The sequence below is a fragment of the Copadichromis virginalis genome, linkage group LG7, assembly GCF_057382275.1.
Source record: "Copadichromis virginalis isolate Kocher_CV1m ecotype Utaka linkage group LG7, C_Virginalis_male_GT1.1, whole genome shotgun sequence".
NCBI classification, from domain to species: Eukaryota; Metazoa; Chordata; class Actinopteri; order Cichliformes; family Cichlidae; genus Copadichromis; species Copadichromis virginalis.
In genome coordinates this window covers 45,284,674-45,560,590 of record NC_140624.1, presented here as the reverse complement: position 1 = coordinate 45,560,590, position 275,917 = coordinate 45,284,674, and the positions used below count along the sequence as shown (strand labels likewise).

General features: G+C 40.2%; 17 protein-coding genes across 27 annotated transcripts; 7 read left to right on the top strand and 10 right to left on the bottom strand.

The window, feature by feature from the left end:
• Positions 1–8,801: 8,801 nt before the first annotated feature.
• LOC146705849 (protein FAM222A-like) lies at positions 8,802–32,108 on the top strand. 2 transcript variants are annotated; one of them, XM_085463703.1, is made up of 3 exons: positions 8,802–9,101; positions 19,301–19,466; positions 29,514–32,108. In XM_085463703.1, the coding sequence occupies exons 2-3, from the start codon at positions 19,337–19,339 to the stop codon at positions 30,908–30,910; spliced, it is 1,527 nt and encodes a 508-aa protein (XP_085319829.1). In that variant the 5' UTR covers positions 8,802–9,101; positions 19,301–19,336; the 3' UTR covers positions 30,911–32,108. The 2 variants fall into 2 exon arrangements, with proteins under 2 accessions (XP_085319829.1, XP_085319828.1); XM_085463702.1 differs by having other exon boundaries at positions 19,298–19,466.
• Positions 32,109–34,049: 1,941 nt separating this feature from the next.
• Positions 34,050–37,557, bottom strand: LOC146705848 (glycolipid transfer protein-like). The gene is made up of 5 exons (XM_085463701.1): positions 37,311–37,557; positions 36,808–36,866; positions 36,573–36,706; positions 36,328–36,478; positions 34,050–34,463 (listed from the first exon to the last, which is right to left on the bottom strand). The coding sequence occupies exons 1-5, from the start codon at positions 37,411–37,413 to the stop codon at positions 34,281–34,283; spliced, it is 630 nt and encodes a 209-aa protein (XP_085319827.1). The 5' UTR covers positions 37,414–37,557; the 3' UTR covers positions 34,050–34,280.
• Positions 37,558–38,192: 635 nt separating this feature from the next.
• On the bottom strand, positions 38,193–56,086 carry git2b (G protein-coupled receptor kinase interacting ArfGAP 2b). 3 transcript variants are annotated; one of them, XM_085463697.1, is made up of 20 exons: positions 55,848–56,086; positions 55,117–55,250; positions 54,835–54,947; positions 53,537–53,642; positions 51,933–52,019; positions 51,709–51,839; positions 49,321–49,415; positions 48,848–48,893; positions 48,583–48,634; positions 48,395–48,467; positions 48,189–48,286; positions 47,975–48,086; positions 47,374–47,525; positions 47,116–47,268; positions 44,761–44,970; positions 44,501–44,590; positions 43,836–43,918; positions 42,299–42,454; positions 40,821–40,884; positions 38,193–40,303 (listed from the first exon to the last, which is right to left on the bottom strand). In XM_085463697.1, exons 1-20 carry the CDS (start codon positions 55,897–55,899, stop codon positions 40,094–40,096), a joined length of 2,217 nt encoding a protein of 738 aa, XP_085319823.1. In that variant the 5' UTR covers positions 55,900–56,086; the 3' UTR covers positions 38,193–40,093. The 3 variants fall into 3 exon arrangements, with proteins under 3 accessions (XP_085319823.1, XP_085319824.1, XP_085319826.1); XM_085463698.1 differs by having other exon boundaries at positions 42,299–42,451; XM_085463700.1 differs by lacking the exon at positions 44,501–44,590.
• A 4,271-nt stretch (positions 56,087–60,357) lies between these two features.
• On the top strand, positions 60,358–74,760 carry sgsm1b (small G protein signaling modulator 1b). Of its 2 annotated transcripts, XM_085463696.1 has the most exons (25): positions 60,358–60,511; positions 60,611–60,654; positions 62,923–62,998; positions 63,732–63,894; positions 64,056–64,208; positions 64,532–64,599; positions 64,684–64,826; positions 64,921–65,052; positions 65,237–65,361; positions 65,453–65,520; positions 66,926–67,089; positions 67,197–67,326; positions 67,802–67,928; positions 68,011–68,075; positions 68,196–68,341; positions 68,471–68,599; positions 68,688–68,861; positions 68,992–69,060; positions 70,085–71,308; positions 71,402–71,526; positions 71,622–71,704; positions 71,813–71,922; positions 72,966–73,062; positions 73,160–73,327; positions 73,592–74,760. In XM_085463696.1, the coding sequence occupies exons 1-25, from the start codon at positions 60,505–60,507 to the stop codon at positions 73,678–73,680; spliced, it is 3,879 nt and encodes a 1,292-aa protein (XP_085319822.1). In that variant the 5' UTR covers positions 60,358–60,504; the 3' UTR covers positions 73,681–74,760. The 2 variants fall into 2 exon arrangements, with proteins under 2 accessions (XP_085319822.1, XP_085319821.1); XM_085463695.1 differs by lacking the exon at positions 60,358–60,511 and having other exon boundaries at positions 60,592–60,654.
• Positions 74,761–83,775: 9,015 nt separating this feature from the next.
• On the bottom strand, positions 83,776–90,563 carry srsf9 (serine and arginine rich splicing factor 9). 5 transcript variants are annotated; one of them, XM_085463693.1, is made up of 7 exons: positions 90,442–90,563; positions 89,655–89,949; positions 87,750–87,827; positions 86,260–86,436; positions 85,914–86,083; positions 84,779–84,951; positions 83,776–84,690 (listed from the first exon to the last, which is right to left on the bottom strand). In XM_085463693.1, exons 4-7 carry the CDS (start codon positions 86,415–86,417, stop codon positions 84,466–84,468), a joined length of 726 nt encoding a protein of 241 aa, XP_085319819.1. In that variant the 5' UTR covers positions 86,418–86,436; positions 87,750–87,827; positions 89,655–89,949; positions 90,442–90,563; the 3' UTR covers positions 83,776–84,465. The 5 variants fall into 5 exon arrangements, with proteins under 5 accessions (XP_085319819.1, XP_085319817.1, XP_085319818.1 ...); XM_085463691.1 differs by lacking the exon at positions 87,750–87,827 and having other exon boundaries at positions 86,260–86,462; XM_085463692.1 differs by lacking the exon at positions 87,750–87,827 and having other exon boundaries at positions 86,260–86,439.
• Positions 90,564–91,604: 1,041 nt separating this feature from the next.
• prodha (proline dehydrogenase (oxidase) 1a) lies at positions 91,605–102,816 on the top strand. Its single transcript, XM_085463688.1, has 14 exons — positions 91,605–92,026; positions 92,256–92,464; positions 94,123–94,157; positions 95,980–96,129; positions 96,285–96,349; positions 96,690–96,806; positions 96,924–97,003; positions 97,140–97,221; positions 98,355–98,447; positions 98,563–98,709; positions 99,747–99,922; positions 100,008–100,106; positions 100,381–100,469; positions 101,993–102,816. Exons 1-14 carry the CDS (start codon positions 91,676–91,678, stop codon positions 102,181–102,183), a joined length of 1,884 nt encoding a protein of 627 aa, XP_085319814.1. The 5' UTR covers positions 91,605–91,675; the 3' UTR covers positions 102,184–102,816.
• Positions 102,817–105,919: 3,103 nt separating this feature from the next.
• gal3st1b (galactose-3-O-sulfotransferase 1b) lies at positions 105,920–108,288 on the top strand. The gene is made up of 3 exons (XM_085463683.1): positions 105,920–105,978; positions 106,761–106,902; positions 106,998–108,288. Exons 1-3 carry the CDS (start codon positions 105,963–105,965, stop codon positions 108,133–108,135), a joined length of 1,296 nt encoding a protein of 431 aa, XP_085319809.1. The 5' UTR covers positions 105,920–105,962; the 3' UTR covers positions 108,136–108,288.
• A 2,342-nt stretch (positions 108,289–110,630) lies between these two features.
• Positions 110,631–111,344, bottom strand: uqcr10 (ubiquinol-cytochrome c reductase, complex III subunit X). Its single transcript, XM_085463687.1, has 2 exons — positions 111,160–111,344; positions 110,631–110,973 (listed from the first exon to the last, which is right to left on the bottom strand). Exons 1-2 carry the CDS (start codon positions 111,298–111,300, stop codon positions 110,926–110,928), a joined length of 189 nt encoding a protein of 62 aa, XP_085319813.1. The 5' UTR covers positions 111,301–111,344; the 3' UTR covers positions 110,631–110,925.
• Positions 111,345–111,367: 23 nt separating this feature from the next.
• Positions 111,368–116,412, top strand: zmat5 (zinc finger, matrin-type 5). Its single transcript, XM_085463686.1, has 6 exons — positions 111,368–111,474; positions 112,469–112,639; positions 112,769–112,831; positions 113,380–113,460; positions 115,210–115,318; positions 115,424–116,412. Exons 2-6 carry the CDS (start codon positions 112,513–112,515, stop codon positions 115,569–115,571), a joined length of 528 nt encoding a protein of 175 aa, XP_085319812.1. The 5' UTR covers positions 111,368–111,474; positions 112,469–112,512; the 3' UTR covers positions 115,572–116,412.
• A 1,682-nt stretch (positions 116,413–118,094) lies between these two features.
• Positions 118,095–146,425, bottom strand: cabp7b (calcium binding protein 7b). 2 transcript variants are annotated; one of them, XM_085463685.1, is made up of 6 exons: positions 146,044–146,425; positions 145,412–145,522; positions 123,075–123,218; positions 122,876–122,988; positions 122,432–122,579; positions 118,095–122,335 (listed from the first exon to the last, which is right to left on the bottom strand). In XM_085463685.1, exons 2-6 carry the CDS (start codon positions 145,518–145,520, stop codon positions 122,208–122,210), a joined length of 642 nt encoding a protein of 213 aa, XP_085319811.1. In that variant the 5' UTR covers positions 145,521–145,522; positions 146,044–146,425; the 3' UTR covers positions 118,095–122,207. The 2 variants fall into 2 exon arrangements, with proteins under 2 accessions (XP_085319811.1, XP_085319810.1); XM_085463684.1 differs by lacking the exon at positions 146,044–146,425 and having other exon boundaries at positions 145,412–145,883.
• An 18,929-nt stretch (positions 146,426–165,354) lies between these two features.
• LOC146705839 (uncharacterized) lies at positions 165,355–180,027 on the top strand. Its single transcript, XM_085463682.1, has 2 exons — positions 165,355–165,948; positions 178,046–180,027. The coding sequence occupies exon 2, from the start codon at positions 178,338–178,340 to the stop codon at positions 179,898–179,900; it is 1,563 nt and encodes a 520-aa protein (XP_085319808.1). The 5' UTR covers positions 165,355–165,948; positions 178,046–178,337; the 3' UTR covers positions 179,901–180,027.
• Positions 180,028–220,227: 40,200 nt separating this feature from the next.
• tescb (tescalcin b) lies at positions 220,228–225,169 on the top strand. The gene is made up of 8 exons (XM_085463680.1): positions 220,228–220,500; positions 221,136–221,205; positions 221,331–221,411; positions 221,572–221,711; positions 221,805–221,866; positions 222,122–222,229; positions 222,306–222,353; positions 224,618–225,169. Exons 1-8 carry the CDS (start codon positions 220,437–220,439, stop codon positions 224,693–224,695), a joined length of 651 nt encoding a protein of 216 aa, XP_085319806.1. The 5' UTR covers positions 220,228–220,436; the 3' UTR covers positions 224,696–225,169.
• Positions 225,170–227,264: 2,095 nt separating this feature from the next.
• On the bottom strand, positions 227,265–228,707 carry m17 (IL-6 subfamily cytokine M17). Its single transcript, XM_085465222.1, has 3 exons — positions 228,606–228,707; positions 228,101–228,249; positions 227,265–227,987 (listed from the first exon to the last, which is right to left on the bottom strand). Exons 1-3 carry the CDS (start codon positions 228,658–228,660, stop codon positions 227,526–227,528), a joined length of 666 nt encoding a protein of 221 aa, XP_085321348.1. The 5' UTR covers positions 228,661–228,707; the 3' UTR covers positions 227,265–227,525.
• Positions 228,708–230,790: 2,083 nt separating this feature from the next.
• taok3b (TAO kinase 3b) lies at positions 230,791–240,062 on the bottom strand. The gene is made up of 8 exons (XM_085463678.1): positions 239,250–240,062; positions 238,424–238,660; positions 238,151–238,279; positions 237,837–238,040; positions 236,401–236,640; positions 235,683–235,895; positions 235,380–235,562; positions 230,791–233,243 (listed from the first exon to the last, which is right to left on the bottom strand). Exons 2-8 carry the CDS (start codon positions 238,607–238,609, stop codon positions 233,082–233,084), a joined length of 1,317 nt encoding a protein of 438 aa, XP_085319804.1. The 5' UTR covers positions 238,610–238,660; positions 239,250–240,062; the 3' UTR covers positions 230,791–233,081.
• Positions 240,063–242,269: 2,207 nt separating this feature from the next.
• LOC146705835 (heat shock protein beta-1-like) lies at positions 242,270–245,795 on the bottom strand. The gene is made up of 3 exons (XM_085463679.1): positions 244,895–245,795; positions 244,735–244,798; positions 242,270–243,489 (listed from the first exon to the last, which is right to left on the bottom strand). The coding sequence occupies exons 1-3, from the start codon at positions 245,277–245,279 to the stop codon at positions 243,309–243,311; spliced, it is 630 nt and encodes a 209-aa protein (XP_085319805.1). The 5' UTR covers positions 245,280–245,795; the 3' UTR covers positions 242,270–243,308.
• Positions 245,796–248,372: 2,577 nt separating this feature from the next.
• On the bottom strand, positions 248,373–259,427 carry LOC146705834 (sushi domain-containing protein 2-like). Of its 2 annotated transcripts, XM_085463674.1 has the most exons (16): positions 258,713–259,426; positions 258,197–258,395; positions 257,885–258,036; positions 257,617–257,784; positions 257,352–257,526; positions 256,762–256,963; positions 255,732–255,817; positions 254,133–254,401; positions 253,918–254,052; positions 253,653–253,808; positions 252,579–252,827; positions 251,417–251,600; positions 250,963–251,057; positions 250,702–250,881; positions 249,001–249,097; positions 248,373–248,861 (listed from the first exon to the last, which is right to left on the bottom strand). In XM_085463674.1, the coding sequence occupies exons 1-16, from the start codon at positions 258,774–258,776 to the stop codon at positions 248,825–248,827; spliced, it is 2,448 nt and encodes an 815-aa protein (XP_085319800.1). In that variant the 5' UTR covers positions 258,777–259,426; the 3' UTR covers positions 248,373–248,824. The 2 variants fall into 2 exon arrangements, with proteins under 2 accessions (XP_085319800.1, XP_085319801.1); XM_085463675.1 differs by lacking the exons at positions 248,373–248,861; positions 249,001–249,097; positions 250,702–250,881 and having other exon boundaries at positions 250,974–251,057; positions 251,421–251,600; positions 258,713–259,427.
• Positions 259,428–261,064: 1,637 nt separating this feature from the next.
• Positions 261,065–275,288, bottom strand: myo1hb (myosin IHb). Its single transcript, XM_085463673.1, has 32 exons — positions 275,232–275,288; positions 271,329–271,490; positions 270,829–270,944; positions 269,487–269,685; positions 269,306–269,386; positions 268,970–269,149; positions 268,761–268,859; positions 268,567–268,680; positions 268,378–268,449; positions 268,174–268,293; positions 267,828–267,895; positions 267,636–267,741; positions 267,450–267,530; positions 267,283–267,374; positions 267,091–267,185; positions 266,854–266,900; positions 266,589–266,669; positions 266,395–266,500; positions 266,163–266,280; positions 265,932–266,045; positions 265,757–265,833; positions 265,607–265,675; positions 265,404–265,488; positions 265,120–265,282; positions 264,954–265,037; positions 264,289–264,382; positions 264,003–264,058; positions 263,759–263,894; positions 263,587–263,657; positions 262,142–262,239; positions 261,920–262,019; positions 261,065–261,844 (listed from the first exon to the last, which is right to left on the bottom strand). The coding sequence occupies exons 1-32, from the start codon at positions 275,286–275,288 to the stop codon at positions 261,818–261,820; spliced, it is 3,168 nt and encodes a 1,055-aa protein (XP_085319799.1). The 3' UTR covers positions 261,065–261,817.
• Positions 275,289–275,917: the final 629 nt, after the last annotated feature.

The window sequence follows — 275,917 nt, the reverse complement described above, 5'->3', positions numbered from 1 at the left end:
ATTAGTTCATTTGCCTCTGCCTGCCAGGCACAGATGGAGCTCTTTATTACTGTCACTGCCAGGCTCATTCTGCTATGATGATGAGTGTCTTAAGAGGAAGAGCTTGACATCCTAAAATGACACGATGACATGGCCAAAACAGAATCGGTTCAACAAACTAACCAAAAGCAGTTCTATTTTAGCCAGTTCATCATGGAGCAAGCCTACCATATTATAGTCTCATCCCTATGAGATCACAGTGTAAAGATAAAATCTAACCACCTATAAGGTTTCACTTTAGTCTTTCTGTTTATTCTTCAATAAGGCCTTTTTGTTTGGGGTGTGCTTGCAGTTTCATGCCTTTAATAATTGTATGTCTGTTTATTTAATCAGGTAAAAATCTCACCCAGACTGAAACGCTTTATTTAAAGTGAGAAGGCAGCAGAGATTTTAATAAATATAACTAAATAAACAAATACAACTGGCACACATGACAGCTTTATTTGTTAATTTTATAAGAAAGTGAACAAAACAACAAAAGCATACATTATAACATAACTGTTTTCCTCCTTTAAAACAGGCATAAACTCCCTCAGACAAACCACTTCTCCTTCCATAGAAAAAGGGGCAACATATTTAAAAACTTATTTTTCCTTATTCTGATTCTGTGGTATATAAAAAACAACCAATGGGAAAGTATGTGGACATAGAGGGATGAGTGTACAGAGAACAGTGATGTACATGATTGATGCTATCCAGCCTCTTTAGTTTAGATGCTGTGATTTCAGCAGATGTCTGTATGGTTACAAACATTAGAATACTGTACATAGATACATATTTGTATATTTGTGTCCCAAGTAGTTCTTAACATCATCATTATCTTGGCGCCAACACATAAAAATACAACATCAGTATACAATCCTTTATGGGGTTAATGTCACACTTCCCTATTGCCTATACAGAAACCAGTCAATTTCATTGGTCAGACTGGGTGATCTGGATTAAATCAAAAGAAAAGAAATCATTCTAACTACAATGACAGTGATAATTTTAGCAGTAAATAGAAAAGGATAAATGAAGGTAGAACAAAACAAAACAAAATTTCCATCAGGAACAATTAGGTTTTTTTTTTAAAGATATTAAAGGGGAGTCTGTGTAATTAAATTCATATTAATTCATCTTTAGTCCTGACATGAGTCATTATTCAGTGAAACGGTTCATAATGCATCCAGTCTTGGGATAACTCAAGAATATTCTGGTAAGATAGATTTAAGTGATCATCCACAATATTAATAATGTGCAGATCTCTTCTGTATCTTGACTCTGACCAGTTTGGGCATTGACACAGGATCTCTGTGGGTGTCTTTCACCAGGGGCTAATTTTACCAAAATAGACTTTGACTATGGTGCAAATAAACCAAAATAGTCATGTGTCTAAATTAATCCATTGCGCTGACTTTCTCGAGCAAGACTGGTACACTGTTTTTGTTGCACAGACTTACTTCAGAGAAGAAATCTAGCAGCTAACCACTCAGCTATGTTTACTGCGGCAGGAAATGTTTGTCTTTTGGAAGAATTCAACAGTTTAAAGGTCCTTTTAGATGCTGCCTTATTTCCCAGCAGGTCACCCCCGCGGATGGATCCACGTATTTGATTTGACACCGGTTTTAACCCTCCCATTTATCTGTGTTCGGGACTGGCACAAGGAGTCCACCAGCTTGTAACCCCCTCCTGGATGAATTCAGCAGTAGACAGTAGTAAACAAAGAGTGTAACCATGAAAAGGATAAGAACAAGTAATGACAGCAACAGTAAACAGTGCAGGAAACTTCCTGTTACATAAAATCTCAGCGCAGTGCAAACCTGTAGCAAAGCTTTGATGCTGTGGTTTGCTAATGGAGGTGGGCAGACTACTTCTGTCATTTACTTAGTGAGCTTAAGGATAGCTTTAGTGGGCAAACAACAACACCTGACAATAAAATGTACTTTTCAAAACTGCTGTACTTTTTCACTGAGTTACCACTGTCTCTGAAACATCTTTCTCTTCTTGCTCTTGCCGGGAGTCACATATTTTGACTCTCGTTTTCTGCTTTTAGGTTTTAGAGTCACATCAGACATCGGTCTTAGGCTTGAGTTAGGTAAGGGTTGGGAAGGGTGTGTGGGGGTGGTGGGGTGGTGGGGTGGGGGTTCTACCCCTCTCACTAGCTTAGGTCCTTCTCATGAATACTTGATTGAGTTGGGATCTGTTGGAGTTTGGCAGCTGGATAAATTCTTTGAGCCATTAGTAAACGTTTCGTGGTGCTCTATCTTACTGGTGGAGGCCATATGGAGATGTGCTTTGCCTCCAACAATGTTTAGTAGAGTGTTTTTTAAATCTGTCAAAGGCTCTTATAAAGTAGGCAAATATACACTATATCCAGACTGCTAGATTATAGAAAATAAGATAAGATAAGATAACCTTTATTAGTCCCACACATGGGAAATTTGTTTTGTCACAGCAGGAAGTGGACAGTGCAAAAGTTATGACGCAAAAATTAGAATACAATAAGAATAAATACAGTACACAAATGGTTCATGAATAGAGTAATGTACATCTACTCTATACTTATGCTCTCTTAAGAAAGCACGCTGGTGGTGGATAATGGGTTAGGATTTCTGGATGATCCTTTTGCAAGCAGTTAAGGGGCCAACTTCAGGATCAGGATCCCATGTTTAGCTACAGAGGAACATCGTTTGCGTCTTTAGCACGAACTAAAAGTGGATTTTCAATTTAGCGGCCTGTGATTAACTAGAAAACTATTTCCCATCTATAAATTCACTGCTCAAAACAGGGACATCAGTTGGCATGGTAACCTCATTTCCCATCTGCAGGCCTCATTCATACTGAAAAATGACACTCCGGCAGCTCTCAAGAAACAATTCAATATTCCTGCCGTAACAGCAGGTCAGAGTATGTCTTCTCTAAATCTTGGTCATGGTGTATATCTTTCTTAGGAAATAACAAATGGCATGTTTAGAAAGGCTTTAATTTGCAGTGAATATGATTTCAATTGATTGATTAGTGTATACAGTGCTGAGTGCAGGAGTGTGTTAAGTATTGACAAATTTATATCTAGAATGGTCTTTGGCATCTTATTCGACTTCTGGAAATGAAAACACTGAAAACTCTGTGTTGGATCATGGCAGACTTTGACATATTGGGTAAAATACTTGCAGAAAGTCAGTTCCTTAAAGCTTGCTGGAAACGCATACAAGGAAATTGGGTAGCCTTTATTAACGTTAGATCTCATTTTCAGATAAATGGATGTGTAAATATAACAAGCTGTGGTTTTACTGGAGCTTAAGATCAGGACTATTTCTTGGCCAGTTGCAGTGACTTTCTGTAGTCTTTAGAGGCCATTAGAAGTTACTGGCAGCAATCAAAGACATTCGGAAACTGTTGACTCATATAGGATGGGGTGTCATATATTATAAATGTTGTTAATACAAACAAATGTATAAAGAAACCGTTTTAAATAGCTCTGTATAGCATTATTATCTCTTTGACTTTCAGTTTCAGTCTACTGACCTTGAAGAAGAGATCAGAGGTCAAATGTGACAGGATTTGGTGGTGGTAATAATATAAAAGTATGACTGTACCCAACAGCCACTTAGTTAATATATTGTATGTTCACACTACAGTTACAACAAGTTACAAAACAACAATGTCTCTAAATAGTTGCTAAAGTTTTCCTCAAGTAGTCTTCAAAATCGTTCCTGGGCTTGTATACATGAAAGTGTAATGCTTGTCATGGTGACAAGCAGTGGCACGCTTCTGCAGTGGTTAGCATTGATGACTCACAAAAAGAAGGTCCTCGATTTGAATCCACCAACTTGCTTGGCATCTCTGTGAAATCTGGATGTTCTCGGGTTGGTTATTCTAAATTGGCCACAGGTGTAAGTGCTCTGTTATCCATGCAATATACTGGTGAACTGTACAAGATGCAATCCCGGGACAACTAGGATAGGCTCCAGCACCCTCCATGACCCCATATTTGATAAGCAAATAAGAAAATGAATGGAAAAGAAAAGAATTTGAAATGTTCGTGACATTGTAGATTCATATTGCCAGCTTGTGCACAAAGATTAGAGTGTGTTCTTGTAGGCATTACTGACTCCGATCAAAATGCATCTGTTTAAAAGAGGCAAGCCTTTCAAGCCTCTTAATATAACGTACTGCACGAATACAACAGATGGAGAAGATAGAACTTTACTCTCAGTAGATGTAGAAAAGGATACTGTAGATAGCCCTGCTTGATGCTCTGAATAACAATGTTATTTCAGCATTTAATATTAGTAGCTTAGTAGCTTTGCCACCCTTATTGTTTAAACTAACCACAGAACCCATTGTTATGTTGCTGTGGCACACAAGAATATTTCTGGTACACACACGAATATCTTTGCTGTTAAGACTGGTCAGATGCACACATTGCATAGCTCCATTTGAAGATGCTGTTCGAGGTATTCTTGATGTATAATTACAACTTCCAGATTATTTTCATTTTTCTAAATTTTCTTTCATTTTGTTAAACAAATAAAAGGGGCAGCTCCGTTGCTTACGTTTCCATATTTAAACATATTTACCTGTTTAGCATTTGTAAAATTATTGAAAAAAGTTATGATCCTACCTTTGAGCTTATAAATTAGAAGAAAGATTAATAGTACCTGAAATTAATACCCCTCCAAAATTGTTGTACCTGGTCCAAATCTTTGCTCTTGCCATTTTCCTCCTTTACTACATTTTTGGCATTTGTGTGACAATTTTATTGTGAAATGATAGATGAAACAGGCTACAACTAACATTGCTATACCTGGCAAATTACATTGTTTTTCAGTGGTACTATTGGGCTGCACAGCTGCAGACTATAATGTATTACTTCTCCCTAAAGCCAACCCAGCATGGGTCGACACTGAATCATCTTAACTTATTCCTGAACTAAGACTAAGACACATGTACTCTGCAAATATTAAAAAGCTGAGAGAGGAAACACCTGATCCATTAGATATTGATACTATTATAATCTGGTGTACCATTTCTTCAGTTTCTGGTTATAGCCTAGCATGGGATAATAATGACTTTAAACCTGGAAAAATGGACGAAGGCATCTACCTGTAGCCCACCAACAGATGGTATGTTTCAAAATGATAACTTAATCATCACCTAGATTACTGCTTGCGACAGGCACCACTTGTGGGGGCTCTGAGCCCTTGCAGGTGGGATGCAGACAATGAGGTGAAAAACATGACGTGAAGTAAACCAACAATTGCCTTTACTGACAGCTCCATCCATCCATCTATCCAGCCAACCAAAATTGTAAACGTAGAAAAGTACAAAAAGCAGAATTCCAGAATGAGGAGATTGACACATGAAAAACAACTGAGAGGATTCATTAGCAGGATCTAACAAAGGAAAAGGGAAGGAGAGGACTGTAGATACACAAAGGACTAATTTAAAGCATGACCAAAACATTAACACTTAAGACATGAAAGCTAGAAAGTTAAGATCACAGGAATGCTCATTGCATTGCTTCTTGTTCTTTGCTAGCTTCAACAAAAATATTGTAGTTTTGGAACAACTTTAAATATCCTCTGAAGTATACATGTAATGTGACAAGATAATGACTTTAATGTGCACAATTTTTGTTTAACTTTATTCTTTTTTTTCTTGTGTGGGTGTGCTAGTTTAGTCTTTAATTCAGTGTTACTTGCTATAACCCCAAATCAAACAACAATCTCTTTATACTCTGGTGAACAGCAGAAAAAAAACAATTTGATTTTTAATGCATTATGGCACCAATTCAAAGCAACAGGGGTCTTAAGGTGATTTATATTACAAGCAAAAGACCTTTCAGTATTAGAGAGATGACCCCCAACAATTAGACAACCTTATTTGAGCAAGCTCCAGGTAACACTGGGAAAGAATTCCCTTTAACAGAAGAGAACATAAAGAGACAAGGACAAAGCACAGACTATGGAAGAAAGAGGAACATTTTTAATGACATGCAGATGTGGTCTATAATTCACAGGAGAAGAGGTACTCGTTGCATCATGGGGGGTAGCCAAGCCTATAACTGTTTCTTTAAAATGCCTTGTTCACTCATCAGAGACACTTACGGTGAAACACTCCTGACATTTTCCTCGCCACATTACAAAAAAGACGTGGTAATAAAAACATTTAAAATCCCTCCTTCCTGTATGTTGCAGTGAGCAGTGAAAAAGTGACACTGAGCCATGATGTGCAATTCCAAGGCCCTGGAAGTGAGACAGCTAAATAATATTAAACTCCTACTTTAATCCCTTACACATGTACATTTCCTACTATGTTATATCACTGTAAAAGGCTTATATTGTTTGACACAATCTCTAGATACTTCAAACAAGCACACTTGCATAGACACATAAAAATGCACAGGTACATTTACCTCCCCTCTATAATGCAATCACCTCATGCAGTCATGTCATTAGACTTACAGCATGTTCATTGTGGCAGCCACTGGGCACTATGATTAGATTTAGGCTGGGTGAGTAGTCAAGCATTGATTGTCATTTCTATCTGAATATGTCATATACCTCATGTCCTTAAGGGTAACAAGACACAAGGCTATTATACTGATAAATGCTCTAATTTTAAATGTGTACCTCAGGGAGCAAAATGTATAACATAAAGCAGAAACACAGTCTGGCACACACTGTTATTCCACTTCCTACAACATCTATATTTGCATTTCAAGATCTAGATTAACTGGTTTCAAATAAACTTACAGTTCTGCTGGTGTTGAATTACTGCAATAACGATGGCTCCATTCAGCGCAGTAAACTGTGTTAATCCCAGCTTTTTAAATGTAGCTATTGGCAGCATTTTAGGAGAAGAATGCACCACTCAAGTGCTACCTTTCAACGTTTCCGATCCAGCAGTCATAGCGAACTAAAATCTTCTTACACTGACAAATACAACTGGTATTAAAAAAAACAAAAACAAAACAAAAAGTAAATTCCTCCTCACTAACAGTTAAAAAAATATGAGCCATCAGTCCAGACAGTCCCAGTGAAAATGCAAAATAACTCAGCTGTGAGAGTCCAGACGCTTTTCTGTCCAAGCTCCTGAGACAACTCAGCTGTAGTTGTCTCAACCTTTGTTGTAGTAGTAGTAGCAATAGTAGTAAAATTAGTTTGCTAATGCTTCAGGTACATTAATCTGATTATTTGCATTGGAAATGTATTCCTGTGCATTTTAAATTCGCCTTCTTTGATGTGTTGTAGATTGTCATGAGCTTATGTTGAAAACAGGCTTTTATCTCTGAACTGATGAGTCCTGACTTTTTTAAAGGTTACAGTTTGTGATATTCTCCCATATTTTACAGTGTATCTGTTGTCTCTCAGTCATTACCTGACAGTGTTAAGTAAAGGGTATTTTCTGTTTACCTTAAAGTTACCGAACAGTTTCAGATGTATAAAAGATGCATTCAAATGCATTCATTAGAAAATCCCCTACACCATAAAGTAGTTTCGTCTTATTCAAATAGCCTACAATAGCTTTACAAACTAACAACAATAATGACAGCACAATGACTTTGTAATAATAAGCTCATTATACACTCACAGATACATTACAGTTGTCTTCATGTTACTTTAGCAAGGCTGAATGTGTTCTGGGTTTGTGATAGTCTAGCTGAAGAAAATAGTGTGTGTGTGTGTGTGTGTGTGTGTGTGTGTGTGTGTGTGTGTGTGTGTGTGTGTGTGTGTGTGTGTGTGTGTGTGTGAGAGAGAGAGAGAGAGAGAGAGAGACACGGAGAGAGAATGTGAGATGCTGTATTTGCTCCAGTACAACATGTTGGTAAGTACAAAATAGTGCCTACCATAGGGTTGTTTCACCTGTGACTTTTAAATGATGCCCAGATGATACCAAGGAGCATAAAGTGTGTCAGGAAAGTATCCCCCACACTATTACACCACCAACAGCAGCTTGAACTATTAATTCAAAGCAGGATGGATTCATGCTTTCATGTTGTCCACGTCAAATTCTGCCCCTTCCATCTAAATGTTACGGCAGAAATTGAGACCATGCAACATTTTACCGGTCTTCTACTGACAGGAGTGGCACCCCGTGTGGTCTTCTCCTTCAAGGTTTGATGCATTGTGATTTCAGCGCTGGTCTTTTGCATATGCCGTGGTTGTAACAAGTGGATGTTTGAGTTATTATTGCCTTCCTACCAGCTTGAATCAGTCTTTTCTTTGACTTGTAATGTCAAAAGGCATTTTCATCCAGAGAACTGCCACATAGGACTACCACAGGATAGTTTCTCTTTTTCAGACTATTCTCTGTAAACCCTAGTGATAGCTGCAGGTTGTTAGTTTCTAAACCACCACCATATAGATGACCCGTGAATAACAATCTAGGTGTATAATATATAGCTTTTGGACAGAGGACACCTACTTGCAGTTCTCCTCCTGAACACCTAATCTAATAAAGGGTTGATTAAGCACTGCTAACTGGATAAGCTGCAGAAAAAACCCGTCTGGAATCCTGGTGTGTAGCTCTCTTGATCGATCAGATGTGCTTGTGTAAAGACCGAAAACTTACATTTGTTCTGGGCCAACACACGGGACGCTCTTCCCCTTTAAATCTTTCCGCTAAACGGGAACGTGCTTCCTTTGACTGGTTTGGGATCGCGACAGCGGCCGCCCTCTCTCGCGCACGATTGGCCGAGCCGTGGGAATATTCAAATGAAGCTTTGATTGATTGGCCCGGAGCCGGTTTCAACAGTGCAGAGGACTCATTTTCATTCCGACATCACTCTCCGTGGTTCACACGGCTCGGTTAGGCTTGCTGACATGATACGCAAGCGATGGCAAGGAAAACCTAATCGGTGAAATTATCTCCCACACCAGCGGCGAATATGTCGAGGAAGTGCAGTTAACGGAGCCAGCTTTATCAATGGATATTCCTCCCGGGGTTTCAGGCGCTCATCGCGAATTCTGTGGCGAGATTGCTTTTGCAGAGGAAATACGCCTTCCGAGCAGGAGAACAACCAATCAGCCGTGGCGAACCAAAGATAAACAAGCCTTATGATAAGACAAAACTCTGTAAGACATCGATCACGTTTCCCCTTTTTCCTCTATAATAATGTTTCATCTCCTCTGTGGGGACTCCTGTGAAATGTTTGTTTTTTAGTTTTTTTCAGTAATTTAGTTTGCCATGCATTTGTGCCAGTCAGACTGCCTCTACTCTAATTATGTCTGTGTGTGTGTGTGTGTGTGTGTGTGTGTGTGTGTGTGTGTGTGTGTGTGTGTAGTATTTAACAATAACGGAGTGAGAAAGGAAATAAGGTTCGTACGGGCGCTTCAGCGTGTAATGCCAGCATTGATTTTAGGTTGACAGCGCTGAATTGGTGAAAGATGCCCAGTGCCAGTGCGCACTAATAGGATAGGAGCGTCTCGCCCTTACTGTATATCATTATAGCTGTGTATCATATCTATTGGCCAGTGTGCATTCATCAGAGCGGAGGTCGCTCATTTGTTTTCGTCTTAAACAATAATATATAGTATTTACTAGCTCCAACATGTATTTAACGAGTAATTGTAGAAAATATAGGAGGCACGTGATTTTTATTTTATTTCAAGACACAAAACATTTTTAAATTTTTAGTCTTTTTTTCCTATAGAGGCGTTATGGTGTAAGTAAATATCAGTCGGCACATCCATGAATGGGATGAAGGCTTTGAAAGGCGCTTTATATGTCAGCATCTCAGTGGATATGGGAAGTGCTTTGAAGTATATTATCGGTCATTCATGGCTGCCTCAGAAGGTTTCCATTTCTATTGTCTAGAAGCCGGAGGTGGGATCATCGCACCTCACTGCACCGGTGGCAGCCGAGGTTGAAGGTTAGCCGCAGCGGAGTTCCTAAAGATTATTGGCCAGGTGTGAAATTCTACCCTGCATGCTTTTCCTGCTTGGGCCAGATCCTTTATTACCCAGAGAGATGGGATGTCACAGCTTAGCACCAGAGGCAGAGAAGAAAAGCCAGCAATTTGGTGTTTTATTATCATCTTCTTTTTCTTCTGGCTGTTTCCAGAGCAAAAGAGAAATATATGCCAACTCCCCTGGGTTTAGTTTAATAGGCTTTTCTGGGTCGTTTTTCTTCCTTATGGCTTTCCTATAAACATATTTAAATTATGACTTTCTGGCCTTTGATTTATTATAATGTCAGAGTGTATTGAAAATATTGCCGCCTGCTCATTTCCATCGCTTTTCTTTTCTCTCTGAAAGCTTCAGTTTGAAAATCTTACTTTCAGCTAACTAGCTGTAATTACGTGTTCACATGGTGTTTGCGTGTTTGAAGTATGTGTTGACCGAGTCCGAACTTGCTCGAGAGGCTTTTAATTTGCATTGTATCAGGAGCAGTCAGTGTGCAGGTAACCCCCATGGGGGTTTCCCTCTGATCTCACATCTCACACCCCAGCAGTAATTCCAGCTCTGTGAGGGAAAAGGGATTTGTCATTTGGCTGCCTGCTTCCCTTTGCTTTCTCAGGAGCGAAGCTGAGCTCTGATTTATTGTGAAATTTCCTCAGGCTGGCTCAATCTCCAGGCCTACCGAATTACTGAATGGAAGGAGCTGCTCGCTAGGAGAATGACCTTTTCTTGAAAGATTATTACTCAGGCAAGTGCAAGGACTAATTAAGGTCATGTCCTTTTTTTCTGCTATGTCATCCATTGACTGACTTTTCAGGGTACAGCGAATTTTCTGTGGTGTATCAGTCCATGGATGTGGAATGATAACATGAAGCAGATGACTTGGAAAATATATGGATGGGTGACAAACAAAACCTGATCCCTTCTCCTCTACAGTAAAGGGATCCAGTGGCCCCGTTGTGATGTGGATGGGATTTTTGTCCTCTTCTTTGTGTTTCCAGTAAAAAGTAGCCACACCCTACAATGCCCTGTCTTTATTGTCTTTTCTACTCAAAATAAGCCCATGCTTTACAAATTGAACACTGTGTTGTATCCAGTAAGACTTAAAGTAATGGCTGGGGTGATAAACGCATAAGAAAAGTGCTTACTGAAGCCATAAATGAAGTGAAAATTGGGGCGATTTTTTTGTAGGCTGCGCATTAATTGCTGTCTACTATCAGAAGAGTCGCCCCCTGCTGGTTAGTAGAAGGAGTTCAGATTTAACCAATTTCCAGACTGGCTTCTGATCCAGAAACTATTTTACAGCCTTACCAGTCGCCTGACTTCAAAGCACTGAAATACCTGTGGGACGTTATGGACTGTAAGTACTTTGCACAACCATCAGACTTGGAAGAATAGCAAGAATCAATGCCAAAGTGCACCGAGGCTGTTTGGTGGCACATGCTGGTCCGGCACTTTACTCGGTGCTATTTCATTTTTTTTTCATTTGGTTTGTCATCTGTCTTCTGTGCACTCAACTTGTCCATTTCACTGGGATAATGTCAGTGGTTTTGTTGCTTAGCAATTTCTCCTGTGCACCCTTTGTAATCAGCTCTTTATCTGCTAGGAGATGTCAGGTGTAATTATGAGCAGCCTGTCATCTTTTGAAATTTGTCTAATTGGTCTTTTAATTCTAACAGGATGAAGGCTTAGTGAGACGTGGGCTGTGGGTTGAAGGTTAAGGACTGGGCCTCCTGAGGTTAGGGAGGAGGGAACCAGCCCTCCTAAGGTTGTTATTGTTTTGTCTACATACTGCTACTTGGTAATTATTTTTGATTAATGTAAAGCCAAATTTGAACTGATGCGTCATCATTTAGTCTGAAAAGAAAGGCTAAAGAAAGGCGGTGAGATGATGTCTTTATAAGCTGAACCAAAGATCAAAGACTCTTTTCTCATAGAGCATTTTAATGTTTCTGTGATGCATGGCAGAAAGCTTCTCATTAGGTTCATCTCCCGCATAAGAACCATACAGGCAGCATTTTCTCCACAGTTTTTAATGAGTTGTTTGTTTGCCCCGAAATTTTAATGGCTTGAAGGAATCAGTGACCCTTTACAATTTAGCAGTAAACTAAGAAGCCAGGAGACAGGACTTGGGAGAAGGTTGTTTGTCTAACATAAACTCATTTTTATCTTTTTTGTCATGGAATTGGAAGACTAAAAACAATCCTGCCTGTCCATGGTTTGGCAAACAGATGTCATGTTAAAATAATAGTCTTCATCTACTGACAAAAGAGTTTATCTCTCCACAAAACCTACAGCTCACTCTCATTCACGATCTGTTATCTTTGAAGTCAGGGTTTTCTAAAGGCCAGGCTGTATACCCATAGCTCTTTGACAGTGTGTCTCAAGTGTGCATACTGGGATAAAGATAAGATAAAGCTCTGTTTAGCCTCTAATGCTGCTTTGGCATTGGCCAGTCTTTACCCAGTGTGCAGTGTGTTTCTTTTACCTTGGCACTGTGTGCACATAGACCATTTTGGGTCAGCCCAAGGCTTCCTGCTCAAAAAAAAAGGCTGTTTAAAAAGGTTTAGATTCGTGGCTGAATTTGTGCTTCACATCTTTATGTATAAAATGTCAGAATTACTGTTTTCCAAATAGTTAATTTAGTATTTAGACTTCTTTTTTTTCTTTTTACCTTTTTTCCCTAATACTAGCATTTCATGCTTGCACAAATGAAAGCTGAGCATAAAAGCAAAATTCTACATGTGTATAGGTTGTGTCGTGTAGATTAAATACAGACAGAAATGACCTATATTAACAGAAAAGTAAATGATTAATTGTTTGAGAAAAATGGTGACCCTCACAGATCGTCTGTTTCTATATCAAAGTCCTTCAAGAACCTCGAGCCTACCGTGGACTAGGTCTGGTCATTTGTTGACCAGCAGTTTCACTGGTCCCAGGACATAAATACAAACTACACATAAAAATCACCCAGTGAAATCTGAAAAACAAAGCTTGAAAAGTTTGATTGCTTTTCCCTGAAATGTAGTTTTAAAAAGTTGAATTAACTGTTTGTTTTTTTTACCCTGTAAATTATACTTCTACCACCATCTTTGCTGTTGCAGAACTCTTCCATAGATTTCAATTCAGGATTCTGCAATTTGGCCGTGGGCCAGTGTTAGCTATTTAATATTAGCTTGTCAATCTATTGGTATTGTCATGCCTGTTATATAAAATATTTTAAAAGTAAAGAAGAGACATATCAGTATTTGGTATCTATCTTAAAAATCTTGTATCAGTCAGACACATCTCTGGAAGTTAGAAATGTCAACTTGTGCTCAAAAAATGTTGTCGCTATTAGATAAAGGGAGGGTTAAAATTTGGTCATTTGAATTGTATGATTGTGGGATTTGCAAAAAAAAAAGTCTGTGTTTAGAAGGAAAAAGTGATTTACATAAGAAAGTAGAGGGCACACAGCAACCTCCAGGACTGGAAAAATAACTGCAGATACGTGAATGGGTAAAGGCTGTAAACATCTTTATAGCTCACATTTTAATATTAATCATATTTTCCCAGTGACTTATTGACCTGGCTAATAATGCTGCATAAGTTACATCCAACCGAATGCTCATCTGCCGCAATATTATACATGATAAATTGCATAAAGTTTGTGCTTGCATAAATAAGTTGTAGGAAATGCCTTCTTACACTGTTGTAAAGCCTTTTACAGGAACTAATCTTGGTGCTAATGAGGCTCATTGTTATCAGCCGCAGGCCCAAAGTGTTCTTGCTACTAAAGCAGAGTGACTTCGGGTTGTTTGGCTATCCCGCGCATGAACCTTTGTTTCCTTTCTCCTTTATTTATTTATTTTTTGCTTTCTCTACACTAAATGTGAAAAGAGAAGTATGGCTCTCTTTTGTATGCTATTCTGATACCAATTATGTAAACTATTATAGAATTTAACCAGGCCAGCTCTTATCGGTTAATCCAGAAGTAATAGATTCTATTAAAAATGTATGAAGGGATTGGGGACGGATGATCTGTGTGTGTGTGTGTGTGTGTGTGTGTGTGTGCGCGTGTGTGTGCGTGTGTGTGCGTGTGTGTGTGTGTGTGTGTGTGCGTGTGTGCGTGAATTCAGCAGCTGCAGCAACACTGCTGTCTAATTCTGTCTCTATGTGAGGTTTGTCTGGTCTCCATTACTTAGACAGGTTCCTGCAGTGCCTCTGAAAGCCATACATAATATACAATTAATTATACAATAAGTGGATTGTTATTCATGGACCTTGTCATTTTTATTCAAAGTGAGACACTGCTTTTTCTCTTTTGTAATAACTAATTGCTCTTTGTTAGTCATTTATTGATTCTCATTTAACCTTCTTTTCTGGGTTTTTGTTCTCTCTCTTTGCCTTTTGCTTGCCTGCAGTTTCTGAGTAGAAGGAAAGGTATTAGCATAGCACCCGTGCTAATCCACTGGCATAGTGAAAAGGGTGCTCGTCTTTTTCATTATCATCTAATTATTTACAGAAGATCCTGAGAACTGCTAACGGTAGCTGAGATGGTTCGGTTAGGGAGGTGTGAGTGTAAATGTGGCAGCGTGAGTGTGTGCGTGGAGCCAGCGTGCATGGTGTATTTGTGCATTTGACATTAGTTGAGAAGGAGGCTCTTTGTGCAATTTGCCTCTATCTCAGCTCTGACCCTTAATGCTGTGCAAAGTCATAAAAGACTCCAGAAGGTCAGGCAGATGCTCTTGTCTGAGCCTGTGTATAATTTAGGGCTTTTTCCTCCGTTGATGGATGTTCTTGTGCAGCTGCTTTATACATCCAAACAGGTAAAGCAAGAACACAAGCCTTTTTATGTGTTTTATAATGCAGTAGCATTGTCTAGGTTATCATGCATACGAAACCTTATTATCTCAGGGAATGAATTTATAATCGGTGAATTGTCAGGATATAAATGGTGCTGCTTTGGTGTAGTCATCTCAAGAATAACAAGATGCCTGAATAATTCAGTTTGAATCATCTGCAAACTGTCTGTTAAATTAAACAACCATACTGAAGTTCACCTCACCTCATCATCTCCCAAAATGCCTTGTGCTGACAGACGTCACATTATAATATGAAGCATTTTACAGTATGACAGGGACAAAGGGGAAAGGCTTGAAAAACGACTTTGTCCGCCAACATATCCTTATCAGAGCACCATGGGGGACAATTAGATGGGCTGCAAAAACAAGGCCTTTATCTCCCTGTCAGGTCCTCAGTGGGCCACACGACATTGCTTATCACTTGCATGGATGTCGCCTGAGAGTCAGAAGACCTAAACGCTCGAGTAGCTTATATCTGAATGCATAAATACTGTAGATTATGGAGCAGACAGTCGCACATATTGCTTAATTCACACCTCATTTCTTTATATTTTTCTAGGAAAATGGGAAATACGTGCAGGAAAAAACAGCTTAAAAGTCAATATAATAGTATGTATGTAATAGTACGACCTCCTTTATTCTTCACACAGCCTGAACTCTCTTAGGCAAGCTTTCTTGTCATTTCTTTGAGGAATAGTTCTCCAGGCTTCTTGAAGCACATTCATATCTCTTGTTGGCTGTTGGCTGCCTTTTGTTGCGTTCAGTGTAAAGATGATTTCACACTGCTTTTTTCTATGCAGTGGCAGTGTTTGAGATCATTGTCATTGCTTAAAAATGAAGCTGCTGCCAATCAGATGCTTTCTAAATGGTACTGCATGTTGGAATTATATTTGAAAGTAATTTTCTTTGTTCATAATTCCATCAGTTTTGACACGAGCTCTGGCCGTGAGTGGCTGAATTGCAGCCTGAACCATGATAGAGCCTCCACCTTGTTTTGCAGAGGGCTGTAGATTTCTTCTGGCATCCCCAGTGTCAGTTTGAACTAAAAATTAAAAATTTGGACAGATCAGTCTATAAGATCTGATGTCACTGATTTTCACTCCACGTTTTGTGTAATTTGGCATACTTCAGCTGTTTCTCCCTGTTTCCCTTTAAGAATGGCTTCTTGACAGCCATCCTTCCACTGAGAACGTTTCTGATGAGGCTTTGGTGAACAGTAGCTGGATCAACTGTCGGGTCAGATGTATCTCTCAGGTCCTGTGTCAGGTCTTTGCAGGATCTTTTACCTATTTCTTAATGACTTTCAGATGCTGTTCATCTGCTGTAGATATGCAAAAATACTATTTATTTTATGTGTTATCATTTTTGTAGATTCAACTAACAGGCTGCTAATAAGAAAGCACCTAACAAAAGAGTTTAAAATTGGTTCTTTGCTAAGTTGCCTGTGAAGTGTAAAAACAACACTGGTTCATCCTTTGAGTTAAGTGCCTTTTTTTGTGCTCGAATAATTCAAAGGTCATTCTGAAGTGGCTTAATGAACAAGAAAGCAATGTTACTCTGCAGATGGTCAGAAGCAAAGACTAAAAAGCAGACAGTGTCCAAAGAACAAGTCCTAAAGACTTCTTAAATAAAAAATACCAGACTCGCTCATTGGAAGCAAAATACAAAGGAAGGATATATCATAAGAAAGTGCAAAGCATAAAAAAGATTCATCGAGCAAAACTGTGTCTGTATAAAAAGGATGAAATTGCTTGAGGGCTTGAGATAATATCATGCATTCTGACATTACTTTCATTTCTCTTCTATTTCGTGGATAATCAGACTATTTTTAAGATTTAAGTTTGTGCTCTCAGTGACTTTTTTTGTCAAGTCCTTGCTGCCCTCTCTTTGAAATATAGCGCCCTGCTTGATGCATTTTCTTCCAGCTGCAAATTATGGGAGTAATGGAAGGTATTCCAAATTCATGTCTCATTTTCTGCTTGTGAAGGGATTTCTCCAGACGTGCATTTTCTCTCTTGTGTTCCTTCTGCCTTTTCAGTATTTCCCTCTTGACAAATGTGTAGTAATGGAGGGGTTGTTGTGAAATTGCTATTATTTTCAAAATGGAATCCAGGCATACCGAGGCTTTTAGCTCTTCAGATGTGTGTGTTCAGATGAGGCAGGTTGCGCTGAGCAGTTTGAAGTGATCTTGTCACCGAGGGACAGATGTTGGGTGGAGGAAGGGAGTGGGGGAATCTTTTTTTCTTTTTGGCACCTGAGTAACACAAGATCCACTCCGTCTTCTTCCTTTTGAGGCGAAGGTAATCATGTTTCTGCAGCCCATTGCTGAACATGCTGTTATGTGGTTGACTTGCTTTAGCTGCCCTCCAGACCCTGAGGCAGAAATCAAAACAAAAATCCAGAAGAACCTTAAAAGTAAAAAAAAAAAAGGGCAATCTGAAAGCTACATGCTGCAGGCTCGTAAGTAGCCATTTTGGGGACTACTGCACATCTAAGAAAAATACAGTGTTTCAATTTGTAATCACCAGATTGATTAACTAGTATACCAATAGTTCTGCGGCATTTTGAACTGACAGCAGTTGTCTGTCTTCGAGATGGGCTACCTGATACAAATACAGCACGATAGCCTGAGGTTTCTTTTTTCTTAGTTTTGCAACGCTGGCATTCAGAGTTGCTGACTCTTTCAGATAATCAAACAGAATGTCAAATGCGATTATCGCTGAAATATTTCCTCAAAGCGCAGCTCGCTCTTTTTAGAGTGATTGCTTCAATCAGCACAGCTGTGGCTGTGGCTTTGGCGAGTCTTGTTCAGACACAGGCTCTCATTTCCTCTGACAGTACTTAACACTGCAAACCTATTTTAGGGAGCGAGCTGCTTTTGGCTTTTTCTGCTGATCAATACGGTCATAAATTTATAGAACAAGAAACCAAGGTCTCAGAGCCGGTTAGAAATCGAAACACGCGGCCCGAGGCTACAGGAGGGGTTGTAAATGATCTGTGATCACAACAGGCAGAAAGCAAGGTTGATAACGGGAAGGAGCCATCATAACAACTAAGCAGAGGAAGGAGATGGAGTCATCATTAAATTATATTACTTTCTTAAATTTACAGTCTCTGCATTTCATCGAGGGGCAGCTGAATTTTAATATGGTAAAAGGATCTGAGTGGTTGCAGAAATTTAGATCTGCGCTTTACAAAGAACACGCCTATTGGATTTTAATGTCCACGAGGAAGCTTTGCAGTTTGCTTCCATCAGCAGTGCCTGATGCTTTTAATTTGAAGTTAAAAAAATCACTGTGGATAATCGAAGGAATAATTAGCCCATCTATTTGATAGATGGGATGCCACAAAACTACACACAACTGTTCATCTTCCCTAGAGAAGGAAACCCAGTGATTACATTTAGCTCCGCAGGCACAAATAAGGCAGCCACCTGCTTTAAAAAATACATATATCTATTTTGAAGATTAGCTTGAATTTTGGAACAGATAGCTGTTGGTGGTCAGAGGCTAAATCTTTATGTTGAGCAGGTGTGATTTTTCAGTAACTACGGATATTTCTCAACATCTTCTGGGTGAATGTGATTTTAACCCTCTAGAGCAGTGGTTCTCAAACTTTTTCTGGTATGCCTTGCTTCAGATGTTGAAAAAAAGGGTCACATGCCGCACTTTTTATCAATCAGCAAAGAATCCAAGTAGAATTTTAGTTAAATAAAGATGTTTTGTTATTTGTCTTTACAATTTACCCCTGGACTTCAAGGCTCTGGCAGCAGTGGCTCTGTGCTCCACAGTTTGAGAACCAGTGCTCTAAAGCAGGGACGTCAAACTTATTTTACATCGCGGGCCACATAGAGCTACTTTGATCTTCTGTTGGCCCGACCGGTGAAACTCCCTCGTCTGTCGGTGTACAGAAATGTAACTAGACATTTAATCCCTGAGATATTTTAATATAAGAAAAATTAGTGCAATTTCAACAGCGCGTGTCAGTTCTTCTGCATGCTGGTGGAGTAAATGAAAGATATCTGTCAGCACAACTCTTTAGTCTTAAATTGTATGTAATAAATGTGTAAAATTACAGAAATCTAATACTTATGAATGACCATTGGGAAGGTTTGTATTAGTAGGAAAAGCTGTAAAACTTATGAAAATATAGTTAAAAGTTAAAAATTGATGCCACCCTTCACATTTTCCAGAGTCATCCAATTGGCTGATTCAGTCTCCTGTAAAGTCTAAAGGGACTGTGAAGTTAACAGTGGTTATTCAAAGAAATATTGATGGTAGATGGTTATTTTAATGACATTCCTTCTGATCTTGACTGTACTTTGATGCCTTAATTAGCAGATGTTAGTATACCTGCTAAACATCCCCACATTAACATTTTCATTGTGGACAGAGGCGAGTTAGCGTTTAGTTAACTGTACAGTCTCTAAAACTTACTGATATGTCTGTGTGGTTTTGTCTATCAGGTGTTAAGTGTTAACCAAAGTGTAAAATCATGTGATTTCTTTTTGTTGTTGTCTTGTTCTAGCAGGTTTACCCAGGCTGTGCGCAGCCCTAGTGAACTATCATGCTGGCCTGTATCCAGAGACGGCAAAACTTCTCGTCGCAGCATTTGGCCTGCACACCCAAAAGCCTCGATGTTCCGCCGCCGCCATTGCTGCTGCCGGTACCACCGCTGCAGTCATGCACCCACAAAGGTGAGTCCTATCGAACACATTTAAGACATTTTGTCATAAAGTATCTGTTTTTCACGACACACTGGGAGTAAAAAAAAAAAAAAAAAAGTCACGTTCTACTTGACCTTGTTGGCTCAAAGTGCTCGTAAAGATCACACGTGGTTGTTTTCAGCAGCGCTCGCTGAGATTCCAGGTACTGTGGAGCATTTTGAATTAAAGTAATGGGCTACTTGATGATAATGTCTGCTAATTGTAAAAGCTTGTAATCAGCGTGCTCATGCAGTGCAAATGCATGCAGGTCAGAGTGGACAAAGTGAAATTACAGAGTGACTCAAATCGCCCATACAGGGTTACTAATGATGCTCACACTGTGCAGAAGGTGCTTCGTGTGTGGGTGTTGTTTGACCTTCATTTTGAATGATTGCACGGCATGTGCTGTAAGGTTGAGTGTTGAATCTATGGGAGTGGAATTTATGATTAGATTTCTTTCAATTAACTGATTAAATGAGATGATTATTATTTTCTTTATGTAGTTTACTCTGCTTTCATGCTCTTTGTGTAGTTGTCCAACTCGCTTCCACTGGTTCATCCTACCTGCAAAGCCTACTTCTGCTCTGTTGTCTGTTTCTCATCACCCGCCCACTTTCTTAGATACACCTGTTCAACTGCAAATATCAAATCAGGTAATCGCATCGCAGCAACGTGGTCAAGATGACCTGCTGAAGTTCAAACCGAGCATCAGAATAGGTAGAAAGGTGATTTAAGTGACTTTTAATATATAGTTGTTGGTCTGATGTATTTCAGAAACTGCTGATCTGCTGGGATTTTCCCACACAGCCATCTCTGGGGTTTACAGAGGATGGTCCAGAAGAGGAAATTAAATGGTGTGCTGCAGTTTTCTGGGTGAAAATATATTTTGTTGATCTTAGAGGTTAGAAGAGAACAGCCAGGCTGCTTCGAGCTGACAGGAGGGTAACCATAAATAAAATAGCCAAGGTTTACAGAAGAGCATCTCTGAATGCACAACACATGAAAGTTTGAAGCAGATGGGCTACAGCAGCTAAACACCACTTCATGCACTTCTGTTGATTAAAAACAGGAAATTGAGGCTACAGAAACTGCACTGGTCTGATGAGTCTTGATTTTGCTGTGACATTCAGGTGGTAAGGTCAGAGTCTAATGTAAATAACATGAAAGGATGGATGGCTTGTATCAGTGGTTCGGGCTGCTGGTGGTGCTGTAATGTTGTAGGCGGTAATTTCTTGGCACACTGATTGGAGTGAAGTTGCCCCCCCTCCCTGTTTGACACCACTTTTGTTTGATTTAAGGTGGGGGGGGGGGGACTTCACTCTGATTACCAACTGAGCATTGTTTAAGCATCACACCGTAGCTGAATATCGTTGCTGACCGTCAAACCCTTTATAACACAGTTTGCCCATTTTCTGATGGTTGCTTCCAGCAGGATAACCCATCAAATCATCTCAGACTGGTTTCTTGAACTGACACTAAGCTGACAGTCCTCAAATGGTCTCCGCAGTCACCAGATCCGAATCCAGTAGAGCACATTTGCATGTGGCTGAATGGGAGATTTGCGCCATGGACGTGCAGCCAGACACTTCTGCAGAAACTGTGTGATGCTGTCATGTCAATATGGACCAAAATCTCTGGGAATGTTTCCAGCACCTTCTTAAACCCATGCCTTGAAGAGTTAAGGCATTTCTGGGTCCAACACAGTACTAGCAAGTGTACCTAATTAAATGGCCAGTGAGTGTTTCCCAGTTGTTTCTTAGCTTATCTGACTGGTTATGTTCCCGGTTTTCTTTGTTTGCATGATCTTGTGCACTCTCGTGCGTCTCGTTCTCATTTATTTCTGATAATTAGATTTCCTCAGGTTGACCTTCTATAGAGTCATGCTGTGAGTCTAATGAGGTCACCAAACTCCAGGCAGTTAAAAGTACCATAAAAAGTGAAACGAGACTAACAGCATGGGGGGGGCGGCATGTCAATTAAGTGCATTGTATACAGTTACAATACAAGCTCCAATCAGCCAAAATAAGTGAAATCTGTGGTGTCGCAGACTGCGCAGTTAATTATTATGTCTTCCTTATTTACTTGTAGCCAAGCAGTGTGTATCCAACCATATTCAAATTTGAAATGCTAAAAATTCATTCCCTCTTAAGCTCCATCTACTCATCCCTCATTTCCCCAGGTGAAATACCCCTTTGTCTTTTCTGTTATTAAATATTAATTGGGAATCAGTGGAGCGCTTGTCTGCTAAATGTTGGAACAGAAGGGCCTGGTTTGCCTCAGGCAGAAACAGGGATGCATTTTCTCATCCTGTTTACCTGCAGGGCCTCCACCCACCCCCCTCCACCCCCCTTCAGTTTTATGCACTGCACTGTGCGTGGTGCAGCACCCTCCAGCTGTAGCCTGACATTTCAAGCGCAGCCACAGGGAATAAACTACTGATGGGAGCTCAGTCTGTGTGGTCTGGGCTTCTTCCTTAAATGAGTCGTTGGATCAAGTTAAAAGGGGGCAGTATTAAGCCACTGCTGTGCTTTTGAAAGCCATTTTCATTTTTAGCCATCGATAAATGGAAGGTGCGGGGCCATTAGAGCTCCCGGCCACGCAAACCAACGCGAAAGATTTCTGAGAAACGACTGTTAGGAATTATGTGATGAGAGTAATTGAGAGCTGTGATGTTCGCTGTTATCTCAGCTTGAAAGCCGGGGCTGGAAATGCTTTTTTTCCCACGCTGCCGGCCTGCACTCGGCCCGCCTTTGAGAGGGGGAAACTTTGCCCAAGCAGCATAGAAACAAATGAGGAATGACACTGGTGCAAGGAAGTATTTGGCCAGAGCCTCCTCGAGCACACATAACCAAGTGTTAAACCCTGAGGTTACTCTGTTCTGTGAGTACCTAGCCTTCATCCAGGGAGCACTGACGTGGAAAGAGCGAGGCTCGTGAAAATGAGGCGAATGAGTGTCTGAGTGTTTTTATTTTTGTGTTTACCAAAGAAGCCTGTGAATAGAGAGGTTAGTGTGAGTGAGATTTAAGAGCATACGGTGTCAGCGTTTTCCTGTGCCTCGCTGCGATGTGAAGCGCAGAGAATTAGCACTCAAATCTGAAGCTCTGTTGGGCATGGCGAGTGGCTTTAAACACTACAATAAAAGCTTTAGCCGCTACCGCTGTGAAGAAGAAGAAGCAAATCACAGGCAGCGTTTTCTCTTTCGCCATTGCAGTTGGAGTTAAAACGTCTCTGCACTGTTGTTAGTTTTTGAGACAGTGAATCAACTCTAACTACAGTAGAGGTGAGCCAGCTTTGAGTCCCCAAAGATTATCTGTAGGGAAAATGAATGGGATGTCTTTTCTTGAACTGGGGGCACCTGAAATAACTCTGCCGGTGACTTTAGAACAACTTTAAAACTTTATTGTGAATCTTTTTAATGCCCTCTTTATTAATCATTCCAACTTTAAACTGAGTTCAGTCAGTGTGTGTAAAGCTGAGCCGTTATGAATTTCCTTATGTATGCTTTGATTATTCACAGTTTCAAAAAATAAAGTACACATAATCACTATGAACCTAAAGCTAAGACTTCAGGCTGCTCTAAATGCTTAATTTCAAATGTTTTTTTTTTCTATTCTTGTGTTGACTTGATGTCGACTCTGTACATATGTCTTTATATGCTCATCTCAAGCACAGCAAGAGCCTGAGATTGAAAAGTATAGGGTTCTATTTGCAAAAGCCAATAAGTAGGAAATGGGCTTTTAGAGAGGGGATCCTTAAAGAGATACAGTAGTGTGCAAAAGTCTTTAGCCTGTGAAGGTTCTCAGTCATCCAGGTCATCGTAGTCAATGGAGCTTGCAAAGAAAAGCGTCTGGACTTCTTTAAGTTACTTGAAGACGTTTCACCGCTCATCCGAGAAGCTTCTTCAGTTCTAAGGTCAAATGGTGGAAAGTCCCAGATATAAACCTAGTGGGAGTATCCCCCCACAGAGGGACAAAAGGACCTCCTGAGGATCCTCTAATCCTCTAAATGAGAATCAGCTAAAAGTCTTTAGCCGATTCTCATTTCTTTATATTTTCCTGAAGTGGCGTTCAGCAATAGTTCTCCAGGCTTTCTGAAGGTCTTTTAAAATTTTTACTTTAGACATTGGCTGCTTTCTCAGTTGTTTTGAGTCCAGTATTTGTATCTGATCATTTTCAGTTTTTATATGCTGTTAAGCCACTTAACAGTTACCTATGAATCATTTAAGCATAAAAAGGAGCCTAAATCAAAGGAAAAACCAGTGTTGCATGTACAAAAAACCCCCAGCTAGGCAAAGAACCAGTTTTAAATTGTATCTTAAGGCACTTTGCTACTAAAAGCATGTCAGGATAGGGGGAAAAAAGCAGTGTAGGATCATCTTGACAGAGAACAGAACAAAAGGAAACTAACATCCAAAGATAAGCTTTGATTGTCCTTCAACTGAGCCCGGAGAACTATTCCCGAAGACGGCTTAAAGAAATGACAAGAAAGCCGAATAAGAGAGTTCAGGCTGTGCCGAAGAATAAAGGTGGTCATTCCGAGTATTACTGACCGTCAAGCATGTTTGAATGTATTTCAATAAACTGTTGCACTTATTTCACATTTCCCTTGAAAAATTACACTTTTATGAAATATAAAGACATGAGGGATGAATCACGACTTCTGTACAGTACTATATTGCTGATATTATTACTGCTTATACACAGAAGATGAATGGAGCTACAAGACAAATGAGTTTTCTTGAACTTTGAATCACGCAGCTACTCTGAGTCACAATAAAAGCATGGCGTAAGTCTGCTTTATAATAAAATTGGAAGCTGGGAATTAACTGAAATAATCAATCACACCAGGATATAATTGGGTTCTAATCATGTAAATAATGTAAAATAAAATACCAAAAAGATAAATAAAAGCCATAAAGTTATCTTCCGTTTGCTCTAACAGGCAGATAGTCGATTGCAGAGGCTCGTCTTAAACAGATGAATGAAGGCAGGAGCAATTAATTACATGGTTCTAATGACTGGACTTACTGGGCCAAGTGAGTGCACGGAGGAGGTTGTCATGGTAACAGAGGGATGGCTTTTAAAAGCGTTCTTGAATTTCTGAGCTTCGTCCCTAGTTATTAAGGTATTTTAAATATCAGGATTATTGGTGTGGTAAACAAGTATTTATGCCTGCTGAGAAGCGCTGTTCTGTAATTAACTGCCAGTTCTCAGTGCCATGTTCCTGCTGAGGATTTGACACTCGTAAACATGTTATCACACAAAAGTGTTCAAGATAAGTCTTTAGCCTAACATCAAAGGCCTGTGGGGGGTTTTTTGTTTAGTTTTTTTGGTCTGGCAGTTCTGCCAACATGTATGGATAATAACAATGAAATGGAATTTTTTTATTTATTTTAGTTTTATCTCATTTGGGAATCGTATCTAGCAACCATTCTAATTGTTTCCTTATGTTCTCCCTCTGGGCATGAAATGGTTGGAAGCCGTGGTTTTGGAAACTCAATGAGCCTGTCCAACTCCTGTTTCAGCCCTGCCTCTGGGGCTTGTTTTGCCCATAAATTAGTGATTAACTCAAAGTGCTCCAAAACAATGAGGTCCCTGCTCTAATCTGGGGGAAATGGCTTCAAGTGTGACCACGGGAAAAAGATTAGCCCGTTTTAAAGTGGCAGAAAGCGTCGAGTGGGATTGCGTGTGGGTGGAAAAAGGTTATGAAAGACCCATACGTATGTATACATGGACATAACACTGTATGATTAAAAATGGTTTATCCCTCCAGATTATTTTTATGCTAATATTAATGAAATCTCTGTCCTGAAGCTACACACACACACACACACACACCCGCACAATCAGGCGTAGTGGTGATTGAGCGTTTATGATTGCCCCTCACCCTGAGCTCTTTCTTTCCAAGCATGTCCCCTGCGTGGAAGCAGGAAATCAAGATTAGTTGTTTCCTGTGAAAGTGTGCCAGTTTCAGTGGGTGCCATAACAGCACCCATTGAAACTGGCGTGTTAAATGTGCCGAACCCCTTTCAAAAGAAAAGAAAACGCCAAATCCCGACCGGAGGAGCCACTAAATGTATCATCATGGTTTTTAGCAGCACCGCACATCACAGTCCAGCGTGCCTCACATAAACAAGCTCGATTCAATCAGTCCCGTCTAAAAAGCAAGCGGTGGAAATGCTAAAAGGTCAAAGCTTGTTTAAGCACTGCGTGATGGCTTTGGTCAAGACTGCTTGCAGAAAAGTGGCTGATGGTATTTTCTGAGCTGCTTCTACTTCTGCTGCTGCTCGCTGTCAGGGCTGAGGAGAGAAACAGCGTGCTGTCTGCAGGTTCAGGGTGATTAAGTGCTTAAGGTCAGACTGCTAATTATCTCTCTGCCATGTCTTACCTCACAGCACATAGCTGCCATTTCCTTGTTGTCATGCGAACAGCCTCGTATTTGTTTTCACCTCTTCACTTCTGTCTTTATTTTATACCACTGTGCCTTTTCACAGTAAAGCAATGTACACTTTGGAGAAAAAAGGTAAAAAGATGGTTTTAAAAATCTGGTTTCAAATTAAATAGACAAGCGATCCCCCCCCCCCCCCGGCCTCATTTTGAATCCTCTTTTGCTCATAATCCTTCACAGCTGAGCAGTGGTTGTCACCCTCACTGAGCGCCCACTTCAAGGGAAAACTGTTTTCTTCTCAGATGCTTCTGCTTCATATCCTTTTCAGTGCTATCTGATCTCTTCCTATCTTAAAAGCCTTGTGACCTATGAGATTGACGTCTTGAGAAATTAACCCCACCCCTCCGCACTGGATCCACTCAAATAAGCTGTGAACGACAATGTACGCTTTACTTTCAAGCTGTTTATCGACATGATCTGGACTCATGGCATTATCTGTTGGAGTTTTAGAGCGTTAGACGCCCTTTAACCTGTGAAAAGTGCATGTAGCTGTCCACTGAACTCACAGCAAGAGAGCGGTCATTATGTGTGTCACTCTCACTTAATCCAAGCTGAGAATTTCCAGTACTGAGCCTGTCTGAAGGAGACTGTCCCCTGCTGTGTGCTAAATGTGATAAAGGGCAGTGGCACACAGTGTACCGACTTGACCCTAGCGACACTCAGAGTTCATGCGGGAAAATGGCTCCAGTCTTCCTACAGTACACGCCTGTATAATATTGCTTATAGCGTAAAAACTGACAATGAATGTGCTAAAAATATAAGCCTGCATTAATACAAACTTACTGTAAGATCAGCGTGCATGATCCCATAATTGCAGCAGGGAAAGATTAGAGTAGATGAACTCATTGTTGGGTTAAAAGTGTGCAGCAGTTTTATCTCGCGCATTCTTATCTGCAGAATGAAAATAATGAGGTTTTCCTGCCTCGTATGCTCATGTGCTGCAGTTGAAATGCTCTGAATACAATCCCTGTGGCTTAACACTGGATGCAAATGAATCGGAATTAAAAGCTGGCTTCGTTTTTATTGTATTTTATTTACTTTTTGTTTGCTTGTTTTCAAACTAAAGGAGGAAAGGAGCACGTACTGCGAGGTACACAGTCTGCTTTGCCTTGTAACTTTTCACAGTAAAGTTCAAACCTAATCTCGGAGTGTGCAAATGACCTTTTCCTATCTGCGGATCGCAGTGGAGGCAGCGCTTTCTGCAGGCCGACGGTTTTCACTCTAATAATATGCATATGTTGAGTATTTGGATAAGGTGGCAGCCGGCACAGTAGGCTATTGTCTAATTGGCAACTGGAGAGAAAACGTCAGCTTTCACACTGCAACTGATGAACTGCACTTTTTAATTTGGTTGGGGTGTGCTCGCAGGAAAGCTTATGTGTTTTGCGAGGAAAGAGTTACTGCGTTACTTTCATTACAGCTAACACACGCTTTGGGGGAAGCCAACCCGCGTGGCGCTCACTTCACTGCCATCAAACGCTGCCGACTGGAGGTAAAGCCTTCAAGATTGAAACAAGTACCTGTGGTTGCAATTTCGAGCAAATGTAATGCCGCTCATGCTGTTTTTGATCACACTTGTAACTTCACATTATCCAGCGGTTGGGGGGTTTTTTGTTTCGTTTTTTGAAGTCTAAACTGATCCTTTTTTATGCCTGTGTCACACAGTAGTGGTCCTCAGATGATAAATATGTGAATGCAGAGTGCCTATTTGCAAATGAGGCTTTCCATAGTGGCAACATTAAGGCAGCCGCAGTGGGAAGTGCAGCTGTGTTGTGTCTCCATAGCTCTGACAGGGCTGTAATCTCTGGACTAACAATATCAGACACCCCGTGAAGACGTGTTAGCATTCAGAGTGTTTGAAGTGTTTGTGGAACAGCAAGCCAATCACAGCATGCTGGGGCTTAGCACTGACATTTTACTCAACCAGAAACGGCTAAAATGTCTGTCTTTGATTTGTTTTGCTAAATCATCCATCTTTGCTTAACTGAGCGCCGTTATCAAAGGCGGGGAACAAAAAAAAGAGGGGGGGGGGGGGGGATTTTTGTGCTGTGGTGATGCAAGCGGTTATTACGCTTTTAAATGTGTCATCGCATCTAATCATCTAAAGCTCCTTTCAGGTGGACGTGATCCTCTTCTTCTTATGCTTTGTAGTCATGAATATTTATCTTATTTTTTTTATACATTTGCCAGAAATTGTTATTGCAGCTGCTTTTTCCTCGATCCCCCCCCCCCCCGGTGGGTAGTATTATGGGAAACCAGAGAAGAGATAGCTCCCATCTTGATGTTGTATACAATACAAACACCTCTCCAACATCCCAGCTGTCATTGTTTTCTATAGCAGCGCTGCACCGCGATACATAATAAGCAGTGTTTTTGCTTTTGTTTTATTTCTCCCCAGAATTCATTCATGCTCCTGGCACTGTGGTGCCTGCTCCTTCTGCTCCGCTGGGAGATTGTTGGATGGATTGAACACTCCACCTTGCCTCTTTCCTCCATTTTAAACACCCAATTTATTTCTTTCATGAGATGGATCTGTAGATTGACTCATTTTCACAGTCGGGAGGCTCACTGTAGGCCTGAAATGAAATGAACTCCCAAATCAATTTCAAATGGGAACGACGAGCGAGCGCTCCCCTGCATAGCTGGAATTGGATTTGTTATTGAAAATGAAATGAAGTGTTTTGTTTTTTTGGGTTTTTTTTGTTGAGGGTTTTTTTCGGGGGCTTTTTCCCTTTTCACTCTTTATTGCAGATTACAGCTTTGTTCTTTTGCCTGCTGTGATTTCCTCCGACTTACGCTGCGATCTGGGTTAATTTCAGCAGCTTTTCTTTTTATGTCAGAAATTCCATAAAAGTGTCACTCCGAAAGGTGGTGGTAATTTCTACACGGTGATTTATTGTTTTTAAATGGGGTGCCTTTTCCCCACCTTAGTCACTAGGAGTTAAGCAGCCATGAAATTGCCTGAATAATAGTGCTTAAATCCAATCTTAGTTTGTCCCGTCTGCTTTCTCGCACACAATTCAATCATCTGTGCCCTCGACGATTTTTTTCTTTGTCCATCTGCGTCAAGTTTTCCTTCACAGTTTAGGCTGCAGGCTTTTGCATAGATTAGGTCCAAGTTTACGAAGGCATAAAGTGGAACGGCATTGCACAGGCAGGACGTGGTGATACTTGAGTAATTATGTTGGCAAATTGCTTAGGTACTCCTTATTAGATGAGGCTTCTGCTTCTGCTAAGGTGTGCTCCAATAACCAAGATTCCTTTTGATCACATTTTTAAAAAGCAAAAATTAAAAAAAGGTATGCTTATTTGTCAGAGTTTCCTGTATCAGGATCATCCTGCATTTAGTGCTAGCTGCTGTTTTTATAGATTTTGTACTACTTTGAAATTAGACCCTTTGCTTTTTCCTGTTTCTTCTTTTCCCAGAATGAACTAATTGTGAGTTGAACTGAGCCTAAGTTTAAAAAAAATCCTGGAGGTGTGTAATAAAACCGGTTTGAGATTTTAAGAGGGAAAAAGAAGAAAAAAGAAAGACACAAGGGGCTCATTTTCTGAGCTAATCACCGTTTCTGTCTTCTGCTTTCTTCTCAGGGGAGCCGTCCTCCATGATTTCTCGGTACCCCTCTCCTGCAGAGTTGGATGCTTTTGCGCAGAAAACTGCCAACAGCCCACTGTCCATCAAAATCTTCCCGTCGGATGTGCGGGTGCCGCAACACAAACAGCTCAGCAAAACAGTAAACGGCTTGGACACCACTGGTCAACGCTACAGCCCCTATTCGCATCCGTACTCGGGAGGCTACCAAGGCTTGTTGGCCATTGTCAAAGCCTCTGTGGTGGTCAAAGGTGTGGTGAAAACCTCAGAGGGCAGAAGGACTAAACATGTAAACAGCCAGGCTTCTGTGGCACCATATAATAATCCTTTGAATAATGTCTACACCGTCAGAAACGGGCATAAAGCCTATCGCGTAAACTCATGCAAGCCGCCCGATGCACCGATCGAGACACTTTGTTCTAGCGTTGGAATAGCCTCTGGAGATCAGAGCCTGCCCCCCCAGTCTGAGCTGGCAGAGGTTCAAAGCTTGATGAGGCAGATGAGCAGAGTTCCTCACAGCCAGGCGCCGCAGCTGGGGGGAGAGGCCCGAGCCAGCCCCTCGCTGCAGGCCGTGGCTGCGGTGGCGCATTCAGACTCAGACTTTGTCCTGGGAGTGCCTCCCCAGAGCAGTCTGGCTTTCGCGGGAGCGGTGCTACCGACACAGAGCGCAGACAGAGCCAAAGCTGGATACTTGGACAAAGGAGACTACACTGTGTGGCAGCACAAAGCTCAAATGCAACAGCAGCAGCCCTATCAGCAGGGAGCAGTGAGGATGTACGGTGTGAGTAGCAGTGCTCAGGGCCACAGAGCAGCAGAAGCTGGGGTTGGCCTTTCTCCTGAAACTTGCCTCCCTTTGGCCCGCTCCTCACAGCTGCCGTATAGGCCGCATCCTGGCAGAGTGGGCGTCGGGCAGGAGCGAGTCAGCGCCAGCGTACAGGGGGAGGTGTCTGTCGGACAGTACTTCGCTCCTCTGTGGGACAGCGTCATGGCTACCCCTAACAGTGACTGTTATCCCTATCAGGTGCTGACAACGGGTACATGTGCAGCCAGGCCTAGAGATGTGGGTCTCTCCCATCCCCATCCCCATCTTCACAACCACCACAACCCACAACATCACCAGGCACAGCTTCACCCTCCTCTTCCTCTTCCCCCTCCCCCTCCTCATACCCAGGCCTACAGCACAGACCAAAACCTCTGTTGTGGGCTGTCTAGTTCTAGCCTGTGCCACGCTGCAGTGCTTAGCAGCAGCCTGCAGTCTCTGGAGTGCCTCATCAGTGAGATCCACCCTCCCTGCATCAAAGAGCGCATGCTGGGCCGTGGGTACGAAGCCATGGGGATGCCTCCGCTCATGGAGCACCAACAGCAAGCCCACATCCAGCTCCCCGTCTACAGATAAGACGGCAGGACAGGGAAGCGACACATCTTTTATAGACCGCAGAGGTGTCTGTGAGCGAGAGACATGCCTTTTTGTTTGTGCATGTACTTTATTTGTAGAAGGCTTTGTCTCACAAGCCTGGAAAAGAAAAAAGGGTAAAATGATAATCATGACTTTAAAATACAGGTTTATTCTATGGACTTTCCACGTTGTATTTTTATATCTTTAAATGGCCATTGGACATGATTACTGTCGTTCACGTGATGCCGAGCACTTATTTGCATTTTTACATCACAAAATCATCGGTAACCTTCTGAAAACTTTTACTTGAATCCGGTTAATGATCTCTGGTAAGCCTTTTTGTGAATATACTGTATTTGTTTTATGGGGTTTTTTCTTATTAGTTATTTGAGAGCAAGAATTCTCCTCAAAAATCACTTTTAACCAATCTTCTTGGTTGTCTGTTGATTTCTTGTGGATTTGTGTTTTGGTTTCCTTCTCCTGGCTTTCCTTTATCGGACATACGCACTGCCCCAGCTTTCTCAGTACGATGCAACTCTCCTAGATGCTGCATGGGGAAATACTTTCACCATTCAAATGTGAATATATATACACATCTAACCAACATACTTTTTTGTTACAGTCACAGAGAAACTTGTGTAATTTAAACACCTATACTGATTTAACCTAGTCACGCTCAGCTCGGCTTTTAAGGACTGTTGCATGTCCAAATCAACACTGTGGCATTCAGGCCAAGCAAGATATGCCCTTGGTTGTATTTTTTTAAACTGTTTTTGAATTTCAGAAGCTTGTGTGAACATTTTTCCTTGAATGACATAAAGTCCCGACACTGTTCTCACGACGCCGTGTGTATAACGGAAGTGCTACGTAGAAGAGCAGGCCGCCTGAATCATTTACAGTGTCTTCTTTGTAGGGCTATATTATCTGCGATGGTTTGAGATGTGTGACTGAGTAGTTCTTTGTGTGTCTGCACTGGTTCTGTAATCCAATTTATTTATGTCCCCACCCCCCTCTCCCTTGATTTATATGGCAAACTGTCTCTCTTATAAAGTGCAATTATTATATATGAATATGTGAGCGCTCTCCATGAATTATGTTGATGAAATAACTACATTTTGCAATGTACGACCCTAATCCCTCACCCTTTTTTGCTTCTTCTTAATAAGGATTGTCAAGTAAATTAAATTTTCTAAACCCAGCGAGTACTGTCTTATTACCTATTAATAGCCATTATCTGGCAAACTTGCAGTCTTTATTATATTCACGAATGATAAAGCAGTTGTAGGAAGACAAGATTTTTTTTCTGGCTTTATTGCAAAGGGATTTAAAGCTTAAGCACAAGGCGAGTCGCTCTCTTCTTATTTTATTTTATTTTTTTTTTACCTCGTTCCATTAGGATCCATCTTTTCACCCAAAGATTTCAGTTTTATTATATGATGTAAGTCAATCCTTAGCTGGAAAAGATTGGACTGGCTCCTTCATAAATGATGCAAGCCGAAAGCGCTAATTTTGTTATCACTGAATGATGTTAGTCCAGATGGATGGCTCATGCTTGAGGCAGAAGCCAATGAATACTTCAAAATACGTAAGTGAAAATGTGCAGGCCTGTTCCTGCAGATATTACATTTTGATATGAAAAATACATGCTTCCTTGAAGACATATTCACGTGAATATTGTTGTTCACATTATTGAGAAATAGGCTGGCCGTTCCCCCAGCTATTGGATTGCTAATGTCCGATGATGTGCCTGCCTGCGCTCCTTATTTTGGTTCATTTGTCCTCCTAAATTGGACGCTTCTAGCTGCGATCCAGACACGAAATGCACAGCCACTTTAAGCAGGCCATTATAAAACAAATAACCTAGATGGTGTGAATAATGACATTAGGCGCCCTGTTAGGAATAAAACTGCAGTATTCAAATGATGACCTCATTGCGCATAACAAATATGTCAGCGGTAAAAGGTCAGTGGCTTTGTCATTGAATCGCTGTCATAAATTATTTCCGGTCTTTAGTCTGTTGTGTCCTGTCTTTACTTGGAGCTTTTCCATCCTATCAGGCAGTGCTGCTGATAAACCGACAGGATTACAGACGTGCTTCTCTCGCTCGGAGACGATTAACTCAGGCTGGGCTCCTCTGGGAGAGGAACCAGAGCCACTCTGGCCTCTGGGAAACACTTCAGATAAGTTAGACTAAGGAGAGGAAGAGGATGGTTGATTTGGAGGATTAGGATGCACGAGGAAGTGAATCCTCTCTGATTTACTTCTGTATAAAAATAAATAAATAAATAAACTGACTAAAAGTCAACTTTAAAGCCACTAAGAGCTCTTTCACAAAGCCGTTTTCCCAAACTACGGCTTTATTTATTACATGCAGCATTTAACCATTTTTTAATCAGTTTTGCTTGCTGTAGTTGTACACAGCCACGCTCAAGAAGGAGATGGGGGAAAGCAAGCAGATATCGCCACCTAGTGTAAGATTCTTGAACTGAATTTAATTTTGAGTCAGTTTTAAGAAATATGATCACAGATGATTCTTCTAAAACAAACACCATATAAAGTATTCAGTTAGAAAACACATCTCTGATGAATAAATGAGTCAACACATGAACATGACTTGGCTGTATGACATAATGAAAAACAGCTTCAGACAAAAAAAAAAAAAAAGTTTTAAAGCAGTTGACACGTAATTAGAACTACAGGTTCACACAACAGGTAACACAACAATGCAAACAAAGCTTACACATGTCACACCCTACTGCTGAACAATAACAGCACAAACTCCAAGCCCTTAGAGGGATTTAAAAAGAAAAAAAAAATATTCTACTAGCTTTTCTTTACAGTTGAACTTATAGATGAGAATATATATATTTAATATTCTATTATATTTAATATTTTCAAAACATTCGTTCAGTGACACCAAGGCACTCTGAAATCCCTAAATTTAAAAACCTAATAATATGGGATGGTAAAACATAATTTCCCAGGCTCATGGATGGAGGTGGAGAACATTTGAATGTAAGACATGGACGGGAACTAAAGTTAAAGGTGAAGAAGTCTGTTAAAGGAGTAACCCACCCAAAAATTAAAATAAAAAGCTGCAGTAGTAAGTTGAAATAAAATAACAACAACAAACAAAAAAAAGACTTTAAACTGCATTTTATTAAGGCATCATCTTGAGAGCAAATTCACAGTGCTAGTAATGATTACTGCATCATCAAAGTAATAAATACCACCCAAGAAGGGACACACAAAAAAAAACAAAAAAAAAAACAAAAAAAACCCAGTCCTAATAAAAACAACTGGACGTCTGCAAAACCTGAGAGTGATGCAGGATACTCCTGCGCGTCCGGTCCAGCCATGTGCCGGGACATCAAACGGTGTAGTCCAGCTCGGCATTTAGATTTGTGTACATCTCGTAGATGGCATCTATAGTGGCTGTGTAATTAACCAGGAACTGACGCATGTTTGCCAGACAGTCCTCCTCTTTCACTTCCTCTCCTTTCGACAGAGCCTTCAGAAAGTTTGATCTGTAGGGAGCTGCAAGTAACGCAGCCTATGAAACAAAAACGAAAAAAGATGGAGAAGCTGGTTTTACTGAAAGGTTAAATGGATTTTAATGAAAACTATGAAGATGGGTGTATGTATGCAACATTATATAGCATGTAATGAAAGTGCTTTGCTGTGGATTGTCTTTTGATGTAATCTATTAACCCAGGACCAAAAGCCTTATCAGCTCAGGAGACAATATTGATAAGATTATGTTGGCACAAATGCCATTATTGAGCCTGCTTATGAGTCTCATTGTTTATCCTTTATTGATCCCTAATCAATTTTCTGTGTAGAAGAATAGACCCATGCACCCATTTTATCTGAATCTCCACACAATGTCAGAACAGCATGGAGGGGGGGGGGCTGCAAGTAAGGTGACCACAGTGTAACAACAACTTGTGGGGCAAAGAGTGTTTGTGTGGGACACATTACACACATTTTGACATTGCCAAACTAAATAAACACTCAAAGGTTTGTAGGTTACGGGTTTGGCAACAGCTGTATTTTATTTGAATGCCACTTTCTTAACTACCTTGCAAAGTACATGCAATAAAAAGCCAAAGGAGGTTAGAGGAAGTGGAAAGTTGATCTAATATTTGTATACTTCTGTGTTCCCTGTACTTCTACTGTATCACCTATACCAGGGGTGTCAAACATAAGGCATGGAGGTCAGAAATTACCTAAAGTTGTTTTTTTTGTTTTTTTAAATTGCAGTGCAAAGTCCAATTCACCACCTGTCAGTGCTTTTTTTAAAATTATGCATTTATTTCTTTCAGTGTACGCCCCAAAAGCTTTGCAGACGGATTTTTCAATTCTTTATCATTTAAAAAACTGAGGCATTTTGTTAAAACATACGTACGATCCCACCCAGTTTAGAGACCGCTTGTGAACAAGGGCACATTGGACGGCTTTGGAAATGTAAATGAGGGCGTGGATTTTAAACTTTAACTCAGTTTGACAGATTTTCCTAATGATAAAGACCTCTACCATGGCCATTCATGTTATGCAAAAGTAATTAAGTAATAGATACAATGAAATGACAGAAGGTTACACTATCTACTATGGAAATGTATGATTTTACTGTGGGTCTACAATAAAAACAAAACAAGGTAATTTTCTGTCGATTCTCAGGTTTATAATTACAGAGCAGTCTGGGCAATGAGCTAACTGAACTTTTTCTGTAATTCTACACATTTATTTATTAAAATTTGAGCCCAGGGTGTCATGCTGACAGACATCTGTCATGTACTACAGCAGCAATTCTCCATCACGTAGAAAAATTGAGACTTCCTATTGAAATTGTTCTTCTTTTCCCTCATATCAAAACATCTCATGGATTAAGCATGTAAATCACAAAGGGCTGTATGTGGCCCACAATGTAGACTGAATTTGACATCCCTTCTTATACCAATAAGTTAAAAATGTTACATGAGACTTCAGCCATATTCTCATAGTTGCTAACATCCTCTGTTAGACGTAGTTTCCCCAACTGCATTTCCTTTTTTTTGTGGTAGGTTCCATCACCTCCACAGCTTAACTGCAATTTTTCCCTCTTGATGCTGGCGACAAGATTTGGGACACTTGCAAAATGTGGGACTACAACATAGGGATGGGCTCAAGAGACAAAAATGCTGTGCAGCCTCATAAGGTGAGGCACCTAAGGTTACAACGCTTCAAAGTGAAACGCAGTTGTAATGAATCTGAAAGCATTTTTATGCAGTGTAGAGAAAAACACGCCAGCATGAGGCGATTGCAGTGGACTGCACAATCTGAAACCAGTTCTCGATTCTTATCAGTCTGGGTGCGGTTGGGGTGGTCTGTGTTGTGTCACAACAAGAAACAATGAATTTCTTCCACATGTTACTCACATTAAAAATCTTTTGAACAATCCAGCCGTGGTATCGCTTCAGTGCCTGCTCATAGGCTTTTGTGATATTAACCCGAATGAGGTTGGGGTTGTTCTCATCTCTGTCCCCGTCTGCCAAACTCTGGAGCAGAATCTGGATGAAACGGAGACCCCTGCAGGAGAAACGGAGTACATAAAGGCTTTCATTTCACTAGACGAAAGTTGAACAGACAGTATGACACAACTTTGAGTTCAGGAGGTCCTTACCTCTTCAGCCACATCAGAGCTAACGTTGCTCCAATTTTAGGCCACTCTGCTCCATGAGCCTCTCGCTCTGCCACCACAATGTCCTCCAGGGTGGTGTACTTTGCGGGATTAGTGACATATACCGCTCTAATTTTCTGAAAATGCACATTTGAGTTCAGTTTGCATGTCGGAGCTGAACCTCTCTAATTTAAATCGCTTACAGCAACACAAATAGATATGCCCGCCTGCATCTTACCGTTATATTGCCGTTAATGTCTGATTTGATGATTGAAAACACTTTTGATCCTAAGCAGTCTGGAAAAGAAACGAGACATTTGAGAGCAGGGCCAATAAAATATGAATGAGTTGACATGTCCCCGGCTCAGAGGAGGGGATGAATGCCAATCAGCTGTTTACAAAGAGAGAGCTAAAAAAAAAAAAATGCCGTGAATGCACAGTTTCAGTTAAGTCACAATGAGGGCAATGTGTGCTCTGTTCACAGAGTCAACAAAGAGTTTCTCTATAGGCCAAACGGCCGCAGCTGGTTGACATGGTCCCCGTGACCCGACACCTCAATTTCTGAAGTGAAATAACCACGTCCCGACGTGAAAACCAAGCTCAGGTGGTCAGACGACGTAAAATTAAAAAAAAAAAAAAAAAAATTCAGCCAAGTACGAAGGCTGACACCGTAGCGACGCGAGGGAACTCGCAAAGTCACCTTACGTGTTTTTGTATGACTTCAGATGGAGTTGCACTCACCAAAAAACGCAGGGATATGAGAGACGGTGTCCAGGAATGTCTTCGTGTCGATCGCCTTGTCAGGGGGCAGTTCACAGAACTGATTTTCCATTAAAAGCGACATGATCCTTCCTTATGAGCTTGGCGAGCTTGGAGAAGAGCAACGGCAGCGAGCAGCTCTCGGCTGAGAAAAACCCGGAACTATGTTCTTATGATGGGTGGGGAAGCGCAACCGGCCACTTTCGCTCTTCACCAACAGGTGGGAAATAATTCACGAGCCTGGTGAAAACACGCGGTATGTCCACAACACACACACACAAATAAGACGAGGAGAAAAGATGAGGTATGAATGACTTTATTATACCTAAGGCAGGGATTGATTTGAACCACAGATAGGGCAGGCTCCAAGTTACAGGGAGTTAAATGACGGTTTTGACTCCAGGGTGGAAGTAACTGAATACGTGCATTATAACATTATAAAGTCAGTAGTTTATGTGCTTTTAAAAAAATGGCAGTCTAAAAAGTATTTATATGCTACTTAAATTGCTTTGCGTTACATTTTGTTCACAGAGGTACTATGGCTGGTTTTTAGGAGATGAATGGCAGTGGTATTTATTTTCTAAGACAGCCTTCGTAGGTTTGCTGTAACCACCTTTACATAATGCTCTACTACCAGACCAGGTAAGATCAGACCATGCTATTCAGTAAAACCTAGCCTTCCTTTAAGACAAAGGTGTAAAACATAGGGTACAGAGGCCAGACCAGCCCACCAAAGGGTCCAATTGAGTCCAGGAAGGCAAAAAAATTTAAACTTTTAACAGTATTTTTTATACGTTTTAAAGCTTTATTTCTAACACTGATATCATTCGTGGCCTGCCAAGCTACACTAAGTAATACGAAAACTTTTTAAATATTTAGTATCCCATTAAATAACAGTTTAATGGAATAACATTCCCCACTTTTACAGTCCTTACTAAAACTGGCACATTTTCTGGAAATGAGTCTGGATAATGAGCCGTCAGTGCTTCTTTAATTATGCATTTATTTCTTAAAGTGTAAGACCAGAGAACAGTTTTGCTGATGGGTTTCAGTTCTTTATAATGTAGAAAAACGGACACGTACTGTTAAAACAAAAAAAACAAAACAAAAAACCAGTATGCAGACTTAGACAAATAGTTTAATATTCTGTCAAAAACACACCTAAGAAGACTTAAGCAACTAACCAGAAGTGAACAGTATACTCATGTGCACTGAAGACGTTTTAAGGATACTTCTAAATGTCTTTTTAATCCTCACCCAGCCACCTAAGAAAGCAGTTTTAGATAGAAATGAACGTGCATGTTCATACTGCTGTGGTTACAGTTAAACAGGCGCTTTAGATTTTCTTTAACGCATTCTAACAGGTAGTCCTCTTTAAGGAAATTGAGCAGTGATAAATTAATCTGCTTTTTTCTTTATCTAGCACCAATTACATTACACTTTAAATTGCACAGTAAGGACCCTGCAATAAGAGCACAACCCTGCCGTCCACTTGTCGTGCAGCGTATTCCAGTTTTCCTTCCACCCCTGGTTCAAACACATCTGGCTCACAGTGAGTGTCACATTAGACCCGTGTTCTACAACAACTATTCTAGAACTGAGGGTACAATTACATTATCATTGGCTCTAAGCCGTAGGCGGTACATACTCGACCACATGAAGCGTCTAAAATACTGGAGTTAAAACACCACACTAAAATAAACAGACCACACGTTTCCTATAACTAACTGCCGGCTGAGACGTCCCAGACCTCAGAACAAAAACGTTAGCCTGCGCCGAGCATCGTGTTAAACCAAAGCTTATGAAAATAAACATTGATATTTTCTTAGAGGTATGACATACAGTTTATAAATAGAATAGCATTTGGATTATTCTGATAAAGAATTACATGGATACATACATCTCACATATTTGCATAACGCTAGTAAAATTGATTCAAAATGGATTTCACACAGGCCACTGAGGCCAACGCTCACACACGCACACACACGCTCACACACACGCTCACTCACACACACACACCATCTTAAGTATGGCTGTAACATTATAACTCAAAAAAGAAAAAGAAAAAACCCCAAAAAACTATTGATACTTTACTTATAAACATTGTTTCAACCCGCAGATGGACTGAAACTGCTGGAGTTGCTGGATGGGCTGAAAGTCTGGACACTCACACGGTGCTCGATACACTGAAGCTGCTTTTATAATCACAGTTGGCTTACTGAACAAACAATTGAACTTTAAGCAAGCAACACCACAATGATTCAAGAACAATGAACACTGTAACTGCCTCTTAAAGAAAAACAAACATTGTGATTGGAGTAGCTCATCTGTTCTGATCATTGCTGCTAGGTAAGACATGATCATCTATGAGTACCAGAAAGCGGACCTCAGTGAGCACAGCTAATGACTGATGGTGTCCTCTAGAAGGAAACGGATAATGCAAAACTGTTTGTTGTAATTGCTTTTATATACACAGGCAACACTGCACTTCTGGAAACTGAATAGATTCAATCTGTGAGGTAAAGAACAAGTATTTCCCCCCCCCCCCTGTATATATACACACTTTTTATTACCATGGTATAAAAACAAAATAAATAAAGCTTTTGATTGAGCTATGATTTTGCATGTTATATTTTTTTCTCCACCTCTAGGAATGTACACAAAAGCTTACACTGATTAATATGGGGGGGGAAGGGAAACCATTGATTAACATCATTTATATGCTGTATGTTTGGCGCATTGGGAGTGTCTTTGGAGTTTAATTAGTTGTTGTTTTCTTTGGTTGTCACAGTAACAAGTTGTTTGGCAGCTTTGGCTATGTCATAGGCGCACTGAATGACCTGCTGAGTGACCAGCTGGATGTCTGACGGGCTGAGGTTGTGTTCTGCAGCCTTCTGGCACTCTCTGTGGAGCCGGCTAGCGCTTGAAGTCAGCAGACACAGAGACCCTCGCACTGTCTCTGAGGACGGCCTCTGAAGGGAGGAGGGAAGGAGATTTGATAAGGCGAGGACATGAAAGCGTTCGTAATCACTTTATGTGCTAGGCAGGCACTGGATTTCTATGAGACTACAACAAGGTAAATATTGAGATGGTAAAACAAGATCCAATACAAGCTATGTAACAAGCAGGTGCCACCTATCTGGACAAATAATTTTAAGCTGCTTTCACACATCCAGCCAAGCTATGAGAACAAAATGTCAGATCTGGTTCGATCAGACATTAAGCACTCTTTACTCTGTTGGGTCTCTATTACAAAGTCCGTCTGATGTGAGAATATAGCGAGTTTCACTCAAGCAACACCCTCAAAGAGTATTTGGCTTAATAAAGATTATATCCTGTTGCGTGCTACGTTTGATAAAGTGCCGCTTCTGACAATGTCCCAACCTTATTCTCCTGACATTTTCAGGAGTTCATGTGTGGAAACAACTGCCTTCAGCTGTTGTCAGACAAAGCAAATTGTTCCATTGGACACTGAGCTGCTCATCTTACCTTGGGAAACAGGGCAGCCATCTCTGTCACAGCCATGCAGATTTTTTCAGAGCAAGGCAGAAAGCTGCAGTAGGAGGAGACAAGAAGGATGAATGGGTGAAATTTTTTTCCACAAACCTTTCTCAAAACGATCAAAAAGAGCAACGGGGTGTAATAGTGTTTGGCTATTTAGGATTTCATTCAACTGTTTTCAAAGTTGTACAGTAAATAAATAAAGAATAAGCGATCATTTAAAAACAATACTTGGCACCTTTCTGTTCTATGAAAGCAGTGAATGGCATTTCTGGGCAGGGCCACACCACGAAGGACATTTATTTAACACTATTTTAAAATCTGCTGCCTTGATGAGCAGCACGTCTTAAAAATGTGAACAGACCGAAACAGTCGATGTATGTAATTTATCTTTTAAAGCCATTTGAATGAAACGCATTTTTCAATAATCGAATCAAATTTTTTTATGTCACTCAAATGTGTACACACATATACAGTCTGATTGTTGTGCACCCACATGACTAACGTAGGCAGTGCTAACATGCTAGCACCAGCAGCCTGTCCTTGTTTGTTTACACACTGCTTCAGTTGAGAGGTTGTATGCCAGTTTAGTCGAGCAGAATCGTGCTGGTTCACACGGCTGTTGTGCGTTATACTTTCCACCGTTCTTATTTACAACTTCCCATCCCAGAGAGACAATGGCTCTAGTTCATTAATAAAATATGAACTATTATTTTAGTACCAGCTAGTGTTTCTAGAAGCGACACGGAAGTTCAGCAGCATTTAACCATGTAGCTGCTCATATCCCTGGAGCTAGATGGGAAACATTGTTAATCTCAAGATATTTACACAAAAGAAAAAGGGGGACAATGTAAGCAATAACCTACAAAAAGGAAAACGGGTAGCAGTGTGGAACAGTTTAAAAAAAAAAAAAAAAAAAAAAACTACAGTAAAAATAATAAAGAAATTATTAATAAACAAGTAACTACTGTGGACTTGGCAAACCACAGGGGAAAATAAGATCATGTGCTGTTTGTTTCCTGTTAGGTGCATTGACAGACCTAAGACCCACACTCCTTAGACTCACACAGAGGGATCCTAAACAGGGCTGGAAATCAGAGTGCTGCTTGGTTATCACCAATATGTGAGTAACTGTATTCACTCTGCAACTCAGGTGAAAATAAGGAGACTTTTAGTTCCTTAGGATGCAAGCTGGCATCATCCAGGCCAAGGCCCTATACACAACTTTTAAAAAAACCACTGACCTAAAAGCACCTGGGCAAAGTCAGCTCTTAAACATATCAGGCAGAATGACAGAAATACAAGCACGGAATCTGAGCCAGACGGTGGAAAAACTGAGGTTCACAGTGCATCGGGTGAAAAGATTTTATTTTGAATAGCTAGAAATTTCAGATGTTTTTGAAATATAACTTGGCTCATTTTGTATAAATATCACATTACATGTTATTCATATAACTGCTCAATACCTTTCATGTTTGGTCTCCTGGGCAGCTCTCAGAAGCTCCTGGATGTTCTTAGTGATCTGCTCCGTCTTACAGATGACGTCCTCTGTGCAAGGCAGGGTGGCATCCTCCTCGCCCTCCTCCTGCTGGTGGGCTGCTTCAGAGGCAGCAAGAGGGCTGCTACAAATAAAAACAGAGAACTGACAACTGATCTTCTTACAAGAGTGTTACTTAAAGAACCCACCAAACAATGAATTATACAACAAAGGTGGATCTTTTGAAGAGGATAATGAAATCAAGATGAAAACAAAAAGTATCACACAGAGAGTTGACCTCAAAAGTACCTGTTGGGTGGAGTTTGGATAAAAGAAAAACTCTACTTTGAAAGAAACAGCTTTTTACAGAAACTGGTTGACTTCAGGCTAAAGTCAGGGTCAGGCTTCTAAAAGCTAAAGGACGATAAATTACAGAGGACAATATTCTAAATAACTGATCTGTAGTGAAGCCAGTAGGTGGGTGCAGTGTTTCCCGACAGACTTCGCTTGAACGGTGAAGCTTTTGACTGGTACTACACATCCTGCAATTTAATGCCATTTTTTCATAATTGGTGGGAATAATGCAGTGGCTTTATTAGTGGAAAATCCCCTTGCTCTTATTTTGAAAGTTCAGTTGCTCCTAATCTCCCATTTTCCATTGGGCAGGCTGACCGGGTCGCTGTTGTGGCGGTCCTCAGCTGCCTCTCAAGAGACTAGAACATTTCTTAACAAGTAGTATACCCTTACTTAATTAGATTCACTCCTATTTTTTCTTTAAAATAAGGTTAATCTTATCTAAATTCATAAATGTTAGAATTTGGTTTATATGTCAAAATATTTTTGGGAACTGTATATTATTTCATTGAACCGTGCAGGCAGGCTGAATGGCTCAAAGCTGTTTTTTTTCCTAAACACCTGTCAAAACTAATCCACATCTGGCTTCCCGTTCTCCATTCCTGTGACCTTTAACTTTGTAAGCTTTGGCTCCATCAATACTGTTGCTGCACGCAATGTTGACGGTGAACAGATCAAAACACTGACAGAATCCAGGGATGGCAGGCTTTTGAGTGTCCTTGCAAAGAAAGGTGGCTATATTGGTCGCTGATTTGTTTTGGTTTTGTTTTTGAATGTCAGAAATGTATATTTGTGAATGTGGAGATGTTATATTGGTTTCACTGGTAAAAATAAATAATTGAAATGGGTATATATTTGTTTTTTGTTAAGTTGCCTAATAATTATGCACAGTAATAGTCACCTGCACACACAGATATCCCCCTAAAATAGCTAAAACTAAAAACAAACTAAAAACTACTTCCAAAAACATTTAGCTTTGATATTAATGAGTTTTTTGGGTTCATTGAGAACATGGTTGTTGTTCAATAATAAAATTAGTCCTCAAAAATACAACTTGCCTAATAATTCTGCACTCCCTGTATTTGTGATCAAAGTGGCCTTCATTTTAAACCTATACAGAGAAAATGGTGTTTTAGTCTTTAAAATCAACAGTTAACAGAAGAAGATCTTACCCACTCTCCTCCATTTCAGAGTGATTGGGTGTAGTGTCATAGTCATTCTCCAGCACTGTACTCTGTCCTTCCAGACTACAGCCCTGTAGGAATGTCAGAGGACAACAGTCAATCAAACACAGTATATACTGTATGTGATTAGTTAGATAAGTTATCACAGCAGCAAATGTGGCCGCACAGAAATTAGAAACATGCAATTCTAAAATCAAACCTGTGATCTCATTATTATTAAGACATCTCACTGTGAAGAGAAAAAAAGGCAGAAACGATACAATCAGTTCATGTGGCGGAGCACAGCTGCACTGCCCAGGATGCGATTAGTAGACGCGAAGATGTCAACTGTCCTCTGTTTTATCAGAAAGTTATCCCTAAAAAGCACAATGTGGTGATCCGTTATACATCTTTCACATATACTGGATTCAGCTGTCGGATTATTCAAGCAGCCATCTCTGATGCAACATGTCAGCACTTTTGACAATGAGAAGCTGGGGTGCTCAGAAACTGAACTGTAGCAGAGGCACTGCAGTGCATGCATGCAGGCAGGAGATGCTGAGAAAAGGCAGTTTATAGACACAGGTCAGGAGAGAAGACTGTGGGGTCAAAGAGGACAGTTTTCACCGTCCCCTGGGGCTGCCTCTGAGCCGCGGGAATTTTCAGTACTTAACCCTTCGAGATCTCTCATCCCACGACCAGGAGAGGGAAGAGGGGAAGGTAGGAAGGGAGGAAGCAGCCGTCCCCAAAGGACCCCTACCAATCTAGAAAGGGGTCAAACCAAGTTGAGCATACTCTATTGAGATGCAATGAATGAATGAATGAATGAATGAATGAATGAATGAATATAAAAAAAAACAACAACACCAGCCCCAAGCCAGGCATCACCACTTTGGTAAATTAAGAATGAAAACAGTGGTACTCCTGTGCTTACATTGGTAGGGAAGGGTTGTAAAATGACTCCATCGTCATGCCGAGCTGTGTCAACTCGGTGGGGGTACTGCCTTGGAGTAGAGCCCGTCTCATACATGGACCTGGCGCGGCCTCCGCGAGGTTGCTGTCGACCAAAGAGGCCCTGGGGTTGTTGCTGTCCGCTGGGGGTTTGCCATCGCAGTGTTGTGTTTTCAGTCTGCAGGGAATTCAGCTGTAGAGAACAAAAACATCTTTCAATTTGACTCTTAACTGTGAGCTGATCTCCACACAAAAGCCGGGCGCGGCACCAATAATAGAGTAGATTACAGCTAGGCCTCCAGGTGGGAAGCTATTCGGATAAGGTTCAACTTATCTTCATCTCTGTTTTGTTCTTGTTTCTGCTCAAGGTCCTTCAAACAAAAGGCTTGCTTCCTTGACAAATGAAATGCTGACAATGTTGAAAAAACAAACAAACAAGAAAAAAAAAACAAAAAAACACCACAGATCTTGAAGTGCAACACCCCCTGATAAAGTGCCACAGAGGGGGTTGCCCTTATTTACACAAACAGTGCTTACACTCTGAAAAAAACAACAGCTTCAAGAAACAAAAAGTAGGTATTACTATGCAAAAGTAAGCACATCAAGTCAATATTTAAAACTATGAGACATACCCAAGGTAAAGTTGAGAGGCATCAATAAAATAAACCTGGGATTCTGATGAAGCACAAGGGGTACAGACCGCACAAAAACTGGGTTGTCTACAATTTTGTCCTTTGCTTTAGTTTATGTTTCTGAGTGCAACAATGACTGATGTAACATATAACACAAATTACATTAGAAAATGCAGTTATAGAGAAACAGTTTTTCCCTATTATCATCAGTATTGTAAGAACTTGAATGTATATATTTTCTCTAACAACAACAACAACAACAAAAAAAAAAAAAGCCTTTGTTGACTGATTTTGTTGCACTTCAGTCTCTACATCCACAGGCTTTTTGTTCGGCTCTGCTACTTTTCTACCAGAGAGAAGGGAAGGGAATAGTAAACACGATTATTTCCCAAAAGCACGTAGAACTGTAAAAATGTGCATGTTTGAATACCACCGGGGAAAAGAGGGACTTTCAAAATACCAAGATATGAGGAAGTGAGTGATGTGGCATGCCTGAAATAAATAGTATAAATTAGACAGTTGTGGGTTGTGGGTCTACAAGTCAGGAACCTAACTTGCTGACATTTGTGTAATGGAAAAAGCTAACTCCAGTTATTTTTCTGCATTTAGGTGGTTCCTAAATAATCATTGCAGATTTATGCTATGGAGCAAAATGTCCTCTGTGGGTTGCCTTTTAAGATCTGACATAGGATTTGAGTTTACATCACAAACATCTATAACATAAAATACTGCTTTGCAATTTGAAATCTGCTATCCTTGTCACAGGAATCTTAATGCATCCAGACACATTGTAGCCATTTTCTCTGTTCACAAAAAAACAACAGCATGACTTCCTTAAATGATTTTCAGTTACATCTAACTGCTTATTAACACAAAATATCTAATCAGCCAGCCTAACAGGAAGTCAACATTAACTCAAAGAACCACTTATTATAACCAGCGTGTGCAGAAGAAGAACAACAGGTGGAATCTTGAAGCAGATGGGCTACAGCAGCAGAAGACCACACCATACATAACTCCTGTGAGCTTAGAGCAGGTAACTTGCACAGGCTCACCTAAACTGGACAAGAGAAAATTGACCTGTGATGAGTCTCAATTTCTGCTGTGACATTTGGATGATAGGGTCAGAATTTGGTATGAACGATTCGAAGAACAACTGTTCAGGCAGGTGGTGGTGGTGAAATGTTGTGGGAGCTATTTTCTCTGCACACTTCGGACCCTTTAGTACCAAATGACCATCATTTAAACACCATAGCTACCTGAGTATCGTTGTTAACCATGTCCATGACTTTATGACCACGGTGTACCCATGTTCTGATGGCTGCTATGATAACATGCCAAGTCACAAAGCTCAAATTTACAAAATTTACAGTTACCTCAGTCTTGAAGACAAAATAAAAAACAAAACAAAAAAACCCAGCATTTCTTTTGTTTTTCATTTTGAATAATGTATGATTCTATCTATACATACACACACACACAAACCATTTAAGACTGTGTAGAGTTAAGAAAGCATTTTAGGGTAAAGACAGTGATACATCTCATCTATAAACCCTGAGTTGGGTTATACTAACATTACATGTTAAACACAATTTCAGGATGTTATGTTTAAATAGCAACATTATTATGCAATTTATAACCAGAACAAGAAACACCAGAGACAATGTGATACATAAAGTGACCTCGACTTTTGCGTCTTAACTAACCTTGCTCTGCATCAAACGTAGCTCTTCACTAAGGTGACAGTTGACTTTCAGAAGCTGTTGTATTTTGGCTTCTGATGCAGTGAGGGCACTCTTCACCTCCATAAATTCTTGCACTGTGATTGGTCCATCAGACAGATCAGAAGACTCTGAGCTCTGCAGTGAAACATGCATACGGACATAAGATGGGATTCATTTGATCTGTATTACAAGTAAAGCCTACAGTAAGCAATGGAATAACAGGCTTCAAGAGACATTAACCTTGGTCCTTCCATCATTGCAGCTGTCTCCACATGTTGCCTCTTGGACCGGATCTTCATCTGATGCCACACTGTCGTAATCTGGCTGGTCATTATCTTGGCCCTCACTGTTGTGGTGACCGTCTATTCCCTGAAGGATCAGCTCCACATTATCTGAAAGCAGAGCCAAAGATCAAAGGACTAGGGATCAAACAGCAGTGCTGGCTACGGGCAGCTGTTTCAATCCCTTTTTATTGATTGAATCCAACACCCAGCATTCTTTATAGTGACCTCCTACAATTTTTCTTGGTTTTCTGTGAGTTGCAGCATGCAGGACATGATTAAGCCCCTTTTCACACATGGTTGAAACTTTAATTGTTGCCTGTGTACCGTAGCGTTGTCTATATTTCGCTCCACATTGAACTACAAAGAAAACACTTTCTGCATCTTATTATAGGCCAACAAATTTAGGTTCCCCCCCCCCACTGCTTGCGGTTTTTGAAAATGTTCTTCTGTTCATATGCTAAGCAGGACATTTACAAACTTAATATAGCCCAAAAAACAAAAGCAGATTAGCAGGGGAATTTAACATGTGCTACAAGTGGAAAATAATCATGTCCTACCTTTGGGACTTTCACAGGAATTACCCCACTGCCGTCGCTTAGCATCTGTTAGAATATCGATGACCAGTGTGGCAAATTCGTGAGCACTAAACCTTGCCAATTTCTGACGACCCTGAGAAAGCAAATAGATTAAAACCAAACCAATTACCAAATCTACTAGTCGCACACAAAGAAGTGAAGTTATAACATGAGGACATAAGGTGACAGCACTTGCCTGGTTTCTGGTAGATGAGTACTCAGGATTGACAGGCAGAAAAGGCACAACTGTGGTGTCTGTTACCAGCGTGCTGTGGTTCTGAGTGGCCAGCCACACTGAAAAAAGCAGGACGCACATAATGTTTAAATAAAATGTAAAAGAGGTTTATAGACGGTGTGATTTTTAAAAAATTATTTTTTTTAAAACAGTTCTTGTAATTCAACCTGCATCCGTTTCTCTTCTGTCGACTTCATCATAAACATCCATGGCCAGCTCTTCAAACTGATGGTTGCTTAGCTACGGCAAAGTAAGCAGAATTAGCACTTCTGTTTCCTAAAGAATAAACAGCAGATGAAGAAGAGGCTACACTGTAAATGTCACGGGAAACAAATCCCATGTAAAAACGTCTTACCGACTGCAGCTTCTTCTTTGCAGCTTTTGCAAACTCTGACAAATCCAGGCTGCTTTAAATGGAGAAATTAACAAAGTTTATTTATCCTGCAGGAAACGGCTCCACACTCACAAGAACAGTGGCTCGTGGCAAAAATGAGAAACTTACTTATTTCTTATCCATCCAATGCAGCACAAGAAAATAAGATGGTTAACGTATATCAACGGAAACTCACATTAACTCATTACCAGATCAAGTTTTTCAAATTAAAAGCTTTAACATTTACCTGTCTGCCATCTGAGGAATGATGAAGTGTTGCCCATTTCTGTGATCTGTAGCACAACAATGAAGAGATAACGTTTCAAATATTTTCACAATCAAAAGTTCTTGGGGTTTTTTTGGCAGGGACTGACCCACTAGTGTGGTGAGGATAGCACAAAGTTGGAAGTGGTGATTTATAAAGTTGGTGATATGTATGTAATCTGTTTTATTTTTTAAATCATATATGATTTAATCTTATTGTCATTTGTTTTATCTTTCCAATTTTGTATCGAGTACTTAAATATTAAGTACTGTGTTTGCACAAAATATTTTAAATATAGGACTCCAGAAAACACTTTTTTTTCAGTTATTTTTTAACAGTTTGTGTTGTTGAACTCATTTTTTTGCATAAAAATGATTGAAAGCCATTTTAAAGCTATTGAATACATTCCTCTAATGCAAAGCTGCAGCTGTGGTTGACTGATTTACTGCATTTACCTGGTCTTCGTCCACAAAGGTAAAATGTTAGCCGGTCAGTGAGTTCATACTGGATCTCCACTAGTCTCTCTGCCAGCTCCTGATGCCCAGCTTGTCTGCAGAGGTACGGAACAAAAAGGTCAAGTTTCAGAAATATGCTAAAGAACTACAGCTAAAAATATCTCAGGTACCTTACAATGCCTTACAATGTCAGCATCATATTTTAAATAATGTACTCCCATACTATTCCACTATTTGGAGTGATTTTCAAAATAATTTTGTTTCACAACAAAAAAATATTTATTACAGCACTACAACATTCAATTTGATGAAAACCATCACAAATAACAGGTTCTGCTTGTTGGTTTCTGCAGGCTGTGGGGACGGGTTCAGTAAAAGCTCAATAAGGAGCGTTACCTTAAACTGAGTGAGTTACCAGAGTAACAGACTCTCTGAAAGTAACTTGCTCATTGGCAGGCTTTCCTCAACAAACTGAGATTTTCTGTGACTTTTCACCTCCCACGCTTGAACCAGCAGTCAGACACACTATTTAATTTCCTCATTCATACAGACAATATCAAACCACACAGCAGAGCACATTAAGTCTTATCATCTCATCTATGCGTTATCTTGTCTTCTTACACTATGTAAACGTAACTGTTATGCTAATCAGTCATCAGTGTAATAGTAGAGTCATTGATAAATCTCCTTCAACTAAAACCTGTAAGCTCTTTGACAGCCATCAGATTGTCTGCCAGTTAGTCTGCACTGAACTATTAAGGCAGTGTTACTGTAGTAATCATTGATCAGGGAATAACAACAACATGTTGTAATCTGTTAAACTAATGTAAAAATGCCTCACACCACACTATTATGTTGGAGTTAGTGTGAGTATTTCTGAGTGAAGATGAGTCTTAAAAAGTGAGATTTTCTCAATATGTGCTGACTGCATTCCATTTTAATGCACCCTGACACTTTTAATCTTGCTGAGGACCATTTGTAAATAGAAGTCTAAAACCTTCCAGTATCTTTTGCACTGCAAATGACTAAAGTCCCCTTTAAGTCCCAACTTAAATGACCCTGTCTTTTATGGAAGCCTCTTTCTGCCACTTTTTTTTTTGCCGTCTGAAAGTCAAAATTACAGGTTATTATTTGATAGCTTCAAGTTAATAAATAATAATAAATTTTATTTTTTATTCCTATTTATTCTATTTATCCCCTTTGTTTGTATGTATGTATGTATGTATGTATGTATGTATGTATGTATATATATATATATATATATATATATATATATATATAACAATTCTGTAACTGTAACTTCGGTCGTTGCTGTGCTTTTTTTGGAAATCGAATTTCCCAGAGGAACCCACCCGAGGGATTAATAAAGTTCTATCTTATCTTATCTCTTAAATCCTAAATATTTTTTTCCCCAGTGGTGGAAACAAGCTTCCATAGTCTTATCTGTTGTCTTCGCTTTCAGTTTACACATCAATAATTATATTTAAAAATCAAATGTAGATTTTGGTTAGATTCCAGTTTGATCTGGCTGAGGAAATGATAACAGAGTGGATGAGACTGAAGACAAATATCAAGGTCCACACGGACAAGTTTTGTTTTTTTTTACTTGAGCTCAATTGAAACTTACTATAAACTAACCAAGCTGAGTCATCAGCTCCCTGCACAACTGAATTCCTCCTTTCTCTTCTGCCTTGCTCGTTTCATTGAATTAGTCAAACTCGGACATAAAGCCACTTTTTGTCTAGCATTGTAAAAGGCATGTTAAATATTTTAGCCAGTTCAGCGGGTGACAATATTTCCCCCTCCCCTCCATTTCCAGCTTAGCTGTTTTTGTCCTTTTCTGCTGTGTATTGCTGGCTACTTCCTGTCACTTGCTGTTTTTAGTATCCGGCTAACATTTCCACAAGATACAACATGTAAAGCAAGAGCACAGCTATTTTTTTTTTTCCTGTGTATTTTTACATCTGCATCTTGTGCATCATTTCCTGTATCACAGCCACTAATGAGCTGGACTGCATCTCTTAAGGTGATGCTTGCAGCTGCACTACCATTGCACATAGGAATTCCAACTTTACAGCGTCAAATACTGTTTCGCAGCTTGCTGCGTTTTCTATACAAGACATATGCCTGAAGTCATTTTCCCAACATACAGAAAATGAACAAGGCTCCTGAATTCGCTTGACTACAACATATGATCCACTTAAATGCGTGAAAGCAGAATGCCACTTAAAAGTGAAACTTCTAAATTTATCTTGTGGTATTAACATCATCAAGTGTCAATATAACATTTCGACTGCTCTCACCTAAAAAAAACAAACAAAACAAAACCCCAAACCTTTTATCAGAACATTTGAAGGTGTTAAAATAAAAATACAGGCTATACATTACCTTGCATAATCAATGGGGGTCTTCCCACTCGAGTCCAGCGCTCCAGGATCAGCTCCATAAACTGCCAATAGCTCCGCTTGTAATATTTGACCTGCTTTTGCTGCTATGTGTAGTGGGGTGTTTCCCTTCTCCTAAAATTTGAAGGGGAAAAAAAACAGTGGTTAATCATTAGTATTATCACGCCCACTTCCAAATCAACTTTCTGCTTATTCCCCCAAACTTACTGGATGAAAGAAGTTAGCCTGAGCTCCTAAAGATAAGAGTCTAAGGCAGGTCTCCAGGTTCCCAGTACGGACACTGGAATGAAGTTGCTGAAAGACATTTAACAAGAACCTTGTTTAAAATCCGTTACAGCTGATTATGAAGACACTGTGTCGGCTTTAGGCCTTCTTATAACTTTGGTGACAGGTTATTTCTTTTTAATGCAGTACTCTGTTGAGATATACATATACACATAACGACCAGCCGCATTGCCATACAAGGTGCCTCCACGACAGCACAACAGTCCCTGCACACTATAAAAAATTTCAGGAACAGCCCAAGGACAGCAGCAACCCAAGACATTTAACGAACGCCATTCTACAAAGAAAGTTCAACACAGCCAGACTTTTTTTGGCTGAGCGTCTGAAAAACCATTCAAACCCCAGTTGAAGATAACGGCTATCACAGTGGTGGTTACCAGCTTCCTCTTTTAAGCAGAGTGTCTGCTTCAGGTTCTGTTCACGGTCACATAAAAAGTGGCTTTTAAAGGTCATATAAAAAGGGTAATTAAAAGTCTATAAAGGACATAAAAACTGCAAAAGTAAAATGCAACACTATTGCAAATTAATGCAGGAAAAAAAGTATTAATCTAGCAATTTAGTACAGAGTGATAATATAAACATTTTAATTCAATTTAATGTTTTGTTTTTTTATTGCCGAGTACGCTCTGTGCTTTAATCTGGATACATTTTAACAAGAAATCTTACCATCCCACAGCCTAGTAAAGGCGACATGGACAAGTGAAATTTATTTTATCAACTGAACAGGTGTTCTTGGTGTGTGTTCTGTGTTCTAGTTGCTGAATTCCCGCAGATTACAATCAAGTAGAACAACATTAAAACATTTTCTGCATCAACAAATCAATACATGCACATTCCCAGGACAATGTGACGCACAGTCAGAGTTAGCACTTCATTCAGTAAGTTATGGCTTAACAAGCTGCACATATAAAAAGTATGCCACCAGCACAGAATCTACATAAGACTTAAAACATACTGTAAATAAAAGAATCACTGAAAATGTGGCACTTTCAGATGATTTTAAATTAAGACTCAGAACATACCTTGTTCCCGACCAGGTTAGGTGTTCAGCATAAGTTACCATGGTTAATAATCCAGGTAAAAAACATGGACACAGAAAACTCTGATTTTAATCACATAGTCCCCTAAGCCATTAATGTTGCTTTATAGTCCACTCATTTGCCTTCTGCCTGCCATTCCCCAGAACCTAATCCAATCAATCATCCACAGGATGCACTAGAATAGGTTTGACCTACACAGACCCCACCCGACAATCCCTCACAATCCACAGGAGGACAACTTCCTCCACAGGATACCCCCATGTCCATGCCCTGTTTGGTGACATTGGGGAGGGGCTACGTAATATTAGTAGCCCAGGTTAAGTTTGAGGAAACTCATCACTGGATTTTGCAGGAACTGGTCAGATATCAACATTAAAATCAAACACTTGCTGTATTACAATAAAGTCTCAAAGATCCTCTTTTTTTTGAACGTCTAATAGTGTTACAAGAGGAACGTTTAAATGAAACAACAGAGTAAATTGTCACCTTGCTGAGGTCTTTTGCAGTCACACTGTCATCCTCCCGACAAGGCATCCGATGTACATACGCCAGCATCTGATATTTTGCCTTGATGAACTCTGTCTTATTAGGACTGGAAACAACAATAGACTCTCACAATCTCAAAATGTGGACATTAATTACAAGTTTTCAAGTGAGCACATCACTGTTTATCTTTGTTTATGATTAAGACAAACACTGACGAGAAGCGAACACTTAAACTGGACATTAAACAATGGACTGCAGATTTGTATGTGCAGCATTACATTAATGGCAGAGAAACGTATCGGTCATGTAAACCACCATACCGCCACAACGCTAGATTCGTCTGGCTTTCACGTAAGCCAAGAATCTTAGGGGTGCAATTTAGGTCACATCCAAACTCTGTCGTTGCTCGTTTTAATACAAAATATTTACGCAAATAGAAAAGAATAGTTATAGTAAAAATACCCTAAATTTATTAATCCCAAAAACAACGTCCAGCAATCAGAATAAATCCATATGGTGTGAATGAAGTTGAACAGAATTTAAAGCAGTTGAATTGTCTGTAATTAACCACTAAGCAGCATTGGTCCCAGCAGAATTCCCCCACAGTTCCAGTGGTTTTAAAACACCTGGAACTAAACATTTCAAACTACACCTTAAGGAACTAAATTTAGCCTGTTTCCAGTTTAAACTGCTGAGCACCCAAGATCCTTAAAATGTTTCTCGGGGAAAGTGCTTGTGGTGGAAACCTTATAAGATAGCGTCCATCTCAGAAATTGCATTTGGGAAGAAGTTATGAAAGTGCTTGCTCCAAGTGTGCGGGTCAGACACAACACTGCTGTGATTACATGTGGCTGACTGTTTATCTTTACTCCCCAAGCTACACAGCAGACTGACATGGTGTTTATAACAGGCTTTAGTACATCAAATCTCTTTGCTTCGCAGATTTTGTTTTTGTTGTACTATGACTTCTAAAGGATGGGAAAAACTCCTCACAAAAAGCATTACCTTTAAAGGAGGTACTCTTCTAAAATTCAGTTTCTTGCATGATCATGTAGCTGATCAGCTAGACCGCACTGCAGATATATTTATTTTCAAACGTGCTTGTCAGCTGATCAAGCAAGTTCTCCAAGTAAGTTAAGACTGACTATCTGTGAGTGACGTTCATGGTAGAGCGGGCTGATTAGGCATGTTTACTGACCTTAGCAAAGAAAATCAATTTTGTCAATACAATTTAATATCAAAGTGCAATCAAGTGTACCAAAAACCAGCAATGACATATTTTTAAAAATAAAACTTACTGCACTCTGTCCTGTGGGTTGGCTTTGCGTTTCCCACTCACTGAAGAGGAAGGATCCAGAAGACTGTGCTCCCATATGGAATTAGCTCCATTGCCATACAGTGTTTGAACCATCTGAAACAAGAAAGCACATTAACATTTTTAGAACAGGCAGAAAATACTTTGGGGATTCCTAGTCATACATGGTCCTCTTATATATTTACATATTGCATTATGGAGAACAGACTGTACTCATTTGCATCTTTGCGTTTGATTTATGGAGATCGTGTCCCCGCTTCCCCACCTGCAGCTGTGAGTGTGGCCACGGAGAATGAGTCAGATGTCGGACTTGAGAGCTGTGTCTCCCAAGACCTCGATGGATGCTGCAGCACTCATCGCAGATCAGCACACCCCTGTTAACAGAGGCCCAGCGAGGTTCTACGATACAGATACAGTGCTTTTTATCCCATGAGTCTAATATTTGATGAACAACGTAACAGACAGCCTTAACCCAGAGCAGTAACTCCCTCTAACCAGACGAAGATATTCGCTGACTTGCAGTAAGACATGACTGCTTTAGGTAAGGTGTATCCCACCCTCAAATCTTTGACATAATCAAGAAACGTTTTCACAAGCATTAACACCCACTGTGCGGCATTACTGATTATCAGCAAGTTAGCGCTGTCTTCTGAGCAGTCTTATTTAAGAAATTAAATAATACTGCTTTTAACGCACCACTAACCTTACTGTAACCCGACAACCAATACAGTCAAGCAACTAGTTCAGAATAAGACAGGTTAATGTGATTACACAGGCACGCCTTCAAAAAAAGGGGGAAAAAAGAGGAAGAAAAAAAACACCTAACGTTTCCACAAGAAAAAATACAACCGCTACAATTAGTAATTCAGCTAATTGCTAATTGTTAGTACAGTCGCAGTAACTAGCCAAGCTAACAAGACGCTCCGATAACTTATAGTGGGGGCTAGCTGGTTAGCTGGATAGCTAACGTTACAGCTAGCTTGTCTGGCATCGTACCCGGAGCACTGCAATCAGCGCAGACCTCTCTGCTTCGCACTCGCTTTGACATCCCTTAGACGAAATCCTTCGAGTCCAGGAGAAACAAATATCTGGAAGTTACGTTGCAACACAGCTACACAGAGATATGACAGGATAGTTCGCCCGGCTGATTGTATTTTACACTTTTAGCGACTGTAGCCGTCAGCCCTCCCCTCCTGCTGTTGAACAAAGCCGTGACCCATTCCAACACTCACACAGCCTCCTCCGCGCCTCATAGGCTGCTTCCTTCCTTGTTTCCTTCAGTGGCTTCTAAAGGCCCTACAGAGTGCAGAAAGCACCACCATCAGGAGACTAACGCGATAAAGGAAAATTGTCACACTGGACACAATAAAAGCCACCCTGGCCTGCCACTGAAATTAACAAAAGTGGAAATTCACTGTTCGGTATGAATAAAATAAATACAATGTACAGTGCAGATTTGTTTAATTGATTAATTGTATTTATTTATTTACTTGCATTCTTGTCACGTATACATCTTTCAGATCATCAAGACACAAAATCCACTTTTGGTGGTGGTGGTTTTATTTAAGAGGAAAAAAATATCCAAATATAGGTGGACTTTTTTCTTCTTCTTTTTTTTTAAAGAAACCAATCAGGCACCCAGGTCTGATTACTGCCAGACCTGCTGAATCAAGAACTCAATTAATTAGAAACTGTCTGGCAAAGTAGGCTAAAAGATCTCAAAAGTAACAAATTGAGATGCTTTGGCATAACACCAAACAGGCCATTTATCCTAGAAAAATCTTCAGTGTGGCTCCATTAAAGCAATTCTGCAAAGAAGAGTGAGACACAATTCCTCCTCAGTGATGTGAAAGTCTAATTACCTTTGCACATGTTTGACTGCTAGTTATTAGGTTTGGTGGCAACTGCTTTTACACATAGGGTCGGGTTGTTTTGAAAACCCTTTTCCCTTAATAAATGAAATAAGCATTTGAAAATTGGATTTTATACTGTATTTATTGAGAGAACTTTATGTCACTTTTAATTGTTTGTTTACTTCTGGCATCTCCTTTTAGATTAAACTTTTTTTTTACTCCAGTACATAGATCTGGCACCCTCAAAGCCACTACATTTTGCATATCATCAAAAAAGATTATAGAATAAAATGCATTCATTCTCTAAAACTTCAAACTAAAACATCTGTTGCAGAGGATTACATTAGAGCACAGTAAACAGAAGAGAAATGGCTTTCCTCTGCTCAGAGCCCACAGCCCACTTTATTTCAAATAGCCACAATAGGCACATCTCAACATCATTTTGAGGAAGTATAGGGCTTGGTTGAATGCTAAAGAAATCACTATTGAGAGTTCTTCACCTCTTCACCTCACTGTGCAATACCGTTTGTGCAATACTTTTGTTAATAGTCAATGGTACAATAGACCTCAATACTTGAAATGTGCAATTCACTTGTATTTTTATTTTATTCCTATTTATTCTATTTATCCCCTTCGTATATTTTATTTATATATGTCTCTGTATTTATATATGTGTGTGTGTGTGTGTATATATATATATAATATTCTGTAACTGTAACTTCTGTCGGTGCTGTGCTTTTGGAAACCGAATTTCCCAGAGGAACCCACCCGAGGGATTAACAAAGTTTTATCTTATCTTATCTCTTATCTTATCTTCTTCAACCTGACACAAGGAATGGACATCAGACCAGCTAGAATCTGTGCTTTGTCCTGATGAGTCCAAATGTGACATTGTATGTATACTGTGCTGTTCTGTTCTTGTGCTGCCTAAGATGTTTCCAAATCAGAAGCAGTACATGGCTGCTTGGTTTGTGGTTTTTTTTGTTGTTTTTTTTGCCTGTCCCATTTGGTTCTTTAGCCGTCAGAATTGCGCACAATGTGCTTTGAAGTAGCAGCCAAGAAAGGTGTAATTTACGATCTACGAACAGTGAACACCCGTGTGCACACCTGTGTGGATCAGCGCACTTGTATTCAAATGGTTTCCCCATGTAATGGTCTGCAAGAGGATGTAGAGAGCCATAGCCCTGTCCCCCAGGGCATGAAGCAGGCATGGAGGAGATCCAGGCCCCAGACATCCAGAGGCTCCAGAGTGCGAGAGCCCAAGGAGGACCACCGGAGGGGCATCCGTGCCACCCTCATGGGAAGGGCTGAGGATCCCCAGACGAGGGGTCACCCAGTAGCCACCGAGCAGAAGCTAGAGGGGGCTGCACCGGCGTGCCCGCCGGCTCTGCCGGCAGCCAGCTGTGCCAGAGTGAGCCGAGCCGCAGGCCCAGAGGCCGGAGGCCCAAGGGCCCCCCGCACCCCGGAAGAGGCCTGACCGAGCAACAGGCACCAGGCCCCGCCAATTAGCCACCGGGAGTGAGCTGGTACATACCTGAGTGCCCAGCCCCGGACACCAAGAACCACCAATGCACCGACCCCTGAGGGCATCAGTCACCGGCAGGGAGTGTGGTGAGGGGAGATAGGCCTCCACACTTTGGAGGGCCTGGGAGTTCCCAGAGAGGTGGAGTCTAAGACCCGACCTGACATATAGACACAGACAAACAGGCACACGCAGACACAAACATGCATTCCCACCCTCATGCACACATATACAAACACTCAGCACTCACCCAACGTAAGGATTGACATAAATGGACATGTACACATAATCACACTCCCCAAACATACTCTATACCCCGGGTCCAGGTACCCTCGCCCCCAGAGGGGGAAACGGCACTCAGACCCAAGAGATGTTACCCTTCCCCCCGGGGTGGAGGCAAGCACACCGTCCCAGGCTCCGCAGCAGCAGGGAGGCCAATCGGACAGCCAACATCTCCTCCTAGCCCCCCCGCCCCGATGGCTAGTAGAGAACGGGGGTGTGTGAAGACCCCATACCTCCCTCCTCCCGCTCATGTGTAGTGTTGCTGCGTGTTGCTCTAAAGTGCATTTAAAACAAGGGAGAGCATGGTGCTGCTGCCAGAGAGCAGCAGGTGTTAGCACGGCCCCTCCCGAGAACCCTCAATGTCTACATGGATTTAAAATTGAGAGGTGGGCACCGGCGCCAGAGGTAGGTTTGAATACACAGACCGTGCCCACCCTCAAGGCCCTATATATATGTGTGTGTTATGAGAGTGTAAGTAATGTGGATGTCTAAGTTGTGAGATAAAATTGAGGCACAGGTGGCCAGAAGGGGACGGGGGGGGGGGGGGGGGCACGACCGGGGGGGGGGGGGACGGGGGGGGGGATGTCTCCCCTGCACCCTGGTGACACACCTGCACCCCAAGGCCCTACCTGTGTGGGTGGGTGTGGTGGAGCGGGAAGAAGGAGGTAGCTGGGGATGGGGGTGCCTACTGGGGTCAGCTCCCCCACTGACCCCAGTAGGCACCCCCGTCCTCTGGTACCCACCAAGGCAAGGGAGCCCAGGCCCATCCAGACCAGGGCCTACGGCAGCATGCTTGGTTTGTGTTTAGTGAGATCATGGTGTTGGTGGTGTGAACAATCACATGACTTAAGCCCCTTTGAGATAGGATGAGCTAGACTACAGAGTGAAAAAAAAAAGAAGTCAGCTGGAACTCAACATATGTGAGAACTCCCAAAACTGCTGGGAAAACTCCACCTGACAGGCCAGTGGACGAATGCCAACAGTGTGCACAGCTGTTATCAAAGCAAAAGGTACAAGCACCAAGATCCAAAAGTGGCCATCCACAAGCAGCATACTTGGCCTTTTCATCTATCTATCTATCCATCTATCTATCTATCTATCTATCTATCTATCTATCTATCTATCTATCTATCTATCTATCTATCTATCTATCTATCTATCTATCTATCTATCTATCCATACATACATACATACATACATACATACATACATACATAACTCTGGTGCTCAACCCAAAAATGCATTTACCTTTACAGTTATGGCACCATTTAAGCGGACAAAGTCAGGCTTTCCATCCAAGAAATAAAAAAAACAAACAAACACAAATTTCCTTAATTTCCGTACTTTTTGTGCCATATATGTATTCTGTATTTACATTTCTGTATGTCTATATTATTCTCTAGAAAATGTTAACAACTCTGGGAGGTGTGATTTGTACTGCAAACCTAGGCAGTACAAATCACAAATCAAACGTCATCAAGAAATGATATGTAAGAACAAATAACGTTTAGCAAGTAAATATAATTAACACTGGAAACACGGTATTGCATATCATGGGATGGCACATTCTTATTGATCATTTCCTTGATCATTATGTACAATGCAAGGGGAAAGAAAAGATTGAAAAGATACATTTCCCCACAACCCATTCATTACCTGAATGAATAATAATCGGCCAATGAACATTCTAGGAAAAGTTTCTTATTGTATTTTTTTACAGATACATTTTTGACTGTGAGTGCACCTTACATTTTTTTCCCTCGGGGGGGGGGGGGGGGGGGGAGAGGAGACTGTCGTTGTGTACATTAAACGCACAGGGTACTGTGACTTTAAAGGGGTGGTGGTTCACGGTGAGGTAGCAGATAGGTTTGATGTAGTCGTTAAGAACACCTCGTACATCCCGGACTGACTCTCCCTGTAAAGCAGCCTTGCCTAAATCACCGTCAAGACCGTCCAGAAAGCTGTGCGTGTCAGCCGCTGCACCCTGTCAGGAGCGATGGGAGGTACCGACGCCGCTATTTCCCTCTTTCGTGAGCGCATCACCATCAATTTCCAAAACAGCATCTGATCAGCATAACTCATTATGTTTTCTCCCGTGGCAGAGGCCGAGACGCGCCAGAAACTGCTGCGCAATGTGAAGAAGGAGGTTGGTGCATTTTATTTCATTTGCGCGCATCACATTTTATGTTTACGGGCGCTATATGCTCAGTGTGTGTGTGTGTGTGTGTGTGTGTGTGTGTGTGTGTGTGTGTGTGTGTGTGTGTGTGTGTGTGTGTGAGTGTGTGTGTGTGGTTATCGTTCATCAGGGCTGACTCCACCGTAGGCCTGTTTATGATAAAACTGACGGTTTATTTTACATAATGTGATTAGACGCAATTAGGCTGCCGGTGGGGCTGTGCAGGATACCGGTCTGCTGGTGGACTGGCGTAAGATGGTGATGACGACGATGGTGATGGTAATGATGACGATAATACTGATGATGTTGATGGTTTTATATTGTGGAAGAAACCCACCACAATCAGGAAGCCACGCACAGATTGTTTAAGCCTGTTTTCTGGCATATTCTTTTCAACCCACCGCCCTGTTAGTCAGAATTTAAAGGTGTGACCCAACCATCTGCTTAATTTGGCGTTTTTAATAGGTGCTTTTGCAGTAGCTTCTCTTGCTGCCATAATATAGGTTATGACAGCATAAATATGTTTAAATGTATTTGCAAATCAGTCAGAGAAAGCGGCACAATGCACCACCCTTATAAACTGGACAGTGACTCCACGATTCCTCATGCAGGCAAAGAAATATGAAGCTTTTACTCAAGCAGGGTACTTCTAGACCCACTCTGTGTGTGTTCTCCCCCTCACCTGTGACTCATTGCCTCTCAAAAACCTAAGGCACTGATACAGGATCCTGCAGTAAGGAGTGGCTTAGCTGTGATATATAAATCTAAGAAAAACAAAAGCAAAACTGCATTTTAATGTTTCACTTTGCTTTATATAGATGGGTAATTAATACAAAGCGTGCCTTTCATGTTGTTTACTCATGTGAAGGAGAAGGACAGGACAGTCGTGAGGTCTGGTTGCAGCAGCAATAAATAACCCCTGAATTGTGAACATTCAGCAGAATTCCAGCACAATCATATTTAAGCATGGAAGTGATTTTCATCTAATTTCATGGGAGAATGTGTCTAGGGCACTGAGCATCAGTTTAAATTTAGTGCATTTTATTGCTTAATGATACGTTTCTTAGCAGCAGACGTGACTACTTTGTGGATCACGACCAAACAATAAACATTCAGAGAAAATGCCGCGCTCAAAAAGTGTAGTCATGATCATGCTCATCTCAGTTTCTTTCTTCTTTTTTTTTAACCTGATCATAATTGCAGCTATGACAACAAGCTTGTTCAAAAATATGACATTTATTAAAGTGAAATGGAGAGCAACATTGATTTTTTTTTTCAAGGACAGTATATAAGTGTTATTTGAACTGAAAACAGAGTTTTACAGTAATGTCTGTGGCTTTGTCGAGCTTGACCGAATAACCCCAGATGATGTCACTGAAGCTTTTCTCTCATTTTGCTTGTAGATCACTGTTTATGACACAAACATAGCTTTAAGGTGTGGGTGTTTACTTTATACAGTGCTATTACTAGGTTGATTATTGGAAACATATAATACAGGGAAGTTGGAAATTGACTCATACAATGGGGTAAAAATGTAAATTTTTTTATCTGCTGCTTTGATTGTAGCTATATTGTAAAAGTGTGCTTATTGCAAACTTTGCAGTTTGGTATAGTGTGTTAATAAATTGTTAGTGAATTTATTTACATATTTACGTATTATTTAGATATATTTAGATTATTTAGACCGATTGGCGACCTGTCCAGGGTGTACAGGGTGCACAGAGCCTCTCAACCTACAACACATGAGACAGGCTACTTGCAACCCTTAATTGGATAAGCTAAAAAAAAAAGTAGATGGATGGATGAATGTGTTTAGGAATGCAAGTAGAAAACCTCAAGAAACAATTCCTTTTGGAATCACTAGAAAATGTAAACAAAAACTTGAAGGTTTGCTTTTACTGCTTACAATAAATCAGACAAATTGAGGAGATCAGAAATTGCATGTGCTTTACATGCAAAATCATTTGAAGTGTGAAGTGCACGTTGGATGTAGTACAGCACTTGCAATGGCTTTGTAAACTGCAGAAGATGAGGCTATAGTTTTGGTAGTTTTGGCAGCGTACATCAGCAGGATGCTATAACCTGCTTGTAGGAAATGTCTTATGTTGCCATACTGCTGCTTCATCATTACTTTTTCTAACATCACTCGCTTCTGTGCTTCTTGTTTTGTATTTATCACCTTATGTAACTGTGTCAGACTGATTAAGACGTATCTGACGGTGAACTTCTCTCCTTTAGGTGAAACAAATTATGGAGGAGGCAGTAACGAGGAAATTTGTGCATGCAGACAGCAGCCATATTATATCCTTCTGTGGTAAATGTTTTTCTACTGCCTGCTTTTATTAGATATTTTATTACAATCCATTACTCAGTTAATATTGCAGATGACATGAACAATGTCTTTTCTTTTAGCTATAATCTTTACCTCCAACTAAAAAAGGTATTATAGGTTTTCTGTATTGTATCTAATCTAATAAAAGACATTCAGTTTTAAATAGTACAGTACCGTCCGCCACATCCATACTGACATTTACAGTACAGAATGACGGCTGACTTCACTTTGTGTCAAGCCATATCACCTCCTACGAGTTCATTCTCACAGTGCCCAAAGGTCCTGTGCAGTCTGTTCCTAATGATTTCTTTTCATTAGTCGCATCTATTTATAATCAATAAAGTAAAAGGATGAACCTTCAAAGGTGTTGATACTAACAAGGAGTGAGGCGTATATGATTCTCAACACTTATATCCTAGCAACTGTAGGCAGTGTTGACTTCAGCCTATTTCTCCTTGAGCTACCTGTGCTTGCTTTCGCCTGTTTCTGTAAAAGAAACATGAGACTGAGGCCTTTAACAAAAGGGAGTTGTACTGTGCTTTTTAGAGAAAAATAAAGCTTTAGGCCAAATACAAACATGTCCGCTTCAAATCCATAAAAGATGGATTAGATTAAGTTGAAATAAACAATGTATATATTGATATACCTATATGTTTTATATAAATACAAATCAAATATTTGCTAAGTCTCTGCATGTTTATGTGTGTTTGTGCAGCTGTAGTGGAGGCGTGTGTGCTTCATGGATTGAAACGTAGGATTGCAGGCCTGCTGTGCAGTAATAAGGTTGCGGCACTCTTTATGAAGGTGGCAAAAAGCTTTTCCCCTGCTGCGGAGCTCTGTCACAAGGTCCAGGAGCTGGAACAGCTCATTGAAAACAGGTGAAACTTTTATCTGTGGGAGACCACAGACTCTTTCTTATAGTTATTTTCATATATATCGATATATAAACTCTTTTGTGCTATTTTTCATTCCTGTTTCATCCTGTTACATTTTAAGAGACTATGCAGACATCGTCTGTAAATTTCTTCTTTTGCTTTAGGAAGCAGAACAATTCCTCACTGAGTACTGACCGCAGTCGGCAGTCCAAGTTGGCTAACCTTCCTCCTCAAGCGCTGAAACACCTGTGGATTCGAACTGCCCTGATGGAAAAGCTCCTAGATAAGATTGTCCTGTACTTAGTAGAAAACAGCAGGTAGGATTATCTATATATTTTTTAATCCTTTTGAGGCTTTGGAATGTCTTTTCTTTTCAATGCCACAATTTTTTTTTTTTTTTTTTGCCATAGGCAGCTGATTTCTATGTATTGTAACTACCAAAGTTTTTAGGCTTCTTTCTCTCATGTGTTCTAATTTGTACCCTCTCTATGGTAATATTAATACATTATCTGTTTGCACAGAAGTCATCAAGAGCTGTGGTATGCAATGAGTAACATGGGGCTGAATTAAAAAACAGTCTTGGTGTTAACGCTATTGTCTTTCCACATGTATACTTGTGTGTTATTATTGTGTGCTTCAGTTCATTCTATGACAAAGAAGCCATGCTGATGGATCCTGTGGATGGACCGATTCTTGCATCCCTATTGGGTACTTTTTTTTAAAACTGTGCTGTCAGTTTATATATCTACTTATTCGGATGTTTACTTTAAGCCCATTAACCTTGTTTTACAGTTGGCCCCTGTGCTTTGGAGTACACCAAGGTTAAGACTGCAGACCATTTCTGGACTGATCCATCTGCAGATGAGCTTGTACAGAGGCATCGTATTCACAGCGGTCACTGTCGGCAGGATTCCCCCTCCAGAAGACCGGCCTTGGTTAGACAGTCAATAAATTGAATGCTTCCTTGTAAAAACAACCAGCAATAGGCTGTATGCAATTGTGTTTTCTTCTTCTCTTAATCCCTAACAGATCCAAAAGAGACAGTCCAGTGGTAGCATGGATGATCGCCCTCTTATGTGGGTGAGGGAATATGTTGAATCACTTCACCAAAACTCCAGAGCCACACTTCTGTTTGGGAAGAACAATGTCCTGGTCCAGCCGGTATGGATTTTCCTGTCCTTTTCAAAACAACCATACAAAACTAGTTTTATTTATTCATTTTAAGAGAGAGAAAATATTAAGAAAAGCTTGCTTACTCTGTGGGAAACGTGATGCCTCCTGTTAATTTGTTTATATGTAACTGATCTGAATACTACAGCACTAACATTTTGTTTTGTGTGTACAGAGAGATGACATGGAGGCCATTCCAGGCTACCTTTCTCTACATCAAACTGCAGACCTCATGACCCTGAAGTGGACACCAAATCAACTGATGAATGGCAATGTTGGGGAGCTGGACTCTGAAAAAAGGTCAGAAAAAAAAGAGCCCAATCTACTGAGACTTAAATATTGTGTTTACAATGTTTATTCACTGACCAATATCCATTTGTGTTTCTCTCAGTGTTTACTGGGATTATGCTATGACAATTCGTTTGGAGGAGATTGTGTATCTCCACTGTCATCAGCAAGGTAACTCACCTATTAAAGTACTGGATGCAATGCAAAGTTGTGCCATTTAAAAATTAAATTTAGCCTGTTTCCCCTTCAAAGTTGTCACCTTATGCAGCATTGCAGTGCAGCCCCTTGTTTTAGATTATTCCCTGGAAGCCATATTTGTTCTTTTCCAGTGTGTCAAAATATAATTTGAATTTAATTTAGGGGGAAAGCACAAAGTTGCAGGGAATTCAGGGAGAAACCCAGTTAGAAGGGCATGTAGTAGGTGACATTTGTGTTGCAAAAAAACTTTGCGCAAGATGCTGGCAGGCTGAATGTTGTCCTTCAGATTGTACGATAAAACTGCAATGACAGTATGATCCTCAGGGAGGAGATTGTTATGGTTCACAACCCTGTGAATGTCTAAAAAAATACCAAGCATGCTCGCGGTCACACCTCTGACCTAATGTACCGCTGATGGGGCTTAAACACTGTGGGCTCTTCAAGCAAAAGCTGCTGGTTTGTATTTGGAGACTCATATCTCCTCTTCAGTGATCAGTAATACATAAATGGCTGATGAGTTTGTCACAGAAGGGGATTTTGTTTTCGTTTTGCTCACATTTGAGGCCCAGAGTAAATTAGGAGATGCATAAATGCACACAATCAGAACAAGACCATATCGTGTCATATCACCTCAATAGAGCAGTAGAGCTCTACTTATAGTTGAATAGGAGGCAGAGCCTTCAGCTTTCAGGATGCTCTTCTTTGGAACCAACTCCCAGTTTGGATTCAGGAGACAGACACCCTCTCTAATTTTTAGATTAGGTTTAAACCTGATGCTTTTTGATAAAGCATGTAGTGAAGGCTGGATCAGGTGACTCTAAATCCTCCCTTAGTTGCACTCCAATGAGTCTGGGCTGCTGAGAATTCCCATGATGCACTCATTTTATTTGACTCAGTGTGTGTTTATACAATATTCTGAGTTTAATCATTAGTTATTATTCACCTCTGGCTCTCTTTCACGGTGTTTTTTGTCCTGTCTTTCTCCCATCACCCCCACAGCAGATGGCTTTCCTCTCCCTGAGTCTGGTTCTGCCTGAGCTTTCTTCCTGTTGAAAGGGAGTTGTTCCTTCCCACTGTTGCTCAAAAGGGGTTGGCTGATTGTTAGGGCTTTCTCTGTCATATTGTATGGTCTCTACCGTACAATAATGTGCCTTGAGGTGACTGCTGTAGTGATTTGTTGCTATATAAATAAAATAGAATACAATTCAAAGACTTGGAGCGCTCTAAAAAAAACCCCAGCTGTGCTAGCACTGGTCCAGAGGCGCATCGAGTGAAAATCGGCAAAAATTAAAATCAGATATGGTTTTTAATTTCCCAAATAAAGTCACATGAGTTTCACGAGTTATTTATTTTTTCTCCCACGTGTGGGTACCTCCAGTGAACAGTGGAGGCACAATCGTTTTGGTGAGCCAGGATGGGATCCAGAGGCCTCCTCTACACTTTCCTAAAGGAGGCCATTTGCTCCAGTTTCTCACATGCTTAGAGACTGGCCTGCTACCTCATGGGCAGCTAGACCCGCCACTCTGGAATCAGAGAGGGAAGGTAAACGGGACACCTCTGCTCAAATAATTTTTCAACATTTCATGCAACAATATTTACTTTACCAATATTTATGATATATTTTCTTCACATACTATTTCCATTTGTAGGGAAAGGTTTTCCCCAAACTGCGAAAGAGAAGTCCACATGATTCATGTGATTCTGTATCAGATAAGGAAGACGATGAAGCAACCGATTATGTGTTTCGGATCCTCTTTCCTGGCAATCAGATGGAGTTCAGTTAGTGCCTTTAATCTTTCTATTCTGCCTCCCTGAGATAATGCAATACAGAATCATCAAAGATTATATCTATAACTGTTCTAATTACTTTATATGTCTTTTGACTTCAAACAGTTCACTTTAGATGAATCTGATGTTTCATCCAGGCATATATTCAGTGTTTGTCTTTGTAATTAAGTCCTTTCTAATGTGAAACTGTTACAGCCATAATATTTTTCCTCCTTGTTTAGTGTCCATGTCTCCATTTCACATTAAAGTCCCATTGACAATAAGGAGTCTTTGCAATTTGTATGCCACATCTGCATCTCCATCCTCTCTCTTGTTTGTTTTTGTTTTTTCACCATGTATTATCAGTTCTTATCATTTTCAGAAATTCATTTTAATATCCAAATCAGTTAGGGCTGCTCCTGGTTTTGCTTGCTTAATTGATTGTGATAATAGGAACAGTAGTAGTAAGGGACACTTTGCTGTGCAGTGGCCCCAGAGCTGATGGATCAGGGTGTTAATATGTGGCAACCAGCCCCCAGGAAGTCCTCCTGCTCCTCCTGCTCACAGAATGGCTCATCTGATGGCTCTCTGCCTAATGGCTGTAACCAAGAAAGGTAAGTATTTCCTATGGTCAGGCTGCAATCACCGTTCTGATTATTCCACCTGACAAAGTCTGAAATATTCTCACTTTACCAGGGCTCCCTTAAAGCTCCTTTGCGACACCATGAAATACCAGATAATCTCCCGTGCGTTCTATGGCTGTGAGTATAATCACATCTTCTTTGTGTTTGCAATTTAGGAATCACTCTGGTTGGGTTGTTCAGCAGATCAATAATTCATTACAGTGGTTGAAAATGAGAAGCCTTATCTCTCCTCTCTAGGGCTTGCATACTGTCGTCATCTGTCCACGGTCCGCACCCACCTCTCCGCATTGGTCAACACCACGATTGTTGACCCCAGCGTACCCTGTGATGCTCGAGGAGGCCTCTCTGTGGAGGTCTGGGGCAACTTCCTCAAAGACAGCTCTGTAAGATTTATACATGAACACCAAGCCATCACACAACGCCTAGTTGTCATTCGTTCCTGTGTGAAATGCCTCCTTTCATTAGTGAGCAATTTCAGTCTGACACAAAAGTAAAAATACTTCTCCTTTCAGGCCTATGAGGAAAAGGAGATACACAGACTGGTGTATTTTGGTGGGGTGGCCCCTTCACTCCGTAAAGAAGTCTGGCCCTTCCTGTTAGGACATTATAAGTTCAGCATGAGTGAGAAATGCCGGCGGGAGGTATTACTCATGTGCTTTCAAAGTATAAAGATATATTCTCATGCCTATCTATTCTTTGCCAGTTATTTACACATGCTTATTGCTTCAGATTGATGAGCAAATGCGGTGCATGTACGAGCAGACTATGAAGGAGTGGCAGGGTTGCGAGGCCATTGTCCGTCAGAGGGAGAGAGAGAAACATGCCGAGGCACTCGCCCGATGCTCATCCGGAGCCAGCGTGGAAAGGGGACCCGTGCAGCGGGACTCCACCATCAGTACAGATGCAAGTTTGAACAAACAAAAAAATCCACATTATGTAACACCTACCACCTATTATTTCAAGAGTTGTGAGAAAATAACTTGGCTAACAGTTCTGCTGTTTTTGTCTCATGTGATACTCTGTCTCACTCCAGTCTTCTCTAAGTAGCAACTCAGATCAACAAAATACTCACTCACAGAGCGACTCCAGCAGCAACGCACAGGTAGTCCCTCTCTCATCATCATCTCCATAGCAATGATTTCTGATACGACACCATACCGGGTTTCATTTTTTTCCCAAGCATTAGCCCACTTACTACAACTTATATATGGTTTGCTGTTGTATTCTTGCTTTCCAAAGCATACCTTGTGAATCGCTGAAAGTAACGGCAGCGAAGCTGTTTTTGAGCAGGATTGCGATTTGGTTTAAGGTATTTTGTGGATAAATTGAAGTAAAAGGAATTAAGTTTTACAAAAGATAATAAGCTAATGGCTCTACATTAAAGGCATGGATGTCTGTATCAAGTTTCATGGCAGTCCATCAGACGGTTGCTAAAACAATGCCACAGTAACAAGAAAAAACTGGGGGGATAAGTCATTAGGTTTCATCATGTAGGCGATAGTGTTAGTAAGATATTTCAGTCAGGGATAAAATAGTTAACCACCTGGCAGACTGACTTAGTGCCACTGTGCTATGTAGAAAAAAGCTTGCTATTTTATCATCAGTGTTTTTATCATGAGTGTCCTTCATTTTATTTAAAGGAGGCAGGAATTCAAGTTTATAATGCAACAAAAAAAAAGTTTATTGTGATTGCTGCACGTATGTAAGGATGCTCAAAGGATTAGAAATCACTACATGTCGTTGTGGTGTAATAAAACATTGTTAGCAATAATGTCAAGTGTTTGTAATTTGCATACTACTTTATAAAAAGCCTTTATTGATCATTTAGAAATCACTTACCACTCGTTTAAAGGATAAAGACTAGTCAAAGGGATTTCCTACAGCCTGAGAGCCCATAATTTGTTACCATTAGTGGTTTATAATGGATCTATAATGCATTAGAGATTTATTGACCATTAATGAAGCTTTCAGTTCATGCTTTTTAAAGTGTGCCTTATCATAGAGTGGGATTTTTATTTACAGTTTATAAACTAACACATGGGAAACCACTGTTGTGCTTTTAAAAACACTCAATCTCAGTAGTACTCGCTTACAATTTATCACATGTTCACTACTTTGGCTTCCAGGTATTTGAATCGGTCGACACAGTGGATCAGGCTGAGAGTGAGTCCAGAGCTGACGAAGAAGCACAGCACAGAGGTGCAGGCAAGGCCATCGGAAATGGAACCACAGACAAGCCACAACTTCCCTCCACCGACCCTGCCTCCAACGATCTGTCAAACCAACGTCCAGATTCAGACAGCTGTCATCCTGTAACTGAGTCTGCTGTTTCTCAGCAAACAGCAGAAAACTTAGAAGTCTGCAGTGAGGAACCTACAGCTGAGTCACAGCCTGTAAAGATTCAGCTCACAACATGTGAATCAGGAGGGGAGGATGTAAAGGACCCTGCAGCCGAGAGTGAGGCTGATGCACAAAAGAGGGAGACGATTTTAGAAAGCATAGTGGTTCAGGAGACAAAGAAATGTGAAGCTGAGCAAAAAGCTGAAGTAGAGGAAAAAGATCAAACGAAGCACGGGCTGTCAGGAGCTTCAAAAGCCACTGACACAGATATTAATTTGAAAGAGAATACTAATGTTCTAAAGCTGGAAACAGAGATTCATAATGAATATTTCCAAGCACCTCCGCTTGGGCAGACTTTAAGTCTTCAGCCACACAAGAGCAAAAGTCTGGAAGTTGAGTCATCTTGTCCGCCTGCAGCAGAAAAAGATGCAAATCCGCTAAATGAAAAAAAGCCAGAGATTTCTAAGAAAAACGAAATCCCATTAAAAGTGATCAAGGCCTCAAACACAGACGCAGAAACAAAGGATGTCGAAGCAGCTGTCTGCGACTTTGTTGAAACCAAAAAAGCTACAGAGATTTCATTCGAGAAACCTGGTTCTAATTCTCCAGTCAGACAAGTGCTGAATGCTCTTCAATCAGCATCGCTTTCGTTGTCGTCTCAGTCCCGGCAGTCTCCAGACACAGCCGATTCGGATGACTCTCCTTCTGCGCTGGAAATGGAGGACATTCCTGCAGGGATAACATACGTGACCTCAGAGGACATCAAAACCAGGCCTTTGGCAGGGCTTGCTGCGCCCCCTGTCTCCCTGGCACAAAGAGAGAAAATGGCATCTGAGGATCTTGCCCTAGATCACCATCTGGACACAGCTTGTAATACCAGTCCTGAGGGCACAGATCTGGGCCTTTCAGAAGAGGAGCCCGAGATAGACAATGTGCTCACTGAACCAGAATCTGCAGAGGTGGGAGGAGTCACCAAATATGATGAGTCCTCAGAGGAGCAAACCTATTCTGTAAGTGTTACACACGGCAAACAGAACTTCAAAGGAAGTCTTTTAATCGTTATCATACAGTAACTGACTTCAGCATTGTTATTATTCATGCAGCAAGAAACAATGGATATGTACTTGATCAATTTGCATCGTATTGACAAAGATGTCAGACGTTGTGATAGAACGTATTGGTACTTCACCACTGAGAATCTGGAGAAGCTGCGTAACATAATGTGCAGGTAAATGAATAATCTATATCCAATAATCTATATATGAGGTTTATTTTAATGCACAAGGTTGAAACGCAAAAATAAACATCTATTTCTATTTGCAGTTACGTCTGGCAGCATCTGGATGTCGGTTATGTGCAGGGCATGTGTGATCTGCTCGCTCCTCTGTTAGTTATCCTGGATGATGGTTGGTAAAACCGTTTAAGTACAATGTGTTTTTTACAGATGTGGGTTTTGCAGAGCTTCACATAATTTACTAGAGGAACAACTCGTAAATGTGTTTGGGGCTTTCCAGAGATCATGGCGTTCAGCTGCTTCACTGAACTGATGAAGAGAATGAACCAGAATTTTCCTCACGGGGGTGCCATGGACTCTCACTTTGCCAATATGCGCTCACTTATCCAGGTAAGTGGACATTTTTCCACACATACAATCATATAAACATTTTATAAACAGTGTAATTTTGCTGAATGGTTAAGCCTACTAAGATTGTTACAGCTTGCTGCTGATACTTAAATGTAGGCACACAAGAAGAGGTTTTCCTCACTGTCAGAGAGTAGAATAATTCTGTATACATCCTACATACGTACTTTAAGGTTATAACATCTACATCGGTCCACCTACGTCTACAAGCAAGCCAACAGATTTTATACAGTACACAATCACTGTTGATTTTTCAAATCAATTGGCTAAATCTGATCACAGAGTGTGGCCGTGTAGTGCTACTTCTATCAGCAGTCACATTATCAGTAAACACTAGTAAAGACTTTTTAGTGTAACCAGCGGTTTGCACCTTGATTTAAAGCCTCTGTATTTACATTCAGTGTATTTTGATTGCAAAGTGTTTTTGTCTCATGCTTTCAGTCATATGTTTTTGTTTAACTTCAAATACTTTGCTGTAAGATGAATAGGTTAAATTATAAGTTGTATCATTGTCCATATACTCATTGACACTGTGTGTTTTAATTTAATTATGTTATAGTTTTGGAACCTTGGATCACAGCATTTGCAGATATGAAAAAGACTTGTTTGATTTCTAACCTATTGTACCTGTTATGAGCTATGGTGAAAATACCAATATGCTTAAAACACATTTTCCATATTAATGAATTTACCAAATATGTTTATTTCATACAGTATAGTAAAATAGAAATTAATACACATGATATATGGGTTGTAATAGTGTCTTATTATGAAGTAAAAATGTTTGTGTTCCCTTGTCTGTAGTGAATATAAGTTGTATTTATTTCTACCACTTAGTTAGACTACCCACAATATAAGTGATTTCTCTGTTCCCCTTTATTACCCAGTTATTTCTTTGTTCCTTATTGCTGTATTTTCTTCCAGCAGCAGGGATCCAGTAGTGTAGTATGGGCTGAATTATAACAAAAATGCATGCATACAGAAGTAGGATAATGATAACATTATATTGTTCTTACATATCACAGATCCTGGACTCTGAGCTGTTTGAACTGATGCAACAGAATGGAGACTATACCCACTTCTACTTCTGTTATCGCTGGTTTCTTCTTGACTTCAAGAGAGGTGATGCGAAACGCAGGCCTCATATTGTTTGCTTGAATCGACCGTGACTTTCTCGTGACAGCGAATATAATCTGATTTGTCGGTCTTTTCTGAACAGAAATGGTCTACGATGATGTGTTCTCTGTGTGGGAAACCATCTGGGCAGCCAAGCACACCTCCTCTGAGCACTTTGTGCTCTTCATTGCTCTGGCACTTGTGGAGATGTATCGAGACATCATCCTGGAAAATAACATGGACTTTACAGACATCATCAAGTTCTTTAATGGTAAGAAAAGCGAGTGAAGCAATGCTAAAGGAAAAACAATCAAGTTTACCAGTATTCACTTGTAATCAATGTTACATTAAAATAACTAAGCAGCTGGTTAAAGCAAAGTGCAGAGATTTCTATAAAAATCTGTTTTTTATTTTGTGACTTTTATTGTGAAATATCAGTATTTACTGAATATTAAAGGAACGCTAAATCTTTAAATATTATCAGTGTTCATAATTGTATCTGTAATTTTTTTCTAAATATACTTTTTCTTCTCAGAAATGGCCGAGAGACACAACGTCCCCCAGGTCTTGATGATGGCCCGAGACTTGGTCCACAAAGTGCAGACGCTCATAGAAAACAAGTGATGCAGGATGCTGCTGGTTAACACCCACAATTCTTTTGTGCTAACCTGTCTCAGAGATAACAACCGAACCACGTTATTGTCGTATATTCCACAGAAAAGGAAATGATGTAAATGAAAAGCGCCGACAAGATAACCGATCATTAAAGCTGCTTGTTATTCAAAGGTAGTTGTAAAACAACTTCTCACCACTTGCTCCTCTCTGTTTTTGGGAGATGCAGTTATTGCCAGTAAAGTTATTTTTAAAAGTGTTTTTGGTCACTTAGTGAATGTACCCTTGTTGAAACTGCTTCAGGATGTAGTTTATTTTGCCTTAAAATTTGCTATTTTTTCAGGGATACAGCAACCAAATTCTTCACTGCATTGATATTCTCCCTAATGCGTTCGGTTAAGTTATGCATCTTGTATACACTTAAATATATTTTCAGTATTGTCATTTACTTAGCTGAAATTGTAGCTGCCATGGTTAAACATTTTGTGATATACTTGAATAGTTTTTTTTCAGTGATGTACCTGGTGTCACGGGATAATTTGCAAACGTTGCAGGGTTCTACCGGCTGGCTTATCTGATGTTAAATAGGTGTTTGCCTCTGATGCACACAAGATTGCAGGATATGCAGACCTGGATTCTGTGTAGCACCTCGTAATTGCACATAGTTTCCATATACTGTATCACAATTTCCTCTTTCAGCTGGTCACGCTCTCATAGTCTCCTCTCCTGTCTCCCACCTCCTCTATGCATTAGTTAAGATGATTTAACTGTTGTCTCTTATCCCAGTTAGTATTCCTCCTGCATGCTGTCATTGAAAACCTCCTTCTTCTTCCCTTAAACTACACAGTGCTGCTCAGGCTGAACACGTCAGCTATCGTTTTCATAAAATCAAAGGATAAAGACTGGTTAAAGGGATTTCCCACAGTCAGAGGTTTCTTCCTGTTAAAAGGGAGTTTTTCCCTCTCACTGTCTTTCTTTAATTTACAATGTAAAGTACGTTGAGGCAACTGGTGTTGTGGTTTGGCGCTACAGTGGGGCAAAAAAGTATTTAGTCAGCCACCGATTGTGCAAGTTCCCCCACCTAAAATGATGACAGAGGTCAGTAATTTGCACCAGAGGTACACTTCAACTGTGAGAGACAGAATGTGAAAAACAAATCCATGAATCCACATGGTAGGATTTGTAAAGAATTTATTCGTAAATCAGGGTGGAAAATAAGTATTTGGTCAATAACAAAAATACAACTGAATACTTTGTAACATAACCTTTGTTGGCAATAACAGAGGTCAAACGTTTACTATAGGTCTTTACCAGGTTTGCACACACAGTAGCTGGTATTTTGGCCCATTCCTCCATGCAGATCTTCTCGAGAGCAGTGATGTTTTGGGGCTGTCGCCGAGCAACACGGACTTTCAACTCCCGCCACAGATTTTCTATGGGGTTGAGGTCTGGAGACTGGCTAGGCCACTCCAGGACTTTCAAATGCTTCTTACGGAGCCACTCCTTTGTTGCCCGGGCGGTGTGTTTTGGATCATTGTCATGTTGGAAGACCCAGCCTCGTTTCATCTTCAAAGTTCTCACTGATGGAAGGAGGTTTTGGCTCAAAATCTCACGATACATGGCCCCATTCATTCTGTCCTTAACACGGATCAGTCGTCCTGTCCCCTTGGCAGAAAAACAGCCCCATAGCATGATGTTTCCACCCCCATGCTTCACAGTAGGTATGGTGTTCTTGGGATGCAACTCAGTATTCTTCTTCCTCCAAACACGACGAGTTGAGTTTATACCAAAAAGTTCTACTTTGGTTTCATCTGACCACATGACATTCTCCCAATCCTCTGCTGTATCATCCATGTGCTCTCTGGCAAACTTCAGACGGGCCTGGACATGCACTGGCTTCAGCAGCGGAACACGTCTGGCACTGCGGGATTTGATTCCCTGCCGTTGTAGTGTGTTACTGATGGTGACCTTTGTTACTTTGGTCCCAGCTCTCTGCAGGTCATTCACCAGGTCCCCCCGTGTGGTTCTGGGATCTTTGCTCACCGTTCTCATGATCATTTTGACCCCACGGGATGAGATCTTGCGTGGAGCCCCAGATCGAGGGAGATTATCAGTGGTCTTGTATGTCTTCCATTTTCTGATGATTGCTCCCACAGTTGATCTTTTCACACCAAGCTGCTTGCCTATTGTAGATTCACTCTTCCCAGTCTGGTGCAGGTCTACAATACTTTTCCTGGTGTCCTTCGAAAGCTCTTTGGTCTTGGCCATGGCGGAGTTTGGAGTCTGACTGTTTGAGGCTGTGGACAGGTGTCTTTTATACAGATGATGAGTTCAAACAGGTGCCATTCATACAGGTAACGAGTGGGGGGCAGAAAAGCTTCTTACAGAAGACGTTACAGGTCTGTGAGAGCCAGAGATTTTCCTTGTTTGAGGTGACCAAATACTTATTTTCCACCCTAATTTACGAATAAATTCTTTACAAATCCTACCATGTGGATTCATGGATTTTTTTTTCACATTCTGTCTCTCACAGTTGAAGTGTACCTCTGGTGCAAATTACTGACCTCTGTCATCATTTTAAGTGGGGGAACTTGCACTTTGCCCCACTGTATATGAATTGGATTGAATTGAAAGCAGCACAGCTTTACCAGATTTAGCTTCCATGCGATATAGAGAGTCGTGGTCGTAATTTTTCTGCTGGTGGTTATTTCAAAGAGGTAGTTAGCTGGTGGCAGTTTGTGCTTCCTTCACATGCTCCACTTCCCTTTTTCACTTTCACTCTTAAACTCTGTCTCGCCCTGATGAACTTGGTTGTCATGGCTTTAAAGCGCGTCAAATTGTTTCTGTATGCCAAAAACCCCCAAAGGCAGCGAATAGTTTAATATTTCCCGGACATTTCTCTTCATTATTATCACTATTTCACTGCTGCTCAGAATGTCAGAGCTCTAACTTCAGCTATGAGGAAAGTGCGATCTTGATGATAAGCTTTTTACTTTTAAATGAATGGTAGCTGGTCAGTGGTATGTAGCCATGTAGATAATGATGATTTTGTCAGTTCATTTTTTTGCTGCAGTCATAGTGGATTTCATTTGTTTAGCCTTAAGACGAGAAATGATTACGAGCTCGGGAGTATACGTGTAAAGGTGAATATCTTAAGATCTCGGCAGATAAACACAAGATACTCTATATAGCTCGATACCGAGAGAGGCAAGTCAGAAAATATGATTTATTGGTGCCACTTACAGTTACAAAATAGCCAAAACACACACGTCTGTTTCACTGTGGCTTAAATTCCAGTGTTTTAATATCACTGCTAATGTGTCTACATATGATCTTGCCTGAGTATTGCTGTTTGTGTATTGCTGTTTGTTGTCAGAAGATTTACAGTATACAATGTGTTAAGAAGAAACTGACTTACTTTACAAAAAAAAACAACCCCTAAGCTAGTACTTATTTATTAAATGCAATACAATGTCTGTATATGGGCCTGGTCTGATTATAATGAAGCAAAAGCTAAAAGTATGCCAATGGAAATAAATATATTTTTATTTTTTCTGTCTTCTAAAATGGTCACTGAGTATACTTAATTTATTGTGTATTAAAAATCTTATATTTTGCATTTAAGGTGCCCTGCGTGTTCTTTCTGGTTAAAAGAGCTTTGATCAAATCAAATCAAATCACTTTTATTGTCACATCACATGTGCAGGTACATTGGTACAGCACATGTGAGTGAAATTCTTGTGTGCGAGCTTCACAAGCAACAGAGTTGTGCAAAATACAATAATGTAAACTTCAGATCTTCAGATTATCTTGTGTAAAATTGTTTGTAATAATAACCACTTTAGATCGTATTTTTGATCCTGATTCTTTGTTCTGGTGCCTTATTTGCGTGTCTGAAATAGGGTCAGTTTGTTTCAAGTCTGCCTAAAAACATCACCCAGATGCTTACAGGTAGTAGGCATACCTTCAGGGGTCTAGTGGAGTACACGACTCAAACTCAGCCGTCAGCAAAAGGGGGGCCGACATGACTGATCAGTGTATCTATTGATTGTAGATCTTGACAATGCCACGCCTGCCTTGCCACGAATTTTCTTGACTTATTTAAATGTTGTTTTTCTCATCTAGGGAAATAATTCTATCATCATGTGCTTCTGTTGGCTTCTTGCTGAGCTAGTCAGCACATTCCTTCTTTATAAGAGTGTACCGGATGGTTTGGCCAGTCCTAATGCTTTTGCTATCTCTCTGATAAATTTGTTTGAGTTAAAAATCAGATAATTGGATGGAACCGTAGTTTGCTCACCTCAATGGACCCAGCACTGACGTCCTGGATGGAGGAAGGTAATAAAGCTCTTTAGGTAAAGTCAGATCAGCTGCGCAACTACCCAACTTAAAACTGTCACGTAATCCTTGGAGAAGAAAAGATGGTACTGGGATTTTTTTTTTATATGTATGTTAAGGCAAGGCAAGGCAAGGCAAGTTTATTTGTATAGCACAATTCAACAACAAGGTGATTCAAAGTGCTTTACAGAGACATTAGAAACAAGAACAAATAAAAAGCATGATTTAAAATTGATTAAAACAAGCAAATAAACTAACTAACTAATTAACAAACAAACAAACAAACAAACAACAGTATATAAAATCAAAACAGATAAAATCAGAACTGTAGATAAAATCAGTAGTTAAATGTAAGTTTTGAAATTTAAGCTTAAAGTGTGGATTTGGTGCTTTATTCAAATGCAGCTGAGAACAGGTGAGTCTTCAACCTGGATTTAAATAAACTGAGTGTTTCAGCTGATCTGAGGCTTTCTGGGAGTTTGTTCCAGATATAAGGAGCATAAAAGCTGAATGCAGCTTCTCCGTGTCTGGTTCTGACTCTGGGAACTGATAAAAGACCGGATCCAGATGACCTGAGGGATCTGGAAGGTTCATACTGGGTCAGGAGGTCATTGATGTATTTTGGTCCTAAACCATTCAGAGCTTTATAGGCCAGCATCAGAACTTTAAAGTCTATCCTCTGACGGACAGGCAGCCAGTGTAAGGACCTCAGAGCTGGACTGATGTGGTCCACTTTTTTGGTCTTAGTGAGGACTCGAGCAGCAGAGTTCTGAATGAGCTGTAGTTGTCTGACTGATGTTTTAGGTAGACCTGTAAAGATGCTGTTACAGTAATCAAGCCTACTAAAGATGAATGCATGGACTAGTTTTTCCAGGTCCTGTTGAGACATCAGATCTTTTATCCTTGATATATTCTTGAGGTGATAGTAAGCTGACTTTGTTATTGTCTTAATGTGTTTTTCTAAGTTTAGGTCTGCATCCATCACTACACCCAAATTTCTCGCCTGGTTTGTGGTTTTTAGATGTATAGATTGAAGTTCTCTGGTGACCTGTAATCGTTTTTCTTTGGCGCCAAAGACTATTACCTCAGTTTTGTTTTTGTTTAGCTGGAGAAAATTGTGGCACAACCAGTCATTGATTTCCTCAATGCATTTACCAAGAGCCTGTACAGGGCCTCGGTCTCCTGGTGACATTGTGATATATATTTGTGTGTCATCTGCATAGCTGTGATAGTTTATTTTGTTGTTGTTTATAATCTGTGCCAGTGGGAGCATGTAGATGTTAAACAGAAGGGGTCCCAAGATGGAACCTTGGGGAACTCCACATGTGATACTTGTCTGCTCAGATGTGAAGTTACCTATTGATACAAAGTATTTCCTGTTTTCTACGTATGTTTTGAACCAGTTTAGTACAGTTCCTGAAAGACCTGTCCAGTTCTCCAGTCGTTTGAGTAATATGTTGTGGTCAACTGTATCAAATGCTGCACTGAGATCCAGTAAAACTAGGACTGACATTTTTCCACTGTCTGTATTCAGACATATGTCATTAAACACTTTGGTCAGAGCGGTTTCAGTGCTGTGGTTCTGTCTAAAACCTGACTGGAAGGCATCGTAGCAATTATTCTGTTTTAAGAAGTAACTGAGCTGTTGAGAAACTGCTTTTTCAGTGATCTTACTTAAAAACGGGAGATTTGAGATCGGCCTGTAGTTGTTCATTTGTGTCATGTCAAGATTGTCCTTTTTCAGTATAGGTTTGATAACAGCAGTTTTTAGTGATTCTGGAAACACACCTGATAATAAAGAAAAGTTGACGATCTGTAACAGGTCTGACTCTAAAGTCTTTGAGACCTTTTTGAAAAAACTTGTTGGCAGGACATCTAAACAGCAGGAGGAGGAGTTCAGTTGACCTAAGATGTCCTCCAGGTCTTTGCTGTTAATAGGTTGAAACTGTTTCATGGTGTTTAAACAGTTTTTTGGTGGACACAGTACATATCCTGGATCTGCTGGTGATGTACCAATTGCTTGTCTAATTTTTTGGATTTTTTCAGTGAAGAATTTGGCAAAGTCATTGCAGGCCATGGTCGAATGAAGTTCAGCTGCCACTGACACAGGAGGGTTTGTTAGCCTGTCAACTGTAGAAAATAAGACCCGAGCATTATGGCTGTTTTTAGTGATGATGTCAGAGAAGTAGGACCTCCTTGCACTCCTCAGTTGTAAATTATAATTGTGAAGTTTCTCTTTATAGATGTCATAATGAACCTGGAGGTTTGTTTTTCTCCATCTGCGCTCAGCTTTCCTACACTCTCTTTTTTCATTTTTCACCAGTGTGGAGTTTCTCCATGGAGACTTTTTCCTTCCAGAGATAACCTTCACCTTAATGGGAGCAATAGTGTCCATTACATTTAACATGTTAGCATTGAAGCTATTGACGAGTTCATTGACTGACCCTCTGGACAGGTCAGGTGTTAATGGGAAGACCTGGTTAAAAATTGCACTACTGTGTTCAGTTATACACCGTTTTGTGATCACTGTTGTTGATATATTTGTGTGGGCTGAGATTTTACTTTCAAAGAAAACACAGTAATGATCAGACAGGCCCACATCAGACACAGTAACCTTTGAAATGCTCAGGCCTTTGGAGATCAGTAGGTCAAGAGTGTGTCCTCTATTATGTGTGGCCTCTGTTACATGCTGAGTCAGCCCAAAGTTGCCCAGAGTGTTACTCAGGTCTTTAGTCCCTTTGTCCTGAGGGTTGTCCACATGAATGTTAAAATCCCCAGCAATAATTACACAGTCAAAATCAACACAGATCACAGACAGCAGTTCACTGAGGTCATTAAAAAAGTCTGTGCAGTATTTGGGAGGCCTGTAAACATTAAGAAACACAACTTTGGATGGGGCCTTCAGCTGTAAAGCCACATATTCAAAAGACTGAAAACTTCCAGGAGATAGCTGCTTACATTGAAATGATTCATTAAATAAGACAGCAACCCCTCCTCCTCTCCTGCTCGCCCTGACCTCACTGATAAAACTGTAGTTAGGAGGGGTCGTCTCGATGAGAACAGCTCCACTGTTACTTTGGTCCAACCAAGTTTCAGTTAAAAACATAAAATCAAGGCTGTGCTCAGTGATTAAATCATTAATTAAAAATGTTTTCCCAGCTAGAGATCTAATGTTTAATAAAGCCAACTTAAGTGTTTTAGAGGTATTACTTGTCCCCTCGTGTTTGGGAGCAGTCTGTGGCACACAAGGTATGTTTACTATGTTTAAAGATCTTTTAGAGTGCAGCTCTCTGTGTTTTGACCAGGCCACATGTCTCCTGTCACCTAAAAGTACAGAAATTTTAAAACCTTCTAGTAAACAGGGTCCCAGCTTCTCCTGGGAAAAGTCATCACTGCCATAATCCTCACAGCCCGGACCCTTCACACATCACGCATCAGACTGCAGAGACAGGGCATGAAGAGGAACTAAGGGGGGCGAAGCTGGGCAATGTGACTTCGATTGCTCTGTTGAGGGTGGGGCTCGATGGCGAACCTTTGGCCGCTCTGGTGGGGGGTTTATGGGGGACAAAAAGGGATTGGGACGGGGGGGTAGATCTGAGCCCAGCATTGACCCGCTCCATCATCTCCTCAGTGAATTTCAGGTGTGGGGAGGAGGGAGAAAGGGAGGGGGAGGAGGGTGATGGCCTGTCAGGGGTTTGGGGGACTGGGGAAGGTCGTGGTCCCTTGTCCTGGTCGTTGGTGTTGTTGAGAGAGTTGGAGGCAAATAGGGACCCCTCTTCTTGCCTTAGATGTCTCTCCTTTCTGAGGCTCTTCCTCAGATGCCATGGATGTCTCTCCTTTCTGAGGCTCTTCCCGGGTGGGGGCAAATGGAGCTCCTCCTCAAGGTTTCTGCTGGGCTTTGTCTGTTCTTGGAGTACTGTTTGTTCCTCTTTATGAGATAACTCCTCGTTTATCTCAGCCTTGGCACCAAGCACGGATGGATGACGTATGGAATAAAACAAGTTGGAGGTGAACAGTTTCACCCCTGACTTGTTAAAATTAAATCCATTTGCTTTGAACAGATGCCTGCGTTCCCAAAAAATATTAAAGTTGTCGATAAAATGCACTGAGTGGTCAGCACATGCTGATATAAGCCATTTATTCAGTGTAAACAACCTGCTGAATCTCTCGTCTCCTCCTCTGACCGGCGGTACAGGTCCACTGATGAATACAGCTGCATTCAGAGAGTTTACAGTATTTAATAATCCAGTAAAGTCCCGTTTCAGAACCTCCGACTGTTGTTTGGACACATCGTTTGACCCTGTATGCAGAACAATGTTTGTCACAGTTGGATATTCATCTGCAATTTGAAGAATTCTCTCCTTCAGGTTGTTGACCATATCGTTAGGAAAGCAGAGGACTTTAGTGTTCTTACCGCACATCCTTTGTACATCCTTTACGGCAGAGTCACCCACAATCAGAGTTTCAGGCCTAGCCTTTAGCTTTCCCTGTGGCCTTTCACTTTTCAACAGATTTTCAGACCTTATTTCGCTGCTTTTAGATGGATGGTTGTCCGATATAGATCCAGGGTCCTTTGATAGTGGAGCAAATCTGTTCTGCAGTTTCACATTCAGTTGTTTTGGAGGTTTGTTGTTAACCTTCCTATTCACGGTTGTCCAGTCCTGTTTCCTCCCGTATACAGGGGTAGAAGAGCTTCTCTGTCTCGTAGGAAGTGAAGGCCAGTCGGTTTCAGAGATTTCAGCTCGCTGTGCCCTGCCTGTGATACGTCCTCCCCCTTCCAGGAGACATGATTTATGTCTTGGTTTTGCACCAAGACAGTCTAAGGGGGGATTATCACTTGAGGATTTATAATAATGCACAGAGTCTACTTTCTTGGTCATGTTATCTGTGCTCCTTAGCTGTGTACTAGCTTGCTCATCGCCATTGTTTTGAATCAAAGGCAAGGTTGTTTCATTTCCACACAGTCCATTTACCTCCACGTTTACTTCTAAGCGATGAATTTTTGTCTCCAGTACTGCAATCTTCTGCAGGAGGCTGTGGTAGTCATCTGTGGAGAGGGAAGGCATCTTGTTGCTAGTTAGCCTAGCGGTTAGCACCTTTCCAGGCTATTGAGGCTGCTCGGTGCCCAGACACTGTAATCAGGCTTCAGCTGTGTCTAGGCCACAGACACACGGAGCGCTGAGGACAAGGTAACCATAAAATGTTGCTGTTTCTGTTAAGAACACTCTAGTCCTAATGATCTACAAGTGTCCAGAAGTTATCGCAGGTAAGCTCACACGGAAAAAAGGGAAAAAAATCAGCATAAAAATCAATATAAGAAGCAAAGCATTCAAGAGCAAGCTGCGTTAGAGGTCCAGCGTGCTCCATTAAACCAAACTATTTCAATATCAGCATTGATTTAGTCATTGGAAGCACAGGTCTAATAAAGTAACCTCAGGAATAATCATATTATTGCATACGTTTTCTTTATTTAAAGGTTATTCAAAGGTTATCACCCTAACTAATCGACTAAGCAAATAGACTACTGGCATAGATGTGACTGGGAATAAAACCGCAAGAAAAAAGGAATAGTTGTCCTTTGTGTCTTTTTCATGTTATCCAGTTCATTATTCTAGTTTGGGCAGAAGCTGAATAGACAATTTTTCAACTTTGAACTGTTGATTTCTTGGAATCTACTCCACATTTTTTTTTCTATATAAATTATTACTGCAGATTAAAGAAGGGAAATGTCTTCACTTTAAGTACAGAAAAAAAATGGAAAAGAAACTGTCACAGTAAAAGTTTGCATTTTATTGGTAAAGAAAAAAAACCCCAAAAACGATAGAGATGCATACAAATTATAATCTACATTTAGACCACCTCGGTCAGCGGCCTACACGTACAAAGAAAAACCCGAAAACAAACCCAAAGGACAATTAAGTCTCACAGTCAACGTGTTACACTAAAAGGGTTCACTAATTTTACTATACTGATTAGTTTTATGGGTTCTTGGTTTGGCCAAACAGAAAACGCACCCTTTCATACTTAAAGCTACTAAGATGTGACACATGAAAAATAAAATTACGTCAATTCAAGAAGCAGGACTGCAGAAATGTGTACTTTGTTTTAAATGTTTGACATCGCACTCCCGAATTTCTTTATAAAAGAAACCTCCAATATGTTACATAATGGTCAAATGGTTATCTCACAAAAAGTTAACACATAATTCTGTTTCCGGATAACGTATGGGTGTTTAACAAACAAAAAAACTCCCCCTAAAAACAAGACTGTGGGGAGGAGCAGGTTGTTCAGGGGTTCCTGACCATGGAATGTTTTTAATCAAGAAATAAAAATGGTGTGTGCTATGAGGAGGCCTGAGGTTTTTAAAAAACAAAACAAAAACAAAAAAAAATAAAATGTAGAATTACAAAAACAAACCACAAAAAATAATCATCCAATTCCTCTAAATGATGCGACTTTCTACCGATAATGACGAGGTGGTGGGCTGTGGTGTGGCGGAAGGTGTCTTCTCGGAGGTGGGCTATGCCGTGACATAGCATGGCGTGGGGGCGACTGGTAGCGCGCAGGGGGAGATCTTCTGTTATAGTAAGGAGAATAGCGACCTCTGGATCTGGAACGGGATCGTGATCGATCCCAGTTGGGAGTACCTCTTTCCTCATACACACGGATATAAGCAGTCTCCCCCTAACAAGAAATAACGAAAGAATTACACGACATCAGCTGCAGTTTATCATCAGAGGAACGATTAAATCTCACCATCACTAACACTAACCTGATGTGAACGGAACTCTGTCCCATCCAATCTACGCAGTGCATACTCCATGTCCTCTCTACGGAGAAATTCCACTACACCCTCTCCGTCACGCTGCACATCTGCAAAACAGACATCTCCTGCTTCCCGCATGTGATCCTTCAGATCCTGCCAGCTTCCAGATGGTGGCAGTCCTGGAACAGGAAAAGACTAAATGATGGTGTGGACAAAATATACTTCCCTGCTTAAATTTACCTGACACTTTAAACCTAAAATCTTAGCAGGAAAGGGTTTCATTATTTCTCCAAAGTGCAACTCTTTCTTTAATTCATTATTTTTATACAGTCTGACCTTTACACCTCTTGAAACCTAAAGAAGATGGAGAAGTGGAAGACTTTGCATTTCCCCTGCCTTTAAATTGCTAAAAATGCCAGGAATGACACAACCTGGTTAATGTTAAAACACTATAAAGCTAAGACCTGGATTTGTGGTCTGTCTAAGGTGTTACCTATTCAGCACCAAGTGTTAATTTACACTGTCTTTAATCATTAACACTTTCCATGCACAGCAGTTACTTATTAATGCCAAACCCACAGTTGAAAATACTGAGATGGTCAATCATCCTTATAACCAGTAGGAAAAAACTAATTGACTTTTTCAAGTCTCCTGACTGATAAGTCCACCCACTTCTCCACCCAGTGTTTTAGGTGAACTACAGAAACATTTGACAAAGCACATAACATAATTAATGATACACAATGACAAAATGACACCTACCATCACTATAGCTGGTGTTTGGGGTTACTCAGCCAACATGACCGGTTTCACTTTACTGTTTTGATTTTCATGACCTCATCCACTTAGTCCCTTTGACTTCCAATCCGCCATGAGAGAGAGAAACATATCTGCCTATGACTCATGACGTCCTCAACTAGTCCCCTTGTCCTCCAGTCCGCCATGAGAAAGAGAGAATGATCTGCCTACGACTCATGACGTCCAGCTACCAGTCCCCTTGTTCTCCAGTCCGGCATGCGAATGGGAGAAAGTTATCTGCCTAAGACTCCTATGTCCACTTTCCTACCAGTCCCCTTGATTTCCAGGCCGTACCGAATGAGAGAGTACTATTAATTGGCTACGACTCATGGCGTCCACCTACCAGACACTATGACCCGGAATTCAGATCTTCGAGTTGGGGGTCCAAATCTTCCTCTAGGTGCTCCTCCACCACCTCCCATTGGGCCAGGTTTAGAACGGGGATACTCCACACGCAGCTTGGAGTCCCCATATCCATATCCATTCCTTCCATAGACCGCATCATCTGCATCCCTAAGAGAAGAGAGCAAAGAACTCCTTACCAAAGTACGCCTAGCGGACAAAGGTTGGATATCTTGTCTCCATCCATTCCCTGCCGGCAGTCACTGGAGACGATATACCACAAAATTTATGGTGTCCAACAAGGAGGAGTGTGATTCGAGTTGCCAAAAACCATCCGCAAAACTCACCGTGGGTCTTCAAATCGGACGAAGGCAAAAGGGATAGTGCCTCTATTGTTCTTCAATTCTATTTCACGAATTTTTCCATATTTGTAGAAGAGATCCTCAATGTCTCTCTCCTGGACATCCATGGGAAGATTCCCCACATAGATCCGGCCATCAGACATGTTGGCTGAGTAGGCGACACTGCTGACACAAAAGAAGGGGGGCACCTGCAGACTTTTAGAGATCACTTCTTGCTTTCACAAATAGCTGTGGAAGTGGTCCTTAATCATATTCCTAGTCCCAATCCAAAACTTAGTCCATCCGCAGACAATTCCTTAATTTACACAAGAATAAAGCTTTAAAGAAGGGATGAAGCCGTGATAGAAGTAAATGATGGGCTCAAGGAAAAAAAAAATGGCACAGGACTTCGGATCCAAGCCTGAAAACTTTAAAAACACAGTGTAATGAATGTCCAACCATTTCAGTGATTACAGATCTGTTCTCTTTAAAGTGAGATTATAAGCATACTGTGGGAAAAAATGTAAAAAGGTACTAACAATTACCTGTGTGTAAACGGTAAATGAACTGATGCTTACGTGTTTTTCTACTCTGCTTTTTACTGCAAAAACAATATTTTCTATGCCTTTAACCTTTTTGTTTTGTTTTATGTGGATTAAGCTAGCATGCAATTCTGTGTGTACTAAAAAAATGTATTTTGCAAAACCTTTTAAAAAATGTCTTTATATTTTTCCTTGGAAAATAGGAAATATGTGCCAACCTAAATGGAAATTTAAAAACCGTATACAAGGCAAAAATGTCTGTAGAATTCTAATGACCTTGAAAGTCAATATTTGTTATGACCAACTTGATCCTTGAACACAGCCTGAACTCTCTGAGGGATGTTTTCTTAAAGTAGTCTTCAGGAATAGTTCTCTAGGCTTCTTGAAGGACATTCAAAGCTCTTCTTTGGATGTTGGCTGCTATTTATTCCATTCTCTGTGAAGATGATCCCATACTTCTTCAATAATGTTGAAGTCCAGGCTCTGGAGAGGCCACTGTGTTTTTCTGTCCAGGTATGTTTTTACTGCATTGGCAGTGTGTTTGTTATCAGTGTCATGCTCAAAAATGAAGCCGCTAACAATCAGCTGTTTTCTGATTTTACGTTATTTTCTGTGTTTATCATTTCACAAATTTTTCAAAGAACTCCAGCCAACACCACTGGCTGAAATACAGCTGCAAACCATGACAGAGCCTCCACTATGTTTTACAGATGGCTACAGACACTTACTGTTGATGTACTGTGACATCCTCCTTTCAACCAAAAACTTCAAATTTGGATTCCTCGCTCCAGAAGACCTGTTGCTACTGATTTTTAATCCAGTCCTTGTGTAATTTGACATACCTCAAACTCTTTCTCCCCTTTCTCTTTCCCCCTGTATAAGAATGGCTTCTTACAGCCATCCTTCCACTGAGACCATTTCTGTTGAACCTTCAGTGAACAGTACATAGATCACCTGAAGGTCCAGATGTATCTTTCAGGTCTGACACAGTTCTTTGGTGGATGGATTTCTTCAAGACATGACCTTCAGATCCTGTAGATATATATATACATATTTGGTGGGGGTAAGATTTGCCACTTCTTTGGCCCTCCAGTTTCCTCTCTTTTTTAAATGGACACACTGAACACCATGCACAAATTTCAACTAAGAGCTCTTTGGTAATCACTTTGTTGGTGCCTAGATACTATTTCATGTCTGTCAAACTGTGTTATTGTTGGTGTTTTTCATGAATTCAACAAAAGAAATAGGAACACCTGTGTTTTAATGACATGCTGATATAATACAGTGTCAAAAATACAATTTTAAACTGCTTCTTTGTTAAGTGTATTGTTATCCATAGACATAACACTATTCAAAGAAAAACACTGACTTTCAGAAAACCTGGAGGACTATTTCTCAAGACCACTTTAAAAATTACAAGGAAGTCTAGCTCAAAGCAAAATATAAAGAAATGATGGGCAGCGCAACACTTTCTTATATTTCTACTTGTAAAAAAAGGGAGCCAATAATATGAAAATTGTTTGACGCTTAGTTGGGAGGGCAGACCTCCAAAGCAGCACAACAATATGGAAAACGCATAAGAAAACTGTTCCAGCTTAATGCAGCTCAGCGACTACAACCATGCTATGAAGGTAGGTGATAAAGACACATATAGAGCACTCACTAGTTGCACTCCATATGACATGCAAAATAAATGGTGGATGAAACTAGTTAAAAAGCTCCGTTTCTATTTTATTAGGTTACAACACTCCAAAGGGTCCTGATGAGCAGTTATGCTATCTTTTCACTTCAACTTTCTCAGGAAAGCACCACGCCACCGGCTGTTGGTCTTACATTTGACATATACTGTGTAACAACTAGTCTATTGCAGTGCTGCTGCTGGCACCTTGTGGCAATAGACACACAGTTTGAATCATGTAGTCCGCGATCTATGACGGCAGCTCACTGGAAAAAGGCTAAAAATTCAGATTGTTGCTTTTACACCAATAAGTGCTGTATTTTTGCCCATACTATCACAAACATAATTATTACAAAATTACTTTGAAAAATCGCAATATTATCATGAGACTGTCGCCGTCCAATGTGCATTATTCCAGACTGACACTACTATTACATTTTTCTGTAAACTCAGGCTGGTGATTTTAAAAGCTGCCGCATAAAATTTATATACAAACCCAGCATATTGAAACAAAATGTAATATTCATAAAAACGGTGTTTTGGTGGCTGTCATACAGCTGCTAACAGGTGTTTTCCGTACCCTATACGTTTACCTGGACTTGAAGGCGTTTCCGGGGCCTTGAAAACCCCGTTTAATCGAGCAGTTGCTGAACCTACCAAACCTGTTTAACGTCCCATAGCTGAACAACTGCGATCTGACCTCAATTTAATCTAAAATTCGAGAGCTCCTGGTTAGCATTACCGCTTAGACACTACAGTCCAGATTCGTTCCAGCCATTCAAATTTGGCTTTGCCCTAAAATATCACAGTGGCTACTGCTAAAGTAGTCATAGCTATTGTTAGCAACAGGCGGCTGTAAACGAGGGGTTGCTTACATTAAAAGCAGTTCAGGTATTTTCCTTTCTTTCTTTTGTTTTTTTAAGTCTTGTAACACGGCCTCTGGAGTCGACCCATTCAACTTGACCTTTATATCTAGAAACTAACCCCTAGCTTATAATTTGCACACCAGCAATTGCGAAACCAGCGCAGTCCCTTTGTTGGTAACGTAAGGTCGATCAGCGAGTCAGGCTAAAAAGACTCTGGGTCGGCTACAATTTGCTAATATTTATCGCTTTCAGAGAGCGCATAATAAATGCATATGGTAAAAAAACAAACTTAAATTAATAAATGTCTCTGATTACCTTTTAGAGCAGGTAAATGTGCCTGTTTGTAGAATTAATGCAACCAGTTAGCACACTCTGCTGCTTCCGCGTAAGTTAGCACATTTACGGGAGATGGCTGCGTTCTTCTTCTACAGCTTTTCATTTCCGGCAGACAGTAGCCACTGTTACATCATTGCTGCCCCCTGCTGCTGGGAGAAGTTGTGGTGACGATCAGTGAGCAGCAGCCGAGCATTACAATAATGTTTGCTTTGAGAGGGTTGTTGGAGCAGTAGAGAGAAGATTAGAAGAACACGTGCGGGGTGTCTTTGTGGACCTAGAGGAAATATATGATAGAGTGCCAAGACAGGAGTTGTGGTAGTACACAGGAAGTCAAGAGTGGCAGAAAAAATATATATATGTGAATATGCACTTGACTTTATAGTTGGTCTGAGACTTACTAAAACAAACAAACAAACAAACAAACAAACAAGAAAAGGAAAATAAAATAATCAATTTTTCCCCTAACCTTAATTTTGAGTTATAAAGTCAAGTTTTGAGATGACCAAAAAAAACAAAAAACAAATAAGCTTTTATACGAAACTGAGAGGGACTAAAATTGAGAACACTGACTGCTTTATTTTGTAACACAAACTAGTTCTCATTTCTATCCTCTGAATTAAAAGTTCATTATTAATTTAATTTTAATAGAGAGAGCGAGAATATCAACTTAAAATCTAGAAAAATTTTCACATTACATAAAAGCTATAAACTGATTTGCACATCATAGAGTGAAATAAGTATTTGATCTTCAAGAAAACACAAGTACCTGGTGGTGTTGCTAAGCAAGGAGATAAAGCGTTTCTTATAGCTGGTCACCACATCTGCACACATCTCAGGAGGAATTTTGGTTGACTTCTCTTTACAGAAACATTTAGGTTTCTTGGCAGGTGTTTGCAACTTGAAGCTTCAGCGTCAAAGATTTTCTACAGGATTTAGGCTGGCTACCCCCCCCCCCCCCCTTTCTTTTCATGTAAGATTTTATGGTACATGCCCGCCCCTCCAGTGGCCCCCTCCATGCAGCAAAGTCATCCTGTAATCCTTAGCAGAAAAACAGTATGTTTCCACCTCGATCCTTGATTGTGGGTCATACTTTCTCTTCCTCCACACACAGTGGGCTGAGTTAAGTTCGGTTTCATCTGACCGCAGCACTTTCTCCCAAGCCTTCTCTGACTCCTTAAGATGTTCACTAGCCTGCACATGTGCCTTGTTCTGCAGGGGGACCTTGCTGGTACCATACAGCGTAGAGTGTTATCAGTATTACCATGGTCACAACTGCCTTCAGATGATTAACAAGCTCCTCCCATGTAAATGGCCTGCATTTGTATAGCGCTTTACACTACATTCAGTCATCCACCCATTCACACACAGGCAATGGCAAGCTACATTGTAGTCACACAGCTGCCCTGGGGCGCACTGACAGAGGCCGGACACTGGCGCCACCGGGCCCTCTGACCACCACCAATAAATGAATAAAATAAATTGAATTGAGTAGCTACAATTGATTGACTGACTGTAATCTCGGCCCCATTGGACACACAAACAATCTGTGGGAACCAAAATCCTGACTGGGTTGTAGGCGATCAAATACTTCTTCGCTGAATGACATGCAAATCAACTTTTATGTAATGTCTTTTTTTTCTGGATTTTTGCTTTATATTCTGTCTCTCTGCATTAAAATCAAATGGCCAAATAATGAGGGACTGTTCACAAACTGGATCAAATAACTATTACCCTCAGTATAAGGCCTCCTGCTTCTCTTAAACCATCTGCTTCTCCTACTACACGACGGGGGAGTTTTTCAGGTTTTTCACTGGAATGAGGCCCGTGGTTCTTGCGTGATGCCTATCGGGGACGTGATGTAACAAGTGAGGCAGGGCGCCACCTCCCGATTCTGACATACCAGAGCGCGCTCATTACGCAACACTCCAAATATCCAATCGGCAAAGAAGTCTGCCGGTCTCACTCTGCGTGCAGCTGCCGCTCAGAAAGGCGAAGAAGGCATGTCGTACACTAAGTTTGTAGCACCCTTGGTCAGGGCAAACTCCGGCAGCATCCGAAAACTGCGGATTTCGCCTGCGAGATGCCGCTCAACAGTCGCATCCACCAAAACTCGAGAAGAGAAGGAGCAGCAGCAGCAGCAGAAGACGAATGGCTGCACCGTGGTAGAGGCTGCGCCAGTTGAACTCATCAGCCAGTCTAGAAAAGCTACCAAAGCTCCGCTGAGTAAAACCCACATCGACTTCGAAAACACACAGGAAGCCTATAAGAGCAAAGGTAATATTGAGCTGCTCCGGAGTCTGTTGGTCTTCAAGCTGTGTACGTTTGACATCCTGGTTGACAAGAACAAAGAGGTGAGTTGACGGGACTGATCGGCCCGATCCTCTGTTAACCCTACACACACGTGCGTTCAGATCAGCACCAAACCGGTGCACCGCTTTACCAAAGCTCAATGAACTCTCCGCGTTGGCGCGCTATGAATGTGTTTCCGCTTTTGACTCGCCGAGGTGAAAATGAAAAAGGGGCTGTAAACCACTCAGGCAGAGTAACCTGTTGTTTTTCTTGTCCCTGTCATGTTTTCAGCTGATGGATCTGAGCAGGAAGCTGCTTGGACAGTGGATGTTTGAGAAGCTGATGAAGATGACCTTCTATGGGCAGTTTGTGGCAGGGGAAGACCACAACTCCATCAAACCGTTAATTCGGAAAAATGAGGCCTTTGGTGTGGGGGCAGTTTTGGACTACAGCGTGGAAGAAGACCTGACACAAGAGGAAGCGGAGAAGAAGGAGATGGAGTGAGTAGCAAATACACACGTAGGCTGATTTCTCCTTAAGGACTGTGGTGCGCACAACTTTGCAAATGCCATATAAGATAAGAGATAAGATAAACCTTGATATATGTGTGTGTCAGATGAGATTTAGTGAGCTGCATACCCAGGATTGTTCAGCTCACTAAATCCATAAAAGCCAGCTGAGTCAAGTTTATTTTGTATGGCACAACATCACATGGTGTCATCACAAGTGTGTAACTGCACCACATCATAAAAACCCAGAGAAATCAGAAAACTGTGGAAGAGAGGTCCTCTCCATTACTTGTCTCCATGTGTGGCTGTAATAGGAGCCGCACACTAGAAGAGCAGCTCCAGGACTGAAAAAAAATCACAGTAATGGATATTTTAGCAGTGTTAGTACAACAAGTTCATTAAAAGACTGAGAAACTGTAGTACGTGTATTACCTGATTTGTATTGATATCTTTAATAGTGAATTAAATGAGTAATTTGACTGTTAGTTTCCACAGAAGTATTTAGGTCTATGTCTCCATGCATATAGCTCATGTTTTAGAGCCTCTCCTCTCATTTTGCCTCTTCTCTTCGGCACATTAACTAACCATATGCACATATGAAAAAATGTAGTTGTGATATTTGAAATGCTCTTGGTTAACCATTGCCTGTGTCTCTGTACTAAGTTGTCCCTCTGGAAATTATCACTTAAGTTCAAGTTATGTGTCCTACTTGAGTGTCAAAACTATTCCTCTGGGCTGCACTTTGATATCAGTGTCCTCTTATCTTATCACCTCACAGACGGCTTCTGTTAGGCTTTTTATCAAAGCAGTGGCAGTCATAACATGTAATGCTTTATAATCAAAACCTAATTTGTTTGTGTTATTCTCAGGCAGTTCAACAGTGCTTGTCCTCTATTGGCTCGCTAAGACAGGCCTCCCTGCTCTGATTGGTTGAGCCAGTTTTTCAGAGATGGGATGGGCATCATTGAAAGGCCTCATGGGTTGCCATGAGAGTTGCTTTCAGGAGGCACATTGAGGCACACTAGAAAGTGTTACACAATATTCTGTGATTTAAAATACCCACAGTGCTCTACTTAGGACTATCCCAACACACACAAACAGACACAGGAGGAACTAAACTGCTTTTTCTGATAAAGACCAATGATGCCTCATCATGCTAACTAACAGATGCTAACACTAAGGATATTTCCTCTGTACTTTTTTTTTTTTTTTACAAGTTCTAAAAAAAAATCTGTTAGTTAATTTAAAAAATCAATCAAAAATCTAGTTTTGATTTTTATTTTGGTTAACTAAAATGTTCTTTCAAATCAAGTTTTAGTTTTTAGTTTAGTTTTAGTTCACCTTGGCTATTTGCCTTTGTTCCCCAATGCGTCTCTCACGTCGCAACATAACTTGAAAAGCAGGTCATTGTCACGGTTGCATAAGATTTCATTGTGACTGTTAAAAGAACGAAACAGTGCTTTTTATCATCATGTCATCTGTCTTTTTGAAACTTTTCAGACTTTCCGCTATTCATTGTCTTATTACTGTTAGTATGCTGTGTTATAAAAGTTGCTATTGATCTGACTGAAAGAAACAAAGATGAGACAAATTTTCTGTTGCCTTATTTTTTTTTTTACTGTTCTAATGACAATTTTTTTTTTTTACAGTTCATGTGTTTCTGAGGCAGAGAAAGAAAGTCCAGGTATGTGTGTCAGTAAAAAACAAAACTAACAAACTTTATTTTATTTTTTATTTTATTTTGCATACGTCTCTGACTAAAGAACTCCCATACGGAAAAGAAATAGTAAAAACTTATATGTGATTACTCATGAAAGTGGCCACTTTCATGAGTAAATCATATAAGGCTTACATGATTTACTCATGAAAGTGGCCACTTTCGCATTACTTTCATACATTGTTTTAGTAAGTATCCAAAACATACAAGTTTCATTATATAATTTTTCAAGGGATCTCATATCTGTTTTCACACTTATATGCTTTTCATACAAGTTTCACACAAGACAGATACAAACTTTATAAGATTTATATATATCTTTTCCATATGGGCTGCCGTGGAGTAAGCTGACAAGGCTGAGCTGCTGACTAGTCAGCTGCTTCAGCTGTTCGGTGGTTTAGTATGCATAGTTATGCATCCACGTAGTCTAGTCAGGATGTTACTGGTTATAACTGGATCTTGTGGGGGCTGAAATGTCAAGTTCAACAGACACTGCGGGGTGAAGCTGGGTAGTGTTTAAGGGGTTGATATTTAATGTGTTTGTGTATCATTTACCTGTTGGCAATCACTCTGAGACAAACTTATTTTATACTTACTTCAAATCAGTCTTTGTGGGAGCTGAATTAAAAGTGCTAATGTGTTACATGCACATTGATTTGCAACCAGAGTGGCTAGTTTTAAATGAATAAAGTAAAGCTTGTTTTTGATATCTATTGTGCTCTCAGTAATTGTAACAAACTTAAAAAAATGCCCCCCTTTAGGATGGAATTCCTTCTGATGAAAATCCATTCACGTTGTAGGATAAATGATAGCAGTAAAACTGCTCCTCTTAAATCAAATGCAATCAGTTAAGGCAGCATTATAGCCATCGTGTTACTTCAGGGCTCTCGGATTCGTCGGAGCTCTCCAATGACCATCCTGGATTTTCCACTGCCTCCTTTTCCTCCCTCGGTTTTCACAAACACATTTGTCTCTATTACAGTTACATCATCTGCAAAGCTTAAAAATAAAACACATGCACCTCCAGGATTTTATGCAAGAGGTATCTTGCATGCTATCTAGGTCCCGAATAAAGCTGACTTCTTTGGGGGCAGTCACTGATGCAAGAGTAAAGAAATCATGATTTCTAATTTCTAATCTTCTGGTCAATATTATTTTTATATGTAAGTATGTGTGTGTGTTAGAATTACATTGTCTAGCCCTATGAGTAGTTCAAATTCCTAATTAAATATTTATTGGTAACTTGAACAAATTTATCATTTTATTAAGGCATTTTTTAAAATACATATAGTTGTTATTAATTGTTGCATGTGTGACGATGTTCATGCAAACTTTCGTTCAGATTGGGCCACCTGTTAAGGAAGAGCTTGGGTACATACAGGCATTATGAGCAAGGGAAATGGTTATTGGTTATTGGTCAGCCAGGTTTTCAGAATCTATTTCACAAATTTTTTAGCAAGTTATCAAGAAGACACCACTTTTCTCTGCACTGCATTCTCTATATCTGTGATGCTCCACTGCTACATGTGCTCCACCCATGAGCTATATAATAATAATAACAACAATCCTAAATTCCCTCAAAAATCTTGTTCTTATTTGCACATATAGGACAAAATATGCACTGGATACCTTTGATAGACCATTATAGTTGCATAGTAATGATGTGTTGTTTAGGCTCTAAATCTCCTTTGTATGTGAATTGATTATTAATCGTCGGGATATCAAAATCTTGGTGAACTTGAGGGTTTTTATTCATGCAACAAGCCACTAAAGTTGCGTCTCACTTCAGGTGCGGATCATCGTGAGAAGAAGTACAAGGCCCATCGTCAGTTTGGAGACAGGCGCGGGGGAGTTATCAGTGCACGAACTTACTTCTATGCAGATGAGGCCAAATGTGATATGCAAATGGAGACATTCATAAACTGCATTAAAGCTTCTGGTAAGTAGTACAACTGCTGGTCAAGCACAGTTTGGGTTCATTTTAATAGTGTAAAACATAAATACTTAAAAAGTAATTTAACGAAGTAGATTATTTATTTAAAGAAAAAAATCTAATAAAAAAAAAGTGACATGAGGTTTGTTGTTTCCTCTCAGGTGGAGCTTCTAATGATGGATTTTCTGCTATCAAAATGACTGCACTGGGTCGTCCACAGTTCCTTGTAAGATTAACGTTTTTCATTCATTCATTGTTAACTGAAACGTAGTGTCGCAGGGTTTAGACTTAAATCTTAAATGACCTTAATTTAGCAAAGAAATGTAGCAGAAGAACTAGTCTGACTACAGGAGGAAATCGTTTTCTTTTTACTTGATCACTTCAAAGTTTTGATCAGTAAAAAAAGTAGTTTTTACATCTCAGTGTCAAAGATTAAAAGATAGTTAAACTGTTTGATTTTTGTCTGTAAACAAACTACTCTTGTGGTCAGTTAACCCCATTACAAACCCTCGGATAAAACTACTGCTGTTACTTGATAATTAATATGTTGCCCTCTGTTCAAACAGCTCCAGTTTTCCGAAGTCCTGGTTAAATGGAGACGGTTTTTTAACTTCCTGTCGGCGCAACAGGGAAAATCTCAAATGACGGTTTTAGAACAGAAACTGGAGCTGGAGCAGCTCAAGGTGATATGCAAGTTTATGCTCAAATGATGTCTTCATGTCATTTTTTTTTTAGTTATTTTTAAGGTGTTCCAACCTTTATGGTTCTCAATAATGAACTGAGGTGTACTCTCATTGTAGGAAAGTTTGACTGAGCTGGGTGTTGGAGCCAAAGATGACATAGAGAATTGGTTTACTGGAGAGAAGCTGGGCCTGTCTGGGTAGGACAGTCACTCATTTGTTTACAATTAATCTCCTTTAACTGCACCTTACTAATTCTTCATCCAAGTTATTTCTAGTTTTACCTTTATTCAGCTTTTTCTCTTTTGGCTTTATATTCTCATGTCTTACTTCTAGAACAATTGATCTGTTGGACTGGAACAGTTTAATAAACGACACAACAAAGATTTCAAATCTGCTTATGGTGCCAAACCTTCAGGTGAGTCATCATCACATGACGTTTTAGTGGTTTGGAGGTGGGAGAAAAAACGACTGGATTTCAGCTGTTTGGTTTGAATGATCACAGGTATTGCTTCATCTCTTCGCTGTTTCTTATTCCCTGTGCAATACACAGATAAGCTGTTACCAGGCACTCCATGTTTGTTCAGCCATTTCCACTGAAGTGGAAAAAATTATCATGCTTGACTGAACGCAAACATAAAACACCCTTTGCCTTAATGCCTTCCCTACTACCTTTTGTTCAAAACCTTTACTGGCCTTACTAAAAAGAGAATCGGCTGTTTAATTCAGGCCAACTGCAAAGAATCTGCGGTGGGATTTTAGGAGAGCATCAAGTTAGTTACAGTTAAGATAATATGAACTTAGTAAAGGTAATCTATGCTATTTTATGTCTACTGTTGATAACAGAAATACAACTGTGTTCGACAATCAAATGTCTCTCCCTTTTTTGTACTTGTTCTGCTATTAATCTTGTTATTTCTTCTCAGTTGTGGCCTCCTTTGGTCACTTGTTGTCTTATCTCTCCATTTTCACTGTGTCACAGCATTACCTTCCACATTTTAGAAGCTTATAAAGCCAACAAATCCAAACTTTGGAGGCTTTTAAAGGCCAATGAAAAAGATGACTACCTTTTTCTGTTAATTATTATGAACTTTTAAAGTAGATAAAATGCTTCTTGTACATGGCTTTTCTAATTTATGATTTATCTATAGCTATGTTATTAAATTTATGGTGTAATAAACGATTTAAAATGAGGAATAAAACTAGAAAAATGAAGTGCCAACAACAGCAACAGCTGTGTTTCTCACCTTGTCATAAAGTCTTTATTGCTTTGTGGCAACAAGTTAAATTGCCAACCTGGGGGAACATTATGCCTTCCCACCACAAGCAAAAACATTTTAATGCATTAGAATAGCATGTTTTGGGACTTGTTTTGGGAAGTGCTCATTTCGCATTGGCCATGTAGCCAGTATAATTGAGGGAAGCTGACAAATATAGGAAACGTTTCTGGCACCGATGTTGAACTCTTTCCTGCCAGTCACATGGAGATAAAATTTACGGCTTTATATTAATCATAAAGTCGATTAATATCTTTTTGTTTTGGTTGCATAGACCGGCCATCTGGAGCCTTTGCTGAATATATTTACCGAAGAAGAAGAGAGGCAGATGAAGAGAATGCTGCAGAGAGTGGATATTCTGGCCAAGGTGAGGACACTAAGCAACCTGTACCTGCAAATAGTGTGGGCAACAATATAGGGATAGGACACGGTTTTATATGGTGCTTCATATTTTACTCTCTAATTGTTTTTGTGCACTCCAGCATGCTGTAGAGAACGGGGTGAGGCTAATGGTGGATGCCGAGCAGACGTACTTCCAACCAGCTATCAGTCGCCTGACCCTGGAAATGCAGAGGAAATTCAACAGAGAAAAGCCAGTCATTTTCAACACCTACCAGTGTTACCTCAAGGTGAAACTGCAGTTTTCTCAATGAAGCTGAACTCGACTGATAAACTAGTGTGTGTCGTGATGATTGTTGCTACTTACTAACCTATCGAAGCACACAGAGTATACCGATAGTGTTTTTATTTTGCAGTATTTCTTTAAATATGCTTTAACAATGCTTTATTAGTTAAAGCAATGTTTTATAAGAAACAGGAAGTTTCTTTGCCAGAGTGCTTTCCAAACTGTGGCACATCAGTTTGTTTATTACACAAAAATTAGTCCCAAATCTGCCAATACTACTGCCAGTTTCTCCCTCAATAATCTGTCCATAAGTAAGGAGGTGAAATGTATTTATATCTCAGCATCCAAGATCAAAATCTGTAAACTGGGTCTTAAGCAGTGTCTACAGATCTTAAGTCCAGTGGGAACAACTTCAACAGCTCCACAACCTCAGAAATACATAATTTCCTTGAGTCCTTAGCCTGGACCGAGGTACCACCAGAAAAATGTTTGTACTTCATGAAAATGTTTTATCTCTCATCCAAGCGGCTTCTTCATTCCTAAAACCAAATGGTGGAGAGTGCCAGTTGTATAATCCCTAGTGTGGGTTGTCGTTTAAGATTATTAATCATGTGCCTCATCACATGAAACAAGGTCTGAGAAATACTTTTCTTTCCAAGCTTATTGCACTACCATGACCTGGATGACTGAGAACCTACACAGATAGTGGCACCTGACCACAGAGAGTGCTGAAAGTGATCACCACAATCTTCATCTGAACTCTAAACTTTATGTGCAGTGTAAAGAGAACAAACAGGATCTGATAATTATGACACTTTTCTTGTGATTGTAGTGATGAGGAAGATATAACTACAAGTTAAGAGCTCTCCACATTTTTTCCTTAAATGATATGGCTTTTTATATATATTAAAAAAACAAAAGATATTTTGTGCACATTAATCATGCAATTTTGCATCTACCGATGTTACAATTAGCATAATTGTGGTTATTTTATGCTAGGTTTGGATGCCCTTTTAAGTTTGTGTTGTTAACGGCATTTAGGAAGCCTACGACAACGTGACCTTGGATGTTGAGCTGTCTCGGCGGGAGGGTTGGTACTTTGGTGCCAAACTCGTTCGCGGAGCCTACATGTACCAAGAGAGAGCCAGGGCGAAGGAAATTGGATATGAGGATCCAATAAACCCAGACTATGAGGCCACTAACAGGATGTATCATAAGTAAGTCTTGAATTTTTATCAAGCCGCTTGGTGATTCTGCTAGAAATTGCATAAATCCTAACCATCTGTTCCACTGTTTGTTTAGGTGTTTGGAGTATGTGCTGGAGGAGATTGAACACAGCAGGAAAGCAAATGTCATGGTTGCAACTCACAATGAGGACACAGTGAAGTTCACCCTCGATAAGTACGTTTTGTCCTTGAGCACTTTACATGTGCAGAGACAAAACTCAGATTTAGTTTGAGCATGTACAAATACCCTAAAGCTTTCATTTCTGAAGGATTAACCCTAACAGTCTGAACTCATACTTGTATAACTGCTCAAAGTGAAATATTCCTTGTAAAGCCTCCAAAGCAGCTGTAGGGTTAACAGAGAGTGGTGGGATAGTATGTTCCACATCTGATTATGTAACAGTCCTTTAAAATGTGTTTCTCTGTTTTTTTTTTTGTTTTTTTTCCAGGATGAATGAAATGGGCCTGTCACCCACTGAGAATAAAGTTTACTTTGGACAGCTGCTGGGGATGTGTGACCAGATCAGCTTCCCACTAGGTATGTTACACTCAGCACTAAAGTAAACTGCATGCTGCGAAATCACCGAGGCACATGTCATGTAGGCGTGTGGTCATGTGGTCAAAGACGTACCACTGAAGTGTTGTTCCCAGTGATGTCAATGCTACGATATCCAGGCAGTCACTGACCTTGTCTGAGGTCATGTTGACAGCAAACACTTTGTGTTGCCAGTGCCCTTCACTTAGTGTTAGAAAATGTCACGCTTGTCCTGTCATAGTAGTCTGAGGAGAAGTTTAATGCTACTCTTATTCCTGTGAATGATATTAATCATTGTACAAACACAACATAACATTTATCATCCAGGTTCTTTAACAGCTGCTTCAACTTTATATTTTTAGACTGTTGCTGTTTAAGTCATTTGTTTGATTTTGCAGATGATTAATCCCTCAATACAAAGGAGATATCTATATCTGAGAAACTCACTAAAAGAGGAGTCAGACCTCGGTGTCACTTAACACTCTCAGGCTCAAATTAAACTGCTTGTTGCTCATGCACTGGGTAAAACTGGTTGCAAAAAAAAGGTGCTGCACTAAAAAGCTTCCACTAATTGCTTGGATTGCCTGTGGTTTTTATTTATGTCTACTAAAACTCTCCAACTAGTAGCCGAGTGGTAGTTAAAAGCCTAGCAAAAATGTAAAAGGTTCGCCTTCAAAGTAAAAGTTTTCAAAAGGTAAAGCTTTTATTTTACTTTACGATGGTTTCACTTCAGCTCGGAAAACAGCTGGCCAGTATTTTTAGACAAGTCCTTCACTTTCAGGCAAATAACGAATGTCACTGACTGCACTCTAGACCTGTGTGGCTCGGCTTGTAGCATTTATTTTCCTCCAGCCTCCAGCTTTCACTCACAATCAGTCGGGGGGATGGTCTCTAAGCCAGTGTGACTAGGGCCTTATTCACTTGATCCTACATTGTCCCATGATTGTTAGTGGTCAAGTGTCTGCAGAACCTCAATTTATTCGTTTTATTGCAATTTAAAAGTGATTTATTAGGAATTTGATTTATAGTTTCTTCCGCACCATTCGTTACTTCACCTTTTTTCACTGAACATTAACACTCCCCATACCTCCCCCTACGTTGGTTAGCGGAACAGTCGAGCACACAACAGGACTTTGGCTCATCTGTGTGCTCACAACTTGAAATATTCTGGTTTAAACTGGGGTCTTGCATGATTTCACAGGACTCTTACTTCAACTATTGTGAAACAGGCACAGTTGGACATCACGTAGATTGTGAACTTAAAGACCGTTTAATGTCCAGTCTGACTACACGAGTCATTTGTGTTCCCACATGCACCTCTGTCAGGTGTTGTCTGGAAAGCTCAGGACTTCAGTGCATGTGTGAATACAACTTGGTACCCTCTGTTTGTTCACTTCATTCGCGATTGTTAACTTAATGTATTCTTGTATTATAAGCAGAATGTATCGACTGCATGCTGTTATACACCATATTCACACATGGTGGTGACTGTGAACACTGAATCTCCTTCTCTTATCTGAAAACAGGCCAAGCAGGTTTTCCAGTCTACAAATACGTTCCATACGGCCCTGTCAATGAAGTAATCCCCTACCTGTCCCGCCGTGCTCAAGAGAACCGCGGGATCATGAAGAGATCCCAGAGAGAGAGGAGCCTGCTGTGGAAGGAGCTGAGGCGCAGACTGCTGGCTGGTCAGATTATCTACAAGCCTGTTTACTAAATCACATTTGCAGACAATATGCAAAATATTTCTGGGCATTCCACCCTTCTTGGTGTACCTCTGTGTTAGCTGCTCTTTGTAGCTGGGACTTGTCTTTCCTGGTTCACTAGAGGACAGAGCAAAGACTGTTTTTCAGCTTTACTGACAAATATTTTAAATATTTAAGTATTCATGCAATACAGTAGTGCTGATTTATTGCAGCAGAAGATGTTAGGTCACATTAAAATGTGATTTTAGTATTTGTTTAACTTTTAAACTGGCCTTGATAATTCTTAAAATCAGCATACATCTAAAAACTTTTTAAAAATAACTTAATGTGTGTGTATTTCTAAATGGTGGTCTTCCCTGATAGACTACATTGAATTATTCAGTGGAAGATAAGAAATTAGGTTTGAATGCCAAAGTTGGCCTACTTGTGTGCATAAAAGCCATCCTGTGCTTTTAAAAATTGTACTCTTTGCATGTTGTGGTAAGTATTGTGTTGAGTTAAAAGATACAAGTGCCTTATGGTTATTTTTTTCTTACTGTACACCACTCCAAAGGGTAAACCTTTTTAATTAGGGATTATGTGTGAAAACATAATTACTTTGCATTATAGCAACTTTAATTGTATTAAAACTGCATACATCTGTAGTCACGTTTGTGGTTTTTAATCATAATCAGTTCTATAAAATTGTAAACAATAGATTTTGCATCCCGGGAAAGATGATCCCTGTTTCAGTCTCTCATGTCCACTCCACAAAAGAGGAACGGCAGATTATTGCTGCAGATGCCTGCAGGCGAGATAACTACCTAGTCTTTTGAAGCACATGTTTACAGGAGCAAACCTTCATTTCGCCTCTGATAAAACAAACAGCAAACAGAGAGACTCGGTGTGATCCATTTGAGGAGTTATTAATGTTTTGATGCTTCAGTTGTTGACATCTGCCAGATGGCCTAAATTTCACAATCGGTGAAATCGACGGCATGCTCTGATCCATGAACGGTGACAGATGTTCAAAGCAGAAACACGGGGACTGTTGTGACCTATGTTTCAAAATGTTAAAAAAAATCATGCCGTAGATAATTTAGCAGTTTTTAGGTAGCTTTCATTCAAGTACTACAAGAACAATTGCACTATTATATAATATAAGCTGTGGGCGAGGTGAAATGGCATGTGGCTTTTGTGATCATGGAGAAGAATGATTTGTGTTACCTTTAATTTGTCACCCATACAGTTTATTGTATATGTAGATGTCAATTTCTGATGAGAGATGTTGTCTTGTGTCTTCTCTTTTATTTTCTTGTTTTATTTCGTCATCACTGCTGTATCAAGATATTATGTACTTGTGTAAATATATGTAAATAAATAAAATAGTTAATTTTAAAGAAAAAGAACAAGAAATGTTTGTTTGTTTTTTCTTATTCAGACTGCAAATGTTTATGGTGGTCCCAAAGACTGACATAATTCAGTTCAATTCTCAAATCACTTTTTTTCTATAACACCAATTCACAGCAGTTTGCTTAAGGTGCTTTATACTATAAGGTAAAGACCCTACAAATTTAGAAAGAAACTCCAACATTCAGATAACCCCCTACGAACAAGCACTTTGTGACACTGGGAGGGAAAACCTCATTTTTTGCAGGAACAAACCTCTGGGAGAACCATGCTTAAGGAGGGGCAGCCATGTGCCATGATCGTTGGGATTGAGGAGAAAGGGAAGAGAGCAGAGAGAGAGACAGGACAAAAGACAATGGGAGACAGAGCTTTTAATAAATACTGCTGATTAAATACAATAGCGGTGTGTAAACGGAGAGTGGAAAGAGATGGGTAAAGAAAATGCTTGGTGCATCATGGTAAGCTCCTGAGCAGCCTAGGCCTATTGCAGTGTAATTAAGGAAGGGTTTATGGTCACCTGATCCAGTCCTAACTATAACTTTTATCAAAAAGGAAAGCTTAATGCCTAATTTTAAAGTGGGTTACACGACATATTTATTAGATATTTCAGATTTTACATAAAGATCTTTTTTAGAACCATGAGCAATAACCTTTATGTCTTAAAGATATACCTGTGTTCATCTGGGTTCGTGGGCAGATAAAGCTGTGTGTCATCTGCATAGCAATGAAATGTCTTCTAAAAATACTTCCTAAGGGAAGCATGTATAAAGTGAAGACCAAAAAAAGTACTGGTCCCAGCACAGAACTCGGAGCTAAATTTTGTGTGGGAGGAAGATTCTCCATTTACATGAACAAATTTGAATCTATCAGACATGTGATTCAAATCACTGCATGGTAATTCTAATCTCTGTAGTTAAATACCGTGGACAACAGTAGCTGCACTAAGGTCTAACAGGACAAACAGTGATGAGTCTACAGCCAGAGACTATAAGAAAACTATTTGTAACGTTCGCACCTTCTGCACTGCGATGTAGTCTAAATCCTGACTGAAACTGTTCAAATAAACCGCTGCTATGCAAATGATCAGTTAACTGTTTGATAATTACTCTTAGAAATCAGTCTATAATTAGCTAAGACAGCTGGATCTAATAACAGCTTTTTACTAAGTAATGTTTTAAAATCTGTCACCTTAAAAACTTGTGGAAATAAAAGAAGAATGACTATTTTAAGCTCCTGCCTCAGGCATTCCTACGTTTATCCAGTCTAAGCTGGTATAGGTTCAACCCTGCTCTTATTTTTTAGTGAAATACTCTGGATCACCCTCTGACGTATTCTGATGTCAGTGACATCAGCCGTAGCTGTTGCCACATAGGAGTGGGCTCCCTCTGCTAAGTTGATGTGACCTACTGGAACAGATAATTCAGTAAACTGCAACAGCAGCTGAGCCAACACCTGTGCCCAAGTATCTAGGGACAGAAGAAAAACAGTCAGTAAGCACAGCACACACGGCTATATCCAAACTGTACCATGTCTAACCTGAGCACCAACATTCTATATTGTAAGTGTAAAGATAATGAATGATAGTAAGATTTGTGTTCTCAGGAGTCCAAACTGCATCCATGAACATTTGTGCAAGCTTTGAAACAGTATATCCTAGCTACATATATTCTAAACTGTGGATAGTAAATAACATGTGTACTAATAAAGTGTGTATGTGGTCACAGAGAACTGACTTGACATAAAAATCTTAATATATAGCTTAGTATAAAAAGAAAATGCTTTGTGACTTAACCAGTGCTCGTGTGACTGGACCAACAAGTTCTCTTAAACAGCATTAAGGTGTTTACTTTTTACTTTACCAGCTACTGCCTTTGGTTGGATACGATGGTTAAATGCAGGAAATTTACTTAAACTGGTTAGTACTAATTACTGCATTTACTTATTATAAACTGCTAAATAATATTTGGCTAATACAGTCTGTTTCAGACTTTAAAAAATAATTTGAGAAAACCTGGCAAAGAAGTAATAATGTGACTGGAGCTAGCACAGAGTTTAGTACACTTCTATAATACAGTTATAGTTATGCACCTCCTCTTATATTTGGAAGTTTCATCAATGCACTATCATCAAAGCCATAACATATTTACCATAACATATACTTGTACATATACACATGAATTGAACACATTTTAGAGCAACGTCTTTTTAGCTTGATAGGTTATTTATGACAACAGTTATACAGAGGTGTGTCCTTCAGGTCCAGGCTACTTTGCATACCTGCCCCTGTGGGAGGAGAATTCCTCTTCCTCTTTATCCAGCAGCCAATAAGATACCACTTCTAGGATGGACAAATGCGATTTCAAGGTCTAGAAGGGAGCCTAACCTCACCCTAACACCTCTAATGCTGTCATCTTCAGGTAAGTCAGACTCTCACTCTCTGTTTTGCTAGAAAAACTCCAACACCATTTACACGCAGGCTGAAAGTCTTAACTCGACTTACTTATTCGCTACTTGGTGACACACACTCAGCAAATACTCTCATACCTGGGTTGCTATCACAAGCAATATTTAGTCAGTACAAAAGAGCCAGAGTCACATGACACCACTTCTGCCTTTATCTGGAATGTTTATCTGGCCAATCAGAGGTGAGCATCTTTCCCGTGTCGATAACAGAAGTGCAGTAGAAACGTGATGTCCAGTCATTTTTCACTTCACATGAGATGTTTTCTTCGAGCACGATGCTGTTACAGCAAAGACTGATCTGTTTCTCTTCTCTGCTGTTTGTTGAAGAGGAAATTATAAAACCATAAACATGTGTTTAGTGTCAACATAGGGGCTGTATGTTTCATTTGAACGATGCAGCAATTTTCTCTCTTATCTCCTTAGTCTGTACCTCCCTCCTTGTTTATCATATGGACATTGTTTTAACCTTTTCCCCTTGACAGATTAAAACATAGGAATTGCATGTATGTTTATAAGTCGTTATTCATTACTGTTGCCATAAAAAATGAAAATGGAGGTAATTAGTAGGGTTTTGTGCAAGATGTTCCTGCCACAAATGCATACTTGGGCTGTTCATTGATTTGTCCGGCGCTTGTGAGAGCAGCAGTTAAACAGTAAAATCAAATGAAGTATGTAAATTCAGAGCCGTGTTTGCCTTTCGCCTCTATACTCGTGTAACCTCTGATTTCATTTTCAGGTTTCTTCTCGGTTCACATAATGTCAGGCATCAAAGCAACTAAATGCAAGGCTCTGTTACGAGTTCTGATTCCATGGGTTTTATTGACCAACGTCATGGTGGTGCTGTACTGCTTAAGAAACCCAAACCAAGTGAAACTCAGGTAAATATTTCAAAGGAAATCATTATTTTGTTCACAAAAGATAAGAGATATGATAAGATAAACTCGGTAAACTGACTTATTGGATATATTTACAGCGACTCCCAAGAAGACACGTGTCCCCTCGGTGTGGCAAAATTACAAAACAAAAGTTTGATCAAGCAGACTCACTCAGAAGAGTGCTCACCCAAAGTGAATGTCATGTTTATGAAGACGCATAAAACAGCTAGCAGCACCATCCTCAATATCCTCTTCAGGTTTGGAGAAAAGCACAAGCTCAGGTTTGCATTTCCTGATGGGCGCAATGACTTCTTCTACCCATCGCCGTTCCTGTGCTCCCAGGTGAAGGACTACAAACCTGGAGAATGTTTCAACATCGTTTGCAACCACATGCGCTTTGATCATCAAGAAGTGTCCAAGCTCCTGCCTCCAGACAGTGTGTACGTCACCATCTTGCGTGACCCGGTGGATCTTTTTGAATCTTCCTTCCATTACTACCACAAAGCAGTTCCCCTTACGTGGAGGATCAGAGGTGAAAACAAGCTGGCAGAGTTTCTGAACAACCCTCGGGCCTTTTACAGTCCAGAGGCTTTCAACTCATTCTATCTAAAAAATCTGCTCTTTTTTGACTTTGGTTTGGATAACAACCTCAAGGCTGATGATCCTCGCGTCATGACAGAAATTAAGAACTTATCAAGACGTTTTCATCTGGTCCTCATTGCAGAATATTTCGAGGAGTCTCTTATTCTGCTGAAGGATTTGCTCTGTTGGACAATGGAGGACATCCTGTACTTTAAGCTTAATGCTCGCAAGAGCTCATCCGTGTCTCATTTGGATGCTGAGATGAGAGCCAAAGCTCTACAGTGGAATGGGGCAGACTGGAAACTCTATCAGTATTTTAATGGTACCTTCTGGGCCAGAGTCGAGGCATATGGGAGAGAAAGAATGAAGCAGGAAGTAGAGGAGCTGAGGCGAAGAAATGCTGAGATGAAGGACATCTGTATTGAAGGCGGAGGTGCGGTTGAAGCGCAGAAGATTCAGAACAGGCGTTTCCTGCCCTGGCAGCCGGTTGGAGAGAGTTCCATCCTGGGTTACAACATTAAGAAAGATGTTGATCCGAGATTCAGGACAGTCTGTGAAAAAATGCTCACACCTGAAATACAATACTTATCCGAGCTGGGTGTAAGCCTGTGGCTCACAAGACTGTGGGGTTGGTTAAAAGATGCTATCTACTGACAGCTGAGCCATAGCCTACTGGTTTTAACAAGCGAATTGAGTAAAAATACTAATGTAGTGAATGTTCGTGTGTTATGCTCATCTCCTAACAAATGTTTTCACCTTATTTATTTTTAAACATTTTCAGGTTTTAATAATAAATTCTTACTGGCAGTTCATTGTCACGTGAAAATATGCCTATTTGAACTGTAAACACAGTAATGTCACATTTTGTGCACGTGTTATGGAATATATTCAGAGAAAGGCCAAAACATTGGTTATGTGTATCTCAAATAATACTCAACAAATACTGTGCTAGTGTGTTAGTGGCAATGTGTTTATGTTTTCTTTTTAACATTAGGTTTAGGCTTAAACAGGCTGGCTACTTACAAAACCAGCATTCCTGTTATAATGTGTTTATATGTTTGTTTTCTAATACATTTGTTTCAAGCTATGTAACAGCTCACCTACCCCTGGTATTGGTGTTTTGTTAAGCACATGGTAATCGAGCCATTAGTGAGTCATGAGCGATACCTGGATTCTTGCAGGTGGAAGTATGAGGCAGTGATAGTGTGCCCTCCACTGGCCTGGGACTCAAATGCAGCTGTGTGGAATGTATTTGAATGGCTGAGGCCTTTCTCCAACCCTCTCAATAGTTTACACCAGTTGTCTTCATCAATAACATGGTTGGACACGCGCACCTATCTATTAATCTTCAGTTCAGGCAGATGAAGTCATTGGTGACTCAGCTGATTAATGTGTTTAAATAAAGAGCTGTTGTATTTTGCCAAAATTTGCCTCTTTGGCATTTCAAGACTGAGAAGGTTTTAGTTAGTGACTTTTAATTTCTTCACTTGGTAGCTGCTGGCAGATGCACTGACACTTGGAGAGTACACAAACTCCAGTGATACATGGACCTCCTTGCACTGGATAAATTTAAGAGCATAATCACTTTTTATGTCCATGGAGAAGTTCTGCACAGGTTTGGCTCCCTGAGAATGATAGTGATATGGAGAGCATGTTGTCAGAATCTGGAGCTTAGATGCACCTCCCCTGCATTGTGAAAATATGAATCACGTTTTTGCTTAAGGATGATTTCTTATACATGTGCTTGCAGCAGAGCTAAGACAGTGTTTTTGCAACTGTTTTTGTATTTTGTTTTAGTTTAGTTTCCATTTGTTGTGATAGTGGGTGCTTGTTTAGTTATTGAGTTTGATAAGATTAAGTGTTACTTCTAATTATTACAACTGATAAGTTTAAGTTTTACAGTACAAATAACACTAACATCCCATCACTTACTGTCACTTGACTTGGCAAGGTTGTTTGAACTGCCGAGGTTTGAAACAAAAATACATGTTTATGTTATTTAGTTAGCACAAAATCTTGTGTATAAATTTTCCAGAACTAAAACATTTTTTACACCTGCTTTTAGTTTGTAGTCAGGCAAACTGTAAAAAGCAACAGCAGAAAGCTTGTGACAGGTGTGTTTGAGTATCAGTCATTACCTACTGTGTATCAGCCAATGAATGTAACTGATACAATCTAGCAGCCTGAAAATCATTTACCTTTTGGTGATGTGAATGTTATTTTTGTTACATGAACTTGACCCAGTTTTACTGTAATGCAGTGAGTGTGGCCATAGTGGTCAATTGGTCCAAATATTTTTGTGGTTATGTGGCAGTTTGCCTCATTTAACTGGGTGCCTTTTCTGCTTGTGTGTTTCCCTCTGCAATTTCCTTCCCTGCTTAACAATATAATAAAGTAGAAGTGCTTCAAATTGCTGAAAGACAGAATCCTGCTCTTGTATAACTTCCACAAGAAAATTATGGAATTAATAGTTTTTCTTTCGGTGATCAGTCTTTTAATGCAGGTTTAACAGAGTGCATGAATAGGGGTTCATTCACATTCACCCATAAAAGCACAAGATCCAAGACCGGGAAGACACACACATTGACCTTTTGAGGGGCCTAGTGCTGGTCCTAAGCCTGGAACAGTGGGAGGGTTGGAACAGGAAGGGTTTCCAGTATAAAATCTATGCCACCCTCCATTAAGATATTAAGACTTGTACATTCATTGAAGGGGATATTACAAAATTGTTAAGCATTGACAAATGACTTCAGAACTCTTAGCTGAAAACCCCATAGCAACTCAACTTCTGCAAATATATACTAGACAACGTCTTTTCCCCATTAAACAGACACCTTGTGTGTGCTTCTGTGTGGATTTTCTTCAAGACCTTCAGTTTTTCTTGTCATCAAATAATGTCAGATTAATGCTGCCTCTGTAACCCCACACAAGAGAGACTGCCTCAACAATACACTTTGCTGGTTAAATACAGGTTGAAAAAAAATGTTTTCTTCAAGAACTGATGCCAACAAAAGTAGAAATCACTTGCTTAAAAGTTTGCAAACATGCAGTTGACACGAGTTCTCTCCTAGATACTAGAAATAACTACATGGTGAAAGGACATAGAAACTTTTTAAAGATATTCAACGTGATAAACCAAGACGCTTAAGTATGTTAGACAAATACATGTTTAATTTAACAATTTACAATCAGCGAGGAAAACAAAGGAGTTACAATTAACATCAAGGAAGGAGACGAAGCGACAGGAACCACTGCTCCATCTTCACGGGGTCTGGACCGTCTGTCGGCTCTCGTAGGTCCCTTGGCAGCCGCCGATAGCCTGGGCATGACTTTGAGCACATTGTCCATGTTGAATTGATTCAGGTGTGGAGCCCATGAAGAATGGATAATGGAAATGTGACAACATATGCCATCGAGCCTTATAGAACCCCAGCCAGTGTCCCATTATTCTTCTTTGTTTTCATAGTTGTGCTTAATATGTTTCCACAGTTTCTGCAATAAAACACATACAATGTAACGTTAGAGTTTTCAGACAACTGATGGGCATTGCTAAACGAAGTAGTTGTCAAAAGACCAGAACGCTCGACTTAGCGGGCAAGTTAGCTCGGCTAACGCTAGCGCCGCTTCGCCCTCTGCGTACAAGGTCAGGTGCTTTAAAAGCTCAAAACACGCACTCACCCCGCGATTCATTTGCTCAAAGATCGCATCTCCACCTTGGTCAAATACTCGTTCAAAGAGGACAGCTCCAACCATGATGGTTACAGCGAACGTAGATGTCCTCCTGAAGAGAAGATTGTAGACAGACTTAGCCAACGCCATGTCGACGGTTCAGTACTCACTGCGCAGGAACGGATGTGCTAGCGCGAAACTTCCGCTTTAGCTTGGTGGCCGGATGCTAATAAACAGATACCCGGTACCTTTTGTTAGGACAACGCCTTTGCCACCTAGATTGTAGCCAGCATGCTATAATCTCGTCGGGGATAAATATTTGAGGTATGGTTTGCTGTGCGGTTTTGGGCTTGAGAGTGTGATTAGTATGCACGTGTTTCGTCTCAGTGCTTCTTCAATTATGCTTCGTAGTTTCAGACTTAAAAAACAAACAAAAACAAAACAGATAGCAACTAAATAAATGGTCGCGGGCGTTTGTGTCAGTAGATGTGCTGTTGGTCCCAGTTTGTCGTGTAAGGACTTTTATTCCCAAGCATTTTTAACCCTGGCTTGCACACGTGAACGTATATGAACATTTTGCTGTAAACGTCTTCTTATTCTTCCGGCTGCTCTCTTTAGTGGTGGGCCACCGCTCCTTCAAGACACCCATGAATCTTTTCTTTGGTTTCCTCTTTTCCTTATGCCTGCGAGCTACATATTCAACATCTTTTGTCCATAATATCCACTATCCCCCATTTGCAATTATCCAAAACATCTCAGCCTTGCCTCTCTAACTTTGTCTCCAAACTGAGCTGTCCCGCTGATGTACTCATTTCTAATCCTGTCTATTCTGGTCACTCCCAGTCAAGATTTTCAGCATCTCCAGCTCCACCTCCTGTTTTTCTTTCTTTTTACCATCTCCAAACCATAGATCTCACTGCAATCTTGTAAACCTTCTCTTTCACTCTTTCACCCTGAAACTCATCTCCGTTCACTCCAACCTGCCTGCACTCTCTTCTTCACCTCTCTTGTGCACTGTCTGTTGCTTTGGATGATTGACCCTGGGTCATCTGCCTCCACTACCTCTACTATTTGCATCTTCACTGTTACGCCTGTCTCCCTTTTCACTCACACACCTCTCCAGGGTTTCTTACATATGTACTTGCTCATATTTTTGTTATAATCTAATAGATGTGGGCACAGTGGTCAGTTGTTCCTTACTGATGTAGGTTTTCTTAGTTAAAGTCACCCTAACCATGGTATAGAAACTATTCACATATTCTTTTACTCTATATTTTCAGAACAGTTTTGATTTTGTTTACTATTTACTGTCTTTCAGGTGTTTAAAGGTGATATTGCAATACTCCGAACACAACTTTGACCATGGGGAAGAGGTACTACTGTGACTACTGCGACCGGTCCTTTCAGGACAACATGCATAACAGAAAAAAGCATCTGAATGGTGTTCAGCATCACCGAGCAAAAAAAGCTTGGTTTGACAATTTTAGAGGTGAGAGTAGCAGTTATTTCTGAGACCAGGGTTTTCATATCCATGAAAATCTGTAGTTGAAAAATGATGCATTGCTTTTTCATAATATGTGATTAACTGTGTATGATAACCAGCATTTTCTCTTCACAGACTCTGCAGCTATTCTGAATGATGAGCAAGAAAAGAAGCCCTGCAGGAAGTTTCTCCAAAAAGGTATCAGAATGACCTGTAATTCTCTACTGACAAATACAAGCAATAGCAAAGTTGCTTTATTTAGTGCTACTTATACTAACTCTAGATTACAACACCATGGCCAGCAGTAACGGTGTGAGGAATGTTGGAGCCACTTTGACCAGTGTTTATCTTTTCTCTAGCATATTCTAGGATGTCCTTCTTTCTTCTGAAATACTGAAATAAATTGTTACTTCTAGGCAGGACTATTTGAATTCCTTATTATTCGAAAGGATCCCTGAAAAGTCTTCCAAAAAGTTTCAGTGAGCGTACTAACAGTGCTGTCATCTTCCTCCCACCCTCGACCTGTTGCAGGAGATAGCTTCCCTTCCAATATCTTGGGTGTGACTGTGAAAAAATGGAAGCCAAGATCGTGTTTAAACCTGATAACAAGGCTGTCGGGGGTTTCTCCCAATTATTATATTGTTTTTACTCTACAAAGTAAAGCACTTTGATCATATTTTTGTGAATTGATTTAGTATCAGTAAAAATGAATTTAAATTTGGAATTTCTTTCTCTCTGTTTTTTAGGAATTTGTGATTTTGGCTCCAACTGCAGGTTTTCTCATATGACAGAAGAAGAGCTATTTAACTTACAAAGACAGGTGGAAGGTAAGCTGTGAACAGAAGATGGTGCTGTTTACCTTGTGATACGCTTTACAGGACCCTGAAGCAAAGCAAGCATCATATACAGATCATTTCAAATGGAAAGATATTTTTCTAATCAAAGTAAAAACATTTACTTGAACTTTTAGCTTTGTATTACAATTGTTAAATATATAATACTGGAGAATACTGTGTTCTCTTTTCAACCTCACTCCCTATAGCAGTGGAAAGCATCTTCTTGTGTGCCCACTAATACCCCGTCTAAGACACATAAATCACTTCAAGAAAACGGTGTCTGTCCCCTGGCTCTATACCAGCGTCCTTGTTTTCTTCCACGTGAAGATCATTAGAGCGAACTTAAACCTAATTTATCACGTTACTTTAAATCTTTGCGGCCGTCTTATATACCAAAATAGTGTTTCTCACTCTCCGACGTCTCACTGGTGATTAAGATCATTGGACTGAATCCCACCGCCGTGGACCAGATTATAACACCGGCCCAGACCCGAATTTAACGTCCTGGGGCTCTCTCCTCGTCCAAGAGGGCTGTGCACAGGCTTCGGTGCTGGCTCCCCACGGCGTCAGGAATCAGTGCTGGATCCTGGAACAGAGTCACAGATAACAGTTCTGATATTTTCTGATCCGGCTACGAAGGACCAAATAGATGTTAGGGAAAATATTATAAAACACTTCTTCAGTAAAGACTTCAGAGAAGAGAAACACAGACAGTTTTACTTGTTGCTTAGCAAGGGCAGCTCTGAGCTCTCGCACGAGAGTGAGGGCTCAGGGACTCGCGCTCAGAGACTGCCCCGGTCTTTATTTTATAGTTCCTGTGTGTGTGTGTGTGTGTGTGTGTGTGTGTGTGTGTGTGTTGCTGATCAAAGGGTCATAAAGCACAAAAGGTACATCCTTGGTCAGGAGAAGGGTGACCCCCCCCCTCACCCTGGATAACACAGTGAGGAAGTCCTGCAGTTCATCTAAATGTAAAGAAGCACTTAAACTAAAACAGACATAGCTACGTTAATCCTACCGTAAAACAATAAAACAAGGTACGAGCTCTTTCCCATGCTCCCAGGATGTGGGGGTGAACCAAGCCTGCTGAAAATCACACATCCTGTCACTACACAATTGATTATATGCCTCTAAGCATACATGGTTAAACATTTCCTAATACAAATAACTACATGCAGTATTCTACCATATGCAAACTTATATCACTAAAAGATTATACTGACTACTAAATACAATTTTCCATTGACATAGACTTTAGAGTATGCAATCTGAGAATGATCTGTAACATCCATTATGAGATACAGAGTACCGTAAGGTTCGAAAGAGAGTGTCCATTCACCAGAGTAACACCGGTTCTCTGAAAGCTGAGTGCGGTATCTCACTGCACTGCCGTATTTGCAAGGGCACGTGGAAGAAGTACCTTGAAAATGTCTGGTGGGGCTATCATAAAGGGTGTTGGGGAGCCCATGTTGGTTTGTCTTAGTTGGATGTGGTGGTGGAGGAGCTTCTATGATTGGCCATGCCAGAAAGCACTCGCCGTTGTGAGATGACTGACTGTTTTCAGAGAACCGGGGTTACTGAATTAAAACCACAAAGACCAGCAGTTAAACATTCTCTGGAAAAAAAATAGTTCAAAGAAACTGCTAGTAAAGAAAGACAAGTACTACTTGTTGAGCACATTTCCTACAGATGAGTGTGTAAACTGCTATATGCTGAGTTGAATGAGCTATTTCCTTTTCTCAGATGAAAGACAACACAGAGAGGACTCTGAGGACAGAATTATGCCTGGACGAAGTATAGAAGAATGGCTCTCGAGAAGGGAAAAGAAGAGAGCTGCCCTCGGTAGTAAAGGGTATGTACCTTCATTTTTGTTTTAACACTCATTCTACATGGCTCGCATGACAAATTTTACTCCTGTTGATTATGAATTCACCTATTCTATTATTTATTTCTACAGAGATCTAAAAACCGAGGAAGACAGTGAGGAAAGTCAAGCAGAAAATGGCATACTTCAGCAGCTCCTCTCCATTCTTGACCTACCGCCCTCACTTCAACCCCCTCCTCCAGGCGGGTGGAAAATCAGCATGAACACTGAGTGGGGTTGAGTGACATTCGCTTTGAGGGTTCAGATGACTGTTAAGCCAATACCTAACATTAATAAAAGGAGGAATAGTTCAGAAAACCAATATTATTTTAGTTTTTTAAGGATTTTCAACATGAAAGGAAGATTTCACTTGTTGTTTGTTGCTGTTTTTCGTTTGAATAATAAATGTACTTCTCTTAGATGAGTAAAGTATTTGCATATATTTCAAAACAAAATCTGAGATGAACAGTAACTGTACAACATTGGGGTAATTGATGCAGTTTTTGCACTGATAAGTCACAGAGTGGCCTTAAAGTGAGACTCCTCTGAGGAGTTACATTTGATATGATGTGGGCCCAAAGGGAATGAATGATTGCCGAGCAGATGGAAACCTTTTTTTTTTTTTTTTTTTTTGCATGGTTTTAATTCTGTGCTGCATCATGGGGGATTCCTTGATCTCCATCCATCCATCCATTCGCGTCCGCTTATCCTTTTCAGGGTCGCAGTGGGCGCTGGAGCCTATCCCAGCTGTCATAGGGCAAGAGGCGGGGTACACCCTGGACAGGTCACCAGTCTGTCGCAGGGCCAACACACAGAGACAGACAACCATTCGCACTCACATTCACTCGCACATTCACACCTATGATCTTGATCTCATGACTTCATTTTTATTACTAACCCAGCCACTAGAAAACACAATTTAATTTTCAAAATGATATGTGAAGTGAAACACTGGATTGAATCTTATAATGAAACTTTTATTAGTCAGAAAGTTGGTTAATTTATTTCTTAGTAAGCATCGTGCAAATCCCTTGGATTTGTGACTAATATATTTCTAATTGTCTTTGTTTTTTTTTGTTTTTTGTTTTTAAAAAACCCCTCAAGTATTTAATATTCTTTGCTCAGATTATGCTGAAATGTACAGTAGTCACTCATCCTTCACAACACCTGCCTAATATTATGTAGGTCTCCCTTGTGCTTGAAGGCTACCACTGGATGCTATTAGGGAAACGGTGGCGGTGACAAGGTTAGGGATGTGGCATCTTGCTTTTGCCTGGCTGCTTGCAGGTTGACCATCCCCTATGCATCACATGTATGCTTGTTAAACATGCACATGTGTTGTTGGCAGACTGGACTCAGAGGTGTCCAGGTCCCTAACCTTGCACAGGTCCTCTATGCAGTGTGCTGTGGTGTCTGGCACAGGGATATTGCAGATCCTTTGACTCAGTTGAGGTGTTGGGTGGGAATTCCGTGGATCAGGCTTGTTTCACCTAAAGATGCTCTATCTCATTATTGTTGTTTTTAAGGAATCCTCTTTGGTTTGTGTCATTTGTGTTATTTCAATGAAATACAGTCAATTCAAAAAACATTTTCTTTGGATTTACTTAAGGCAAGTGGTTCCATCCAAGTGAGAAATTCTTAAGAAATACAAAACAGGGTGTTGAATGGCAATGGGACAAATGACCAAAGTAAACTTAAACTGTTTCTTAGGAGTTAACACAGTTGTGTGGAAACATTTGACATAACTTTCTCAATGACATCAGATATAAGTGTAGGAGACTGAGATATACAGAGTTGACAGTCCTGGGAAATTGCCATCTGTGAAGTTGTTTTTCTTAACCATTGAAAGACTTCTGTCATCATGCACTTTAGTTGTCTTTTGTGATCTTTTTATGCCTTTTGGTGCTGCTGAGCCGACCAGTCTATTTATTCTGTTTTAGAATGAATCAGATTGTAGATTTGGACACTTGTAGTTTTTGCTATATCTTTGATCAATTTATAGTGAAAACAAAATACACTGAAAACATATATTAAACACTTGGAAGAAACTTCAGATATTATGTCCATTTCATTTGTTATTAATTAACATGGGAACAGGCCTCACCTGGTCAGTCAACTGTCCAATTATTTTTAAGCATCTTAATATCAGGAACTACATGTAAATATGGCTGTAACTCCTTAACTGATGCAACAAAGCGGAAACTCTCCACTTCAATCACATCTTGATTCTTAGCTTACAATACTCAAAACTACAAAAATCGTGTCCAACAAGTTAAGAACTTGTAACTGTATGTCACTCGGTATCCTTTTCTCCCACTGGTGGTTATTTGTCTCACCTCAGATTTGGAAAAGAGTTTAACTCTCGCCCCACAGCTTCACCTCAGTAAAGGTTACCATGTCTGGATGTCATTGACATTCCAGTCCTTTTGCTATATTGCTGCTTGTCTTATCCAGTGTGGACACTCCTGTGTTGTTCTAAATCACATTATTGATAGTTGTTGGCGGGACCAAGCAACAAAACAATTTGCCAAGAAAAAAGCAGTGAAAAAGGGGCTGATTATAAGGAAACATGGCAACTGTTCTCCCTCGAATGTGAAGCGGCTGAAAACGAGATAAATTCAGAATTTTTTAGATCTGCTCTTAATTTTCTTGTTGCCCTCCAAATTATAAATAAATTCCACAATAACTCTTTCTACGTTTATGAACTATTTCTACTTTTCTTACATCTTTTAAATTGAAATTTAAAAAAACAAACAGCTTTCTTAATGCACTTGTTTTTATTGGACTACATGCATCTATAGACATCACTTACATAAGTGTATAATTGATGCAGTAACCTCTACATGTGCAGTAACAGTTACTGAAAAAACTAAATAAAAACAAAGCAGGATATTGTGTTAAGAACAGAGAAGTGATAAAGATAAAACAGAAATACTTAATATTTTATTATGACACCTATTAAAAATAAATCTTGTATCATTTTTTCCCTCAAGCCATGTATTCATGTGATTGATTTCCCATCCTTTTACATCTTTACTTCAGTTTCATGAAAGTGCAGCTTTTAAAACTCCAAGTTACAAAAGGCACAGAACAGAAAACCTTGACAGTCAAAATTAAATTTACATTTAAATTGAACATTTTTAACAACCTGTTGACAAAATTGACATAAATCTTTTCATCAAAACACAGTAACCTACAGAATAGGACACAATTTGTCACACGTGTTAAGATTTGGCACAGTAACTATATTTTACATTCACATAAAATCCCATACTTTACATGATATGTTCATGGAGAGGTAATGTGATGTCATACAAATAGTTTTTTAAATTCTTTTACATAAACACCTACTATATACGGAAAAAATATCAGTTTTATTGCCAGTATGACTCTCAGTAGTATATACTTTCACTCTGATATAGCTTTCATAAACCTTTAAGGTAAAAAGAGGAAGAAAAAAATATAGAGAATATTGTTTGTTAAAGAAAACATTCAGAAAAATGACAAATAATCAAAAAAGTTGTGTGCATGGCGTAAATACATGCAAACGATTTTATCTGAATGTCCAGTCAGACTGGAAAATTATATCTGAAACCTATTTTTGTTTTTTTGTTTTTTTTACAAAACATTATGCTTACATTCATAATAAATCCACATAGATTTAATGTATTACTTTCCAAGTAAGAAAATATAACCATGTTATACTTTAAACAATATGTTGTTTTGGTGGTCCATGTAAAAGCCAGAAAACAACATTTTTATGATATGTCAAATTACTGTTCACAGCATACTGCAAAGTATTTAGTATTCTACAGTTTTTCTGAACTGATAACACACAAGCTTTGTTTCTTTGTATCAAATGCACAGTTTTCTAAATCTAGTATTAAATTAATCGCTCTCCTGGCAAAACATTTTCTTTTACAAAGTTAGATGCAATTTGCAGATCTAGTTTACTCCTAAATACACTCTCACTCACATTTTGACACTGATATACTTGTGAAGCTTAACGGAAACCGCAGGAGGCATAAGTTAAGCACATTTCCTAAGAACAACTTAAAATTGTTCAGGCTTGCTGTTAATTATGTTATTTACTCAGTTTAAGCGGTGTCAGATTGTACAGCCGGTAATTATGAGTAGAAAGTGGAGCAGGACAAAGAATTCAAACCACACTTGTCATGTTCTCTGTGGCTGAATACTGAATAGTCAGTGCATTTACAGGAAATTGTCACTTTATTAGTCACACAGTGCAGGTAAAGGGTTCGACCCTCTTTTGCATTCTGAACTGCTTTAATTTTTCATGGCACAGATTCAACAAGGTGCTGGAAACACTCAGAGATTTTGGTCCATATTAACATGAAAGCATCTCACAGTTTCTGCAAGTTTGTTGGTTACACAGCTATGATTGGTTGGGTTGAGATCTGGTGACTGTGGAGCCCATTTGAGTAGCCCATCTGGCACCAGCAAAAATGCCATGTTTAAAGTCACTTAACTATATTTCCTTGCTCAGTGCAGCAGATTGTCTTGTCCATATCTACATGCCTAAATGTACTGAACTGCTGCCATGTGATTTGCTGATAAGACAGCTGTGTGAAACAGTTTAACAGATGTGTATAATAAAGTGGCCGGAGGAATGTATACATTTGTGCAATTTGTAGAACAAACAGATTGACCTTTTCTGAAAATATGTGCTCTGAACATTGAGTTGGATTGTTTTAGTGTGACATATTCATCAGAGTCATGATAGTCATATTACCAGAGGAGACTTGTCTAAATTCAGGTTTTTATTTTATAAACTGGGTTTTGTGTTTTTAGATGACAGAAATCGCCAAGAAACGTGTCTTAACAGTTGCGAAAAGCTGTAATACTGTGCACATCCACAAAAAAGTCGACATTTACAGAAAAATGTCAAATACTGAGATATTTTTTTTTGCAATGATCACTTTACAAATTGCATAATTATTTGAACACTTACACCAGATTTCAATAATCTCACACACATATAACACACATTTACTTCTAATCTAATGTACATGCAATTTTGCAGCTTGAATTACTTCATACTTATTTGCTATAAATACAATTATTATTTAGTTTTATCTAAATTCTAAACTTCTTTTGATTTATTTATAGCTGGTAGCTCGTGTCATACAGCTACTCAAATGTTTTTTAGTGCCTCGTTATGATTTTGATGCGTCTTACAGATGCGCACATTTGAAACATGCAGCATGTGCATGTATTGCAGGCAGGCTATGGATATAAAACATGTTATTCGTTTGGCTGGACATCAAGATACCAGTATTTCTCTTTGTATCTGGAGCTTTTATATAAAGCCCACACACACACACTCTTGTTTGGTTTATTAATTCTTGTGATTTTTTTTGTGAAGTTTAATTCTTCAGCTACAGTTGTTTCACATTACAGCTAACAAAATATAAATTTGCTTTACAAAGCAATCTCAATCTGCTCAGCCAAGAAAGATTCTTCTGAGCTTTAAAGCAAAAATAATTAACTGTGAAAAAAGTGTGACATTTCTATTGAAACAGGCCTGTCGGAGTTTCTTCCACTGATAATTTGACTAGAGTACATAACATGCGTTGTGGATCACAACTGTAGATCCTCTCTTTTGAGCTGTGAATCCAGTTGTTGTGCTTGTTGACCGGTTTATGCCTCTCGCTGCAAATATTTTGATGCTTTCACATTTTCTCTTTGTCCATTTGTTTAAATATAATGCGCTTTCATTTTGATTCAAATTGAGGTCTTTGTTAGAAGCTGAAGCTACAAGTTAGCGAATGCATGATTTAGGTTTGTGGCAACTGGTGGGACAAGAAACAAACCTAACAGTTTGAATGACTTCATGAAACTCTCTGTGTTGGTCTTAAAATAAATGTAACATGACAATATTTTAGCTCAGGCATTGTAGCAGTTTGTTGAAACTGTACAGCAGCACTCCGATGCTAGCCTTAGCTCAGCAGCATGATCTTAATGAGAGTGACTGCATGCTAATGCTAATGCTAATGCAGCTCACCCATTTGTGGTTCATCTATCACAAAAACTGAGCAAAAATATCAACAAAATAGCAGAGAAAAAACAAAACAGGGCACCGCCAAATTCATTAGATCTCACAGTATGGGTGCCATGAATGACATGCAACATTCATGGAAATATTTCAAGCTGGATAAAGGGATGAACCAATTAAATCGAACTGACTGACAGACTGATACATCCATTAGTAGTCCAGTTTTGTGTTTTGAATTTGAGGGGCTCTTTTTGGTATTTTTAGATCGCAGAAGGTGCTGGTTAAGTCTGTCAGACCTGATGCAAGTTGAAAGTCATGACACAATACAGTAAACAGAGACATAAGAGACAGCATGCAGTGCACAGTGATTTGTCCTTGTGTTTTTAGCTCGATTTGAAATTACGGAGTATGTGGCCCGCTTTTGTATTGCTTTATTACTATCATTGGTGCTATCGTTATTTGGTGCACTCCAAATGGCAGGGTTCTTGAGAGCAACATTAAATGCACTGACAAAGCACAGCTATTGTTACAACACTTGCTGCACTCTGAAATTTTGGAGAATTGGAGCCTGATTTTCTGTCTAATCTTAGCAAACATCAGCCATCTTAATGAATGAGATGTAACTTGTTTTGGATAACAATCAGCCCTTGAAATACCTTTCTCTCTATTGTCTGTACTACGATTAGTGATCACACAGAACCACTGCATGACATCATTTTATCCATATCAGAGCGATCCTATGATTGCATCATCAAGGGTGTCAGCTGTGAATAAAACCCAAAATGATAAAGTATTTTGGTTAACATTTGCATTTTCCCTGTCTGTCTGTAAATCCGTTTGTAACCAGCAGGCATCGCGTATTTACTTCATCCCTCTGCGGAGCATTTGATTCGCTGCGATGAGCATGACGCTGATGATAAATGCGATAGCGAAGGCACAAATCAGGCTTTTACGCACACAAGTGTGTTTTTCCTGTTGTGTTGGGCTTGCTGCGGAAAGAAAGGGAAGAAGAGACAGAACAAAACTGCGTCAGTGGAGCTTTAGAAATGTATGAAATACTATAAAAATGATATTATAAGACATACTATCAATGTTCACATGGGACTCTGGACTGTTCAGGTGGTTCTCCTCAGTCATGATGATGTTCTCAATGTCTTTCATAGTGAGGTGGTCACGGAAAGTATCATAAAGCAATCTCTTCAGCTCATCCACTGTCAGTTTCTGCATGTCGCACTGGGAAAACAGAAAACACCAGGAGAGGTCTAATTAGCAGAGGAAGAACTTCTGCCTTGATGCCCCTCAGTGATGCACATAAATTGCAGGTCAGCAATAAACAGCAGTGTATAAATATTTTATAAAAATCAGATATTAGAGTAATTCATTTGATTATACTCCTGATTGTAAGGAATGGGGATACCGGTGTCCACAACATGTGATGCAGTTATCTGACTGGGGTGTAGTTTGTGAGGGATTGATATTCAAATGACTAGATTAAACTTTATTGGTGGGGATTATGGGACAGTACATACCTTCCAAAACACAGAGTCAAAGTCTGCTCCGTTGAACTTGTCAGGCATTCCAGCAGCAGAGAGTTTAGGACCAAGTAATGTGACAAACTCTTCAAAGCCAACCTGGCCATCGCCTGATGAAACAAGCGAAACATTGACGAGTCATTAACGCAGCTCACATGTTGGAATAATTGCAGCAGAGAGAGCAAGAGAGACCCACCATCCATGTCAAGTCTTTGGATGATAACCTCCAGCTCCACCTCATTGGGCATGTAGCCCAGTGAGCGCATGGCCATCCCCAGCTCCTGCTTAGAGATAAAGCCATTCCCATCTCTGTCAAATACTTTGAAAGCCTCACGGATCTCTGCGAAGTGAAAGAAGGCACACAGAACGAACATGTTACTTGAGGGCTATCGTTGAACTGGCGGATTTTTAACATGTTGGTTTCAACGTCGGCGAGTAAAGGGTGTTTATTTTTAGAGTTTAAAGTAAAAGCAGCTTCAAACAGCTGCTGTGGGTCACAGTTCAAAAGGCTATAATCCCTCTGTCTTAGATGTTTGTGTTTTGAGAAAGAGGAGGCATAGCTGAATATTGAGTGTTTGAAGAGTGAAAGCAACTTTTTTTCTCCAAGTTTCTTTATTCCATGAGCCAGAATATTTCACAGTAGTAAAGATATTCATTTCTTTTTTGAATAAATCCTACAGAAACTATGCTCCTCCTCCAAATACTGACTCCAAATTAAACTCAGTTCGGTAAATGTTTGGGTAAAATGTGTGACAAGGAGTGGGAAGCAGACAGTACTGAAAGAACTATTGGTCTTCAATGTTTTGGAAATGTCTAATACAGAAAGCTACAACCTTTTGAAACAGTACAACTAATTATCAATTGATTTTAAATGATAATGTTAAGCATGCTATCTAAAAAGAGAAACGCAAGTTGCTTGTGAATGTTCTGACCACCAGGCACAGGGAAAAGACACCCAGAACCTTCTAGCTGTGAGGTGACAGTGCTGCCCTACTGCACCCTGCTGCTGGTATACACGAGTTAAACAAGTCAGAATACACCAAATTACTTTTATCTATTTAAACCAAACAGCAGAAACTTTAAATCTAAGAGTAAATTGCCTAATTTCTTGTTGGCCAGCTGTCTCCTAATGTTGCACCTTAAAAAGAAGAAGAGGTACAAATGTGATCGTTACAGTGCACTGAAGCATACAAACTTTTGCCCTTAAAGACGTACATATACACTGGAACTGCAGAGACAGAAATAGACCTTTAGTGTACACTTTTTATGAGAGTGTAGTTTGATTGTTTCAGTAGAATAGACTGAGACAGAAACGCTGCATTTTAAAATTTCAGCCCACAGAACATGAGCAATATTAAAAGTTTCAGCATCCCAGTGAGAGACAAAAAGAGGAGATGCGTGTTTTAGAATCATGTACTGCAGTCTTTCTTTCTTCATTTAAAATGCCTAAATTTAAAATGACCACCAACAAAACCCTTCTTCAAACCTGCAAAACAGTTTACATGTTGCAAAAGCATAAAATTGCTGCAAAACTCATTACGCTCTTGTAAAATACAACTGCCTCCATAATTACCTACAAACTATCATTTTAATAAGCGCATGAAGCACTAACCACCCAATGAGTTAGTGTGTGTAAATGCGTGGTTGTGGCTCATCTGTGTGCAGGGCATAGCAATTTTTTTTTTTTTTAAACGAGTAAACAACTGTGTACACAGAAAAATCCATCTGAATAAAACACACTATTAATACAAATAAGGAGAAAGTTGTTTATCCTTCACATCATATTGCAATATTGTAGCTAGGTAGTGTTGAAAGTGTTGCCTGAAGTGAGGTATCTGAGTGAAGCTTTGCAGAAATTATTCTATAAATGTAAAGCATTTAGTTTGAGCCAGTGCTTTGGCTCCAAGTGCTAATGGTTTTGTAGATAGTGCTTCAAAAGCTACCGTTAATGCTTGAGCATTCAGACAGACTGTAATACTACACAACCATTAGCAGAGAGGTGTTTGAACATGTAAGTGCGCAATGTAAAGTTCAATCCTCTGGTAAATAATAATGAATGGCAAATAATGAAAAAGGCAATGCTCTAGTCTTCCTGGCTAAACTATTATCTGCTTTGTTTATCTGTATCTTGTGTTATCTGTGACAGATATTTAAAGGATTTCCCACTGTGATGCAGTGTTATTCTTCATTCATAGTAAGTGATCTTCTGAGCCAGTACCTGCTACTGTGGTCATAATACAATCACTTCTGACTGAAGGCTGCAAGCAGGTTCATGTGTTTCTAATTAAAACTGCAACTTTTGGTAAATAATCCATAAACATTGGCATTTGGCTCCTGTCCTCACTCGGCATCACTGTATTCTGTTTGAAGTGGTGAAAAAGAGCAGTTGCACTTCAAAGGCGCTGAATGCCGGTAGTTCTTTGATGTAGATCCTCAAATATACAAGACTATTGGATGCTAGCTCAGCTCGTTGCTTGATTGGATGAAACAAGAAACAAAATGAACTGGAAGTCTAATTTTTACATCAATATATCAATGATATAAGCCGATACCTGAGCAGTGATAGCCCGAGACACTGCAGAGAATAAAAAGGTGGAATTAACAGAACAAACACGTAGACATCCACCTAATCCACAAGAAACCTATGAATACTTAGACATTCATCATTCAACACCAGAATAAGCTAAACATGCACTCTTTTACCTTGAAAATTGCTTTAAACCAAAAGGCTTGGATGAACTGTTCATATGTAAAGCATGTGATTACGCTGGGTGCTTATATGATGTAGAAAACCACTTTGCATGCATTTATGTGACTTGGCAACCACAATTAGCATGCAAGCCCAGATGAGGACGAGCACTAGCTATCCATCTTGTGCACATGAATGAGTGCAGTTTTTAAGTGATAGCTTGCAAATTGTGGTTATAGCGGCAGTGTATAATCCTCTTTAAAAAATAAAATAAAGCACTACAAGACAAAGTCTTTGGAACGTAAATTGAGGTCCTTCTGGACAAGTGGCACTGTCTGTGCAATACCTTGACACATCAGACACAACATATTTGTCTAAATTACTCCCAGCAGCACTGCTTGAGTTTTGTTATCTTCCCTGAGCACAATCCCAGATTCAGTGTTGTGACCTCTGATGCCAGTGACAAATAATGAATTCTCTTAGCCAGCTGAGCAGTGGCTGGACTACAGATTGTTTCACACACTGAGGAATGAATATTTATCTGAAAAAAATAAATAAAATACACACATGGAATCATGAGGGACACAATATGTGTTTACTTTGTTGAAAATTTTGATTATAATTTGCATTTTTTAACATGTAAATGTTGTTTGTCAAGATTTGATCCTCCACAGACTGAAGCGCTTCACTATTTTTTTTCTCCCTCATGTATTGATATCGCCAACATAATTGATTGGCTTATTTATGTAGCTGAATATGTAGATTTACTTCTGATAAAGGCTGTCCTTTTTAAAGTTAAAAGAGACGGACGTTTATCCAATCAATACTGACATCTTAACTCCCGGTGTGCCCACATGGGTCAAGCTCATTTTGCAGAAGGAAGTACTACAACCTTATTGATGTGGTAAGACTCAACAAAAGTCAGTGTTACATGATCACTGACAGTACTGTATCCAGCTCCTGTGTGCCACACTGGGCATGATAAAGTACTTTAAGCACCCCATTGTGAGACGTTCGTACTAACATTGCATGTTACATATCCCTGGAAAAATGTTCACTTGCAAATAAACAAATACGCACAGTTAAACACACAATACAACAATAGCAAAGTGATGGAACTGAATTTTTATTTAAAGTGTGGAAAACATTCAGCCGACTCAGGTGTTTACTTTGAGTCCTTGATCAGAATATCTGTAACCTTGCACTGCTGTGAGGGTGCACCCACTCGGCTGTCTGAAGCCAGGTGGTGAAAATCTTTGAATCACTGATTTGATGATTTATATTCTGTCTGTATGACAGAATATTTTTAGTTAATTCTGCAATATGAGAGTGGAGGAAAACAATTTGAAAGCAATATTATCAAGCAAATTATTAATATTGGTGTGAAATAGGTGACTGCTCAAAGCAGCAACAGTAGCGTGGCTCCTAAAATGCTGTGAAATGTGTCAGTGGTTCAATCCAGACTAGAAGTTGAAGTTTTCCCTGGGCAAATATGGAGGCCAGATGCATCCAGTGGTGTTTGTGTTTGATCGATAAACTTCTGTATATATAGAATAAATTGCCATGTGAATGAATGAATGTGGCACAAGACATTATGTAAATGCTTGACTGTTTATTGTTACATTTATTCAGACACGAAGACCGTTATGAGCCGAATCAAATGTAAACAAAGTGTCAAGGTGTTTAGTTTTTTAAGAATGACCTCATACATTATAAAAGATGGCCACTTTGGTGTCATCCACTGTTCGCCATCTTAGAGTTTCGAAAACAGATCTGCTGAGACTTATCGATCTTTCTTTTTACAAAATGGTTTTTATATTCAATATTCATCAGGCAAGTCATGCTGGTGAAAATAGCATTTGGAGACCATGGCCACCACCTTTAAATGTTTGCTCTGAAGGTTGAGACCCATTAATAGTCCCCAAACCACATCAGTCACTTGCTGTCAGTCTCCTATTGAATGGGTCAAGTTGGCATTTACATGTGATCTGAATATAACAATACGCTGATTACCTGTGTTGGAAACTGCAAATCTGTTGCCATGTACATACCATGAAAATCACAATAAAAACAAACTTAAACTAACTTAACTATGATACAGATGAGTTGAGCTAATCAGTGCAGATGGACTCAGATTGATTGCAATCTGTCAGCAATCCATCTGCATTTATAAATTAGATGGTAATTACTGTCAAACCTTCACCAATCTGTTTGAGGAAGAATCCATTCCCAGTTGGGATTATTTGGAAGCAAGCTATCTCCCACCCAGAGGCTCGGGGTGCTGCACACTCAACCTCTGAGCAACAACTTGGTTGCCACAACTACTTTCAAAATCCGTCTCCGAAAGCTAAAAAGTTTAATTCATCCACCAAATTTTCTAGCTGCAAGGAGGTTGCTGTCTTGTTTTTACTCTGGTGTAACAGAGCCATAAAGCCCTCAGCTAAGTGTTTTTATTTAAAAGTCGGGAATGGAAGTCGTTTTGCCCCCTGGTGGCCATTAGAAAGAAAGCAGCTTTAAAGTATTTCTGTGCTGGCCTACTTATCAATCCATCTAAATCAATTTTTAAAAAAATTATGTATTAAATGAGCACTAGAGATTTAGAAAGGAGTGAACAATACAAATAAGAATTGTATTATCTTGGAAAGATAACACAAATCACAAATAAAGTAAAACTGTTTTCCGATTTGGGAGGTCCTGCTGGGATTTTACTTTTGGATGTAAAAATAACAAAAACTCTAAAACAAAAACAACTTTTAAAAATAACTCCAGAATCTTAGCTTTTAGCATTTATACAATCAATCACAAAATGCCTGTTGTTTGTGCATGAATGATTAGGTTTTAATGAGATGAGTGAAAAAGCAGTTATGCTGTTATAGTTTAAAAGAAAGCCAACAGAAGGGCTCACGGAAATAAGTGCTGATGCGTAGATAATATGTAATGAAATAGAAAGGGACAGTTTTTTCATGAAGAATATATGTGTGTATCACACTTGTATCCAAATCCAAAACACAAATTGCTTCTGACTGCTTCTGTTTAACGCTACAGGAAATAAGAGCAGTTATTTTTTTTCTGATATCTTATGATGATAAGCTAATTTATCTAGTTATCTTAAGATATCGATGCACGGTTTATCTAATTGTGGAATAATAAATCTCATTTTCATCATTTTATACCAAGTCTGAGCTGCTGTGATGCCCTGGGGAATATGACACATAATATGACAAGAGATCCTCTGAAAAGATCCTAAAGATTCTTTATACATTTTGTTTTTGTCTGTTTTTCTCCATGGGACGAAGGAGGCTTTAAAAATACTAACAATAACAATTTTCTCCTTTTCTGTATCGTTAGCTTCATGGATAAAGCATAACTTTAGGCTGTTGTTGATGAATGATTCATGGGTGAAAGTTATTTATCATGATTTCACTTTAATAAAGCGAGCGTGGTTTTGCTTCTTGGCATAAAGGTTAGCTTATCTTCACAGATAAGGGTAGATTTGTAAAACATTCTCTTTCTCGCACATGCAGATGACAAGAAATGAACATCCTTGCTGCTGTCCATGGATCTGTGCTGCTGAGAGATGCACAGCAGGCAGCAGCTTCTACTTTGATGTGCTTTCGTATTTGTCATTGATGGGAACAATGATAAATAGAAATTAAATCAAGTGTTTTTTAAGTGGCCCATTCTTCCTGATCATGGTATAGTTCATGCTGACCAGCACAGATGGCATCCAGCAAACTGGAGCAACTGGTTTAACTTAAAAATGAAGGAGTGTCATTTATTCAGTTCCAGACTATACTTCAGTCAAGGTTTTGACACGAGCAGAAACCGTGTTGTGTTAAAACTTTCAGATCGACCCTCCTTATTTATTCTCTGCTGTACAGTAACTTTATGTGCACGTACACTTCTGTGATGCTGCTGCAAAACTTAATTTCACTGGTAATTAGATGGTGAAATTACACGTCTTCATAGCTACCGAGATCCCAGAGACAAAGAATTTGTTTTCTTGTGATCAGTTGCATGATTATCTCGAGAAATCAGCCTTTCATTTTCTCAGCATGACATTAACTTGTGATCCTGTTTCGTTACAAAAACTTGCAAACCCAACTGTTTTTACCCATGAATGAACACACTTCACATCCCTTTGCCAAACCATCTTCAACAAATTTCCAAAACACGCCAAGTAGTCAGCAAACAACGTTGATTTGTCATTGGTTGGTTTGAGCACTCTCATTGGCCTTCACACATCTTCTATTACAAAAGTTGAATGAATGAGTCACTTGAGGGAAAGAAGTATAAAAGCATATAATCGAGGGGTATTACTGCAAACAACCATCTGAATTTACTGAGGCAAAGGTGACAATTTCATCAAATTGTTCCATATCAAAGCAAAAAGAAATACTGACTGACAATTTCACAGCAAGTTGGACTAACATTGTCATAATGGTGACTGTAACCTCGATAGCTGATAGGTCTGATAATTTTTTATCTGTTGATCTGCATTAGTGTAGGTTATTTGAGCTAGTGGCTTCGCCCCACTATATTTAACACCAGCAGTCACTACATTTTATTCCAGTGACTGAGTGTGTCATTGAAATAAAAGAAGCCACATGACACTGACTCAAGTGTAATACTGTCAAAATTAGGAACATGTTGTCTCAGAGTGATACTTTTGTTACTGCACTATCGTAAACCTTTATTAGCCGGACATCCCAGTGGCTCTTTGAAACGCCTTCAGCAGGGAGTACTAACATGGACTAGAGAGTAACATCATATTTCTCCAATATTAACTTCTCTTTATTGGCTCTCTGTAGATCCAGGATGATTTAAAATCCTTCTTCTCACATACAAAGACTTCAATGATTAGGCCCAATGGTATCTTAAAGACATCACATCCTATGAACTGTCCCAATAGAGCACTTTGCTTTCAGACTGCAGTTCCTAGAACAGTTTCTAGAAGCAGAAATTCAAGGGGAGGAAGCACCTTCAACTTCACTTTTAAAAATCTTTGTATGTTTGTTTGTTTGTTTGTTTGTTTGTTTGTTTGTTTGTTTCTTTCTTTCTTTCTTTCTTTCTTTCTTTCTTTCTTTCTTTCTTTCTTTCTTTCTTTCTTTCTAGTATGAGCTGGATCAAATGACCCCGAACCATCCCTGCTGCTACCAGCTCATCCTGCAGAGCCCCTTTCCTTAATGACATGCATGACTGTTGCATGTCATTAACTTTTTGTCCTCTCTTTCCTGTAGTTTGTGCCTTGTCCTTTCTGCAGATCAGCATGTTCCTGATCTGCAGTTATGGGGTCCAGGTTCTTTTTAAAAAATTGTTTGCTGTTTTTTAGGTTTTTTGAGATGAGATAACTGTAAGAAATGGTCCTATATATATAAAACTCAATTTAAATATACCGGGTTCCTTTGATTAATTTAACAGATATGTTTGTCTTCTTTCTTAAATCACTACCTTCTTTTTTATCTAACCAAAAACTTCCAAATTTTCCCTAAATATAACAACCTGTGTAAGCTTCAGCTGGTTTGTCTACAACACCGGTCACTTTAGCCAGGTCTGAGGTCAGGGCTTAAAAGTCTGTTGACCTTCCAAAAGAGTTAAAACATGAACATGAAAGCCGACAGATCCTGCTGACCTTTATGACCGCCTAACAGAGATATTCTTGGTGGTCGCTGGTGCAGCAAAAAAAAAAAAAAAAAATAAAATAAAATTTGAAAATGGTCCATGCCTACTGAAGTCCACTGGCAGACTTTCAGTGCTGCTGACAGGGTCAAAAAAGTCACTGAGGTTCCTTTACTTAAATCCTAATGTGTTTAAAAGCGTGCAGGAGATAAACATCACCAAATATGACATTTTTTTGCATAACAATTAAGAAAATAAATAAATAAAAAGAGATATTAGACAGAGATAGCAGAATTGCAAATGTATAAAGGCAAACACAATTCCAAAAAATCTTGGTTATCTATGAAAACTGTGAATATAAACAGAATGAAGTGCTTTGCAAAACACATACTTTGAATTTGATGGCAACAATGTAAAAAAAAAAAGTTGGGACAGGGCCATGTTTGCTACTGTGTAGCATCCTCTCTCCGTTTAACACCAGTGCATAAATGTCTGGGAACTGAGGAGACCAGCTGGTGGACTTTTGGGTTTCTAGGTGCTCAACAGTCCTGGATCTTCTTTTTCATTTCATGTTGTGCTAAATGTTTTCAGTTGTTGAAAGGTCTGGACTGCAGGCTGTCCACTTCAGTCTCCTGCGTTATGAAGCCATCCAGCATGCAATTTAGGATCATCCTGCTGAAATAGTCATCCCCTGAAAAATACTATTCTGTTTGGGAGCATATGTTGGTGTAAAACCTGTGTATACCTCTCAGCATTGATCTCGTTGCAGATTTCAGGTGCCAATTCCATATGCACTAATGCACCCGCATACCATCAGAGATGCAGGCTTTTTTACTGAGTGCTGTTAACAAGCCAGATGGTCCCTCTCCTTTTTACTCCATATTTTCCATAAAGAATTTAAAAAATGAGTTCTCTGACAACAGAACAGTTTGCCACTTTTCCTCAGTCGATTTTTAATGAGCTTTGGCCCAGAGAAGCCTGGCCTTTCTGGATTGTCATTGCTGCTTCACACTTGGCTTTTTCTTTTCCTTCTTTGCATGATTGAGCTTTTTTTTATTTTTTTTTTATGCAGTGCTACCTGAAGGCCCAGAGATGACAGGTGTCTCACACTGAGTTTCAGCCTCGCATGCAGAGATTTCTCCAGATTCTCAAAATCTTTTGATGATATTATGACTGTACATTATATTCCAAGTCTTTGCAGTTTTATAGCAAGGAACACTGATCAGTAGTTTGTTAGCAATTTGTAGATGCAGTATTTTGTAGATTAGTGAACCTCTGTCCATCTTTACACCTGAGAAGCTCTGCCTCTCTAAGATGCTCTTCTTATAATAACTCATGTTACTGACCTGTTGCAAATTACCCACAATTAGTAGCCAAAATTTTCTCTAGCTGATTACGTTTTGTACTGCTTGCTTGTGCAGCCTTTTGTTGCCCCCCAACCAAATATTTTTAGACATGTTGCTGCCATCAAAATCTGTTTTTATTTACATGTTAAACAGCATCCCTAATTTTATGGATGTGAGGTTGTTTATGATCTTTATATTTCCAAGGTAAATCTTTTATTTTGTCATGTTTAATAGCTAAACTATAATTAATGAGACTGCAACTATGTGAAGTAAAAAATACTCACCATAAATTATCCTTATTGTTTGTGTATCATAGCACAGCATGTGTTAAAATTAGAGATGGACCGATCCGATATTACGTATCGGTATCGGTCCGATACTGACCTAAATTACTGGATCGGATATCGGAGAAAAATAAAAAATGTAATCCGATCCATTAAATATCACGAAAGCACCTCACAAAACTTGCAACACGCCGTAACTCGCCTCAGAACGTCGGAGCAGTATGCATCACGTGATAGAGCAGCTGTGGCATGCGGGACCTGTCGGTGGTCTGGATAGCATTTGGAGCTTCGCTAGCAACCTGGCATTTCATCTCCGACAAAGTTATCCCCGAGAGAAGTAAAGCAAGTGTGTAAGTCCATCTCTGAATGTTTGTAAAGCATTCCCACGTTAAGCTTAACGAGCGACTGCCTCTCGCTCTCCGGCTGCTACTTCAATCGTGGAACTGCTAATGATCAGCTGATCGGCTTTTCTGTCGCGAGTCTCTCTTGTTTGTTTTTGGTCCACTTTGCGCCAGAAAGAGCAAACCAGCGGCTGAACAACAGCAGCACGTTTAAGCTTGATCAGCTGTTGTTAGAATGTATTTATTATTACTTTCTACTCGAGGATCTTTTTCTACGTAGCTGACGGCTGGTAACTGTGCAGGGGCGGATCTAGCAAAGTTTAGCCAGGGGGGCCGATAGGGCATTAACTGGGAAAAGGGGGCACAAAGACATACTTTTCTTTCTTATTCTCATTTAAAATGTCGAGCTTTTAATAAATAATTATCTGACACCCAAAGTTTTAATTTGATGTAAAATGAATAGAAGTCAATTACTGTATATAGTAACTATTAAGTCTAATATATATACCCTAGTAAGCTATAGTACATTTTCCTTTGGGAAGGTACCATCTGTGCAGTCTGCAATTTTGTTGAAGAAAGATGTTGAATCTATTTAATATTTCTTGAAAAATAATTGATTTCTGTGCATTTTTTTTCACACTGCATCAAATTAAGGTTGATTACGTCGATTAAGCATCATGAGGTGGAGCGTGAGGGGTGGTTCCCTATTTTTTATTTATTTATTTTTGTTGTTGCTGGGAGTTGGAACCCTATTAGTTAGGTTGCTTAATATTTACGCTAAGTACTCTTTAAAATACCAGAATAGGGAGGATGGTGTAGGTCTAAGTTTATTAGATTGATCAGTATTGCTGAACTATGAAATATTTTTTTTGTATACAGGTATAACAGAATAGCTTTAGTGTAGTTGTTGTTTTAAACTTGAGTATGAACTTGCAGACTTGCAAAATGCAGCAAGATATTTTAAAAAACAGTTTTGTTGATTAAAAAACACTATATCGGATTCATATCGGTATCGGCAGATATCCAAATTTATGATATCGGTATCGGTATCGGACATAAAAAAGTGGTATCGTGCCATCTCTAGTTAAAATTAACACTTTCTAGAAAACAAACCTCCTCTAATATTTGTATGAGAACAACTGATTGATGACGGCCTCTCTTTGAGCTCTGTAGCTCAGAATTGCTCAGCCGTTTGTTACTAAATAATACTGATAGCATGGAACTCCTCCACTGTGTCATTGCTGCCGAGATTTCCAAAGAGAAAGAGATGCCTGGGATTTGTGCATTTATTTCCTTGTTTATATTTTATCAGCTAATTCTTCTTTAGTCTGCAAGCAGTGTGGATGGCTTATAGTTACTGTAACCTTCCCTCAGCGCTCTCAGTCACATCTAAGTGCTTGAGCTGAGTGAACCCATCACACCATAAGTGCTGATGAAAGGTCCCATTGAAAAATAAAGATAACGGGACAGAGAGTAGCTAAAAGATGCCTCTTTCACATTGCTTCTCATGCATGGGAGGAGATAATGTAAATGCTGGAAGTTCAGAGGAAACGACTGCTGCCTTCAGAAGAAACAAACACAAGCAGTGTTATCCTCGAGAAAAGGTATCGACCATGCACTACCACCGCTGAGAAAGCCCTACTGTGATTGTCCAGTTTACTGTAAAAAACAACAACCCCTCTTCACCTTCAGTAATGATCATGACATTGAACGATACGATAATAGAGCTGTTACAGCAGGGGGTAGATGAAGAAGCCTCTTTGCTCCGCAGGAAGTGAACGGAAGAGAATAACAACAGCCTCTTTTCACCGCCCCGAAGTCACTGCTTGAACATGACTTCATACTTCACAATATGTTCCATCTCACCACATTATTAAAGCTCATTTCATGTGTCAGACTCACGCTCAGGTCTCATATCAGATGTCAAATTTACGTGAGTCTAAACCAGATGAATTGCACATGTACATGTGTCCAGTCACATTCAGAGGCTACATTTGCATAGGAGAAAGGAGACTCAGGCCTTCCTGCTAATTGCACCCTGTTAGTCAGGATCAAACAGGACCTTTTGTGTCAGCCAGTTGCTGGGATGAAAGGGATGAAAATAAAGGCGTTACTTGATTCTTTTCCAGAATAAATGGGAATCTTAAATTAGGCACCTTTCTCCGGCAACCTCAGACTGCATGTCCAGAGGTGACAAGAGAAAGTCGCTGGCACTAATTAACATGCTCTACTTAAAAGTAAACTTTTGGTCAACAAATGAGGAGCGCAGTCTTCTTATTAAAAGAAGACTTCTGGTGGAAAACAGTTTAAAAGGTAAAAGAAGAAGAAGAAAGAAATCAGTGGGAGAGATGAGTCACATCTACTCATTAAATAATTCACCTTCCCATGGGAATATGTCAGTAATAGTATGATGACACCCGTGACATCCGTCGTTCTGATACTACATGTGAGTCATATTAATCAGTATCCAGAGAGAGCTCTGCTAATGCATTAGAGCAAAAGTAGGTCGGCACATAATACAAATGCTGTCAAAATAATGCGACTTTTAACATCACTAAATAACATTAACAGCTGCTTAGAGCATGATTATATTGAATCAAACAACCCCAACTGATTCCAGGTGACTAACCCCCCCCCAACATTAGCAGGCACCTAACAGTGAACTAATTTGTTCGGGGAGCTCCAGACTTTGCTCTCTTGTCCAGCACACAAACAAAAGAGCTGTTTAAATACTCATTTTTACACACCTTAATTGGCTCCATCCCAGCTTATCGCAAAACAACGAGACAAATGTGAGTTCATGCAGTGCGGATGCATGTAGAAGGTGTCGAGGGGACACAACGAGTACAGAGTGACACCCTCACAGCCCTGTTCTTATCTGTCCTGATGTGCGAACTGAGCGCTTCAAAAATATGATAACCATCAATTGTGATGTGACAAAAAAGATGCACTAACCCCATAGTGTACAGCAGTGAGACGGATTAATACACAAATCACCTTCTAAAACTACAACATTTTAATCTACTTACTTGCTTCTGCAGATTTGTAGCCTGCATGTATTGTTACATTTACACAAACATGCCATCACTGAACACAGTGATGATGCCCTGCACGAGCCCGGCATGTATAAGAGTCCCTGCTGTGTAAAAGTACTTAACCCTCCTGCCATCCTTTAAAAAACTCACACCCATCACCCTAGGGACCATTCTCAGCCTCGCCATAAAAAGACCACATATCCATATTTTATTCCACTTTAAATTAGCCAACCTTGTAAAACTACTTCTCCCTGAAATAGTCATGTAAAGTTTTAATTATATTGTCGTTGTTTTAACCCTTCAAATCCCAGTGTTATTACATGAGCGCCCTGTGTTATAAGCCCCAAAAAACAAAAAACGAAACTAAATATTTCCACAAAAAACCAGTTGAAGTAATATGTGATTGTCATTATAAGTAGGCCTTTAGATGGACCAAAGATTGGCACCAACATACATTTTGACCTGCCATTATTTTTTTGCATTTTTTTTGCAATTTAAAAATTAAAACTTCAAGGCCCTGAGTCTTCATTGACATCCAAGAAAAGAAGAAAAAATAAAATCATATAATGATAATTTGGGGATGAAAAATAGCGTTTATAATGGAAGTCAATGGGCAGAAAATGGTCCCCAGGGTGATGGGTGTGGGGATTTCTGCCACTCAGCCATTTTAGGCTGATTTAAGGAATTCACACTGGAATATTAACATTGACAGGTAAAAACTATCCTGTGGCAAGTTTGGTTATATTCCACTGAACACAGTGGAAATGGCAGCCATTTAACACATAGCAGTGGCACAAAAAGGTCCCAAGAAGGCAGGAAGGTTAAAATGACTACCTGCAGCTCTTTGTGGGCTGAGTTGAAAACATGCGACTGGTTTCTTTCAGGAAAATTATTGAGAATTACAGCTTAACTTTATTAGCTTTTGTTTTGAACTTATCAGACAGGCAGCACAGATTTGTCTTCGACTGATGTCTTTTGTTAGGGAAGTGTTGATTTTCTGCTCTTATCTTGTTTTTCTTCTTTTTCCATGCTGTTTTATGATATTCAGGTTTTTATACACATTGTCATTACTAACTTTCTCATGTTTTTCATAATAAGACAAAAGGAAAGTGGAGTTTTTAACAAACAGACGAATTAACTTTACTGTTTAGAATATGCAAACTTCTTCTCCAGTGATATGGATGCATTGCTGGGTCATATTAGGACAAAATTTCCCATTTCAATTTATTTAAGACTGACGTTGACCTTTAACTCGACCTGTAGGATTCTATTAACAACAACGTAGAATTATTATGCTAACTGGCCACTTTATTAGGTACAAATACCTGATTAGACTAATGCAAACCAGTCTATCACTTGAGAGCAACTCGATCAATTTACGTAGAGAAAACCTGCTGAAGTTCAGTCTGAGCCCACAAAACGAGGAAGAAAGGTGAATGAAGTGACTTTAAAAGTGGCATGGTTGCTTCAGAAACTGCAACCAGGATTTCTCCCTACAACCATCTCTAGGGTTTGTGGAGAAAGCTACTTTCAGCTGCTCCCTTAGTCACAGGAGAGAGCCACAGTGGGTAGCTTCGGATGTTTTGATTTGGCAGATCTTTACTCTTCCTGACGCTCCTCCAAAGGGATTTGTATTTCCTCGTCTAATTAAACTGGGAATCTTTTGCTTGTTAGGCAACCGTATAAACCATTGCACCACACAACCAGGAGAGCATATCCAGTGAGTGGCATTTCTCAGTTAAAATGCCTCGTTTATCCCAGAGTTGAGAGGAAAATGGCCAGATTGCTTCAAGCTGATAGGAAGGCAACAGTAAGTTGCTGTGCTGAACAGCATCTCTGAGTGCTGAACTGTGGAGAAGATTGGCTCCAGCAGCAGAAGTCTACACCGGGTACCAGTCCTGTCAGCTAAGAACAAGAAACCGAGGCTACAGTTCACACACGCTCACCAAAACTGGACAGCAGAAGTCTGGAAAAATACCGCCTGCTCAGATGAGTCTGCAACATTCAGTATGGATCCTGCCCTCTGTTAATAATTTAAACTGCTGGTGGTAGTGTAATGGTGTAGGGGATAGTTTCTTGGCACATCATAAGATAAGATAGAACTTTATTAATCCCTCGGGTGGGTTCCTCTGGGAAATTCGATTTCCAAAAAAGCACAGCACCGACAGAAGTTACAGAGTTATACACACACACATATATATAAATACAGAGACAATATAAATAAAATATACGAAGGGGATAAATAGAATAAATAGGAATAAAAATAAAAATACAAGTGAGTTGCACATTTCAAGTATTGAGTCTATTGCACCGTTGACTATTTACAAAAGTATTGCACAAAAGGTATTGCACAGTGAGGTGAAGAGGCACTACAGCTTAGTTGTTCCCTCCTTTGTCCTCCTGTTTCCCCTCCCTCTCCCCTCCAGAGAGGAGTTAAACAGTCTGATGGCGTGTGGGACAAAGGAGTTTTTAAGTCTGTTAGTTCTTGTCTTTGGGAGAAGCAACCTGTCACTGAACAGACTCTTCTGGTTGTTAATGGCCGTGTGCAGAGGATGCCTGGCATTGTCCATAATGTCCATCAGTTTCTTTAATGTCCTTTTCTCTGCCACTGTCACCAGAGTGTCCAGCTTCATGCCGACCACAGAGCTAGCCCTCCTGATCAGTTTCTCCAGCCTGGATGAGTCCTTCTTTGCTGTGCTGCTCCCCCAGCACACCACAGCATAGAAAAGTACTCCAGCAACCACCGACTGGTAAAACATCCTCAGGAGCTTCCTGCAGATGTTAAAAGACCTCAGCCTCCTGAGGAAGTACAGTCGGCTTTGGGCTTTTTTATACAGGTACTCTGTGGGCCCTTTAGTACCATCTGAGTATCATTTAAATGCCACAGCTTACCTGAGTATTGTTAATGACCATTTATGAGCACATTTATGCTTCCGGCTGGCTGACACACCACGTCACAAAGCTCAAATCAAACTGGTTGAAGGATGTGCCTAATGAAGTGACCAGTGAGAGTATATTTTTGCCACCGGTTGAGTATTTATTAGCTCAATGTTTGAGCATTTCCAAGCTCAGTATAATGATGTGAATGAAATATGGCTGTTGCCTAGCGGCAGACAAGGGGAGATTAAGGATGCAGTCTCATAATTAACGTCTTGTGATAGTGTTGTTATTTGAAATTGTGAAGTTTTCTGTCTGGCTGCAACATTAATGACCAGATCTTTGACCACGCAGAAAGCTACATTAAACACACAGCTTATGATTATTGTTTTTAAACCGTATTGTTTACAAGTGTAACACCTGATAATAATGTTCAGCTACAAGTCATTTATAAAACTTTAATTAATGATGAACTACAGTTTACATTACGTTTAAGGATGTTTGATAAGTGGCAACACAAATCTGTTGTAAGTGAAATTTGTGATCATGAACAAATTATTAGCAAATGATTAAAAAATAAAACATTCAGACATTGAATTCTTTGTAAGTCAGATGTGAGTATTTACTGTAGCGTCTCTTTATAACGGTTTTATTTTGATGAGCTATTACTTTTAAGTTAGCCTGTTATAAGCACAATAAATGATTGTGCTATTTTTAACTCTGTTTGTCTTTTTAAAACATTTTTTAAATATTCTGGCATTTTGTTGTGAAGCACTTTGAGATGCTTGTCTTAAAAAGGTGCTACAGAAATAACATTTGACTTACTTATTTAACTACAAATTACATTAAATTTGTGAACGATGGACCGCCAGCAGATTGTAACGTGTCAGTGTTAAAGAAATTCATCACATGGGTTCTGTGTCGAGTGGGTACTGGCCTCAGTCTGAACCTTTGCACCATCTGTGACCTGCCAGGGAGGCTCCCACAATCCATCACTTATTAACGATGTAGTCATAATTTGTTCGTGGTCATGTTCTAATTTAAACTTATAAATGGCTTGATGATTTCTTAATACAACTCTGTATATTAATGTATTGCAAATGATGATCATTAAAGCTTATAAATGATGGAATTACTACAAAGCGTTACCTGCATATGTACAGAGCATGTCCAGCCTCTGTCCTGACCACTGTCACTGTATGTGTATAATTAGGCACCTGCAATACAGTAACACAACCAACATAACACATATAATGCCTGCTTACAATGTTGCAGCAAAAAGGAACTCCATTTGTAAGCATAAAAGACAACAGCTTTGCATACAAAGTGGAAGAAGGCCTGCACTCCACTACAATGCTTGATGTCTGGGGGATTCTCCTGCTGGTTGTGATCTATAAATATTGTTCACATTCTCTGTCGGTGATGCACCGAGGAACGATACAAGCTCGCAGAGACCTCCAAGAATTTAACTGGCAGGAAGTCACAGCTGTTGTCAGCCATAAAAAGAGTGTCTTATCTGTGCCAGCACATGTGTAGTTAAAGCACCAATTTACTCTGGGTTATGGGGTGTGTTTTAGACATTTTAATACTGACACTGCAAGATCATGTCTTAATAAAATGATAATTTGCACAATTATCAGAAAATGTTGTATATATCATTCCGGTAATCAACAAATGCTGATTTTTTTTGTTCTAGTAAGCTCTAAAACATCAATAAAGACCCACAGACTGTGTCTGTTACCTCATGTACAGTGCTTAACAAATTAATTAGAGCACCACTCAATGTAAGGCTCGCACCACAGCTGCCATAAATTAACAGAATTGATAATTAATACAATAATATTTTATGTTGCTATAATAGTTAATCCACCTGTGTGTGCAAGCTCCTTAATGCTAAAACACAATTCTTGTTGTTTTCCATGAATTTTTAAATTTACCATTATACAAAAAAGCAGAAAAATCTTTTTCAATTAAGATGCCAAATTACAGGCACTTACGTACGTGCATTCCTGAACAGAAAAATTAGTTTTAGCACTTGAATTTATTCTTGAGTAATTCTGACTTCTCAAACATGAATTCATTTTGCTATTTGCCTAAAAAATAATAATAATAATATAATATTTATTTATAAATGCGTTTTTTTAAAAACATGTTCTTTACTTATTCTTTTGACAGGTGGTCTAATAAATTTGTATTGTACGAGTCTCCTGTATTATACAATATACATTTTTGAGTGTTTTATTTATTTGTGTAATTATGAATTGGATCAATTCCAATATGGGCATTAGAGGTTATCCAGTCGGTCATGTATAATGGCTCTGGACCTGGGATTTAATATAGTGCTTATTAAATAGAGAGAAACTTGGCACTGCATAATGTCCACATAGACATTCACCTAACAGTGTTTACAGGATAAATGCACACATAAATGTTTCATGGGTTTCTTCAGGGACATGATTAAATATAGTGATTGCTGTTATGTCATTAACATAATGGCTTAATTATCACGTATAATTTGTGATGAATTAGGCAGCTTTTTGTTCCACGGTTACAGAGAGAGTGCCCAACGCCACATTGCCCAGATTAGGATTTTTAAAAGATGATTTAATCATGAGTTAAACCGATCCAGTTTTACATGAGGGATCTACAGATCTCAGATATACAAATGCGCACTGATTTCTAAGAGGCGGGAGAACGGCTGCTTTTACAATAGTGTGGCTTCATATCAGGCTTTATGACAAGTGCGTGACACAAGGGCAGAGAAAAGGATAGGAAGCCTTGCTGTCGGCTCTGCCCACCTCGGCAACCATCTGTTTGAAAAACATTCCCTGGGATCTGCATATCCATTAAGAGCTACGAGCACTTAATCAGCCTCCCTCAACTTCACCCAGTCCAGAGGATGTCCTGTCCATTCAAGTCTCTGTAATCCTCACTGTTGTCATTCCTACTGATGCATTTACTTGCTCGTACAGTTTTCAGGAAACAGTGTAAGTTACTGCCTGATTTGGTTGTTGGAGGGGTGGGAGGGATGTCATTATGTTGCACTTAAGACTGTGATCCTAATAAAATGGCAGCTTAAAATGGCAAAGTCTTAAAATGACAGGATTATAAAGATTTATATATAATCTCTGTTGAGTGTTGATTCTACCACTGAAATAATTAGAACTTCTTTTTCATTTTATTGGTTATATTCATCCAATTGCAGCATAAAATCAGAAAACATGTGATTCTGTAATATCTGACTCAATTTTAAGTTAATGCCATCTTCAGCTGTTTTCTTAATTTCAACTTTACATTATAGTTTAAAGAAGTTACGTCATTCCTTACATCATAGTAAATTATATCCTCATTTAAGGTCCCTAGGTCTTGTCGTAGAATAACCATAATGCACATAATATTTAGTCAATGAAAAAAACAGAGGCACTGCAGTTCATGGTGCTTCTGGGGTACCCCTGATGGTGCTGTTAATGGGAAAATCTGGTGTTTGATAGCTATATATTTTTAAACTCAGATGAAGGCTGGAGGTCAAAAGGTGATGTTTTTTATCCTCTCTGAAATGTGTTGCTGCCCACCTTTATCCAATATGTAACTGAACAGCTGTTGGAAAATCAGATCTCACCACATGCCCACAAATCATTAACAGTTTTCTGCATTAAATTTGAAGAACTTGTGAACAGAGAACAAGCTATGTGATATTTCACATTCAGTCCCCTGTTGCATCCCTTTAAACTTCTAAAGATGAGTGATGTTTGAACAGATTTGGTTTTTTTTCTAAAACCCTCTGAAAAGGTCACATTTGTAGAAAATCTCAAAGGTACTGGATATTATATGAAGATGAATAATAATATTTTTTGAGCTTTTTAAAAACCGTTGCACAAAACAAAAACTCTTGACCTGGGTTTCTAGTGACTACGCCAGAGATTCAGGTAAAACTCTCCCCACAGGCTATGTGCTCAGTCCCGTTTTGCAGATCCACTGCACAACATTTTTCCCCATCTTGCCACTGTGTTTCAGCTAACGAGTGGGGGGTTGTTTAGACAATGCATCTTGCAGCTCTTATGCTGCTGGTTTACTGGTACAGGAGAAAATCAGTCAACACTAAAACTTGGAGGTAAAATGAAACTCTTTAACTTGTTTGTCTGGGACGGGTTGTTCTATGTACTGTCCACGTTGCAGCACGTGTCATTGCACAGGATGCAAGGTCCTCTCGTCCTTGTATTGTGTTTTTTTGTGTGTATTCCAAAGTGGCAGTCGACCCGTGCCTGAAACAATGTCACCAAGAAAAAAGTCCCATTGATTTAACCGCACAACTCATCGCCTGCATGCTCTTCAATACTAAAAACGGATTTACTGCGATTATAGTTTCTGTGAGCCTGATGATGAGTTTAGATGTTAGGATACATGTAGAGAGAAAATGGAGGCTTGCGTAAGTTATTGGCAGCATGGCACAGAATGATAATAATCCTATATGAAGCATAAAATGTTATCTGTTTTATCAGGTTTGTTTTTCTGACTGCGACAGACTCACTGAATCAAGGATCATTCTAAACATGTCCAGTTGCACTTGGAGTATATATGTGCACCTTGCAAGAAAAAAAAAGATTATCATAAATATGATTATAAAAAGTAATTATGTGAGCTGTGCAATCAGGGAACTTCTGCCCCAATATAATTAAAGATTTTGTGGATGAAACAACATTTACAGTCTGAATTTCGGACCTCTATGAAGAGAGGGGGGATTTTTCAGAAACCCTGGACTGCAGCAGACCAAAAAGGTTCATTTAAGCAGTGCTGCAGCTCCCTCAGAGTGCGTTAAGGTGGCGCAGCAGTGAAAGGGTACGTTGGAGGCTGCAGATTCAAAGCCTTGGACTGGCTCTGTGCTGGTAAACAGGAGAGGTTCATCTTAAACTCTCTTGCCTCCCTCATCAACTTACAGTTCTCGTTAATGCATTTTACCTGCCACTGGAGCAGGTGAAAACAGGAAGATTACTTGTTTACTGTGGGCACTGCTAGGGTGTGAGGCCATGCAAACGTAGCAGTGCATTACATGCTCAGTGAATCCTCCCTGCAGTAAATATTCATGGTTCAGTGGTCTGTCTTACTCTGAATATTTAATGACTCAATTAGTAAACTAAAATTTGGAAAGACTCGCCCAATACCTGAAAAGCTGCATGGCCGTTGATGACACCACCCGCCAACATTTTACTGCTGTTGTTCTTTTCTTGCTTTTCCATAGCCAATCTTTTAATTTAATTTATATCGTGTCTGCAGATAGCGGATTTTCAATGTCAAATGAGTGGCTCGAAGCAAGGGCAGGCAGCCACTTGTGAGGACCGGGCAACCTACAGACAGAAGAAAGGGGAAATGGAATTCCCTATGCATAAAAGACTTGGCGATATCAAATCTGATCTGACTTATCTCTTTATTGTAGTCTGCCTGGCTTTGTTCCAAATCGCTGCCAAGTGTGCATTCTCATTGTGAGGACCATTTTGGCAAAACAAAACCTCTATTTTTAACAACTCGGCCCTACAGTTACAATAGCAAGTGTGAATTTAATGCTTAAGTGAATCTTTCACTTGCCCTTTCTGTACAGCATGAAAGCTTATTTTCTTCTTCTTCTTCTTCTTCTTCTTCTTCTTCTTCTTTTCTGGTTAATGCAATTCATAAAAGATGAAATGATGGAATTTATGGATCAAAATGAGTCCATCGTTCAATCTCATTGATGAGTTTTGTCTGCCTTCGATTTTCAAGTAATCTGCAGTTTTATATTTATGAGTTTGACATTCATTATAGTGTTTTTGTCCATTACTGGATCCTTCCCTTTTAACAAAATTCAGAGTCCCTCTACTCGTCAGTCTGTGTCTCAGTCTTGGCTGGATGAGTAAATAACAGCAGGTGCAACGGAGTCTCATAGAGGTCAGGGGTACAGCCGAGAAATGCAGTGTATAAACATGCAGTCTACTCACAATATAATATCCCGTTGCTGTGATTAGATGATAAATTGAAATTTTTGGTTGATGTATGAATGGAAAAAGCACGATTAACTATTTCTACAGCTTAATTTTGTGCCAAAAATCATAAGCAAGAAAAAAAGTAAGAGCATAGTTTGTCGGTATTTTCCCCAGCACAAAACTATAAACCATCTAGATCTTACACACAGAGATCTGGTGTCGGATTTGTTGAAAAGGTTGTACAGCGCACACCCTCTGGAGCTCTCCAGGGTCCTGATTTGGCAGCTGAACTTCGAATTCGGGAGTTACAGCTGTTATCGTTACTGTCACTGGTTGAAACCATGCTCAAAGCAAGCAAACAGACAGATAGCAAAAAAACAACAAGCCTCACCTTCCACTTCATCCTCAGGCAGGATAACAGGGGTCCGGTAGGTGAGGACATCTGGAATAGTGCAAAGTCCCTTGTACATGAACCTGGTGGTCACAGCACGCACTGGCATTTCTGCGAGGGAAAAGCAACAACTGTGTCTCGATCTTCATATAGCCTCGCTCTCCGGAGTTTTGACAAACCCTTTGCTACTGTCCTTGATCTTTTAGGCAAAAGAAACTCAAGCAAATGAAAGGAGGTAAACCTTCCCTCAGCGGAGTTCAACCTTCCTCTTCCGAGGGCAGAAAACACGAGTAAAATCACCTCGACTGAAAATGCAGATTGTAAATCGCGGTTGGTTTCAGTGCACAGCCCCTTGCAGCAGCGTGTTGTGATCAAGACACGAGGCGAAAAGGCAAATAAAATTGGCGTGTAAAACTTTTACTTCATAGCTTGTTGAGCAAAGCGACAGTATGTCTAGAGCCCTAAATAAAGCCTCAAATATTTGGCTTATATTAAAGTCAAGATCCAAATCAACGAGATAAACAGGCTAATTTGCAATTCTTCCAAAGCTCCTGCATCACAGCATTAAAACGAGGAAAAGAAACACGTAAAAAGAAATGGGAGAAAAATTCTACCCTAAAAAGATAATTTACCTATAATGTTTCTTACTGATTCCTATAAGGAGTCTTGATCTTTTAAATAGTGTGTTCCCGGTATAGTCTGCCTCACTTTTCTTCCCCGTTTCGGCATCTTCTTTAAAAAAAAATGTAAAAATAGACAACACAAGATAAAGCAGCAGCGCTGGCGTGCTGATCCTATCCGGTAAACGAGGCGGGAAACAAATCTTGTAACATTCTTTTTTCCTGAAGAGCAGCTTGAAGGGAATCCTGGGTGACCCCCTCTCATGTGACACAGACACGGTGTATAAGGCTGTGATCCTCTCTCTCCAGCTCTCTGCTTCAGCCTCAATTGGTTCTCACAAAGCAGCACACACACAAGCACCCGTGCACGCACGCTTTCACCATACTGCCACCGCCTCCATTAAAGCGCAGCCTGTGACTGCTTCCAAACTGCCCGCCTGTAATGCGATTATCTTTATTCTTTGTGCTCGGCAGTCTGTATATGTGCTAACACAATATAAAGGTCTACATGTCTAACAGTGAGAATGGAGCAACAAGTGTGGCTTTTGAGCCCAGTCAGCCTATTGTGATTTGCATTTTTTTCTCATTTATCGCTACACCGAGCCTGGGAATAAAAAAGTGAAAAACTGAAAGTGAAAAAAATATCAGGGAGAATTGAAGCGTGAATTTAGTGAGATGCAGAATATATTAGGGAATTTGGAATAAATGCCGTGCTCGTTAGTGAAGAACAGTTTTCTTTTGGAGAAACAGACTTTGAGAGTAGCTTATGCATTAGTGACTACAAAGCTATCTTCCTGCAGGCGGTTTGCTTAGTATAGCAAAGATTTGGAGAAGCGGTTGCTGACCAGAAGGTAAAAAAATCCCTCCACCAACACTTTTAAGACTCTCTAATTCATCTGGTGGTTTCTGGTGGCTGTTACACTGAGCATGCAGGAGGCAGCATGCGTTATGCCCAGGCCAAAATGTTGAATGCGCAGTTTGCTGTGCAGTTTGCTCATGGGCTGGCAGTGCCTGCGTTAAAATGGCACGAAAAGAAAGAAAATAAATGATCAAAGAGTTGAAGCTGTGAAGCTGGCCTGAACCTGCAGCAAACACGGATCTAACTTCTTAGTCTGAAAAGTGGAGGTATGTGAAATCCCATACACTCATACACGTCTATGGTTTTTAATGGTCAGCAGGAGGCGACTCCACTTGTTACAAAAAAGAGGTCGGAGTGTATGTAGAAACCTGTGACAGTGACAGGTCACTGATCTGCAAGCATAAACATAGTAAGTTAAATGGTGGTGGCAAGGGTGCTCAAGGTGGTTCTCGAGTTTGTGTGACTTTGTCTAATGGGTGCTGCTTCCATTGCTTATATACAGTCTCTGATGAAAGAAACAGTCATTTTTGCACTTTACTTTTGTGGATTCCTGAGACAGGGCCTGCGGAGTGGCAAAGGTGGGGGTTATCATTTTCAAAAAGGGTGTGCTGCATTTAAGAGTGAACCACACTACTCAGTCTCCTGAAAGAGGCAATTCCAGGCAGCTGGAAAGGTTTGCCTGTTGAGGCTTCACATGCTTTTGTGGAATATAAGAACTGATAATACCCTAGCAGCACCTGTGGAGTGCATAAAGGAGTATGGGGTTTGGGCCTGCTGTTATGGGCCTTGTATAATCTAAGTTAGAAGTGTCTCTGTGCTCTTGGCACAAGGTGAAGCACTTTTCCAGAAGATGGACTCTGCCAGTCTCCAATCCTCTTGTTATATTCATGGACAGGGTATAGGTGTCTCAAGGTGTAGCTGAGGTGGCGAGGGTTTCTGTTTTGGAACCACAGATGATGTGGTTTTGTTGGATTCATCGTGACTGTCAGCATGTAGTGGAGTGGTTTGAAACTGTGTGAAACAGTCATTTCAGCCATTACATCCGCAGCAATGCAGGTGTTGTACCGGGGTGTTGTGTTGAAGAAGGATCTTTTGATTTCCCAACAGCTGGACTGATAAAATAGCCTAACTCATGTTCCATGAGATTCTTGTTAAGCAGACAACAATAAAAGCAAGAAAATGTGTTTATTCCCCCAATTATGAAACTATTGACTGAAAACTCTGAGTTTCACTATGTCAGTATTTAAAATGACCCAAGCTCCTGACAGCAAGTCAAGAGCAGCAACAGTCATAGCTATTAGCTACCCTTTAAAGAGTTAAGGGGAAATCTGAATTTGTTAATGACCAAAGAATCTTCCTGGCAGTGAGCACACAGAGAGGACTACAGGCAGCACACATTTTTGATTGTTTAAACCTGAAACAAAGAAACAACACCCCTCCCCCCAGCTCTATTTTTTGTTCAGAACCGGCTGTGTGACTCACTGAAATATTATGAATGTTCAGTGCGATGCATCCAGATCCACAACACAAGAAAACACAATCATTATCCACCAAGAATGCCTGCATCTTGAAAGATGACGTATCTTTAGTATCTTTCCAACCTGGTTCACACCAGATAAGTGTGGCGTGTGCTGAGAGAGCTGCATGTGGTTCCACTGGTTGGTTCTTCAAGGGTTTAGAGGACTGACAGGTCTATTCCCCTCTGAATGTGAAGGGATTGTCTCTCTCTGCTGCACCTGAGCCTCCCGCTGCCTCAGTGTGCAGACAAGCAAACTTCGTAAAGCCTGAATAACAGGCTTTGTTCTGATACTCAATATGAGGGATATGTGATGGCTCAGTTTCTGACACCTAAATCATTTTAGAAATGTGGAACCACGTGGAGAACTGCAGCACACACATATAGTACAATCATTTTATACTAATCTCAGTAATATTTGCTGCTCTTAGACAAACAAAAGCTTCTTGAATTTAAAGTAAAACATTGCAACAAATGATAAAACGCTAAGATTCCACCAGTTTTAAAAAGATAACCGTTTTATCTATTTAAGCATTTTTTTAAAAATCTCTGCAGGTACCTGGAAAATCTCTGGGAGCACCTCAGTCTCTCTCACTCTCCTCACACATACAGTAAAATATTTTGTGAAATAGGTTTGTGAGAGTCGACTGCGCATTGCAGTGGATGGCCATGCAGACATGTGAGGCCAAAGTGCCTCAGAGGGGGGGAAAGGGAGCAGTGGCTGTCATCCAGCGTGTGGGTGCCTGGAGAGGAAGATCGAGCCAGTGGGGCATTTCCACTGGTGGAGAGCACCTAACCTGACATCCGTCCCATTATTAATAAATTAAGTGTCAGGGATACGGGAGGAGTTGTGTGCAGATGGAAAAATAGGAGGCAAGAGACATACCTACGGGGGCTGACATCCAGGAAGCCAGGATGGAAGTATTCCTCGCTACGAAGAGGAATATTTTAAATGGCAAGGACTGATTCCCTCAGTCCATCCTGATTAAGGTCCCAGACAAACATGGCAGTTAGCATTAGGATCAACTAAATACACAGCACCTGTATTATAATCATATATATTTAAGCACATACATCTTATTGTGGCACTCTCCAGGCACAAGCTTCATATCTCCCCTATTCATTTTTTCTGCCAACACTTGATAAGATGTCAGCATATCTCGAGGTTACATTGCATTTTAATTGCTTGTTATCAATATGTGTATTTCTCTCTTAGACTTCTCTAACAGAAGTTAGGCAGTTGCACAAAAACAGAGTGACGTATTTCAAGCATTTCTTATGCGAAGGCTAACTGAGCTCAGGCAGATATTTCCATGTTAGCAGTCGCAACCTAATGAACAAATGACAAAAAGTGGGGAAAACCAATTTGTTTTGGGAGTTATATTAAAGAAAAATTGTCATCCCTAAATTTTATTTGCATATTCTGAGTGTGAACGATGAGTTAATAGTACAGAGTACTGTCATATATTAATATCACAGCATTCCAGTTGGGTGGCTGTGGCTCAGGAGGTAGAGCGGGTTGTTTACCAAGATACTGAACCCCAAGTTGCATCCATGTAAGATAAGATAAGATAAGATAAGATAAGATAGAACTTTATTAATCCCTCGGGTGGGTTCCTCTGGGAAATTCGACTTCCAAAAAGCACAGCAACGACCGAAGTTACAGTTACAGAATTGTTATATATATATATATATATATATATACATATATATATATATATATATATATATACACACACACACACACATATATAAATACAGAGACAAATATAAATAAAATATACAAAGGGGATAAATAGAATAAATAGGAATAAAAAATAAAAATACAAGTGAATTGCACATTTCAAGTATTGAGTCTATTGCACTGTTGACTATTTACAAAAAGTATTGCACAAGGTATTGTACAGTGAGGTGCAGAGGCACTACAGCTTAGTTGTTCCCCCCTCCTTTGTCCTCCTGTTTCCCCTCCCTCTCCCCTCCAGAGAGGAGTTAAACAGTCTGATGGCGTGTGGGACAAAGGAGTTTTTAAGTCTGTTAGTTCTTGTCTTGGGGAGAAGCAACCTGTCACTGAACAGACTCTTCTGATTGTTTATGGCCGTGTGCAGAGGTGCAGATGTGAGTGTGTGCATGAATGTTAAACAAGGTGCTTAAGTGTAGAAAGTCTCAGTTAGAGTAGAAAAGTGCTATACAAGTATAAGCCCATTTATCCTTCAAGATTTATGGTCCACATTTCTTCGTACTATTATGTGCTTCTATATAAGTTTTGAATTAAAGCTGGTACTTTAATGTTCGACATAACGTTCTTGCCAAAAGCTCGATTTGAGTAGTATGACGTAACTGTTCACTCATTCGTTTTTGTCAGCTTGATTAAACCGAGAATTCACACCACATTAGTTAAGAATGAGACAGCATTATTTAAAATACAAATTTTCTAAATCTAAACACACTAGAGGATCTAAAATTGAGACATTTGTGTTTGCTGGCCTTTTTTCTATTGATCTTCATGATGATTGTAAAACATACAACAGGCAGTAGTGCCCATTGCCTTTACTTTTCAGGCTTGATTATTTGGTATTCAATCATTCACATTTTGTCCACCGTTAAGTTCTGTTAAGTGCTGAGAGACATCTGTCTGTTGACTTTAATGGGATTTTGTATTTATCTTAAAGCAAAAACATGGGTTATTTAAAAAAAATCAACAAACCGGAACAGTTTTTCCCTACATGGTAAATTCAATCTCTCAGGCTAACAATGCAGAAAAAATCCCCCAAAATCTCATCAGTGACACCTACAGCAACCCAATTTGCTGTCAAATATTCATTTGCGATTATTGATTGCCTTTGTAATTGACTGCAGAGCCTTTGGTTTTGGAAACGATGGAGTCACACCATGACGGGCTTTTGTGTGACCAGAATCCCATCAGATCTCCAAGAAGTACACTAGAGAAAGCCGCTGTCCCCCTTTGTTTTCTTTTTTTTGTGGGGAGGGGGCTGTTTATTCAGTGAAGAATTAAATCATGTCGGTGTTACTTACACTGCCCACAGTCACGAATTCAAATAAGGGAGGAAAACCTCTTAAATACAGAAAATGAACAAATCACAGGAAGAGCAACTGCTAGACGATGGGTGTTGTCTTCAAGTATGAACACAGACACAGATTCCAAATAAAATGTATGTGATTTTTAAAAAATAAATAAGGACATCCATCCCCTTTGGCTGAAGGAGCACTGTTACACAGCTAAAAACACGGGGGCTTTACAGGTACACTGCTTTCATTTTTTTTTTCATATGAATGGACTACCTGGTGTATTTTCTGGCTCTGTGTACAAAGACACCACAAGTCTAGTCTCTGGTATGTTATTTTGACACAGACCCTGGTAAATCCCAATCAAAGCATTTACAGCAAACAAAGAAAAAGTGCAATAATGTTGGTATCTTACTGCAGATTAATATTATATGCATAAAAGGGAAGCAGACAGGCAGCAAAGGATGCCCGTTTTTCTTGTTTCATTACCAGGAAACATATTCGTAATGATGTCAGAGGAGCTGACACGTCTCTTAATCTTCACTTTCCTTATTTCTGGATGGATGTGGTGCTCCCCATTAAATTCGTCTCGGGTCACCTTATCTTCTAATAGTGAGGATTCCATCAAAACGTGTTCATTAAGATGTTTTTCTATTGTTTTTCTTTGTGAAAAGTATTGAAAAATGCTCTATCGTGTGATTTTAAGCAATTTCTATGATACTGTTGTCCCGCCACCCCCCCCCCCTATTCTTTTCAACATCGAGCTCCGTGAGCTGCAGGTATAATTGGCAATTAGACACTGGCATATACCACGGGTTGTAATGTGCATTGATTCATGAATATTTGATGGTAAAATGCATTATCACAATTCACATTCACCATAAGCGCCAGCTCTGACACGGTCAGCCTCCCGGCGCTAATTTGTCCTTCATTCGGTCAGTCTGCACCACGCTCCTGTTTTTATATGAACGCGAAGGGTCGACTGCACTGGCCTGTTTGAGGACGGTTATGACATCATCCTCCTGTATAACATGTTTAATTAAAATGTGTTGACAGCATGCAGTCCTTGAATACAGTCATGTTTTGTACTAGAAGACATTAGGCCACACAACAACACACAGAGCTTAGAAAATAAATTGACTCTGTTTTTGGAAACGAGACGTCTGGATGCTGTCTGCGGTCTGTTTGCACTGCTACTGGAACGTTCTGTGTTCATGCTTGTGACAACAGATTATGATGGAATCCTTAAATTACCTGTTGCTGTGGCAGATGGCACACTTTGTCATTAACATCAATCGTGAGAATTCTTCAGCATCCTGATAAAATATCCATCAGGCAACTTCATGACCAATAGCAATGTAATTTATTTCATCTCACACCGTGTGCGGGCTAAATGAGGACCAGAGGAGCACGTAAGACTGCTTATTGAATTTTTACATCATCACGTATTCAAGTGATGTATTAAAATATAATGAGAACATCAATTGCTGTGTAGCTTTCTGAATATCTCTTACAATACAGTGCTGGATTGGTCAGCATCGGTGCAAGACCTAAATTTTTGGTTACGATTGGCTGACTGCCATGTTAGTGGCTTCCTGTAGTTCTCCAAGGAAAGGTCAAACTATGGGCTAGCAGAAACAAACAGAAAGTCCTTTTTTAACTAAAACAGTCTGGACACAAAAAGATGGAGTGCTCTTTACTTTCATTTTACAAAACATATAGAGAACTGAGATCAAAAGTGTCAGCCTATACATAAATAAAAAGAGCGCAAAAAAATACACAAGAAAAGATATACACTGATCGGGTAACAACAGTTAAACCACTGACAGGTGAAGGGAACAACAGCTCATCTTGTTAGCATGTAATGTTCTGTTCTGCTTGTTACCTTGACATGTACCACCATCTAATCACTGCTGCAGACCACTCACAGCCCCCATGTGGCAGCAGCACTTCCCCAGCTTAATATCAGACTGCAAAATATGCTCAGGGATGGCTCGAGGATCATGACAAAGAAATCAAGGCCTTGATCCGACCATGAAACTCCCGAGACCGCCACAGCAACCCCAATCGATGGAAGCTCCACCCCGGATCACCCAAAGGATCTGCTGAGGAGATCGGCACCTATTAGATATGTAGTTTTAATGTTGTGGCTACATCGGCTGCTCGACATATTTTGATATGCTGCTTCACTTTTTACTGGTATTTTTGAACCTCCACCAGCTATTTAAGCCGGTCCTGGACAGCAGAAACTGACCGACATGACAGAGTTTAATATTCACTCTCCTTCTTTAGATCTAAAGGTGACAGATTCTCTGTTATGCTTTTATACTGATAGAATCTGATCCTTTCTGTGTGTCTAAAACAGCAACATGCCAGCACAGAGAGTGCAGTGAGTCAAAAGACAAAATCTTTTTAGATACTGAAGCTAAGAAGAACTTCTATCTTTCAGGCTACACATACTCAAGTTAAGTCCCATTTTTAGCACATAAACAATGTTTTTTCTGTTTTTGTTTTTTTACATGATTACGTGATTTTTTTCTGATTATATGATAATGATTACATTTTGTTTATCTAAAACTGATTCTGAACCAAGTGTATTCAGTCCTTATTTTTATCTGTTGAATATCTGAATGTTGAAATAGACTCACAGGCAGTTTCCTGGTCAGCTGAGACTTATTTCATGACAAAAAAACAAACAAACAAAAAACGCAGACACGAAATCTGAAGTTGATTAAAAACTTAATTAGTGGCCAAAACAGTAACCTGGTACATTTTTAAAAAAGAAGGGATTCACACACCAGCTCAGCAAGACCATAGAAAATAACTAAAAGTACATGAAGACAGATTTATTTAAATTTTTGAGAAAAACAGAAGAAATACTCCTGTGGAGGTAGGCACATCATTGTCAAGGTCTTACAATCAAAAGATGCCTTCATGAATGTGAAAACAGAAGATTTACAAACTGGTAGGGAATAAATCTGGCCAGAAAATATCTAAAAGAACCTGCATAGCGCTGAGAAAAATTCTGTGGACAGATGAAATCAAGATGAGTTTGTACCAGATGATGGGAAAAGGAAAAGTATGGAGAAGGAAGCATACCAGATATGGTGGAGGAAGTGTTATAGGATGGGCATGTATGACTACGAGTGGGATCGATGATCATGTGACTGCTGATAGGAGTAACAGTTCTCTCTAAAGCCACAGCACCGTGCTTCACAGTGCAAATGGCTAATTATTCAAAGCATACAGGAAAAGCAGCCCAAGAGTTTCTCAAAGCAAAGAAATGGGATATTTTTCAATGGCCAAGTCGGTCACCTGCTTTCAGCCCAATAGAGAAGCTCTTCAGTTAAAGACCTAGCACAGCATCTCAAGTAAGGAAAAACAGCATTTGGTGTTGTCCATATTTTCATGCAGTCGTTGACTGCACAAGATTTTCATCCAGGTATTAATAACAGTCCTTATACTGAAAATTATATTCATTTGTTGAATTAACTTCAAACCTCTCAAAATGGGAGTTTATGTTTAAAAATATTTTAGTATATTTTATAATCATAATTATAACTATAAAAATAAAATTCCTAAACAGTTATTATAAACTTTTTGTTAAATCTGATTAAATTAAAGGTGAATGTCTGCACTCCAATCATATCTTGATTTTTCTGACACTAGCAGATAAAATTAGATGTTATTTATTTTCATTCAGCAAACGCTAACTGCTTTGGACTGTGGGAGGAAGCCAGAGTACTTGGAAAGTGCCCACACAGACACAGTTAAAACATCCAAACTCTACAGAAAGGCCTTAGCTGGCTGGTTAAGTTGAACTCAGGGCCTTGTTGTTGTGAGGTGACAATACTATCCACCGCAACCCTCTACCCCAAAGAATTCAAAAAGTTAAGCTGCCAAATCATGTATAGGATGTATCCGATTGTTCTGCATATCTGTGACTGTTGGTGAATGATATTCTCATGCAGGCTGCGCAAATCTGCAAGTATTTGTCTCTCCTCTACATTCAACATGTTATATCAGGTCACTTTGTTGGGAGGAAGAAGTAAATAAGTTCCCATTTAAACCGAACCTTCAAGTTCTACACCAGACAGCACCGCTCTTATCATGGTTTCTTGAGGACATAGTGCCGCTGCTATCTCAAGACTGCAATCCTTACCCCATCTATTTAATCCCACAATCAGTGGTACATGGTCACTGCCACCCCAGCAGATAAAAAACAGCCTGTCAGGTTGAAAAAGGTCCTAAAGGGCCCTTCATGTTCAACAGTGAGGCCCTAGTGGAAGATGGCTCTCTTCAGAAACATCTGGAGAGGATATATAGGGAAAAGAAGCTCCGTCTTTAGTTATTATTGTTTTTCTTTTACCCTTCATGTAGCTTATTAGAATGGATACAGTAAGTGGATATTATACCCACAGAGGGAACAACATGAATTTCGCATTTGATATGAACAAAGATCTCATGCTGCGAATCCCCAATAAATTGGTTTGTGCTGCTTTTCATTTCCAACTGGAGCTTAGTTTCCCATCTGTTACCCTTGGACAGATACAGGAATTATCCAACAGAGACTACAGGTTTCACATCATTTTACAGATGACAGAAGACACATTTCTCCCCTTTCTTGTAAAACCTTCAGTTTGCTTTGTACTTTCATATCACACTGGAGCATTACTTTTTTCATAAAACCCCTCTTCGGTTTCATTTTGAGCCTCTGCATAATGTCTTCTTTCCACAAAGCAGCGTTAGATTATCCTGTCGATAAACATTTCGCCAGCAGCACAAGTTATTGGACTTGAGTGGCTGCACTTGAAGTCCATCGTCTTCATTCGCTGCATCTAACAATGAAACATTAACAGCAGTTAATAACCATTGCCAAGAGTGAACATTAAGTGCACATTCATCACGTACTCTGAATACAAATATATAGTTCTGTGGCTTTCACTTAACATAAATAAATAAATAAATACACAAATCCTCCTGCAAGATCTATTGTGTTAGTCTGAGCCCAGGATAAAATGGCAGACTGCACCTCGCTGCCGGAAAAAGTTTAGTTCAGGCTAATCCTTCTTTTCACAGATAAATGTCATGGATAATAGAAATAATCGATGCATATGAACATAAACACCAGCAGTAGTGTGCACAGCGAATTCTAATAATCATATTGTTTACCCATTTGGTTTGCAGGTATTAAGCACAGTCCCTGTTTGTGTGTTTAAACTGCATTATTTGTGACTCTTGGGGATGACATGCTGATAAGTTTTGCTCTTTGTTCAGTCATGGAAGCCTTCTGGCAGGTCATTAACCACAGATAGGGGCACGGTAGTCATATGGCTCACAGTTCACTATACACCAGGGGGTGCCCATCAGTCAGGATACGAGGCACAGCGGAGTGACAGATGCTTGATGGGTGATGACACTAAATATGCTGTCATTTGGCCGGAGACTGGAGCCAGAGACAGTCAGCGGGCCTCGTTAAATGGCAGAAGTAGCTTTGGCTTTACATTTCCTAATGGAACAAAAAAGATTCTGGATTTCACTTGAGCATTTTCTCAAGCAAAATCTCTGCTGTCTTGTAAAGAGTAATTAAATTTCTCAGAAATGAAATATTACTCAGAAGAGAAGGAGAAAAGGAGAAGCTTGTCTTTTCCTGCAAGGCTTTTATTATATAGGATCCATGGGTGTTGTAAAATGTGGAGGGCTGCACTCTATACATGCTCCTGTAAGCAAGGTCGAGGATAATGGATCTCTTTGTTGCTTATTCTTTAGTCTTTTTGTCCACTTTGTTTCCTCGTACCTACGTTACCTTCTGTCCAAATCTGTGACCTTGAGCCTAAACCGTTAGCCCTTGGGGATCTTGTCTTGCACTAAAGTCAATTATGTTGCGGTAATGCATTATGTTGGGTAACATTCCCCAGACGATCAGTCATTGTCTGCACAAGCTGGTTGTACTGGCTCATCCTCCTCATCTACCATTCCATTACAGTGCAGGCCAGGTGGGGATCTGTATAAGGGCCATCCCTGTTTCTGACAAGGTCATCCTGCACTGCAAATGGGCAGTCCCAAACATTTACAGCTGTGTGACTCAGGTTCAATCGTAGAAAGTTTTCATATTTGCAGAGGCGCCTCTTTTACTCAAATACTCAATAAAGGGTTCTCTTAAAATTTCTGATGAGAATAAAGTGCCTAAAAAGTAGATGTCTTTTTCATATAGAGTTTGAAAGTGACTTTATTACAACATGTTAATGAATTCAACAGTAGCTCCTGTCTGTTACACTTAATAATAATATCACAGCCAGCTGAGTGGGGTAAAGACAGAGCAGAAAGGGAGCATTTACACAGGAGCATTATGAGTCTGGTCACAACAGCTCTTTGAAAAGCAGGATCAATACCATTTCTGTGACCAATTTTACAGTTCTCTGGGTCACTTGCCTGTGGAGTAATAAAGCTGTTTCTCCTCACATCCTTCAGTCTTAGCTGTACCGTCACTGGTGGCAAAATTAAGACAATATGTTTGTTAATCCCTTGGGCACACTTCCTAGTCTACAGCTGATCAGCTAGCTCACTGTGACTTAAAGAAGATATTACTCTTTACTTTTTGTGAATAATAAGCCTTTTTTCTGTCACAAAATACATTCATACATCTTACAACAGCAGCTGCAAGATAATCTAAATCTTAGAGATATTTCTTTTTTACAGTATCTGTTTGGGTCAGGTGTGGTACCAGACACCACAAGCTCTGGATTTTAATCTTGATGAATCATTGCTGTCTCAATGCAGGGCGTTAGAACAGATGGTTGTTTGTACAGGGTCGGTTCGGTCGTCCACTATGCCCTCATGCCATGCAGTATGGAGTCAGCTGACAGCCAATCACCATCACACGAGAGGAGCCGAGATGTTGCAGTCTGTCCTTGGAAAAGCCAAGAAGGTGAACCAGATGTTAAAATACATATATTGTGGTTTTGTAAAACTATTGTCTCCTTTAAAGGGTAAAACAGCAATAATTAATGATTATGTCCCTGTATTTTTCTCTGTGTTTTCCATGTACATACACGTTACAAAACTGTAGCTCATATAAAAAATTTTGTTTTGTTAACACTGTCTTTGCAAATCTTTAATTAGGTTTAAAAAGCTACTAAACATATTTGTTAGGCCTTAAGGAGAGACATAAAGCGTTGAGAAATGTAAACAAAGCTGTCTTTGTTCATGCTGAAAACTCTGCAGGGGACTGTTGCTTCTTCATGGTGCAAACCCTCTGGCTGGATTTCTTAATGACATAGCAGATGCACTACGTCCAATCTGAAGGGTTTGTAGAACCCAGGGATTCGGTGATAACTGCCTTCTTCTTGTCAGTATGTCAAATATAAAACAGACAACTGCAAGGGGGTCATTTAGAGTTTACCAAGATGCTTTTCCAGATTGATGAGTTTAAAGTGTGAAAGAAAACATTTACCACTGTGCACCAGTGTATTTGTCCCAAGGATCAGTTTTAATGCCCATATGTTATAGCATACCTCCTATATGAGTGACAGGACATATTCAGGGTTGGCAAGATTGTGCTGACTTCCAACAAAAAGAATAGATTGGAAGTTTCTTACAAGATGGACTGAAAGCCATTTACTCTTCACAAAATGTTTGTGATAATGTAGCACACACGTCAGCACTTTTGAGTAAATAGAATTAGGAAGCTGTAACTGACATTTTTTAGGGACGTAAGCACTTTGGGGAATTTCCTCCTTCAAAAGCATGCAAAACCATGGCATGATGTGATGATGTAATTCGGCAGTTTTGCAATATTTTTGCGTGTTCCTCTTTTTTGTGCGTTTCTCAGGAATTGCTAACATATTGGCACAAACTGGTGCTGTGAACTGGAGGCAGACTGTAGAAACTGTTGTGTTCGTAATGCTCAAAAGCACAAAATATTTTTTACAGTATTGTTGAAGGACAACTCGCCTATGATTTCTTGTGTAACTGTATAAAATTTAAAATGGACCTAATATTCCATCATTACAAGGTCCTTCTCATAGTTAACGCATTTCTAGGTGGGCCATCTCTGGTTTTCCCGAGGTAAACGTGCACAGTGCAAACAAATACATCTCATCTGCATAGAAAAGAACAATTTCTGACCATTCTTCCAGAAGCACATTTTTGAGGTCAGACACTGATGTTGGACGAGAGGGTCTGGTTTACAGTCTTCGCTCTAATTCATCCCAAAGATGCTCTTTTGTGTTGAGGTCAGGACTCTGTGTAGGTCAGTCAAGTTCTTCCATGCAAATTCACTCATCCATGTCTTTACAGACCTTGCTTTGTGCGCTGGAGTCATGTTGGGACAGGAAGGGGCCATCTCCAAACTGTTCCCACAAAACTGGGACCATGAAATTGTCCAAAATCTCTTGGTATGCTGAAGCAGTAAGAGTTCCTTTCGCTGGAACTAAGGGGTTGAACCTCACTCCTAAAAAACAGCAACACAGGATAATCCCGCCTCTACCAAACTTCACATTTCGCACAAGGCAGTCAGATAAGTGCTGTTACCCTGGCAACCTCTAAATCCACACTTGTCCATTGGATTGCCAGATAGGGAAGCATGATTCGTGGCTCCTGAGAACATGTCTCCACTGCTCTAGAGTTCAGTGATGGCATGTGATAGGTTTGTAGCTTGAACCTATTCGCTGGAACGTTAAGGACAATTTGCTACGCAGCAAAAAGCAAGATACAAGGCACCAAAGTTCTCTGGTTTACTCATGCATGAGGGAGACCTGCCTGGAGTCAAGTGTCGTCCCACCACTTGACCTCTGTCAGACTCTCAGCCAGGTTCCCCATAGCACTCCTTTTATTGTGGTTACATGAATATGCATAGGGTCATTAACATATAACATCTTACATAGGTATACATGTGAACAAAGATACTGTGTGTGTGTGTGTGTGTGTGTGTCCCTTAACCTGCTGGTCTGGAAAATCCAACAGTTCAACAAAAGGCACTTAGCCTAAAACAGATATAGCCACGTTTATCCTGCCATAAAACAATAAAACAAGGTACGACCTCTTCCCATGCTCCCAGGATGTAGGTGTGCATTCCAGTGTGGAATACACACCAAGCCTTTGCAGCCTGTTAAAGATCACACATCCTATCACTACACAATCAATTATACACCTCTAAGCATATATGGTTAAATGTTTCCTAATACAAATGACAATAATAAAATCTAAACCCATCAGCGTGCTTTACATAATTGCATGCAACGCTTGTGCTTGGTGATGTAAGACTGACCCCGCTTTGTGATTTTATGTGGCCTACCACTTCATGACTCAGGTTGTGTTGTTCCCAGTGGCTTCCACTTTGTTATAATGACACTAACAGTTGACTGTAGCATTTAGCATTTCACAAATGTTTGTAGAAGCATCCTGCATGCCTACATGCTTTATTTTATACTCCTGTTGCCATGGAAGTGATTGGAAAACCTGAATTCAATGATTTAGATGGGTGAGTAAAAAGTTTTGGCAATATAGTCAGTCTCTGTGTAAGTTTTCAATCAGCCAAGTTCAAATTCTTACCATGACTGGTAGGCACTTGAGTTGAACGCAACTGGACTTTTTCCTATGTTGTTTTTCACTTTTCATCTGAGAAGCTTATACAGTTCTAAAAGCTAATGGGGAGTACTAGGTATCGAACCCATAGTGAGGTGGTCCATGTGAGCCAGGTGACCTTGATAACTCAGATGATGACAGAGATTGTCCAACTCTTCAGAACACCTGGTACTCCCATCAGATTCTCAGATGAAAGCTGAAATGATTTTATGAATAATAATAATATACACTTTTTATTGAGCTATCCCTGCCCCTAATGTAGAAAGAAGTCCAGTTGAGTTGGACTCATGTTGAGCTCATTTCTTCACACAGTGGGCTAAACTGAAGCCAAGCTGCTTGAAAGAGATCGAAGGTAAAACATTGCTGCTAGGAGGACATGCAATGTAAGGACATTTGTCCTATAAAGCCTTTATAATTAGAAATGTGCCAAAAAAATGTCAAAGCTTAATTTTGATTGAAAATACACACTTATAATTTTGTGTAAGCTTTTGATACTTTGGCAAAATCTGTCCATGGACCCACAGATATGTTCCACAAGTACACCAAACTACTTTTTTTGTCATTTCTAATACTAATACATATCTGCAGGTCATCACCAAATTTTGCCCTGATGATGCAAACAAACACACAAAGACTTAAGGTAAAAATAATACAATTCATGATATCTTTTATCGTCAGATGTAAATCATCTTTTTCCAACAGTGACACCTTTTGTATTATGCCTGCTGTTTTGTATTAGTACATTTCATGAAGGCCTCTTTTTATTTCAAACATACTGAGAAAGAGCATGGAGAGCACAGATTAAAAAATATAGCAGTGGTGTAACTAATAGCAGTAATGTTAGGAGCAGTTGTCCATGACTGTGATGTATGGCTTGGAGATGGTGGCACTGACAAAAAGGCACGGAGTGGAGCTGGAGCTGGCAGAGGTGAACACGCTAAGATCGTCTTAGGGAGTCACCAGGAGGGACAGGATTAGAAATTGAATACATCAGAGGGACAGCGACAGAGAGGAAGATGTTTTGGATATATGGAGAGGAGGAATTGTGTATATATTGGACAAAAGAAAACGGAGCTACTGGCCTGGAGGAAAAAGAGAAAGACCGCAAAGAAGGCTGATGTATGTAGTGAAGGAGGACATGCAGATGGTTTGTGTGACAGAAGAGGATTCTAGGGATTGGCTGAAATGGAGGCAGATGATCTACTGTGACGACCCCTGAAGGGAACAGTTGGTCATGACTGGATTCGCTATATAGCCCTGTAGCACAACTGGCTTTTGACTTGTGATAGCAGGGAAAGCAAGTAATAACATAAAAGATGACTCAGGGCCATCAGACATAGGCCTTTACTTCACACCTGAGGAGCAGTTTATGCTGTTATGTCTTAACCATAAAGAGCCAGCACATTCACATTTAAATATTTGAATAAAGTCACTATAAGTCAGCATAGATGCTAAAAACAAATCCTAAATGTTCAGAAGATTAAGATGCTTGTTTTTGATTAATGAGCAGTGATGCCAGTAGCAGTGCACTGAGGTGTGTACTGGACAAACCACTGTTCTCTTTGACGGCCTTAATTCAGTTTGGAGCAAGGGAGCAAATCTCTAGTAAAGCTGCACCTTTAACCAGAGAAGAGCTCTGAACATCCTGGCTAATTTAAAACTGCTGTCTAATTCAGCTATAAGAAAAGAAAGCCGTACTTTACACATCAAACGTCAGGTTTGAGTTTATGTCGTGTTGACATAAACTCAAACCTCTTCTGTCTCGCCACATTAAATCAAATGCCTTTCTTAAACAACTCGCAAAACCAAAGACGGCCTCAGGACACGTTCAATTAAAAGGCTTTTAAATTTCCATCTCTGAGTTATTGCCATTAAATGATCGTCTTCTCAGAAATGAGTCATAAATCATTAAAATGCCTTTCACATTTCAAGGATCCCTCTGGCTCTTAGTACCAGAGTTTGCGTTGCTGTTTGGCCAGACAAGGACATTCCCCATATTTAATTTTGTCTCTTATCATAGTCAGTAATCACGTCCTCTTAAAACAGATCGCCCCAAAGACAAAAGTGCATAAACTATCTTTGAAGGACACAGACTTAATAACTTTCCCTGTCAACTGTGAAATATACTATTAAGGCTGTGGAAATTAATACACACAAATGTGTGTGTGAACAGGCTGATGGAAACAATAATCTGCTTATTATGGCATAATCAACATCCTCTTGTTTTCCTCAACCCTAAAAACACCTGTTTGCCTATTTTTCCCCACCTAATTGCACCATTTAATTGCTTATTTGTGTAAATATTGTGGACTTTGTGTTGTGAGACTTCAGCTGCATCTCCCAAATTGTCTGACTGTCAGTCTTTGTTTATTTTTTCCCCCCTGAATCTTTGACCAGTGTTAACAGAAGCACCTGCGACTCCTCTGTCCTCGGGCGTGTTTTTGACGGTTTCTCTCAGAATATGTCTGAAGGAGGGAGAGCTTAAAAGCAAGAGAGGACGAAAACAATGTCATTAATTTAGTTTTGGGCAACAGATGACCTTTCAAATAGAGACTTTCTGTTAATTTTCTTAAAATAGCTCTTTAATTGCATAGTTTGGGGTTTTAAAAAAATCTCGTAGAGCAGTCTTTGTCTCTGTTTCGACATCGCTCGTCTTTGTTAAAGAGATTTAATTGGAAAATCAAATAGAACATTGTTTAGATTCTCCACAAAGGCCTTATTGTGTTACAAACCATTTAACCTCTATTTCCCATTTAAGCAGGGCTCATTTTCCTTCGATTGTTTTCAATCTCTTCCCACCATCTTCTCCACTCTGCTGCCCTTCAAGCAAGACCAATTCATAGTTTCCATCATGATGAAACACAAGCTACTAATAGCTAATTTAGCACTTTTGTTTTAATCATGCAAGGTTCAGATTGAAAAACTGATAATTTAACTGAAAATAGAAAACAGGGAGCCTTTTTTCACCCTTGAAATTAACCAGAAATTAACATCTCATATAATCGTGGAAAATATCAAAGGACAGATTATATACTTGTCTCCTCCTGCTACTGTGCTATTGCTATATTTCAGTATGCATTAGTTGTGTCTGCTGTTTTATTACTGGCATTTAGGATTGTCATGAAATTAACTTTCCACTCAGGCCAGCTGGGATAGACTTCTGGCTTTTGGGGCACTAAAAACACAACAAGACCACATTAGGGTGAAGTAAGATGCACATTTTGTGACCCATGTTTTGGAAGTTTTACTTTAAATATAGCAGGAATCAACCATGATGATGATGATTTAGTACAATTTAGTCCAAATTAAGATGGAAACTGCATACTTGTTTTGCCACTTGAGGGAAAAAACAGTACAACCAGGCTGGGAAGGATTAGATACTAGCAGCTGGTGATGCTTGACCCAAAAGTAAACAAATGACTCCGCAAAGTGTTGCTGAATCACTCATTAAATGCACTCTAACTGCACTGCACACGACAGCAAGAGCAAATGGATGGAAATTACTGTTACATGGTGGAAAAGCAGCTGCATAAAAGTAAAACAAGATACTATATATATATATATATATATTTATTTATATATATATATAAAAAAAACCAAAAAAACCCCACCCAGCACGCCCCTGCGGGCGGTTTATCCTTCAAGCTCGGGTCCTCTACCAGAGGCCTGGGAGCTTGAGGGTCCTGCGCAGTATCTTAGCTGTTCCCAGGACTGCGCTCTTCTGGACAGAGATCTCCGATGTTGTTCCCGGGATCTGCTGGAGCCACTCGCCTAGCTTGGGAGTCACCGCACCTAGTGCTCCGATTACCACGGGGACCACCGTTACCTTCACCCTCCACATCCGAGCTCTTCTTCTTCTGTTTGTCTACCACAAACAGAAGAAGATGGCCGTAGTGATCGATGTAGCGGTTCCGAATGACAGCAATATCAGGAAGAAGGAACACGAGAAGCTGGAGAAATACCAAGGGCTCAGAGAAGAGCTCGGATGTGAGAAGAGCTCCCAGGCCTCTGGTAGAGGACCCGAGCTTGAAGGATAAACCGCCCGCAGGGGCATGCTGGGTGTTTTTTATATATATGTATATATATATATATATATATATATATATATATATATATATATATATATTATGATAATTATGAGCAGTGATGGAATAGCAGTGATAGCTGTGATAAATGATGAATTAAGCGTTTGTTAATACCGTAATAGTGCTTAACAGTGTGATATAATTTTGAGGCTGTATCGCGCACCCCTATATTCCACTGAGGCTAAGGAAAATCGATTAGGAAAAGGAGGGAAAACATAATATTTTTGGACAATTTGACCCTTTCCTAGTGTTACAGGAAAAATGTTTCTATGTTTCTTTACCTTCTTTTAAATGTGCAAGCATGCCCTTTTGTCTATGGTTAGATTAGTTTAGAATTATCTTTTTAGACTTTCTCAGCAAAGACATACTGTTTTGGGACATATTGTTTTAGATTGTTTTATCTCTCACAGCCTTCTCCCAGCTCCCTGCTGACGAGACTAGCGCCACATATGGAGTTGTTTATTTTATTTGTTTTGTATTTTCTTATCCTGTTCTCACTGTCTTTCCTATAAAAATTACCAAGCCACTGTGCATGGTGTGAGTTGTTCTTAGCAGCTCACCCGTGTACACGTTTGATAAAGAAAGTAACTTTGTCTCATTGTGTCTTTATTTCTCCTGGGTCTTTTACAGAGTTTTCCCCCAACATTTCTTGGTCCTTCGAGCCGGATCACCTCCATCGTGTCCCATCTCCGTGACCAGTCCACGTTGTTCGCCTGTCGACAGCCCACACACCAGGTGTGTGGAAAAAGACCAAGAGCGTTAAATTCGGGTCTTGGCCAACGTCTTAGAAAGCGACCCACGGTGGTGGGACCCGATCGAGGTGGACCAGACCCGGCGACACTGACCAGGTAGATACAGACACACTGACACAATCTTGCGTAAAAGCGCATTTTGAATTCAGGGAATTTAAAATAGCGGAAGTAGCTCGTCGACTGGTAGCTTTGGAAGCTCGTCGACTGGTAGCGTAGCTCGTCGACTGGTAGCTCTGGGAGCTCGTCGACTGGTAGCTTTGGAGCTCTGGGTAGCTCCCCCAGCTGGGTCTAGACTGGGTCTAGGGAGTAAGTAGCTCTGGGAGCTCCCCTTATTATAAGGGTTCCGGTCGCGCGCGTCGAAGCTGTGAATGTGAATGTGTGTGTGTGTGTATTGTTTTAATTAACGGAGCAAGCTGAATTTTCACGGTCCAATAAGAGACTGAGCCGCTCCTACTGTGTTTTTCTTTTACTGCTATTCACTGACGTGCTGGTGAGTTGAGAGAACGGTCGAGTTCCGTCTCGTAAAGTTCACACCGCTTTTGGAAATAGTCCGAAAGTAGAAGGGCGTGTGAGCAACCACTCTCGTCTCTAATACCAGCGAAGGTGATAGCAGCTGTATTGTGTATATATTACTTAAACAAAAATAAGTAAATACATAAATAAGATGGGTAATCAAGCAAGTGAAATTAAAACTCACTCCTGCTGACGAGCAGTGGTGAGAAAAGAAAAGTCCAGACGCCGGACAAAAACAGTGTCTGTAAACTGAGAGATTTAAGAAAACAAAATATAAACAGTCAGAAGAACAGAACTCAACTGCCAGTTTAGTAAAACCAGAAGACGAGACACTGTGCAGTTCCCACAATCCTTTTAGTAAACCATCACTCACTCCTGCAGCCGCATCTGCAGCAACACCCATATCAGGAAGAACTTAATAATCCCTTATTAAGTGAAAACTAGAGATCAAAGTAGTTTGTAGTTTAAAAGGGTTGAAAACAGACCCCACTGAGTAGATATAAATATAAAAAGTACGAAATAAAGATGAACAAAGGGAAAGTTACAGTAGAAATTATCTTTAGAGTACTTGAAATTAATAATAGCAAGGATAACAACCTGTAAAGTGATATTAACAATGAAACACAGTTGACATGATGACCATGCCCAGCATGTATAAAATGAATATAAAGCAAATAATTCACACGAAAATATTTTAATAAGGTATATTAAGGCTGTGTCATTGTTCAGCCAAGGACAGTGTGTGAAAAGGTAACTGTCTCCACTGTAACTGTTGGCATGATGACATTGTATATAATTTGGATTATTTCTTTATCTCGTCAAGATCCATGTCATGATTGTAAATTATTTAAGCGGTACAGTACTTTGTTTGTTTTTTGTAGTCAACGTTTTGGTGCTTTTATTTTGAAAGTCAAGTTCGCTTACAAGTTGCGCTAGTTTCCTCTTTGGGTAGAACGAAGAAAAACACCTGTAAGCGCGCAGAAAGGATGGTTTTTATTGAAAGACATGTTAAGTGGACTTTGACTACACACGGTTAAAGGAAACCTCAGAAGAACGGCGGCTAATTCCCTTTTTGCAGCATGCAGCCAACGAGGTATTTATTTATTTATCGTGTTTGTTGTACAGTGTTTTTACTGCAGTGTCTTATGCTGAGTTTTATTTTGTTAATGCTGTATAGTTTTCACGGTGGCTTTGGAGAGAAGTCTTCAAATAAACCAGTGACAGAAAACCACTTGCGTCTGCCTGTGCTTCGAGGGAATTATAGTGAAAACTCGGACTGTTCGTCAACGCAAGCGGCCACTAATTGACGATGCGGCAACTTCAAAGCATCAGCGGGCTTGTTCCTACATGTCTACAGCGCAGCGGAGCTGACAAGAACTGGCAGATAAGCTGAAAGTACTATATGCATATGGTGATATGACACATGCACAAGTATTAAAGGGCAGTGTTTTAAGGAAAGGTGTTTAAGTTAAGTGGCCTAAGAAGGGACCTTTGCAAACATTGCTGAAGAATACTGTGATTGATAACTACTGTGGTGTATAGTACATCTTGTTTTGGTGTAAGCTAAAACTTTTGAAGATTTTAAGATAAAAGTGCATTTGGGAAGCAATAAGTGAAGGTTTTGGATGTAAATTCTTGAACTGTTTTGAAGTTTATTATCAGGTGTATTTTTGTAAGATAACACTTCCATTTGAACTGTGTTATTTTTGTGCCATTTACATATGAGTAAGTGTTAAACATTGAGGCTTGATTAACCATCTACATTTCTTATTTCTAAGTGGGTTGATTAAGAAGTGCTGTAAAATGTCAGAACCAAGCGAGCCTACAGTTCAGTTTAGTGACAGTGCAGACTTTCAAGATCAGTCTGAAGAAGGTCAAGTGCATGGTGCTGAAGCTCAGCAAGAGGAAGCGCAGCAGCCAAGACGAAGTGAAAGAATCAGAACTCTAACAGAGAAAGGCAAAGAAATGCAAGATGAGAAAATTAAAGCACTCCAGCAAAGGTTTAACTATATATATGACAAATGGAAAACACAAGTTAAATCTGCAAGACAATCCTTATCACAGACAACAGAGACCTTATCTGAGGACTTGCTTAATGACATTATAAGTGATGTCACAGGTCTTTCTGCAGATGTCCAGCGTGTCTATGAAGAGCTACGAAAGATCTCTGCTCCAGACCAGGTCACGCGTCGTAGAGTGGATCGGTGTGTAGAGATTTCTACATTTGTTGCATCCAGAGCCTCAAGTAGGTTGCATGGAAGGTCTCCAGAAAAGGAGGAGCAAGACTGGCCAGAAGCAGGCTCTCTCTTTAATTCAAGCACCTGCAATTCAGGTTCTGTTGCTTCCATTTTGAAAGGCACCTCAGTACTTTCAAGCAGGTCTTCTGCAAGGCGACAAGATGCTGCTGCTGATGTTGCTGCAAGTCAGGCTGTTCTTAAAGTGTTACAAGAACAAGAAAAAGAACAGTTAGAGATCGAGCGTCTAGAAGCCGAAGCTAAGAAAAAGATAGCTGAGCAGGAGGCAGCAGCAGTAAAATGTCGGTTAGAAAGAGAGGCAGAAGAGGTAAAACGAAGAATGCAGAGAGAGGAAGAAGAAGCTAAAATTAAGGCTCAACTAGAGGAAGAGCACATAGCTCTACAAAGGACTCTGGAGGAAAAGCGGAGAAAATTACAGCATCTGGAGGCAATGAAGGATCTCAGTGCAGCAAGGGCGAGAATGCTGGTGTACAATCAAGAGAATGACAAAGAGGAAGAGCAAAAGGACGTACTGCAACCCGAGGTTGTAGTGGATAATAAACTTTGTGCTTCCACAGGCTCTTTGCCCCAGTGTATGCCTCCTGCACCACAAGTTGTGACCACTTCTTCAAATGACAGTACTGCAGAACTTGTCAAAGTGCTGGCAGGAGCTTTAAGTGCCAACCGAATTCCAATTCCTGAACCTACAGTATTCAGTGGGGATCCATTGAAATACAGTGATTGGAAAATCTCCTTTGAAACGCTGATTGACCAGAAGAGCATTCAAGATAAGGAGAAAATCTACTACCTTCGCCGGTATGTAAGTAGACAAGCTAAGAAAGCAATCGATGGCTATTTCCTTCTTGGAACTGAATCAGCCTATGCTGCCGCAGTTGAGATTTTGGAGGAAAGATACGGAAACCCATTCACGATTGCAAAGGCATATAGAGATAAGCTTCAGACATGGCCCAAGATAGGCTCCAAGGACAGCTTTGAACTCAGAGAGTTTTCTGACTTTCTCCGTAGTTGTGAAGCCGCCATGGTCCATATTAAGGCACTGGAAATCTTGAATGACTGTAATGAAAACAGAAAAATTTTGTCAAAATTACCAGATTGGCTAACAGCAAGATGGAATAGACAAGTTATTGAAATAGAAGAAGCGACTAATCAATTTCCCTCCTTCAGCCAATTTGTGAAGTTCTTGACAAGAGAGGTGAAAATTGCTTGCAACCCTCTCACATCGCTGCAGGCACTGAAACAAGATGAAACTGAAAAAACCAAATCCTCAAGACATTTCAACTTTGCAGCAAAGACACTCATCACAAGTTCCAGTGAAAAATATGCTGATACATGTCTTTTCTGCAAAAGGACTGGGCATACATTGCACCAATGCAGGAAGTTCGGGGAGAAAGCAGTTAATGATAGAATTAAATTCATTCAAATGGAAAAGTTGTGCTTTGGTTGTCTGAAGTACGGTCATCACTCAAAGAGTTGCATCAGTAGGAGTGTTTGTGACAAGTGCCAGAAGCGTCATCCTACTTGTTTGCACGAAGAACGAACCAAAGAGAAGCAAAAACCACCACAGGCCAAGCAAAATCGGAATCATGAAACTTCGAGTGAGGTTCATGAAGAAGTACAACTAGCACAGGATTACGAAATGACCAGAACTGCTACTTCAAATACAGTAATGCTTCATGGAGCTAAAATGCAAACAGCGGCAATAGTTCCAGTGTGGCTTTCCTGCACAACACAACCAGCACAAGAAGTCCTTGTGTATGCTTTATTGGACTCACAGAGTGACACAACATTTGTGTGGAGTGAAGCAGCAGAAACCTTACAGACAAATGGAGAGCAAGTCAAGCTTAAGCTTTCTACCATGACGTCAAGAACTACAGTGGTGAGTTCTCTAAGAGTAAGTAACCTACAAGTCCGTGGCTTTTACTCCAACAAGAGAATCTCCTTACCACCAGTGTACACGCGTGATTTCATCCCAGCTAACAGAACTCACATCCCAACCAATGAAACTGCAGAAGCGTGGCCCCATCTAGTACACTTACAGTCAGAAATTGCACCTCTGCAGGACTGTGACGTGGGTCTGCTTATCGGATATGACTGTTCACAAGCCCTGCTTCCGAGAGAAGTTGTGTCTGGCAAAGAGAACGAGCCTTATGCACAACGTACAGACCTTGGATGGAGTATTGTTGGTAATGGAAACCCCTGTATTGATTATGGGGACGCAATCGGAATCAGTCATCGCATAGTAGTGAGACAAGTGATACCAGATGTTGAGTCTTCTGTCAACCTCAAAAGGGTAGTGCATTATGTGAGCCAAACCAAAGTGAAGGAAGTAACTCCTTCAGACATCATAAGGGTCTTGGAATCAGACTTCTCAGAAAGAACTGGAGATGATATTGTGTCTCAAGATGATCTCAAGTTCCTGACAAAGTTGAGAAAAAACATTGTGCAAAATGATACAGGTCACTTTGAAATGCCACTGCCATTCAAAGAAGACAGGCCTAAATTACCCAACAACAAGATATGTGCCATACATCGCTTGAAGTGCCTGGAAAGGAGACTAAAGAAAGCCCAACAGTACTACAGAGACTACGTAAGCTTCATGAATGACATCATTTCATGTGGTGATGCAGAGAAGGTCCCTGATGAAGAAAATGATGAGAAATTGGCTTGGTATATTCCACATCATGGGGTTTATCATCCACAGAAACCAGGGAAAATACGTGTGGTATTTGACTGCTCTGCCAAATTCCAAGAAACATCTCTCAACGACCATCTACTCACTGGTCCAGATTTAACGAACACATTGGTGGGTGTCCTTTGTCGCTTTCGAAAAGGTTCTGTTGCAATCATGTGCGACATTGAGAGAATGTTCCACCAGTTTCATGTCAAAAGGGAAGATCAAGATTATTTGAGATTCCTATGGTGGGAGAATGGCAACTTGGAAACCTCACCATCAGTTTACAGAATGAAGGTTCATTTGTTTGGAGCGGCCTCATCGCCTGGCTGTGCCAATTTTGGCCTAAAACATCTGGCAACTCAAGGGCAAGGTCAGTTCAACGAAGAAACAATACATTTCATCCAAAGGAATTTCTACGTAGATGATGGATTGGCAAGTGTTCCGACTGAGAAGGAAGCCATCCAGCTTGTCAAGGAATCACGAGAGCTTTGTAGTATCGGACGATTGAGACTGCATAAGTTTGTTTCCAACAGCGAGAATGTCATGGCAACCATTCCACAAAAGGGCGTGCCACAATCAAGGATTTGAACATGGCTTTGGACTTACCACATATGGAAAGAGCTCTTGGAGTAGAGTGGTGCGTCACGTCTGACTCATTCAAGTTCAGAGTTCAAGTGAAATCCAATCCACTAACAAGAAGAGGTGTGCTCTCTACTGTGGCCTCTATATATGACCCCTTGGGATTCATCGCACCCTTCGTCCTTGTAGGGAAACAAATGCTCCAGCAAATGTGTAAAGAAAGGATTGGCTGGGATGAGGAGCTTCCAGAAATCCTAAAACCTCAGTGGGAGTCCTGGATTAGAGACCTTCCCAACCTGACTAACATGCAAGTCAAAAGATCCTTCTTACCTTCTGATTTTGGTAATGTCAAAAGGTATGAACTTCACCATTTTTCAGATGCCAGTTTCTCAGGATATGGTGTATGTACTTACCTGCGAGCCATCAGTGAATCTGATGAAGTACATTGCTCTTTGGTAATGGGAAAATCCAGAGTTTCCCCAATCAGTGTTACTACGATACCAAGACTGGAACTCACTGCAGCAGTTGTTGCAGCCCGAACCAGCGACATGCTTCGCAGTGAACTGGAAATCCAGGATCTTCAGGAATTCTTCTGGACAGATTCCACTGTTGTTCTTGGCTACATAAACAACGACGCCAGAAGGTTTCAGGTATATGTAGCAAATCGCATACAGAGGATCAAGTCAAGTACAAACCCTGAACAATGGGGTTATGTCGCTTCAGAAGATAATCCAGCTGATCATTCTTCTCGAGGTTTGACTGCAGAGCGGCTTAGGACCTCAAATTGGTTTACCGGCCCAACATTTCTTTGGCAAAAAGAACTTCCTGGCAGACAATGCAAGGTGGGTGAAATCAAGGAGGATGATCCTGAACTCCGCAAGCTGATTGTGTGTAACACAAAGTCAAAGGAAGACAAATCATTGTTGGATAACTTCAAGAAATTCTCTGGCTGGTCAAGGTTATCGAGAGCAGTTGCCAGACTGAAAAGATACATCAGAATGCACAAAGGTATTCAGCAAAGAACAAGTGATAGCACAAGTCTAGAGGAGAGAAAAGAAGCAGAACTTGTGATTGTCAAGTTGGTTCAGGAAGAAGCATTCTCAGATGAGATAAAGAGCTTGGAGCTAAAGACAATAGTTGAAAACAGTCCACTGTGCAAGTTAAATCCTTTCTTGGATGAAGAAGGGATCTTAAGAGTGGGAGGACGTTTAAGTCAAGCCACGTTGCACCCTCATGTGAAGCACCCAGCAATTCTGCCAAAAAATAGCCACGTAGCAGTTTTACTAATCAAGCATTTTCACGAAAGAATCCATCATCAAGGACGTGGAATGACAATGAACGAACTGAGAGCAAATGGTTGGTGGATCCTGGGATGTAGCGGTGCAGTTTCATCACATATTTTTAAATGTGTGACCTGCAGGAAGTACAGAAGATCCACTGAAGAGCAAAAAATGGGTGACTTGCCACAAGATAGGACAGAAACAACACCGCCTTTTACCTACGTTGGCATGGACTGCTTTGGTCCAATCTATGTTAAGGAAGGAAGAAAGACTCTCAAAAGATATGGTCTTTTGTTTACCTGTCTATGTTCAAGAGCCATACATATAGAAGTGGTTGATGACATGACAACTGATGCATTTCTCAATGCTTTAAGGGCATTCATAGCCATAAGAGGAAATGTTCGACAGCTAAGATCCGACCAAGGAACAAATTTTGTTGGTGCTAGGAGAGAGTTCATGGAGTTAATGAAGGGAATGGATCAAGAAAAGGCTAAGATTCTAGGATGTGAATTTCTCATGAACCCTCCAACAGCAAGCCATAGGGGAGGTGTCTGGGAGCGTCAAATAAGGACTATAAGAAGTGTTCTTACCGCTATTCTCGATCAGTCATCTCAAAGGCTTGACTGCACCTCCTTGAGAACCTTTCTGTATGAGGTCATGGCTATCATCAACAGCAGACCACTCACGACTGAACATTTGAATGATCCATCAGGCCTTGAACCATTGACTCCAAACCACATCTTAACAATGAAGTCCAAGATCATTCTGCCCCCGCCTGGAGAGTTTGTCAAAGAAGATGTTTATCTTAGGAAAAGATGGCGTCGAGTGCAGTGTTTGGCTAATATGTTTTGGACTCGATGGAAGAAAGAATATCTTCTAAATTTACAAGAGCGACAAAAGTGGCGGAAGAACAGAAGGAACATCAAGGTTGACGACATTGTCCTTCTACAAGATGATCTGGCACCACGCAATGAGTGGAAGATGGCTAGAGTCACAGAAGTTTATCCAGGATCAGATAATCGAGTGAGGAGAATAAAGTTGCACGTCAGTGATACACATGACAAAGGAGGGAGCCACACAGCTAAAACTGTTGTTCTTGAGAGACCTGTTCAAAGAGTGGTTACTCTCTTAGAAGCAGACTAAATGGTTATTTGCTGGAAGTTACCTGACAAAGGGTTGATAACGAGAAGTCTTTGGTGATAAGTGGAAATGCTTGTTTGGAGAGACTATTTCATTAGGGAAATCCCACGTAAAGATTTGTGTGATTTGGTGGGAGTGTAACTGTTGGCATGATGACATTGTATATAATTTGGATTATTTCTTTATCTCGTCAAGATCCATGTCATGATTGTAAATTATTTAAGCGGTACAGTACTTTGTTTGTTTTTTGTAGTCAACGTTTTGGTGCTTTTATTTTGAAAGTCAAGTTCGCTTACAAGTTGCGCTAGTTTCCTCTTTGGGTAGAACGAAGAAAAACACCTGTAAGCGCGCAGAAAGGATGGTTTTTATTGAAAGACATGTTAAGTGGACTTTGACTACACACGGTTAAAGGAAACCTCAGAAGAACGGCGGCTAATTCCCTTTTTGCAGCATGCAGCCAACGAGGTATTTATTTATTTATCGTGTTTGTTGTACAGTGTTTTTACTGCAGTGTCTTATGCTGAGTTTTATTTTGTTAATGCTGTATAGTTTTCACGGTGGCTTTGGAGAGAAGTCTTCAAATAAACCAGTGACAGAAAACCACTTGCGTCTGCCTGTGCTTCGAGGGAATTATATCCACCCTGGGAAAAGGATGATTCTGCAGGTCATCTGAAGCCCTTGATGGATACAAAATAAAATATAAATAATATATTATAATAGAACTGCCTGGTCCGCCATGCAACAGAGAGAACAAATGTGACCGCAGATTGGATGAATTCTAAATTATCTGTTTGCCGAATAAGATGATCTAACTAACAAATTGGCTCAGGAGTAGTATAGTGGTACACACTGATAAAATATTATAATATGCTATTGCTGTTATATAAGACAAAGGGTATAATATGAACAATGACATAATATTAATATGAAGAGGCACCTTAATCGGTTATGATGTGAGGTGGATAATTGTTAAGCAGTAGTCTGCATCAAGCTTAAGGTTTGCTGAAACTCAGTGTAATGACATGTGAGATGAAGACAATACGGAGAATAACTAAACTAATGAAGTGCATAGAGGCACTTGACCAGCTTGAAACTTATCATTCTAGAATGACACATTGCTGAGATATAGAGCACACCTATAATAACAACCAATAAGCAAAACCCTGTAGACAACAGCTAAAACTACAGGATTGAGAAGCTGAATTAAATATGTAGACACGGCTAAGCTGATGAGCATGTTCCACATTTTCTTTTCTTTTTATTTATTTGTTTCTTTTAGAGCAGAAGCTGCTGTAACACACCCAAAGAAAGACTCTAGGTCTGACCAACCGTCTCAGTCGTGGGCAAAAAGATGAGTCAATAAAATTCTAAAAGATAATTTATTGGCGAAAAATATATCAGGAGATAAAAGATAAAACAGTCCAGTGTCCCATTTATGAATTGTATAAAAACACACAGTCCCAAGGCCAGAGCCAGCTATGCCACACAGCCAAGTTGCACTCCACATGTTGCCTTTAACAGGGTTAGAAGTTGTCCTTGGAGACCCACCACCCTGCAAGCATATAGTCAGTGGTCACTCAAGCCTCTGCAACTCTGCTGCCTTTAGGCTGTGGCATATAATAGGCCCTGGCCTGCACAGAGAGACGAAACGACACACTTAATATATAATTCATAGCGCAAAACCAATCCATCCCAAACATATCTGATTTTATCACATTACATACCTGCACAGAGAGACAAAACAAAACAGCAGTGTTTGTAGTGTGGGCTATAAGTAGACCAGTGTATCAGTGCAATCAAGTACACCTGCCTCTAATTAGTCCAACCTCATTCCAGCCATTGGCTCACCAAAAATGTGACACACACAAAACCACTCCCAACCCAGTGCAACTTCACACAATAATATGGAACTGAATTAACGCAGGCACATTAGTCTACTATGTTACAAGCTGCATGCTATTAAAAGCCAACATATGCAGACTTCTGCCTTGTTCGGGTGGCAGCATTTTTCTTTTTTCTTTTGTGTCCTGACACGTTTATGTTTTTTGTTTTTGTTTGATTATTTTGTTGGTTTTGGAAACGAATTTAAACAAACTTGTGACCATACTTGAGAATCACAGTGACACATAGTGTTTAGGCATATGATTGAAAAATGCCTAGGTTTAGAGCTGTGAGCTATGAGCTGTGAGCAATGCAAAGTTAAATATATATATTTGTATAAATGGGAAACAACCCTAACTTGAAAGTCTGAAATGTGTGAGATCCATGCATTGTTTGAAGAACTAGAAATTATCTAAAACTGCCTTAAGTGAAAATGTAGAGTTGCATCTATTCTCCCAAACAAAAAAAACAAAAAACAAAAAAAGGGAGAAGCATTCTGTAACTTAAAAATAAGGCTGACTGTTGACAACAGACTAAAACACTAATTCGCAGGTGGCTATCAGGAACAGAGAGGCGAGCAAAGTCACAAACACCAAGGCAGCAGACAGCCACGCAGAAACAGCAGATAACATAGAGACAACGCCTGCTAGAACCGTGGAGAGGAAGGTCACTTCCCACGAGATTGTTGCGCATGTGAAATACACAAAGATAAACAAATAACCATTTATATAGACAGCCAGTATGTTTTCTCTGCTGTGCATCATTTTGCAAAAAATCTGGAAAACCAGAGGAATGATTACACCAACTGGCAAACCAGCATGCCAACCTCTTACAACGCCTACTGACTCTTTCATTACTACAGGCAACAATTTTGCTGACAGAGCAGCAAAATAGGCGGCACAACAGGCAAACATCACATTGATGGCAGTTAACACACATCAGATTCCACTGGATGTGTTGAAAAATGAACAAAAAGCAGCAAGCACAGCAGAGCAGGCAAAATGGCTAAAACACGGTGCAGTTCTGACAAACGACTTAATGATGTGTTATGGCAAGCCAGTGTTGCCAAAAATCGCTCCACAAGATGGCGGCATTAGTGACTCATGGCTGTACGCATTTGTCATCGGGGGGAATGACCTGTATTGTCAACTCTCATTTTTACACTGTAAATTTTGAAACCTCAGCAAAACAATTTGTCAGAACATGCATGACGTGTCAAAAATATAATGCTCAGGGTAACCTGCGACCACAAAGAGGCCGTTTTCCAACTCCGCCTCATCCTTTTCACACAATTCATATGGATTTTATTGAACTAAGCGAATGTCAAGGGTCAAAATACGCCCTAGTGGTTATAGACGTGTTCTCAAAGTGGCCGGAAATCTATCCAGTGAAAAAGGCAGATGCAATTTCAGTAGCAAAGTGCCTGTGCAATCACTTCATACCCACATATGGCATCCCAGCTTTGATACGGTCAGACAACGGCACTCATTTTGTAAATGATGTCATCACTAAGGTCTCTGAAGCACTCGGTTTCAGCATAAAACACCACTGTGCTTATCACCCTCAGAGCGCAGGCCTTGTAGAGAGAACTAACGGCACTATAAAACAAAGGCTCAGGAAATGCATGGCAGAAACAGGAAGGCCGTGGCCTGAATGTTTGGGTTTAGTGAAGATGTGGATGCGCTTAACACAAGGCTCCCATAAACTAACTCCATTTGAAATCATTCATGGCAGGCCGTTTCCACTGCCTATTACCAGTCAACCAATAGACAAAGCAATCAGAGAAAACACATTAGCAGAATGGATGTCTAAGCTGTTAGAAAACAAAGAGATCATTGTACATAATCAACAACCTGATGATGTTTCTCCAGTGTCTTGCAGACTAAAGCCCGGTGACTGGGTTCTGATCAAGGTGCTCCAAAGGAAAAACTGGAGCACACCCAGGTGGGAGGGGCCATACCAAGTCCTCCTCACTACACCGACCGCTTGCAAAATTGCGGAACGACCATCCTGGATCCATCAGAGTCACTGCAGGCGAGTCAGTGAAGCCATCTAAACACAGCTGACGGCAGGCTTGCCCGCTTGTTGTGATCTCGCCCGGTGGAGGGGTCAGCTTTCCTGGCCGGGAGGTCTACTCGCGACAGGAGGGTGTGTTCCGTCGTCATGACGTGGTGGCTCTTATCAACTGCAGCGGCCCTGACCATGGCCGGGCTCCTCACCTTCGCTTCCGTGAGGGACAACAAGTCACGCTATGTGGAGAAAAGGCAGACACTGTATGACAAAGGAAAGTACACCAAGTTTCCCCATGGCTACGCCACTAACTTCTGGTGGCAGTTTATGAACACTACAGCTCACTTGAATAACAAAACTGACTGCTATGCATGTACCCATATGCCCCTATCCTCACAGACGTCTGGCCTGTGGCCGTACAGCATACCTGAAGATCGCAGTTGGTGTCTGTTGGGCCTGGCAACACATCCAGGCTACGGTACTCTTTGGTCCAAAGCCAACTACAGCATCCCAGCGAAAGCAACCTGGAGGTCATCATCACTCACAAATGTGAACTGTTCCGGACAGACATACCTACTGACCTGGCCCCAAGTCTCAGACCCGCTGCCTGATGTAATTCTACTGAACAAACTGAACGCATCACAACTGCCAGTATGTGTGATGAACAATGGCTCGCGGGCAGTGGGGGAGCTGCCTACTCACCTATGTAAGCACATATACACTTTCTGCCCACCAAGGAACGAGAGGAAGTGTATGGCCTGTTCAATCAACGCCACCTGTGCCAGTAACACGACGCTGATGGGCCTAAACTGTCGCTCCGACTACAGCTACCGAATGCCACTACAAACAAAGACTCAGTACCAGACAGGATGTGCACGGACGGCACCCAGCAGCAGAGGAACCAGAGTTTTGGCTGACTGGTACTTCCTATGTGGCAACAAGGCTTATCTGTCACTCCCTGAAGGTTGGGGAGGTCTGTGCGCCCTGGTGGAATTATCAGATCACGTTTTCTTCATGCAAAGTGTTGCACATCATCCAAGCAGCCGGCAGAGACGTGAAGTGGACATCGCCTCCCCCAATTCTTTCGGCATTACTGTGGACACTGGAGTGCCGGGAGAGTTTCGCATCTGGGGAGGTGGAGTGAAATTCTTACAGAGCTTGATCCCCGGCATTGGAGTTGCCGAGGTGCGGGATCATGTGGAAATCAACCGATATGCTCTGCTACGACACATCAACTTGACTAAGACCCTGGGAACCGCCTTAGCAGGAGAACAGCAGGCCATCAGAACGATGGTGCTGCAGAACAGACTGACACTAGACCTGCTAACAGCATCACAAGGAGGAGTTTGCAAGCTGATCGGGGAAACATGTTGCACTTTTATCCCTGATGGATACGAAACTGGAGGAGACATTTATGAAGCTTTGCAGAATTTGACCGCTCTGCAAAAATATGTCACTGACCACACACCTGGAGCAGCTACAGCACAAGGCTGGCTTGACTGGCTGTTCAGCGGTTCATGGCTGGCTGCTGTAGCAAAGCCATTTTTTCTTCTAGGTCTCATCATGATAGCACTGCTCATATTAGTGTTGTGTGTGTTGCCATGCCTAAGAGTAATGATTTCAAAGATGATAACAACTACAATGACTGCTTATGTTGCCGTGCCTCAAGAAGAACAACATCCCGTTGCAATTCTGTTAGAGGAGAACTTGTACTAACTGCTAATAAATGACGTGGTGATTAAAAATGACTTGTCAAGTGATCATGCACTGATTAAAACATTAGTAGGTTATGCAAGTTTTCATGCTTTTATTTTTTTTGAAGTTTTGACTTTTAAACATAAAATTTTTCATTTTAAATATAACGTTTTCATCCTTGTATTTTTTGAAGTTTTCATTTTACATATTAGGTTTTCATCATTTTTAAATACAAAGTTTTCATTTTAGTTTTCATCCTTTTATTTTTTGTAGCTTTAGTTTTATTATTTTTTCTTGTTATTTCATTTACTATGATTTCATTTACTATGTTTTTCTTTTTATTATTTTCTTTTGTTTTATTCTTTAGACCAAATGACTTCCATTTCTGCTATGCTGACATTTTGAAAATTAAAAAATTGCCTAAGATACTTAATAAATAACCTTCACAGACAATTGTTGTATACATTTAAAATAAGTTAAAACAGGAGGGAATGTTACAGGAAAAATGTTTCTATGTTTCTTTACCTTCTTTTAAATGTGCAAGCATGCCCTTTTGTCTATGGTTAGATTAGTTTAGAATTATCTTTTTAGACTTTCTCAGCAAAGACATACTGTTTTGGGACATATTGTTTTAGATTGTTTTATCTCTCACAGCCTTCTCCCAGCTCCCTGCTGACGAGACTAGCGCCACATATGGAGTTGTTTATTTTATTTGTTTTGTATTTTCTTATCCTGTTCTCACTGTCTTTCCTATAAAAATTACCAAGCCACTGTGCATGGTGTGAGTTGTTCTTAGCAGCTCACCCGTGTACACGTTTGATAAAGAAAGTAACTTTGTCTCATTGTGTCTTTATTTCTCCTGGGTCTTTTACAGAGTTTTCCCCCAACATTTCTTGGTCCTTCGAGCCGGATCACCTCCATCGTGTCCCATCTCCGTGACCAGTCCACGTTGTTCGCCTGTCGACAGCCCACACACCAGGTGTGTGGAAAAAGACCAAGAGCGTTAAATTCGGGTCTTGGCCAACGTCTTAGAAAGCGACCCACGGTGGTGGGACCCGATCGAGGTGGACCAGACCCGGCGACACTGACCAGGTAGATACAGACACACTGACACAATCTTGCGTAAAAGCGCATTTTGAATTCAGGGAATTTAAAATAGCGGAAGTAGCTCGTCGACTGGTAGCTTTGGAAGCTCGTCGACTGGTAGCGTAGCTCGTCGACTGGTAGCTCTGGGAGCTCGTCGACTGGTAGCTTTGGAGCTCTGGGTAGCTCCCCCAGCTGGGTCTAGACTGGGTCTAGGGAGTAAGTAGCTCTGGGAGCTCCCCTTATTATAAGGGTTCCGGTCGCGCGCGTCGAAGCTGTGAATGTGAATGTGTGTGTGTGTGTGTGTATTGTTTTAATTAACGGAGCAAGCTGAATTTTCACGGTCCAATAAGAGACTGAGCCGCTCCTACTGTGTTTTTCTTTTACTGCTATTCACTGACGTGCTGGTGAGTTGAGAGAACGGTCGAGTTCCGTCTCGTAAAGTTCACACCGCTTTTGGAAATAGTCCGAAAGTAGAAGGGCGTGTGAGCAACCACTCTCGTCTCTAATACCAGCGAAGGTGATAGCAGCTGTATTGTGTATATATTACTTAAACAAAAATAAGTAAATACATAAATAAGATGGGTAATCAAGCAAGTGAAATTAAAACTCACTCCTGCTGACGAGCAGTGGTGAGAAAAGAAAAGTCCAGACGCCGGACAAAAACAGTGTCTGTAAACTGAGAGATTTAAGAAAACAAAATATAAACAGTCAGAAGAACAGAACTCAACTGCCAGTTTAGTAAAACCAGAAGACGAGACACTGTGCAGTTCCCACAATCCTTTTAGTAAACCATCACTCACTCCTGCAGCCGCATCTGCAGCAACACCCATATCAGGAAGAACTTAATAATCCCTTATTAAGTGAAAACTAGAGATCAAAGTAGTTTGTAGTTTAAAAGGGTTGAAAACAGACCCCACTGAGTAGATATAAATATAAAAAGTACGAAATAAAGATGAACAAAGGGAAAGTTACAGTAGAAATTATCTTTAGAGTATTTGAAATTAATAATAGCAAGGATAACAACCTGTAAAGTGATATTAACAATGAAACACAGTTGGCATGATGACCATGCCCACAATGTATAAAATGAATATAAAGCAAATAATTCACACGAAAATATTTTAATAAGGTATATTAAGGCTGTGTCATTGTTCAGCCAAGGACAGTGTGTGAAAAGGTAACTGTCTCCACCCTGGGAAAAGGATGATTCTGCAGGTCATCTGAAGCCCTTGATGGATACAAAATAAAATATAAATAATATATTATAATAGAACTGCCTGGTCCGCCATGCAACAGAGAGAACAAATGTGACCGCAGATTGGATGAATTCTAAATTATCTGTTTGCCGAATAAGATGATCCTAACTAACAAATTGGCTCAGGAGTAGTATAGTGGTACACACTGATAAAATATTATAATATGCTATTGCTGTTATATAAGACAAAGGGTATAATATGAACAATGACATAATATTAATATGAAGAGGCACCTTAATCGGTTATGATGTGAGGTGGATAATTGTTAAGCAGTAGTCTGCATCAAGCTTAAGGTTTGCTGAAACTCAGTGTAATGACATGTGAGATGAAGACAATACGGAGAATAACTAAACTAATGAAGTGCATAGAGGCACTTGACCAGCTTGAAACTTATCATTCTAGAATGACACATTGCTGAGATATAGAGCACACCTATAATAACAACCAATAAGCAAAACCCTGTAGACAACAGCTAAAACTACAGGATTGAGAAGCTGAATTAAATATGTAGACACTGCTAAGCTGATGAGCATGTTCCACATTTTCTTTTCTTTTTATTTATTTGTTTCTTTTAGAGCAGAAGCTGCTGTAACACACCCAAAGAAAGACTCTAGGTCTGACCAACCGTCTCAGTCGTGGGCAAAAAGATGAGTCAATAAAATTCTAAAAGATAATTTATTGGCGAAAAATATATCAGGAGATAAAAGATAAAACAGTCCAGTGTCCCATTTATGAATTGTATAAAAACACACAGTCCCAAGGCCAGAGCCAGCTATGCCACACAGCCAAGTTGCACTCCACATGTTGCCTTTAACAGGGTTAGAAGTTGTCCTTGGAGACCCACCACCCTGCAAGCATATAGTCAGTGGTCACTCAAGCCTCTGCAACTCTGCTGCCTTTAGGCTGTGGCATATAATAGGCCCTGGCCTGCACAGAGAGACGAAACGACACACTTAATATATAATTCATAGCGCAAAACCAATCCATCCCAAACATATCTGATTTCATCACATTACATACCTGCACAGAGAGACAAAACAAAACAGCAGTGGTTGTAGTGTGGGCTATAAGTAGACCAGTGTATCAGTGCAATCAAGTACACCTGCCTCTAATTAGTCCAACCTCATTCCAGCCATTGGCTCACCAAAAATGTGACACACACAAAACCACTCCCAACCCAGTGCAACTTCACACAATAATATGGAACTGAATTAACGCAGGCACATTAGTCTACCATGTTACAAGCTGCATGCTATTAAAAGCCAACATATGCAGACTTCTGCCTTGTTCGGGTGGCAGCATTTTTCTTTTTTCTTTTGTGTCCTGACACGTTTATGTTTTTTGTTTTTGTTTGATTATTTTGTTGGTTTTGGAAACGAATTTAAACAAACTTGTGACCATACTTGAGAATCACAGTGACACATAGTGATTAGGCATATGATTGAAAAATGCCTAGGTTTAGAGCTGTGAGCTATGAGCTGTGAGCAATGCAAAGTTAAATATATATATTTGTATAAATGGGAAACAACCCTAACTTGAAAGTTTGAAATGTGTGAGATCCATGCATTGTTTGAAGAACTAGAAATTATCTAAAACTGCCTTAAGTGAAAATGTAGAGTTGCATCTATTCTCCCAAACAAAAAAAACAAAAAACAAGCTCTGTCAGCAAAATTGCAAGAGAGCTTCATTTCAGTTATCACAGTAAATTACAGCGATACTATAGAGAGCATCAAAGGTGGATGCCACCAGTGGCACTTTCAGAGTCTGTTGGGACTCACGGCTGAAGAATCTACAGAAGGTCCCTCGAACCAGCTTTAATCATAATTATGTCATAAATGTTCTAACGCAGAGAACAACAGCAGCATTCCTATACAACAACAACAACAACTAAAAAATTGCTCTACAAATGGCAGAGACTATATTTATTTTGGTAACAGTGTTTAACATCAATGTAAACAAAAGAAATAACACGAGGCCTGAAGAGTCTCTCCTCCAGAGTTAAGGTTATATGAGCTATTTTATCATGAATATTTTTCTTTACTAGAACTCTTCATCCTTTTAGTTGTTGTCATTTGGTTTGCTTTAACCATAAAAGTGTAACAGTATAACTGCTTTTATGATGTTTCTGAAGTCCCATTTTGAAGCCTAGAGATCAGCATTTTCACTGTTGCCATCCTGGTTGCAAAAAAGCTGGGTGTGTTAAGGAGGGCCTGCTTCAGTCTGCATGCCAAATGTCCATGGGCCATGAATGTGTGATTGGTAGACAGCACCTAAGCATAGAAGAAAGTGCTAATGTGAATCGGCTGTATTGAGAAAGTTCTATATAAGTATCAGTCAGACCTTACAGAAGTCCAGTCAGGTAACTCCTGTTTCCCCATAGACTTCTATAAGCCCAGAAGCCCTTTTGCAACTACTGCTACTGCTGTCTTGTGGCTTTCATAAAGAATGCAGGTGTAAGGCACTTCCACATTACCTTGGTTTAATGGTTTAAACAGTATCATGCACACCATTTGCAATGGAGGTGAGTGAAGGTCATGTGTCCCACTGTTACTTTGGATATTGCTATTAGAGCAGCTCCTGTCTCAAAAACCTGCATTCTTTCTAATGGCCAGCAGGGGGAGATCCCTGGTTCCATAAAGACTTTCAGCTATATAGAAATTTATGAAGAACCAGGATGCTGGCAGTGAAAATGCTCAGCTTGGGGCTTCACTCGACTATCCAGTGAGTGAATCCAGTGACATCACAGTGGAAAAATCCATATTTAACACATGAAGTGAAGAGATGGGATGACAAATCACTCCACCCGGTTCTGGTTTCAAGCATAGTCGAGATGTGTTTTTGTCACTACTGTCGCAAACGTCTAATTACACACCACTCTGCATTTAATCGTTAGTTATTATTAATCTCTGACTTGCTTCCACAGTATGTTTCTAGTCCTGTTTTCCTCCAATCACCTCCTCCTAAACTGCTGCCCCACCCTGAGTCTGGTTCTGAGGTTTCTTCCTGGTAAAAGATAGTTTTTCCTTCCCACTGTCACCAAGTGTTTGCTCAAAGGGGGCTCGCTTGTTGGGATTTTCTCTATATTACTGCAGGATCTTTAGTTTTCGATATAAAATGCTACATAAATAAAACTGAACTGAATTAAAACCACTGATTTAATATTTATTATTATATCGACAACATTAAGCAACCTTATTAACTATTTTTGAACACATCAAATCCTGTTATAACAATGCCAATAACTATTTGAACACCAGATCAGGTCACAGCAAATCTGTGTTTGTGTCTAAACCGAATCAAAGAGAAATGAAAAAACACCAGTGCTATATTTCCTCCCTCCGGTATTACACCGTTGACAAATTACCTATATGGTTTCTCAGGTGAAAGGACTTGCAGGGGACCAATATGAGAGTATTGATCATGTGGCTCCACAGCAAGGAGAAAACTAAACATACTGTATTTCCACAAAAAGTCAAATTACTGTTTTGATATTGCATTGAAAGCTTCACAGAAAGAATTACCTGCCATAAAAGCAACTTTGAAAGGTTTGAAATGTTTCAGTGAATATCACACGAAAGTTTAACAACTGTTTGACTTTGACTTAAGTTGACTAAAAGATCAGATAACATTTTCTCAAACATTTTTGATAAAAAGAGAAGATGAGAAGTCTTTTAGGTGAGACAAGATGACGTGCAAGTCAAATTGTTCCTGGCCAGAGGCGAAGAAACTATAAGAGACCAGACACAATTTGTGACCTCTTTGATCAGTTTTGTGGTGACATTATCTGAAGGTAAGAAAGACAAATTCATGCGAGAGGTAATTTTATGAGGGAAAATGCATCGGTACCAGCCTGTGGGACACAGGTATTACAGGCAGCTTCTGTGCAGACAGGATTTAGTGATCCTGAGCCTCATCAATTTCCTTTGTTTGAAATGAAAGGAATTTGTCTCAGACCTCATAGCAGGAAATAGATGAACTCTGAACTCCTTTGAGATGTTATTCTGAAAATATATTGTATAGTCTGGGGTGTCTCGCCGCAATAATACAGCCACAAAGCTGCTGTGTACTTTCCCTATACACACCAGCTCCAGCTCTCAGTCCAGCCCCACAGCAGGACTGGCCCAAAAACTGGCATGTTGACCTACATTCACAGATCCATCTTGAAGCCACTCAATTGTGTATTTGGAGAATTAGGTCACAAAATACTGTCTATGCTGGAACATCGGAGGAAGATCAGTTAGAGCAGAACAAGGAGTTACATAATTTTCACTTTGAAGTAAAAGTAAAAAGCTGAATCATGTTAAGCCGCATTAACACTTGAGCTATGATTAAAACTGCAAGTAAGCCACTGGGGGTAATTGCAAAAATTATTTGTAAGACAAATATGTGCAAATTGGAAAACAATAGTTAAAAGAAAAAGATGAAAATTTGGTTTCACTTGTGCACCAGAAAGCCTCTGGCTGTTGTCTTAAAAAAATCGACAGCATCAAGGATCAAAGTATTTAAATATTTAACTTGGCGATAATCTGTTGGTTTGAAGATTTGGAAGGTAATGTTGATTAGTGATGAAAAAAAAAAACACAAGAGGAGGTGAACACATCAGTAATCTGTAAGGTTATTTCCCATGTGTGATGTCCTCTGAGCAAGAATCCTATTGGACCGATTCCTGTATTCCATGTACTTAAGTCACCCTCTAATAGACACCCAATTTCATGGAAATTAAAAGGATTGCCTCCTTTTGAAATGTAAATCGGGTATGCAGATTTAGGATGAATCAAAATCTGCCTCCCTAGTTGACACAGAGGGAAATAAGCTTTTCATAACCCATTACGTCTGTGCCAGTTGCCGCCTCCAGGCTCATTAAGGATCGGACACAACTCCAGGACAATTTTATTGGAGACGAAGCAGCATCACAATCATTGCTTACCAAAACAACTCACAGGCTTCAAATATTATTCTTTGGTCACAGCTGACAATTGCTGTCTGGAAAAGAATAATTGTCGCACATCTCCGTGTTGAATATCAATATAAACTCACTATTTTCCCTTAATAGGACGGAGAGATTTTGGGAGGTAACTTCTGAAAGTAATCATGATCCTGTTAAGCCTGCAGACACAATGGGAAAAGAGTTGTCGCACACACAACTCTCTGCTCATAAAATGCAGTTTAATGCCATATATCCTTATATGCACTTATTTGATACCTGATTTCCTGCCTCTCTATAATGAGTCACGCTTCCCAGCTAAGCACAAAAAAACGTTTCTGTAAGTATCATATGTGCTTAAATCTTCATCAAGTGAGCAGCTTCATTTTCTGTGGGTTGTTTTAAAATTATGTTATGCATACTGTAGTTTAAGAGGGGTTTTTTTAATAACTGTTACTCTTCAAAGAAGAGGTCATCCTCAACCAACCCGTTCCCCTGCACAGGAGAAAGATGTCTGTTTTCTGGCAAAATTCTTCACTGCTTCTCCTTTTGGGGAATTTAAATTTGTAGAACATTTCCTAGCATAACTTTATAAGATACTGTACCCCCCCTAACAGAAAGTGTTACAGCCATCTGTGCAAAACTTGATATTCTGCTCATGCCTGCCTACAATCTTCCAGTGAGCGGACAGTCGGCTGACAGCAAAGTGATTTCCAAACTAGACAATTCCATGGACTTGTCTGCATGAATCTATCAGCAGGAAGTTTTTGTTTTTTTTTAAAGATCTACAGCTGTCTCACTCAGCTTGACTGGAACACTGAAGCTCTTTATGGGTTTTTTTTTATGAAATACACAAACAAACATCAGTTTCATGAATTAATCATGCTAGCATTACAGGACATTTGGATTCTTCTTCCCAAAAAGCTGCAGCAGGAATTGGGCGATGTCTGAAATATTAATACCGATCATCAGACTGACCTTGGCTTTGGAGACATCTGTGACTGAAGGTTGGGTTATGACTAAAAGAAATGTGTGCGCTCGAGCAATGAATTCAATAACCCTTCTTTTTTTAAGTCAAAACAGGAGTCGGGATGTCAAAAAAAAAAAGCAATCTGTACTCCAGGTATTCTGAAAATAGGTCATGTAAAACCTCTCTCTTTACTAATGAAGTCCCTGTGCACGGAGCCTCACACCTGCAGTTTCAATTACCACAGTGAAACAGGAAAGGAAATCCCGACAGTGCTGCTGCAGTCAGCAGACACTCGGGTGAAGCAGATGCAGCAGTGCAATGTTGCTGCTCTTCGTTATGAACAGAACAGACATCAGCTTTGAATGAGCTCTTAGGTTGATCACATTTATATGCAGATCACTTTGGGAGGTTTCTGTTTGACAATGCTTGAAGGGACAATGGGGTTTTTTTTTTGGGGGGGGGGGGGGGGGAGGTTTATTCATTCATGTATTTATGCATAGATGAATTTCTGTGTTCATTTCTATGCCAACAGTTAATTTGTTGTTTTTGCACCGAAACTAGTTTGGAAATTCTGCTGTTATACATTTCCTTCTTCGAAGTCACTAAGTAGCTTGAGCACTGGTTTGGGTTCTTTATTTTAATTACTGAGTAAGCCTAGTTTGTTTAGTTTTTTTAATCTATCACATTTGTCACCAAGTTTTGAAAGTTTTTCACCTTCGTTTGTTTTAATTTCATGGTTGCAGGAGAAAGGATCTAAGGATCTTTTTTTGAGAGGCACGCACGTGTTGACATCTCTTGGCAACGGCGACATGTCAACAGCACTACCTTCAGTGGCTGTGCTGTTCTTGTTAGGATATTGAATCACTGATTTGATTTATGTACAGTATATCTGCAGATCCTCCTGCACAGGTAATAAGCAGCTCTCTGAGATGCAGTTTGTTCAACAAATTCAATATTATTGAGCTCAGTGTTTATTCAGCTCCTCCCAGACCTTTCATCTGCTTATTGTCGCTACTCTCCTGTGGGTCTGTTATCTCAGGATCATGCCTCTGGACGAAGACTGTTGTTGATAGGACGGCATCCATGGGTACCCGCAGGGAGGGATCAGATGCTTTGCCAGAACTCGTGGTCAGCAAAGATTATCTGGTTGTGTTTGAGCTTCACAGAGTTTACACACCGTGTTGTGTCTTATCAAAAGAAGCAAAACCATGTTGAGATTTATTTGTAAGAGGACACTTCACTGCTTGGATCTGCACAAATGATCCGAACTGAGTGAAGGTTAACTCCTTTTTGATATACTTTGCTGCCAAGACTTCCATTTCAGTACCTTTACAGCACATTTTCAATGCTTTAATGTGCACATCAATACATACACGGTCACTCAAGACTGTACTTGTTACTGCAGGCTACAGGAACAAGACATCAATCATATATATGGAGTAAGCTGAATTGTATTCAGTATTTTGAGCCTTGTTTGGTTCAGCAAGTGATAATAACAGGTCCTTCTATTTCAAGGGGATCTGCACTGAGAAATAGATTATGATGTCCTTGGAGACTCACTGGGCAGAGGCGCAAACCATGAAATCAAATCAAATCAAATCACTTTTTATTGTCACATCACATGTGCAGGCACACTGGCACAGCACATGCGAGTGAAATTCTTGTGTGCGAGCCCCACAAGCAACAGAGATGTGCAAACACAACAACACAAACGAGCAAATCATCATGTGGGTTTGAGTATTGTCAGTGTTTCAAGTCGCTTTCCACTTTTACTTCTTAAATTCTGACACAAGCAAACAAAGAAACACAAACAGTACTTGTGAAACCTACAAGATTTAATTGCTGTTCTCATTTATTATACATATATACTCTATATCGTCAGCTTTAACATTAGTTAATTGCTTTTGGAAATCAGCTCCATGGGCCTCTGCCATCCACCTTCTAGCCACGCTCTACCAAAAAAGCCTTTTTTCCCCACCTCTAATCAGACCCGATTTCTTTGTCCCGTCATTGAATTAAGTGGCAATTTCAGGCCATGAGAACGCTATGTGAGTGAGACACCTCTCCTAATCCAAGCATGCAATTCTATGAATAACAATTGTGAAACTTCATTCTGGATAAGTCATTACACCTGTCTCTCTGTCTCTAATTTTCTCTTTACTAACTCTTTGTTTTTTCATGCCTTTTTTGCACCATTTACTCCCATACATTTTCTTCCATTATCTCCAGGTTTGTTTATCTTAAATACAAATCCCTCAAGAGTCACACACTCAGCCACTTAGCTGTCCACATATGTGGTAAGCAAACAGACCGTGTGTTTTTTTAATTGTCTAATGTGCAGGTGATTATATTCTCCCCATACTGCCCTGCCAATTAAGACACAGCATTGCCCTGTTGAAGTGGGAAGATTTATGTGCCGACAGAAGCTGTCTGATTTAGATATATTAGGGCTATTAAACCACTTCTCATGAATATGGCCTGTCACTGTAACTGTCTTAATAATCTCTCCTATGCACATGAACCAAGACATCACATGGAGAGATTAGGCTCCCCAGATCGTGGCCGCTCTTTTAATCTTTTTGATTGTGCATTGCAATTACGTGGAATGCAATCTATGCAGCAGTATTCGTTCAGTGTCCTGTTTTTGCATCAGAACACTTGACTGAGGTCAGTTGTTTCATTTCTGTGAGTGATATGAAACAAAGACATGTAAGGTTCAAAAGAGTGCTCCTCTATTAAAAGTAACAAAAACAATTAGAAGGACACTTGGACAGCGCATCCTGCACCAAGGACGATGCCATAACCCGTGAGCCACGTGAGCAATAAAATTCAACATGTTCTTCCCCCTGTCCAGCAAATTTTATATTTGCAGTGGAAGTTTTTGCATAGTCACGATCGCAACAAAGCTGACCAGTAAATAAATAAATAAAGCTGCAATGAAAATATACCATCACAAATGTTACAATCTTTTACTTTAACTGCAATACAGAGGCAGTGTGGTGCACTGCCTCTGTATTGTTTTGTTTTGTGGCTCACAATAATTATCTTTCCTCCCTTAGACTGCAGAATTAATAGGGCCAGTGGGTGCAGTCTAATACAGCAGAGACTGTGTATCTTAAAAAAGCACCCCAAACTTTTGTCTGAATGGATGAATTTCACACTGGTTTTGGGTGAGATAATGACTAAACTGAATATGAGTGGACTGCAAAGCAAGAAAAAAAAAAGTCACTTTCTTTTACTCCCTCTCCAAGTAAATGCAGCTCTGCTCTGCCGGCTAATTGAATCAAAACTTGTCTTTCAGAAAGTCTGTTTTCCTCTGTAACAGTGTGGTTTCCCTCTAAACACATGAGGGGGGTCACTGCCTCTCCTCGCACTCCATCTGTCATGTGCACAAGTACTGTAGGGTTGATTTGCTGCCACCGCAGACTCCATTTCTATTGAATATGATGGACTACATCAAACTCCGAGGCTTGCCACTCAGCAGCCATGTTGTTGTTTATTTGGACAGTTATTTTGAAGTCCCAATGTGAATTGAAAAGAAAGACATTATCAGCAAAATCTGATTGAAAACTAAAAATAGCTTTCCCTCCCTGCAGGCTATACTACTCCTGTACATGAGCAAAGTTGCATGGAGTTTAACAAATGCTAGGTCCAGAGATGCTGGCTCTCACATTATAGATACAGTTAGCCGGGGTGCATTAGTATATCTTTAACACAATAATATAAGTAGGGTAAATAAGTAAATCACACAGCTAAAATAGAAAAATCAAACCTTGACTTTTATGTGTCAGTGCAACAAAATGACTGGGTCATAGGTTTACCAGTTTGGCTGATGATTGGTTCTTTAGGTGCAGATGCAATCTTAAGGATTTCATTCCAATATTTCTTTTGGGGATTCAAAAGTTTTTTCTTCTAATGCCTCTAAAAACACTAAACCCAAAAAGACTTTCAAACACTTTTAAGATGTACTATGAGAAACTGTATGTGATTCAAGAAGCAACCTTCAGAGGTTTTTAAGCTTCAGAGCGCAAACAATCAGTAGCAGAAAACTGACAGCCACTTGAGGATCCAGCGTGATCGTCCCTGTACACTTCCATGGTCAAACTCCCAACTTTAAAGCTGGGTATGAAACATTGTTTACCACTTCTGTTTTGGAGGAAGGTTCAGAGGAGGTTGGAGATTGTTACCATCATGGGCTCATCCGGTCAGGATGAGAATGAACAGTCAGTAATCACTTGCAGGTTTTTCATTTTATTGAATAATGAGCAAAGGAAAGACACACATGGACTGCTATCTCTCAGCTGCCGCCCCGTGCGAGAGTGAAGAAAGAGTGAGCTGTAGGTGAGTGCAGTCCTTATATAATTGGTGACAGGTAAGTGCAATTAGGGGCAAGCACCACACCCAATCAAAGGTGAGGAAAAGAAACACGGTGCATCTGGTGAAGTGAGTGTGCTGAAAGGTGAGCCTTTACAACAGCTTCAAAACAACTCAAAATGTGGTAAATTTTATTGTAACTCTTCTACCTACATACTGGAGTTAGAGGAGCACAGAACAATTGGAGATTATGTATTGGAATTTCAGGAGCGGGATCACGCCTTCAAACACGCTCCTTCTATATAGGTTCCCCCAGTTCTGCAAGCTGTCATTCTCGTTTATGTGCTCCAACTGCCCTCCCATTTTCAATTATTTAACTTCTTTGCTTCTATTTAGTACATGGGGATCTGCCAGGCCCGGGAGCCATCGCCAGTCCCCTTTGAGGCCTTCCCCAAACCGCAGCTCAAGTCATGTCCACGCATTCACCTTTACCTACTAAAACGCTGTCAAACCTAAAATGAGGACATGGGCCCAGCTAGTGAAATGTGCCTGATTACAGATCATCAACTAGCATGAGCACCTCTATAAAAACTGAAGTTTTGACAGTTTGCCAGTCTGGAGCATTCAGGTGTTAACACAAAGCTAAGGAGTAAAGACGCTGAGATGATCCTAGAGAAGAAGTTGTTGCTGATCGTGGGGTCATGGGGTCATTTCCAAATTGTTTCCACACTGAGAGAGGTCTGAGAAAGATTATTCACAAGTGGAAAACATTCAAGACAGCTGCCAGTCTTCCTAGGATTGGACATGCCAGCAAATTCACCCCAAGGTCAGACTGTCCAATACTCAGAGAAACTGCAAAAAACCCCAAGAGCTCCACCTCAGACTCACTATTAAACTTTATGGCAGCATGATTAGAAAAAGACCAAACAAGTTTAGATTGTTTGGAAGGGCAGACAGGAGAAAGCCACTTTTCCTCTTAGGTTCGCAAAGTTGGATCTGAACAAACCACAAGACGTCTGGAACAACGTTGTTTGGACAGATGAAACAAGAGTGGAGCTGTCCATTAAATGGTCATGTAAAAAGAAATATTCCACGTATGAAAATTTTTCCTCTATGACTTATGGCAAGAACTGGCAACAGTTAATGTTATTAGGGCACATGCAGGCTTTAATAGAAAAGAACTTCCCTTCATTTCACATTTGCCTCTTTCTGTAACCGTGGGTTATGTTGGTCTTACCATCAGATGCTAAAGTGAATCAATGAGAAAACGCTGAAGGAGTTTTAGTTGTGTTTGTTTAATGTGCCTATGTGGGTTTTCTTTAGATAATGCTTTGTGATACAGACAGGAAATCTCAGTGATAACCGTGTTATCCATTTTAATGCAGAAGGTGCACAGAGAAATATCCAGTATTTTTGTTGGTGTGCTACTGTGTGAGCTGTTTGTGAAAAATTACATCCTTCCAACTGATTTAACTTTACCCGAGGTAAATCCCATCTAATGTAAACTAAATTGCTTTGGCCAACACAGCATTTCTAATTTTGATGACAAAGAAGTTTCTTATTTTTCTCCCTTAGTGCTTTATCTAAAAGTATTCCGCACCTAAAGAAAAATGAGAAATTATTCATGAAACGCATTAAATATGCCAAAAAAAGACCCATCGTCCTTTTTCAGCGGGGGCTTTTAATCCAGATTAAACCTGATGTATAAAAGAACCTGCTGTGCTTCTACCTACTCACACACAGACACACACACACTGTGGATTTTCCTCCTGTATAGTTGAAGGGCCATCCTTGAAGCCTTGCTTAGAAAACTAAAAGCAGGATGACACAGTCAGGAGAACACTTGTCACCGTGCAAGAAATCCTTCTCTGTCACCTGTTTGACTGAACAGTAAACACCGCAGAACGACATATCTAATAAATAAGCCACCACCCGTGATTTCCCTTTATTTACTCCTCTTTGATGTGACGCAGAATCGCAGGGATCAAACTTTCAAGCTGTTGCCTGCAGATAACAGGCATTAGGTTGTGGGGAGTGCTGTGTATTTGTGTGATCTTTTGCAGCTGTATATCATAAACTGTGTGTAAACAAAGCTTCTCATCCAGTGACAAAGTACTTGTGCATAACAAGTCCCCAGTGACACATAACCTGACATGATATTTGAGTTTCCTGTAAAATATCGCCAGCGCCGTTCTTTTTACTCATCTCTTCTGATTGTTTTCATTCACTATGAGGAAGTCTATGTACAGAGCACGATAAGAACAGTGTATACAATGGAAACTTTAAAAATAAATCCAGACACCACTGAGATCATTTTCCTTGAGACACGAAACACTTTTTTTGTCTCATGAAACAGAGAAATCTTGGTTAGAGACTGTTTTCAGGGTAGGTTGTGGCATGTTTTCAGTCGATTGATTGGGCAGCACTACAAAAACACTACAAAAGGGGGACAAGATAACGAACAGTGAATGAGTTAACCGGTAAGTCTGTGGATGCTTGTCGAGCATGGTCCAGTACTCACAGGGGACGAAAGTCAGTCTTAATGAGACAAAATGTCATTTCTGTCATCCTTGTGAAGTGTTGGGGGTAAAGGGTGAACTAAAGTTAGGTTAAGATTGGAGTTATGTGCACTTTTCAATCCTTTCAAGAGCTTAAAGAGGACTGTTGTTTAGCAGAGAAGAGCTGCATGAAAGAACTGAGTAGAGTTTCAGAGATAACAGAGAGAGAAAGAAAATGCTTTGCATCCCTAGTTTAACAGGGGTGTGCAATCAGCATCAGGTCTTTTTAAAAATGAAAACGAACACTCTGAGTGGTAACTGTGAAAATTTACTAGACGATAGGGGATAGACATCTTAAATTAAACATAGGACCAAATAAATCGAATTAGTTGGAATGTCAGTCAATTTAGACCCCATAAAATTATCGACATTTATTCATATTACACCAGTTAAACTTCAAAAGAACTTCAAAAACTGCTGGAAGTGTGCAAAAAAACAGGTGGATTTTTGTATTGATTACGAGAGCGTCTTATTGTTTCTCCTTTTTGGAAACAAGTAATTAAAAATATCAGCCACTCTCTGGGTAAGCATCAATCAAAATCTTCCTAGCTGTGCTTAGCAGGACACCAGTCTCTTCTACCATCAGATGTACAAAAATGCAGACTTTCTCTAGCAGGGAGTTTGTGGAATACTTATAATTAATAATAAATAGTTATAATTAGCATGGTAAGATGGACTTCCTGAAGCACATAACAGTGCATTCACACTGGGGAAAACAGCGGCACAATCAAAATTATTTGCATGATTGCTTGAATATCTGAGACTGTGACCACTCACAACTGTCTTCAAAGCAACTTTGGTGAATAAAAACAGTGAAAAAACATGCATAAGATGGCATTGGCCTCCTATCAACTGCTGTTAGTTATATGGAGTCCAGCTGGCAAACGCGTACACCTTTTTTGATAACACAGCGATTAACAGTGATGTATATGTGAACAGCTAAAATCTGTAGCCATAAATAGAAACTCACATTTACTACTTACGTTTAGAATCCAGGCAGAATGTCACCGATCTAAATTAAAAATTCTGAAATTCAATGACGTAGTTGCTACAGGATGACAATTTAACTGCAACCTTACTTTAATGCAGAAATATAACCAGAATACAACCAGCTGGCAACCACCTGAGTCGAGTCTCCAGCTGCAAAGAGACACCTCACAGATGAGTTCATCGGTGAACACCGAGTTTTTCTGTGCATATAAATTAGACAACAGTTATGTGCAACACTTCAACAATCTGTGTGAAGGTGATTGGAAGTTCCTCCCAGCAGGAGCCCTTGGAATTTCTTTGTGATCAAAAGCAGCTGCCAAAGGTTTGAAGGCATTGCATGCTAATCGTCAAAGTTTGTAACTGCCAAAATAATTCAACCCCAGATTCTTTTTCCTTGTTGAAAAAAGTTTGCTGTCCTATTTTTTTAGGTTTATGCCAGAGGTGCCCTATCATTAAGAGTTTTAATGATTACCAAAATCATGTCTGTAATGGTTAATCCACCATTATGCACCAGCTGTTTAATCAAAATGACATTTTTATAATAAAATATAATTGTTTATTATTTTGTTGTATAGTTATCCATGAATTTTCAAAATTAATGTTTTAGAAAAAAGCTGAAAAATTAGTAAATCACATAATTATTTTTTGACTAAGATTCATAATTACAGTTATTTACTGCAATAGGAAATAGAAAATTAGTTATAGCGGTTCAGTGTGTCGTCTCAAATTAAGGTATAAAATATGAATCCAGTTTTGCCTCATGAATAATTTTTTGTAGTTTTAAACAAGATTTTGACAAACTTCTAAAATATTTGTTTTTTATTTTGTTGTGGCAGGTTGTCTACTACATTTGTCAAGCACTGTATGCTAAACATTTTAATATGTTTATGTCCCCATGTTATTTGCATTCATTATGTTGATTTTTTAAAGATTTCTTTCTGTTGTACTTGTTGGTAAAACAAGTGTTCCCAGATTTATGTTGGTTATTTGTTTTACCTTGAATTATTTTGGGGATGTACTGAGTGTCTAAATATTGCATTACACTTACTTTTAAATATGTGTGGCTAAAAAATTTAATTACAAAAAAAATAGTGTTTTGCAATCACGGATTGGTTTATTTGTAATATTCATACAGTGTTGTGGTTTAATTATCCATATTTAAGGTTAAGGTGCACAAGCAACCAAATCAACAAATGGAATCCAAATCAAATCAAATGTCAGCTGGTTTTCTATAACAGAATTAAAATATAAGTAAAGGTCACAAAGCGTGAACATGAAGAAAACAAATAAACACTTATCAAACTTACTGAATTTAAGAGTCGCATTTCTCAGTGTTTTCTGTTCATTTGTGTTCATGCACCCAGGACGAGATGGCTACAAGTGTTTGGCCTGGAAGCAATAAAGAGGGAAATTGATGGCAAAAGTAAGAAATAATAACAATAAGTGGAGATCGGAGTAGTCTTTTTTCTTCTTATCAAAGTCAGTATATATGCATATTTATATATTTAAATGAAGGAAGTCTCTGTTTTTATGGGTACAGTTGCAACATCTATTTGACTGGATTTCAAAGAGAAGTGAAGTCATGTGATCGCATGATGGACAAGTGGGAGCAAGTGTGTCCTGCAGTTCTGCCTTATCAAGACAGATACGTTTTTATTTTGTGTTCGGAAACTGAAAGTCAACAAACTACAGGGAGTAAGTAAGTGCATTTATAAAGCATCTATCAAGGTACAAATCACAAGTTGCTTCACATCAAACAAAGACAAACACAAAATAGATATTAGCTTATGTAAGTTTGGAGCAGATGTAGCAAAATTTGGTGATCATTCCAGTCAGTGCATTGCTACAAAACCTTCTATGAACATCCCAAACGTCCCACTAAATATTACATGGTTCTCCAACAATATTCATTGTGCATCAACATTACTTGCAGACAAGGATATTTAATCTTAGAGCATCACAGGTCTCATTTAGCACTACCAGCCTTAGACACTGAGACAGTGACACATGACCATGACTGACTTACAAGATGCAATTAAAAGCAAGATATCTGGCTGGAGCCTGCAGTGAAATAACCTTGAAAAAGTCAAGTGAAAGATATCACATAACCAGGAGTTTAGCAAATTGCCGAAGGATCCTCGGTGAAGATATTGAACCCAGATTTTTTCAATGCATCCATCAGAGTCTGAGTGTGTGTTTGGTTAAAAGGACTAAGTTTGTGTGACTGAGTCCTCAAATTGAGTAGAAAATCATTATCTGAGCAAGTCAATTTTTTGCAGCTCTAGACCATAAAGATGAAACCATGTAATGATTTTGTAAGTTTCAATAAATTTATAGTATAGTTAGTGTTATTTCTGTTTGAGGGATTTTAACTTAGTCTGTGTGGTACCAGTTAAATACTTCATCCAAGGAAAGAAAGTAAAACAAGAACAGATGGCATCATATTTGCATAAAGACTTCTCTCACCTGGAGCATATTAAATTGTCTGATTGTAGATACAGTTGAAAAACAGGCTTAGTCAGAAAGAAAGAAACAGATTTACACTCTGGATCATTTTAGGGAGATCTTTAAAATTATGAGGGGAGACACATCAAGCTGCTGTTCATTGGATCAGCTGCATGTGTCTGCTGGCCAAATCCGATTGGCCAGATGTAAAGCCATATGCAAGAGAGCTGAACGTTCACTACAATTTTCTCCTTGAAGCCTCTTCTTGAAACTAATTTGAAAAACCTTTTAAGCAGCACAGGGCTGTATATGCTGCTGTCACGTTTTGGTTTTTGCATGTCACGTGTCAAATGCTGCTGCCCGACACACTTTGATTGATTACCCTACTGCCACTTTAATATGGATCTAGCATCGCAGACTGTGACTGAATAACAACGACCCCGATAAACAATTAAAATCTGTATTTGGAGCAAGAACGGAGCAAGAACACCACAGACGTCAGCAATGACATGAAAGGTTACCCCTGGTCTATCAAGCACAGTCTATAAACAGTTGACCTTTTCTTTCTTTTCTAATCCATCTTTTAGCAAACTAAAATTTGGTCATCCATAGACACTCAGTCAAGTCTTATTAAAACCCCTGGAGGATCTTAGAAAAATGCATACACTATTGGTCTTAGAGCCACAAATCGACCACGCCCAAAAAAGTGCTATAAAAAATTTATATATTAATATTTTTTTCCACTTTAAATTAGCCAATCTTTTAGACCTACTTCTCCTTGAAATATTCATGTCAAGTTTTAATTACATTTCGCGGATTTTAACCCTTTATATCCCGGTTTCGTCACATGAGCGCACTGCTTTTTTTGCCCCAAAAAACAAAAAACTTGAATATTTTCCAAAAAAAACATTTGAGGTAATATTCAATTGTTATTATAATTAGGCCTTTGGATGGACTAAAGATTGGCACCAAGAGTCATTTCGATCGCCTTTTATTTTTTTTCCAGGAGCGCATTTCATAAAATGCACACTATCGACCACGCCCAAAAAGTGCAATAAAAATATTAAATATTAATTTTTTTTTTCACTTTAAATTGGTCAGTCTTTTAAAACTACTTCTCCCTGAAATATTCATATAAAGTTTTAATTATATTTTCGTTGTTTTAACCCTTTAAATTACAAAAAAACTAAAAAAAAAAATTAAAAAACTAAATATTTTCCCAAAAAAACATTTGAAGTAATATTTGATTGTTATTATAATTAGGCCTTTAGATGGACTAAAGATTGGCACAAACAGTCATTTCGATCGCCTTTTATTTTTTTTTTCAGGACCAGAAAATGGTCTCCAGGCGGCAAATGCTCCTCCTCTAGGCCGAAATAAGTGCATGTTGCCGGGGTAAGTCGCGACGATCACCGGGGCACGATCACCGGGGACTGCTTTTTCCAGCCCACACGTCCGATACCACGTGACAACAAATACGTCATTTCCTGTTGACTAAAAAAAAAAAAGCACCCTCTCATGGTCCTAGGGACCAAAAAATGGTCCCGCACGATCAGCGGGCGAAGCCGCTGCAGCACGCCGGAAATGACGCTTCATTCCCCGCAGGTCTCTTTAAGCAGCCCGCTGTTTTCCAGCCCCGGGTCAAATGTGGAGCAAGGGCGCCACCCGGTGGACAAATAAAAAAATTACAACTCTAAGGCCAGTACTGCAAGCGGAAGCGGAAGCATTACCGATCACTTTCGATTTGACCGTAATTTTTTTGCCGTGAAAAATAGCGTTTATAATGGGTTTCAATGGGGCACAAATCGACCCTAGGATCAATAGCGTAAGTTTATCGCTAGCTTAGCCACTGAAGCTAATTTCCGGAAGTCATACTGAAATTTTAACAGTAAATGTGACCAAACTTTTTTTTGCAGACTTTCGCTATATTCCATTCAACACTGTGCAAATGGCAGGTAATCAAAATTTGAAAATAGCCACAAATAGCCACAAATCGACCCAAGGCCCTCCAGGGGTTTAAATATGTAACCTCCTATTTAACTCAGAAATCCTTTCTTGCCAGAGCTGCCCTGTGGGTTTTAAGCACAATATTGGCAATCACAACTGCCAAGAGGACTCATGGGAGCTGATCATCACTGTAGCAACACACACTTCCTGTCAAGCCTGACGGATGGTCACTCTGCAGCAGACTTGCTCAAAACCATCACTAAATCCCCATCTGTCTCAGTCTACAGTTCAGGAAGGCAGACATCGCAGACAAAAGCCGATCTCTGTAAAATAAACACTCAACTCCTCCTCACCTCACACAGGTCTCTCCTGATGCTCATGAATTGGGCTACAGCCATCATAATCCACTGACCTTGACTGCAATGCAGCAGGTAAATATACAGCTGATCACCTCGGTGCCACAGCACAGCGTGACACAAGCCGGTATCTCAACACAACAGGTCTTTTCTGAGTACTAAGCAGGGACCTGGGGAGAGACTGAGCTGAAGATAACCTAATACAGCTGCTCAAGAGCCCATCCTTCCTGCTGAAGCGCTGAATGTCAATCCTTTCGCACAGAGCAGGAAGGTGAATAAGGAGGCGATACAGGTCACAAACAGAAATGAAATGCTGTACAGGAGGGATGGAGGGCTGTTCAAATGAGAGTCAGCATCTTTCAGTTGAACCAATTCTCTGACTGAAGCCAGTCCAGCAATTACAAAACCACATCTGTTCTGTAAAGATGCTTTAAATGGACACACATCAAAGGACGGCCCTCTTACACCACACAAATAGTCAGAGCAAGGATGAGCTAAGCTTCTGAAACTCTAAAGTTAGGTTATACTTACTGCCCGAGCTAACAGGACACACACCAGCCAGTATAAAATTAAAACCGCTGTCAGGTGGAGTGAATAACATCCATCAGCTTCTTATAAAATGTATCTCAGGTCCAGACATTCATGTGAATGCTAAATTGACATGCACCATTCCCCAAGGACACCAAGCCCAAGGCCTGGCCTTCAGACTCCCGAGATCCCAGTCCAATCAGGCATCCGTGGGATGCAATGAAACAGGTCATGATCAATGCCACCAAAACCTCACCACAGGGTATCCCAGAGGTCCTGTGTCTCTCCCCCTGACAAGTTAGAGCGGTTTGAATTACATGAGGACCACCAGCACAGTAATGGGCATGTGGCTTCAATGTTGTGACTCATTTTAGTATTACATATAATATATATCTCCTGATTAACCAGCATCCGTTAAAACGAAAAATCTTCCCACCCTGGTGAGTGTGTCTCGTCCCACGTGCAACAAAAACCGAGCAAGAGGAAGACAAAGATGAAACCAGCTGAATACCCTAATGGGCAAAGCGCTTTTGAAGCTCCTCCTGACTGCTCCGAGGAATTCCCACATGCTGGAATTCTGCCGGAAAAAGACAGACAATAAACCTCGGTCGAATCTGCTTTAGTAACGGCAAAGAATAAATTACCCTGATGATTCATGATCTGAAAAATATTCCCCATTTAAATAAATATTGATGTCAAAATGATGAAGCGTTTTAATTTTAGATGTTTTATGTGAACTGACAACTGTTTTTTCTGTCAGGTTTTTCATACCGCACCTTTCAGTTTACATTCCTACAAAAATACAGATAAATAGCGTCTATTCAGTGACAGGTGTGGCTGTGAGGAACTGTCACTGTTTGTTGACCTTGGCTTATGATGATGCATTTGGATGGAGGCTTACATGAGTACGCGGTTACTTTCTGAGGTCAGATAAAAAGAAAAGGAGAGGGTAAAACTGGATCTCACTGGACATTACTCTCATACTGATCATTCCATGTTTGAATATGTTTTTGTGCGTTATATTTGTTAGAATATCAAAGAGAAACCAGACCAATAAATAATTACAACACCATTGTCTTTGTATGCTGCAATTTTCAGAAAATTAATCAATTAACAGCAGATTCTTCTGCTGGGGATTAAAAAGTAATCACAGCTTATCTCGTGGAGCAAGTACAAAAAATAAAAGGGTGGACAAAAACAAGAGATATATATATATATATATAATATATATAATATATATATATATATATATATATATATATATATATATATATATATATATATATAAATTAAAACGCTTCATCATTTTGACATCAATATTTATTTAAATGGGGAATATTTTTCAGATCATGAATCATCAGGGTAATTTATTCTTTGCCGTTACTAAAGCAGATGTACATGGATGACATCAAGCTGTATGCCAAGAGTGAACGAGACATCGATTCACTGATCCACACTACCAGGCTATACAGCAATGACATTGGAATGTCGTTTGGACTGGAGAAGTGTAGTCGGATGGTAACAAAGAGAGGGAAGGTAGTCAGAACTGAGGGGATTGAACTACCAGAAGGCAACATTGCAGACATAGAGGACAGTTACAAGTACTTGGGGATCCCGCAGGCAAATGGGAACCATGAAGAGGCCGCTAGAAAGGCTGCAACCACCAAGTACCTGCAGAGGGTCAGGCAAGTCCTGAGGAGTCAGCTGAATGGTAAGAACAAGATCCGGGCCATCAACACATACGCCCTGCCCGTGATCAGGTACCCTGCTGGGGTAATAGGCTGGCCAAAGGAGGAGATAGAAGCCACTGACATAAAGACAAGAAAGCTCCTTACCATGCATGGAGGGTTTCACCCCAAGTCCAGCACCCTGAGGCTGTACGCTAAGCGGAAGGAAGGGGGCCGGGGACTGGTGAGTGTCGGCACCACAGTCCAGGATGAGACAACGAACATCCAAGAATACATTGGGAAGATGGCCCCAACTGACCGAGTGCTCAGTGAATACCTCAGGCAGCAGAAACCCAAGAAAGAGGATGGAGACGAGGAACCATCATGGAAGGACAGGCCCCTGCACGGTATGTACCACCGGCAGATAGAGGAGGTGGCTGATATCCAGAAATCCTACCAGTGGCTGGACAAAGCTGGACTGAAAGACAGCACAGAGGCACTAATCATGGCAGCACAAGAACAAGCTCTGAGCACAAGATCCATAGAGGCTGGGGTCTATCACACCAGGCAAGACCCCAGGTGCAGGCTGTGTAAAGATGCCCCAGAGACAATCCAGCACATAACAGCAGGGTGCAAGATGCTAGCAGGCAAGGCATACATGGAACGCCATAACCAAGTGGCCGGCATAGTGTACAGGAACATCTGTGCTGAGTACAACCTGGAAGTCCCGAGGTCAAAATGGGAGATGCCCCCAAGGGTGGTGGAGAATGACCGAGCTAAGATCCTGTGGGACTTCCAGATACAGACGGACAAAATGGTGGTGGCTAACCAACCGGACATAGTGGTGGTAGACAAACAGAAGAAGACGGCCGTAGTGATCGATGTAGCGGTTCCGAATGACAGCAATATCAGGAAGAAGGAACACGAGAAGCTGGAGAAATACCAAGGGCTCAGAGAAGAGCTCGAGAGGATGTGGAGGGTGAAGGTAATGGTGGTCCCCGTGGTAATCGGAGCACTAGGTGCGGTGACTCCCAAGCTAGGCGAGTGGCTCCAGCAGATCCCGGGAACAACATCGGAGATCTCTGTCCAGAAGAGCGCAGTCCTGGGAACAGCTAAGATACTGCGCAGGACCCTCAAGCTCCCAGGCCTCTGGTAGAGGACCCGAGCTTGAAGGATAAACCGCCCGCAGGGGCGTGCTGGGTGTTTTATATATATATAATATATATAATATATATATATATATATATATATATATATATATATATATATATATATATATATATATATATATATATATATATATATATATATAATGTGTTGTAAACAACCCTATCAACTACAACACCTAACAGCAGTTCTCAGTGCTGAGCTTAAGATCCCGCAGCTCTGTTTTGTTTTCACTCCAGCTAATGGTGCTGGAGGTGTCCAATGGGGTGCCTTTGGTAAGATCTAAATAATGCAGCATAGTCTCGACACTGGTATTTATGCTATTTAGATGCAGAGCGTGTTTTTAATTCCAAGACTGACAAGCTGGATTTCTGCAGGATGAAGACAGGCGATAAACAGTGTCAGAGAGTGATGTTAAAGCCTTTAGACAGATCTTTGGTCCACAAATTTTAAAAGCACAGATGAATGAGGTGAAAAATGGTCTTATGGTCTATTTATCACAACACAATAATAACACAATATTCTGTTGTGTCCTGGTATGTTGGTGGATGTTATTTCACACATATTACCCACCTTGCTTGCAGGACCAAGCAACTCCCTCTGGAAACATCATGGCCTGAAGGCAGTGGCCAGCAGGACCGTGTATCCCACTGGCTTGTTATTTATTTTTGACATAAGGGAACATCATCAGGCAGGTGGCTTTAATGCTGTTGGTCATCCTTGTAAGTCTTTATGATCAGATCTGAAGTCTTTCTTCTTTCAAAGTCATCTGAATGATCAAAACCCAAATATTTTAGAGTGCCATACATGAAGTGTGTTTTTATGATGGTGTCGACAAATCAGACTTCAAGTGATTCTTGATTTTTATTTAGGGAAACCGGCCTCAAAAGTTTCAAGAGTTCAAGAATTTGTTTTGGAGGTCAACTCAAACCAGAGGAGGCTAATCTGGACATTAAAATAAAAATCACAACAAAATCAGCATTCAAATGAGGACACTCAGGGTACAACCTGATCCAGATGAGTTGGCTGTAATTTATAATTACAGGTTTCTGCGCTCCATCCAATCATCACATATTTATCTGCAGTATACAGTCCGCCACCTCTGTGACAGCCCACATCTACTCAGTATTCTCTCTCTTAGAGCTTGAACAGCTGTCCTTGCTTTTGATATTAAAATATATGCATACTGCAAGCGCATATACTGAAATCTAAGATGCTACTTTCTCAGCATTCATTCTGATTGATGCATATTTTGATTTGTTGTCATATTAATATTGAGGAAATATTTTGCATCACAGCCAATTGAGATGATGATGTTTTGCTATTTTGGTTCAAAAAAGTAGCATAAAATGTGTTAATGTTAATTATGTCAAATCATGATAAAGTCCTAAATTCATTTCTAAGCAAACCAGCTAATATGTTGCCATTTAAAACCCAGTGATTATACGCGCGTGTAATGTCAGAGCAACTGACTTGAATCCTTAAAACTGTAACTGCAACGTTTTTAATGAAACAATTTTGTTATCTCACACATAGGATGAAAAATGTCTCGCTTTATGTAGCGCTGCACACAATTTTTATTCCTCGTCAAGCATATAATGTAGCGCAGCTTCCCAGATATCACTTTGTTCTGATTTTCAAAAGTCACAACTACGGGACACTTTTCTAAACCCTGGTTTTTATCCAACAGTTGTGAAGAAAGCAGGAAAGCTGTCACGATGAGTCAAAAGCAGATTAACCTGCTGCTGTCTTTTTTCTGCCAAAATCACAAGCTGTGCAGATTTTGAGGGAATATGATGGAAACTAACACAAGGTAAAACAATGCAGCTACAAAAAGGAATACTTATAACACAATTACCAGTGTTTTTGGGAGTCATTTTTCAGTTTTGTATGTGGAAGAATAAGTAGTAATTTAATTCATTTATCTAGTTTAAGCTGGATATATCCAAATTAAAAATCTTCTCCTTTTGCCTTTCAGTAAGGCAGGGGCTCAATATTTATTGCTCCTTATAGGGCAGTAAATATCATTCGCTGAACTTGGTGTTTATTAAACTGACAAATAAGACATTAGCCTATATAAGTTAAAGACCTCAGCATAATTTTTACACACCAGCCACGAAGCTGTCTCCTTAACAACAAGGCCAGTTTTTCTATTGCCAATAAATATTTTAGAAGAGAAATGGCGGCCAATGAGGTTATCCATCATAGAGCATACTGTAATCACATTACCACAGGAGACCAAAGCACTTTGTAAACGGTGACCCAGAAATAATAAGTGCAGACAAATAGCACATTTGAAACAATTAGTATCAGAATAAATGCAGCACTCGTATTTCTTGCTGCTATTTCAAGGAAAGTCTGGAGATACATGTGAGGTAGTGTTTTATCACAATATATAACTGCAACATTTGGGTTTATCTTTATGTTTAAAAGTGTGTTTGCATGCTAATAGTGATGCATTTATCGATTCTTTCAATGAAAGTCTGGTCTAATATTCTCCTTACAATACTAGGACTGCATCTCTCCTCTGTAAATAATGCGCCGCTGTCTCTCTGTGATGGGGATTGTCAGATGCTGAAGATTTGATTAGGTTTAAATGGGGAAGAAGACCCGTGTTATTGTTTTTAATCTAACGTAGCTAAGGCACGATAAAATCAGACAGCTGTCGCTTCATCCGACAAAGTCAACCTTTGAGGGCTAAATCTGCAACTATAGAAAGCGCGACAGGTAAGGGCTGAAAACTTTTTCTTTACAGTTGGTAGAAAGGAACAATTAAATTAGAAGATTAAAAACATTTCTTTAAAAAGTGCAAACAAATGCAAATTAAATGCAAATGTGGGACACTTGGCATTTGTTGACACTTTAATTGCATTTTCTACTTTTTGGAGATGATCTTTCCCTTTGGGTTTTGTTGGAGTGACAGCGAAATATGAAGCTGAATGTGATAAAGGACACATTTTTTTTAAATTCTAGACAAGAAAGGAGCAGCTGCCACAAGTGGAGGAGCTCAGGTGAAATATTGTAGAGTTATGGTACAAAGGATTGTGAGATTGATGATCAGTTAGGGGGCACTGCTGCCAGGCTTTGTATGAGAATGAGGAGGTGAGGCGAGCGCTGAGCTTTGAATGTAATATATGTAATTTATTAGTCGGCTTTCATTCAAATGCTCACCTGTGTTCACAAGCTTTGAAAAGTGACAGTAAGACTGAGATTGCAGATACAACCAGCCGTAATGAGTTTTCTCCACCGGGTGACTGGTTCTCCTCAAAGAGATCTCAGTAGTTCTGCAAAAACCTCAGTGCCAACCCAGTCCTGCTTTGCATTGCGAGGAGCTACACATGAAGGTGGTTCAGGTAACAAATGAAAATGCCAAGTTCGCTTTGGAGGTGTCCTCAGGCATGACCAACTGGGTGGACGACCCAGAACAGACACTTAAGTGCTTGTTTCTTCTCTCTGACCCGAGTAAGATGAGGGAAAAGACCATTTGTGTTCACTTAGAAAGATCCTTTTCAATTTTCTGTTTTCAATTCCTAATTAGCTTCAGTGCTAAGATGGATAAGAAGTTAGATGGATACAATTCCTATTTTAAATCTTTTTGATCAAGAAGTAATGACTTAAACTTTACTGTCAAACTTCTACAACCTTACCGTTGGACAAGTGTGACTTTACTGTCATCTCCGCCTGTCTCTGAACAGCTTGTACTCTGAAATTGATTTCTTTCTGTCTGGAGATCAGAGCATGCCCTGTCCACACCTCTGCAATCCCTGCTCCTTTTCTTTATTGACAAACCAAGGGCAAAAAAGAAAAAAAAAAGGTGGTGGGGGGGAGCACATCTCTCTGTCCTTTTATGTGCTATCAATTCCAAAGTAACACAAAAAACAGCCACGAAATTACTTTCCGGCTTTACTGGAAGGAGTAATAAAGCAGCAACAGAAGCATTATCATTCCCACACTGGACACAGAATCTTGGATTTGGTAAAAGAAATGCGATGAATGTTTCCTGCCACAGAAACAGGAGGGTTTTCTGTTAGTATCCTTCTCATGAGATACTTTAATTATTCCTGACTCAATTCACAGCACCCCACCCAACTAGCCCATTTTGATTTTAGAACTGGGTCACCTCCAAAGATATGAAAGTAATTAAAAGGTACCCAAAGAAAGAAAATGCATACATACTCTTGTTTCACATCCATTTAAATTAATGTGCAATGTGCAGCCAGCTTCACACACACACACACACACACACACATTTATTTATACATATATATCAATGTCTTGTACTCAATTACATGAAATTAATTTCTCTTGTTTTAAGGCAACCAAAGATTTCACAAGAATATTTTATGTTTAGTGAGCTTTTGTCTGCACAGGGTGGAAAACGGACCAAGGTCGGAAGGTGACAACAGGGATAAGAGTGTTGTGCTGTGTGGAAAAATCACTCCGCGGGAATTGTTTTGCCTTTCCTTGCTGGTGGGAAATGATCAAAAGCTGTCAAGTAACCAAATAAGATAAATAAATACAAAACATGGATTTGTGATGCTCATTGAACAGCTTGTCATTTTGAATATCTGTGATCAGCAGCAATTGGTAATCGGTTGAGGAGGACGGTTTAATTTCCATTAAAGAGCTGATGATTTTTCTTCATAAGCACCTGTCCAAGTGAGAGGAACAAATAACATATTCCATCAAAACTCGGCTGTACCTGGTTTATTTTGAGGGTTTTGTGTGTGTGTAGGCACCCTGCCAATTTCTTATGAATCTCACGACCGTGACGACGTATTTGTGTGAATGTCGGGAAGACAGTGTGTTGCACGCGTGTCTGGCGCATGTCTGTTTGGTGAAAGGAAGAGGCAGACAGGTGAGAAGAGAGATGGAAAAAGAGCGAGACATGTCGCATCACCCTCAGCACGTCTCCTCTTTCTGAGCAGCTGTTGTCTGAGAGCTGGAAGCAGCACTGCGGCGCCCTGTCAACTCCTTCTCCCACAGAAGCCCCCGTGCATGCAAAGCAGGAGCAGCCTGCCCTCTCTCCTTGGCCACGCTTTCCCGCCCCTTCCCCCCCGACTTTATTCAAATCAATTTCAAGCCATCAAACGTAGTGTGCTCGGTAATACTTACAAGACACACAAACACAGCAGACAGCAAGTGAGACAATTTTATAGGAAAGAACATTTCAAGGGCAGAGACTGATAAAGAATGTATTGTTTTGTTTGTTCTCCAAACCTGATTGATTGTTCACTATGAGATGCATCAACTCCCCTGCACAGGGAGAATACATGAACACATTCATTTATGAACACATTCATTCAAAATGAACACATTCATTTATTCTCTTGGTAAACTCCTAACATCCAATTTTACTCTCAGCTGTCAAACATCACCGATGACTAGAGAATTAAACCTCAGTTTTTTAAGGACTTTATTACTATTCATTGAAACAGGCCATAGCTAAATCAACAGACTTAAAAACTATGGGAATGGTTACTTGTGGGCAAATAACTTCTAACTTCTTCTGGTTATACAGAGAAACTGTTTTCTGCCTACCCTGTTAATACAAGCTGAATTTTATAAGAACAAATAATGATAACCTTCATGTATAGAGCAACTTTTTAACACTACAGTCACACTAGGGGAAACGGTGGTTTGAGACCATGGCTAAACCAAAATTATTGTCACTTTTGTAGAAAAAGAAACTCAGTTAGCTCCGATCTTCAAAAGGGAGTAAGACAGAGTCAGTCTGCTATCAGTTTGTGATTGAGTTTGGTCAAGTTGGCAATTGTGTTCAATTTGTTTGTGATAATACAGGGAAGAACTGTGATAAATCAGCAAAAAAAAAATGTCTGAAACAGAAATTCCTCCATAAGTAGTGACACAGCTGCTGTCGGAAGGCAGTTTGGTGGAAAATCGGCAGTATTTGGAGGACTATAAATACCTTGGAGTACACATTGACAATAAACTGGACTGGGCTAAAAACACCACAGCACTTTACAGGAAGGGCCAGAGTCGTCTCTATTTTTTGAGGCGACTGAGGTCCTTCAACATATGCCGGAAAATGCTGAGGATTTTCTATGAGTCTGTTGTGGCCAGTGCGATCCTCTATGCTGTTGCATGCTGGGGGAGCAGGCTGAGGGTCGCAGATGCCAACAGACTCAATAAACTAATCCGTAAGGCCAGTAATGTTGTGGGGATGGAGCTGGACTCCCTCAAGGTGGTGTCGGAGAGGCGGATGCTGTCCAAGATAAAGACAATGTTGGATAACACCTCCCACCCACTCCATGACATGCTGGTCAGTCACAGGAGCTCGTTAAGTGAGAGACTGAGATTACCGAAAAGCACCACTGAACGACACAGGAAATCTTTCCTGCCTGTGGCCATCTCCCTGTACAACGCATCCACTTAACACACTGGTTACTGCTACAACTACACGTTTCTTTTTCAGCTATTTATTTATGAGTGACTTATGTATGTATGTATATATATATGTATATATTGTACTATTCTTAGTTAGCGTATTGTCTGTCTTGTCTTAATGTTGGTTTATAATGGAGCACTGTAACAAAAAATAATTTCCCCCAGGGATCAATAAAGTATTCTGATTTGGCAACCTTGTTTTTATGCAGCAATATAACCAGAACACAAACATGTGGCAACAAGGTGAGTCGAGTCCCTTATTGTAAAGAGATGCATCACAATCTGTTTGCGTTTATAAGTTAGACACAAATAATTGCTCTGTTACACCAGAGACTGTTTGGAGACAGGTTGCCTCCAACCTGTGCAATCACCTTGCGATCAAACTACTGAGCACACAACACCCTACTTGCAATCAGTCCTTGACAGCAAGAAAATCCAGTGTAATCACCTAGAAACCACAGATTTATTTATTTATTTTTACTTTAGTGAGATTGAGCCATAAACCAGAGTAGCAAGTGGCTTCACATACATACAGTCAGCAAATGATCTCCTAGCAACCCCAGACTGATCAATCTGAGCACATTTGTTGTTGTTTGCATTTTATGAATCACACACTTGGCCTTGAGTCCTCTGACAAGGAGCTGATGACATTTTCTAGGATCTGATAAATACCCAGTGTTCATGCTATGGTATCATTCAATCTTTCAATACCTTCAGTAATTTAATAACTTATAGGGGCTTAAAAATTTTAAAAGTTTCCCTACTGTGAAGACACTTGATGCTGTGAGAAATACAGATGTAGTGAATTTATGAGACCTCCAGTTTGCATCACTGTCAGAAAACAAGCAAAGACCAATGTGGCACAGAGGCTAGCAGCAAGAAATATCAGAATTTTTTTTTGTCAGGTAGTTCAGTTGTGTTGCTCTTGTCCATTTGATGCCCATTGATTCACCATCAGCAGTGACAGCTTTTGTTCATGACTCGAGGACGCAACAGTTCACGGCTTGACAGCTGCAAAACAACTTGCTGACACATTAGAGAAAATAAACAGGTAACCTGTGATTAACAAAGCAGTCAGTGTATTTAATGCAGAGCGAACGACAAGATATGAAGATATGAGTGAAAAAGCCTCAAATTTACATAAAGAGTAAACACTGTGTGACATAAATGCACTTAATGCTAAAATACATAAATAAAATCAACCTTTACAGTGATTGTGGGGGGGGGGGGGGGGGGGACACAATCACAGGAATCAAGAGTTTAGTCCATTGCTAGCAAAAGGCTGCCACCACATGGTGCATGTTAGTACTGCATGTTTTTAATCAACAGCTTGTCATGATGATGTGAAAATGAACGTTTTTTTTTTCCTATCAAAGCAGATACATTTGTGGCGAGACGAGGTTGGGATATAAAGTAAATACTCTTCAGTTTTAAAGAACGACAACGCCACCCTGGGAATTTCACCCAGAGAATACTGGAAATGACACTAAATCACCAAAAAGGCACTTAGGTTCGCTATACTCAATCCAGAGACGAGGTTCAATAATAAACAAATTGAAAATTTATTGGTAATTATTTAAAACACCGAATAAAAACATAATCATAAATATTCAAATACAAATATGCTTAAAAAGGTATTCAGAGCTGAGGCTTACCAGTGGAGGGGCAGGGATGCCACACACACACACACACACACACACACACACACCTAAAGAAAGAAAACACACCAAAACACAAGTGCAACACACTATCACACACTCACACTAATAAACTAGACAAGGCAGGTGTGTACACTCAAGGGATCCCACCACCAAGGCACCCTAGTCTCCTCCACGTCGGCACTCCGCATCTGAATAAAAGAAACAAAGAAAATGTTAATATATTACAACAAACTAATGTGTAGCACCGGGGGATAACCCAACTGCAGGACCACACTGGTGATCTACAGCTAAAAAAAAAAAAAAGGGCCTCCCACCAGTGGTGTAACAGAAAATCCAAACTACAAATCAAAAAGCAATAAAACAACATACAATCTGAATAAAACTCTAAAATCTGGAGCAAACGGAATCGCCGTACTGCTCCAACTTGCCGTCCACACGACGATAAGTTAACAGTCAATCAATATGCACGCCAGCTGACTCCGATAACCGGCATGCATATGGCCGTTGTCCACGCCGACGTCCACTGTAAAAGCTGACAGCAGCAGGGAAAGAATTCTCACAACGGGAACAGACGGTAAAAGCACAGCAAGGCAAAACAGCAGCACTTCAGTTCGCGTAGCTTGGCGCAAAACTAAGGCCCACACTTCCTGCGAAACATAATAAATAATTACTATAAAAGAACAAAAGAAGGCAGAGAGCGTAACAAAAGTTGATTACGTACCAAGTAAGCCGGGTCACAGAACGTAAGCAGAATAGCTCAGAGGAGGCTTCTATAGCTACGACCAGCCGCGATGGGGGCTTCAGAAGAATAACCCGCAAATGATCTCCACCACACCGAGGGGAAGTCAGGTGACCAAAAAGGAGATCACAGGCAAGCGACGCAGAGACACTCAAATGGCCACTATTTATACCAGCGCCCCCTAATGGGCCAGGCTGAAAGTGGGTTGGACCGAAGGATAACAGTCATCCTGCCACACATTATAAATCTAGCGTGCCAGAAACCAGATGTATGAGTGCATTTTTCCACTGTACTGCATTGTTTTCACAACACACTTCCATGAAACAAAACAAAAGACTTCTGTTTCTTCACAGTTACTGACTGAGCCCTTCAAGATCATGTGGGTTATGGAACGATATGCCCTTGTAATAACCTGGAACTCCTCCCAGCTTCTTATGAAGGATGCATAAATAAGACTCCCTACATGTCTGAGCATGAGTTCACACTCTTCTAATGACTCACACAGGGCAGGAAATCATTGCTGATTGTTGAATGATCTGTGGTTAGCAACATTCAAACATGACCGCAGACAGGAAGATCACACAGCAGCTGTTTTGCCAGATAGGAGTGGCTCGATCCACGACATTCTTGCGTAGCATGCTACTAACAGTACTATAGACATGCAATGCAGTAAGTATACAGTCATGTTTGTTTCTGTTTCAGGTGTTGTTCAAAGAAACCATTAGAAGTGTTGGAGGGAGTCTTTTGGATCTGACAGTGGATGCAGATTATCAGCTCTTTCGTTGTTATCAAAGTTGGTTCATCACATGTGGCGATCACCACTCGGCTCTGAATTCAAACTGTAAACATATTTCAACCAGGCTAGAACTGACGCAGGACGCAACAGTTTTAAACAGAAGCCACACCTCAAAGTTCATTTAGCAACTTTTCTGTGGTTTTCGGTCTTCTCAGGATCAAGAGTCAACTCTGGGTATCAGGTTTTTGTAACAACATCGACAAGAAAGTCCTTAAAGAGCAAAAGAAAAAAACCCAAAACTGTTTGGGAATCATTCTGCTTCTATTTAAAAAGTGTAATGTGAAATATAAATGAAGGCTACGGTACTAGCGTTAAATTGAGAGGTTGTTCTGGTCCTTTTAAGTCAACATGACTAGACAGTTACAAGAAACTGGAAAAAGACGTGACCGCTGTAAACATGTAACACATATTTCTACAGGTCAGCCTGACATGTATTCATTGTTGACGAGTAATTAACTACATGTGCTTAAATCAGTTTGGCAGTAACTTACTGTCAGGTAAACTATGTTTATGTCTGTGAAGTGTTTCAAGTAATTGAGTTACTTTACAGAGCTACAGAAACTGACTGAACCAAAATGATATGACCCCGTAAATGCATTATGACATTGTGAAAAGCACAGATGATTTTTTTTCTTTGAGACCAGTTCAGATCTCAGGAGTCTTCCAAGAATCTGTCTCTTCCTCTTGTACTGTTCTGACCATCTCTCTCACGCACACTCTGGAAACAAACAAACTTAAAGTAGATCCTGTGTCAAAGGATCAATTTGTATATATGAGTTTTTGAGTCATTTCTGCAAATATGGTATTTCTGTCTAATTTATGCTCAAGATTTGTTAATCTCAAACAAGCGATAACACATATTTGGGTCGGGGTTAAAAACAAAATTGCACCGATGATGTAGAGGTCTCCAAAACTCATGAATAAAATATGATACACTTGGCGTTTCAGTGTTAACTAACTAGCTGCTTACCTGAATAAAAATTCTGCCTTTGAGACAATTTCGGAAGACTTATCTTTATTAAATAACAAGCTAGAGTTGAATATTCTGCTTCTGAAGAAATCCTGTCTTCGTAACTGCTATAGCAACTAAACTCTGACCCAGTGTTCAGTGAACATTCAGTTAAAAACAAGATCTTTTGTCTATTTTTGTTATGAGATCACGAGTTGCTCATTAAAACCTTCTGAAACTGTATTAGGTGTGTCCTGCCTCTGACTCCTTTTCATGAACTGTGACAGACACTAACTGTTCAGAGAAGTTGGACCATGTTATTTAAGAAGCTGAGCAACCCCAGTTGGTGTAATGTCCCTGCATAGACCTTGATATTCCTCCCACCAATCCTTTGAATAGCGTTTTGTATGAACATGAGGGGAATTCCAGTAGAAAAATCACCTGATGTTGGATTTTCGTGACCGCTTCTCCTGGTCACGGTTGTGGGGAGCTGGAGCCTATCCCAGCTGTCACAGGTCTACACACTGTGCACAATTATTAGACAAGTGAGTATTTTGCACATATCTTTTGACAATTTTTATGCATATTTTCATACTCTAAGCTTTCATACTCTAAACATGAACACTTATTTGATTTAAGCACATCAGGTGATGTGTGTTTGTGCAATGACGGAGAGTACTGCCTAAGGAGACCAACACCTCATATCAAGGGGTGCATAATTATTAGGTGGCTTCTTTTTCTCAGACAAAATGGACTTAAAAAAAAGAAAAGAGGAAGATTTAACTGACAGTAAAATGGCAACAAATGTCAGAAGTCTTTTAGAAGGATGCAGCACTCCTGAAAGTGCAAAGATATTGGGGTGCAATGACAGAACCATCAAACATTTTGGTGCAAACAGTCAACAGAATTGCAAGAAACACCCAAGTTTTGAGAACAATCAAACGTGAAGCTATCATATTCCAGAATTAGACCCTACCTGGAGTGGTAGATTCAGTGCTCACAGATATGGCCAAGACAAGGAAGGCTAAAACACAATCACCACTGAACAAGACACAAGGAACACAGCACACGGCTCTAAACAGTGTCTGGGAGGCTGTTGCTGCTGTGGCACAAAAAGGTTGATTTTCAATAGATGGACTTATCAGTTTGTTGATCTATCATATCATTCTTCTTCTTCTTATTATTATTATTATTATTATTAATTTATTTTTTTTGTTTGTTTTTTTTTGCTTCTTTTTTTTTTTGCATTTTTGGGTTTATTATAGCGAAGAAGACATGTAGCAAAGGGCCACTGCTTTCTGGCCATGTGGCATGTGGTCGCCTGCCCACCCACTGAGCTAAAACAGTCCCCACTGAATTCTTTTTTAATATCAGAAATGTTTATTTGTAAATTTAGAGTTTGAACTGGACATGTGTGTGCTTAATAGACTGGCAAATTACAGCAGGATTTTCCTATCCTCGGTCAGAAGGCACAGGTGACTTATATGATGAAAGAGAGGGTCCACAGCAATGATAATTAGGGTTCTTTTAATCCAAACATCTCCAGAAGTGAATTCGTGTGAGTATATGTATATGTGTGTGTGTGGTTCTGTAAATCAGAATCAGAATCAGAATCAGAATACTTTATTGATCCCTGGGGGAAATTATTTTTTGTTACAGTGCTCCATTTTAAACCAACATTAAGACAAGACAGACAATACGCTAACTAAGAATAGTACAATATATACATATATATATATACATACATACATACACAAGTCACTTATAAATAAATATTTGGAAAAGAAACATGTGTAGTTGTAGCAGCAAACAGTGTGTTAAGTGGATGCGTTGTACAGGGAGATGGCCACAGGCAGGAATGATTTCCTGTGTCGTTCAGTGGTGCTTTTCGGTAATCTCAGTCTCTCACTGAACGAGCTCCTGTGACTGACCAACATGTCATGGAGTGGGTGGGAGGTGTTATCCAACATTGTCTTTATCTTGGACAGCATCCGCCTCTCCGACACCACCTTGAGGGAGTCCAGCTCCATCCCCACAACATTGCTGGCCTTACGGATCAGTTTATTAAGTCTGTTGGCATCTGCGACCCTCAGCCTGCTCCCCCAGCATGCAACAGCATAGAGGATCGCACTGGCCACCACAGACTCATAGAAAATCCTCAGCATTTTCTGGCAGATGTTGAAGGACCTCAGTCGCCTCAAAAAATAGAGACGACTCTGGCCCTTCCTGTAAAGTGCTGTGGTGTTTTTAGCCCAGTCCAGTTTATTGTCAATGTGTACTCCAAGGTATTTATAGTCCTCCACAATGTCAACACTGACCCCCTGGATTGAAACAGGGGTCAAGTGTTTCCTGGTCTTCCTGAAGTCCACGATCAGTTCCTTGGTCTTTGCCACGTTGAGCTGCAGATGATTCTGCTCACACCACGTGACAAAGGAGTCGACCACAGCCCGGTACTCTGTCTCATCATCCCTGCTGATGCATCCAACCACCGCAGAGTCATCAGAAAACTTCTGAAGATGGCAGGTCTCTGTGCAGTGGCTGAAGTCTGTGGTGTAGAGGGTGAAGAGGAAGGGGGAGAGGACAGTCCCCTGTGGTGCCCCTGTGTTGCTAATCACCTTGTCAGACACACACTGTGGGAGACGTACATATTGTGGTCTTCCTGTCAGGTAATCAACAATCCAGGACACCAGAGAAGCATCCACCTGCATCGCTGCTAACTTATCACCCAGGAGGGTCAGCCTGATGGTGTTGAAAGCACTGGAAAAGTCAAAAAACATGACCCTCACAGTGCTCGCCGGCTGGTCCAGATGGGTGTAGACACGATTGAGCAGGTAGATGATGGCGTCCTCTGTTCCGAGACGAGGCTGATAAGCGAACTGAAGGGGATCCAGATGTGGTCTTACTATGGGTCGCAGCTGGTCCAGGATGAGCCTTTCCAGGGTCTTCATGATGTGGGAGGTCAGTGCCACGGGCCTGTAATCCTGGGGGCCACTGGGACGAGGCGTCTTTGGTACAGGGACGAGGCATGATGTCTTCCACATCACCGGGACCCTCTGCAGACTCAGACTCAGCATAAACAGTTTATGAAAAACTCCACACAGCTGGGGGGCACAGGCCTTGAGGACAAGGGGACTCACTCCGTCTGGTCCAGCAGACTTGCCTGAGTGAAGTCTCCTCATTTGCATCTCAACCTGGTATTGAGTGAAGGTGATGGGTGGGGGAGGGGTGTCAGGAATCTCACAGGAGGCAACATGTGAAGAGAGAGGCTGGCACAGTGGTGTGGCTCTGGATTCCAGGCTGACTGCAGGTGAGGTTGTGGGGGTGGGAGCAGACACTGTGGTGTCGAATCTATTGAAAAACAGATTCAACTCGTCGGCTCTATTCTCACCTCCCTCAGCTCCCCTGCTGTTGGTTGGCCTGAATCCAGTGATGGTCTTCATGCCCCTCCACACCTCTCTCATGCTGTTCTGCTGGAGTTTCCACTCCAGCTTCCTCCTGTAATTGTCCTTAGCCTCTCTGATCTTGTCCTTTAGTAACACCTGGACCTTCCTCACCTCCTCTTTGTTGCCCCCTCTGAAAGCCCTCTTCTTGTTGTTGAGGAGGGCTTTGATGTCCTTAGTCACCCACGGCTTGTTATTTGGGTAACAATGAACAGTCTGAGCTGGAACAATGGAGTCGGTGCAGAAAGTTATGTAGTCTGTGATACACTCAGTAAGCCCATTGATGTCCTCGGCGTGAGGCTCACAGAGTGTTTCCCAGTCGGTCACCTCGAAACAGCCCTGTAGTTCCGCTATTGCCTCCTCTGACCACCTCCTAACAGTCCTGGTGGTCACAGGTTCCCTCCTCACAATTGGCACATAGCGGGGGGTGAGGTGAATCAGGTTATGATCTGACCTACCAAGTGGGGGGAGGGAGGAGGAGCTGTATGCATCCTTGACGTTAGCATACAGTAAGTCTAAAGTTTTCTCTCCCCTGGTGGGACAGTCCACATATTGTTTGAATGTTGGTAGTGTATTGTCCAGTGATACATGGTTGAAGTCACCCGAGATCACAATAAAGGCACTCGGGTGCTGAGTCTGTAGCCGAGCTATGGCAGAGTGGATAGTGTCACATGCAGCTGTGGGGTTAGCAGAGGGGGGAACATAAACAGCCACCAAGATGACGTGAGAGAATTCCCTGGGTAAATAATACGGCCTGAGTCCAACAGCACACAGTTCAGTGTCCGGGCAACAAATCCTTTCTTTGATTGTTATGTTGGCAGGGTTACACCACCGGTTGTTAACTAAAACAGCAAGCCCACCTCCTTTACGCTTACCGCTAGCGATGCTGTCCCTGTCCGCCCGAACAGTGTGGAAGCCTTCCACGGAAGCATTCTCATCGGGAATGACCTGGTGCAGCCATGATTCGGTGAAACACATCAGGCTACACTCTCGGTATTCCCTCTGACTCCGTACCAGTGCTGAGAGCTCTAATTACAATTAGCAAACAATTAAAGTCAACCAAACTGGTCTAAATAATACAGAAAGGGTTGAACAGAAATGACTAAACACCACCTCCTGGTGGACACAAATGGGCTGCTGCACAGGGATAGACTCCATCTTTACTTTGGGCAGCTCAGTTCACAAGGGTAGCGCCATTTTGGTCAAATCAGCGTGAATATACAGTGTCTCGTGGCTACACGAACAGCTGGAAAACTCTACTAAGCATCACCCAATGTACATAGCTAAGTATATGATAAGTTACAACCATAGAACAAACAAATACAAGGCACTTACTTATCATTCACGCACACGCACTACACATGTTCAGTACAACAGCCCAGCTCCACCAGCGCTATCAAGGTGGACCAGCGCAAACACAAACAAGGGATGGGAGGAATGTACCATCTTAGCAGTGGTTAGAGGGAGTCCGTGGAACAGTCTATATACACAAATCACAGGGGTTTTCTACAGAGTTGTTTGTTTTTATTATTCTCACTTTAACTAATGAAAATAAACAACTGAGATGGGGTATCCATTTTGGATTTTAATTAACATTTTGAAATGACCAAATGAAATGCAGATGTTCAGAGTAAAGTTAATCCTCAGAAATACAGCTTGCCTAATAATTGTGCACACAGCCATTTACTCCCAGTTTGAAGTAGGTTATTTTAAACTTTTTCCTGAAAGTAACTTAAAGCAGATTTCTCTCTAGAGCTGATTAACTCAGGTTCCTAAAGTGGGATGTTGCTGGTAGTTTAACACAATAAATGTTATGCTCATGATTATGGAAATATTTAAAATTAGGCTGGGTGTGCAACTATGTTCTGAGGGCTGCTCTGGTTGCAACAGGTGGGTTTATACATGTGGATCCATCCACCTGTGCAAAGGGCAGATGTACAGTAGTATTCAAAAGTAAAGAAAGCCTGTCTGGAAATATATTTAAAAAATCGCTACAGTATGTGAAGGCTACTTGTCTATTTTTTCTTACTCTGCACTTCATGGCAAACCCTCACACGCGGCCTCTGAATATGTAAAACTGGTCATTTAAAGTGCACCCTGTTGTTCCTAAGAGTGTGTCGTCATCGAGACGATCGTTGCGGAAGTGGCATGCGCTGTTTGCAGAGGATGAAACCTGCTTGGCGAGCACGCAGGGGGAAAAGAGCCGTCAGATGAGCAGGCTCTGTCACAGAAACACACAGGTGGATATGGATCATCTGGAAGCACGAAATCCGCTTTGAATCACTCTGAGTTCATGTGAGACTCCTCTGTGCTCCCTTTAAAAGCGGGCTGACCAGGGAAGATCTTTTTTGGAGCAATGGGTGCACTACAGTCCTCACCTGGACGGCCAGAATATAGTGATCTGGCGGAAAAGACGGGCTGTGAGTAGTCATCACCGGGCTGTTGTTTGCATTACTTGAAAATGCTTCATTTTCAATCAGACGTGTAGAATCAGCCTGCGTAAAAAATGCAAAACAAAAACAGGAACTCACTGCGGCGGAAATAACATTTTAATTAATTCTTACTTTAAGGCAGTCTTAAAGCGGAAATACGTCCATGTCAACGTAATGCTCAACATTTGGTGTTTCCATTCAGTTACCTGTTAGTCATCACTGTGTATAAGATAAACCAGTAGTTGTGGTGCATTACAGATGAATAATTTAAAGTGCAAGTGAATGGAAGTGGAACTTTACCCGGTTTGCAAAGAGAGGTGTTGTTAATAATAGATCGGACTCTATTGAAAGCTTTGACAGCAGCCATTTACAGTAAACACCCAAAAGCTGAAACTCCAGTTTTCTACTTTCCTAAATGACCTTATGGTTTCACCTGTATGTTCTAAACAGGTGAGTGTGAGAGATGAGAGGCAAACCAAACTGTTTTACATGAAACGTGAATATCCAAATTAGCTGCTTTGAAAGCTGAAAGTGGACAGCTGAACTGGCATTTTAGTGGAACTTAATCTTGGTGTGCAATCTTTACAGGTAGTTTGTCCTAAAGTTTCCGTCTTATTTCTCAGTTTCATTTGAACAGATTGGAGTTCTGCATAAAAGATTTAAGCAGCTGAGTCACAATGAAGAGACTCTACGGTAAGCTGATATTTCATTTGTTCTTGAAACAAATATTCTTTGGAGCGGGAAACCTGCTCAACAGGATTCTACGGTTGTGTCTCTTATGAATGAGCTACTCCTGAAAGTCTATTTTAAACCCTCAGGAGAGATCATTTCAATGAAATCGACGACCTAGCGTTCAATCCCATCCGCGCACAGATCATAGAGGCGTTTTTTGACAGAAGGTACAGTAATTAACCATTGCTTTTAATCATTTTACTTGTATTTTTCAAAATCATAAACAATTCTTACATTTAGGATGAAAAATGATGGAAGAAATTGTAGATTTAATGTATCAGTTGTTGTCAGTGCATTTGAGAGCATCTGATTTGCTGTTTTCTTCAGAAACTTCCATCAGAATGGCGAGGGAAAAGTTCAGGAGATTGGCTTTGAAGAGTTCGTGGTGGTCATGTCCCATTTTAGGCCGCCATCGGCGCACATGACAGAAGAGCAGCGTGGAAAGACCAGGAGAGAGAAACTGAGATGTACGTCTCAGTATAGATTGCATGAACTCGACTGCTTGACTTTTACCTGAAGATGACACAAAGTCAAACCTGCGTTTGTTTGTTTTTCTGCAGTTTTATTCAACATGCACGATACAGACAACGATGGGATAATAACTCTAGAGGAATACAGACATGTAAGCTCGGGGGAAGAAATGATCGTGCACAGTCACCTTAAGTTTATGATCATTCTCAACTGAGTTTTTAAGCTGTTTAAAAATACTGACTGTAAAAGTAAATTATCTTTGTGTTTTACATGTAACTCTAGTGCTGGGGTTATTAGCTCAATTTCCTCCAACGCAACTGATTGGCTGCCAGTAACAGACAGGATGATGCGATTACAGCATTACAGAAGTGATATCTTACTTCAGCTGTTGTTCACGTCTGTTCAGGTGGTGGAGGAGCTGTTATCTCGGAGTGGGACACTGGAGAAGGAAACAGCCAAATGCATTGCTGATGCAGCCATGTTGGAGGTGGCCAGTATTTCAGTGGGTCACATGGTATGTAAGCTAAAGCATCTCAAGATAACATTAAGGTGTCTGGATAAAGTCAACAACTTCACTTTCTGGCACACAGGAGCCTGATGAATTCTATGAGGGCATCACATTTGAGCACTTCCTCAAGGTTTGTACACATACAGTGGGGCAAAAAAGTATTTAGTCAGCCACTGATTGTGCAAGTTCCCCCACTTAAAATGATGACAGAGGTCAGTAATTTGCACCAGAGGTACACTTCAACTGTGAGAGACAGAATGTGAAAAAAAAATCCATGAATTCACATAATAGGATTTGTAAAGAATTTATTCGTAAATCAGGGTGGAAAATAAGTCTTTGGTCACCTCAAACAAGGAAAATCTCTGGCTCTCACAGACCTGTAACGTCTTCTGTAAGAAGCTTTTCTGTCCCCCACTCGTTACCTGTATGAATGGCACCTGTTTGAACTCATCATCTGTATAAAAGACACCTGTCCACAGCCTCAAACAGTCAGACTCCAAACTCCGCCATGGCCAAGACCAAAGAGCTTTCGAAGGACACCAGGAAAAGTATTGTAGACCTGCACCAGACTGGGAAGAGTGAATCTACAATAGGCAAGCAGCTTGGTGTGAAAAAACCAACTGTGTGAGCAATCATCAGAAAATGGAAGACATACAAGACCACTGATAATCTCCCTCGATCTGGGGCTCCACGCAAGATCTCATCCCGTGGGGTCAAAATGATCATGAGAACGGTGAGCAAAGATCCCAGAACCACACGGGGGGGACCTGGTGAATGACCTGCAGAGAGCTGGGACCAAAGTAACAAAGGTCACCATCAGTAACACACTACAACGGCAGGGAATCAAATCCCGCAGTGCCAGACGTGTTCCACTGCTGAAGCCAGTGCATGTCCAGGCCCGTCTGAAGTTTGCCAGAGAGCACATGGATGATACAGCAGAGGATTGGGAGAATGTCATGTGGTCAGATGAAACCAAAGTAGAACTTTTTGGTATAAACTCAACTCGTCGTGTTTGGAGGAAGAAGAATACTGAGTTGCATCCCAAGAACACCATACCTACTGTGAAGCATGGGGGTGGAAACATCATGCTATGGGGCTGTTTTTCTGCCAAGGGGACAGGACGACTGATCCGTGTTAAGGACAGAATGAATGGGGCCATGTATCGTGAGATTTTGAGCCAAAACCTCCTTCCATCAGTGAGAACTTTGAAGATGAAACGAGGCTGGGTCTTCCAACATGACAATGATCCAAAACACACCGCCCGGGCAACAAAGGAGTGGCTCCGTAAGAAGCATTTGAAAGTCCTGGAGTGGCCTAGCCAGTCTCCAGACCTCAACCCCATAGAAAATCTGTGGCGGGAGTTGAAAGTCCGTGTTGCTCGGCGACAGCCCCAAAACATCACTGCTCTCGAGAAGATCTGCATGGAGGAATGGGCCAAAATACCAGCTACTGTGTGTGCAAACCTGGTAAAGACCTATAGTAAACGTTTGACCTCTGTTATTGCCAACAAAGGTTATGTTACAAAGTATTGAGTTGTATTTTTGTTATTGACCAAATACTTATTTTCCACCCTGATTTACGAATAAATTCTTTACAAATCCTACCATGTGGATTCATGGATTTTTTTTTTCACATTCTGTCTCTCACAGTTGAAGTGTACCTCTGGTGCAAATTACTGACCTCTGTCATCATTTTAGGTGGGGGAACTTGCACAATCGGTGGCTGACTAAATACTTTTTTGCCCCACTGTAATGCACATTATTAAACAATATGCACTCGTTGGTCACTTTGTTAGGTACACTTTGCTAGTTTTCTGTTTGGTTTGCCTTAAGGATGGCCTTAACTCTTTGTACAGGCCATCTGAGTACAGTGAACTTATTGTCACGTTCAGGAAACCAGTCTGAAAAGAACTGAAAGATGGGTACACCGTGGTAGATATGGTCAGCAACAATACTCAGGGGCTCTGTGGTGCTTAAATGTTACTCAGCTGCGATGAAGGGAACCAAAATGTGCCAAGAAAATACCCACAACAACATTATTCCACCATCAGAGGCTTGAGCTGTCGGTACGAGGTACTTCATGTTATTGATACCAAATTTTGACCTCACCATCTAAATGTCATGGACAAAATCTAGGCTTATCAGACCGGGCGACGCTTTTCCAGTCCTTTGTCTGGTTTTTGGTGAACCCATGCAATCTGTAGACCATATCTACATGCCTAAAAGCACCGAGGTGCTGCCATAGTTATTACGAGCATTTGATCAGGTGTGCCTTAAAAAAGTGGCTGATGAGTATATGTGTACGCTTTAACTTTCTTTTAACTGATCAGTTTGCATTTAAATTGGAAACTGGTACTAAATAACTGAGGTTTGAATGTAAATCTGTGTTTTGCAGTTGCTGGAAAGATTTGAAATTGAATCGAGAATGATCATTCGCTTTTTGAATATGGACACGACAACTTTGTGTAAGTGAGGTCGGTATGCTGAACCATGAGGTGCAAAATGACGTTTTCACTGTATTGTCTGTTTAAGTTTATTGCTCGCACTGAATATAAGCCTTATTCATGTTTGAATAACTATGCAAATCCTAAGACTATATATATACACATGCTGGATGTATTTGAAGTAATCTGACTGTTAGCAATACTTGAGATAATTACTACGCACTTCTAGCAGTTGGACAAAGCAATATTAATCAAATATCCAGTGCTAGCTAACCAACAATATGACTCTATGCATGCAAGTATGGATGCTTGATAAACATCTAAAAATGTTATTGCCATAAATCAATAAGTCTCAGTAGTCAGGGATATAAAGATCTGTCTTTAAATGTATCTGGATATGTCTCTATTAAGACAACAGCCTTTTATTAATGTCACAAACATGAACCTTCTTGGTGCATGCTCTTCATGTTGTACTTGCACAATAAATGACCCGATGAAACTGTCCTGACTTCAGCTCATGATGTGGATACTTGATAACAGGAAATGGGAGTGCTGTTCTGCATGAATAAATGCTTCACGGCAGAATCGGTTTAACATTTAAGAAGAAATTCATGATGTGAATTTCATTTAAGTCAAACCCCTTTTCATGTCAATTCTGCTTCGTCATGCAGAGGTCATTACTCCCTTTTATGGTAACTGGCTGTAGAGGGAAACAGTCTGTTTACATTAAATGTTGGAACTAAAGTGATCACAGGATTTCTCAGAAAAGTCAACGTACCCTGAGAATGGATGACTCATAGAAATGGTTTTCATTAATTGCTTTGTCTGTGGTATAGAATTTCCTTCCGATACTTATACTTGGCAACTTCTCTTTAATGATGAAAAGACGTCACAACACAAGGTTAGTCAGAGATCAAAGAGAAACCTTGTTTGGTGTCTGTAAGCTAACGGGCTTCGTGTGAGACTGTGACGTTCTGATGTACAAAAGCATCATTTTACAGCTTTACTCATTAACGAGGAACTTAAAATCGGGGAATAAAATCTTACGTTTGCAATCCTAGAAAGCAAGACTTTAAAAAAAATAGCTGGCAACTTAGGAAAGTGGAACGCATAAAATAGGAAGTCAGATTTTTCCTGGTGGCTGAGTGTTTACAGTATAAACCACATACAATAACCAAGGTATCCCTATTTTAAGTGTGGCTGAAAAATGACCTCTTTTGATTTTTCTCATCCTGTTTTCTCCCCATGTGTCTGTAGCTCTACTGTCACAACACCAAAAGGGCTTAAAATATGAAAAATAACTGAAATACCTTTTAAAAAAAAAACAACCCTAGTTTGTTAACATGAATGGATGTTAGTCTTAGAAATGTTTTTTGCAGTGGTGCATCATGACTTTAAATGACTTGAACCCCTGGTCCATACTGCCCCCCACAGGTCAAACCATGTCAAAGCATATAAAATGATCATGGCCGTGCACCTGCTTCTCTTGTGGTAACTTGTGTCTTCATCTATAGAAGATGCTTCAGATAATAAAACTTTATCATTACTCGTGTAGATTCACCGATCTGCCACAGAAGCATATGTCACTGTGCAACTTTGGCCTTTAACTTCACAAAGCTGCACTTGTGATGATACTTGTCGCTTCTGTTTGGTGACGTCTAATTTAAGAAGGCTTCAGTGTTTTAGTGGTCCCACATTGTCGTCACCATGTCTGCTGAGCATGACCTGTGTGTCAGTGAAATAACAGACACTACTGATTTCCACCCAGTAGGCAGTAGTCGTGGGTTAATCGGGGGATTCAAGAGATATTTTCGGAACAACTTGACTACAATGTAGACTGGAGAATGACTGTTGCCCTGAGGTACCCTCTGTGTTTGTGCCTTAAATAAGCCAGAGTTATAAGAGGGAACTTGATTCATGACCCAGAGTGAATCCCCCTTCTACTTCCAGTTTCCCGACAGCTTGTGACCTGAGGAAAGTTTAGCTAAGAATTACTTCACTCCAGCATATATCCTTATTGTCACTGTGTACAGAGGTGACATCTCTGGAGAACCTGTTCATTATCTGTGTGGTGGGTTTTTGTTTTTTTTTGTTTTTTTTTGGGGGGGGGGGGTTTACAAAGGGTGTATACTTACACATTTCCTTTTTGTAGCTGCAGTTTCTTCTTTTTAAGGCACACAAGGATACACAGCACACACTATTAATGTAGTGCACAACTATTATCTGAACCACACACACCCACACCTTGTGACTAGCCAGACAGCCCGCCAGTTTCATGAAATCTTTCCTATCTGATGCAGCCTTCTTTTGAACACATGCGTCATTCAGAGTTGATATCACGCAGTCAGCGTCTCAGCAGCTTCCTGATTTTCTTTTAACCCCTCTGGATGGACTGATTCTGTGCAGATCACAAGCTGCAATGTTTTTTGTTTCCATCTTAACTTGTCAGAAGCAAAGGAAGAAGAATTATTATTGTAGAAACATCACTTTATCTTAGATTGTTGCCATGAAGTAGGCACCAGTATTGTATTAAACTCCATGCTTTTTTTTTTCAGATGGTCTCTGACAAAAATGATTAAATGGATGCTGACCACATAGTACAGATGCAAAGTATTCTTTTAATTGTTGTGTGTAGCGCAAATAAGTTTACATCATCAACACAGGATTTTCCCAATGGCATTTTGCAAATTAAATACATATTGCATGGACATAACATTTCCTTAACAGCATGACAATTAACACAAAAGAAAATAAATATTAAATACCATAAATAAGCTTGCATTGACACTCCAGCCACTTTTACACTTACATTTGTTTTTCTCAGGAAACTGACTGTGTAAGGCCACCTTCTGGTCATCTTCAGAATGCATTGATTGGTGTCCTCTTTGTGCACACTTTGCTTTTTAGATTCCTCAGTTCTTTGGAAACGTTTGACATGAAATCCTTGTAGGTCTTCAGGACCACGCAGCCGTACACCTTCTGCTGGAAGACGTTCTGAGCTGGTGGTAGTGTTGTCGGCCCCCCTGCCGGCTCAGGTATGGGCAGGTTTGGGAAGAGGCTCTGATAAAATGTGTTCATGAAACTGGCCAGACTCTCAGTGCGACCCCAGACTCTGGTGAGCTCTTTCAGGAGAGGGCTGCCAGGCGATTGTAAGTCTGTCTGCTGCTTGTATACACGTTTAAAATGTGGGAGGAAAGCTTGGAGATGCGTGTAGATGCTTGCTATCCTTGCTGGGGGATCCAGCCCAGAGATGTTGGGATCAGGGATGTCATTCACCGACACCTTGCAGAAGAGCTCTGACATTTCCCCTTGAGCGGCTTTCTGCAAACAAGGGGAAAAAGGAAAGGAATCAGCCTACATATCTTATAAGTGCACAAGCATATCTGCCAGTATACTGGTAAAGTAGAGCAGTTTTGTGCCTGTAGTCTACTCACATATGTCTTGATTAGGTCACCAGATTCCTTGTGTACAATTCTGGTGATCTTCAAAGTCCGCTGCAGGAGATTCCCACACTGCTGATTCGTGCTTAATGCCACAGTTTTTGTTGAATCAACAGTCATAAGCAGCAAGAGAGACAGTAATGCTGAGGAGAAATGAGCTAGTCAGTTATGGTTATCCTTCATCACATTGGTGGGTTTAAGGGGATCTTTGCATAAAAACCAAAAAAGAGATTTATTTTTTTATTTTTTTTGTACACCAAATATGTGGCAAGTAAAAGCTTACGGTGCCATTTCCAATACTTTATGTAGCATTATGTTAAGAAACTAATAAGCATTGTAATTTCCTTTACTGACGCAGAAAACGGCAAACTGCTCTTAGTTTCACAACAGCTGTAAATCGCTAAAAATAACCACATCCCTATTGGCAAAAAAAGATGCAAAAGTGTTCAGTGCTTTATATTTAAAGCACAAAAAGGAGACAAAAAACTAGAAAACTTACTTGCTGCTGTTTCCATGAACTGCTGAAAATGCATATTCTTTACATGACCATTCATTCTCCTCTCGGTATCACAAGCAAATTGTGCGGACTTGTCATAATCACACTGCTTTAAAACTTTTTAAAGACAGAAACCGCACATTTGTCAGAGGAGGAAATGACGTGCACTTGTGAGGCAACCAAATTTCCCAGAATTTCCTCCTTTCGTTCACATGTGCATTTTTTTTTTTTTTTTTTTTTTTTTTTTACGCCTATAACAAGCAAAGTGGGCAATGTATCTAAATGCCTGCTCCCTTAATAGGCATGTTGGGGCATTGTCTACTCGTTAGGACATGTATGGACATAGGGTTGTGGCATTTAAAATAGGACTTCCTTTTTTGTGCATGGAAAATAAACACTTATATTTATACATTTCAAGAAAACTGAAAGAGTAACCTGCAGAATTTAGAAAACAGTGTCATACATGAATGAAAATCATATCAGGACTGAGGTCAACCTACACTTTTCACACATGCTCACCAAATTGCTTCCTACCACTCTTTAAATGGCAAGGGTGAGAAACTTGTCGGTGTGTGGAGGTAAAAGTGAGCTCATCACTGTCTGTGCAAAGCTGGGTGTTGATAATTTTTTTGTTTGTTTGTTTGTTTTATAGATCTGAAAAGAAACTTAACGTTTCTTATTTTCTATGTATAGGCATTCACGCAGGAGGAGTCTGATATTACTCAGGATCTTTCAGTTTGTGTTTAGCTTTCAGTGGCTTCGCTGGCGCAGGCATGACCCCAATGATTCAAAAACAAAACCACATGACTAAAGTGTCCTGCTGCTACCTGGCAAAGTTCACTCTGACATAACCAACAAATTCTAAGGTAAGTGCTGAGGAAATGTTATTTTTGTTTGGACCACAAATGTGAGGGGGGATTTTGAAAGCTGTTTCATATTGGGGGGTTTTTTCTACCTTCTGTTAAATTTGGTAAATAGTTCTCCTGAATTTCATCTCTTACTCCTAAATCCCCTCCTAAGACCACGTGTCTTTTTGCAACAATGTTTTCAAGCGGGTGTTTGCACAGGAAGCCGGCAGGGTCACAGGAAACAGGTCACATTTCTCAATCACAAATTTTCTGAGTGCGTAAAAGGACTGGGCCTGCTTAGGTAAAGCATGCGATCTGTTGCATGGGCTGACTTTAACACTGGATGATCTCACTGTGACATGCTAGTGTGGCGTGTCTTCCAGAGATTTATGAGTAAACATTAGACATCTCGCAGGATGGGAAAATATGAAAATAACATAAACTGGGCTTTTTTTGTTTTTGTTGTTGTCGCTAATCGTACAGTCATCCCCCAACACTTCTGCTTGGAGACACCCAATGACGTCTTTTTGGCTCACTATCTGCATCACTAGGTTTCATTTTAGGTCAGACTGCAGGTCAGACTGCAGGTCAGACTGCAGGTCAGAGGTCAGACTGCAGGTCAGACTGCAGGTCAGACTGCAGGTCTGCAGGACAGAAAAGTGGCAATCTCCTCTGAGGTAAAAGCAACAGGTAAACTTTTCACTGAAAGTGAAAAAACCTCATTATGAGCTGGCACCATCCCTTTGTTTTCTGTTGATTATCACATTTTGGTTTCAATACCCTAGATGTATTATTGCTGAACTACTGACTACTTGAGAAAAATGAGGGGGAACTCAATGCGCCACATCCCTGTCAGCACTACTTCAGGTAAAATCTAACCACTCTTTTGCCACCTTCAGGGGGTTTCCAGTTACCCCAGGGGATTAAAGAGGGGTTGCGGCGAGACTGGCAACTGCTGCAACAGATGTCGGCAGTTCAAGGAAACTACAGTGAGATTCCTGCTCACATATAAAGTAGAGGCATGCTAAAAAATAAACCACACTCACTACCTAAATCAAGCAGGCTTTCCCTGAAACGTGAGGAACCTGGACGCTCTGCAGTGCAACTTCTCTCTCACTTCTTGCTCCAACTTCAGGTTTCTGTTTTCACAAGTTAACAAATGTGTGTTTGCATGCTTGCAACCTACAGTAAATTATGATAAACAGCGTTTTATTTGATTTGATGTAGGTCACTGTGGTTATAATGCACTAAGAAAAGCAAAAGTGAGACGATTTGCACCACATGACAAAGCTTTACAAGAAAATTTAACCACAAATGATAAGAAATGCACTCTGACATGAGATGCAGGATGATAATTGAGAGTCCTTGTTTTCAACAGAATCTCTTTTATTTTTGTCTTTGAACTGCACAGGAAATGATGAATAAAGTTCTTTAGGAAAGTCCCCTTTATTCTAACTAAATACATCTTTCTAGTAACATAAAAGTCACACAAATTGTAATTGTTTTGCAGCTCACAAACAAACTTATTCAAGCACCCCAACAGCACTTTTTAAAAAAATTGTGTCCACAAAGCTTTCAGTTACACATGACCAAGACAAAAGGCCTTACTGCATATGAGAAATGCTGTCATCAAATTTCAGAAAGTTCATGAAAACGTCAAAGACTGTAAATCTTAGTGGAGCCGTTCGACCTTAGAAAACAAATTCAGAATTTTAGGTGTAAAACAAGAGCATTTAAGTGCTATTGCGTTCCGACGCTGAATGCCATCGCGTTCGTCTGCTGTACCCCGGGGCGCGTCTTCTAGCGTTCAGCCCTGTGAGGAACATAACCAAACATTAATACAAGTTGTGGCTCTGACGTGAAAAGAAAAGAAAAAATGTAACAGGGTTGCATTCAAGACCACCACATTAAACAATGTTCCAAAAACTGTCCCATGATAAAATAGCATTTATTTTTCCATACATATACTTAATTTTCTTTTAAGAGGGTTTCACTGCATGGGGTACTCTAAATATGTCATGAGTGTTTGAAAAACATAGTAGTGTTTTGACTCAGAGTGGGGGCGGGGGTGGGGTTCAAAATGCTTTACATTTTGTAAAAATCAATCGTCTCTCCAAGACAAAACCCACAAGGCTAAAAGTGGCATTAGAAATTAAGCACCAAACAATTACCCTTCCATTCAGTAGAAATGGAATAATTGTGCAACCTGTTCAATGACCATAACAAAGATGGCAAAAAAAGATGTAAATCTTATCATTAGACAGTAATAAGGAGAATGCAATCCAGACCCACATGCTGTTGTCTGCTGTTGTGGCGTCGCTGATACTGATATATAAAGTCTGTGGTTCCATTCACCTCCATCTTTACAATCTCAAAGTCTAGTGATTTGACTTAGCAATATATTGAGCTATTGTATGACCATTTCTCTATATTATAAAACGAAAGAAAACGAAGCAAAATCTTTATCATTAGACTCTGGTATCAGTAACAGACGAGTGTCTCTGTATATTCTAGCTATGTTCTCATGTACAAATATTGATATCAAAAATTATACAGCACAATTCTCACCATTTTCCTTTACAAGAACTTTGATTAGTGAACATTAAATGATTCACAAGTTTAGATGAACTCAAAAACAAAAATGGTGCCGGCCTCAGTAGGTAAAATATAGATATAACAAACACGTAACTAAAATCTGCTTCAGGCACAACTTAAATAAAGGCATTTGTGAAAATTATCATATCAAATATGGCGCTTATGTCCAGTATCCATAGGCCTAAAAAAATGCTATGACCACTTTTATTTACAAACAGCTAAAATCTCTGACAGATTCATGCTTCACTTCACAACCTGAATTTGTCCTTAAAGTGCATGCAATAATAAGCAGTTTTACCAAGTGGGATCTTGAGTTGTGATAAGATAAATGGGCTGATCAAGCTTATGCCAATCGAGTCTACATATCAAATGAAAGAAAAGATCAGAACTGCCTAGAAAAGTGAGGGTCCACAGTATACTGTATGCATAAGCACAAAATGGAAGTATGACGGGAAAATAAAAATAAAAAAAAACTCTGACTATCCAGTGACCCCATACAGTAATATTCACATTCAGAGAATAAAATAAAGAGAACAAAATGAAACTAGTAAAAAACAAAACAAAACCGAAACAAAGCAGCTTAACACCACGGGGGAATCCGTAGCTCACATTCCACAATGTCCCTCCATGTAACACACATTAAGCCTCATATGAACAAGATGGGTTTCTACTTAAACATACCAAAGTGCCCATTTTACTAAAATTTCCTGATTTATTCAATTCATACCAAAAGGAGAAAATGGCATGGAGGAAAGAGTCTTTTATTTCAGACACATAGGCTTTTGAGTTACACTGACTAGGTTTGACTTTTATTGACACGTTGTTGTGTAGATTCTTTTGTTTCCCCCCCCCCCCCCCCCCACCCCCCTTTAAAGTTTCACAAAAGAGGCTCTCATTGCACGCAACACCCCAATTCAAAGATGCAATATCTAAGAGCAATGAAAAGTAATCCAGTTTTGTCACCCTGGGTGGGACAAACGGTCAAGTGGACGTGAAAAGGGCACGGATATGTTGTCCTTTAGAGATAAATCCACTTTCATCTGTTGTCTTCTTTGGGGAAGTCTATAGATCCCAGGCTTCCAAAGCCGAGGCTTCTACTTTCTGTGTCAAAAGCATTAATTTCTCTGTCCTGACGTTCCAACAAGTGCTTAATCCGTTCGGTACGTTCCTTCTGAAGTGCAGCCAGTTCCTCCTCAATCTGCAATGAAAACACAGCATGGTAAATGGAATTAGATTCATTTTACCTATTTTTTTTAATCTGTAATGGCATTATGGTTGGAGATGCAACAAGCACTGGTTAAATGTTGCCTATATGCAAAGGAGCTAAAGCTATCCAAAACTTGGAATCCAGCTGCCTCGGTATGAGCAAAGGATCAAAGCTGCCATGAGTGAAAAAAAGAAAAACGTTGACGTCCTCATAAATGGTTAAGTTATAAACATAGTGAAAAATAATGTAAGTTTTGTTACATAAATCCACTGTATCTGCTTTTTTTTTTTTTTGGTAAGGTCAAATATGTAAAGGTGAAGATCCCGTAACTTACTGCACTTTGAGGGGAATTGAATTCGCCTCAAAATTGAAAATTGAATCATTTCTTTTATTATAATTACAATATCCTGTACTGAAGAAAATTTTATTTTTCCTCATATATGCCGTCAATCATAGTTCTTAGTAAGAAATTGAATTGGAAAAAAAGTAGGAGTAGGAGGAAAACTGGAAATCAGAATCAACCGCAAAAAAATTCAGCTGTTGCATCATAATTGTTGTCAGTAATTTCAACATGTTTACTGTATATAAAGATGTTGCAGAAACCTATTACTACATTTCCATTAAAATTCATATTTTTGTTCCTTTGATGAAAAACTGGGTCTTTATGGGTCTTTTTGGCTTCAGGTTCATATTTAATATCAGAAAACTGTTGGGTAGTGAAACACTTGCCCATTGAAGGCAGTGTAGACAATCAAGACAACACGACCAAAGGAGGAAAGAAAAACAAAACAAATCACACAAAAAAAACACATAGGAAATGAAAAAGTAAACGAAACTAGATTAAACTAGACATGGGAAGAAGGCATAGGAGGAGATAGGGCATAATGGGGGAACAAAAAACATATTGGAACCCAGAATTGAAGATTCATAAAAGTAAGGAAGTATTTGTAAATCAAAATGTAGATATTAAGCAATCTAAGAAGCAAACAGAAAAACGAAAGAAGGTCCTTAAAGGTCCAAAAACTGGAAACTCTGGGTCCCATGCTGGGTATAGATCTGGACATTTCAGAATTCCTTCTGCTACTTCTATCAGCAGTCACATCATCAATAAACATTAGTGACCCAGTGCTACGCAGCCTTACATGCACGTATTATAACACTGGCTTCACCATGAGTGACAGAAGATGTGGACTGCTTTGAATCATGAGCTGTTTCTCTCACTCACCCACACTTTTCTCTTCCCATCATTCTGGTAAAGGTTAATCTTGGTTTCATCCGTTTTATATGATTTTCAGCACTGTGCAGGTTCTTTGTGATGTTTTTTAGCAAAGTGTAATCTGAAGACTTCTTTTCTTAAACATGAAAATAATTCTATCACTGCCCACTTGATGGATTTATTTTGTTTTATCAGCCTAACCCTGGACTGCACCTCAGCATGATGTTTATTTTACAAATTATGGTCCAAGTTATTGTAAAATAGATGATAATGGAGGGGATACATGTGTCTGTGTAGTGTCTTCTTATCTTTTCACTGCTCACTTGTGTTGTCTGTTTTCAAAAAAGTAAAACACCAACAGACAAAATGAGAAACTTCAGTTAGCAAAAAAGAGAATCCAGATGCCGTCATTTATGTACAGTGTGTGGCATTTTGTCATTTCAAGTATCAGACAAATAAAAACCAGAGAATTTCCTCCTTGGCCTGAGGAGGCAGGAATGTGTGACCCAGGTTTAACTATCTAAAACAGTACTTCATTCAAAACTATAAAGGCAGTTTCACAGTGTCATTAGAAGAAGACTCAAAACAACCACCAAATTATCTCCACAAGATGTTATGAAATTACTTTTTATGATCTTTCAGTTTGAACCAAAAGTGGTGAACAGAACAACGCTGTCATCATTAGAGCCCTGCCATGTCATGGCTTTCCTATATTATGAATAAAACAATAAGCATATTTACCATGTCCACGGTGCACTTGACTACAAACTAGAGCGCCACTGTTATGCTGTTGTCAGCTGATAAATCGTCTCTCTGGACGCAGATCTATCTACCTACCTATCTGACATCATTTTCATAGAATATGGTATCATGCTGGATTTATTTTAGAATAGCTTTGATGCTAAATGTACCTTCTGTTCAAGGTGCGCTCTCCGTATGGAGACCTTCTGCTCAAGTTTCTGCTGCTCGCGCTCATGTTGGGTCTCCATCTGTGACTTGGTTTTTTTCTGGTAAGCGTCCAGGAGTTCCATCTCTTGCTTCAGCTGCTGCTTCAGAGCTTGGCACTCCGTTTCCTGCTCCGCTTCTAATCGCATCTAGAAACACGGCGAGACAGAGTTAGCGACAAACATCAGCGAGTGTGGCTGTTGAAATTCCAGGCTCTTGTGTTGACGAACGAGCCCCGTTTCAACTGTTTATAACAAACTGCTGCGTACCGCTTGTGAAGCCATCATCTCGTTGATGCTCTTCTCGTACTGCTCAGCCAGTATGGCCAACTTGCGTGTCTGCTCCTCTTTCAGGGCCTTCAGGATGGTTTTATGGTCACCTTTGGGAGACACCTCTAGCTGATGGTTCCTAAGAGCCTTGTACTGCTTATTCTGCACCTTACATGTGTCCTGAAACTGTTTTTTGATCTGCATCTCCAGTGTCTGCAACAGAGATAATGATTGAATGTTAGTCTCGTGCTCTTTTCTTGGTATATTTAAATTTAAAGCTGGTTCAGTTGGTTGTTCATAACTCAACTGAATGATTAGGCTTGTGGATTCAAAGCCTGAAGACTGCTCAGTCTACCCTTTCAAAGTATACAAAATAAAGTTGTATGAATAAATAAATAATTTGTTTGCAGCGCCCTTGAACATTTATTGTCATAAGTGGGCTTCTGACCACTGTGCTATTAGATAAAGAGAGACGAGATTTAAACTTGTGAACACGCATGTTTTGGAGGAAGCAGTTCTCATGGCAACGTGTTTAATGGTTTTCTACAGGTGACTACCAGGCTAAATATTTCAGTCAAGTTGAATGCTATGAATGCATTGCACAGCACTTGCAGAGCTTCAGCGTAAACGCATGACTTCATCAGGTTATTATGTAGATGTTCATGGGATGTAAACTCTCCACCACACAGAATAGCAGCAAAGAGTAAATCTCGGGCACCTTGAGGTTTCTGGGCTGCTGTCGTTGCTCCAGAGTGTGTTTTCTGTGCAGTTCCCTTTGCCGACGGTTATTGTACTCCTCCTGGTTTTCAAGCTCTGTCTGGTGCTGCAGCCGCATGAGTTCGATGCGCAGCTTCTGGAGCATCTGCAGCTGCCTGCGCTCCAGGTCCTGGGTGGACTCATCCTGCCGGATCATCAGGGCATGTTCCATCTCTTTCTGGGTCCTCTTCTTGTTCAGCTCCTGGGACACGAAAATGGACCATTTTGAAAGACAGTATTAATTTGTCATATTTCTTAATACAGGTTTTCTTCTTTTTCTTTTTAAATTTTTATTATTTTTGATTTAATGTTAAAACTTCTGTTTATCTCCATGTGTTTCTCTTTGCTGAAATACATGAAAACTATGTAAGTGACATGCAGTTACAATGCCAGTACTTCCCTGGGAAACCCTTTTCCACTGTGGAAGAAAAACCCTTGCACTCTGTACAACACCTGGAGTTTTGAGTTTTTTAACCTTTTCTTGGTTGTTATCATTAATTGTTAAATTAATGCCTCAGAGTTTTTATACCGTTGGTGAGTGCACCAGCAGATATCCCTTTATGAATGATATCCTATGATCTATAATTGTCATTAATGTAAATAAGTATACATTATCCAAGAAATTACTAACAGTAAAAATAACTCTTAGTTGCTTCCTTCAAGCTACAAAAAGTTGTTGTGTCCACAAAGCTTCTGAAAACAGAAACAATCATCCCAAAAGCGGGTGACTGTGAACGCTGTTTCATGGTGGTATAGTCTTCTTCTTTCGGCTGCTCCCTTTAAGGGTCGTCAGAGTGGATCGTCTTCCTTCCTACCCGATCCCTGGTATCCTCCTCTGTCACACCACCCCTTTGCGTGTCCTCTTTCACTTCCTCTGTGGACCTTCTCTGAGGTCTTCCTCTCTTCCTGCATTGCAAGAAGAGAGGAAGACCTCACTTCCTGCATTGCAAGATTGAGATGTCCAAACCCTCTCAAGCTTGACTGCCTCTCTAACTTTGTCTCCAAACTGCTCAACCTGAGCGTTCCCACTGATGTACTCATTGCTAATCCTGTGCATCTTGGTCATTCCCAGTGAAAATCTTAACGTCTTCAGCTCCAATGTTTCCAAACCATACATCACAGCAAGTCGTGCTTTCATCTTGTAAACCTTCCTTTTCTTTCTCGCTGCTATCCTTCTGTCACAAATCACCTCTCACACTCATCTCCACCCACTCCACCCTGCTTGCACTCTCTTCTTCACCTCTCTGTCCGTTGCTTTGGATGGTTGACCCCAGGCATTTACACTCATCTACCCTCTGCTCTTCTCTCTGCAGCTTCACTGTTACACCATCCTCCCTCTCATTCACAGTCTTGGTGGCACACAATGTTACGTAACATCAGGATATTGTATTACTGTACCTCTCTCAGTTGCTCTTGTTCAAACTCATGTTTCCTGAGCAGACTCCGGCGTTTCAGAGCCCTGCAGCTGCGATCGTACACCAGCCTCTGCTGGGCCAGCAGGTGAGCTTCCTCCTCAGCCTGAGAGCGCTGCATTGTTTCTTTGTGCCTCGACAGACGCTCCTGCTTTTCCTCCTTGGGTATACAAGGGTCATTGTCCATCTCCTGCAACGCAGCACAAACCGTGTGAATGGACTTTGGACAAAGCGAAGATTTTCTCAAAGAACACATGCTTCGCGTGCAACTTCATAAACTTATTTGTTGATGATATTTACTTCCTTGATCTTGTCTTTGCAAAGCCTGTATTCCTTTTTCTGGTTTTCTAAGAAAGAAGTCAGCTCTTTCTTTTGCTGAGCAACAATCTGCTGCTGGATCCTCCTCTCTTCTGCTGCAACTGACTTCATCTGTGAAGACACATTCAAATAATCAGATTATCACCTTTTTATAGAATCCCTTCCTTACGTAGACACAAGTGCAGCTCAGAGTGAGTTACATCACTCTTTAGTTTTCATCTCATTCACAAATAACACCTGCTGCTGAGGCTGTACCTCTTTGTCTGTTTGAGCAACATGGCGTTTGGCCAGTCTTTCCAGCTCAATGTAAGTGTTGTTCGCATGTGTCTCCAATTCCTTCTGCAGCCGGAGCCTATGCTCATCCATCTCGGCCTTTAGCCTGTTCTCCAGGGCGATCAGCTGCTTCTGGTGCTGTCGCCGCATGCGCTTATACCCAGACATCTGCACCCGCAGCTCAAAGTCCTGCTCATGCTCCTCGATCTACCTGATGCCCTACATGGAAGAATATGGGAAGCAGGAAGTGAAAGAAATCGAGCAGCCAGAAACATGAAGCCACACATCGTACAGAAAATACAAACTGCAAACTAAAAAGCAATCAGAAGCCAGATCAGCAAAAATCCATAACAACATCTTTTTGTTTGTTTGTTTAATCATCCGAAATTTGTAAGATGCCACTATTCAGGAATCAGCACAACAATCTAAGATGACTGAGAGAAAATTCAACCTTTTACAATCAGCGAGAAAAAAAAAAAGCAAATAAACTAAATCTCACTGGTAAAAGACATCAAACGGTCATTTACATGGATTACACATAAACGCAATACACACACTTCAAAGCAGGGGCAGAGAGGGAAGCTGAGGATGGAAAAAATGACATCCATTAACAGGATCTGGTTGCCATGACTACAGATGTACAGCTGAGAACACAGACATCCCTTCCCTCCCTCCTCATCCTCGCGCCGCCAAGCACGCACACACAAGCTAGCGCACACACGCACGCGCAAACACACTCGTATTTTTATTGTTATTATTGTCAGTATTATTTGCTCTACGCAAACGGCGGTGAGAGGGAGTTGCGTACCAAAGATGCTGATTTGATGGTGGCAATGTGTTCACAGATCTTGCAGTCGAGAGACCGGCTCTTGCGAGAAGTAGGCCGCAGCTCTGGCCTGGTGTCCCTGTGCACAGCCTCATCCCTCACGCAAGCATGGTCCTGCAGGGAGGGAGGAAAAGGGGGAGATAGTGGGGCTGGGTACTTCCCAGGCCCTCCGCACTCGCTGTTTCTGCTAGAGCCGCTATTACTGCCGAATCGCCCTGAATGCAGCACAAATCCAGCCTTAAATGCATCCTTCCCCTGCTTGTTCCCCCGCTACTGGCTGCAAGTCCTTGCTAAGAGAGAAAAGGGCATTGCCAAACAATTGCAGGCAGCACCGAGAAGGCAGCCACTAGATGAAGTCGCTCTTTTTTTTTCTTTTTTTTTCTGGCGTCCCCCTCTTTCCAAAGAGGAGGAACCGAATGGCTCCGGTGGATACGGGTGAATTATGCAATGCCTACCATTGATGATAATCGGAGAAAGACGGCACAGAGATGTCTTTTACAGCCACTCTTCTTTTCCGTTTCACAATGCCAGAGATGTTTGGGAGGAAATATAGTTTCCCTGCGTTCCTGTGGTCGCATGTAGTGCCATATTTGAAATGCTTTGAATCAGATAAGGCACATCCAAACATGGTTTTCCCTCGAATATGTCGCCCGACGATCCGTTTGTATTCCACTCGAATTTCTGTCCTACATTTACAGCGCACTTGGTCATGGTAGGTGGTTCTGGTGCCTTCTATTCATCTCTTTGCTCTGTCCCTCTTCTACACTCCCCCTTCCTTTAAAGAGACACCACAATACTACTGGCACATCTCAACACTGGTGAAGTCATTTCACACAAGAAGAGATGTTCAAACATGCATATGCAGGTGTTCGTAAAGGTACTCGCATCAGTTATTATCATCAGAGCATCTTCTTGAAATCATAATGAAGAGACAGTGGGGCATTAGACAGCATTAAAATTCTATAATGACTTTTACGCCTTTTGAATAAAACTGTCTGATTTTATTTCATCGGAAGTAAATGATTAATTATGTTAATTATTGCAACAATTCTGTAGCTGTCTGTAATTTGCAGTATAGGTAGAGTAACGAAAAACACTGATGGGTGCTATTATTCCTGCCAGTACTCCATGTGGATGCTGGAGGGAGACAGAGGGCATAGATTTGGGGGTGGGTGGGGGTCCCTCTCCGTGGTGCTGAAGGGGCAACCTTCCAGAGAAGAGGCGCCAGAAACTGCAGTTCCGCTAGTGGCCACTGGAGGCTGGCTCCAGAAGGGAGTCGATCCCCATGGGCTCCCGTGTTAAAATATTCAACTTTAGAGCATTTAAAGGCATGATTACCACCTGGTAAAGAAATCAGTTTTGGCCTCTGTGAGTAGTTTTCCCCCCATAACAACTCTAAGGCTGGTGATAGAGAGTGTGGAGATGATCACTTTAACTATGTGTCTGAAATCTTCAACCAATCTAGGAACCTTGTCTCAGCCGTTTGTTCAGCCTAACGGACAGACTTTTTGAAGTAATTTTCTTATCATGCTGTCAGCCACCAACAAAATTCTGATACAATCCTGGAAGTCTGAGACACCTCCAATATTCAATAGGTGGCTAAAGGGATACACTTAGAAATACAGCAGATGTAGATAGAGCAGGTGTCTTTCAGAAAATTTGCTTACCAATTATCAGTCTAATCGCAAAGTTATATTGAATCCTTTTTGGTCCTGCATATTAACAATAACAGTTGTACTATGAACACTTTTAATTCAAGTAATAATGTATCCTAGTTTATATGTGAGCCTCCGACCATTGTTCAGTTGGTTTTGCGTACCTTTATCTTCTAAGTCTGAAAAAACAATAAAGAAATGGTTAAAACAAATGACTGACACGTGCCCTAACACTGGCAGGTGTTATGACTTTTATACTAATACTAGGGCTTGATACATGCTACAGACCATCCAGGAAGTTTTTACTTTTTATAAGCCTGTTAAACACTAATGTGTCTGTGCATTGTAACCATACAGTTTATGAATGCACTTTGCTAATCAAGCTAGCTAGCATTATGCACTGTTAGGGGTGTGGCTGCCATGTGTGAAAGAAGTGAAAGATGAGACATTTTTTCCTGTTCATTTGCAGATGCTTCCAGTGGTTTAGTGGTTGATAAATTTGCTTAGAAAGCAAAAGGTCAATAGTTTACTTCCACTTTGGAAACTCCAAACGGGTTGCGTCAGGAAGGACATCTGGTGTAAAACTGCCAAATCAAGCATGCCTATGACAAGGGAGCAGCTGAAACAACTTTTAGAGTTTATTGGTAAAAGACCCCAAAGATTTGGCTGATTTGTTTCAACTGTTAGTACATTTTGTTTTTAGCTTGTTTTTTCTAAAGTTAGCATCATATTTAATATTTGAATTACGCATGCACTTTGTTACCAAATTAGCTACATGTTAGCATTAACACTGGGTAAATCCCAGGATCTACCCTTCCCTCCAATAATGCTCATGATGGAGTTAACAGACAATCATGCCAGAAACCAAACTCAAGTATTTAAAAAAATGGTAAAAACAAATATGAGTGGCAGCCGATTTCAATTTTATTTTTTAAATGTTGACTTTCTCTAGTTTTGAACTGGCTTTACACATTGGTAGTAAATGCTAGTAAAGGACTTTGCAAATGTACAGTTCTTTTCACAATTTGTATCTTAAGTACATATAATTAACAGTATTTTCTATTTCAGAAAAAGCATGCTGACTGCCATTCATCTGTTTCTTTGTGACACTTGATTTGCCGCTTTCTACTGATCAAATGACGCTCACAAAAATGTCAAAATCTCGTACTTTCACTGTGCCTTCTGTTTTTTCACCCCAAACATTTGTCATGTAGTATTCTGTTTCAACAGTAGATGTCACCCTTGACTTCAGCATGGGGACAGACTTTTTTAGACACTTTCAAGTCAAGATGAAACTGCCACTGTGTTGTGCAACTCTTACTCAGGAAAAAAAAAGTCACACCCAAATGTGTGCAGAAATATTTATTGTAGCAAGCTCAACATCACCAAGAACATGACAATGACCACACGTGTTGTCGGGATCTATTATTGCCGAGCTCTGAAGGCTGTGAACTGATGGAGAATTTTAAATGGAGTCTATGAGCAACACTGCTCGTCTCCTATGAACCTTTTGGTCTGTAGACCATTAAAGAGAAGTAAGTCTGTCCTCCCACAGTATGAGCTAGGGGATGTCCCTACAGATTGCCTCACAAATTGCACACAGCGAGCCATCACATTGCCGTAAGAGTCCCATAGCAGACAAATCTTGGCTACGTTTGGGGAGAGCCTGACTCACCCTAAGTTGGCATGGCCCTATCTTAAATGGACTGGAGAAGAAAAGCAACATTACACATCACTTTTTCCATTTAGTGTTGATGAATAGCTTTATTTTATTTTTTTATTTGTAGCTTTTGCTCGTTGTTTTATGTATGTATTATAAATCTTTTTAAAAACGAATACTGTGCAACAAGCTTCTAACCTGGAAGGCGTACCCTGAATAGGTGGTCTTAGAGAAGAGCTGTTTATAAATCTCTACATGATGAAAGAAGTCTCATGAGGAGGAAATAAATTCCCTAATGTGACTCTAAGTAGAACTTCAATGCCCTCTTGTGGACTGTTTGACAAGAATTTTCTGCATACCTTAAGAAGCACAGCTACTACAGATTAAACTGAATTCTCTTAATCCTGCAATCTGCCAAAGTAAGAATGCATTTATGAACAGAGGATGATGTTTATTTGTTATTTTCATTTGTTAGGGATTATGTGATATCAGGACAGCTTTATAATGCTGCTTCGTCAAGAAACCATCATATCAAGTTTCAGGTCAAACTCATAAATCTAATCTTGATCTGAAAACATATGAAGTGTCACATTATTATGTTGAACAGTATGAAATGTTCTCTAGTGGAAATAAACCAGCCTGGTTAGTAAATTTGCAATGCTAGAACAATTACATTTTCTCTTTAGGTCAGTGCTGCAAAGGTTGCTACACATAACCTGAGCTACATCAAGCTCTGCTCACTGGTTCATCCTTTTGTTCATCCTGCTTCTGTCTGATCTGAACTGGTATGACAATCTCATTGCCTGGGATGCTGCTTGAGGTCCCTGGCACAGGGGCCTCTACAGACAGGACTCCATCTGCAGACAGGGATGAACTGATCTGCTGCAAGTCAACCCCCTGTGGCAACCTTAATGAAATGAAAAGAAAGTTGGTAAGCAACTAACAGAACAGTGTATTTGTAACATATATATGTTTAACACATTTTGAGAGACTAATTAAATAGATTACAACCTATATATATATATATACAAACTCTATTATTGCTGCAGAATCATCTGTGTATGTGTTGATATCCTCACCTTCTGTAAGCTATACATACTGTTTAAAAGTATTGTGCCACCCCTCATTTCTTTATAGTTTCCTTCCAAGGAATCAGATTTTCTTATAATTTCTGAAAGTGATCTTGAGCAATAGCCATCCAATAGTTTCTGAAGGTCTTTCAAAGTTTTTCCTTTGTTAAGCTGGTACATCTCAGCCTAGTGTGCAGTGTGTCCTTAAAAAAGTTGAGGAAATTGAAAAACTGGAGGACAAAAGAAGAAGTGGCAAGCATAAAACACCGTCTAAAGCAGAAGACCGGTATCTGAAAATGATGTCCTTAAGAAACAGGGGGAAAATCCAGCAGAGACGAAACGTAGGACCTAACGGGTGCAACTGATCCTTCTGTTGATTTGCGTGTTCACCAGAGCCCGGACCTAAATGTTATTGAAGCAGTGTGGACTCATGTTAACAGAGAAGAGAACAAAAGGCAGCCAACATCCAAAGAAGAGCTTTGAATGTCCTTCAAGAAGCCTGGAGAACTGTTCCTTAAAACTGCTTATAGAAATTCTCAGAAAGCTTCAAACTGTGTAGACAGATAAAGGTAGTCATACTAAATATTGACTTTCAAGCTCATTCGAATGATAAAAACTCTGAACGGAAAACTCTTATATACTTAATGTTTGCATGTATGTTTTAATGGGGCTGTTGTCCACATCGGCAAACTCCATACCCGATACGCATGTGTTTTTATGGTGTGAAGATATGAAGTTTCATGTGCTTCTCTGTGCTGAGGTGTGGGTTTTTTTTCTGTTCTCAAACTGCTCTCCTGTAGGAGCTCAGTCTGAGAGGAGTTCTTTTTCTCCTTGTCTCCCCTCATGTATTGTATTTCATTGTTTTTCTTACCATCCTACCTGTTTCCGATCTGTCTTCCCAATGTGATGTAATGCATTTATGGTCGGAAGGGGTCAAATTTTCACTGCAGGTAACATGTATGTGTAACATTGCATGTGAAAAATAAAGGCTTGATTGATTGATTAGTAAATCACTATAGCTATTTCCCAATTTCCAAGAAAAGATAAATAGAAATGACTCACAGTGTTCTCTGACAACCTACTTGTATTTACGAGTGAAGCACCTTGAAACCAGTCCATGCTCATCCTGTCTTTCTTCGTGGGTTCCTTGAAATGAAAAAGAAGCAAACAAAAGTGTTTTTTACACTTTTCATCACGTATTTCATCATAAATCTATCTTATGATCAAAAAAACTGACACTACCTGATATTTGTAAATAGCCCTCTTTGGTTGTGATTGTGATCTCTTCAGGTGAGAAGTGATTAACATCCAGATTAATCTTCCAGCTGTTTGGCCCTGTTTGGATCTCTGATACTCCACTTGTCAGTTGTCTCAATCCCTTCTGGTCTGTGGGTCGCATACCAATAAATGGGGGGAGAAGGGGACTTTGTGTGTACCCTGGCCATGAGAAAGATGCCAGTCTCTTCTTCGCCCAGTCTAGCCAGTCCAGATCACCGGGCTCCAGGAAGGGTGGAAGACCAAAATCCTGAGCAAAGATACGGCTCGGCTGTGTCCAGTTTGGAAAAGGATCCCATTCCACATCTCGGCGGAAAATTGGACGGGATAATATTTTATTTTCTTCACCCATATCCTAGAAAATCAGATCAATATGAAGGAACCGGTCTGCAAAGAGTTTCACTCCACTGTGACAAACAAGTCTCGTCTGATCACCAAGATCCAAACAACAGAGCAGCTGTATTTTTATTGCCTAACAGAAAGTGCGCAGGAGGTCCAAGGAAAGGCGTTCTTTGGCATCTGCATGGTCCAGTCTCACACTTTAAATACCCGGGTGGGTCATTTTAACACTTGCGTGGCAGTAAGAGTGATCCAAAGGATGAGAATGATTTATGAGATGAGCTGGGAGTTACTCCTCGGTTGCCCGGGACATGGAGGGGATAATGCTAATCATTTGTATTTATATCTCTGGAGTGTCTGTGGCAAGTTGTTGGTGAATGACTCTGGAAGCAAGGTTATTCAGCAGAGGCCTCTGCAGTCTTGTCACATACTGGTGCTCTTTGTCCAAAGAAACTACAGCCTTGGGTTGCGTGAGGGAACAGCACGTACATTCAGAGTAACACAGTAAACAACAGTGTTACGTTCACTTTCTGAACCCAAGATTGACTTGAAAAGATGAGATCAAATCGAGAACAATAACGCGATAAACGTGTGAGACAAACTGTTGTTTACCACAAACTAAAGACGTGTTTACAGCCAGGACAAAGCGACAGACTGAGAGACTGACGCAGTGGAGTGGTTGTGAGGAATTTCACATGCACAGATGAATCTGGGCAACAAGGGTGATATGCTGAACAAATAATGAACCGAGCTTGAGATTCATAAATCAACCAGGCATCTGAGGTGGAACTTTACTAATGAATTTATTAATGAGGAAATATCTGAAATCTTTTAAGAGCAAGAAGTCAAATTATCCCCAAAGGGCAGTTAAAGTGTATTTTAAGGACTGGAAAGTTGACATTACATTTATGGATCATCTGAGAATAAATACAGAAAGTTATTATTAGTACTCATATATAGGTATGACTAAAACAATCAGGACTAAATATAATCATTCTTAGGCATACACCTGAGCTGTAAGATGCCACGTCTTGGATTTAGTTGCTCTTAACATGTTATAATATTGTTTTCACCATACCAGTGTAAATGTACAGCACTGCAAAAGGCTCAGAAACTCACAGTAACAATGTGATGTTGGGTCTGAGTCATATGTGTGTGCCAAAAAACTTTGGTTAGTTTGATTCAAGAATAAGATTCACCTTCTCATATTATATTTTAATACAGTTTAAAAACAGCCAACTGTATAAGAGAATTTATTAACATTTAAGAAATACACAACCAAGAAAGTGCAGCGTTTTCTTCTCTACATACACAATAGTTCAAATATTTATATTAGTTTTTGACATAAGAGGAGTGTTTAGGCAGTGGCAAGGAGCAGTTTGCTGGAGTTCATCAGTTTATCTAATAAACTGGGTGCTGTATTTTACTGAATGACTGAATGACATTAAAACAATACTAAACCCAAAAGAAATGCAACACAGTTTGACTTTTCAACACAAACGGAGGTTAAATGTGTTGCACTGTATGTAGATACTAACTGTGCAGAGGAACCTGTTCCCACAGGAGCAGCTAATCAACAGACAAAGCAACTGTTGGAGCCCCGAGTCCAACGAGTTGGTCGCCCGAGGACTGACAAACTTTAAATTGTCCAAAGTTTGCAATGGCAGTAGGAGAGACCTGACATCTATAAGGGGGACACACATAACTCCATCCAGCCCTGCTTCAAATACTGTTTAAACTAGAGATGGCACGATACCACTTTTTTATGTCCGATACCGATACCGATATCATAAATTTGGATATCTGCCGATACCGATATGAATCCGATATAGTGTTTTTTAATCAACAAAACTGTTTTTTAAATATCTTGCTGCATTTTGTATAAGTTCATACTCAAGTTTAAAACAACAACTACACTAAAGCTATTCTGTTATACCTGTATGCAAAAAAAAATATTTCATAGTACAGCAATACTGATCAATCTAATAAACTTAAACCTACACCATCCTCCCTATTCTGGTATTTTAAAGAGTACTTAGCATAAATATTAAGCAACCTAACTAATAGGGTTCCAACTCCCAGCAACAACAAAAATAAATAAATAAAAAATAGGGAACCACCCCTCACGCTCCACCTCATGATGCTTAATCGCCGTAATCAACCTTAATTTGATGCAGTGTGAAAAAAAAATGCACAGAAATCAATTATTTTTCAAGAAATATTAAATAGATTCAACATCTTTCTTCAACAAAATTGCAGACTGCACAGATGGTACCTTCCCAAAGGAAAAATTACTATAGCTTACTAGGGTATATTAGACTTAATAGTTACTATATACAGTAATGGACTTCTATTCATTTTGCATCAAATTAAAACTTTGGCTGTCAGATAATTATTTATTAAAAGCTAGACATTTTAAATGAGAATAAGAAAGAAAAGTATGTCTTTGTGCCCCCTTTTCCCTGTTAATGCCCTATCGGCCCCCCTGGCTAAACTTTGCTAGATCCGCCCCTGCACAGTTACCAGCGTCAGCTACGTAGAAAAAGATCCTCGAGTAGAAAGTAACATTAAATACATTCTAACAATAGCTGATCAAGCTTAAACGTGCTGCTGTTGTTCAGCCGCTGGTTTCCTCTTTCTGGTGCAAAGTGGGCCAAAAGCAAACAAGAGACACAGACTCGCGACAGAAAAGCCGATCAGCTGATCGTTAAGCAGTTTCATGATTGAAGTAGCAGCAAGAAGAGGCAGTCGCTTGTTAAGCTTAACGCAGGAATGCTTTACAAACATTAAGAGATGGACTTACACACTTGCTTTACTTCTCTCGGGGATAACTTTGTCGGAGATGAAATGCCGGGTTGCTAGCGAAGCTCCACATGCTATCCAGACCACCGACAGGTCCCGCATGCCACAGCCGCTCTATCACGATGCATACTGCTCTGACGTGCTAACCTGAGGTGAGTTACAGCGTGTTGCAAGTTTTGTGAGGTGCTTTCGTGATATTTAATGGATCGGATTACATTTTTTATTTTTCTCCGATATCCGATCCAGTAATTTAGGTCAGTATCGGACCGATACGTAATATCGGATCGGTCCATCTCTAGTTTAAACAAACCCAACAAAAGCAACTCAGCGACTATGAAGAGAAGTTATCTTATTGGGAGTGCTTAAAAATAGTGTTACACAACTACGTGCTACTAATCAAGCCTTAAATATGGGGGCAGACACTTGTTTAACACATCAAACGTTTTCTTTTGTTTACCATAATTTAACTTAGCCAGCACAGGAGCCTGGTGTGTCCAGCTCTGCCTGAAATACCTGGGAGTCAGAATCACGACAACAGCAGTCAACTTATTAGTGTAGACAGGAGGCTGGAAGTATATAGAAGCTAGCAGTTATAGTATTAACAGTTCACATGCAGTCGACTTGGTCTTGGACATTGTTAATAAATAGACATAGCCTCTTCCATTTCTAGATTAATGTTTTACCCATTACCTGTTTAGCTAGATTAATGTTTAATCTACATTTATAGCTGTGTCATTGTGGATTCTCCCCTAAGCTCTAATGACTCTCCGTTTCTGCTGAGTGTTCATCTTTTCTGAAATTGAAAGGGATACAAAATAAAAGTTAACTCAACTTTCACTCAGCAACAGGTACTATAACATAATCCTGATAAAATGAGTGCATATCATCACTTTATTCATCCACTAATAAGATTAAGTAATATCTTACTGTACCTTTTACGTTTTCTGGAGTGGAGCACGATTACTGTTATGATCACAATTAGCGTCAGCGCTCCGATGACTGAACCAGCCACAATCCCTGTGGTATTACCTGAAGGCACAGATTTAAATGAGACTCTTTTCCCACTGAGTCAAGTTATCCAGGACAAATGGGGAAAAAATGGGACTTGATTGTTAAGTGTGTAAGAATCAAACAGGAACCACATGATTCAGAGTTTGATTTAGCTGAAAAACAAAGTAGAAAACATGATCTTTATATGTTTTTTAAAAAAAAGGGTGCAAGTCTTATACGAGGGTATCATGTCCACAGTACAGATTTTGTATATTTGTGTGTTTGTTTTTTGTCCTCTCCAGCACACATCAAGTGCAACGAGACTTCTTGGAAAGATCTAAAAATAGCAACGGCACTGAAAATGATGCAACGGTGCATGAAAGGATGATCTTGAACACTAGACTGGCCAAAATTTCCTTCACTTTTCTACTTTGCTTTTTTGTATTGTTGTTGTTTTTACTTTTTTGTTCAGACAAAAGCATCTCAGCAACTATTCTGTAAATTGCTATTACAGACATTTGCAGGTCACAGATGAGAAATCCTGACTGTACCCTGACCTTTCATGTAAGAACATCAGCAGGCCAAATGCGTCATTATCAATAGAAAGATCTACAGCCTGACAATAAATCCTAATGGCTTTGGTAAACCTTTGGCCCTTGAAAGTTTGTAGGTTAGAAAATAATCTCCTGACGGGCATTATATGAGTTCAGTGAAATCTCTTTTGTTACTAGAGTTATTGCTCGTCCTCAGCTTTTATTTTTCTTCTAAAAAAAATTCTATCTGCTGCTGTACAGATGAGGAGAATCACCCTCCCCTTTGATGGCTGATATGGTGGAAAATCAATTCCAGATATTTAATTTTTGTGACCAGAAAAATTCAAACTGGTATCTCTAAGAGGATCGTGATGCGATGCTTTTACTTTTTCTATGCAAAAAACTGGGCTGTTAATTTAGGTTTTCGGTTTAGTCCTCATTCCTTTGAGAGCGGGATGCATGCACAATCTTTCCCATTCTTTGATTCGGCCTTTTCTGTGAAGACTTCTGTTTTTCATCAAATTTAGGTCATTGCCTGCATATTATCTGATTGAACTGGGTGCTGATAAATGCACATCTTGAATGTCTAATCCTATGAGTAACAATTAAAAGCCTTCAATATTTCCTTGGGAAGTTACAGGGCAAGTGTGAGCGCTGAAGCTGAGCTTTTTTTTTGCTTATTCGCAAGGTTTATAGTACAAATCCAAACAAGAAATACCGGCAATATATTACAGTTGAAGAAGTAAGAAGATGCACGTCTCTTAACATCTCTTTGCACTGCATGTTTGTAACTACTAAATAAGTAAATAAGTAATGAAAAGGAGGCCCGTGGTTAAAAAAAAAAAAAAAAAAGGTAAGAGTGCTGCTACTTCTTCTGAGGTATTTTTCCAGTGACGCAATTTTTAAAATTAGGCATGTAATATGATTGATCAGATCCATCCTCGTGCTAAATCTTTGTTTTTACAATTTGACACGCTTGTATGAAAGTCATTTGATGATATTTTTGTGCATTTCACACTCCTTTGTCACCAATCATCTGTTGATTTCTGAAGATCAAAATCTTGCTATTTATTGATTTCATCATTTATTGATGTCATGATGTGTCCATACTGGAAGCCACGCAGCGTGTCTCCTCTCCAGACCACTGGCCGTCGGCCTGGCATAGTCGCACTGCTGATCCTTTGAGATTGTAGCCCTCATTGCAGGAAAGCCGCACCTTAGCTCCTTGTAAGTAGGTAGTTCCCTCCTTTTTCCCGTTATCAGGTGGTGAAAGCCACCCACAGGATAATACTGCAAAGTATGACAATGTCATACCAAGTGGTACATAATAAACAATGGAATATCTTTTGGATAATTTTTAAAGCTTTTTACCTGGTTTTAGATCCTCTACAAGAGAAACATGACTCTGGAAAGACATTCTCGTAGCATTTCCGATTCCTGGACTACGACCTACCAGGATGTCATACCTACAGCACATAAGCAAAGATCAGAAAATGAGATTTTATGTCTTTTAACAAGTTGTGCCATATACCATATTATTTCCCAGAACGCTACTCAGTATTTCTCATGTATTCCTGTGTGTGGCAGACAGTCAATGTGTAGTTTTTACACCCAGTGGAGGATAATATAATTGATGCACTGTACGTGTGACATCATCAGTGTGTTAGTAGCCGAATTAAACTTTATGTGCAAAATTAGCACACATTTATTTAACCGTTTAACATTTACTGACATATCTGAAGCAGATATGCTTCATAAAAACATTACACTTACATTCAGTTTGTTATTATAATAATAGAAGGCTAATCAAAGTTTTCACTCATACCTACAGAATTGAGAGCCTCCTCCGGAGCATATCGTTGCTGCCTGATTGGCGAGTGGATCATCTGGACTCTCAGGAACCAAAAACACTGGAATAAAACTGGTGTCATGTCTGGGGGCACGGTAATATGTTTCCAACAAGTATTCTGAATCATAGGTAAACAAGGCAGACTCATTGGCTATTGCCCCTGTAAGACAAAAACAGAGCTTTACCTTCATTTCCCACCACAAATATCATAGAAAAACATGCTCTAAGTATTAAAGCAGACACAACCCCTGACAGAGAGCATTATCACAAAAAAACTGATGGATTTAATTCATGTGACATCTTTTGGGGATTAAAAATGAAACCAACCACCACCTACCACAAAACTGCAGTTCCTTGGATGACCACTTGAGGTTAGTCTTTTTGCCTAATTTTGCCATCAAAGCAACAGGGGTGATTTCTTTTAAATAATGACATAAACGTTAGGGTTGATGTCTAGTTGACTGCACTAACCGACGGTTAAAGAAGTCTGTGTTCCAGTTTCCTTGATTGAAATTTCAGAGTTTTATTTTTATATTACTTTGTCAGTATCTGTCTATGTGCGATGCACTTTGCTAACCAAGCTTTCTGCTGTTTTCATGAAAGCTAGCATTGCACTCTACACTCCTGCCTAACAAAAACTGACTGGGTCAATAAACTTCTCAGGTAAGTGTTTACAGCGGTCAGGACAGTAAGCTGCATCTCCACATTCTTCTACAGGGGCAGGAAGTATCGTTGTAACCACAGCTATTGCCCCCTTGTGGCAAGTTTAAAGCACTTCGACACTGATCACACTTATCAGACCTGGAAGATATGTTCAGGTTTTATGTTTATGTTTATTGTGATATCACAGTGGAAAGGTCTCGCTGTCACAGGCTGAGAGCATGGGTGCAACTTGGACAGATTCACCCGTTAACATGCATATCTTTGGGAGGAACTGGAGTACCCAGAGGAAACCCTGCACAGGACTCCATTCTGTGAGGCGACAATGAAAACCACTCTATCCCTGTACCAGTGCTGTTCTGTCTTTCAACCACCTCAAATCTTAGATTTGCCAACTGTTACCCTTCCTTCAGAAAAATTAAGTAACAATAGCAGTTTTCCCACAAATTAGTGATGTAAAGGTTTAGCGATTTCTTACAGCTGGCCCCAAAGCTGAACAGCTCCTCTGGATTGCTGGAGTTCTGCACAACACTCCCATTGCTGAAAACAAGGTCATCTTTGGCATCACCATTCATCTTTCCCAAAAGTCCAAGAGTGGCGTCTTTAAAATCCTCTGGCAGGAGCACAGTGGTTGTCATGGTTCCCTCTCTCTGTCGGACTTCCACCCCGGCTCCAGAGGGAAACATCACAGTCACATTTGTAGACGTAGGAGAAAACAGAAATGCACCTACGAGAGAATAAAAGACAGGTTGTGCCATTAAAACAGTGCTTTATAGATTTCTGCAGTGTTGGAAGAAGTACTCAGCCTTTACTTATATAACATATAAGACAGCACCTGATATAAGTATATGGCTGTTATCCCTTTCGAGGTGGTTGCCTTGAGCCTCTTACATTTAAGTCACTCCATGCAAACACCAACCGTTCAAAATGAAATTCATACAGGAGTCACATGAGTTTTAAAGGACAGCTACTGAGCAAATATTGTGTTGGCGTTGCTGTTTCAATGCACTGCGAGCCACTGCACATTTGCAGATCTCCACAATGGCTTGCCTAACAGTGGAGGACATTTGGGCTGGCTGTTGTCCTTCATATGTCAAGACGTTGCAGAAGAGGTCAGCACTGATGGGGAGCAGTTTCACTGTTCACAAACTTGTACATGTTGAAATAATAAGGAAGATGCTCCTGGTCAGGCTCTAGACCTCATGCTCCTTCATAATAATAGTCAGTGTCATAGCTGTACACGCAAGGCCTCAAGGCCTTCGACACAGAAGCTGATGTTTTTTCTCCACACAAGTATGAACTTTTTGATTTCGCCGTGTGAAACCTGTGAATTCAAATCTTTACAGAAGAAAGCGTAAAACTGGGTTTTTAGCAAACTGATATTGAAAGTAAAATCAGCTGCACAATAGAAAACACAATGTTACAAGAGTACGAGAGCCCACAAGTACACTCACTTCCAAAGAAAATGTTTGGAGTGAATACAGTTTTTAAAAGGGTTCCAAATAAAACCAGTTTGTTTCATCATGAGGAATAAGATAAATCAGTTTCTCACCGTATAAGTCCATCCAGGTCTGCTCAGTAAATGAGAGCGTTTTCTGGTTGAGCAGCACTTCGAGGTCACTGTTACCACTGACCAGCCGTACCTCGATGATGTCAGAGGACGCTTCTCTCATAGCAACAGATGACAGCTTTGTGGCGTTGGTTGTTTCTAATAGTGGTATAATCAGGTAAATAAACTGCTGTAATAGTTTTCTTCTTCAGTGACAGCATTTGTGGAGCATTGTTCACAGTGGTAGTGTTAAAGTTCACTGGCTCACCCGTCACAGGCTCTGTTCTGCCTTGGATTGTCAGCTGCTTTTCCGCTGATGTCACCAAAGTGTATTCCCCTTTGCCGTTGAAGGAGTAGCTAGTGCCGTCAAATGTTATGAAGTGAGGGTCTCCAAAGACCACAGCTGACATTAAACACACAACAAAAATAAAGACACTAAAAACGAATCTTGTGAAACACGCTGTAATACCAGGGCTAACTCACCTGACTGGGGGGACTTGTAACGCCTGCAGTCACTGGAGGACCGGTGTTTGAAGTAGTAATGGCAGTTGTCAGACCAGAGGCAGCAGTAATAGAAGCTGAGGACATCGTATATCCAGTGAGACTGTCCAGGGATTCGAGGAGGTTTCTTGTAAGGAGGTGAACCCCAGTCATGCGCTCGGTCTGGAGTACTACCCCCAATCGAGTCTGCTGTCAGGACCTGAGCGCCGGTGCTGTCGTAGCAGCACTGCTGTCCTGCTCCGTACTTGGGACTGTGGACAAATTTCCCAAACAGTGTCAGTAAAATCTGTTAAAGCCAAAGGCAAAAAAAACCAATTTAAACAAGACTCCACAGTCATTCTAGTGGGCAGCACAAGCTTATAACAAGAACATAATACTGCATGATACTGTTTTTAACATATCTGACTTTTTTTCTAGAGTGTTGGCATTTTTTTACATGCGTGAATAAATAATAAGCTAAAAAGGAAATTCTGAGAATTTTCTAAATATGTATTTATAAATCCAAATGCAAGACTATGTTTCTCTAATACATACAGTATGATGACCACTTTTTAGGCCAAAACACAAAACGTTTTGTGTATTTTTAGGTGCAATCTTAAAAATGTAACCAACAGAAATAAACTTTGCACTAATCTAATTAATGAGACAGGAGCATAGGAGCGACACAAACTGATCCAACGTTGAAAAATCAAAAACTCAACTCAAACAAACCAAGTGCAAGTTAGACAGTGAGTAGGAGTTTGTTTGCAATGTTTGATCAATAAAGTAACCTCAAAAATAAGCTACTGTACAACAGAGGTGTGCGTGTGATCATAAATAAAGATTTTGCCACAAAGACTAGACATAGTCTAGACTGGATATAATAGAAAATATTATATTCTCGGAATGCATGACACTGACTGTATCTGGCGAGGATGATATACATGTGTGTGTTTCATTAACATAATAAGAATTACTCTGAATTCACTCTCACACACTGGTGGAGGCAAGCTACGGTTGTAGCCACAGCTGCCCTGGGGCAGACTGACAGAAGCGAGGCTGCCATATCGCGCCATCGGCCACTTTGGCCAAAACCAGGCGGTAGGGTAAAGTGTCTTGCCAAGGACACAATGACCAGGACAGAGAGCCCGGGGATCGAACCAGCGACCTTCCGGTTACAGATGCACTTCCCAACCCCCTGAGCCACAGTCACCCCAACTGTTGCGCATTTATTGAGTAGGACTATAGTTAGTCATTTAGCTAGTTAGTTATAATTATGGGTTATGGGCTATGGTTAGTACCTACATCAAAACTTAACTGGTGTAATGCATGATGTTTAACTGCAGCGCCCTGACAGTAAGTGGATATATGGTAATGAAAGTACAAAGTGTACTACTGCTCACTATCAGCCCAAATATAAAAATAAACAAGTGAAAACATGAGCCCTATTTTGTTATATGATTTGTTTTAACTTAAAACAAATACTTTAAAATGAAAAAAAAACTTTATTCTGCACATATGCTACGTATTTTCCTAATTCGAATGCATATGTGGGGTTTAAAATACTTGAACTCTGGGCACCACTCTAACCAGAAGACTCACCTGGCTTGTATAGCCCTCACACAGTGAACACTCCCAGGATGGTAGGTGCACACACTCCCTTTCTCTATATCACACCCATAGTCAGTCTGAGGAGAAAGATAAAATGTCTGTGACCTGGCAGCCAAATGTGCAATTCACTGTGATCACGTGTTCACTGTAACTTTGAAAACATATCCCATGTCTGGCTTATTGTTGAAAAAATGGAGATGTTATGTTGCAGTTTGTGAATAACTTTCTATTGTGCAACCTGAAGTAAGGAGATCAGCTTCCCGTTTGAAAATAGCAAGTGCTGTGGATGATGGGTAGAGGTGTTGTAACCCAGTCCAGAAGCTTAATTCTTCCATGAACAATAAAACCATACAAATTTTTGATTATATTATAACATCCTTATTTGTGAGGCAATAACATCTGAAATGTTCAGCTTTCATGTTCTCATAAATAATTAAGAGAGACCTTCATAAACTGATAAGCAATGACCATTTACAAACGATAACAGCTACTGATAATCATCATAGACATGTGAAGTAATTACACACGTTTAGTTTCTGCATTAAAAATCTAAACTGCTGATGATCTCTCAGTCCCCTAAATCCCAAATATATTTTTTAGGCTTTTTTTAGTTCCAGCTTCTATGCATGAGGTTTTTTTTCCAGTGTCTCTCTTCATCTCTTTGTCCAGTGTTCAGTTCATTTGTGTTCAGTGTTTCTATTTATTCCCATGTTTTACTTTGTTTCCCATGCATTGTTTTTGGTTTTACTTCCTGCCTGTTATTTACCTTAACTGTGTTTTGCTGTGTTTAGTTTCCCTCCCGTTTCCACTTAGCTCGTTACCTCGTGTGTATTTATAGCCTCAGTTTGACTGTGTTCTTTGTTTTGTCTGTTAGGTTCTCATGCGTTCTCCATTGTGCTTCCTTTTTACTGTCTGTAGTTGTTCCCTTCTTCCTTAGCAGTTGGACTTAAAAAGTACAGTTTTTGCATTGCTGTTACAAATGTGTGCAACCAAGTTTTTATTTTCTGCTCCTCTCACTTACATGAAACCTGCCTGTGTCTGCTCTCGCTTGAGCCAGCGTGCAGGGGCAGACTATGATCTCACTGAGGAAGTTGGGCAGCTGATTTTCCAGCTCGTCCCATGCCAGACATTTATCCAGGGCCCAGCCTGCTGAGTCCTTCCTGAAATTCTCCTCCAGATGCCACGCCAGAGCGTGATCCTCGGTCCACGCTGCCTGGACATTCCTGAGCATAACCAACAGAACTTTTTGTACACCTCAATTGTAAAAGAGATATTACATGTAGAAATTAAATTTTTAGACTTAAATATTTTTCAGGCTTCAACTTGTAGGATTTAGGGCATTCTTTTGGCAGAGGTGAAATTTATATCCATGTATAATTTCTTTTGTGTATAATCAAACATAATATGTGTATTCATTACTTTAGAAATATCAGAAAGCACACACCAAAGACTAGAGGCTTTTTTACATTTAGAAAAGGAGGGTGAAAGGAACCTATCCCCATTCGCCACACAGTGGAACACTAAATGCTAATAAATATTGATCTTTGGACGATGAAAATCCTTAATCATTAAAACAGTCGCCTATATACCACAGAGAGTGTTTGCACGTACCACATGCCGTCAGGATGGCTGCTGGAGCTGACGCGCACAGAGCCGAGCTCCGAAGATGAAAAGCTGTTCTCTGCTGGTTTGGGCAAAAAGCTGAAGGAGCCATTATTAGGATGATCCTTTGCAAGAGAGTATAAATAATGCCATTCACCCAGCCAGTACTCTGTATAGGGCTCTCCTACAGAGAAACACTGTGGTTAAAATCATGTATTTCTCCAGTCAACAAACTCATGTGAGCTATAAAGTGTATGTAGAGAATTTCACCAACCTGTTTCCCTGTATCCCCAAAGCTCTATATTGACCTTTTCTGCTCTTACTAAAGAGGTATTCCACGTCATCTCAAGAGTGCCTCCAACATTAGGTGTGCCATAGTACTGCCATTTTGTTGAGTTGTCCAGAATCGCCTTGAACTTAGAATCTAGCTTACCGGTATGAACTGCAACAGCACAAAAAATCATGGTTAATGTGATCTCCATATCAAATGGAAACTGATGGGTTCTAATAACACCCGTAAGAGTATCTAGCGGGTATTATACCTGAAAGCCAAGTTCCGGCTCTAGTGAATGTAGTGCCATTGTCTGATGAAATCTCAAAAGGAATCCATCCTGTTTCATATAACAGCGGGGAGATACAATGGCCTGTCCCTCCGTCATCCACATATCCCACCGTACTAATGTTGCCATTGAACCTGCCATAATAAAAGAATGATTAGCAGGGTTCTGATCTGTATTTAAACTCTTTAATGTTAACATAAATAACACAGTTGTCCATGAAAGTCCATTGGATTCGGTTATTTTACATGAATAAAATGTTCACTTATAAGCTCTACAGAACTACAGATGTCTTACCTGCATTCAATCTCTGAAGCCGTTTCGAAACTTGCATCAAGTATAATAAAATCTGTGCCACCGAAAAGAGACCCAGAATATGGAGATATATCCACGCAGTACTCTTTATAGTCTGCGCAACAGTTCGCCAGAGATGTGCATGTAGTGTGGCATGAACATGAGTCCAAGTTTTTCCCACAGTTCTTTTCACATGTTTGTCCTGTTCAAAATAAATGACAGAAGCTCAGGTGTGGAGTCTTGTGTGAAAGAAAAGGCAAAATATTCCACTCTAACATGTGGATTAAAGTGTTGATTCAGCTGATTTGGCTCATTATCGAACATTATGATGGATTCACGAAATATTTTAATCAGTTTTACATTATTTTGTTATAGTAAAGTTGTATCATTTAAAATATATAGGCTTTTTTGTGAGAACTGTTGTTGCAAATTTACTACTCACTACATCATGATTGAAAACCAGAGACCGCACATTTCTTGATGATGTTGTTATATATATATATCATACAGTGCACTTACCTGACGTGCTGGAGATGCATGAAAACAGAAGGGCAACTATTACAGCTGTGAACCTTCCCATCATGACAGAGCCAAACTGTCAGCCAAGATTTCGACTACACACTCCTGGCTGCTGTTTTACTTTTGTCCCACATATATATATGCTCAGTATTTTTCTAAACCTTGGACCTTTGATAATCTGCGTGTACAAGCATCTGTTTAATCATCAACAACTGGATAACATTTAAGGCTTAACCTTCACGTGCCTCCTTTCAACGATGTCTCGCGTCACACTAATCACACTTGAAAAGATTTATAGTCACATTTAGCTAAAGATACAATGCATCTACAGATATGGAGATATAAAAGAACAAATGTTAACCATCTTCAATAAAACACAATAGAGTATTTTAGTTAGTGGTTCTCTAGTGCGGGCCTCTAGTGGTGGGGCAAAGTGCCTCTGCAAGAGGGCGTGAAATAAAGTAAAATAAATAACTGATCAAGGGAGAATAAACAAAGAGTTTGCTAATGGTATCTTGCTATTTATTTCATATTTACACGTTTACAAATGATTAATACAAAAATTGGGTTTGGGGGCATGAACCCACATGAACATCACAGCCTGCAATTAAACTAACTTACTAACTAACTGAAACAGTTTTATGCATCCTGATGTGCCAGAATCTTGAACCACAGTTCACAGACAGACAGTTTTATAGTACAGTGGTCCCTCGTTTATCGCGAGAGTTACGTTCTAAAAAAATAACCCGCGATAGGTGAAATCCGCGAAGTAGCCAACTTTATTTTTTACAATTATTATAGATGTTTTAAGGCTGTAAAACCCCTCACTACACACTTTATGCACTTTTCTCAGACAGACATGAACATTTTCACGCTTTTCCCTCTTGTTTAAACACTCTCAAAGTTCAAACCTTTGTAGAAAATTAAGTCCAGTATTATAGAATGAAACCAAAAACACCCGCAGGTGCCTTTGACGGTGCAAAAATGTTTCATCGACATTGTTGTGTTTGTTGGGGAGAAAACTTACAAACACACAGTACAGCACTTCAGAGTCACACTGCTAGCGATCAAAGATTTATGTAAATTTGACAAGCTGAACGCGCTCTGTACTGTGCAGGAGACACGCACGAGATTGATTGACAGTGGTCTACAGCCAATCAGGACGCAGAACACAAAGCGCTGTAAAATAAGGAAAGAAAGGGAAAGAAAAAGCATGAAAAATTGCGCACAAAATATCCGCGAAACAGCGAGGCCGCGAAAGGTGAACCGCGCTATAGCGAGGGACCACTATAAACGCAGTAGCTGTAAAACTGCTGTAGGGTCATGAGTCCTCCAGTAGAGGGAGCTCCGGCCTTTGGAGTTATCACACTGACGCACATTAATGACCAGGAAGTCAAGCTGGTCCAGTGGCCTCCTAGACTTCTTCAGTCTGCGTGATGTTATCATTGTGTTGATAATAAGTTATTATCAAAGCTGCCTGACCAATGTTTTTCATTAGCAATTTAGCAAAGTTGATGGTGGTGGTGTGTCTGTGTGAGTGAAAGACGGAGAGGGAGAGCGAGCGACAGAATTTCTGTTATAACCTTCATTTTATGGACGCACAGTGTGAGCACTCAGGTCGCATCAGAGCATCGGACCGTATAGTGTGAGACCCTGCATCGTGACCTATGAACTTCTAACCCCTGCGAGTCAATCGTACAGTTTGAGCAGGAGCTGAATCGCGCGACTGAAAAAATCGCACAGTGTAAGCCCAGCATAATACGGCGGGGTCCCTGTCGGCTGGTAGCCGAAAAATAGCTCTACTTTGTTGTGTGGGTCAACTTTTCTTGCGACAGACAGAGAGAGGCGTTGAAAGGCTGCTCCAACGGAACTTGTTGTTTTCGGAGGAAAACACGAACACAGTGTACAGTCGAGTCTTAATAGCTTACTTACAACTGGGCTCGTCAGGCACTCTTCTTGGCTGCAGTGGTTATTATTATATTTACATGCTTCCAGCTCCCGTTTTTGCTCGATGACTGCTCGTACCTTTCCACTCCCCTTTTTTCTCCCTCCTAGCGCTCACAGACACATAACGTGTATGGCAGTCCATTCTCCCAGCAGCACGGACTACACTGCCCATGATGCTACATTCTTTAGAGCTATGCTTGTAGCATTCTGCCTGTTAGCTTAGCACAACAACAACAACAACAACGAAAAGGCGCTCTCTCACCCAGGAAACACACAGTCGCAGAGAGAGAGAGCGTCGCCCTGTAACCATGGCAACCGTAACGCTGCCGCCTGGAGCAAAAGAACGTAGCTGTCAAACAAAACCCAAACAGTCCTGACCCGCGACAAAATGAAACAGGAAAGTACCCCAGTGTATTCCATTTATTTCAACAAAGTAACTGTATTCTGAATACCACCTTTTTAAACGGTAACTGTAACGGAATACAGTTACTCATATTTTGTATTCTAAATACGTAACGGCGGTACATGTATTCCGTTACTCCCCAACACTGATAATAACATATCTAAGAAAAACAGGTTAGAGAGTGGCTTAATTCGTATCTGAGACTGTATTGACTGAGTTAGCGTGCTGTAAATGTACTTCAGAACTGCGTAATAGCAGCATGTACTACATAAACATAATCTGCACAATTCATTGGAGTTTCCTCTGCTAGACTAAACCATAATCTGACAATATTGCCACAACAAGGATGTTTTAATATAAAGGTACAACATGACTGAGGTATTATAAATGTTACAGTCATGGCTTTGCACACATATATTTCTTTACTGTTATCAAGTAATTCTATGAATATTTTGTATATATAATACAGTGTACATACATGAATCTGTTTGTTTACATAGAGATTATTTCAAATCCAAATATCATGAACACGGAGAGCTGCTGACATTGTAAGTAAGAACTTTCTACAGCTAAGTTATTGGCAGCATTTGGGTAATAACAGAATATACTTCATTGTATAACATTTTAATGAAGATGCAAAAGTATAAAGTTGCCTTTAATAATGTAAATAGCCACTGAGCAGGATTACAGGGTAAGCATGGCTGTTGCAACTCTGAGGCTTAAGGAGCACCATTAATCCCACAGCACTGGCATCTTCATCTTGACTTGGTTTTTGTTGACTCCTAAAAACACAAAGAGCTCAGTCAGTTGCTCGTGTTTTCAGTAATAAGTTGTCATTGTCTGAATTACAGACTCACCACCATCAGATGGCCGTTCTTTGCCCTGTAGACCATCGACTCCTGGCCACTCTTGAAGTCGACAAACCCCTCTCTGCCCGGCTGAATGTCAAACCGCACGCTGCATTTTAAAAATATATATATATAATTATTTATGATTATTTATGATTTTTATTATTTATGATTTTTACCACTTTCATATTTCAAATTCAAATATTGCCACACACGATGCAGACTCTGTACCTGCCCTGCACCACGTGGATGCAGTTCTGCTTGTTAACAATAACACTCAGCTTAGTCAAGGCTTCAAACAGGAAGTCACACTGCAGAACCAGATCACCCTGAAAGGACAAATCAGTGCTCTGTTAAACGTTGTGACTTTTCCTCTGGAATCTAAATGGCAGACATGAACTGCTTTAATTTATGGTCTCTCCAACAGTTTCTTTAGACATATTTGACGTACGCTATATGGACTAAAGTACCGGGCCACACCTTTTAATCTTTGAATTCAGGTGTTTTCAGTTCCTTTACCACAGTCAGCTTTTACAAACATTTGTGAAATAACAGGTTGTTTTAAAGAGCTCACTGAATTCAAGTGTGACACTTGTGTGATAATAGGACCCAACCATTGTAACAAGTCAGGTAGTGAAATTTCTTTCTTCCTAGATATCCCAAGATCAGCTTTATTAAGTATTTAAACAAAAGTGGAAGCATTTAGGAAATATGAATGTTTGTTTTTGTCACTGAAAAGTCCAAATTTCAGATTGTTATTTTAAGATTTTGACTTACCAATTCAAATTTAGGCTGAGTGTTGGGCTGAGAATTACTAACTCAAACTACTGAGAAATTTTTTTTAAACTGACCCCAAAAAACAGACAAAAACCATAAAAATTTGGGTTCTTACATTAAAATTATGAGATAGTAATACAAAATTATGACTTACTGGTAGGAAAAATGTTTTTTGAGTCAAAGAAAAAAATTCAGATGCAGAAACAAGCTTCCATAAGGATCAACAGTGACTCATCCATGACAGACTGTATTAAGTTACAGAGCAGGTTTGCTGGGGCTCGTGTTCCATAAAATTTGCCATTGTTCTCCTGACTCAGTAACTGCAACGCTCCAAACCTCCTCTGGGATTAGCATCAGCACAAAAACTGCACTGGGAGCTTCATGGTGAGGGTTTCCATGGCTCCTCAAGCTGTAATGTGTAGTTAGCCCAGTACTTTTGTACATATACTGGATATTTTTCATCTTAAATTTAAAGACTTGAAAGTGATTATTATAAGAAAAACACTCCAAAATGTTTTTAAATGTCCTTGGTGTTTTAATAATGGTGCCAGCGGTTGTGAAGTCCAGACACTAAATGATTCACATCATTTTCATATTTATTAAGCTATTTAGCGAACTCTTGTGTCCTACTGATTGAAGGCATTATCACGCTGGAAGAGACCACTGCTTTAGTACAGAAATATTTGACCAAAGGGTAACAGTGACCACTTAGAACAACTTTGTACTGATTTGTGGTAATCCTTCCCTGGCCCTCCCTACAGCATGATCTTCCACATCCACTCACTTTAGGGTTTAACATTTGAGTTTTGTTTTTCATTTTATTGGTTGCCCATCTGTAGAGTATAAACGGTATAATGTTAAAACTTTTAAGATGGCTGTGGACAGCGGTGTGCAGGTACCTTTTGCTTGCTGTCATGACACGTGACATGAAGAATCAGGAAGTTGTCACTGAGGTTGCTGACTGACACACCTTGCAAAAACAAGGTTAACCTTAAAATACTGATAAAATAACTGTATGTTTATATACTGCAGATAACAATGTTTTCTTTGTTTTATCTCCTCACTTGTTACCTTTCAGTGAGCTGTAATCTATCCGCTGTTTGATCTTAGCCTCTTCCACCAGGTAGGCAGCTTCCTGGGTGAAGATGAGCTGCCGGAGTCGAGGTCTGAACCCGTTCCTGTCGTACTTCACCACAGGTACGCTGTACTGTGGAGGTCCCGCTCAAAGATCAGAGAAGGTGAAAAAACAAACAAACAGACAACCACACACACGTCAAAGACAGTGTGCTGACTAAATACTAATATTATAATTTACCTTGACTTTCTCATGTTGAATCATCTGAAGCACCTTGATGCTTATATCTTCTGCACCTTAACAAAGTGAGAACAGTGAGAACAGCAATTGCTCAGTCCATCATATATTTAGCAGCAGGAGAGGGTTTGCAGAAACAACAATAATTGCCAGTAAACAAGTCCATGCATTCGTCAAACTGTAGCAGATTAGTGTTATATATTCTGTCTTCCATTTCAAATCACATAAACTACTGTAGTCTTATCTATTTTATGCATGTAAGTCCACTTTAATGGTACTGTAGTCTTACAGATCCTGGTGTCTGCGAATGGTCTGCACACACTGAAGGGATAGTTTTCTTTTTTCCCTTTGAACAAGGCGCTGGTCTGTGCTTTTAACAGCAGCTGCAAAGAAGATGTTTAACAGAGAGTATTTTAAGATCAACCTTGGAAATCTGTTGCACAAACTGCTTCCAGAAATAACACATCATGTCATGATGTAAAGAAACCCAAGAAGAAATGAGAAACAAAGTCATTGACATGTATCAGTTTGGAAAGAATTACAAAGCGATATTTTTGGCTTTGGGACTTCACTGAACCACAGTGAGAGCCACTGCCTAACATGTCAACCTCTGGGTGGCTCAGAAAAGTAACCAAGATAAAGGTTTTGGAGTGGTCTAGTCAAAGCCTGAACCTTAATCCAACCAGTTTTAGGTTTGGGAGCAATGTCACATAGAGACAGGTGGATTTGGAGAGATTTTTTGCCCTAATAAATGAAAAAAAAATTGTATTTACTCAAGTTATGCTTGTCTAATACTAGGATTTCTTTGATAATCTGAAACATTTAAGTGTGACAAATATGTAGAAAATCAAGAAATCAAGAATGTAGGTATAAAAAACACTGGTGACAGGCAGAGCAAGTTTAGGTTATGTTATACATTTATTGAACTTCCTGCTCACGTACGACGGATTGTACCTGTGCTTTCCTTTGGGGAGTGATCCCTCGAACGTACTTCCTCACCATGTGGCGAATGTAGATCTTCTTCAAGACCTGGGAAACCTGGAGGATGAACAGGAGTGTTGAACGGGCTCTGTTATGTGATATTACAAAAAATGCAGCCTGACATTTAAATATCACTCACTTCCTGCAATATAGGAGGAGGAGTGAGCCAAGAGTCTTTTTCCAGGATGGTTTTGGGAAGGTTTTCCTTGAGCCGCGTGAGGTAGCTGTGCCTCACAAAGGCCAGGTACTCGCTGTTGTCAGTGCAGGCCGGTTGATGTCTATTCATGAAACCTTTAATGAACCTGGAACAAATCAATAGATCGGTAACCTCACTTAATAAAAGTTCCCAAATGGCTCTCTCACAGCCATTACACCGACCTGCAAGCATCAGCAGCCATTTAACTGTCAAACATGTTAACTTACTTCTTGATGACCTTGACAGCCCATGCTCTCCTCTGACGTTCCCTCCTAGCCATCATCCCTCTCCAGCAGGTCTCAATCTTTGTGGCTATTTTGATTAGACAAGACATTGTTTGTTTAACGTGTTTTAAGTGTAGTAGGAGCTGATAAATCAAGATGGTTCTGGACCATTAACTAATAGGTTATAAACAAATGTCATGGCCTACCAGCCTCTCTCTGTTTTAGATAGTCTCCTTTCACCTTGTAGCCTTTGTACTTTGCCTGAATCCTTGTTGCTGCAGTAAAGGTTAAAAGGTTGAAAAGGTTGTTGATGTTTACTATAGAAACAAAAATACATTTTCAGCGCAATATCTCACCCAGCTTGTGTTTGCAGACTTGAAAAGCATCTTCTGTTGCAAACAGAGTTCTCGGGTGGCGGATAAAAATCTTTGTCCTTGCGATGAAGGCAAACAGAGAGATTTCCAAAAATGTCTTTTTCCAGGTTAGTCAGCAGTACCCATCTGAAATATGATACTCATCCGTTCTGCCTACCTTCCCATCTTGTACTCATCAGATTTATAGCCCAGGTGTTTGATCAGACACCTCACACCTTCTGCTGCAGTTCCTTTCCAGTTGGGCCAAGTGTCAGGACACAGAGGTTTATACCTGAGCACAGAAGGTTAGCAGAAGACAAAAGAATCCTGATTTTTGTTTTTGTTTTTCATTTTGCATGAAAAAGATTAACGTAACTAACTGAAGGTTAGAGGAGTGCCAGCGTGCTACCTCTGGAGAAAGATTTCATATTTGCGACGATAAGCAAAACCAGCACGCCTGACTCTCAGGTGTTCCATCAGTCCCAGGTATTTCACCTGATGCCTTACCAACACGTCATCAAAGTGTCCTGCAGGAGACACCACAACACTAAGAGGTCAGCAGCAGCATGTGCTGATTAAATCTAGACTGACTAGGATGTCTCTTTATTGAAATACCAGATTTTTGATACTCAAGGCCTCACCTGGCTGCTTGGCTTCATTGGGTTTAATGCAGCGGACGTACCAGGGTTCTTTCATCATTAGGATCTCAGCCAGACCCACCAGGCTATTCTTAAACTGAGTCACTACCTGAGGAGTCACAGGAAAGTGGCCGATTACTCCTAAATTCACTGACATTGGTGAGACACCGAGTTTCTATATCTTGTATTGCTCTTACAGTTTCAGGTCTCCTCTTGCTATCCGGTTCAGTAGAAGGAAAACAGTGTTTGATGATGGCGTTCTTGGACTGCCGCATAACCTAAGGAGAACAGGAAAACTGTGAGCATCTAAAAGGTTAGGCAGTTACACATTTGTAGGCATCATTTCAGTTCCTGTTTGCATTATTTAATAGGGTTACTAGAAGTCACGTTTTTTGTAATGAGGAATCACCATCCACCAAACTGTCATCTTTACTGGGTTAAATTACATAACAGTTAAATTACCTCTTTCCCATTTCGATACAAAAGATCATTGTTTTTGTCCAAGAATCCTGAAAGTTTAAAGAACAAAAAGAAGCTTCAAGAGTGAAGCTATTTGCTCTGTAGTACGTCTGTAAACATGTAGTCAGTTCGCCGGGTTTATGACACTATTGACGCATTTCAGCATTTTTCTGTTGTTACACTGACTAATTCAGTGGCATTATAACAGAAAAAAAATATCAATAGTATTTAACGTCTTACCAACAACACAGTATGTAACTTCCCCAGCGTAGTGGAGGAGGCGGAAGTCTCCTCTTTTCAGAGTTTTCCTCGTCTTTTGGTCTGCAAGTTTGTGTCTGCAGGAAATGTAGTTAGTGTAGATTTGTATTATACTTGTAGTTTGATTGTTTGTTGACAACATTAATTCACCACATGTCACCTGTAAAAACTCACGTGACAAAATGAGGGTGGCCACCAATCTTGTCCTCCATCTTTTCCAGGAAGGTGAGATCTGTGGCCTCTCCAGGCCTTAAACATTCCTCATCCTATGAGAGGACAGCGGGAATTATGGCATGTTTTGGTTCATCAGCACAGTATTTGATGTGATGCCTTTTTTTTACCAGTAAAGAAATGATTCCTCTGAATTTCTCCTCCACAAGATCACAGATGATCTTGTTGTTGAAATATGGCACAGGCTCCCACTGTGTAAAAGAGAGAAAAAAACAGAAGAACATTATTTTCTTCTTGTAAATCAGCTGTTCTTGAGCCCACATATGTGAAGCAAATTGACTGAATAATCGTATTACTTCGATTCCTTCCATCTCGTACTCCTCCTGCTCTGATTTCAGGGTCAGCTCGATAAAAAGCTGCTGCAGCTTCTCATTGCAGTAGTTGATGCAAAACTGTTCAAAGCTATAAAACAGAAATTAGTCATTGTCACTGTCTTTAATTTGACACCTTTTCTACTGAAGAATCAGTCTCTCTGTGCATGATCTCACCTGTTTACACTGAAAACCTCAAACCCATAGATGTCCAGAAGGCCAATCACGGTTTTCCTGGAGGAGTCCTTTATATAGAAGTGCACATATAATAGGACAGGGTTTTAACACTGAGATCAGACATGCTGTAGACAAGCACTTCTAAAGCATTTCAAGCTCATGTGCTGACTTTACTTTGAGCCAATAAAATTACACTGTGCCCAAAAAGACTGCCAGATATTCAAATCAGATGTTTGCAGATTCAAAATCTGTCAGTAGACTACCTCAGGACTGCTTCCTAACCTTGTTAGCCCAAATCACTCCCTCTTTCTGTGAGAACAATAAGTTGGGTTGCTTTGTTGCTCACCATGTTAGCTAACGACTCATTGATCTTGTTGACTAGCCAGCTGAAAGTGCGGCCGTAGATGGCTTTGGCAAGGGCGTCCCTGGCATACACTGCATGGTCCACAGAGAAAGGACTAAATACCTTTAAGATCAGAATAATGTCAATTAAGGTAATTTAGCATTTCAAGCAAGTTAAAATTATTTTATAAGTTAATGTATATGCTACCTCCTCTGATTTGGCTTCGATCTTTCTGTGGGTTAAGCCCTGTTGTAGCACCTGGTTAGGAATCCCCAGCAACTGCAACCAGAATAGAAAACCAAATCATGTGGCATCAAATTTCTTCGCGGTATCATCAGTAAGTTGCATGAAGGGGGACAAATTGTTTATACTACGTGCTGTTTTCTTGGATTTTACCTTTGACACCCATTGCATCTCCTGGTTGTTGTTAAGCATGGCGTATCCTCGAGCATCTGCCTCGAACTTTATATTTCCCATGTGGAGCACGCTGGCAATTATTCCAAAGAGGTTCTGTATGAAATCCAGAGATAAATGGTTTTAAATTAATCTCCAACACAAAGACTGTACAAAGACTTAATGTGCATCCTCACCTCAATGTCACTTTCGCTTAAGTCTATAACAGACAGGGCCTTCCGTACCGTCTTCCAGTCACTTTTATCATTGATAGAGCTGACTTTGGCACAATTCCCCTGAAAAAATCAATTAAAAAGTTCAGTAAAGATGTCAGCTTTTTTTTTGGGGGGGGGGGGGGGGGGGGGGGGTTATAAGCAGCATGAATGTAGTGCATTATTTCCCTGACCTGCACCAAGTAGCGGTAGTGCTTGCAGTTTCTCTCTAGACCAAGCCAGCGGAGCAGATCTTCTTCTCCTCCTTCCACCAGCTGGTAGAATATATGGAAGTTTCTTTCTCCGTGGTTCTGGTGGACCACGCGGGACTTCTCCAGCAGGTAACTGAGAATGTGACCCCCAACTGCACCACCCTGAAAGTGAAAAGGTAATCTTTAACATGTAGTAAATGCCTAAGGTTTTAGACACGAGTTTTATTTTTTTTGTTTTGTTTTTGTTTTTTATAATTTGGAAGACTAAATACCTAAGGTTTCACCTTAGGCATTGCAACATGATTTAGATTTGTCTACCTGGTGGTCAAACTGGATGTCCATATATTTTCCAAAGCGGCTTGAGTTGTCATTCTTCAAGGTTTTGGCATTTCCAAAAGCCTGAAATTTGAAAACAAAACAAGGAAGAAATTGTGTTTTAAAAAAACTGCACAGGATCTTGCATAGCAGAAGCTTTACCACGCACATCCAGGACACTGACCTCAAGCACGGGATTGGAAAGAAGCAGTCTGTCACGGACATTGTTGAGGACTTTGGTACTTGGACAGCTGACAGCATAGAACTGAAGGATTTTCTTTGAGGCCTCTGTTTTTCCGGCCCCACTCTCCCCTGAGATGAGGATGAAGTGGTTGTTGAACTCAGACATCATTGTGCGGAAGGCATTGTCTGCCAGCGCATAACTGAAAGCACAGTGAGAGGTCAGAGGCTAACAAAATCACATTTTTTTATTTTTAAGATGAGGCAATCCATCAAGTCAAAGAGTTCTTTGAAGCTGAGCTATAATGCTTTTGTGATTGTCAGCATATTCACAGTCATATTGCTAACATGGTATTTCTACCAGTTACATGTTAACAGTGCTCAAGATTTCATTTTACCGTACTTGTATTTACTAATCACCAGAAAATGCAATAACTGAGGCTGATTTAGTCATATTGTATCTCACATTAATGTATTACAATCATCCAGTTCAGTCTTCTGGGGACCATCAATGTCCATTCGGTAATTGTCAAGATGGTTAAAGTCTATCAACCAAATGTCAACTTTGCGTGATCTACAGGTAGGTCAGGGATTTGCAAAGACAGTAGGATTCATTCATTTGCCAGGAATCATAAATCCATTTGTTCTTTCATTTGCTGAGATATTTTAATATGGAATAAAGGCATGCCAAATAAATCTGATCATTAAGAAACTGAATTTTCACACGAAGCTTTAGAACAGAATTAAACACATTTACAGCCTGGAACAAAAAAATGGTTTGGGTTTCTTTCTTGTGGCCAGGAAGAGGGAGGTCTGGACTCTGTTTATACTGCTAGGCCTAGACAAGTGGCAGAAAATGGATGGATGGATGAACAGATGGATGGATGAACAGATGGATGGATGATGGTGGATGTCAGCACAAGTGACTAGCTGTTGCCTTCAGCTAAATGGAGCCACTTTACTGAAGCACAGCAGTGTTTGTGGTTTTGTGATAACTTTTTGAATACACAGTACCAGGGTGGATGAGTCCAAACTGTAACCTTAACTATGTGATAAATAGTATGGATTGCAGTTTGAAATGTCTGTGCTCCTTTTTTGTCATGAAGGAAACAATATCAGTTTACGACCCAGTCTACAGAAGCGCCTTGCTAACCAAACTAGGTAGCGTTAGCTGATCCCTTAAACACCACCCTGTTCTCTAAAACATGATCAAGTCAAAGTTATCAAAGGTCAAAAGGCCAATTTGAAGTTTCAGAGTGCTAATCCACAAACCACTGACGTCACGGTAGCTAAGTACATCTTTTATGTACAGTCTACACAAATGACATGCCAGAAACAACTCTTACATGTGAGGCGGCAGCTCAAAGAAGTTGACTCCCATGTAGGTATCCATTTGCTTCTTGCTGTAGATGTCTAACTCTTTATATGGGTTGACTGAGACGAGAAGAGTCCCGATGTAAGTCTGTGGAGAAAGACAAGGAAAATAACTTATGGTCTGCAACTCTTGCTTTTGATGATTGTTTTCCTTGAACATTACGTGACATTATGAGAAGATTTCCGGCAATGTGCTGTCCATGTAGCTTAACAATGATAAGTAATTTTAGCAAAAGAAATAAGTTCAGTTAATCACTTGTCATGACCCAGTGGGTAGCACTGACCTTTATAGTGCTCACTCTGCAAATGAAAAGAACCAGAGCTGCTGACTCAGCAACACGCAGAGCCCGATTCAGCAGAAGACAACGCAGCATTAGGGCGTTGTGGGGTTGAAGGTTGAGGGCATAATGTTTAATTAGAGTAAGCGAAAGTGAAAGGCTACCCAAAATGACACCACACAGGAAAGACTCACGTAAATTAGATTCTCGTGGAACCGTTTCCTCAGGTTGTCCAGGCAGGCAGTCTCACTCGTGTAGGTGTCCAGGAGAACAAAATCCTGGATGCCAACGCGATCCCGGGCTGTCAGGGAGGCCTCCATGTTTCTCAGGATACGATTACACCGTTCCTCCAGGCTCTAGGCCAAAGAAGCAACCCATCAGTGAAATTAGATACAAAAGGGGTATCATGCTCATTTTAGTTTAGTTTAATGTGAGCAAAAGCACCAATGCCAGTATTATCAAACCATTAATTTACAAAACAAATGAAAAACCATCTGCAATGTTTATCAGTCAGTTTACTGGCGCTTAGTTTCATGGCTTTTACTTGGTAGAAAGATGATGAGACAGGTGGTTAATGTCTTTATCAGTAAGAAGGCTATAAAACCGATGAAGATTCCCACATCTGGCTGTTTAAATTGACAGCGACCACAACCACTCTAATGACTGATCCATCTTTAATTTACAACAGAATGTTTCCTCATGCAAAATCGTGCAAAATCTCCCCCCTCGGGCACTGCACCTCTCACGCTTTGCAAATCCATCCAGCTGTCCTGACTGGCAGTGGCGTGTCCAGCGGGGTGGCCTGGGGGGGCACAGGCCACCCCCCCAACCAGACTGGCCACCCCAGGTGCCACCCCAAAGGCAAAACAATAAAATTCAATCAAATATCAAATGTCTGATTATGTTTTCACGGTGAAGCTGAGATATCCGAGTGTAAGTGAATGCAGCATCGGCTTCTGCGCTATGTGCATCACGTTAGCAAAGGTAGGAGAGCCAAGCACGAAAGACGGCACTGCAGGAAACAATTTTTCGGTGAAAGAAAATGAGGACAGAATAAATGTCCCGGTAAGTAATATTAAGTTTGTTGAGTTTAGTAAACTTCGGTGAAATTAGAATACCAAGGAAAAAATAACACTTAAAGAATTATTGCAGCCGTGGAATATTTCAGACAGTAGGCTACTGAGGGCAGCTAACATAAGAGTTATGAGTTATAAGATATAATCTAAGTCGTAACATTGCTGTATGGAGCTGCAGATTTGGTTGCAGGTTAACATAGCTGGACTGGCCATCGGGCATACCGGGGATATGCCCGGTGACTTATTTTTATTTTTTTTTTGTAATGGCATGAACAATGAGAGGTGGTGGATTGGCCAGATGCAGGTCGATGTGTAAAAATAACTCAGTTGTTTGGTGGTGGCTATGACGGGGCTTCCACAGAGGCCAGCAGGTGGATGAGGGAAGGGGAGGCAGGAGGAGAGACCCGAGGCAGCCGCCAGTCCGAGTGTCAGGTGAACTGAACTTCAGGTAAGAAGTTATGACCTGCAGTCTATCTGGGTCAGATATAAACCAAGTTTAGGTGGAGTTTATTTTCATGTTGCTGACTTTTTACCGTCAGTTGCAATAACTCATACTGCGTTCTAGCCAGCTTGACGGAGTTTTTATACAGCTAGGTGGGTGCTATGATGTTACTGATAGTGAACTTTATTTTATTCATAAGGTTAGTTAGTAGAGTTGCCAACGGCTCCTTAAAAAAATGGGATGGTCCCTCATTCAGAGAAAATATTACACGTTTCGTATTGAGCTGAGAAGAGACGCAGTTTGTCCCGGACTTTCGCTATAATGAAAAAAAGACACAAAGGAGTTATTCTGTCGTTATGCTGCACAGCTGCCTCTTCTTCTCTCATTCTCTCCCCCTGCCTCCCCTGTTGCTACTTCAATCATTAAACTGATCAATGATCAGCTGATCGGCTTTTCTCTCTCGTTTATTTATCGCCCACTTTGCGCCAGAAAGAGGAAACCAGCAGATGTCGCTCTAAACAACAGCAGCACGTTTAAGCTTGATCAGCTGTTGTTAGAATGTATTTAATATTAATTTCTAGTATCAGCTGATGTTTGCTGGAGCCACAGCTGTAAAGCTGCTGGTCATGATATCGGTTTGGTTATGTGATGAGAGGGAAACATGAAGATGAAACCAGGAGATGTCCTTACTGAATCATCAGAGCTGAACAGGTGATGGAGAAACAGGTTTACCTTTTAGGTGACATGGATGAGTTGAAGGGAAGTTATGAACTGTTTCTGAGAGACAAATAACACCAGGATCCTTTTTTAAGCAGCTGACAGCTGGTAACTCTAAATCTTACAACCAAAGTTTTTATCTGACGTAAAATGTATAGAAATCATACATATACCAACAAGACTGTACATCACTGTCACAACAGCATTTGTTTTCATTCAAAGGCTTTATGGCTTTACTACCTGGTGGGCCGGTCTGTAGTCAAAATGCCCGATTTTCTGTCCCGGTCCAGCCCTGCAGGTTAATACTGGCAGTGTCACCATGCCAGCTGACTGTATTTCATCATCAGCCAGTGTTGTTCTTTATCAATATTACCAAAGTTTACCATAAGGCAGCATAGAAAGTATTTACTTGCTTTCAGGTTTTATTCAAATGTTAGTCTTTTCATTTGTTTCTCCACTTTTTTCCTGTTTCAAAATCAAACACCAGTTTGTGAGAAGATTATCTTCTTTTTTTAACAGGCAGATAAAGTTTTACATTGGAATTGGCTAATTTGTCAATTGTTTGTTACAAATGTTCATATTTTAATATTAAAAATGTTTTTGCCCAAAACATATGTGCACTATATGTCAGTAAAAATACTATGCAAATATTGCTGTCCTTGAATGCTGAGTAAACACTGACAAAGCACTGATTGTATCTCTTGTACTTTATCAACGCAGTATCTAAAAACTTTGCACCGTAGTGGTTAAAATCTCATTCTAATAAGAGTTAAAAGCGCATTCAGTTATTAGGTTTACAGGATTATTGAATTATGGTTAACGGTTGGTAGAATTTATTTTTAAACATTATCTGCCAATTACATCTGCCACCTCTCTCCAAATCTGTGCCCCTACCTGGCCCCCCCAACAAAAATTTTCTAGACACGCCACTGCTGACTGGACAGTTCTGGCTTGTTGGCCAGTTGTGATCCACAGGCTGTATATTTGACGCAGCTGAAGTCAAACAACATTACAAAAGCTACTCTACAGATAATGTGTTATTATTATCCCTGCTGTTTGGATGGGATGGATGGAACATGTGCCCCACCTTTTTCCTTTGTGTCTTCAAAAATTATCCTGTTTTTGTTGAGGTTTTCATCAGTGAGGAGCACATGCACACACACATACTTACAGTCTTGTCAGCCTAGGATATATGGTAAATGTCCCAATGGGCACCTAATTTCCTGAATGTTTGTCCCTATATCTGTGACTTCCAGTCAGAGCCATTTCTGGCCTTGGCCACATCCTCTGTGCTCATGATAAATCTAAATTCAGCCACCACTATCTAATCTGCTGCTGTTTCTTTTTAAGAGCCATTAATCTTGTTCATGACAGGGATATATTGAGCACCAAAAAATCCATGTATCCTAAATAGTAAGCTGATAGTAATGCTAAATGCCTCTTTAAAAACACAAGACAAAATAAAAGAAAAAAGGTATTAAGCAAAAGTTGACACAAATATAAATCTGATCAACTTCAAAAGCCCACGGGTAGTAACATTTATTTTAGTATGCATAAATACAGGATATGTTCCGCTGCTTAATGCACAACGAATTTTATGCGAGGTAAAACGATCAGCAATGCACTTTAATTACGGTGCTGCGATGTTATGAAAGAGCCGTCCAGCACTGCGCTTCAGTAGTTCAGCTCTCATCACTGCCAAGTTGACCTGTCACTAAGTCAAAGTAACTGACACTGACAGTCTCCAGTGAAACAAGCTGCTGATCTACTGACCCAGCAGAAATTCACATCAAAATAAAATGAATTATGTAATTATGAGATCATTAAAACAGAGAAAAGATTGTTCGCATAAAGCTGCTTACCACTAAGATCCTCAGTGTGCGTGCCTCCAGGTACCTTTTCTGAACTGAGCTGAACATCTGGGTTTTATTGAAGGGAACACAGGAAACTCTGATAGATTACAGTCTCTGCTTCCTTCAATAGGAAACCATCAATAATATAGTGAGTGCGCAACAAAGGAAGCTTCGCTCCAAATATGTATCTGTGTGCGGGGGCATGTGTAGATAGATGCAACATGGGTGACAAATTAAAGGAAAGACTGAAACCCTTGACCCCGACAGTGTCAGGACCCAGTGTTTCTGTTATGGGGTATTTTGGTGATGTACTTCAGGTACACTTGTTCCCTTGAAGGGAAGTGTTACATCTTATTTTTGTTTTGTTTTTTTAATTTGTAGTCTCCTTCAGGATTAAAATGCCACATCTCTCCAGCAATCCATTGGGTAGATGCATCAAAATCAACCCAATTCAACAACTATGTGAGACTTTAAACTAACGTGTTACATACAACATTCCTGTAAAATCTTCCTTTAATTAGTCCCTCAGTTTTCTTGTACTACAAACTTGATTATTGCGTCCATCCTTTAAAAGAAATGGGGAAAAAAACTGCACAAAGGTATACTTCAGCAAAAATGAGGAGATACTAATCACAGTAAACAACATCCATTTAGCCATCCAGCTGCTTGTCCAGTTTTAAGGTGGCAGTGGTGCC

Coding starts and splice junctions, on each gene's coding strand:
- LOC146705849 (XM_085463703.1), top strand. CDS start 19,337: ATGCTGGCCTGTATCCAGAGACGGCAAAACTTCTCGTCGCAGCATTTG. Junction 19,467..29,513: donor GCAGTCATGCACCCACAAAG/GTGAGTCCTATC, acceptor CTTTCTTCTCAG/GGGAGCCGTCCTCCATGATT.
- LOC146705848 (XM_085463701.1), bottom strand. CDS start 37,413: ATGTCGCTTTTAATGGAAAATCAGTTCTGTGAACTGCCCCCTGACAAG. Junction 36,867..37,310: donor TCATATCCCTGCGTTTTTTG/GTGAGTGCAACT, acceptor TTTCTTTTCCAG/ACTGCTTAGGATCAAAAGTG. Junction 34,464..36,327: donor TTGTTCAAAAGATTTTTAAT/GTGAGTAACATG, acceptor TTTGTTTCATAG/GCTGCGTTACTTGCAGCTCC.
- git2b (XM_085463697.1), bottom strand. CDS start 55,899: ATGTCAAAGCGAGTGCGAAGCAGAGAGGTCTGCGCTGATTGCAGTGCT. Junction 53,643..54,834: donor AACCCACAGGACAGAGTGCA/GTAAGTTTTATT, acceptor TGTTGTTTCCAG/TCCTAATAAGACAGAGTTCA. Junction 48,287..48,394: donor CAGAAGAGAAACGGATGCAG/GTTGAATTACAA, acceptor TGCTTTTTTCAG/TGTGGCTGGCCACTCAGAAC.
- sgsm1b (XM_085463695.1), top strand. CDS start 60,592: ATGTTTTCTCCCGTGGCAGAGGCCGAGACGCGCCAGAAACTGCTGCGC. Junction 60,655..62,922: donor TGCGCAATGTGAAGAAGGAG/GTTGGTGCATTT, acceptor TCTCTCCTTTAG/GTGAAACAAATTATGGAGGA. Junction 68,342..68,470: donor ACTTCCTCAAAGACAGCTCT/GTAAGATTTATA, acceptor TTCTCCTTTCAG/GCCTATGAGGAAAAGGAGAT.
- srsf9 (XM_085463693.1), bottom strand. CDS start 86,417: ATGTCTGATGGCCGGATCTATGTGGGGAATCTTCCCATGGATGTCCAG. Junction 84,952..85,913: donor ATTCCGGGTCATAGTGTCTG/GTAGGTGGACGC, acceptor TTCCTGTTCCAG/GACTGCCACCATCTGGAAGC. Junction 84,691..84,778: donor CAGAGTTCCGTTCACATCAG/GTTAGTGTTAGT, acceptor ATTTCTTGTTAG/GGGGAGACTGCTTATATCCG.
- prodha (XM_085463688.1), top strand. CDS start 91,676: ATGTCGTACACTAAGTTTGTAGCACCCTTGGTCAGGGCAAACTCCGGC. Junction 96,130..96,284: donor AAACTGCATTAAAGCTTCTG/GTAAGTAGTACA, acceptor GTTTCCTCTCAG/GTGGAGCTTCTAATGATGGA. Junction 97,222..98,354: donor TTATGGTGCCAAACCTTCAG/GTGAGTCATCAT, acceptor TTGGTTGCATAG/ACCGGCCATCTGGAGCCTTT.
- gal3st1b (XM_085463683.1), top strand. Junction 106,903..106,997: donor CCAAACCAAGTGAAACTCAG/GTAAATATTTCA, acceptor ATATATTTACAG/CGACTCCCAAGAAGACACGT.
- uqcr10 (XM_085463687.1), bottom strand. CDS start 111,300: ATGGCGTTGGCTAAGTCTGTCTACAATCTTCTCTTCAGGAGGACATCT. Junction 110,974..111,159: donor TTGAGCAAATGAATCGCGGG/GTGAGTGCGTGT, acceptor GTTTTATTGCAG/AAACTGTGGAAACATATTAA.
- zmat5 (XM_085463686.1), top strand. CDS start 112,513: ATGGGGAAGAGGTACTACTGTGACTACTGCGACCGGTCCTTTCAGGAC. Junction 112,640..112,768: donor TTGGTTTGACAATTTTAGAG/GTGAGAGTAGCA, acceptor TTCTCTTCACAG/ACTCTGCAGCTATTCTGAAT. Junction 115,319..115,423: donor GCTGCCCTCGGTAGTAAAGG/GTATGTACCTTC, acceptor TTATTTCTACAG/AGATCTAAAAACCGAGGAAG.
- cabp7b (XM_085463685.1), bottom strand. CDS start 145,520: ATGCCAGTGCGTGCTGTGACCACCAGGTTCATGTACAAGGGACTTTGC. Junction 123,219..145,411: donor GCCTGAGGATGAAGTGGAAG/GTGAGGCTTGTT, acceptor TTCACTTCGCAG/AGATCCGTGAGGCTTTCAAA. Junction 122,580..122,875: donor TTGACTCTGTGTTTTGGAAG/GTATGTACTGTC, acceptor CTGTTTTCCCAG/TGCGACATGCAGAAACTGAC.
- LOC146705839 (XM_085463682.1), top strand. CDS start 178,338: ATGACGTGGTGGCTCTTATCAACTGCAGCGGCCCTGACCATGGCCGGG.
- tescb (XM_085463680.1), top strand. CDS start 220,437: ATGGGTGCACTACAGTCCTCACCTGGACGGCCAGAATATAGTGATCTG. Junction 221,712..221,804: donor CAGGAGAGAGAAACTGAGAT/GTACGTCTCAGT, acceptor GTTTTTCTGCAG/TTTTATTCAACATGCACGAT. Junction 221,867..222,121: donor CTCTAGAGGAATACAGACAT/GTAAGCTCGGGG, acceptor ACGTCTGTTCAG/GTGGTGGAGGAGCTGTTATC.
- m17 (XM_085465222.1), bottom strand. CDS start 228,660: ATGAATGGTCATGTAAAGAATATGCATTTTCAGCAGTTCATGGAAACA. Junction 228,250..228,605: donor GTTCATGGAAACAGCAGCAA/GTAAGTTTTCTA, acceptor ATTTCTCCTCAG/CATTACTGTCTCTCTTGCTG. Junction 227,988..228,100: donor GTGACCTAATCAAGACATAT/GTGAGTAGACTA, acceptor CCTTGTTTGCAG/AAAGCCGCTCAAGGGGAAAT.
- taok3b (XM_085463678.1), bottom strand. CDS start 238,609: ATGTCTGGGTATAAGCGCATGCGGCGACAGCACCAGAAGCAGCTGATC. Junction 236,641..237,836: donor AACAAGAGCAACTGAGAGAG/GTACAGTAATAC, acceptor TTCGTGTCCCAG/GAGCTGAACAAGAAGAGGAC. Junction 233,244..235,379: donor GAGCGCACCTTGAACAGAAG/GTACATTTAGCA, acceptor TTTTCATTGCAG/ATTGAGGAGGAACTGGCTGC.
- LOC146705835 (XM_085463679.1), bottom strand. CDS start 245,279: ATGGGTGAAGAAAATAAAATATTATCCCGTCCAATTTTCCGCCGAGAT. Junction 244,799..244,894: donor GGGCTATTTACAAATATCAG/GTAGTGTCAGTT, acceptor TTTCATTTCAAG/GAACCCACGAAGAAAGACAG. Junction 243,490..244,734: donor TGCTTCACTCGTAAATACAA/GTAGGTTGTCAG, acceptor CATTTCATTAAG/GTTGCCACAGGGGGTTGACT.
- LOC146705834 (XM_085463674.1), bottom strand. CDS start 258,776: ATGATGGGAAGGTTCACAGCTGTAATAGTTGCCCTTCTGTTTTCATGC. Junction 257,527..257,616: donor TTGGGGATACAGGGAAACAG/GTTGGTGAAATT, acceptor GTTTCTCTGTAG/GAGAGCCCTATACAGAGTAC. Junction 255,818..256,761: donor CAGACACAGGCAGGTTTCAT/GTAAGTGAGAGG, acceptor CTTTCTCCTCAG/ACTGACTATGGGTGTGATAT.
- myo1hb (XM_085463673.1), bottom strand. CDS start 275,288: ATGTTCAGCTCAGTTCAGAAAAGGTACCTGGAGGCACGCACACTGAGG. Junction 265,676..265,756: donor AGTCTGCAAACACAAGCTGG/GTGAGATATTGC, acceptor CCTTTACTGCAG/CAACAAGGATTCAGGCAAAG. Junction 263,658..263,758: donor AGATTACAGCTCACTGAAAG/GTAACAAGTGAG, acceptor TGTTTTTGCAAG/GTGTGTCAGTCAGCAACCTC.